The 288,358-nt window shown below is 34.3% G+C and overlaps 16 protein-coding genes and 6 long non-coding RNA genes across 45 annotated transcripts in view; 13 read left to right on the forward strand and 9 right to left on the reverse strand.

Moving 5' to 3' along the window:
* Positions 1–400: 400 nt before the first annotated feature.
* Positions 401–121,142, reverse strand: LOC139819429 (octopamine receptor beta-1R). Of its 7 annotated transcripts, none has more exons than XM_071788771.1 (5): positions 120,902–121,142; positions 110,330–112,068; positions 109,672–109,969; positions 10,057–10,168; positions 401–6,614 (listed from the first exon to the last, which is right to left on the reverse strand). In XM_071788771.1, exons 2-5 carry the CDS (start codon positions 110,978–110,980, stop codon positions 6,401–6,403), a joined length of 1,275 nt encoding a protein of 424 aa, XP_071644872.1. In that variant the 5' UTR covers positions 110,981–112,068; positions 120,902–121,142; the 3' UTR covers positions 401–6,400. The 7 variants fall into 7 exon arrangements, with proteins under 7 accessions (XP_071644872.1, XP_071644852.1, XP_071644861.1 ...); XM_071788751.1 differs by having other exon boundaries at positions 120,709–121,142; XM_071788760.1 differs by having other exon boundaries at positions 110,330–112,146; positions 120,709–121,142.
* Positions 37,658–38,148, forward strand: LOC139819470 (ectatotoxin-Rm4a-like). Its single transcript, XM_071788823.1, has 2 exons — positions 37,658–37,884; positions 37,990–38,148. The coding sequence occupies exons 1-2, from the start codon at positions 37,660–37,662 to the stop codon at positions 38,047–38,049; spliced, it is 285 nt and encodes a 94-aa protein (XP_071644924.1). The 5' UTR covers positions 37,658–37,659; the 3' UTR covers positions 38,050–38,148.
* On the forward strand, positions 40,096–40,710 carry LOC139819478 (U3-myrmicitoxin-Tb1a-like). Its single transcript, XM_071788835.1, has 2 exons — positions 40,096–40,399; positions 40,506–40,710. Exons 1-2 carry the CDS (start codon positions 40,202–40,204, stop codon positions 40,584–40,586), a joined length of 279 nt encoding a protein of 92 aa, XP_071644936.1. The 5' UTR covers positions 40,096–40,201; the 3' UTR covers positions 40,587–40,710.
* LOC139819503 (uncharacterized) lies at positions 42,420–43,137 on the forward strand. Its single transcript, XR_011733743.1, has 2 exons — positions 42,420–42,837; positions 42,943–43,137. It is a non-coding gene; the product is annotated as an uncharacterized lncRNA (long non-coding RNA).
* On the forward strand, positions 47,175–47,703 carry LOC139819492 (U3-myrmicitoxin-Tb1a-like). Its single transcript, XM_071788861.1, has 2 exons — positions 47,175–47,397; positions 47,504–47,703. Exons 1-2 carry the CDS (start codon positions 47,200–47,202, stop codon positions 47,552–47,554), a joined length of 249 nt encoding a protein of 82 aa, XP_071644962.1. The 5' UTR covers positions 47,175–47,199; the 3' UTR covers positions 47,555–47,703.
* Positions 50,457–55,969, forward strand: LOC139819522 (uncharacterized). The gene is made up of 4 exons (XR_011733749.1): positions 50,457–50,778; positions 50,885–53,441; positions 53,548–55,656; positions 55,757–55,969. It is a non-coding gene; the product is annotated as an uncharacterized lncRNA (long non-coding RNA).
* LOC139819485 (ectatotoxin-Rm1a-like) lies at positions 62,120–62,558 on the reverse strand. The gene is made up of 2 exons (XM_071788849.1): positions 62,349–62,558; positions 62,120–62,242 (listed from the first exon to the last, which is right to left on the reverse strand). The coding sequence occupies exons 1-2, from the start codon at positions 62,541–62,543 to the stop codon at positions 62,183–62,185; spliced, it is 255 nt and encodes an 84-aa protein (XP_071644950.1). The 5' UTR covers positions 62,544–62,558; the 3' UTR covers positions 62,120–62,182.
* On the reverse strand, positions 63,548–64,078 carry LOC139819511 (uncharacterized). The gene is made up of 2 exons (XR_011733746.1): positions 63,848–64,078; positions 63,548–63,742 (listed from the first exon to the last, which is right to left on the reverse strand). It is a non-coding gene; the product is annotated as an uncharacterized lncRNA (long non-coding RNA).
* LOC139819526 (uncharacterized) lies at positions 77,030–77,575 on the forward strand. Its single transcript, XR_011733750.1, has 2 exons — positions 77,030–77,259; positions 77,369–77,575. It is a non-coding gene; the product is annotated as an uncharacterized lncRNA (long non-coding RNA).
* Positions 88,568–91,070, forward strand: LOC139819513 (uncharacterized). Of its 2 annotated transcripts, XR_011733748.1 has the most exons (4): positions 88,568–88,641; positions 89,440–89,578; positions 90,118–90,224; positions 90,930–91,070. It is a non-coding gene; the product is annotated as an uncharacterized lncRNA (long non-coding RNA). The 2 variants fall into 2 exon arrangements; XR_011733747.1 differs by lacking the exon at positions 88,568–88,641 and having other exon boundaries at positions 88,648–89,578.
* LOC139819506 (uncharacterized) lies at positions 91,596–94,489 on the forward strand. Its single transcript, XR_011733744.1, has 2 exons — positions 91,596–93,419; positions 94,230–94,489. It is a non-coding gene; the product is annotated as an uncharacterized lncRNA (long non-coding RNA).
* A 10,256-nt stretch (positions 121,143–131,398) lies between the features above and the next one.
* On the reverse strand, positions 131,399–192,984 carry LOC139819532 (octopamine receptor beta-1R). 4 transcript variants are annotated; one of them, XM_071788965.1, is made up of 5 exons: positions 191,727–192,984; positions 190,395–190,584; positions 180,369–181,658; positions 143,584–143,805; positions 131,399–136,081 (listed from the first exon to the last, which is right to left on the reverse strand). In XM_071788965.1, exons 3-5 carry the CDS (start codon positions 181,076–181,078, stop codon positions 135,775–135,777), a joined length of 1,239 nt encoding a protein of 412 aa, XP_071645066.1. In that variant the 5' UTR covers positions 181,079–181,658; positions 190,395–190,584; positions 191,727–192,984; the 3' UTR covers positions 131,399–135,774. The 4 variants fall into 4 exon arrangements, with proteins under 4 accessions (XP_071645066.1, XP_071645055.1, XP_071645047.1 ...); XM_071788954.1 differs by having other exon boundaries at positions 190,395–190,762; XM_071788946.1 differs by having other exon boundaries at positions 190,395–190,989.
* A 6,585-nt stretch (positions 192,985–199,569) lies between these two features.
* Positions 199,570–206,165, reverse strand: LOC139819694 (cationic amino acid transporter 4-like). 2 transcript variants are annotated; one of them, XM_071789284.1, is made up of 9 exons: positions 206,056–206,165; positions 204,114–204,240; positions 203,551–203,808; positions 203,063–203,398; positions 202,624–202,870; positions 201,973–202,306; positions 201,545–201,782; positions 201,297–201,458; positions 199,570–201,164 (listed from the first exon to the last, which is right to left on the reverse strand). In XM_071789284.1, the coding sequence occupies exons 2-9, from the start codon at positions 204,196–204,198 to the stop codon at positions 200,989–200,991; spliced, it is 1,836 nt and encodes a 611-aa protein (XP_071645385.1). In that variant the 5' UTR covers positions 204,199–204,240; positions 206,056–206,165; the 3' UTR covers positions 199,570–200,988. The 2 variants fall into 2 exon arrangements, with proteins under 2 accessions (XP_071645385.1, XP_071645375.1); XM_071789274.1 differs by having other exon boundaries at positions 206,021–206,165.
* A 129-nt stretch (positions 206,166–206,294) lies between these two features.
* Positions 206,295–216,344, reverse strand: Trbd (ubiquitin thioesterase trabid). Of its 3 annotated transcripts, none has more exons than XM_071789253.1 (8): positions 216,205–216,344; positions 212,906–213,925; positions 212,335–212,616; positions 212,026–212,227; positions 211,522–211,799; positions 211,069–211,298; positions 210,447–210,876; positions 206,295–210,258 (listed from the first exon to the last, which is right to left on the reverse strand). In XM_071789253.1, exons 2-8 carry the CDS (start codon positions 213,619–213,621, stop codon positions 210,180–210,182), a joined length of 2,217 nt encoding a protein of 738 aa, XP_071645354.1. In that variant the 5' UTR covers positions 213,622–213,925; positions 216,205–216,344; the 3' UTR covers positions 206,295–210,179. The 3 variants fall into 3 exon arrangements, with proteins under 3 accessions (XP_071645354.1, XP_071645344.1, XP_071645362.1); XM_071789243.1 differs by lacking the exon at positions 216,205–216,344 and adding an exon at positions 214,840–215,528; XM_071789261.1 differs by lacking the exon at positions 216,205–216,344 and adding an exon at positions 214,684–214,833.
* Positions 216,345–216,362: 18 nt separating this feature from the next.
* LOC139819703 (NADPH-dependent diflavin oxidoreductase 1) lies at positions 216,363–231,583 on the forward strand. 7 transcript variants are annotated; one of them, XM_071789353.1, is made up of 12 exons: positions 216,363–217,356; positions 218,080–219,570; positions 219,752–219,834; positions 225,234–225,351; positions 225,527–225,608; positions 225,703–225,842; positions 225,998–226,143; positions 226,319–226,404; positions 226,477–226,623; positions 226,756–227,067; positions 227,223–227,425; positions 227,543–231,583. In XM_071789353.1, the coding sequence occupies exons 1-12, from the start codon at positions 217,259–217,261 to the stop codon at positions 227,667–227,669; spliced, it is 3,033 nt and encodes a 1,010-aa protein (XP_071645454.1). In that variant the 5' UTR covers positions 216,363–217,258; the 3' UTR covers positions 227,670–231,583. The 7 variants fall into 7 exon arrangements, with proteins under 7 accessions (XP_071645454.1, XP_071645397.1, XP_071645424.1 ...); XM_071789296.1 differs by lacking the exons at positions 216,363–217,356; positions 218,080–219,570; positions 219,752–219,834 and adding exons at positions 220,785–220,981; positions 222,414–222,688 and having other exon boundaries at positions 225,231–225,351; XM_071789323.1 differs by lacking the exons at positions 216,363–217,356; positions 218,080–219,570; positions 219,752–219,834 and adding exons at positions 221,186–221,259; positions 222,414–222,688 and having other exon boundaries at positions 225,231–225,351.
* A 124-nt stretch (positions 231,584–231,707) lies between these two features.
* Kaz (E3 ubiquitin-protein transferase Katazuke) lies at positions 231,708–235,327 on the reverse strand. Of its 2 annotated transcripts, none has more exons than XM_071789366.1 (5): positions 234,958–235,326; positions 233,580–233,991; positions 232,906–233,218; positions 232,444–232,753; positions 231,708–231,968 (listed from the first exon to the last, which is right to left on the reverse strand). In XM_071789366.1, the coding sequence occupies exons 1-5, from the start codon at positions 234,994–234,996 to the stop codon at positions 231,867–231,869; spliced, it is 1,176 nt and encodes a 391-aa protein (XP_071645467.1). In that variant the 5' UTR covers positions 234,997–235,326; the 3' UTR covers positions 231,708–231,866. The 2 variants fall into 2 exon arrangements, with proteins under 2 accessions (XP_071645467.1, XP_071645478.1); XM_071789377.1 differs by having other exon boundaries at positions 231,908–232,250; positions 234,958–235,327.
* A 670-nt stretch (positions 235,328–235,997) lies between these two features.
* LOC139819734 (cleavage and polyadenylation specificity factor subunit 1-like) lies at positions 235,998–238,115 on the forward strand. The gene is made up of 7 exons (XM_071789389.1): positions 235,998–236,320; positions 236,398–236,612; positions 236,957–237,267; positions 237,349–237,599; positions 237,693–237,733; positions 237,814–237,874; positions 237,974–238,115. Exons 1-6 carry the CDS (start codon positions 236,152–236,154, stop codon positions 237,841–237,843), a joined length of 1,017 nt encoding a protein of 338 aa, XP_071645490.1. The 5' UTR covers positions 235,998–236,151; the 3' UTR covers positions 237,844–237,874; positions 237,974–238,115.
* LOC139814447 (cleavage and polyadenylation specificity factor subunit 1-like) lies at positions 237,980–243,260 on the forward strand. The gene is made up of 16 exons (XM_071780744.1): positions 237,980–238,258; positions 238,366–238,539; positions 238,893–239,027; positions 239,118–239,267; positions 239,620–239,781; positions 239,865–240,100; positions 240,333–240,543; positions 240,624–240,790; positions 241,010–241,256; positions 241,325–241,510; positions 241,642–241,890; positions 241,963–242,115; positions 242,188–242,364; positions 242,444–242,717; positions 242,824–242,953; positions 243,074–243,260. The coding sequence occupies exons 1-16, from the start codon at positions 237,980–237,982 to the stop codon at positions 243,258–243,260; spliced, it is 3,117 nt and encodes a 1,038-aa protein (XP_071636845.1).
* On the forward strand, positions 243,256–245,635 carry LOC139819746 (dynein regulatory complex protein 8). 3 transcript variants are annotated; one of them, XM_071789435.1, is made up of 5 exons: positions 243,256–243,736; positions 244,083–244,199; positions 244,279–244,399; positions 244,502–244,712; positions 245,415–245,635. In XM_071789435.1, the coding sequence occupies exons 1-5, from the start codon at positions 243,649–243,651 to the stop codon at positions 245,421–245,423; spliced, it is 546 nt and encodes a 181-aa protein (XP_071645536.1). In that variant the 5' UTR covers positions 243,256–243,648; the 3' UTR covers positions 245,424–245,635. The 3 variants fall into 3 exon arrangements, with proteins under 3 accessions (XP_071645536.1, XP_071645527.1, XP_071645518.1); XM_071789426.1 differs by lacking the exon at positions 245,415–245,635 and adding an exon at positions 244,848–244,988 and having other exon boundaries at positions 243,256–244,012; XM_071789417.1 differs by lacking the exon at positions 245,415–245,635 and adding an exon at positions 244,848–244,988.
* Positions 245,047–247,062, reverse strand: LOC139819740 (delta(3,5)-Delta(2,4)-dienoyl-CoA isomerase, mitochondrial). The gene is made up of 7 exons (XM_071789404.1): positions 246,862–247,062; positions 246,482–246,629; positions 246,319–246,407; positions 246,099–246,226; positions 245,661–245,941; positions 245,443–245,569; positions 245,047–245,303 (listed from the first exon to the last, which is right to left on the reverse strand). Exons 1-7 carry the CDS (start codon positions 246,908–246,910, stop codon positions 245,205–245,207), a joined length of 921 nt encoding a protein of 306 aa, XP_071645505.1. The 5' UTR covers positions 246,911–247,062; the 3' UTR covers positions 245,047–245,204.
* Positions 247,063–252,619: 5,557 nt separating this feature from the next.
* On the forward strand, positions 252,620–279,128 carry LOC139819760 (uncharacterized). 2 transcript variants are annotated; one of them, XM_071789449.1, is made up of 6 exons: positions 252,620–253,189; positions 272,106–272,425; positions 274,508–276,398; positions 276,559–277,142; positions 278,377–278,497; positions 278,604–279,128. In XM_071789449.1, exons 2-6 carry the CDS (start codon positions 272,113–272,115, stop codon positions 278,638–278,640), a joined length of 2,946 nt encoding a protein of 981 aa, XP_071645550.1. In that variant the 5' UTR covers positions 252,620–253,189; positions 272,106–272,112; the 3' UTR covers positions 278,641–279,128. The 2 variants fall into 2 exon arrangements, with proteins under 2 accessions (XP_071645550.1, XP_071645559.1); XM_071789458.1 differs by lacking the exon at positions 252,620–253,189 and adding an exon at positions 269,869–271,770.
* The window catches only part of LOC139819772 (uncharacterized), a 20,704-nt gene continuing 11,414 nt past the window's right edge, over positions 279,069–288,358 (reverse strand). The window contains exons 2-5 of the mRNA XM_071789468.1: positions 284,098–284,217; positions 279,903–281,873; positions 279,496–279,694; positions 279,069–279,229 (exon numbers count right to left, since the gene is read on the reverse strand). Coding sequence (XP_071645569.1) covers positions 279,181–279,229; positions 279,496–279,694; positions 279,903–281,873; positions 284,098–284,215 — 2,337 coding nt within the window. The 5' untranslated portion in view covers positions 284,216–284,217 and the 3' untranslated portion in view covers positions 279,069–279,180. The remainder of the gene's footprint in view (positions 279,230–279,495; positions 279,695–279,902; positions 281,874–284,097; positions 284,218–288,358) is intronic.

The raw sequence follows: 288,358 nt of genomic DNA on the forward strand, positions 1-288,358 counted from the left end.
TGAATCTAATAATGTGTATCCGCAAAAGAAAATATTATAACTGCATATAATAATGAAAAAAATGTAACAGTGAATGTGTATAATTTAATAGCGGAATATTACTATTCATATTTGCCGAGTGAAACGAATTCTCAATAAACAAAAGAAAGATTGTTATTTGTTCTACTTGCTTTTCTACCTTGATTTTATGCATGATTAGGATACGATGAAATGAATATTCATGAAATTTTAATAAATTTTTGATGTTATGATAATCCTTATTTCATCAATTTTATTATCAGATATATCTATCCTGCGTAGCTAGGTAAAATCCGTAAAATATAATTTGTCTGTGTAAAATTCGCGAAGGAATTAGAGATCAGGAAATAAATCAGGTATATGAAATGAAATACGAGAGAAATAAATATAAATGCATATATTAAAGAAATTGTGGTGGAATTATAAAACACTTTCCTCTCTCTTTTCCGTGTCTCTCTACATGCAAGTTGAGCGGAAATAAAATCACGAGTTGCGAATAATATTGTACGAAATTATTCTCATTATCAGTAGATTCGTTTAGTTCTTTGAACATCGTTGCGGAAAGAGATGAACTTTTCTAGATTGCTACATTTTTAGATTTATTATTTTTATCCGTTGTTCATTCGCTGCATTTCTACATTACTTTTGCTTTTTTTATTTATTTTGTTTTCATTTATTTATTTATTGGCGGGAGAAAACATTTTATAACGATAGAAGCAAGTTACAAACATATCAGAATGTAATATTGATAATTTGAAGCAAATATTATTAGCGAAAACAATGATAATAATAACGATAATAATAATAATTTTCAATATTGAGGATTTAATGAAAAATACCGAAAAAGGAAACGTGGAATATCTCTTGATCGTTACAGTCTATTAGACTATCGATCAATCATGCTGTTTTCCACCCTCGGTTAACCGCAAACAATCCCGACCATCGCGACAATGTCGTCGCTCTAAATTAATTCGCCGCATAAAATGCAGAGACTCATAAAATATTGACACGGGAAATGTCACAAGATAGATTGGAGAACGAATGACAAGGATTAAAGACTGCATTGTCGTGCCTTTCGTAATATAATGTCTTTTATTTTCTCCTCTTTCCTTCTCTTTCTCTCTTTTTCTCTCTCTCCCTCTCTCTCATTCTCTCTCATTTTCTCTCATTCTCTCCAATTAGTTATCATTGAATCGAATAAAATTGACTCGCAAAATTACATGCTATAGACGGAAAGGATAAATGTTTACTTTCAGTCCGTATAGTTTTGATAGAAAACTATACTTTTCTGAAAAATATTATAGAAAACTGTCTTTTATATAGGAAAAATGAAGAATATAAATTTTGCAGAAAAATAAAAATACAGGTACGTACTTTAAAAACTTATATAAGATACGTCAGATTAATTATTAAATATATTATACATACTTAAAGCGATAGATAGCGCAAAAAGTTTCAGTCGAGTCAATTTTACCCCGACTCAATTCACTTATAGCCGCTGTCTTTCTCTCACACTCTCGTTCCCATTTCTTGTTCTCGTTCTCGCAATTTACATTGATATCTACATATCAGTCCTTTCATCGTGCGGTCTCACATTCGCACTTGCTGCGTGTGTCTGATCTGCCGCTAGACACTTTTTAAACGTCTATAACCGCCTTATAATTGCCATTTGCAGTGAGTCGCTAGAATCTCTCTTTTAAACGCTACGCTTTGTTTATTAGGCCCTGTGTACAGCGTGACTTAAGTTAAACCGTTGTTTCTTCAATGGGATGAAATTTTGTTCACGTCATCTCGGGATTGTCGGATACCAACATTTGCGCATTCGCACGAACAAGCGGTATATATACCAATTGAGTATTTTGCTGGTCGAAATGTCGTCTATCTTATATTCCATGGCATAATAGATGCGAATCGTTGATATCGCTAATAAAAGAACATATCTGGAAATGTTTTATCTCTGGAAATGATTAATCGAGAATTCTTTCGTTAATTAACGTCAAGTTTCTTTATGTCGAAAGGAAGAACGATCCAATAAAGGTTGAACTATTACTCGACTTATCTTTTTCTATATATTATTTTTTTTTATGAATGGCAGATTTAACTTAGCAAATAATAAATGTTAAATTTTTGATACCTTATTTTTTAGTACTGTGCTTTGATATTTTTACAAAATTCTTTTGCTATTTTGATATTTCCATTTGGTATGTTTCTTTTCTTGTTTTCTTTTTTTGTACATTACTTACGACCAGCCAAAACTTACTTGAACGGAAGCCCGATGAAATGTGTATTTAAACGCCTCGACAACAACAATTAATCACAACATATACATAGAAAAATAATACTCGTGTCGATGTGTCGAGAAAGGAACACTTTTGTCAGAAGAACCCGCCACACTTGCCTCAAGTTCGTATTTGGATGCGTATCATAATTTGCTTTTTAGTTGCCATAATAGAGGTCAATATTACATAGACCGTTTAAATTAAAGAAATTGTTATCACAATTAGGGACGTCAGTACGCAAATTAAAAATATATTCTTAGTCTGACTTAAAATTAAAATTCGTCTTCTTACTATTAATTAGTTGTGTTATAATAATGACCAATTAGATCAACAAACATTATTTATCTTTATTTAATGTTAGTGCAAGAACTTGTTGATCTCCTGTTAACGGCAACTTTTTAATTTCCGAAGTTGTCAATTTTTGTTTCTTTTCTTTCCTTTCCTCGCATGTCTAACGATTACGTTTCCGACATGGTTTCATATTCGTGGAGGAGAAACGCCGCCGAATGAATAAGTCAATTAAAAACCGTTCCAGATAATCGACGATCCGGAATAAAAGTGCGCTCGCGGCGATATTATTGACATCCCTAATTGCCTCTCTGCAACATAATTCCTTTTTTTTATCAACTCTACAATGACGACGCGCACAGTTTAGTCCGATATCTGCATATGTTCAGCGCTCGGAACATGTCTCGTTATTATCGCGACTGACTGTAACGGATATAGGATTAATTAACAATTCGAGGTACATCGAGATGCTGCTCGATAATTTTACCGAATCGGCCGTAAAAGCGGTGTCCGAACGAAACCAAGCTGCGAAAAGATACACGAGACACCGATTCAATATACTTTGACAAATTTTGTCAAAACTTGGAACATTGTAAAGTACGTAAAAAGAAAAAGAATCGTAAAAAAAATAATGATATATGTGCAACATATAATCCCTCCGACGATTTAATCCTTCTTTTAGAATTCTGTTTTTCCTTCTCGTATAAGCTGTGAGATCTGTAAAATTCTTTCTGCACGAACGAACATTTCGTTCAAAATGAAAAAGAAGATCTGTGCGGCGCGTCTTTTGCAGCGTATTCAGTTCTGGATTCGTCAGATTCCGTTTCAGAGGATTGCAAAAAGGACAATGTCTCCAACAAAGAGCAATTTAAAACCATCTTTTTATCTATCTCATAATTCGTAAATTCCTTCACAAATCCGAGCAAGTATTTTAATCTCCGTATTTTATTTAAATTTCTGTATCCTAGTTGTAATAGTCTTTCGGTGATCTTTCGCTACATCGTTGCATGCTGACGGTCTCTGACGCGTTCTCGTCTAGTTTTCTCTTTAACTTTGGCGAACTCACATATTTACGAACGACGGAGGCGAATTCGATGGCGAATTCAAAGGGTCTGCGATTTAAAGCTATTGCAGAGCGACTTGATTTCCGTGTACGGCGAGTTTCATTAAGGAAACGTAAAAAAGATGATTTGTCAGAAATTCCAGGATACACGGAAAAACCGTGCCTACTGGGGAATTACGCTAATTAGTGTCTTTACTCGGACGGTCCGCGTAACTGCGCACGTTACCCATAGTCTCCCTTTCTCTTTCTCTCTCTCTCTCTCTCTCTCTCTCTCTCTCTCTCTCTCTCTTTTATTCACTCTGTCACTCATTTACTCTCTCTTTCTCTCTCTCTGGAATGATTTTCCAGAAGCAGGTAGAGACGGTCGATTAAGTGGACCGTCACATTGATGCAGAAAAGGTATTCCGTACTGCGTTAACATTGCGACATTGCATTTGTCGGTGTCTTATTGAAAATAATATCGCGCGCAGTCAAACTGTATATAATAAAATAATAAAGTTGAAATATATCGAACTAAAGGTGAGCCGTCATGAAAAATAACAACTTCTAAATATAAACCGTAACGTTTTTGTTCTTCATTTTTTTTTGTTCTTTAGTCCGTTAACTGAAATTGTTATTTTCAATATAATTGGTCTCCAGTTCGTTATATTTCGATTTTATAAAAATCAAGCCTTTTTCTCATTTATTATTTTACGTGTGTTCTCTTTATTTTCACTATTATAGAATATGGGTCAAGAAAGATACTACGATTTTCGATTACCAGAAGTATACAGAGTTACATCAATATTTGTTGCTGTAATTATTGCAAGCGATATTTTCCCCATGATTGGAAGATAGTGAAAGAGAGTACTCGAACAAAATACGGAATACCTCTACAGATACATATATACTAGGATGACATAAGTAATCTATTTTCTATCTAAATATATATCTTTACTTCTTTGAAGAATAAACATGCGCTAATAATATAAAACAAATTATATTAATAAAATTTAGTAAAGTCCTCTCTATGTCCCTTGACTCGAATAAAAAATTCAATCTTATTATTCGAAGAAATAAAAGTATATATGAGTTGACTATTTAATTATGTCACCCTACGGTGTATTCTCGGCTCAAATTTCCTATCATGTACACGCAAGCGACACGTAAAACACACAGAACTCGATGCCAATACATGTTATATTTATTATTATACTTACAAAAACAACGAGCCACTCACGCTTCCGTTATTATAATATTTACAATCCGCCTCTGGTTATTGCTATTATGGTACATTTATACAGGCAAAATGGCGCACGCGATGGGTGTCTTCTTATCCTGCGTGTTGATCCATCGCGGCGTTATTGTTTCGTGATTACGATAATGTTACATACGGCCTCGCGTAACGTTAATAAGTATCTCGTGTTATATATATGGTACAGCCTCGCGTATGCCGGTGTGCGCTAATAATTACATCTAATTAGCGCTAGCCGACCGTCTCGACGTATGTACAGAGTAAACACAGATTAACTCCTCTTTTACCCCCTCGTGCCTTGCACGTATACTATATACATCCGCATTCCGTGTAAACTTCCGGCGTCGCTCTCCTTGCGCGAACGTTGACTGTTTAATGGCTTACGCAAATATCTTGCTTTCAAATAGAGAAAATTATTAGCATATATTCAGAAAACTTCCATATATAGAACACTTTTTCTCTTTCGTTAATTTTCTGCAAATATTCGCAAATTAATAACCGCTGTTGTAAATTTTCTAAAAATTCTTTTAATTATATATGATATTCGGTGGATTCCTTTTCGTCGTCGACGCCGAAAGAAGATTCCAGGTTTTCAGCCTCACAATCGTCACGTAGATCGAAGCATATCGATGATAATCGTTCAGTAATAGCGTCGATTATATTCGCTAATACCCGTTTTAATGGCTCCGCTCTTGGAAAGCATCAATTTTGATCTTGAATCTCTCGAAAGCGTTTGTCGCGTGCCTCTCGAGGCGATATGATAGCACATGGATTACACATTACCGGATGTATTTTGGGATGCGATTACGTGGAAGGCAATTACGCGCAGTCGATCGTCGCTCGAACGATGACTATGGTAGTATTTGATAGGAACTCACACTTCAAAGACCGCTAATTCGCGATTAACCCTTTAGATTTAATACAAATTTTTATTCCATCTTAATATGTGCAATTCTAGTTTAGAAGTAACATATTTAATATTCTTATTTTTTAAATTTAATTACGGAGACATAAAAGTCCCAGTAAGTCATAAAGTTAAAAATTTCAAGTCATAATCTCTCAAATAAATATTTCAAAACAACTGTCTTAAGATATTTTTATAGATTGAAAATTTCAAATCCTGTTCGTAATTCGTTGCATAATTTATTGCTTTTTTGTTACAATTATATAAATATTATTTAAAAGATACAATTTATATGTAACATATCTCATTAAAACAGAAATTGTTATACATGTTGGTCAGATGGGAATAATCTACAAGGTGCGTATTACATGATGATTGACAATCAATGTAATGATTAACACCGTGTGCTACACGCACGAAATTGCGAATAAGTGACGTGCGAAGTAAATATATCCGAGCAATAAGGGTTAATTGCGAACAGCGTCGATTGACGTCCAGAAATCGCTGGAACAAAGCGGCTCGATTTCGTTTTGGCTGGAGATTTTGGTTGGAGAGAAAAAAAAAAGGACTTTGAACTCGCCTTTCGAGGGCGGATTTTTCGGAGTTGTGTCGAACTACACGAATTGCGAGGGTGTCTTCCAGCAGTGTCCGGCGCAGCAGGGCAAGGCGCTCTTTAGGGTATCCTTGAAGGCGTCACGGAAATCGCGGTTGAAGTACGCATAGATGAGCGGGTTCAGGGCGCTGTTGAAGTAACCTATCCAGAAAAGCACCGATACCACCGTATCCGGGGTATAACAGGCCTCGCCGCACAATGACGTCGTCAGATACCTGAAGAATAATAAACAAAAAAACTCACTTTTTTCTACATTCGAAGCTAATCGAGGAAGTTAGTTGTTAAATTTATTTTTTAACACTAACTATTATAAAGTTACGAAAAAAAATTATTTCCGATTTGTCTTACACATTCATATTTTAGAAAATTAAATTTAGAATTATATTTTAAGAAATCAGAATGTAATTTAACACATTTCTTAAAATACTGTATAATACGAATAATTTATCTGAAAAATATAGATGAAATGAGTAAGTTTTAGTCTTGTAAGTTTTATAAAAGAAGATTAATATAGATGATTCATATTATCCCTATTCATTCTATCTCTATTCTTTCATTGATCTGTTACACAAAAAGGCATCAGTCCTTCACTTTCACCTAAGAAACATAATACTATACACGCAACACAATAACGTAAATCGTTAAAGACGATTTTCTCACAAAGAAGAAAGCGTTTTGGGAATACCGTGGTAACATTAATAATCGAGACGGTAAGAGGACTGTAAATCTGTAGGGAAAAAGGTCAAGAAGCCGCATATCTTGAAAATGCGAATATAGATACATATAACATCCAGATATTTATGGGATTTGTTTCATGCCAAAACTACATCCGGGGAAAACGAGTTTTCTCTACGCGCGCCTCATGTATTTTTCTACAAGGATCTGCGTTGAGTATTTTGCATATAGATGCGTCTGCTGCATTATGCGCAGATTTCAAATCAATATTTCAATATTGCCTTTTCTACGTGGGTGAAAATCGACGTGAAAATAAGATTCATGTTTGGAATTCAGCACGCGCGGCGCTCATAATTTTGCAACAAAATTTGAAATTTCCTGCGATTTACAGACGTTATTACGCTCGCAAAAATACAGCATAAATTCTGAGAGTTTTGTTTAACGAGGCAGATGTCCGGAGGTATAGCTCTAAACAGAAACTGTTCTAATTATTCCGGCAACTCCCGGAGTTATCACGTCAGTTACCGGTCTAAATTGAGAAGAATGGTGCTTGTATTTCAATGTAGTTGTTTCCAATTTATTTCACAATTAAATTAATGAAATACAAACAGAAAATAATAAATAATTTTAAAATTATTTTATATAACGAATGTTTTACGCGCTTTTCTCTAAGAAAAAATTAATTCCACGTATATCAGAAAGTTTATGTTACGTCATTGCCTGATTAGCTGGATATTCTAATACATAAATCGAAATCATGGTAAGAATGTAATGCGAGCATATTTTCAATCATATAATCATATCATTAATGCACGAAGCATCGATCGCGATACCGAAATAGCGCGATATTAAATGGATCGACGTGGCTTTGTGGTTACAGTTATCTCCGTTTGACGAAAATTATAAAGCCACCGACATCAATCAAACAAATTGGACTTTGAAAACGCAGTTGATCTCTTTTGTACAACTATATATATCCGCTCCTACGGATTTATCCCGCCCCGTATTGTTTTCCAATATATCTCTATTATTATTTCTATGTTGTGCGCCACGCGAAACACATGTCACGTGTAGGAAGAAAAACAATAAGTATATATCGGGCACTCAATAAAATAAAGATATACAAATATTAGCAGATTTAACGAGATTCGATACAAAGGAATTTAAATAATCATAAATGTGAAAGGGGGAATTAAAGAGGACCTACTAATCAACATATTCGGACATTTCTGAAAAAGGAATAACGTCAAATTATTCATGCGTTAAGAGAGAGCCGATCACGTACAAAAGTCGATAACGCGATTCGAAAAATGGCCGAACTTCGAAACTAACGCGAGCTTTAGGTCAGTAGAGTGATGCGCTTTGTGCATTTGCATGAATAAAAACCGAGTTGCAAAATCGAGGATGTTCCGTCGTATACGTCCACATATCTCTGCATTGCTTCGCTCTATTTCCATAGAGAGCTCATTTTCCGGCGGAACTTTATTCGGAATATTTATTCGTCATTCGCTGTTTAACGAAATTTTCGTGAATTCTATTGCCAGGCTAATATTACGCATTTAACGAGAACCATTTTAATGGGTAGTATTAAAACAATAAAATAAAATGAGATTTTATATGCAATTGTACAGAGGTAGAATTATTTATATAATTTTGCTAATTTTATCGTAAAATATAATTTTATAACTATCTGGCTATCTATAAAATTCATTAAATCTTATCAATCTGATCTAATTTTAATGGTAGGTAATTCTGAGAAGCTAGTCTATAAACGACGAATTTTCCGTAGTCACTTAAATTTAAAGTACTTTTACTTATTCTATTTTAAACTAATATATCTTTTATTCTTGTTTCCAGGTGATCCTAAATTATTTTACTGCGAAGTCTGGGCACTAAACTCATCTAAGTGGTAAGTGACCACATCAAGTATAATCATTGCATGCCTAAAGGGGTTTGCACCTCAGGCAAACAAGCCTCCGAGACACCTATTCAATCTATTCGCACAGACCGCGCGGTGTCTGTCTCCTGTATTTTTGCATTATCTATTTTGAATTTTAGAGCAGAAACGCTCCGAGACAAGCTAAGGATTTTTTTCCGTCTCTCGAGTTTCCCTAAGAGAGATCTTCATATTCCGCTACGGTCGCGACGCTTAGTCAAGCAAATAGTCAAACTGCGAGCAAGCTTGCGGAGAGAGTAGGGTAAGCCCTCGGCAAACTCCATAGAGATGCACTTTCCGAGCTTGCATTAATAAAACATGGGGCAGACGAGACTGTCTCTTCCTCCGCTAACTTTGAACATTCGGCATCAGCAAAGCTGTCTCTCTCTCCTTCTCCCTCTCTCCCTCTCTCTCTCTGTCTTCTTCCTTCTCTCGCTATCTCTCTTTTTCTCTTTGTCTCTTTTTCTTGACGTTAATTCGAAAAATCCTACAGCAACATTTCTACGAAGCAAAGTCGCCAAGTGAATCTCCACTAAAACTATTTTGTTCGATGAGATTTTGCGCTTCGCTGCGTTCTTTCTTTTAAAGGAATTCGAGGCATCATTAGAGATCTGTTTATTCAGTATATACACAATTGGAAAGTTTAAAATAGTAAATAAATTTTTCATAAAAACCTTATTACTTTTTAATATATGTATTTGAAAAGATTAAGATAGACACTTCAGATTTACTATTAACTTGATAGGAGACCAATACTTAAAAATGTTTAATTTAGGAATATTTAAATTGAATTAATTCCATTTTTTTTTCTTTAGATTAATGAGATTTAAAACAAACAACTAAATCAAAAACTTGTTCCTCTTTTTTTTTTATTTGATTTGAATATTGATCTTTTCTTCTTTTTTTATCGAGAAACGTCTCTTAATTTAATAGAATAAAATTTTAATGAAATTATTTAAAAATTCTTCTGATTAAGCTTATCTCGATAAAGATTCCGTAAAAATTTCCATAAATGTTATTGAATTTTTTTCAAAATTGATACTTACCAGAGGAAGAACGGTAACCAACAGAGAAGAAACGCCCCCATAATTATACCGAGTGTTCTCGCAGCTTTATGTTCGGCTCGCCAACTTTTCGTTTGCTGTCGTATCGAAGTGCCTGAAACACAAAAATAGCCAAATTATGTCGTAATGCTAATTTTTTGAGCAGTTTATTATTTTAGTTATAGTTCAGTCAAATAAGGATCTTTCAATAAGTTTAAATGTATCTTATATGAAAATAGATTTAAGAAAAAAACCTATGTTGGATGAAATATCACAGTCTTTTATGGAATAATTATTATATCTGTAATTATGCATTAAATTTTCCCGCTCTGTAGATATAACGTAGATTTATCGGTGAAGTGTGAAGCATGAGTATTAACGTATTATACGTTTCCATCGCACGCGTTGAATTGGTAAATTATAATTCAAATTCGATGGGAACAACGTTGTTTATATAATTACCACTGCAAAATATAAACTAGATTCGCGGACATGCCGTTCTAACGATAATATTAATATATTAATGGTTCTTCTAACATGATATGCAATGTTATAAGTATTTTTCTGTAGAAATCCATTGTCGTGTTAATGAGATTCAGTTACACACATAACTTTCAACCTTTAATTAGTCATGTGTGTTCGTAACGACCTCATTTGTTCTGCAATTTGGCGAAGTCAAATTGATTATTGATTACTCGAAATTAAACGGAAGCTCATATTAGATTATTAATTTGTATAATTAATTTCTCTTTTTTTTTGTAATTAATTCTTTCTTTTTTCTTTTTTCTACTTTAGTGATTTTAATTTCAAAAATTATAAAGTTAAAAGAAAGAACGAGCAATTCAATCATTGTATTTTATGATTAAAATCATTACATTTTATGGTTTTATTTAATTTTCGAAGCATACCTACAATTTGATTTTTTTTGTATTTTATCTTTTATGGCTTGATTTGAATTTTTAAGTCCCGCTTATTTAGAATATTAATTAATGAATGTTGGCGATTATACAATTATAACGAAAATATAAACGAATTAATTTGAATATTAATATAAAGAATTGTAATTATTTATTAAGCAATATTAACACTTTCACTGCCAAGCGGAATAAAAAAAATTACGCCCTCAGACCAAGGTTGCTTTTTTACCAGGTGCTGTATTTTATTGCCGATTCTTACAGTATTTATGCTTTTCTGTTTTTTTTTTACAGCTCATTGACCTGATTACTCGGTGTATTATTTACGATACACCTGGTCTGCGTGGTTAGGTTTTAGGTGTATCGTAAATGATACACGTGGCAGTGAGAGTGTTAAAAATATATATCGATATAAATAATTTATTAATCATAATATTAGTAGAAATATAGTGAATTATTTTTTAATTTATTAAAAATAAATTCTGTATTTGAAATTATAAAGTGATTTTATTACGTCAAATCAGCGAAAAATTTCATGTAAATTTTTCGTTAGAGTGAAAATATTTGATTTAAATTAGGTGCGCCACGTCGCGCAGAGTTTGAGAAAAGAATAAAATAACTTCAAAATTATCGAATAATTTGTTTACATCGTTTCAATCCTTGATTTATTTAATTGTAATAAATTTAAAAATATAATGCAGTTAAAAGTATTGATTTGCAATAAAAATTCAGGTAGTAAAGCATTAATCGATAAGTTCAACAACGAGATTTAATGAAGAATACCTATACTGTCTCTCTTTCTCTCTCTCTCTCTCTCTCTCTCTCTCTCTCTCTCTCTCTCTCTTTCTCTTCCTGTACCTCTCATATTATCATATTTTTTTCTCGAGGTTCTCCCGAGAGCTTTCCTGCAAAAGCCATTAAAAGCCGGCCTACCCAATTCTGATATAATTACCTTGCACAACGTACCATCGAGCGTTGTTATCGTAGCGCACAACTGCGATAATCGCACTACGAGCGAACATCATCATACACGAAAATTTTTCCACAAGCAATTAACACGCACTAGCCATTTAATCTCGTCTGTCAGTGTGTTCCGCGAGAAAGTTTCTCTCGACGTGAAAAAGCTCTCTATGAGTAGGTAAGAATTTTTTATGCGTACCTATATAGAAAAATGGTACATACGTATATTCCGTCCAACGAGAGATCATGGTTGATCAAACATAAATAACGACAGGGCACAGAGCCGCAACAGGGTGTTCGCGTTAAAGATGTATGCCAGATAGCTATATATAGTATAATTTTGTTTTCTTGATTAAACAGTGTAGAAATAATCTCAGAAATTATTCATAAACAACATGATATCATTGGGACAAAAAAAGCATAAAAATCGCAATTTTGTCCCATTTTTGTACTTGATATTGTTTAAATAAATTATTAAAAAATTGAAACAAAAATATAACCAGAAAATCTTAAAAAACCGTAATTGCAATTCTTGATGTCATAGAAGTGTACCATAAAAATTTCATTTATTTTTACCGTACATGAGCAGAGATACATATTATGATATTTACATAGGAAGTATATCTATCGAGATATCTATATATATATACAATTTCTGTAACTTTTAAAGCAAATATCTCAGAAACGGGTCGGACAATCGATCGCAAATTTGACACAGGTTTTTGGGATACCTATATAAGTGCACAATCTCTGTAAATTTCAGCTTTATCCTGTTATTTTGACATAAGCGACATCCATCTTTAAATTATTTTTATTTTTAATAGTGTTGGACAATATCTATTAAAAATAAAAATAATTTTACACGAACACCTTGTTACGACTCTGTGTCCTATCGTTATTTATGTTTGATCAACCATGATCTCTCGTTAGACAGAGTATAGACACATTTGTCACTTGAAAATTTAGTAAGTCGTATTTGTTAGAGAATTTAACATTCGACATAAACATATAACTAGTTTTGCAAAATAATTATAAATGTAATAGTCTGGTATATTTTATATATTTATATGTATATTTCTTATTCTTCACAAGTTTGTTTAATCCCACTGCTAAGCGTAATTGAAACAAAATCATGAAAAGTATTTCTAAGAAAAAAATTATTAGCTCGACCCTTTGATAGCTCGATATAGTAAAAGCTTAAAAGTTTCGTCAGTTTGCAAGTTAGAAATCCTGAATCTCTAAGCACTCTTCCGGATGTGCAGCGGGACCTCGAAAACCGCAGACAGAGCGAATTCACTTGGGGTTATATCCGAGAAGTGGGGAGACGGAGTAGTTGTTGTTTAGATAATACGGGAAGGAAGGGTGTCTGTCCGGACAGAAGGCTGAAGGGTTCGCGTGCTCGGACGTACTGAGGCAGATTTAGGTTGGTTGGTCGATGCTCAGCGCTTTCGTGCAATCAATGCGCTCGTCTATCAAGATATAAGAAGTAAGAAGCGCCGCTGTACATACAGGGTGGTTTCAGCGAGAAAATGCAAGTGCTTTGCCGGCGAATTTTAGTATCAATCTTCGGTGGCAAGTGTAATATCAATTTATTAAAGATTAAATGTAAAATTACATAAGCGAGAAAAAATGTCTTTTGGATTCTGTCGACGTAGAATATTAGCGCGTATATGTTATGATAATTTGACATTAGGTATGTTAGAAAATAATTTTAAGATGATCACTAAAAATGAGAATTTTATGTATATGTACAATACACATATAATATCTATTAAAATACACATATATAACATCTATTTCAGAATTAATTTATTTTCTTAATAGAAAAAATTTGGATTTATATAATATATATACTCTTAAAATGTGTATCTATATTAGCCTTATTGTATAACTTTAGAAAATTATTTATCTTGTTTTATGTTTTATTAATTACTGTATACGGCATTTCGTAAAAACACATAACATATATATCTTCTCTAATTACTGAATATTCAAATTTTAAGTAAAAAAATCTTACAAGTCTCATTCTTCGCAAGATGTTTGAAAATTATGATACATGTATCACACACGTATTCGATGTTTTCTTTGTTACTAATCACCATATGTATGTGCATCACGCGCGCACGGCACAGTCGGAGATGCAAGACAATCGCGACCCTATTTCGCATCGCATCTTGCAAGCTAAAGCTGCGTCTTAATATGTCGCTCGTTACTTGGTGTCTCCGGGGAAATATCTTTAACGCTTTTGTGGCCTAATTTTCTTTTCCATCTTTTTAAAGCGGATCGGTAAGTAGATATATCAGCGAAGAACAATGATATGCTATCGCAATCTCTTCAGCCAATGAGAATTTTACAGAAGAAAAATGAAACGGTGTATGTGAATTTGTTTATATATATTCTGTATTTTTAGTGAGTAACATATCTGATCATAATTATACCACTTGTGTAAAATTTACAGAAGTCTTATCATTTATTTTTTATTCGTATATTTATAATTCATATATTACATATATATTATGTATATGTGCTCTTAATCAATTATGATATTTCCTTATATTCGTTAGTGAAAGTAAATCATAATTATATAATTAAAATTGTATAAAAATTTTTGGCGCATTACAATTGAAAATTTTTGATAATACTTTCTTTATTCAGTAAATTATAATATTTCTGTAATTTTTGAGAAACTACAAGGTATTAATTTTCAACATTATCTAATATATATGCTATATAATTGTTTTTAATTACTTCTCTCCGTCTTCTCTCCTCTCTGCACACTACGCTGTGTGTATATTACATATGCTATAATAAATGCAGTCTTGTTACAAACGACACGATAACGAACGGATAATAATGACTCAATTAAAGCATAATCAATAACGGGTTGAAAAATGGACCCGCTCAAATTACGTTCTTTGACACAATATCCCGTTAAACGTCGCATTTTTCCACGCGCGAACTCCGAGCCGGGTTATAATCACATAATGATGGACTTATATAATTATGATGATAAAATTTCATCACCGTGAGAATTGTCCGACAAAATCCCACCGGCAACAAGGAGATGTTTTTACTGAACTTTATGAAGATTCTCTACTCTCTCGTCGCTCCATTTTCGTCCACAATACGCCGACTCTCGTCGGCTTTAGAAATTACATTGGTTTTATTTTTCACTAACTGACAGACGGACAGGCAGATGGACTGGCTATTAAATGTACAACAGGTCAGTTCCAAGCTGACCCTTCCAGACTCCTGGAATTTATTTTTTCCCAATAAAGAAGTTGAAGAATTGTATAATAATAATTATACGTAATAGAATTTCTCTAGTTATAATTTTATAAGTTATGTGTAATACCCTTATATATATTGTAGTAAGAATGCTTGTAATATAGGTATTAGGCGATTTGGTCACCTTTTATTTGAGATGGATGGTGATTGGATGGCTACTTGGTATTATTGTCGCGTTTCTCATTGTACAGATCAATGAACAAACGGTACCGCAAATTTGACACGTCATCCGTGTCGTGTCAGGTTTACCCCTCGAGATAGCGACCACGAGGCTTTCGCCCGAATGTCAGATGCGATAAGACTTGATTGTAACGGATGAAATACACTCAATAGAAAATATTAACGTTAGTAAAAAAAAGTATGGATAAAATAATAATAATAATAATAATAATAATAACATCAACAATCTTTTTCTTCTAAAATTAATAGACAAAGTAAAATGGATAAATAATTTTCACAACATATTAAAGTTTATTTATAATTTTTTTATGAATTATAATGTCCCAGTAAATTTTTAGCGATATTTATAATAACTTTTAGTATCAAAGTCATTAATTGCAAAATTATTTTAAAAACGTTTATTTAAGTTTAAAAAATATATAAGAAAAGATCGTACATATTAAAGTTACTAAGGTGGCAGGAAGAAACCTAAATTTTCGAAGTTAATTTCTTATGCATACAGACATAATACTTCTCGATTATCGCTAATAATTCCATTTCCTTTTTCTACGATATGTACTTCTGTCGTCCATACTAACTGAAACGAATTGTTTCTTCTTGCCGGTCGTGTCTATTATTGGGAACGTGATTCGCGAGGAGATGAGATTGATACAGATGTTGCATATCGAGTTGCCGCCACAGAGACACACGATATAGATCTCCATGGAATGTTTCGCGACGGAGCTGTGCGCATTATTCTCTCTCACAACAGCCAGACATTATTGTCCTCTGTGGAAAAGACTGTTCTGCTAGAGGGAAAAATAAAATAACTGTAGAAAGAGTATTGGGAGCCAAATTCACTTCTAGATCCTTTCTATATATAGAAGCTATATAAGATATAAGTTTTATTTTATTTTATTTTATTATATTTTGAAAAATATAAGTTTTTACAGTAACAGTGAAATTATATATAATGCGGAAAATTGTTGTGATTTTTATTTTCAATTTTCAGCAAAAAAAATAATTTTCTTTTAGTTATATATATATATTCCCTCTATTATTATATAAATTGTTACATAAATATATATTATATGAATTTTATTATTATTTTCCCTGCAATATTATTATATTATTATATACATTTTTGCGCGTGCTACAGTAATATCTAGTTCAACCACTTATAGTATCTGTAATGGCAAGACGTGATAGTCTCCTCTTCAGGAGAGGAATGAAGTTTAACGCGTGCTCAATCGAACTCGCATCGAGATTTGACCCCGTGATATCGCTCAGGGGGTTAATAGGCGTGCAACGTGCAACGTTAGCTGAAATGCACCATCCTCGGAAATCGGCCTACGCCTTCGTTCCATCTAACCGCTTTAATGATGCATCCCTGACGCGGTTGCACGTATATATAGACGTAGACCGCGTCACACATACGCACGCGGGAATGATATGTACTTAGCTAAATGTCGACGTCTCTGAAAGGCCTTTCGCAAAATTAGGTCGCGAGGTGTACGAGAAGGCGGTGCGCGGGCCTACGGCGCGAATCAGGTCATCGTTCTATATATCGATTCGATTCGATTGGAACGATTTTGAAGAGCCTTCGCGAAAATATAAGTGATGTTATTGAATAATAAAACTAATCCGATGTCGCGATGGAGAATTAAATTTATGCTGGTTGATTTAAGAATGCAAAGAATGTTAAAAATGTTACATGCGCGTGTAATCAGATATTTACACGTACACATATACATATAAACAATATGTTACAAAATAATCTCGTGAAATCCGTGTCACGAAAAACAAACGAAAATAAATAACAAATAATCAGAACCATAAATCAACATCAATCCAACTCCTAAATGTGATATAACAGAAAAAAAGAGCCATAAATCACTTATGATGATACGTAGCATGCTTCTTGGCAGTTTCTGAATTATTCCTAATGTTTTTGAAAGAAGAATCTTATAGAAAGAAAAAGAAAGATTTTTAAAAAAGATTCTTTTAATAAAATTGATAATATTAATCAAATACTAAAAATAAAATAAGACTTTAATGCTAAATAATTTTTCACGAAAATAATAAATCTCTTAATGGAAAAAATAAAAAATAAATCTCTTGATAGAATTGTAACAACTTAATGAGTTTGATGGATAATGGCGAAAATTTTTATGGAATATTTTGATAAGTTAAAAACAAATATATACAAAGTATGTAAAGTAGATTTTTAATTTTGATATAAGATTGATATAAATTGGCCGTCATCGATAAAAAGCAATTTTCGCCAATGTTGTTCTAGACTCCTCCCATAAAATTGAAGTTCACGTAGACACAATCACGTTAAGCTGTCGATACTTCACGGTCGATTCGCCTGCCAATAAGCTTTTCATTTAGCCGCCACGCTTTTATCATCGATAGACACACATTATGGCGTACCTTCGCGCAAGTCGTAAAATAGAAAATGGAAAAGATCGGAACCCCTCTCGTGAACGTCCGGAATGATGAATCGTACAAAGCGGCAACTGATCCAGCACTGTTCATTTTGCGGAACGAGATACCATAATCCGGCAAAGCCACCCGGGTGCATTACCCCATACAATTCTTCGGGATAAAAAAGCGTCTAATCTCCCGAGGTAAGTTCGGCTCGCCTCTTTTTATTTTATTTTTTTTTTTTAGAAATTGATAAGAAATACACGTGAGATATTCAGGTAATTGGGAGATATTAATTGGAAATTTAAACATTTCAGTATTGGAAGTATTTCTGTTAATTAGCAAAATTATAATATCTGTTATTAAATATCACTTATTTACGGAAGTATGTCCTGACGTAGGATATGACATCACTAACATTTGTTGTTGATTATCTTTGTAATTACCTCGATTTTATCATTAAGTAAAAATATAAGCCTGTAGAGATTGATGTATTGTGTGTTTCGAAAAAATAGATGTGTGTAAGTAGATCGCTTCTGTCACTGATATTGATTGATTTTCTTTTATCGTCCTCTATGCTATAACTATCAAGACCGTTGATATATTAGGTACCCAACAAAAAATTGGTGGACCCTTCGTCAATGAGGTACGCGCGTAATATCGGGGGTTGGATATGATTACCTCCTACGCACTATATCTAACTTAGAGAGCACCATTTTTCTGATCTTGTTGGAAGTTGATTAAGATTTATTTGACTTATTCCAAATTCGAGATTTGGTATCAATTTTGTTTCAACGAGAATGTCGAAGCTGTATAATTTTATAGAATAATATAGCATAATTTTGTAAGTTTTTATTATATAAAATATAAACTGTTAAAAGTTTTTTGTTAAATAATTCTAATAATTTTAATATCATATTTAATTCTTTCATTCATATATTAATACTTTATTGTTTTCGAGCAATCAATAAACGGAAAATTTTTGATAAACTTGAGGTCCGGGGAAAAAAACGGAATTGATTTTTCCTAAATAAAAATGTCGAGACTTTTATAATTTCTATTATAGATTAGGATAAGAATGGATTTTATTTGAGTCAGTTAAAGAAAAAAAATCGGATCAAAAATTTTCAAAATAGAGAGAAACTTTTCAATTTTCAGGGAAATTGAAAGACCCTTTTAATAACTCTTCCTTACCCTAATTAAAATAAGAAACCTGAGACATTTCTATATGCTTGATGATTTAGTATCGGATGGATGGAACGGACTGATTATTTATTTCTACTTATTTCCAGTCTTTAATTTGCGAAGTCGTTCGCGAAAGGTTCGATCCTATGAATGAATCAGAATGAAACTAGACTAGCGAGTAACGCGGCATTGCGAGAAGGGCAGCCTCGATCTCTCGACCCAGCAGCAGGCTGAGGTAGGTCAGTGAACGCGACTGCAGCAGCCAGCCAGTCAGCCAGCTCCAACGGGAACACCCTCCCGTCCGGGGTAGCACCCTCTCGCCCGCGACTTGTTCGCTCAATATCTGGTGAATGCGTTGCAGAGGTGAGAGGAAACCGAATTGGAAAGAGAAAGAGAGAGAGGGGGGGTGGGGCAACCCTTCCAGGGGAACCGATAGGTAAACTGCAGACAGAAGAAGAAGGGGTGATAGTTTACGTTACAGTCACGAGGATTCGCAGAGGAATCTCCCGCACTTCTGTCTATCTGGTATTCGTACGTCTATTCGAAATATATTAATCACATATCTATTAATCTGATCAGTCGCGCGAAAATAGAACAGGGACTGTTGTTCGATTGTGTGAATGAAGGCACTTTGCATCACAATTATGGCCCTTAATGAGATTTAGTAATTCTGAATTCGTCAACCTCTGAGGGCTTTAAAAACTATCACCAGCGCTTTCATTTGCGTGGAACTTCGCTCCAACGAACTTTTAATGGGGTTGGTAGCGAGGATACCTAAAGTTGAATGTTAAAAGTGGCGAAACGAGATGAAGTTTGATCGAATTTGTAATTTTTAACGTTATGTACCTTTGTAACTGAACTTCAGATTGAAATTGTAAGATAAGAGAGAGAGAGAGAGAGAGAGAGAGAGAGAGATCCAACGCAACATCAATTTATTTAAATGAAATCTTACAATAAGTCGAGCTTACTAAAAATAACAATCAATATATATACAGCAATAAAAATCTTACTACATTAAATATAACAAATAATAACAAAACTGATACAATTTCAAGAAATTAAATCTGATGAAATAAAAATATATTTGATGTGCGTCTTAAAATAGGATTTACTTGAAATTATAAGAAGGTTTAAAAGTAATTTTTTTTATTTTAAATTTTGAGAACGCACATATATACATATATTTGTCATAATATGTATTATTCTAATCAGGACGTAATCTCTATAGCATCTATAGATGGCGACATGGTTGGAATCATCTCGATTTGTGGCTCGAAACAATGTCTATCGTGATTCGCATTCGCGGCGTGTACACGCATTATATCTACGTATACATTAATTGCAATTTGCCGTAACCAGATTGCCTGTAAGCTGACAGCTGTATGGCCGTAATATTCCTCTGTAGAAGATATCATAATCCAGTAATTGATACGCGCGTTTCCGAAACTTGCTAGCAAAATAATATTTTTCCTGCGAAATGATACATAAAGTATCGATTGTGACTGCCACAGGTGTCAAATGTTTTTGATAGATTATATTTTATAAATTTTGCAAAAACAACGTCAGTTTTAGCCGCTTTTACAAACGAAAAAGAGAGAGGGGGGAAAGAGGGAGGGAGGGCGCGCGCGCGCGCGAGAGAGAGAGAGAGAGAGAGAGAGAGAGAGAGAGAGAGAGAGAGAGAAGAAAGACTGTGAATAACGAAAATCCTGTGACAAAATCGTGCAATATGTTTTGAAATATTTCTCTCTTGATATCGCAATGTATTTTGATCCATTTGTATACTGCAGATATTTAAGCCTTTATTCATTTTTATATTAAAAAAAAAGTATTTGAAAGTTTTTATTGCGTATAACGAATATTTTTATTTAAAATCGAGTAACACGCTAAAAGCTATTTGCACGAAAATGTCGACAATTATAGTTGCAATTTTGGTAATCTATTTAAACTTTATATTTTTAAAAAGAATATTAAATAGTGAAATTAATTTAAATTAATATTGACAAATAACCAGTCTTAAAAATAATTTTAACAAACCCAGCAAAGAAATGCAAGTATATTTAACAAATAAACTAAATTTTTATTTGTCCGATTATTATTATTCTTGTTATTATTTATTGTTATTTGCGTAAATAATTTCGTATTCGTATCAATTATTACATTAGTTAATATGGAGAGATAATGAATTTGATGCTATTATCGACATTTCATTTGTACGAATTCGGCATTATTTAGTATAATGTTACGTGCAATTTTATTCTGTATTATTAGGTAATTTTATTTTATTATTTGTAATCAGATTTATATTACACACACAAACACGAAGAATACATATCATACGCAGTTATTCTACACGTTGTACGACGTTATCGACGCCCTCGCGCCGTGTAAAATATAATGCATGATGCATTGCTGGATGATCTATTACTAGATTATATGATCTATTACTAGACGTGTTTACTCTCTCTTGGCTCGCGAACGACGAGCAAAGACTATGCTACTCCGCGGATTACACGTCAAAATTAGAAACATGACTTCCTGACGTTATTTTCATGTGCGAAGCGATGGGACGCCGGCTTGTAAGTGAGCAATAGTGAGAAAGAGGAAAGTGGGGAAGACAGAGAGACAGAGAGAGAGAGAGAGAGAAATCTCACGAGCTTTCAAATACCGCGTACGAGGACACGAGAGAACTGCTAGAGATGTAACATCGCACCGTGATATTAAAGGGAACGCGAAACCGATCGATTCATCTCAGCGTCTAGCAAAAAAATGCATTTTTTATTAAAAGCAATCCACCGCGATTCTTTCTTCGCGGGCGTGCGAAACGCGCGAAGTGTACCTGCAAAAAAATCCGCAGGGACGAGAATTACTCGCCCCTTTTTTTTCTATCCGCCATCAGATAAAGCGCCACGGGAAGTGTGCAGGAATTTTTATCTTCCTTTTTTGCAGAAGCGTCTCGCCACTCTTATCTCTCGAAGCGGGGAAAATAATATCCGCAAAATCCGCCGCGACCGCGCCGACGCGCATTTCGAATGGAATACTCCATCGGCGTCATTGCAAAATCGCGTCGATCACAATATCGAGACGACATTGATAATATGTATAATGATATAAATATTTAATTCGCGTCGACGCTAAACGCATTTATAGATATAATCGCTTTCTAATGCGACGGATGCCGTTTATCGTTTAGCGTTTATATCATAATGACAGCTTCAATCGATACGTTATTTCGTGCGGGATATATATTCGCGGAACAAAATCTGCGGATTATACTGGCTTTCCACGGAATTTTCATTAAAGATAAATTGACTACGGATTTGTCGGGGAGTCTGTGATTGAAAGCCAGCTGTCATTATTAAGAATTTCTCATTCTGAAAGATACCGAGTACTGTATACGAGGGTATTTTCAGCTTGTTGCGAAATCAGATCGTAACAATTGTAAAATTGTTTGCAGCTTACCGAGAGATATTTTCAGCTATTTACGATTTAAAAAACTTAATGAAACGTTTTCCGACTCGCGCGTACTTTGGAAAGGTTATCGTTAAATTTAGTTTCGTTATAAAACGATGCTTTTAATCGTCGATTCAATGCGAAAACGAATTTCTCGTTAATCGCGTGTAGCGCGCAATTACCTTATTCATTACAAAATTTCAATATAAAGGCATTCCAACATTATTTCTTCGCAGCCTCGATTTTTTACAACACAGTTGTATTCATGAAAGTCTTCCGATAAAGCTAAAAATGAATTATTTAATAACAACGTTTCATTTTTTTATGCGTTTTAAATATATTCTGAACAATTTTAAGAGAGCGATAATTTTTAAATTCTTTACATTTTTTTTTTTTTTTAATATTAACATAAAATAATCGCAAGCACATAATACATATAAATACTTCTTGTAATATTATCTGTCTAATCGTAATTAAAACTAAAAGTTCTGATCAAAGAGAGGAAGGATATTGAAATTTTTAAATGCGACGAGTAATTTTTATTATTGAACCTTTAAGCTGTCCTGCACGCATGAAAAATGATAGGAATTTATTACTGTTATAATGAAATGTGTGCACTGAAAAGGTATAACTCACTTGTCGGGAGAATTTTATTAATGCTCTTTGTGTCGTTAAAATGGCCGACGTAATGAACGTTCCGTCGTGCATTTTTGCGCTGCGTGTCATTTGCCACGAAATCCGAGCGAAATTTCTCCTCGGATCGATGATTACACGGTTGGTTTCGATGTATCAAGCGTAGCGAGAAAAAGGCGAGTGGCCGCGGGCGAAAGTAATAATCTTCGCTTTGTGCACGTCGGCTGGAACATGCATTAAGGCCTTTTGACGAGAGACGACTGATGGAAGGGAAACGCAATTGAATTCGCCACCGCTCAATTTCACCGATAATTGAGGGACACCATTCCCGCTTCGATGCTTTTCGTGCACTTTGATACAGGAGGGGCCTCCCCCTCTCACTCCTCCCAAAAATTCGCAAGGTTTTCTTCGCCATTGTTTAGTATATTTATGATTTTATCTTATACTTAATTTACTTTTTATCTCATTTTATTTTCTTTGCTATTTTATTTTAACTCTCTTGTATTTTAATTTATTTTGCTTCAAGTTTTTACTCGTCTGGTCCGTTCTTGCACTCACCGTTCTCGACGTTGAGCTCCGCCGCTGAAGCTCTGTAAGAGGGCGGTCTTCCGTAATCGCTGGCGTCGCTCGGATGCAACAGCAGCTGATGCGACGTCCTAGAGTGATGTCTGGAGCCGCTGGAGGAGCGACGCACATGGACGTTATTCAATACCGTGCTGCTGGACGCTCTACTGAGGGCCGCTCTCTGTTTGATCGCCTCTTTGTAGATCTTGCAGTACATAATGATCATCACGACACCCGGGATCCAGAAGGACACGCAGGAACTGATTACCGCGTACGGGAGGTTCACCACGAACATGCAAATCTGGAGATCGCAGAACCCGGAAACGCTTCAATCGCACGAAACGCGTAGGATAATCATGAATGTGTTCCCTCGCCCCCTCACAAATTATTATAAACCATCGAGAATGAGTTTTACAAAGTAATATATGTAAGAAACTTCTAAATAATCTTAGTGTATAAAGAAATTTAAGAAAATTTTGCATGAATTTGCAATTCGACTTTATGAATTACATACGGTTTTATACGGTGCTATATCACTTAAAATGATCTAAATAGACCAGAAAAAATGGTTTTTGAAACCTGTTAAAAAATGGAAAAGCGGGAGATTCGACATACGATATTCATGAATGTAGGATTAAATGAATCGAGAGGATGAATAAACCGTCATTATTTTATCGTTCTTTTAATAGCCGCTTTAATAATAGTCTCTGAGTAAAATTGTAGGATCGTCGAAACTGTGATATTTAAAAGTCTAAAATAAGCTATTAAAGTATAAAAAATTCAAAGGTATTTATACTGAAATTTCACTGTATAAGTCCAAGTGTGTTATTTCTACACGTATAAACGTCTAAAAATGAAACATTTGTATGAAACTCGTTTTACATGCGTATGTGTTTTATTGCGTGTTAAATTAACACGTTTAATCGTATTAAATTAAAAGTTAATACGTTCAACCATGTTAAATAACGTTTAAAACAGCAAGAAATGTGTAAAAAGAGCTTTTCGCAGTTAAAATAACACACTTGGATTTGAAGTGTGAAGAAAATATAATCTTTATAGTTTCTTTCCTTCATTCCTTTTTCTTTTAAAATTCCTCAGTTTTATGTCCTTCTTTCATCATTAAAGAATATGGCGTCATAGCTGATTTATTACAACGTTGGTAACGCCAACGCTAACAAATTGCTTTTTGCCAAAGTAACATGAGGTAATTTGCGCTAATTACACAATTAATTACAGATGAAACTAGCATCCGTTTTATACATATTTTAAACACAATTATTGGCTTTTGTATCTAATTGACTTTGAAAAGCCAACGTGGTATTAGCGAGATACAAATTACGATATGAAATTAATCTCGCTGTAATTAAAGGATTGATACAAACTGAAGTATTATAGTCTTTCCGTAACCACGGAGATTACGAGCTCAATCATTAAAAAAATATTAATTGAAGGAAAGATAAATGCTGAAATTAATTTGATGCCACATCTGGAAATCCATTAAATCCTAGGTTGATAAGGGGTATAACATTGTAAACTACCTACATTGATAGCTGTTAAGGAAATATTAATTATTATGAGTAAGATATTAATCGCGGTACTTAATTGATGTCGCCGTTGTTATGAGGACAGTATTAATATAGCTCAGTTGTAAAAATATGAGAAATTAATTTATTTTATTAAATACAGCGATTAATTTGATTCTATGGTTGAAGATCAATTAAATTCGAAACCAGTAATTACTACGAGGAAATTAGAACGTTGTAAGTAACTGCGATGGTTACGGAAAACGTTGCTCGTGATAAATGAGTCTTATCGCTGGCAGTTTTCCGACAGTGCTTCGTCGATTAAAAATCGATAGCTCACACAAGACTGACGTGAACGTAATAGTAGATATAAATTACATCGTTTATAATATCGCAATTTGTATCTCTGCTAAACGCAACAAATTCACAGTCGAAATATCAACGATGCAATTACACATCAAAATTAATATTATTGCGGAAGATAACACTTTATATTTTCCGACAAAAATTACATGCTTTTATATTATTATTTTGTTGCTATATTCCAATAATTTTATTTATTATTTAAATAATTATTGGCATTTTTCTTGTAAGTTTTTTGTCCTTTTCTTTTTTATAAATAATTTAACATTATTTTTTATGTAAAATGTACATAATAAAATATTTACGTTGTAAACAAACGTGCTGTTGCAACGAAAGCAAAATATATTCCAAGTAAAAAATTTTTCGAGAAATATTGATTATTTTTTTGTGGATATTTATCTATCTGATTGTGAATTATCTGTCTTCTAGATATAAAAGACAGTGTTACAAGTATTGATTGAGCATAGTCCGCAAACAATTGGATCGGGGAAATAACAAATAAAGTAACAACACGACATAGGGGGACAATAGGAGTTACAAGAATATCGAAATGAGAAATCGTTTTTGATATAATCTATGAAAGAGTGAATGATAGTAGGTAGAAAACTAAACGCTTCGATAAGCGAAGCCTTCAGAAAGAGAGTCCTGAAACAATGTATTGATTCGCTTTGAGAGATTGAGTGATACTACAAAATATTATTTTAAATTTTGAGACGGTAAACACAGAACTGGTGTCCGCGCTATTTTTGATGAAGGAAGTAATATGGATTAACGTTTATACTTCCAAAACGTGTTAAATCCACGAGACATTTTCTATATAGAAATTTTGGTAGCGTATACGTACAGTATTTTTAATCCTGCAAAAGATTTGTAATAGGTACAATCTCTACTTTTAAATATTGATTTAAGACGCTTTAGAAATAAACTCTTCCATCACCTTGTTTGTCTTTTATTGAAAATATTATTAAAATATTAAATATTATATTCATGAAAGATTATATGTTTAGTTTAGTACAGTTTTCAGTAAAAAAGTAATTTTACGATTATCTGGATTAATGACTTGAAAAAATAATTAATCACAAATAGCAGATCACAAGAAAAGAAATGATGGAAAATATGGTGTCGGGATATCGAAATGAGATTAATGAACTGTGTAATTACATGAATTAACTAGTAAATTGTAATGATGATTATTGTATTAGCAAAGGGAAGATTTTATCAAATCAAACAAATCAAATCTTTTAAATCTCGATTAATTCTTGCGTCCTTAATTTGAAAAAACTAATTCCTAAATTGTTGAATTTTTGAATCCATATAAATTTTTTAATCGAAGCGGTGTTGGCTAATCTACCTGTGGATTCTTCCGACGGAAGTCCAGGTGTTGCTGTGTGGTGTACCAGCCCATGAAGATAGGTATAAAGCTAATCAGAGCCGGCAGTGTCCAAGCACTACTCAACATGGCAGTAACTGTCACAGTCCTCATAATGGCCGGGTATTCCAGCGGTCTTACTATCGCGTAATACCTGTCGACGCTGATACAACAAAGATGGAGAATACTGGCGGTGCTGAAGTAAACGTCCATCGAGTTCCACACGTCGCACATGATACTTCCTAGCAGCCATTTACCCCCGGAAAGCTCGACGGAAGCATTGAACGTCATGGCGCACACCGCCACGAGGAGATCCGCCATCGCTAAGGAGACCACGTAGCGATTGGTGGGCACTCGTAACTTCCGGTGTCTTCGGACACTGGCGATTACCAGAGCATTGCCTAACAAAGCGGTGACGATGATGCTGATCATTATGATGCCCTTAAGGGCAATTAGAGTGATGTTTCTTGATTCGACAATAACGCTCAGATTGTTTGGATAAAGGGGAACACCCTCGAAGCTCGTAGAAAGATTGAGTATTGGGTAGACCTCCTCATCCGGAGGCTCACTGACTTCCATCCCAGATCGAAAATCGCAATATTATATTAAATGTTCATCTATCAATATCCATCGACAAGTTTGCCGATTTTTTATAACGTTTCTCGATCATGGCGCTACGATGGCGATTTAAGTATCTCGTTTCTAAGACGAGTTAAAGCTTTAATATTGTACACGAGAATATCACTTTCATCATTTCCAATCCAATCGTGTCTGTCCACTGTAATCCAAGAGTCTTCCAGTTATCACAATCACTTTCCATAATAATATTAAATTACACCCATTTTAAGTGGCAATGTAATTTCGTATTTTTGTACTTTAAAGCAAATCTCTCTATAACGCTTACGTTGTTCGTGAAAGTCTTTTTTGTACTTTGTAAATTTGATCGTTCATTGTTCGTTCGATAATGTGCATTATCTGTTTTTAAAAGAAGAAATGTTATTTGATTAAAAAATAAGCTAATTTTTTTTAAGGTTGATTTAAAATACGGAAATAATTAAATCAAAGTATGAGTTATAAAAATTACTATAAAAAGAACAATGTCATGCTTTGAAATAAAGTAATTAAACGAAATATTATAATTTAATTGGATTAATTATAATGAGAAAATATTCACATAGGTAAATCTGGTAAACAATGTCGTAAATATGTTTTGGAATACTAGGTAATTTAATTAAAATAAATGTATAAATAAAACGTTGAATATTATATATATATATATATAAATTCATAAGATAAAATAGAAATTAAATGATGTCTTAATTATCATTATCTTTAATTATTCTTCTTATGCATCTGATAATGATAAAAATACCGGTTAATTATCGCAATGTTACAAGGAGTAAGAAATAAGGTAATAAATCCAGCGCAGACATAATGGCGGGTTTTTTTTAACAGAAACTTTTCTTTCGTTACCAATCGTGATGGCGAACATTGAAATTACAATCGTACTGGCCGTTATGTGTGCCTCTTTTGGCCGCGAGTGTATTATCTGTAAATATATCTGACTATGTTATTAACGACCACGAAAACGTCTCATCAACGATTTCTCCATCGTTTTCTTGGAACTGCCACGTTTTATATTCATGTGATTACACATGTATATAATTTAGGGTCCTCCAACTTTTTTATAGTGACGGACTGACGAATCGAGTATTGACGGTTCAAAATACATAAATATGACACTCAGTTACTGATATATTTACTTAAAAAATAATCACGATTTTCTCATTAATCTCGCTTTTATCGATGCGTTAATGCTGATTTCGATTTAAGTAGATTATCAATCTAATTTAATATCTTTCGATTAATTTTTATTTTAATCTAACAAATTAGTGTGATTTTTCAGTTGATTAATTTTGGTATTTAATATTTAATATAAACTTGTTATATTTTTGTATCTTTTTAATTATTTCTGAATTATTTTCCCTGACTTGGATTAATATTTGATACATTAGTATTTTTCACAGACATGCATAGAAATAAGAAAGAAAAGATACATCTTTTGAATCTCACCCTATTATAGATACATGACGACGTCTATCACAACAACTTAACTTCGCCGCAAAGTTAATGATCTACGACTAATTAGGTAATCTATCAAATTTTCGCTCAAAATTCGGAAGGCGACAGTTTCCAACTGCCGACAGTTCATTAATATTTATAGCCAAAATTGACGTAGACATCGACCTATCAGCACAACTTTCCTCGCGAGAAACTTCCTCTCACGGTATCGGAAAGACAACTTGAGCGAAACTGCAGGAGATTCCCCGGGTAATTGCTGCAATTTCGGTTGCTCGATTTATCGTAATCACATGATCCTAGTTGCGGCCATATTTTGGCGATGCTGTCACGGCGCGAAACTAAATTGTTTCTAATATATCATTAATAAAATAAAAAATCAGGAAGAAACAAATACGCTAGATAATTTTTTTCTTTCCTTATATGTACAATGTACATATTAAAATATTTTCTGCGATTAATAAATACGTGGTGATTGATAATAACTAATGTTGTTTCCGTGAAGATTGAGTTTTTATATACACGCCTCGAGATGATTAAGACACCGCATTGGCTCGAAGAGAAAAGAAAGAGTAGTGACTCATTTTAATTTTGCAAACAGCACGGAGGCGAATTTACATCTCGTTTCTGTTAGTAAAGATATTTACGTCACGGCGGTACTTTTTGAAATTTTAATAATGATACACACACAAATATGTATAATATATGCGTACAACAGATGTAGAATACTTATGTTAAAAGTAGTTGAAATTTCGAATATAAAGTAGGAATACAAATGTACGTAATCTATTTTAATGTGGGTTTTTCAAGATGCAGCTTATGTACCACTTTTTCATTACGCAAACTTATGAAATTTTCGGGCTCCTCGCATTAAACTTGCTTCTGACGAGAATTTAATTTGAAAATTGTGAGAAAAATATTTGCCTCTTGCTTCTACATTTATAATTCTGAATGACGCACGGATTAATGTTACAATTTTATATAATAATAAAGAAGTTTTTCTAAAATATATATATATAAAAGAACTTTTATAAAAGATAGATATATTTGTAGAATTCTAAAAATAACAAAATTTATAATTTGAGAAATAATTATCTACAATACTATAGATCTTACACGTATATATGTGTGTGTGTGTGTGTGTGTGTGTGAATGTTTTATTATATATAGAAATTTATTATTTAAAAATTTTTATGTATGTGATTATTAACTTTTACATATAGAGATGTTAAAGTGTCATGAGATTTCGCAATGCGAGACCCTATAATTTTAACTTTCTTAGTTGATGGGCAAATTAGGCCCCGTTTCCTTGCCGAGAGATGATATCTCAAGTTTCACGGCAACTCTAGAGGGAGATATTTCCTTATTAAGCGTTAAATATTAATAACCATGGCTTTTGCGGATGTTCGGCCTGCTCTGGGCGATAGAAACGCGGATGGTAAGGCAACCGAGAGGGGGTCAGGGTAAGGAGAAGTTGACAGTAGAACAAGTTCAAGAGAGGCCTGGATTTACATACTGTAATATTCATAGAGATGACTCTAGCTCTAGCTAGCCCATTAGCAATTACGCGCTGTGTATATGAGTGTGTGTACACATACACAATGAAGTATCAGTGTTGCTTTTGTCATTAATAATAGAATAACTGCAGAAATTAAAGTAAATTTTGTTACCGAAAACGGATACAAAATTGAAATAAAATTTAGGAGAAGATGATAGAAAGAAAAATAGAAAAGGATTATAATGATTCTCAATTTTTCATTTCATGATGTTAAATATTCTGAAATGAATAAAATTATCTTCTCATAAATAATCTCGCAAATATTTATTTTATTTTGAATATTTATAAAATTTTATTGATTTTATCTTTATTAACTTTATTAATTAATTTATTATTAATTTATTTTATCACATATTTTCTGTGTCAAAAATTAATTACTATAGAATTTGCACATATAAGCTTGATAAAAAATAATGTTGTTTTTCTCTTTCGTTTTACTTGTTGAATGTTTGAAATTTTTATTTCATTTTTCAATTGAACATTCCAGACTCTTAATTTTGTATTTTATTAGAAATAACATTTTCCACACATTTGCTTTTTAATTGAAACATATATTCCACCATCTATTTTTATTTCTCAAATGTTATGTTCTTTATCTCTAATCGCGATTGTCATATATAATTCTCCTTGTAATATTTTCTACTCGATCTATTCGATATACATATATAGCGGCTTTGAGTTAACCTCTCGAGTGGCGAATTGATTTCTTTGTCCTCCACGCCTGGCATCTGAGAGAACGTGGAAGCAAATAAAGTTTTGAAAGATCGACAGACACACATTCGCGCTCCGCACGTCAATGTGTCAATAGATCTCTTCTCTCTCTCTAGAAGGCTAGAAATTAAAATTTGAAAAATATCGACACATGTCGTCGACGATTCAATTGATGTGAGGGTGTTTCTCGCTCGACAATTTACGTTTTGTTTCTGTGAGAGATGTCGTTGTAAAATGTCAGATTACATAATTTTAAAATAAATTATTTTTGCGTAACAGAACTCGAAAACTGCGAACAATTTTGATATTTCTGTACTATTATAATTGTCCACTATCAGATTCACAATTAATTTTATTTTTGTGAATTATATCCTTATATTTCTGCATATACATTTAATTTACGGCTGGATTTTTCATGAAATTTTATTTGTTCTTTCTGTTGTAAATAATTTATATTTAGCGAGATATAATTTGTATTTTAAGGGATTTATTGTTTGCGAATTGCGTGCACGTGATTTAAAATTTTGAACAACATTTGGGTCAAGAGGGAAAATTTTTATTTCGTATAAATATTATAAGTCGAGTATAATCGATAAATCTGGGGATCTGAAAAAAGCCGGATATATTCATAGAGAAAATGTCAAAATTTACGGAACAGAATTTAACGTCGAGAGAGCAAAATTAATCTTCAGAGAATGAATAATGAGAATGCCGATGTGGTTTCCGGTTTACAACCAGATTAAATGACACTGAGAGCCTGTACATCAGTAATACTGTAACGCGAGGTTGTCAGTTTGAGTGCCAATTCGTCTAAACGTAAATAGGAATGACGATTGAACTGCGGCCAACGCGTTTTACGCATGCGGAGTGTTGAAGTTCGCTCGCGACCTATCTAAAGCATATTTTTAGAAATACAGAAATACAGGACAGAAGAAAGAGTTAGAAGTTAGATATATGAAGATATTTTTGAAAAAATAAAAAGTTTAGAAAATACATTTTTACATACAATATGAAAACATGAAATTTTTTAAAATTATAAAAGTACAAAAGTTTACTATCAAGTTACCAATAAAATTAATATTGATAACAATAGTCAAGTATCAATAAATTAAAGATTAGTCAGTATGAAGAAAATTGACGCGTATATAAGCTAAAATTTGTTATCGTTATAATATTATCAACGTATTAATCGGATATCAATCAAAATTCCAGAATACACCTCAAAAATTAGGTTCAGAGGATTAAGCTTATTTCACTAGCTGCCTGTGTATAGCAAGAATTAAAATTTTCGTTAAACTGTCATAGAAGTTTGTCATGAAAGTTTCGGACGTTAATCGCTGGGATATAATTCTCTCCCCGTTAAAATCCTGAAGATTAAGTTTATCTCGATGCCTCGACGCGGTAAAAAGATCGATGAATTGGCAGCCTTGAAGAGAGGAAAAACCAACAGATCACTCGCTATTTCATCCGTCACTCCATCTATCCATTTCAAAGACGCGAAGAAATTAAAAGCGCGTCTTTTGATGTCTAGACGCTGCTCCAAGTAACCGCGTCCAAGGACGCTACTGGAGGCGCAAGCGCTTTTCCCTGCTTTTTAACCACCTCTGCAAAAGAGGATGGTTCGCAATAAGCCTGATAAGAGTTATCAGTGCCGATAACGAACCGATTTGTTTCATAAACAGTGAACCAATTAATCAAAACCCTTTCACTTTCTCCGTTACCATTGAGAAGTCATAAAATGATTTGAATTAAATCACCATTATAAGAACGATACTCTTCGCACGCATTAGAAGAAATCGCCAATCTTCGCATTCGCGGTCTCGATCTCAGATCGATTGGTCTGCGATCTAAGATCGATTCCGCCAACATCAGTCAGCACCACTCGCAGTCAACGGGACTTTATTATTATTATTATTATTATTATTGATCTTTCCAATATGATGCTCAGTATTGCCGTTTAACCGCAACACTTTAGCTGCGCATATACAAGCCTCTAGCAAGAAGCGGAACAGTCTCCGTACAAGCAAGTAAACATTAATTTTATGAATGAGACTTGATTAAATTTTAAATAATTTTGACTTCTGAATGGTTAAAGATAAACCTTAATGAAATTTTGAGTAATTAATTTTCGTTTCTTATTAATTTATGATATTGTGTTATGGTAATTAATATGAAAACAAATTACAACATTTAATTGCAGTGCAAACAAAATAAGATTGAATTTTCTTCCAATTAAATAACTTCTTTTTACTAAATTTTCTACTGAACACTATTGAGTTACCACTTGTATACCGAATACTACTTGAGTATCGTTACTATCGAGTTTTCGATCTCGATTGAATCTCAGTGCCTGTTTGGGCAGTTGAGTATTTCTCTAAAGTCTTCCGTAAACAATGAGGGGCAGAGATTTATCAAGCACAATTCTTCAAAAGTTTAAACTGCACTGTTAGTTAGCGGAACGTTGGTAGGATCAGTCCTAGGACATCGGTGTTCCGCTCTAATCCGCGACATGCTGCCGGATCGATCTTTCGCGGGCAAGGTCGCGACGAGACCGTCGTCGTCCCCGTTATCGTCGTCGTCGTCGTCGGCGGCGGCGGCGGCGGCGATTTCGAGCGGCGGCGAGTAGTAACGCCTTGACGGATCGTACATGTTCGGACGACGCCGGTAGACTGAGCGTCGCGACGTTCGCCACGGCGCCGTGTTTCTCTCCCCCTCAAACACTCTCGTTTTCTCTCTCTCTTTCTCTTTAACTCTCTCTTCCTTTCTCGCATAGTGCCGCCCTTCCGTTGTGTATTCCAACGCGTAGAATAAGGGATACAAATGCGGGATATCGATAACTTGACCTTTGACTTGAAACACCCACGCATTTACTCAGATAGAATAAGGAAAAAAATACAATTTATGTGCGAAATAACAATATGAGATATATGTGAACAATTTTACATGAAATCAATTTGACATACAAAGTTCCTACCCTAAGGTAATGCAACCGTAGAACGTCAGTTCGACCTTTGACTCCAGCACCTGCAGTTATTTAAGCAATTTATACAGAGTTAATTAAGCAATTCTATACGAAAACATACAATGTAGGTACGACATAATATAACGTAAAGTGAGTTAATAATAATATCTAATATTAACCCCTTCATGCATGCGCTCTTTAACCATGTATACATATACATATGTATGTACACATATACATACATTGATATTTTTTCAATACATTTTTAATTTTGTTTTTCCCTTTTCGAGAAAGTGGAGAGACTTAATTGAGAAATTTCAAAATATTTAATTTTCACTATTATTTCAACTTGATTATTGTTTCAAATATAGAAAAGTGCAGAGAAATGCAAGAGTAAAACGAACAGATCTATTGTTTTGCATTCGCTAACTACTTCACCGGACGATTCTATTGTCCGGATGATATAAGGTCGCATATCCGGATGCTCGAGCTCGGATATGCATGGAGTTGCATTGTCTTTGCGCCGTGCAAATATTTGCATACATGACATAACATGAGAATATGAGAAGGGTGCGCAGCGGCTGATGCTAATTATAATATATAGAAAGCGGGCGGTGTCTGCTAAGGAATGCATAATTCATGAATTTTATTTTTACCACGAATGACAGCAGTTAGGTCGCTTTGGATTGCACATATAAATGCAGTTTCAGACATAAATAATTATAGCGCACTGATAAAGTTAAGTTCTTTATAAAAGTAGACTCTCTCTATAAAAAGACTTTATAAAGGAGAGACAGAGTATATTATTTAAAAAGAAGCTTGATATGAGAAGTAGAAATCTTTCAGTGAATGATTTGTATATAGTGAACGCGCAGAAGAATGACGATTAAGGAAACCTTGATCCGCGATCTCGAGAAAAGAAATGACGTTTTATTGCCGCAACCTTAACGGCATATTATACTAATTTATCTCAATAACTGCACACGCTCGCTAACAATTCCCGCCTCAATCGATGCCACATTTCGCAACTCTCGCATCACCGTATGTATACCGAATGAAAGGAGGTGGGAACAAAAGTTTACGTCACGTTTATCTGTGAATTCAGAAGCACACAAGGAAACATATATAAAATATTTATTGATTCATTAATAAAATAATGTTCTTCCATCAATATATATAATGCACATGTCGTACTGGATTGATTACTTGAATAAAGCGAAATTGTAAGACTGTTACAATATCAATACCTATTGGAAAGAGTGTTATATATTATGCTCACAGGAAACACTAATGATACTTATGAATTATTAGCATATTATATTTTGTATGTTATAACATATACATATATAGTTAACCAAGAGTGCAAAAGATTTGATTGACAACCATCACGTATATAATTATATTATAAGTCAAAAATTGTAAGAGAAAGAGAGAGAGGTAAAAAAAGAGAGAGGAATTCTTCTTACATACTACTGTTCGACTTCGTATGCGTGAGATCGATCGGTTCGCGGGGCACGTAATAACGACGAGCGGCCTTCGCGCGAAAGCACCGAGGCCGCGCACGTGTTTCCCTTCGCGTTCGCGCGCGATTTTGCTGTAACTGCACGCTCTCGTTTTCTCGAAATCGCCTCTTCGAGGGTATCGCTTCCTCCTCGAGGGCGCGCGCTGCTCGAAAGGCGGCGATCACGCGAAAAGCAGGAGCGACTGCACGCAACGACGGGTGAGCCAGTTTCGTGCGCCTCTTCAAGGTCCTCTCGCGTTGAAATTCGTTCAAGATTAATATGAAATTTTAACATACGAATTTAATATTAATAAATCAATGTGATAGAATCTGAAATTCGAATTAACTCGTCGAAACAACGAAAAATTAATTTTGAAAAAGTCATTTATATTAGCGAAATGCGGTAATAAGTGAGGCTTTACTTTGATTGAAGATTACACCGACCGCGACCTCTTGCCACCTCGTTCTAGCTTTTTGCCCTCTGCGAGGAACTTACATCTGCGTAGTAAGTAAGAAGTTCCGATCTAATTTGGATGAGGGATAGTAAGCAAGAAGTTTTCTCGATCCTCTCGAACTACGCACGTCGAGTAATTGCGAAAGAGCTTTGCGTGAAATTATATACCATAAGTGTTATCTTGATATATATTCGTATTGATATATATCATATATGTATATCAAGACTCTGTTGTTTTCTAAATACCATATCTTTGAAGATCCCTCTTTTTGAATTCGGGATTTTCAAAGATATGGTATTTAGAAAACAAGCGATTTTTTAATATTACTTGTCGAAAATTGAAACAATCTTTTCCCCGACAAAGTTAAATTGGATGCTATCATGTTTTCCCTGTCTTTCGAATTTTCAATATCGAATATCTATATAAAGAGCACAGCTAAATTAAAAAAATTAAAATGAAACTAAACCAAATTGAAAAGAATTAAAATAAAATTTTAATTAAAAAAAAAATGAAAATAAATTTAAAAAATAAAACTAAGTAATAAATAAAAATATGGATAATAATTAAGACTAAAAATATATAAATGTAAAGATAATGAGTATCTACATATGATTAATTTGGGAAGGAGGAGCTATATATTTGCATGGTGTAATTTCTTAAATATTCCTATAAAATAAATCCCGTTGATGAATAGACAAAATTCAGTTTTAAAAAAGTAATCTTTTGAATTATTTTCCTGAAGACGCGAGATGCAAATTGACTTGGAAACATGGCGTTGTAATTTACATTCGTTATCTGTTCTCCGATTGTGTGTGTGACTGCCCGGTTAGAATACTGTCATTTTTCCGATACTGTCCACCTTTCACAGTAGGGTCCTAAACCGGTGGTGACACGTGCCGTGTCCGTATTCCATATCACGGAAATTGATTTTACCTTTTGTCCTATGAATCTTTTCGTCTATCTCACAGTAAGATTTTTTATATCAGATTTTTTTTTTTTTTTTTTTAAGAAAAATCCACATTTTATTCGGATAATTAAAAATACTAGTCAATATCGTTTTAGAGCACTTTATGTGTTATTCTATGACACGTGTTTTAGAGCGCTCTATGTGTCATTCTATATCATGTAAAATCGTACATTCATGAGTAATAAAAGTGTGTGTGTGTGTGTATATATATTAAATTTAACTTCTCCCATCAATTTCTTATCTGGCTTATAAATATTGTTTTCATTGATAATAATTTATTTGTCGTGAGTTATAAAATATATCTTATCAACAGTATAGTACTGTAGTACAAAGCCAAAATATGCAAGTTTCAAAATTTTTACTCATCACGATTTAGCATAAAATGTCATTTAGAATTTAACCATTGAAAGTTATAGCTTTTTCAATAATAAAAATATATCTAACTTTCAACTGCGCCTCACGATTTCTTATCCGAGCGATATATTTCCTGGTAATAATCGGCTAGTCGCAGAGTATAAAACAACAGAAGTGTGATATGCGAAGTCAGAGTATGTACAACACAATGAAAGTTCCGAAATTTTTGTTCATCGCGGTAATCGTCGTAGGTCTAAGCGGCGCATTGACATGGGCTAGTCCCTTGGCTCATCCTTTAGCCGTGGCTGAACCTAAGGCCGAAGCTGAAGCTGCGGCTACAGCTGAGGCCGAAGCTTTCGCCAAAGCTATGGCCGAAGCTGAACCTATTCCTCCTCTACTTATTTTTGTAAGCTTGGTCAATTTGTCAATTTATACAATTTTACATTGATGTAAAATATTGCTTTATTGTAAACTAAAACCTATCATTTGATATTTTTTTCTTTCTTTTTAGGCGGGAACGATGTTACTACCGCTCATTCAAAAGGCCATAGAGAAGGCCATAGGAAAGTAAACAATCGTGCTTCAAGGTCTTTGCGCTGCGTTATATAAATAATTATTTATATCTATGATATACAAATAAATAAATAAATAAATATAATGATTATAAGTATGATAATATTGTCAACATTTTCTTCTACATATACTCTTAAAAGAATACCGGTCACAACTGAAAAATTTATAATTTTAAGGAGAGAGGAAAAGCAAATTTAATTCAATTTTTTTTAATTATGAGATAACTAACGCAATTACAATTATAATATTTTATTATAATGAAACTTATACTGTTTCTTGAAGAGATCTGTGATTCACTTGTCAATTCACTTATGACACTATTTATCAGCAGCTCAATGGTAAAGTTCTAATAAAAAAATTGCAGTTTTCTGTAAAACGTCCTGCAGTCAAAAAATTGTCTCTATAAATGACATTCCAAAACTAAGTATGCGGAGGTTTTTGAGATCACTGATTTCGAATCTGAAGTCAAGATTTGAATATTTTGAAATCCGAGATGGCGGATCCAATACGGCAGGTTAAAATTGCAATCAACTGATTTTTATAAGACGCAGTACTTTAAGAGCTCTTTTAATTGCTGATTACGTATGTGAGAAAACTAATGACTGCAGATATGAAAAGTCGATTTTGTTAGAATTTGGCTCCTGCGACTTTTTCGGATATTGAAATCTGTCATTTTAAATTTTGTAATTTTAATATTACATCTCCAGCGTGGCAATAGTTAGATTCGTAATCACGAAGAACTGAGTTTGACTCCACCTGATCAAAGGAATTTTAATATTCTTAATTGCACTCCCCTGCACGAGATTCGAGAATTTAAACGAGGGGACTCTCGTATGGTAAAACTAGACTCTGTCTATTTCAAAAGAGAGACGTTAAGCCGTTGGTCCATATAGCTGGCAACTGCAGGTGTACCCCTTATTTGCGACCATGTTTTGATCGCCACTTGATCCTCCAGGTTTGGAGTAGGGCTGATGACCCCACCACGAAAAAAAAAATTATAATTTACTACTTTTTCGCAATCTTTACTTTCCCAAACGCAATTGACTTTCAACATCAATTGTTATTGTGTATTTATCATCTCATTTCTTAGGGTAAAGTGCCTATATTTTAGATACAAATTATGGTCGCGAAATAATTGGTCTGGAATATTTAAAATGTAAAGAACATTTCGACATAGTAGTCAACAATCCAAAAATACTGCAAGTACCAAGTTTCACAAAAATTGGTTGATTTTTGCAATTTTGATCCGCCGTTTTTAATTTTGTAATCTTAGCCTCATACTCCTAATCAGTGATCTAAAAAATCTCCAAATACAAAGTTGCATAGAAATTGGTTGCTTTTGTAATTTTAATCCGACATTTTGGATTTGCCATTTCCAATTTTGTAATTCTAACTCCAGATTCGTAATTAACGACCGAAAAAACGCCTGAATATAAAGTTTCATAAAAATCCGCTAAAAAGAAAATTTGTTATGATATTTTTAATATAAAATATGAAATATCTCGAAAAGTATATGACTTTTCATGAATTTATCTTGATACTTTTATAGATAGAATAATGAAAGAAATCGTATAATAATATCAATTTATACATTTGCTATTTTAAATGATAAATTAAATGCGTCTACAAAATGCAATAAAATTTAAAAAGACTTGTTTCTGTTTTTTATTACAACAATCGATTCCTTTCATTATTCTATAAAAGTATCGAGGTAAAGTAATCGAAAAGTGAATACTTTAAGAAATATTTTATATTTTATATTTAAAAAATTACGATAGTCTATAAGGACCTTTTAGGGAAACAACCTTACATACTTATTCGGGTCTCGATAAGGCAGTAATATCAAGTCCCGACAACTAAATCGGGCAAACATTATATGGCGCTCATTTGAACCCTACCTTAATTTCTAGTCGGGACAAATCGGCATTTCATGCGCAACCATGCAGCAGTAATTTGCATTATTTCAAGGATAGCTTATGTATATCAATATAAAATATTAGAAGTTATAGCTTTCTCAATAATAAAAATATATCTAATTTTTAACCTCACGCCTCACGATTTCTTATCCGAGCGATAAATTTCCTGGTAATAATCGGCTAGTCGCAGAATATAAAACAACAGAAGTGTGATATGAGTTAGAGTACAACACAATGAAAGTTCCGAAATTTTTGTTTATCGCGGTAATCGTCGTAGGTCTAAGCGGCGCATTGACATGGGCTAGTCCCTTGGCTCATCCTTTAGCCGTGGCTGAACCTAAGGCCGAAGCTGAAGCTGCGGCTACAGCTGTGGCCGAAGCTTTCGCCAAAGCTATGGCCGAAGCTGAACCTATTCCTCCTCTATTTATTTTTGTAAGCTTGGTCAATTTGTCAATTTATACAATTTTACATCGATGTAAAATATTGCTTTATTGTAAACTAAAACCTATTATTTGATATTTTTCTTCTTTCTTTTTAGGCGGGAATGATGACGATACCGTTCATTCTGGATGCTATAGATAGGGCCATATTTGGAAAAACTGGTTCTAAAAAAGGTTAAGAAGATTGACAATTTAAGAAAGTAAACAATCGTGTTTCAAGGTCTTTGCGCTGCGTTATATAAATAATTATTTATATCTATGATATACGAATAAATAAATAAATAAATATAATGATTATAAGTATGATAATATTGTCAACATTTTCTTCTACATATACTCTTAAAAGAATATCGGTCACAACTGAAAAATTCATAATTTTAAGGAGAGAGGAAAAGCAAATTTGATTCAATTTTTTTGAATTATGAGATAACTAACGCAATTACAATAATGATATTTTGTTATGATAAAATTTATACTGTTTCTTGAAGAGGTCTGATGTGATTTACTTGTCAATTCACTTATGACACTATTTATCAGCAGCTCAATGCTAAAGTTCTAATAAAAAAATTATTTTCTGTAAAACGTCCTGCAGTCAAAAAATTGTCTCTATAAATGACATTCCAAAACTAAGTATCCGGGGGTTTTTGAGATCGCTGATTTCGAATCTGAAGTCAAGATTTGAATATTTTGAAATCCGAGATGGCGGATCCAATATGGCAGGTTAAAATTGCAATCAACTAATTTTGACGTAGAACTACGTCTTTCTCGGGGGGTATGGGGGTATGACTGCAACGTTTTCTTGCAACGTTTTCATGCAACGTTTTCATGCAACGTTTTCTTTTTCTCGAAAAGTATTAAAGAAAAATATACTTTATTATATAGTTTTTGAAAGCTCTCGATGTAAGCTAAATGTTTTCGTGGTTAATTTTTCGATATGGGTTTGTTCTCGAAAAGTATTAAAGGAAAATATACTTTATTATATAGTTTTTGAAAGCTCTCGATGTAAGCTAAATGTTTTTGCAAATGTTTTCGACAAATTAACGAAGTATCAGAAGAACATAACCGCTGAAAAAGTCGCACTATCCAAAATCCCAAAAATTATTTATTCTAATAGACGTAGTTCTACGTGTTAATTGCGGCACAGTTGTTACTGTGCTTGTTTGTTTTTTTTTTTTTTATGAAACGCGGTACTTGAGAGTTCTTTTAATTGCTGATTACATATGTGAGAAAACTAATGACTGCAGATATAGCGGATCAAGATATGAAGAGTCGATTTTGTTGGAATTTGGCTCCTGCGACTTTTTCGGATATTGAAATCTGTCATTTTAAATTTTGTAATTTTGATATTACATTCAGCGTGGCAATAGTTAGACTCGTAATCACGAAAAACTGAGTTTGAGTCCACCTGATCACCGGAATTTTAATATTCTTAATTGCACTTCTCTGCACGAGATTCGAGAATTTAAACGAGGGGACTCTCGTATGGTAAAACTATACTCTGTCTTTCGAAAGAGAGACGTTAATCCGTTGGTCCACACATATAGCTGGCAATTGTTAGGTGTACCCCCTATTTGCGACCATGTTTTGATCGCCACTCGGTTCTCCAGGTTGTAGGTCAATTAAATATATAAGATATAATCTCACTAATGCTTTCTGTCAACGTTTTAAATGCTTTAGCTTTTTAAAAATATAAATAGGAAGATAAATAATTTTGATATAATGGTTATATATATTCTGCGCTGTTTGAACACATTATTATAACGTGTTTATTTTTAAATTTTCCCAAAAATAATATTTTCTTTGAACTATGAATTTTTAATTAAATTCATTTTTTGTATTATTAATAAACTATATAGATACTAAACTGATTTAAACATTTTTTTGAAAACGCACCATAGGTGTCCTGAATAATATGGTGGATGAATGGTGCCCATTCTCTTACTTGAGGATCTCTATAACTATAAGACAAAAGTCAACTTCATTTTTTTAACTCTTTGAAGCACAGCGTGACATTTCGGCATTTTATGCGCAACCATATAAATCGCATTATTTCAAGGATAGCTTATGTATCAATATAAAGATATCGGAAGTTATAGCTTTATGAATAATAAAGATATATCTAACTTTAAACTGCGCCTTACAATTTTTTATTTCCGAGCGAAACATTTCCTGGTGATAATCGGCTAGGTCGGCTAGTCGCAGGGTATAAAACAGCAGAAGTGTGATGCGAAGTTAGAGAACACCACAATGAAAGTTCCGAAATTTTTGTTCGTCGCGGTAATAGTCGTAGGTCTAAGCGGCGCATTGACATGGGCTAGTCCCTTGGCTCATCCTTCACCTAAGGCCGAAGCTGAAGCTATGGCCGCAGCTTTCGCCGAAGCTATGGCCGAACCTGAACCTCTTGCTCCTATATTTGCTCTACTTCTTCTCGTAAGTTGGTTAATTTGTCAATTTATACAATTTTACATCGATGCAAAATATTGCTTTATCGTAAATTGAAACCTATCATTTGATATTTTTCTTCTTTCTTTTTAGTCGGGAATGTTTTCTCTACCGTTCCTTCATCATAAATTAACCAATTAACGAATGGCTAACGCTGTGGCCGAAGCTTCCGCCGAAGCTAAGAAAGTAAACAGTTATGCTATTCATCCTTCAAGGTTTTTGCGCTGCGTTATAAATAATTACTTGTGTCTATAATATACTGATAAATAAATGTAATGATTACAAGTATGATAATATATTGTCATTTTATTCTACATATCACACTCTTAAAAGAATACTGTCACAACTGAAAAATTCATAATTTTAAGAAGTGAGGAAAAGTAAATTTAATTCAGTTTTTTTTTTTAATTATAAGATAACTAACGCAATTACAATTATAATATTTTGTTATAATGAAACTTATACTGTTTCTTGAAGAGATCTGGTGTGATTTACTTGTCAATTCACTGATGATACTATTTATCCAGTGACCGCAACATAACCGGTTTGAAAAAATAACGACACTCTTCTGTGTAGCGAATTTCGTATATAGGCTTGCGACAGTATTATAACACATAGATAAAATTTCAGTACTTTTTATAGGCTTAACTCAAAAGCGAAGTTTTTTTAACTGTGACAGTATTCTTCTAAGGATGCGATGTACTACTTAAATAAATATGAATATTCTTGTCTAACAATAAAGTGTTTGCTTATATATTTTTTGTCCAAATTATAGCATTTAATATCTAACCATATATGTATACTGTACGTATATATGTTGAAAAAAGTGGCAAATTTTAGGAGTATATAATACTCGTGAAAAAAAACCGAAAAGTAAGCATTACTTCAAAAATCATTTATTTCCGAGTTATAAAGCATTTTCTACAGCAAATGTTAGATGTGCCCTCCTTTCAGTTCAAATTCAACACACTTTCTTATTGAAGATCGAACACGTTCAAAAATTTCAGGTTTATTTTGCATTTGTTGACAAGGGTTGCGGTCCACTTGATGCTTACAAATCCTTCGAAGTATTCCTCTTCTTCTTTCTTTCAGTGAAGAAAGAAGGAGAAGAGGAAGCAGAATGCTTTAAAGCATTTGTAGCGTCAAGTGGACCGCAGCCAAGTTTTCAAATTTTTGTATTAGTTCATTCAATATGTTAACTAATATGGCGTACCCCATACTCTTTAAATGTCCCCATAAATAAAAGTCTAACGGATTTAAATCCGGTCAGCAAGGTAGCACACACTGGAGCGCCACGTCCTATCCACTTTTCTTAAAAACAATTGCTTAAATGTTGTCTAAAACAATCATGAGGAAATGCGCAAGGGCACCATCACGAATGAACCATTTGTTGTCTGCGTAGAAGAGGAATATCTTCCAAAAGTTCGACGATACTCATTAATCGTCAACCATAGAAGCTTATGAAGGACAAGTATACGAGCGGTCACGTGTAATACATTATACAATGCATTATACGCGTGAAATGAATGGAGAATTCATCGAGTGCTTTATAACTCGGAAATAAATAGTTTTTAAAGTAATATTTATTAAGACTTTTCGGTTTGTTTTCACGAGTAGTAATGCTCCTAAAATTTGATACCACCTTTCTCCAATACCCTGTACACAGGGTGAATCGTTATAACATTAATGACAAATATCTCATAAAATATGGATTCTATGAAAAAATGGTTGAGGCGAAACTTTTTTGAAATTAAAGGAGACATAAGATGGCACTATTCGTTTCATCATAGATGGCGCTATAGGCTACTATAAGATAGAGTCTCTCTAATAAGAGTCGCGACATCTTGAGTTTCGGCAAAATAAGAGAGAAAGAGAAAGCGATATGAATGTATGTTACTTGTATATCGCTTTCTCTTCCTCTCTTATATCTCTTTCTCTTTCTGTTTTACGTACTTTCACCGAAAATGCGAACCAATCAAAAGTTGCTGCTACGTGTCGCGACTCTTATTAGTGGGACTCTACTATAAGATAGAAATCCTCAAGTAAGAGATTGGATACCGTTTAGACAACTTTTGATTGGTACTTTGATCAGCCATATTGTTCAGGACAACTACGAGGTAAATTTAAGTTATCATTATTAAATATTTATATACTTAAATAAAAAATTATTTTTTTAAATTATAAAGTATTAAATCAAAACATTACAGTTATAATTATTTAACAAAATGAAAATATTTAAACTCTAGCGAATTAAATCAAAATTGTAATAATAATGCCAATATAGGTTGAAAATTATGTTTAGTGTAAAGATATTGATCAAATTTATTAATGATAATATTAACGTTTCTGCTTGGCGCTTGCGAGATTTGTAACTTCAGTGCAAACAACGTACAATTATTCAAGAAATCGTACTTGTATGATACCAACTTTATGCTAACAAGTAATAATTTATAGCAAGTAATTAAAGTTCTTTCATTAAAAAATAAACAAAAATTTTGAGAAAGCTAGTATAGGTTATGAGGTTAATAGGTTAATTATATATATAAGATATAATCTCTAACTAATGCTTTCTGTCAATGTTTTAAATGCTTTCGCTTCTTTAAAAATATAAATAGGAAAATAAATAATTTTGATGTAGTGGCTATATACATATATTCCGCGCTGTTTGAACACATTATTATAACGTGTTTATTTTTAAATTTTTCCAAAAATAAGATTTTCTTTGAACTATGAATTTTTAATTGAATTCATTTTTTGTTTATTAATAATGTGAGAAAACTAATGACTGCAGATATAGCGGATCAATGAAAAGTCGATTTTGTTGAAATTTGGCTCTTGCGAGTTTTTCGGATATTGAAATCTGCAGCCATTTTAAATTTTGTAATTTTGATATTACATCCAGCGTGGCAGTAGTTAGACTCGTAATCACGAAGAACTGAGTTTGAGTCTACTTGATCACAGAAATTTTAATATTCTTATTGCACTTCTCTGCACGAGATTCGAAAATTTAAACGAGGGGACTCTCGTATGGTAAAACTAGACTCTGTCTTTCGAAAGAGAGACATTAAGCTGTTGGTCCACACATATAGCTGGCAACTGCTAGGTGTACCCCCTATTTGCGACCATGTTTTGATCGCCACTTGGTCCTCCAGGTTTGGAGTAGGGCTGATGACCCCACCACGAAAAGAAAAATGATAATTTACTACTTTTTCGCAATCTTTACTTTCCCAAACGCAATTGACTTTCAACATCAATTGTTATTGTGTATTTATCATCTCATTTCTTAGGGTAAAGTGCCTATATTTTAGATACAAATTATGGTCGCGAAATAATTGGTCTGGAATATTTAAAATGTAAAGAACATTTCGACATAATAGTCAACAATCCAAAAATACTGCAAGTATCAAGTTTCACAAAAATTGGTTGATTTTTGCAATTTTGATCCACCGTTTTTAATTTTGTAATCTTAGCCTCATACTCGTAATCAGTGATGTAAAAAATCTCCAAATACAAAGTTGCATAGAAATTGGTTGCTTTTGTAATTTTAATCCGACATTTTGGATTTGCCATTTCCAATTTTGTAATTCTAACTCCAGATTCGTAATTAACGACCAAAAAAACGCCTGAATATAGAGTTTCATAAAAATCCGCTAAAAAGAAAATTTGTTATAATATTTTTAATATAAAATATGAAATATCTCGAAAAGTATATGACTTTTCAATTAATTTATCTTGGTCCTTTTATAGATAGAATAATGAAAGAAATCGAATAATAATATCAAATTTTACATTTGCTATTTTAAATAATAAATTGAATGCGTCTACAAAATTCAATAAAATTTAAAAAAAATTGTTTCTGTTTTTTATTACAACAATCGATTCGTTTCGTTATTCTACGTATAAAAGTATCGAGGTAAAGTAATCGAAAAGTGAATACTTTAGGAAATATTTCATATTTGATATTAAAAATATTATGATAGCCTATAATAAGGACCTTTTAGGGAAACAACATTACATACTTATTCGAGTCTCGATAAGGCAGTAATATCAAGTTCCGACAACTAAATCGGGCAATCATTATATGGCGCTCATTTGGACCCTTAATTTCTAGTCGGGACAAATCGGCATTTCATGCGCAACCATGCAGTAGTAATTCACATTATTTCAAGGATAGCTTATGTATATCAGTATAAAATATCGGAAGTTATAGCTTTATCAATAATAAAGACATATCTAACTTTTAACTGCGCCTCACGATTTCTTATCCGAGCGATATATTTCCTGGTAATAAACAGCTAACCGCAGAGTATAAAACAGCAAAAGTGTGATGCAAAATTAGAGTACAGCACAATGAAGGTTCCGAAATTTTTGTTCGTCGCGGTAATCGTCGTAAGTCTAAGCGGTGCATTGACATGGGCTAGTCCTTTGGCTCATCCTTTAGCCGTGGCTGAACCTAAGGCCGAAGCTGAAGCTGCGGCTAAAGCTATAGCCGAAGCTTTCGCCGAAGCTTTAGCCAAACCTGAACCTTTTCCTCCTCTACTTCTTCTCGTAAGCTTGGTCAATTTGTAAATTTATACAATTTTACATTGATGTAAAATATTGCTTTATTGTAAACTAAAACCTATTATTTGATATTTTTCTTCTTTCTTTTTAGGCGGGAATAATGACTCTACCGTTCATTCAGCATGCCATAACGAAAGGCTAACACTATGGCTTTCGCTGAAGGTATAGCCGAAGCTAAGAAAGTAAACAATTGTGCTTTAAGGTCTTTCTGCTGCGTTATATAAATAATTATGTATATCTATGATATACGTATAAATAAATAAATAAATAAAATGATCATAAATATGATAATATATTGTCATTTTATTTTACATATCACACTCTTAAAAGAATACTGTCACAACTGAAAAATTGATAATTTTAAGGAGTGAGGAAAAGCATATTTAATCAGTTTTTTTTTAATTATGAGATAACTATCGCAATTACAATTATAATATTTTGTTATAATAAAACTTATACTGTTTCTTGAAGAGATCTAGTGTGATTTACTTGTCAATTCACTTATGATACTATTTATCCAGTGACCGCAACGTAACCGGTTTAAAAAAATTACGACCCTCTTCTGCTCCGTGTAGCGAATTTCGTATACAGGCTTGCGACAGTATTATAAGCACATAGGTAACATTTTAAGCGTTAGGCACTTTTTATGGGCTTAACTCAAAATCGAAGTTTTTTGAACTGTGACAGTATTCTTCTAAGGGTGCGATGTACTACGTAAATATGAATATTCTTGTCTAACAATAAGTGTTTGCTTTTATATTTTTTGTCCAAATTACCAGCATTTAATATCTAACCATATATGTATATTGTACGTATATATATTGAAAAAAGGTGGTAAATTTTAGGATTATATAATACTCGTGAAAACAAACCGAAAAGTAAGCATTACTTCAAAAATCATTTATTTCTGAGTTATAAAGCATTTTCTACAGCAAATGTTAGATGTGCCCACCGTTCAGTTCGAATTCAGCACACCTTCTTATTGAAGATCGAACACGTTCAAAAATTTCAGGTTTATTTTGCATTTGTTGACAAGGGCTGCGGTCCACTTGACGCTTACAAATGCTTCGAAGTATTCCTCTTTTCCTTTCTTTCAGTGAAGAAACGCTTTAAAGCATTTGTAGCGTCGAGTGGACCGCAGCCAAGAGTTTTAAATTTTTTGTATTAGTTTATTCAATGTGTCAACTAATATGGGGTACACCATACTCTTTAAATATCCCCATAAATAAAAAACTAATGGATTTAAATCTGGCGAGCAAGGTAGCACACACTGGAGCACCACGTCCTATCCACTTTTCTTAAAAACAATTGCTTAAATGTTGTCTAAAGCAATCATGAGGAAATGCTCAAGGGCACCATCACGAGAATGAACCATTTGTTGTCTGCGTAGAAGAGGAATATCTTCCAAAAGTTCGACGATACTCATTAATCGTCAACCATAGAAGCTTATGAAGGACGAGTATAGGAGCGGTCACGTGTAATACATTATACAATGCATTATACGCGTGAAATGAATGGAGAATTCATCGAGTGCTTTATAACTCGGAAATAAATAGTTTTTAGAGTAATATTTATTAAGACTTTTCGGTTTGTTTTCACGAGTAATAATGCTCCTAAAATTTGATACCACCTTTCTCCAATACCCTGTACACAGGGTGAATCGTTTATAACATTAATGACAAATATCTCACAAATATCTTATAAAATATGGATTCTATGAAAAAATGGTTGAGGCGAAACTTTTTTAACTGAAATTAAAGGAGACATAAGATGGCACTATTCGTTTCATCATAGATGGCGCTATAGGCTACTATAAGATAGAATCCCTCTAATAAGAGTCGCGACATCTTGAGTTTCGGCAAAATAAGATAGAAAGAGAAAGCGATATGAACGTATGTTACATGTATATCGCTTTCTCTTTCTCTCTTATATCTCTTTCTCTTTCTGTTTTACGTACTTTCACCGAAAATGCGAACCAATCAAAAGTTGCTGCTACGTGTCGCGACTCTTATTAGAGGGACTCTACTATAAGATAGAGATCCTCAAGTAAGAGATTGGATACCGTATAGACAACTTTTGATTGGTACTTTGATCAGCCATATTGTTCTGGACAACTACGAGGTAAATTTAAGTTATCATTATTAAATATTTATATACTTAAATAAAAAAAAATTTTTTTTTAATTATAAAGTATTAAATCAAAACATTACAGTTATAATTATTTAACAAAATGAAAATATTTAAACTCTAGCGAATTAAATCAAAATTGTAATAATAATGCCAATATAGGTTGAAAATTATGTTTAGTTTAAAGATATGATCAAATTTATTAATGATAATATTAACGTTTCTGCTTGGCGCTTGCGAGATTTATAACTTCAGTGCAAACAACGTACAATTATTCAAGAAATCGTACTTGTATGATATCAACTTTATGCTAACAAGTAATAATTTATAGCAAGTAATTAAAGTTCTTTCATAAAAAATAAACAAAAATTTTGAGGAAGCTAGTATAGGTTAATAGGTTAATATATATATAAGATATAATCTCTAACTAATGCTTTCTGGCAATGTTTTAAATGCTTTCGCTTCTTTAAAAATATAAATAGGAAGATAAATAATTTTGATATAGTGGTTATATATATTCCGCGCTGTTTGAACACATTATTATAACGTATTTATTTTTAAATTTTTCCAAAAATAATATTTTCTTTGAACTATGAATTTTTAATTAAATTCATTTTTTGTTTATTAATATACTATATAGATACTAAACTGATTTAAACATTTTTTTTTAAACGCGCCATAGGTGTCCTGAATAATATGGTGGATGAATGGTGTCCAATCTCTTACTCGAGGATCTCTATAACTATAAGACAAAAGTCAACATTCACAGGGTATTCATTTTTTTAACTTTATGAAGCACAGCGTGACATTTCGGCATTTCATGCGCAACCATAATTCGCATTATTTCAAGGCTAGCTTATGTATCAATATAAAAATATTGGAAGTTATAGCTTTAAGAATAATAAATATATATCTGACTTTAAACTGCGCCTTACAATTTTTTATTTCCGAGCGAAATATTTCCTGGTGATAATCGGCTAGGTCGGCTAGTCGCAGGGTATAAAACAGCAGAAGTGTGATGCGAAGTTAGAGTACAGCACAATGAAAGTTCCGAAATTTTTGTTTATCGCGGTAATCGTCGTAGGTCTAAGCGGCGCATTGACATGGGCTAGTCCCTTGGCGCATCCTGAACCTGCCTTTGAGATCCTCAAAGGTGTCATCGACAGAGCCCACGAAGATGCGGAGAAAATTCGCGAAGCAGTTGGAGATGCAGCTCCTGAAGGATTTGCAGCTAATGTCGTAAGCTTGGTCAATTTGTCAATTTATACAATTTTACATTGATGTAAAATATTGCTTTATCATGAACTAAAACCTATTATTTGATATGTTTCTTCCTTCTTTGTAGGCTGCAGGTATTGTTGCAAACTATGTTAACCACGCCATAAAGGCAGAACAAGAAAGAATAATCGAATGTTATCCTTCGCGACGAATACAAGCTTTGTAAGACGATGGAAGGAATTCACCCTAGTTCTTTGTTTCATCGACCGCTTATTTGCCACTAAGATGGTCCGGCGACAAAGGATCTCACATCTATACGGGTTTCATGGACGCAAAAGTGTCATGCAGCGAAGGAAACGACCGATTCTGCGTGTAGATTGACGAATAATTGACAATATACTTCTGACTTCAATATGACTAATTGTCCAATTACTTGGGTGAGACCGGATTAATGTGAATTGTGACGTTGGATCGAATTGATTCGTTTTGTTTGTAGAATAATGCGATATATTATAATGCGTTTTTCTTTATAATTTTTTTATTGTTCTGAAAAAGGCCAAGTAAGGCACATAACGTAAACAAGTCTGTATACTATTATTGAATGTATTAAATATTTTTTTAACATCTGGTAATAGCTCGAAATTGGCCGTTTGAAATTATTTAGAAGAAAGAATAACTGGTTGAAATAAAAATTAAGAAGGTTGACAATTTAAGAAAGTAAACAACCATGCTTCAAGGCTTTGCGCTGCTGCGTTATATAAATAATTATTTATATTTATGACGTACGAATAAATAAATAAATAAATATACTGATTATAAGTATGATAATATTGTCTACATCTTCTTCTACGTGTATTTTTAAAAGAATACTGCCACAACTGAAAAATTTATACTTTTGAGGAGAGAGAAAAAACAAATTTTTTTAAATTATAAGATTATTAACGCAATTATAATTATGATATTTTGTTATGATAAAATTTTTACTGTTTCTTCAAGAGGTCTGGTGTAATTTACTTGTCAATTCACTTATGATACTATTTATCCAGTGAACGCAACGTAACCGGTTTAAAAAATAACGACTTCTGCTCCGTGTAGCGAATTTCGTATATAGGCTTGTGACAGTATTATAGCACATTAGGTAACATTTTAAGCGTAGGTACTTTTTATGGGCTTAAGGGGATCCTATAGTGGCAGTAGTTACCGACATTTTTTTATTTTAAGAAATCTTTGAATTGGCTTTACAGAATTGTAAGTTTTTGATCTAGAATTAAAGTACGTACAAAAATCTACATCGCGAAACACGATTTCATATCAGAAACGAAAAAAAATTAAAAATTTTATTAATTTAAGCACATACAACTGTCATCTGACGACAATAACAAAATTACTGCAGTTTATATATATATAATGACACCCAGGCGAGGTAGGGACAACATGTAGGAACAATATTGTGTAAATAAAACTAAGATTCAACGTCTAGAAAAAAAGATTTTGTAAAATGAAGTTTTATTAAGCAAAAGCATTCAGGTTGATAGGATAAGCAGTATTGCGTGTAGCGAGAGATGGCGCAGCAATCGAACAAAGACAGATGCCTCTCGTTAGACAAGGACAGATATAGATATGTAACATAGAAAACAGGATTAGAAATGTTGACATTACCAACGTCGAAGGAGTTCGGCCTTCGCTATAGGATCCCCTTAACTCAAAATCGAAGTTTTTTGAACTGTGACAGTATTCTTCTAAGGGTGCAATGTACTACTTAAATAAATATAAATATTCTTGTCTAACAATAAGTGTTTGCTTATATATTTTTTGTCCGAATTACAGCATTTAATATCTAACCATATATGTATATTGTACGTATATATGTTGAAGACAGGTGGTAAATTTTAGGAGTATATAATACTCGTGAAAACAAACCGAAAAGTAAGCATTACTTCAAAAATCATTTATTTCTGAGTTATAAAGCATTTTCTACAGCAGATGTTAGAAGTGTCCTCCGTTCAGTTCGAATTCAGCACACTTTCTCATTGAAGATCAAACACGTTCAAAAATTTTAGGTTTATTTTGCATTTGTTGCTGCGGTCCACTTGACGCTTACAAATGCTTCGAAGTATTCTTCGTTTCCTTTCTTTCAATGAAGAAAGACGGAGAAGAAGAAGAAGAACGCTTCAAAGCATTTATAAAGACAAAGGCCAACTTTATTTTTTTAATTCTTTGAAGCACAGCGTGACATTTCGGCATTTCATGCGCAACCATAATTTACATTATTTCAAGGATAGCTTATGTATCAATATAAAAATATCGGAAGTTATAGCTTTAAGAATAATAAAAATATATCTAACTTTAAACTGCGCCTTACAATTTTTTATTTCCGAGCGAAATATTTCCTGGTGATAATCGGCTAGGTCGGCTAGTCGCAGGGTATAAAACAGCAGAAGTGTGATGCGAAGTTAAAGTACAGCACAATGAAAGTTCCGAAATTTTTGTTTATCGCGGTAATCGTCGTAGGTCTAAGCGGCGCATTGACATGGGCTAGTCCCTCGGCTCATCCTTTAGCTGTGGCTCAACCTGTCCTCGCAGGTCCCGTCCTCAAAGGTATCTTCGAAAAAGCCGTCGAACATGCGGGCAAAATTGCGGAAGCAGTTGGAGATGCAACTCCTGAAGGATTTGCAGCTAATGTCGTAAGCTTGGTCAATTTGTCAATTTATACAATTTTACATTGATGTAAAATATTGCTTTATCATGAACTAAAACCTATCATTTGATATGTTTCTTCTTTTTTTGTAGGCTGCAGGTATTGTTGCAAGCCATTTTTTCGACGCCATAAAGGCAACCGGAAAAAAAATGTTTGAGTGTCAGATTTTGCACCGAACAGACCCTAGATTGACGAATAATTGACAATATACTTCTGACTTCAATATGACTAATTGTCCAATTACTTGGGTGAGACCGGATTGATGTGAATTGTGGCGTTGGATCGAATTGATTCGTTTTGTTCGTAGAATAATGCGATATATTATAATGCGTTTTTCTTTATAATTTTTTTATTGTTCTGAAAAAGGCCAAGTAAGCCACAAAACGTAAACAAGTCTGTATACTATTATTGAATGTATTAAATATTTTTCTAACATCTGGTAATAACTCGAAATTGGCCGTTTGAAATTATTTAGAAGAAAGAATAACTGGTTAAAATAAAAATTAAGAAGATTGACAATTTAAGAAAGTAAACAATCATGCTTCAAGGCTTTGCGCTGCTGCGTTATATAAATAATTATTTATATCTATGATGTACGAATAAATAAATAAGTAAATATACTGATTATAAGTATGATAATATTGTTTACATCTTCTTCTACATGTACTCTTAAAAGAATGCTGCCACAACTGAAAAATCCATACTTTTGAGGAGAGAGAAAAAGCAAATTTTTTTAAATTATAAGATAATTAACGCAATTACAATTATGATTTTTTGTTATGATAAAATTTATACTGTTTCTTCAAGAGGTCTGGTGTGATTTACTTGTCAATTCACTTATGATACTATTTATTCAGTGACCGCAACGTAACCGGTTTAAAAAAATAACGACTTCTACTCCGTGTAGCGAATTTCGTATATAGGCTTGTGACAGTATAATAGCACATTAGGTAACATTTTAAGAGTAGGTACTTTTTATTATCTTAAGGGGATCCTATAGTGGCAGTAGTTACCGACATTTTTTCATTTTAAGAAATCTTTGAATTGGCTTTACCCCTTAACAACGGTACAAGAATTACACTCCTCTCGTTAGACAAGGACAGATATAGATATGTAACATAGAAAACAGGATTAGAAATGTTGACATTACCGACGTCGAGGAAGTTCGGCCTTCGCTATAGGATCCCCTTAACTCAAAATCGAAGTTTTTTGAACTGTGACAGTATTCTTCTAAGGGTGCAATGTACTACTTAAATAAACATGAATATTCTTGTCTAACAATAAGTGTTTGCTTATATATTTTTTGTCCGAATTACAGCATTTAATATCTAACCATATATGTATATTGTACGTATATATATTGAAAAAAGGTGGTAAATTTTAGAAGTATATAATACTCGTGAAAACAAACCGAAAAGTAAGCATTACTTCAAAAATCATTTATTTCCGAGTTATAAAGCATTTTCTACAGCAGATGTTAGATGTGCCCTCCGTTCAGTTCGAATTCAGCACACTTTCTCATTGAAGATCGAACACGTTAAAAAATTTCAGGTTTATTTTGCATTTATTGACAAGGGCTGCGGTCCACTTGACGCTTACAAATGCTTCGAAGTATTCCTCGTTTCCTTTCTTTCAATGAAGAAAGACGGAGAAGAAGAAGAAGAAGAGCGCTTCAAAGCATTTGAAGACAAAAGCCAACTTTATTTTTTTAACTCTTTGAAGCACAGCGTGACATTTCGGCAATTCATGCGCAACCATAATTCGCATTATTTCAAGGATAGCTTATGTATCAATATAAAAATATCGGAAGTTATAGCTTTAAGAATAATAAAAATATATCTGACTTTAAACTACGCCTTACAATTTTTTATTTCCGAGCGAAATATTTCCTGGTGATAATCGGCTAGGTCGGCTAGTCGCAGGGTATAAAACAGCAGAAGTGTGATGCGAAGTTAGAGTACAGCACAATGAAAGTTCCGAAATTTTTGTTTATCGCGGTAATCGTCCTAGGTCTAAGCGGCGCGTTGACATGGGCTAGTCCCTTGGCTCATCCTTTAGCTGTGGCTGAACCTGCCCTTACAGGTCCGGTCCTCAGAGGTATCTTCGATAAAGCCTCCAAACATGCGCGCAAAATTGCGACCGTAGTTGGAGATGCAATTCCTGAAGGCCTTGCCTTGCCTGAAGGATTTGGAGCTAATGTCGTAAGCTTGGTCAATTTGTCAATTTATACAATTTTACATTGATGTAAAATATTGCTTTATCATGAACCTATCATTTGATATGTTTTTTCTTTCTTTGTAGGCTGCAGGTATTGTTGCAGGGCACCTTTACGACGCCATAAAGGCAGTTGAAGAAAAAATAACTGGTTAAAATAAAAATTAAGAAGGTTGACAATTTAAGAAAATAAACAATCATGCTTCAAGGCTTTGCGCTGCTACGTTATATAAATAATCATTTATATCTATGATGTACGAATAAATAAATAAATAAATATACTGATTATAAGTATGATAATATTGTCTACATTTTCTTCTACATATACTCTTAAAAGAATATTGCCACAATTAAAAAATTTATACTTTTGAAGTAAAAATTTAATTCTTTTGAAGAGAGAGGAAAAGCAATTTTTTTAAATTATAAGATAATTAACGCAATTACAATTATGATATTTTGTTATGATAAAATTTATACTATTTCTTGAAGAGGTCTGGTGTGATTTAATTGTCAATTCACTTATGATACTATTTATCCAGTGACCGCAACGTAACCGTTTTAAAAAAATAACGACACTCTTCTGCTCCGTGTAGCGAATTTCGTATATAGGCTGGCGACAGTATTATAGCACATAGGTAACATTTTAAGCGTAGGTACATTTTATGGGTTTAACTCAAAATCGAAGTTTTTTGAACTGTGACAGTATTCTTCTAAGGGTGCGATGTATTACTTAAATAAATATGAATATTCTTGTCTAACAATAAGTGTTTGCTTATATATTTTTTGTCCAAATTATAGCATTTAATATCTAACTATATATGTATATTGTACGTATATATGTTGAAAAAAGGTGATAAAATTTAGGAGTATATAATACTCGTGAAAACAAACCGAAAAGTAAGCATTACTTTAAAAATCATTTATTTCCTAGTTATTAGGTTATTAGGTTCCATATACAATGTGTATAATCCACGTGCGCAACACATGTATATGAAGAGAAGTCACCACGCTCGGGCACGAGTAATAGGACTGATGTGAGTATAATGCTCCTAAAATTTGATACCACCTTCTTCCAATACCCTGATGTACAGGGTGAATCGTTTATAACATTAATGACAAATATCTCATAAAATATGGATTCTATGAAAAAATGGTTGAGGCGAAACTTTTTTGAAATCAAAGGAGACCTAAGATGGCACTATTCGTTTCATCATAGATTGCGCTATAGACTACGATAAGATAGAGATCCTCAAGTAAGAGATTGGATACCGTTTAGACAACTTTTGATTGGTACTTTGATCAGCCATATTGTTCAGGACAACTACGAGGTAAATTTAAGTTATCATTAATAAATATTTATATACTTAAAAAATAAATTATTTTCTTTAAAATTATAAAGTATTAAATCAAAACATTACAGTTATAATTATTTAACAAAATGAAAATATTTAAACTCTAGCGAATTAAATCAAAATTGTAATAATAATGCCAATATAGGTTGAAAATTATGTTTAGTGTAAAGATATTGATCAAATTTATTAATGATAATATTAACGTTTCTGCTTGGCGCTTGCGAGATTTGTAACTTCAGTGCAAACAACGTACAATTATTCAAGAAATCGTACTTGTATGATACCAACTTTATGCTAACAAGTAATAATTTATAGCAAGTAATTAAAGTTCTTTCATTAAAAAATAAACAAAAATTTTGAGGAAACTAGTATAGGTTAAGAGGTTAATAGGTTAATATATATATAAGCTATAATCTCTAACTAATGCTTTCTGTCAATGTTTTAAATGCTTTCGCTTCTTTAAAAATATAAATAGGAAGATAAATAATTTTGATATAGTGGTTATATATATTCCGCGCTGTTTGAACACTTTGTTATAACGTGTTTATTTTTAAATTTTTCCAAAAATAAGATTTTCTTTGAACTATGAATTTTTAATTAAATTCATTTTTTGTTTATTAATAAACTATATAGATACTAAACTGATTTAAACATTTTTTTTTAAACGCACCATAGGTGTCCTGAATAATATAGCGGATGAATGGTGTCCAATCTCTTACTCGAGGATCTTTATAACTATAAGACAAAAGTCAACTTCATTTTTTTAACTTTATGAAGTAGGTACAGCATGACATTTCGGCATTTCATGCGCAACCATAATTCGGATTATTTCAAGGATAGCTTATGTATCAATATAAAATATCGGAAGTTATATAACTTTATGAATAATAAAAATATATCTAACTTTAAACTGCGCCTTACAATTTTTTATTTCCGAGCGAAATATTTCCTGGTGATAATCGGCTAGGTCGGCTAGTCGCAGGGTATAAAACAGCAGAAGTGTGATGCGAAGTTAGAGTACAACACAATGAAAGTTCCGAAATTTTTGTTCATCGCGGTAATCGTTGTAGGTCTAAGCGGCGCATTGACATGGGCTAGTCCTTTGGCTCATCCTTCACCTAAGGCCGAAGCTGAAGCTATGGCAAAAGCTATGGCCGAACCTGAACCTCTTGCTCCTATATTTGCTATGCTTGGTTTGGTAAGCTTGGTCAATTTGTCAATTTATACAATTTTACATCCATGTAAAATATTGCTTTATCGTAAACTAAAACCTATCATTTGATATTTTTCTTCTTTCTTTGTAGTGGGGATTTGCTGCTGCAGCGTACGGTTTGACTAAATTAGGGGAGGTTGTATCTGGATAAACTGGCTATATAATAAAAATTAAGAAGGTTGACAATTTAAAAAAGTAATCAATCATGCTTCAAGGTCTTTGCGCTGCGTTATATAAATAATTATTTATATCTATGATATACGAATAAATAAATAAATAAATATAATGATTATAATTATGATAATATTGTCTACATTTTTTTTTACATAAACTTTTAAAAGAATACTGTCACAACTGAAAAATTAATACTTTTGAGGAGAAAGGAAAAACAAATTTAATTAATTTTTTTTAATTATAAGATAATTAACGCAATTACAATAATGATATTTTGTTATGAGAAAATTTATACCGTTTCTTGAAGAGGTCTGGTGTGATTTACTTGTCAATTTACTTATGTATGACATTGTATTCGTCCCGTGATCGCAACATGACCGGTTAAAAAATATAACATTTTTGCTCCATGTAGCGAATTTTGCATATAGACTTGCGACATTATAACAAGTAGGTAACATTTTAAGCAGATATAGGTACTTTTGATGGGCTTAACTCAAAATCTCGAAATTTGTTGAGCTGTGACAGTATTCTTCTATATGTATGTACATATTCTTATGTTTAACAATAAGTGTTTGCTTATGTATTTTTTTTGTCCAAATTAATATAAAACTGTATATATTGTTTATATATGTATATTGTTGCATCCGCGCTGAGCTCGAGCGAGACGCCCGGTACAAGGAGTCGCAAAGCGTTTTTAGCAACGAGCCGGATTGATTAAACAACTACCGTCAGATTTGTTCTCGAGCCGCTGGACCGTTCGGACGTGTGTTCGCGCTCTTCTGTAACGAGTTTTCTAATAAACGTAGAGATTGTTTTGCCTTTTTACGCAATGTTCCCTTTATTTTCGCGAGCTCCGGGAGTGTGAGTGCGAGTGAGTGGAAGTGTGACGCGGCGAGCGCAACAGTATGTATAAACAATATATGTTTAATCTCTCTCTATAATTTTATATTATATATAAATTTTATTCTACAATTTTTCTTAAATATTAAGTTTTATTTTAGCAGATATTATAATTTTCACATAAACATAACGATATATATTTTGATGATTTTTATAAAGAATTTTTATAAAGAAATGATGTTTGTGCACTTAATTGCAATTATAAACTCTGTATTTGAAAATTTACTAATTATGAAAATTATTATTCGTATGTGCGATTTCAATCATGAAAACTATAAAAAACTATAAAAAGAATTTTAAGTTAAAAAATATAAACTCAAAACAATGAAGAAAACTGGAGAGATATATAACTTTTTCCACATTGTTTATTAATTATTCCGTATCGAAATTTTACAAACATAAAACTTTTAATGTGAATAGGCAGTGAAAGCACAACGACATCGGAAAGTCTATCAATATTTATATTAACTTGAATGTATATAATGTATTCTGAAAGAATGTGTAATGATAAAATAATACAATTTTACTTTTTATATTTCACACCCACGTTTGCTTCAAAGTGCGTATATCATTCACTTACAATGCTGCTGAGTGACTTTTATCGCAACACGCGCTATAACCGTGGAAGACACAATTATTTCATAAAAATTTTACACAAAATAAAGCAACAAAGTTTATGTATTGTACAAATGTTACAATCGTGCACTCGAATAATCAGACTATCACCTCTCCATTATTAATTCTTCCCTTATAGATATAATCCACGAATTTTGATAAATAAATAAATATACGTACCTAGCACGCGGAAGTACACACACATCTGTATGGTATACCTACACGTATAGTTTATATTAATTTTTTAAAGTACATGTATAAAATAGAAACAATTTTATGCATCGTTCAATGCAGCATGGGTTAACGAAGTAAACACGTTCTGGAAATGATAATATTCGTTCTTATGTGTTAAATATTTTACTGTTCAAAAATTACCTTTTCAAAAAATGTGCCAAGTACACATATCAATAATATTATGATGATATAATATAAAGATGAATGTTACTTCATAATATAATGATGGAATGTTAGCTCCAAGTTTTTTGCGTTAAATATCTTTTTATTTTGATAATATCTTTATGGCAAAGAATGCAATATCAATTGGACTAGCACATTTTGCATTTTGCTATCAATCGATACCTTACAAAGATTTCTATTTTTCATGACTCCATAACTCTTTGATACTGTTATTTTAGAAGAAAAAACAGAGTAAAGTTTTTTATGAATTGCATAAATGTAAATAATAATAAATCAATGAATTGTATTAATTATTAAAGAACATTTTTCGCGCTTCAATCGACGGAAATAGCCGGCATTAATATCGTTTCTGAAGCCTGCGGAATGCTGAAGTTTGATTTCGAGTTCGACTAAATAGAGTCCGTTAAATAGAATCCAGGAACATCGCCTAAGCGATCGCTCATTGTGTCGAGTTGGATCTTGTTTGATTAATTCGCCGAAATGTGTAATTACGCGAACATCGATGGCGGTAATATTGAATTGTAAAGAGCCGTATTATTAACGACCGTTTGCCGTCAATTTCGTGCATGAGATTGTTGATTAAAGATTACCTTTAGCTAAGACAGACAGACAGTAGATAGACAGAGAAAGAGAGAAAGAGAGGGGGGAAGAGAGGAGGAGGGAGGGAGGAAGAGAGAGAGAAAATAAAAATTGCCACCTTTAATTTCTCTTTCTGTTTATCTTCTAATTTCTATTCTACTGTTATAAAATCACAAATTCAAATGCGACTTGCAAAAGTTTTGTCGAGGAAGAACCACATAAAAATAAACATTTTTTATCAAAGAAAATGTTAAAAGAGAAAAAAAAGAAGAATAATACTTTTTTCGAGGAAACCATACGGTGTAAATATGATTGGCAATATTCTAAAGTAAGAAGAATAATACTTTTTTCGAGGAAACCATACGGTGTAAATATGATTGGCAATATTCTAAAGTATTATTAATGACTGTATGACGTGTTATATTTTAGTACGAAACTTAAAGATCTTGACAAAATTAGAAGAAAACATACACAACGTAAGAAGTTTGTGTATAAAGATTACTATTTAATAGAAAATAAGATAAGATTGTTACGAAGAAACTTATATTATTTTATTACAGTACTTTCGAATATTTTTTTGCGCGGTAAAGGACCCCGCAACGGTCATGGGGGGTTTTGGCTCCCAGTCAAATTTGACAATAATGTAGGATAATGTAGTTCATAACATGCTGATAAAAAGTGTCCATAGGCACCAAGCCCAAAAATGGACAGTTTCCGAGATAAAAGGCATTAAAGAGTGGAAAAATGAGAATTTCAGGTTTCAGCTAATGGCAGTTTGCAACTGGCGGAATGCCGCATGCTTTCACTAAAACATTTACTTGATTGCTGGATGAATTATACTTATGCACAGTATGCGTGTTCACATAGTTAAGTCAATAGATCACGGGACGAATATAATATCATACATAAGTGAATTGACAAGTAAATCACGCCAGACCTTTTCAAGAAACAGTATAAATTTTTATCATAACAAAATATCATTATTGTAATTGCGTTAATTATCTTATAATTAAAAAAAATTAATTAAATTTGTTTTTCCTCTCTCCTCAAAAGTATTAATTTTTCAGTTGTGACAGTATTCTTTTAAAAGTTCATGTAAAAAAAATGTAGACAATATTATCATAATTATAATCATGATATTTATTTATTTATTCGTATATCATAGATATAAATAATAATTTATATAACGCAGCGCAAAGACCTTGAAGCATGATTGTTTACTTTTTAAAATTGTCAACCTTCTTAATTTTTATTATAGCCAGTTTATCCAGATACAACCTCCCCTAATTTAGTCAAACCGTACGCTGCAGCACCAAATTCCCACTACAAAGAAAGAAGAAAAATATCAAATGATAGGTTTTAGTTTACGATAAAGCAATATTTTACATCGATGTAAAATTGTATAAATTGACAAATTGACCAAGCTTACCAAACCAAGCATAGCAAATATAGGAGCAAGAGGTTCAGGTTCGGCCATAGCTTCGGCGAAAGTTTCGGCCATAGCTTTTGCCATAGCTTCAGCTTCGGCCTTAGGTGAAGGATGAGCGAAAGGACTAGCCCATGTCAATGCGCCGCTTAGACCTACAACAATTACCGCGATAAACAAAAATTTCGGAACTTTCATTGTGCTGTATTCTAACTTCGCACCACACTTTTGCTGTTTTATACCCTGCGACTAGCCGACCTAGCCGATACATAAGCTATCCTTGAAATAATGCGAATTATGGTTGCGCATGAAATGCCGAAATGTCACGCTGTGCTTCAAAGAATTAAAAAAATAAAGTTGGCCTTTGTCTTTAAATGCTTTGAAGCGTTCTTCTTCTTTTTCTCTTTCTTTCTTCATTGAAAGAAAGGAAACGAGGAATACTTCGAAGCATTTGTAAGCGTCAACTGGACCGCAGCAACAAATGTAAAATAAACCTGAAATTTTGAACGTGTTTGATCTTCAATGAGAAAGTGTGCTGAATTCGAACTGAACGGAAGGCACATCTAACATCTGCTGTAGAAAATGCTTTATAACTCGGAAATAAATGATTTTTGAAGTAATGCTTACTTTTCGGTTTGTTTTCACGAGTATTATATACTCCTAAAATTTACCACCTTTTTTCAACATATATACGTACAATATACATATATGGTTAGATATTAAATGCTGTAATTTGGACAAATAATATATAAGCAAACACTTATTGTTAGACAAGAATATTCATATTTATTTAAGTAGTACATCGCACCCTTAGAAGAATGCTGTCACAATTCAAAAAACTTCGATTTTGAGTTAAGCCCATAAAAAGTAATACCTACGCTTAAAATGTTACCTATGTGCTATAATACTGTCGCAAGCCTATATACGAAATTCGCTACACGGAGCAGAAGTTGTTATTTTTTTAAACCGGTTACGTTGCGGTCACTGGATAAATAGTATCATAAGTGAATTGACAAGTAAATCACACCAGACGTCTTGAAGAAACAGTATAAATTTTATCATAACAAAATATAATAACTGTAATTGCGTTAATTATCTTATAATTTAAAAAAATTTGTTTTTTCTCTCTCCTTAAAAGTATGAATTTTTTAGTGGTGGCAGTATTCTTTTAAGAGTACATGTAGAAGAAAATGTAGACAATATTATCATGCTTATAATCAGTATATTTATTTATTTATTCATTCGTACATCATAGATATAAATAATTATTTATATAACGCAGCAGCGCAAAGCCTTGAAGCATGATTGTTTACTTTCTTAAATTGTCAACCTTCTTTGGCTAGCTTTATGGCTTCCTTTTCGGCGTCGTAAAGGTGCGATGCAATAACACCTGCAACCTTCAAGAAAGAAGAAACACATCAAATGATAGGTTTTAGTTCATGATAAAGCAATATTTTACATCAATGTAAAATTGTATAAATTGACAAATTGACCAAACTTACGATATTAGCTGCGAATCCTTCAGGAGTTGCATCTTCAAGTGCATTCGTTAATACATTCCAATGGTCGCCGGCTAAATCCCAGATACCTTTCCAGACAGGACCGAATATGTCAATATCAGCCACAGCTAAAGGATGAGCCAAGGGACTAGCCCATGTCAATGCGCCGCTTAGACCTACGACGATTACCGCGATAAACAAAAATTTCGGAACTTTCATTGTGCTGTACTCTAACTTCGCATCGCACTTCTGCTGTTTTATACCCTGCGACTAGCCGACCTAGTCGATTATCACCAGGAAATATTTCGCTTGGAAATAAAAAATTGTAAGGCGCAGTTTAAAGTTAGATATTTTTATTATTCTTAAAGCTATAACTTCCGATATTTTTATATTGATACATAAGCTATCCTTGAAATAATGCAAATTATGGTTGCGCATGAAATGCCGGAATGTCACGCTGTGCTTCATAAAGTTAAAAAATGAAGTTGACTTTTGTCTTATAGTTATAGAGATCCTCGAGTAAGAGATTGGACACCATTCATTCATCATATTATTCAGGACACCTATGGCGCGTTTTAAAAAAAATGTTTAAATCAGTTTAGTATCTATATAGTTTATTAATAAACAAAAAATGAATTTAATTAAAAATTTATAGTTCAAAGAAAATCTTATTTTTGGAAAAATTTAAAAATAAACACGTTATAGTAATGTGTTCAAACAGCGCGGAATATATATAACCACTATATCAAATTTATTTATCTTCCTATTTATATTTTTAAAGAAGCGAAAGCATTTTTAAAACATTGACAGAAAGCATTAGTTAGAGATTATATCTTATACATATAATTAACCTATTAACCTCTTAACCTATACTAGAGAGTTTCGCTCGGACAGTCGTACGAGTAGGACGTGTTTTACTTACGCTCCCTCCCTAATAGCTAGATAGATAGTAGTGTGCGTAGTCCAGTCTTTCGCGTGGATCTTTCCTTTGCTCCCTGTCCCTTCGGGTGGGCTATAGTCTAGTTTTTAGTGCTCCCCTTTCGGAGGGGGAGCGTTTCACGTAATTAGTTACGATGGATAATTCGGACTCGGATAATTCGCAGTCACATTGTGCCGACAATCGAGCGCAGGATAAAGACACGCAGAGTAGTAAAAGACAAAGGACGAGTGTATCCGAGGAGGAATTTGACGAATTCACGAAGGATGTTATTAACGAACATCTAGATTCCAACCGCGCTGGAAATATTAATCGACGCATCAATTCTTCGAAACTGCAGAAAGAGAAGGAGTTCTCTAAGAGACGACATGTATCTTTTTCCCAAAAGGACGAGATGGACGTGGAGATTGATAATGATAAGGATTCGGACATGGCGGGCCGCGACTTTTGATAAAAAAAGCGACTCCGTCTATTAGTACAGATATTAGTAGTAAGACACAGGCTGATCACATGCCCGGTAGGAGTGATCACGTGAACACGAACGACGAGCCACGCGATGCTGGTGAGGGACTAACGATTGACAAGGAATTATATTATGTTTACGATTTCGCTCTTTAGAAATGTCCTTCGAACAATAACACGGAACCACAACGGTATACTAGATTCGACAACGAATACTCAGGTAATGCTAAAGTTACTATCCGTCTTCTGCCAGAGCATTCCACCACTAGAAAAGGCAGAAATAAAATTAAAATGTGGATGATTCTTGCTGAGCTACAAATTTTTCCGTCCTCATTGGAGATGTTAAATCACTTCTCTGCCGAAGCCGAGTTCGAGGAGGCAACAGAGGCTAATCGGGCGCTTGATATCATAGATAGGATGCATGTTACCAAAATCAAAGCTTACGTTAAGCAACGCTCGTTTATATGTAAAGGAGTCATTTCAGATTGGCCGACCGGGATTCCTGAGCTGTGGGAGGAGGTACAGGATAAGTCTAACATTCTGAAATTAGAAAGGATGTATCGACGAAAATGGGATCCGGCTAAATTAAAACCGTCGCTGGTAGCCACCGACAACATTATAATTACTTTCAAGTCCAACAAGATCCGCAACTTGGAAGTATTTCGAAGAGGCGTCGCACTAAGAGTAAGACCCTTTATTCCTCAAACCCGGCAGTGTTTCAATTGCTTCAAATTCGGGCACACGAAAATGGCATGTAAAAGCGAAACACGCTGCATAATATGTGGCGACAAAGAACATGGCTATTGCGAAAAAGAGACATGTTGCCATAACTGTGGTGGACAACACAAGTCCACATTCCGTAACTGCCCCGAGTACGTAAGAAATAAAAATATAAATGTAATTATGGCTTACAATAACATATCCTTTCACAGAGCTCGGCGTATTATTGACGGGGAGGTCTCGGCTCCTACTAAGCCAATGGTTAGCAGTGTGAATCCGTCGGACTGGCCTGCTCTACCGACACACAGGTCAATACCTCCCGAGAAAATGAGCAATCGAGAGAAACCGATACGTAATGTCCGACCGGTGCATAACCACGATCAAGAGAGAAAGAACGTTCTCGGCCCGGCGATATTGGGAATTATTACGGGCAATTTAATACTCGAGAGGAGGATATCACCTCTGATAGGAGAGGCCTCGCCCTGTCCTCGGCTCGTAATGGAGCCTCTTGGGCACAAGTTTTGCAGCAAAGTACGGAGAGGGCCGACGATAACTCGGCACAAGACTCGATGAGCAAAATGATTGGTGGCATCATGATATTATTACGGAGATTCCCATTGGCAAGGAAATACTTGATCGATGCTTTGAGAAATGACGGGTGGACCGACTGCCCTGGACCGACTGCCCGCCACGCAGGAATGCGCCCGAAAGAACTGAGAAGGACAGAAAAGCAACAACAGGTAACAAGAATGAAGAGCATATCAATGTTGGCTTGAGGGGACCGATATCCCCTCGTATAGTATAATTCCAGCTCCTTTTGTGGAACTGTCGGGGTTATGGCAGCTGCAGGGAAGAGCTGTCTAAACACGTCATGGAATACGACATAGTTGTCCTGACGGAGACCAGATGTAAAGGTCCTAATCGAGTTTCCTTCTCTAATTTTTGCAACTGCTTGCAGCAGCAATAGATTGGGCAGTGGAAGCGTATCTGTGTCACTGCGAAGTCGGATACGTTTTGATGTGGTGCCGATCCCTGGTGTCCTCCCTGTTGGATACGATGTTGTATGCGTTAAAACTACCAATTTCACTCGGAATTTCAACATTGTTGCCATTTACAGGCACCCCAACGAACCATTGACCAGGCGAGATCTAAGACCCATCTTTGACGCTATCGGGGGGAATAACTTAGATACGATCCTCCTTGGGGATTTTAATGCCCGCAACATGGCATGGAACTGCCCGATCACGGATGGTAAAAGGGACATACTACAGGGAATCATGGACGACGGGGATTTGTTTTGTATCAATGTTGACACGACTTCTAGGAGCGGAATCAGGGGACAGCGAGACTCCAATCTTAATTTAATGTTTTGCTCGCCCTCTGTGTCGGGGGAGATAACTTATTGCCAACTTGCGGACTCGTGGGGCAGTGACCATCACCCCATTTTCTTCTCACTTGATAATTCTCCCTTAATTTACGGGAAAACTACGAACCGGCTATCCACCAAAAAGACCGACTGGAGTCGATTTACGAAGCTTGTGGAGTCTGAGATTGATGCATTTCTCTCCTCGGGTCGAGTGTCCTTGGAAGAGGATCTTGAGCTGTACTATTCTGCATTTATCGATGTCATCAGGGGGGCGGTTGCGAGGGCGTCGGGTAGGCGTACTGGGACTCTACCGACCCACATCGATCCAGGAAAGAGAAAACGGTCTCACAAATGGTGGGACGCAGTATGCGATGAGGTCATTCAGAATAGAAGGAGGTCTCTGTCAGCGTTTAAAAATTCCAAGAGCCTACATGATTGGTTGGCATATAAGAGGGATGTTGCTATAGCACGGCGAACTATTAAACTCAAGAAAAAAGCTAGCTTTGATAAATTCTGTAGTGAGATAAACAGATTTACAAGTTTCTCTTACGTCTGGAAAACCATGAGCATTATCAAGAATGCGAGAAAAAAACGTGGACTGGAATGCCTGGCCGACTAAAAACAGGGAGGAAGTTGTCAGGTTCAACAATAAATAGCCTCGCCCCTCCCTCGGCAGGGGTTGAGCCTGTCACGGACTTTGGTGATTGTCGAGACGACGAGAAGTTGGATGCCCTGTTCACCCCGTACAGAGTTTGACCGAGCAATGGAGATGATTAGGAGGGATTCATCCCCTGGTATGGACGGCATCGAGTACAAAACTATCAGGGCCCTCCCGGAGAACGCTAAGAAATGCTTATTGGACATTTTTAATAGAGTGTGGATCACGGGCTCCTTACCCAATGAGTGGCATAAACTATCAGGTGATTTTTATAGACAAGACGGGACGAGAGAAGGTGCGGCCTATTTCACTGTCCTCCTGTGTTGGAAAGTTCATGGAAAGGATGATAAATGAAAGGTTGATCTGGTGGGCGGAGAAGGAGGAGAGATTTAGTCCATCACAGAGTGGTTTTCGCAGAGGCAAGTCGTGCGCGGATAATCTTACAAGAATCGTTGCTGACATCAGAACGGCTATGTGCGTGGGCGAGTACACCCTTGCTGCCTTCTTGGATGTCTCGTCTGCGTATGACTGTGTCGACTATTGGATCATGCTGGCGAAGCTGATAGCGCTGAACTGCCCCCCCGCCATAGCCAGATTCATCAGCAACTGGCTATATCGGAGAAGTGTGCGATTTATCGTAAATGCCCGGGATTTCGTGGATTGCCTCGTCTACAGGGGGCTCCCGCAGGGCGCTGTGCTGAGCCCGATATTGTATTCGCTATACACGCAGGATCTGTGCGCGGGCCTTCCGGAGGGCGTTGAGGCGGTGGAATTCGCGGACGATGTGGGACTTATGTCCGCGGGCTGGACCGGGAGAGAAATCGTCTCATACTGCAGCGTGTGGTGAATATTATAGCTGAGCGTATGTGCGGAGTGGGACTGGATCTTGAACCCAGGAAGACCGTCTTTGTGGAGTTCTCCAGGAGTAGATTTGTCGACAGAGGGATGACTATCCGTATTGGTGAGTGTGAGATTCCCAATTGCGGAGCTGCCAAATTCTTGGGAGTTTGGTTGGATAATAAACTGAGCTTCGATAAACAAATACAGGAGTTGAGAGGCAGGGTAAGCCGCGCCAATTCGATTATCAAGTGTCTCTGTGGAGTGTCCAGGGGTATGGAAGTGAACACGTCTTTGATGCTGTATAAGAGTCTCGTTAGATCTATCATTGACTATGGAAGTTTTGTATTTTTCCCCAGGAATCTCTCGTTACAATTAAAACTGGAAAGAGCCCAGTACATGGGTATCCGCACGGCTCTGGGCTACAGGAAGTCTACACCTAATAATGTGATCGTGGCTGAGGCGAAGGTTGTGCATTTGAGGGATCGAGCAATGATGCTGGGCGTTAATTTTGTGAATAAGGCGATCGCTCATAATCGTAATGGATTATGTGATAAACTGCGAGCTCTACTAGACGGCGAGAATTACATCCGATTTAGACAGCCCACCTATAAGCCCCATCTTCTTGCGGAGATCTGGAGGAGGGCTGCTCGATATCAGCATCTCATTGGTCTGGTAGATAAATATAAGATTTTCCAGGAAACATATGGTGCCCACACCTTCAAACCAACGGTTGACCTAGACATTGGTGCTGTAAGGAAGTGCAAAAGATTTTCAGATCGCTCCCTTATACGTAAGATCACTGAGGGACATCAGCTGGGTACAGAGCTTGTTGTTATTTTTACGGATGGATCATTTAATGAATCTTCAAAGTCCACAGGCGCGAGCATTGTTATATGTGACTCAGATGAGGCTTACAAAATAAGCCTCCCTAATCTATGTTCTTCCTATACTGCCGAGGCATTCGCTGTTTGTACTGCTCTTCGACTTGTGTGGCAACGGTGTGACGAGATGAGTAACGAGATAATTATCCTATCAGATTGTCAATCGGTCCTTAAAGCAATTAAAAATAACCATTTGAATGTACACAAAAACAAGTATGTTACGGAGGCCAGAATTCTTATTTATAAATTGGAAAGATACCACGGAAAAAAAGATTGTACTAGTATGGATCCCGGCTCACGTGGGAATTCTGGGAAACGAGATCGCTGATGGATTGGCTAAGGAGGCGGCAGAGGAGGAGGCCGATCCCACCATTTGTGTCCGGTGGGGGATCTCATGGCGCAAGCCAGGAGGGAGGCATGGGAGTCGACTCAGACGTCGATTTCGCGCGAGGCGCAACACAAGGGCATTTTCTACTTTGAACTATTCTATGACCGAGAAGCTACGAAGCCATGGTTCCGCAAAGTTATCGCTGAGAGATATTTTATTACTTTTATCAACAGACTTAGAGCCAATCATTATAATCTGGGAGTTTCCCTTAAGAGAAAAGGTTATGTCGACAGTGAGAGATGCGAGTGTGGCTGTGAATGCGAAGATATTCATTTAATATTGAGATGTTGTAAATACGACGAGCGAAGAGCCACTTTGGACCTTGAACTGAGAGAGACCGGTTTTACCGAAGAAATCGACATTTACCGTCTCATACAAACAAAAAACTGGGACATTTTGTATAAGATTTTCAAATTCGTCAAATTTACGGGCAAAGTTATATAACACTAGATACAAATAATTTTTTCAGTAGTATGTAGTTTTTAATATTCAGTCTTATGGATTAAGTGATTTAGTGCTAGAGCCACAAAATCTTTTAGGTTTAGATTATATGTGCCAATTTCCATGAGTGAATAAGGCACCTAACCGTCCTCACCCGAGGACATCATAGAAAAAACCCCCTAACCTATACTAGAGTCCTATATTAGTAGAGAGAGCAAACTTTATCCCACTTTGCTGCCGTCGCCATCTTGTGCTCGTATACCCGTACGATTTTGACTCTAGATTCTAGAGTCCTATATTAATAGAGAGACGCAAACTTTACCCCCACTTTGCTACCGTCGCCATCTTATGATCGTACTCCCTGCTGTCTATTGGTCTATAACCGACCAATTAGAAGGAAAAACAAGTTTGCGTCTCTCTACTAATATAGGACTCTAACCTATACTAGCTTCCTCAAAATTTTGTTTATTTTTTTAATGAAAGAACTTTAATTACTTGCTATAAATTATTACTTGTTAGCATAAAGTTGGTATCATACAAGTACGATTTCTTGAATAATTGTACGTTGTTTGCACTGAAGTTACAAATCTCGCAAGCGCCAAGCAGAAACGTTAATATTATCATTAATAAATTTGATCAATATCTTTACACTAAACATAATTTTTAACCTATATTGGCATTATTATTACAATTTTATTTAATTCGCTAGAGTTTAAATATTTTTATTTTGTTAAATAATTATACCTGTAATGTTTTGATTTAATACTTTATAATTTAAAAAAAATAATTTTTTATTTAAGTATATAAATATTTAATAATGATAACTTAAATTCACCTTGTAGTTGTCCTGAACAATATGGCTGATCAAAGTACCAATCAAAAGCTGTCTAAACGGTATCCAATCTCTTACTTGAGGATTAGGCCAGTAAAATTAGGTTTGAAAATGGCAAAACGGATTGACAAGCCAAATTTTTGAGGGTGAGTAGAGGGTCATAGGAGATGCCCAAATTCACAAAGTTCTAACAAAATTTCCCTGTGCGTCGGCGGCCATCTTGAAAATAGGGGTGAATATTTAAAGTTTGAATATCTCGGCTTCTATTGGTTGCATTTTTTTTTTTTTTTTTAGTTTTGTAGGGAAAAATATTTGCTACAACTTTTGTTCGAAAACATTTTTAATAGCTGTCAAGGAAAGAAAGTTAAAACCAAAAAAGTGCCGTTAATTAGGGTTGAACAATTTTATTGACACTTATATCGCCCCCTGTTAGTTTGATAAAAAAAATGTTCCAATAAAACTTGTAGAGGATTCAATTCTCTACGATTTTCGTATATATTTTTTTGCGGTGGCTCAAAAAACACTAGAGATAGAGAGCGCCAAAGTTGAGTGTATCTAGTAAATGCTCTTTTTCGTGAGGAAAATTCGCGGTTTTATTGTAAATTGTCGTATATTATAAAACTCTTTTCCGCGAACTGTACAGTGTGTTATTGTGTATGTGTTGTTTGTGTGTGTTATTGTGTATTATTTTCGATTAGTCGTGATCTGTATTTCGAGCGTTTCAGAGTAAAATTTCTCGAAAATGAGCGAGTATTTATTAGTCCATATGTCAGGTCGATTAAGCATTTTTATCGAGGTTGATGGGTTAAGTTAATGTTTTTTTTTATGTTTTTTTGGGTCGTAGAACAGGAATCTGTAAATAGTTGTTTCGTAAGTCGATGCAATAAAAAGTTATTAACAATTTATTTGTTTAAATTGCCCTAGCGATCAAAAACTATACATCCTATAAAAAAATGAACTAGAGAAAATTTGTTCTTCTTTTTACGACGAACAAAATAGCGTTTAAATTTTCCAAAATCTTGATTATTGACGAAAATGTGTAAATTTTTAGGTAATTACTGCTTATGCGTCGCGGAGTACCCTAGGCGTGCGCGCTCGCGCTCAATATGCTCAATATGCTCAATATGCTCAATATGCTCAATATGCTCAATATGTACGAAAATCGTAGAGCATTGAATCCTCTACAAGTTTTATTGGAACATTTTTTTTATCAAACTAACAGGGGGCGATATAAGTGTCAATAAAATTGTTCAACCCCTGATTAACGGCAACTTTTTTGGTTTTAACTTTTTTTCCTTGACAGCTATTAAAAATGTTTTCGAACAAAAGTTATAGCAAATATTTTTCCCTACAAAATTGAAAACAAAATTCGACCAATAGAAGCCGAGATATTCAAACTTTAAATATTTACCCCTATTTTCAAGATGGCCGCCGACGCACAAGAAAATTTTGTGGAACTTTGTGAATTTGGGCATCTCCTATGACCCTCTACTCACCCTAAAAAAATTGGCTTGTCAATCCGTTTTGTAGATATTCGGTGTTTTTCGAGCTAATTTTACTGGCCTAAAAGAGCCGTATTATTAACGACCGTTTGCCGTCAATTTCGTGAGATTGTTGATTAAAGATTACCTTTAGCTAAGACAGACAGACAGTAGATAGACAGATAAAGAGAGAGTAAGAGAGGGGGGGAAGAGAGGAGGAGAGGAGGAAGAGAGAGAGAAAATAAAAATTGCCACCTTTAATTTCCCTTTCTGTCCATCTTCTAATTTCTATTCTACTGTTATAAAATCACAAATTCAAATGCGACTTGCAAAAGTTTTGTCAACGAAGAATCACATAAAAATAAACATTTTTTATCAAAGAAAATGTTAAAAGAGAAAAAAAAGAAGAATAATACTTTTTTCGAGGAAACCATACGGTGTAAATATGATTGGCAATATTCTAAAGTATTATTAATGACTGTATGACGTGTTATATTTTAGTACGAAACTTAAAGATCTTGACAAAATTAGAAGAAAACATACACAACGTAAGAAGTTTGTGTATAAAGATTACTATTTAATAGAAAATAAGATAAGATTGTTACGAAGAAACTTATATTATTTTATTACAGTACTTTCGAATATTTTTTTGCGCGGTAAATTTTACATATTAATTAATCTACATTTAAAATCTATTTGTATATTATTGCAAATCTATTTTGAGTTTTAAAAGTATTAGAAAATAATATGCCGTTTTGGATGCAGATACTTGATTCTTAGAAATACAGTTGAGAGACTTCTATTGCAATGCACCGCATATAACTATTAAAATTACAACGACTGTTTGATAAAAATGTCACGTCAAGGCAGTATAAATTTATGTGTTCTGCGTATCTCGATTGTGTTTAATGTTACCATTTCGTCGAAGGTGTGTATTATTATTTCTTCTTTATTTGATATCCATCCATCCTCAGTCCTATTACTCGTGTCCGAGCGTGGTGACTTCTCTCCATATACATGTGTTGCGCGCACGTGGATTATACACATTGTATATGGGACCTACAGTTTAACGCCGATCCCGAACGGCTAGATTTTTTAGAGAAGTTCTCTTAGCAAGACATACTCTCGGTGGTTTGCCATTGCCTTACGAGAAGAGAACGAACGAATATAATTTTTCTAGCTCTACCGAAAATCGAACCCGGGACCTTTGGCTCAATAGATCAGTGCGCTGTCTACTAGGCCACGCTCGTCCTCAGTTTATTTGATATAATCCACATGAATTTTTTGATAAAGAAATAAATATTTAGATATATGTATAAGCGGACACACTCGAACATATACGTCAAAGCTTGAATTTAACATAAAATTATTTTAATATTTTATGTTGAATAAATGTTAAATCGTAAAATTATATGATACCGAAATAAACGTATCAATAAAATAATATGTAGCTTAAGCACAAAATTGTAAATTTTAATTGTACTATGTATTATAATGTTGTTTTTATTTTTTTATCTTTCATAAGTAATATTTTAAAATACCTTTGAAAATTTCATAGGTATTTTATAAAATACGATAAGTCATTTTTTTATTTCATCAAAAGAATCTAAATAGGTTAATAAAGAAAATTTTTTTAAAGTTCTTTTACCTTGGATTTTCTTCATATAAAGAAAATTTAAACTTGTTTAAGAATTAAGAATTTATTTCTCTAATTTAGCCCTTATTTTTCAGATATTCTGAATATCTGAAGGATCTGAAGCTTTTAAATATTAAATTTAAATTTAAATGCTTTAAATAAAAAACTTTACTAAAAATAAGTGTTAAAAATTTAATTTTCTTGAATAGAATAGTTGATTCTTTAATTTGTTTTGATAAAATTTCCAGATATAAATCTATAGTAAAAAATAAGAAATTAATACAAAGAGAATTTTTACTAATCATTGAAAAGAGAAAGAGAGAAAGAATGAAGGGGGAGAAAGAAAGAGAAAAATAAAAAAAAAAGAAAATGTAAAATACATAAAAATGTAAAAATACAAAAATATATTTATTAAATTAGCAAAAATGCCATTCTATGAATTTATCTGCATTTCATAACTGAAATATCTGGATTCTGGATTGCGCAGTAATTTAGCTGCTAATTAACGACATATTTATATCCCGCATCTCCACCAGTAATATGACGACCGAATTTCACGTTTATTTGTTTATTTAATACGAATATGAGTTGCTGGCGGCATAATTCGATCATCACTTCCGCTTGCAAGTACCTAAAGACACCAAGATTTGGAAAAATGCTAAGGTGACAGACCTGATAAACCTGGTACTAGGCTAAGGGCTGGCTCCAAAACACTTAGCAAATAAAAATGAGTGAGGAAGTACAAAGGATCATTAGGATCTGGTACCGTCGGGGGCTCAAGTGGAACCACCCACTTACTACTACTACTACCGCTATACTAAGTCCGGTGAGCAAGGTAGCACACACTGGAGCGCCACGTCCTATCCACTTTTCTTAAAAATAATTGCTTAAATGTTGTCTAAAACAATCATGAGGAAATTCGCAAGGGCACCATCACGAATGAACCATTTGTTGTCTGCGTAGAAGAGGAATATCTTCCAAAAGTTCGACGATACTCATTAATCGTCAATCATAGAAGCTTATGAAGGACGAGTATACGAGCGGTCATGTGTAATACATTATAGAATGCATTATACGCGTGAAATGAATGAAGAATTCATCGAGTGCTTTATAACTCGGAAATAAATAGTTTTTAGAATAATATTTATTAAGACTTTTCGGTTTGTTTTCACGAGTAATAATGCTTCTAAAATTTGATACCACCTTTTTCCAACACCCTGTACACAGGGTGAATCGTTTATAACATTAATGACAAATATCTCACAAATATCTCATAAAATATGGATTCTATGAAAAAATGGTTGAGGCGAAACTTTTTTGAAATTAAAGGTGACATAAGATGGCACTCGTTTCATCATAGATGGCGCTATAGGCTACTATAAGATAGAAGGTGCGTTCGGGAAGACGCTATTAGTGCTATTTGCTTATTTTATCCTTGTTTTACACCTGATGAGCGATAAAGATAGAATGATGCAATAGCGCTAATAGCGCGCTTCCCGAACGCAGCCAGAGTCTTTCTAATAGGGACTTTACTATAAGACAAAGATCCTCAAGTAAGAGATTGGATACCGTTTAGACAACTTTTGATTGGTATTTTGATAAGCCATATTGTTCAGGACAACTACGAGGTAAATTTAAGTTATCATTATTAAATATTTATATACTTAAATAAAAAGTTATTTTTTTTAAATTATAAAGTATTAAATCAAAATATTACAGTTATAATTATTTAACAAAATGAAAATAGTTAAACTCTAGCGAATTAAATCAAAATTGTAATAATAATGCTAATATAGGTTGAAAATTATGTTTAGTGTAAAGATATTGATCAAATTTATTAATGATAATATTAACGTTTCTGCTTGGCGCTTGCGAGATTTGTAACTTCAGTGTAAACAACGTACAATTATTCAAGAAATCGTACTTGTATGATACCAACTTTATGCTAACAAGTAATAATTTATAGCAAGTAATTAAAGTTCTTTCATTAAAAAATAAACAAATAGGAAGATAAATAATTTTGATATAGTGGTTATATATATTCCGCGCTGTTTGAACACATTATTATAACGTGTTTATTTTTAAATTTTTCCAAAAATAAGATTTTTTCTTTGAACTATGAATTTTTAATTAATATCATTTTTTGTTTATTAATAAACTATATAGATACTAAACTGATTTAAACATTTTTTTTTAAACGCGCCATAGATGTCCTGAATAATATGGTGGATGAATGGTGTCCAATCTGTTACTCGAGGATCTCTATAACTATAAGACAAAAGTCAACTTCATTTTTTTAACTTTATGAAGCACAGCGTGACATTTCGGCATTTCACGCGCAACCAATTCGCATTATTTCAAGGATAGCTTATGTATCAATATAAAAATATCGGAAGTTATTTATAGCTTTAAGAATAATAAAAATATATCTAACTTTAAACTGTGCCTTACAATTTTTTATTTCCGAGCGGAATATTTCCTGGTGATAATCGGCTAGGTCGGCTAGTCTCAGGGTATAAAACAGCAGAAGTGTGATGCGAAATTAGAGTACAGCACAATGAAAGTTCCAAAATTTTTGTTTATCACGGTAATCGTCGTAGGTCTAAGCGGCGCATTGACATGGGCTAGTCCCTCGGCTCATCCTTTAGCTGTGGCTCAACCTGACCTCGCAGGTCCCGTCCTCAAAGGTATCTTCGAAAAAGCCTTCGAACATGCGGGCCAAATTGCGACCGTAGTTGCAGATGCAACTCCTGAAGGATTTGCAGCTAATGTCGTAAGCTTGATCAATTTGTCAATTTATAATACAATTTTACATTGATGTAAAATATTGCTTTATCATGAATTAAAACCTATCATTTGATATGTTTTTTCTTTCTTTGTAGGCTGCAGGTATTGTTGCATCACACCTTTACGACTACATAAAGGCAGCCGAAGAAAAAATAACTGGTTAAAATATAAATTAAGAAGGTTGATAATTTAAGAAACTAAACAATTATGCTTCAAGGCTTTGCGCTGCTGCGTTATATAAATAATTATTTATATCTATGACGTCCGAATAAATAAATAAATAAATATACTGATTATAAGTATGATAATATTGTCTACATTTTCTTCTACATGTACTCTTAAAAGAATACTGCCACAACTGAAGAATTCATACTTTTGAGGAGAGAGAAAAAGCAATTTTTTTTAAATTATAAGATAATTAACGCAATTACAATTATGATATTTTGTTATGATAAAATTTATACTGTTTCTTCAAGAGGTCTGGTGTGATTTACTTGTCAATTCACTTATGATACTATTTATCCAGTGACCGCAACGTAACCGGTTTAAAAAAATAACGACTTCTGCTCCGTGTAGCGAATTTCGTATATAGGCTTGTGTCAGTATTATAGCACATTCGGTAACATTTTAAGCGTAGGTACTTTTTATGGGCTTAACTCAAAATCGAAGTTTTTTGAACTGTGACAGTATTCTTCTAAGGGTGCGATGTACTACTTAAATAAATATGTTGCGCGCACGTGGATTATACACATTGTATATGAGACCTACAGTTTTAACGCCGAACCCGAACGGCTAGATTTTTTAGAGAAGTTCTCTTAGCAAGACATACTCGGTGGTTTGCCATTGCCTTACGAGAGGAGAACGAACGAATATAATTTTCCTAGCTCTACCGGGAATCGAACCCGGGATCGTTGGCTCAATAGACCAGTGCGCTGTCTACTAGCCCACGCTCGTCCTCAGTTTATTTGATATAATCCACATGAATTTTGATAAAGAAATTAATATTTAGATATAGGTATAAGCTGACACACTCGCACATATACGTCAAAGCTTGTATTCAACATAAAATTATTTTAATATTTTATGTTGAATAATTGTTAAATCGTAAAATTATGATACCGAAATAAACGTATCACTAAAATAATATGTAACTTAAGCACAAAATTGTAAATTTTAATTGTCCTATGTATTATAATGTTGTTTTTATTTTTCTATCTTATTTAGTAATATTTTAAAATACCTATGAAAGTTCCATAGGTATTTTAAAATACGATAAGTCATTTTTTTATTTCATTAGAAAAGTCTAAATATGTTAATAAAGAAAAATTTTTTAAAGTTCTTTTACATTGGATTTTCTTTATATAAAGAAAATTTAAACTTGTTTAAGAATTAAGAATTTATTTCTCTAATAAAACCCTTATTTTTTAGATATTCTGAATATCTAAAGCTTTTAAATATTTTAAATGCTTTAAATAAAAAACTTTACTAAAAATAACACTTAAAGATTTAATTTTCTTAAATAGAATATTTGATTCTTTAATTTGTTTTGATAAAATTTCCAGATATAAATCTATAGTAAAAAATAAGAAATTAATACAAAGAGAATTTTTTCCAATAATTGGAAAGAGAAAGAGAGAAAGAGAGAAAGAGAGAAGGGGGAGAAAGAAAGAGAAAAATACAGAGAAAGAAAATGTAAAATACATAAAAATGTATAAAATACAAAAATATATTTATTAAATTAGCAAAAATGCCATTCTATGAATTTATCTGCATTTCATAACTGAAATATCTGAATTCTGGATTGCGCAGTAATTTAGCTGCTAATTAACGACATATTTATATCCCGCATCTCTACCAGTAATATGACGACTGAATTTCACGTTTATTTGTTTATTTAATACGCGAGTATGAGTTGCTGGCGGCATAATTCGATCATCACTTCCGCTTGCAAGGCATGTAAACAATTATCGAATTACTGCCAATTGCGTTGACTCAAAGCAAATGAATCTAACATTTTATAAATGAAATAATTTTTTGCTAAGATTTTCTTTAATTAAAATAATTCTATATTAAATAATTTGTAAGTGTGTGTACATATATTCACATGTACTTATATTGTACATGTATTTATATTGTTATGTTCATTTACGTTAATTATAATTTTCTATTAAATTTGTCTTTATCTTGTATCAAATTTAATTTTTTTTAAAACAGTTTGCAAAATTCTTTTACAGTTTTTAAATGAAGAAACTAAATATAATTAACGTTAAAAATGAAACACGAAATTACAATCACATATCGAACAGTAAGATTTAAAAGATCCGTGTTGCAAGTAATTGCAGTATCGATGTTTTGAGATTCGCCATTAAATTTTATATGCAATTTCAATCTGAATAGAGAATTCTAGTTTTAGTTCTATCTAGTGTTGAAAGTATATAAAATCACAACAAAGATTGTTAATTCTTAAAAAAAGCTCTAAAAAAGAAAATAATTACTTAAGAAATTATGTATATAATATACTTATTTCATTTATTATAATATTCCAATAATTATTTTGTTTTATACAATTAATTTAATGACAATTATTGCCCGCTTGACGATGGGGGCAAAATGCCGTGACGTACGTACGTAATATAGTGAAAACATTCCAAAAGGGGCGTATCGCAGGCATAGTTTAATATTTGAGCTTTGTCGGTTGCACTTTGAAGCAGTGCGGCGATGCGCGATGTAACGGCACTAATTAATTCGATAAAATGATGTCATAATGCAAATTAGGATGTTCCGCAGGACGGCTGTTTATGCACATTATCGATTGTGTGTGCAGTCTGTATCACAGATATATCGTACATGCGTTATAGATTTATTTCGGCACATATCTTAGTTTCTGTAACGTTAAGTTTAGAAGTTATAGAAATATTTGAAATTTTACAGAGCACTAATAAACGTCGCTGAAATTTTAAACTTTATGTTAACAAGTTGTCACTACTCTTATTCAGTGGAGAGAATGCTATGCGAATGCCGTTGGATTCAATTGATTCTATTGTATAAAGTGTATAATAGAAAGTAGAAAGTTACTTTCTCGTTCTTTCTCCAAGTTTGGAAGATGAATATAAAGCATTACTTCTTTTTGTAGAAAAAACGCTCTGAAAACACGAAAAGTTACCTCGTACAAATGATTTGTTTCATTCGCATCATTTTCCTTTGACACAGAGAAATTCACCTCCTCTTATAAGAAAGAAAAGCAAAGGAATGTTTATTTCAGTTGAGAGTTGTCGACGAGTTGTCATGTGAGAGAGACTCAATCCGCGTGAAATCGCTATCTTGCAAGAAACGAACCCTTGCGAGAGCCCGAATTCCATCGTTGCTCATTACGGCTTTGCTTAATGAAAATGTTCTTATTTTTCCTCGTCATAAAGAAATAACTTATACTTAGTTCATGACAATAGAATTCTCAAATGATAAAAAAGGAAACGCGTTTTTTCCACTTGATGGGATTTCTTGTAGGACAATCGCGAGAGTTTAAACAGATGAAATCCCCTTTCGTGAGAACTTGTATTGAAGAGGAATTGTAACGACAATAAGAAAATCAATGGCCGGATCTACGCGATTATCAAAATTTCACTGAATTAAATTTTACAGTAAAAAATATTAGTATTTTGTAATTGTAGCAGAAATAATAGAAATAGAAATATAATAGATAAAATGAAATATATGTATGTGTATATATGTGTATATATTACATTCTGTTGTGGCATTTGCAAGCATAAAATATAATGTATGTTCAAAGTTCTAAGCTTTTCGTAATATCGAGACAAGAAAGTTTTTTTCTTGCGAGAACAAGAGAAGAGTACTTGCCAATATAAATTGGCAGATCGATATAATTCTATCTGCAGGGGCACTTTGCCAAGAGAGTAGAATACTACAGATAATCTAGTGAAGATAAACAGAAGTCTATTATAACTTCCAAATGCTACAGGATAATAAACTTATTCCCATCCTGTACAGGAACAGCGAATTAACGACGGACTAATTTTCATGATATAACGATGTTTAAAATAAGATTGCCTCTCAAGGAAAGCAAAGTCTTTAGTGTTGTCAAATAAATTCGCGACGCCTCGAAATCGAGCGAGCTTCTTATTAATAAGAAAAATGGACTCTCAAGATGTCTGCACTGCAAATCCAAGTATGTTATTTTAACTGAAGCTCTTCTTACACATTTCTTGCCGTTTTAAATCACGTCATTTAACACCGTTGAAGGTATTAACTTTTAATTTAATACAATTAAACGTGTTAATTTAACACGCAGCAGAACATGTAAAACGAGCTTCAGTCAAATGTGTCATTTTTAGACGTTTACGCGTATAGAAATAACAGTCTTGGATTTACAGTGTGGACATAGAAGGAGATCCAATTAAAGTGCTGAGAAAAAATTTTTCATGCTTTTGTGCTCCCTAAAAGGATACCTATTGTATCGGTAACAGTTTTTCTTCCATGACCAAGAAAGCTGCTAAAGTATGCCAAACTTTATTCAATGATTATAAACACACACACAGTCTCATATACCAACACGGTTTTGTATCCGCGCGCCAAAGTTTGCCTTAATAAGTAACGCGCCATTCACTGTTCGCTCTGGAAAGGCAGCAAAAAGCGCATCCGAGCTCCACCCTGCTCTATAGATATTTTCATGATAAATAGAGAGCCGCGAATGATAAAGTTTCGAGGCCATAGTTAAGGCAACTCCAAAATAAACACGCCAGTTACGAGATAAAATAACGTTTGTTATCTGTTAAATTTATCAGTTATAAATACTCTTGTGTATGATTTTTTAAAGTAGTTTCTAAAATGCAAGATATGAAAAACTGATTCCAGCAATGAAAGCTGAAAAGAGTATGAAAACTGTTTCTAAAAGCCCAAAAAAATCAAGGAAAATGCTTTCCTTGTAAATTTTGTTTGTATGACAAATATTTGATCTTATTAAAAAGTGTCAAGGTTTACTGTGCCAGTTTTTATTTACAAATTCTTGCGTGAAATTGAAATTGATTTTTTTTTAACAGAATTACAAAACTGCCTGCAATTTTTTGAGTCGCAAATTGAGAGTCGCGCTTTATGGATGTGAAAAAACAATAAAAAATGTTATTCTTAATTACTTAAAAAAAACGATAGTTTATTTAATAATTAAACATTTTTCATTGTTTTAAGTTTTAAATCACAAAAATCTGAATTTTCTTAATCGTGACATTAACTTTAGAATTTTTTTTAACATTATATGTAAAACGAAAAATATTAAACGTTGAATATAAAATAAGTTCAAAAATTTATTATCTATTTTTGTTAAAGAAAAGTTAATCTCAGTTGGTCAAAGCATCGGTAAATGAAAAAACAAGTATATATCTGGAACAACCTGTACACAAATCTTTCATTTGCACTAGGCTTAATTCGCGTGTTTATCACTGGAGATAGCTTTTAATTGGTGCCCAAGCTTCCCGCTTATTGAGGGAAAAAAGTAGAAAGAGAGAGAAAAGCGGAAGTTGCACAACGATGAGATGCCGGCGGATCGATGAAAATGAGTCACCCGGTGTGGTGTCCCGGCGGGTCTACATAGGTAAATAGGTTATCGCCATTGAGCGTGCGCCCTTAAGGCCGCTTCTTCCTTACGGACCGCTTACTGAATCGATAGAGAGAGGAGAAAACGTGTGAGATGTCCCTATGCGAGAATAGAAAATCCCTCCGTGGCTCGTACGCGGTGGAACGATTCTGTCAGCTCCAATTTGCAACTTCTACATAGCTTTTCACAGTGCGCACATGGAGTGTTTTCCATTGTTAGTTTCGCCGGACATAACATGGGACGAAAGTAACATAGATTCATCAAGAAAGTTGATGGCGTGTGTGTAATAAAAGATAGAAACAAGAAATAATTATAAAACAAATAGCTCAAGTAAAATATATTAATGCTTAACCCATAAATTGACAGTAACAATGAAAACAGAGATGTTTGTAAAAAAAGATAGGTTTTTATATGGAAAGAAGACTCAATTATTGTATTATCAAAATATTTCCTCGATTTTTTTAAATCATCTCTTTTCCAATTTTTATAAATAACTTTTATAGACTACTAGTCAATAATCAATTAATAATAAATATGAAATATGTGTCTGAGTCTTAAAATAAAGTTTTATTCCGGTCGTAAATAATATGTCGCATTAGATTTTTTATTTCTCTATCTTGGCAGACTTATTATGATTCGATTTAGGGGAAAATCCCTAGAGCAAGTCCTTTGTTAAATTGCATTCCCCCATGAGTAGCCCATGGCATGAGATTTCTCGATAATCCCTCTAAAAATATCATGAAGAACGCGTAATTCTCCGGGGAGCGAAATTTCTCGTAATGGAACTTACAAACGCCCTTTTGGTATTTAATAGCGCAGGTGCATGAGAAGCGATCGGAAAATAGAAAAGTGCGCGAGAAAATAAGAGCGGTAAGATTAACGCGAGAATAATAAGAGCGAAAACCAACACCGGTCTTTCTCTGTATTCCGCGTGAATTTTCTATATCTCAACTGCTTCCCCGGCTGCGCCATCGCTTTAAATCGAATCTACAGCTGCAGCTTGTAGTTACAGCTGCAACCGCAGCGCGCTAGACGAAGGCCACGGTAATGTGTAAGAAGGATTTCGCGGATTCTACCTGCCAATTTTTTAATTAAAGACTTTTCTCCAATGCTGCAATGTAATACTGTATTTTGTTACAATTAATAGGATACGCTATTTTAAATTCTAAGATGACAATAATTTAGCGTTAGCCAAATATTTTAAAATCATTTTGTAATTAAATATAATAATTTATCTATCTATCGCGATTGGCAATCTTTATTATTTATTATGTTTTTACTACTTATTCAATTTGAAATTACGTTGATGTGTTTGAGTATTTTCTTATTAAAGTCCGGTATTGAAATTTATTTACAGTGTGTAAAGATGGTCGACGAGGGGATGGATGAAATGCGGGAATATCGGAAACGAAAAACGAAGAAATGCGTCACGAGCAAATAGGGTGGAACGGCCTGATTACTGAGAAGCATAAAGTAAAATTGACGTTTCATTTCTGTATAGTTCCATTTGAGTTCCTCCGTATCTCTTATCTCCGTTACGTTTCTATTATCATTGCCCGATCATGCAATTCATGATATGTTCCTACATTTATCTCTAATGCTTTTATAATTTTAAGGCTGTAAACCTAAAATTATGTTTTAATGAAATTTGGATGTGTGTGAAAGGTAAAATATATATACAAAAATTGTATAAATTTATACGACATAGGATTAATAGATGTATAAATTTTATTTATGTAATAAAATTTTGTGAATATTTTACAATTATTTAATTATTTAGAATACATATAGATTATGGTAATCCACGTAAAATTTTTACGAGAGAAAGAAAGTTTTGATCGAAATCCTTCCTTTTTAGGAAATAAGCATTCACACAACGAGGTCAGGAACGGATAAAAGTTCCATCGACTGTTATTACTTTTCTTCCTCTCGATAGGAAAAGTGTTCCTTAATGTTTCGTAATCATGGCTACGATTACGAAGGTCGACTTTGCAAGCGTGAAAGAAGGACTACCGGCTTCTTCCGCAGCTTCCCGAACCAGAGAAGAAAAAAAAAACGCGAGACAATTTCACTGTTCAAGTCCACAACGTATTTCGTAATGACTCTTATGCCAGTACGGAATATCCGCCCTTGCAATGTTGACTCGTTTCGAGAGGCTGACTCTTCGCGGTTTCATCCAATAGCGTTCGTTAATTGAATTTTTTTAACAATTAGCTCAGTCTAATAGAGACAAAAATATTTTATCCGATCGACGGAATGTGTGTAGGCGTAATTGTACGTAGTGTTCTTTAAAATTAAAGAATATTTAGTTAAAATTGGAAAAAGCCGAAAATATTCCTGTTTTATACATTGATGGTTGATAAAATTATTCAATAAATATAAAATCAATTTAAATTCACTCAAAATAAAACGTAGATATAAAAATTTCATGCTTGAAATTATTTTATAAAAATAAATATTACATACATTATTATCTATCATAAAATGAATAAAACTTAATGATTACCTAAGGATTGCCTAAGAATTGCTTAAGGGCCTTAAGGTTTAATGAGATTGTTATTAGTAAGAGTATATTTCCTAATAAGTATAACTATACCATAGTTAATGAACTTTACACTAGATAAATGTTTGACCAAATATTTAACTTTCCAAACTCAGATATCGTTCTGGTTTTTAGAGAGAGAGAGAGAGAGAGAGAGAGAGAGGAAATCTGCGAAAGAGCAACGTGATTAGCGATTTAACGTTAAATCTCACTCCTAGATGACCTAATTTCTACCACGTTTATCTCAAAGTGGTCTATAGTTCTGTGTTGACACACACAATTCGATCCTGTGCCCTCTCGTATTACGAGGGTGCACACATCGAGATATGAACCACGCGCGCGTCAATTCTGGACGTTCGCCAATGACCCTGCTACCTTTCGGTTCGATATTCCAACTGACTTCCGATGAGATCGCCCACAGTATTCCCTTTTATTTTTCTCCTCTACATTTTGCCATCAATCGCACATACACCGAATACCGTATACGTGGTATCAAATGCCACAAATTGGGATGAATAGAAAGAGTTTTTCAAACGTTTAAAATAGTTCTACAAAATGTTACTTTTTGCTCGATTTGGATTATAAATATCATTTGCTAATAGAGAAAATGTCATTTGTCTTTTGCTTTAGATTTTAGATGACCAACAAAGTAGATAATATATGGATGTGTATTGGATGTGTGTTGGCGTGTTTATGATGTTAAATACTCAAAATACAAAAATGTCAATTCTTTTTAATTTAAATTTTTATTTTAATTACAATATTTTTTTAAACTATATTTTAAATTATGAAATATATTCTGTCTTTTTTATTTCTTTATAAATTGGAAAAAACTCATGCATTTGAATTATAACGTCCTTTTATTCTATTTTTAGGACTAATAGTTACTTAAAATATACATACTAATTTTAACTTAAAATTTATGTATATATATATATATATATTTTTTTTTATAACCAGTATTTTGATTGAATAAATTATACAGTAAACGGCATATACAGTTATAAACAAATTAGAAAAAAAAAACAAGAAGGCAAACGTAGTAAACAGCGTGCAGAAAACGAAAAATTGGCGTTAGTCGCCGTAGAGTCGTAAAGGCTTAGATTATATATTAATAATGTGCCTATCGACTTTTCCATCAAGTCTCGACTAGCAAAGTTGTTGCAATGCCGTTTAAAGCTATTTTCGGTCTTTGGCCTTGAAGGCTTGCACCTTCCCGCTTAAAAGGGCAAGACTCGAATAGTTCTTATCCGTGGGATAACGTCTCTCGTGACGTCGTGTACGTGATTCGCCGTAATCCGCTCGCCGAAACATGTGGACCCCGTTACGAGATTTCGGATAGCTTGTTCAGGATCGTACTACTTCGAAATTTTCGAAGAGATAAAAACTATTCTCTTGGCGTACAATAATAAATAACAAAGCTAGAATACGTGATAATAATAAACGACAATAAAAGTAATAAATTGCGGTAAATATATGTTTATTTTTCTTTTGCTCTTTTTATTTTTCTTCGGTTACTTGAGACTCTCACTAAAACGTGTCAAGTGTCAAAATAATAGAAAGAGAGAACCCTCTATTTTTTTTTTCAAATTACAATATTTCTCTATTCTGCGAAAATTCACGTATTTCGCACGGCTATATAGGTTTCATTTTTTTCTTCACCTTTCTCGCCAACCGGATAGCGCTGTCTCATATTTCCGAGCCGCATTTGAAAGGACACCTTACCGATGGAATAGTCGAGTCTACATTTTATACTCAACATAATATGTACTGAGAAAAATGTAATGTATACAATATCAAAATATCATTGAAATGCGGTGTGTAAAAGTTTTATCGAAGAAAAACTATTGGAGAGTAGACATGTTTTTTTTTTTGGAAAAAAAGAAATATAAGTCCTTTTCCTACGAAAAAACTATGCGAGACAGATTGATGGACATACTAAAGTACTAATAATGATTTTAATACCACGTCACATACTCTTATCAATTATATGTATATATTCTATCAAAGATCTTACATATTTTGGCAAAAATAAAAGAAAAATATAGAAGGTAAGATTATATATGAAAGCTACATCAGAGATAGCACGCATAAAACTAGCTCCAAATAGTTTTTTGTTACTCTGTATTTTGTGCCGGTTTTATGTGCGCCACTCCGTGTACAATTTAAAAGAAAGGTAAGATAAAATTATTGCCAAGGAATTTTACATATTAATCTGCAATTGCAATCGATATTTTAAATCTGTGTTCGTATATTATTGCCAAACTGTCTTAGATTTTAAAAGCATTAACAAAGAATGTGCCGCTTCAAATGTAGATTCTTAGTTGCTAAAAATAGTAAGAACAGTCAGAGACTTCTGTCGCATTGTATTAAAATTATAACGACATGTTTAACACTCTGAGAAAGTACAAATTTATGTGTTTTGCTCTCGATTGTGTATTCAAGAAACTGTTAATTTATTTCAAAGTTGTATTTTTATTATTTCCGTATTAGATATAATCCACACGAACTTTGATAAAGAAACAAATATTTATACATAGATATGTGTATAGCGGATATCTCTCACATACATCCGTTAAATCTTGTATTTAATATAGAAGTCATGTTTTATGTATTACTGGATATAACGATGTGTTTTATGTATTCGAATAATGATAAGTTGACAAACTCCTGGAAGCAGTAATTCGTTTTTCCACATTAGATGATTCACGATCTTTGACAAATATGCCTATGCATGTATATACTATACATATATGAAATCATACGTTTTTTAAACTAATATATGTAGAATATCACCGATTGTGTGTTCAAGAAACTGTTAATTCATTTCGAAGTTGTATTATTACTTTTTCCGTATTAGATATAAGCCACACGAACTTTGATAAAGAAATAAATATTTATACATAGATATATGTAGCGGATATCTCTCACATACATCCGTCAAACCTTGCATTTAATATATAAACTCATGTTTTATGCATTACTGGATATAACGATTCGTTTTATGTATTCGAATACTGATAAATTGACAAACTCCTGGAAGCGGTAAATCGTTTTTTCTGCATTAGGTGATTCACGATCTTTGATAAAGATATGATATATCATATATATGTATATGTTACGGGCAAAGTTCGCATAGTGTGCAGTGTCGGCACTGCCCGGGCAATGTCAGCATTTCACAACGCGACTGGGCAAAGTAGTTTATTAGCGGATATTGCCCGGTTTGATGTGGACAAAGTTAACACTGCCCATCCAGCGATGGCAATGTCAACGACTATTATCACATTGCGGACTTTGCTCGGTTCCAAGTGGGCAATATCGAAAATTAACAATTAGCCTTATGTAGGCAGGGGAGGGGCTCCGTTTCCACCGAGACGAGTTGCCACATGGGTTTACAACTTTCCACGCATGTACTTTGCAAGGCACACTATGTGTCTAGTTTAACGGTAGAGGAGCCCCCCGCAGAGGGACGGAACCTACTGCCTTCACGCATACACTTTCCACATGACTACGTGAGACGAGTTGCCACATGGGTTTACAACTTTTCGCGTCATGACTGCATCAATAAGTGTCCACAACGCGTTGTGGCATTTTCGCATTGCCAAAACGCGTTGTGAGCGTTATTGAAAGTGCCACGATACGAATTTCCCGTTGTGGCCTTTTTGAATATGCCACACGTTGTGGTCGGCTTTTTCGTTTAGTGAGCGTCCGTCTTTGAGGCATGTCCTGACATGTCCATTTAGCGCAGCTTGTTAGTCCACGGAGATTTAGCATTGTCGACATTGCTCACATGGAATTGAGCAAAGTCCGCAATGTGATAATAGTTGCTGGCATTGCCATCGCTGGATGGGCAGAGTATCAATTTTGCCTACATCAAACCGGGCAATGTCCGCTAATAAACTACTTTGCCCAGTCGCGTTGTGCAATGCTGACATTGCCCGGGCAATGCCGACACTGCACACCATGCGGACTTTGCCCGTAACATATATATAAAGTCATACGTTTTTGAACTAATATAGAATATCACACTCGTGTGAAGTTAATATACAGCAACTCGTTTAACTTAAGCTACAAAATATGAAAATTGTAAAGTTAATAACCATCTTTGCGATAATTGCAACATTGATGACAACCGTAATTACCAAAAAAGCTCTCGGCGTAAGCGATTGATATTATGTTTACTTCTAAATTTAATTTTATTATATTAATGCCAGTTTAGTAATATTCTAACTCTTAAAAAGACTTGTAACATTAAATTTTTATTTGAATAATCTTAATTTTAGATACTCGATGAATTATGTTTCTATACACATTCTTTTTTTATATCTATATTATAAAAACTAATTCATAATTTCTTTAATTTATAAAATTATACAAATATTACTATAAAAATTTTTATAAATTTAAAATACGTGAATTCATATACCTTGAACAGATCAGACAAAGTGAGAGAGAGAGAGAGAGAGAGAAATGCAACAACAACTTAAGCTGCGTTTTGATATTCACTGCCAGTACTGAAAATCTATACTATACGTGATGTAAATTATAGATTTTTAGTATTGGCAGTGAATATCGAAACGCAGTCATAGTATCATTATAATTATTTTAATATTATTGTAAACACATTTTAGTCAAATATATTACAATATGTTTTTATTATCATAAATTTATGTAAAAATGTATACAATATTTTTTAGCCTAAAGTACTAGCATCACTGGCAGGAAAATAAAACTGAAATCTGAAACGCGAATAATTATAAAATTGTGATTCCAAAATGGATGTGCCAATAAATCTACATAAATGGTAAATATTAATTGTATTATATATAATATTATTTTTAATATTTTCTATCTTTCCTATATTCTCTAATTTTTATTTTATCGTATCACAAATTCTAGGATGAATACACCCATACCTTAATTGTCTTTGTCTTGTAATATATATATTATAGTATAATATCTTTATAGTATTTCAAAATATATAATAATATGTACTTCTATCGCAATACATTGCATATAACTATTAACATTATAATTACCGTTTTATAAAAATTTCACACACCAAGAAGGTATAAGTTTGTTTTTTTAATGTCTCTTGTGTTCAAAAAAATTATCAACTTTATCGAAGCTGCATTACCTTTTCTCCCTTTGATATAATTCATACAAATTTTGATGAAGAAATAAATATATAGATTATTTTAAAAAAATATATAGTATTTGTTCATGTATGGATGATACTCGATCTTAAACTATATGTTTCGGTACGTTACGGAACATACCATTCTTTCTTTCTTTTCTATGTTTATATTATAAAAATTAAAAATTTATTATTTTACAAACTTATAGGTATTCTGAAATTATAGAAGTATTCATAATTAAAAATGCGTAAATTGTTCGTATAATATCATTATAACTGTTTTAAAATTAGTATATAACAGCATTCTAAGTTAACATAATCTATTTTAATTATTAGATATAAATTATTTATAAATGTACATTTATATTTCAGCACACAATAGTATCACTATCAGGAAAATAAACTTGGATAATGGAACACAAATAATTGCAAAATTGTAAAATTGAGATATCAAAATGAATCAATAAAGCATTAATTACATATATATAAATAATAAATTTTAATTGCCATTTATATCCAATTAATTTTCTATCTTTCCTACATGATCTAATTGCCATTCTGTCGTAACAAGATCACGAATTCTAGGATTAATACAATTGCATTTTAATTAGTTTCCATTTTGTATGTATTATTATGTAATGTAAATTGTAAAGTAATGGTTTCATAGTTTGATAGATATTTCAAAATATGATGCAAAAAAACACATAAACTTGTTATTCTCTTTCCATTTCATTTTTAAATTCTAATGAACTAAGAAACGTATAATAATATATACAATCATAGGCGTATAATAGAAAGAAGGGGCTGCCTCCTCCTCAAAAAAAGCGAGAAATAGATAACGCATGGCGTCTTGAGATCGTACTTAACGACGAAGATCGTTGATTTTTCAACATGTTTTTAAACTTAATTTTCATGCCTGTAACAGAAGAATAAATGGATCAACGTTAGTGTTTCTTATATTTTCGGGTATGCTCTAACAGAATTTGGGCGCAGAATAGAGAATTTCCAACTACAAAATTAAATATGGCGGCCTCTGTACAAAGAAATGAGAAAAAATTGTTCATTTTTAATGTTTATGATTTTTTTTCGGACTGAAATCGCGCAGAAATCTGGAATATCGCTCAACCATCGGTGGCACAAAATTGTTGAAGTTCAACAGGAATTTTTTTGATATTCATGTTGATGACTTTTCCTAATTATGATTTCTACCTATAAGATGATCATAGAAATAAAAAATTCGTCGAAAAATACAAGAAATAACTAAGTCTTAGCCACTTTGGGGCCGCCATATCGGACCCGCCATTTTGAAAATTGATCATTGCGTCAACCGTCGTTAGGAGACTCGATAATTATCATCTGAACCCATAATAAGCTTCAAATAATATAATAAATAAGAGATATTAGCGAAAAACTTTAATTTTGGGGATATTTTTATGTTCTAGCCGCCATTTTGGAAGGAAAAGTCATCAACATGAATATCAAAAAAATTCCTGTTGAACTTCAACAATTTTGTGCACCGATGGTTGAGCGATATTCTAGATTTCTGCGCGATTTTAGTCCGAAAAAAAAATCATAAACATTAAAAATGAACAATTTTTTCTCATTTCTTTGTACAGAGGCCGCCATATTTAATTTTGTAGTTGGAAATTCTCTATTCTGAGCCCAAATTATTCTGTTAGAGCATACCCGAAAATATAAGGAACACTAACGTTGATCCATTTATTCCTCTGTTACAGGCATGAAAATGAGGTTCAAAAACATGTTAAAAAATCAACGATCTTCGTCGTTAATGGGTTAAGATAATCTTAAATATAAGATCAGACTATGAACGCAGCCATAGAATAAAGACGTCGATACTCGAAATTTGTGGTATATAACAACTCCATGACTATTCAGCCAATCATAATCGAGAGATTTCTGTATGTGATTCAAGAAACTTCTCAAACTTTCTACATCCTTTATCGTTGATCATTTATTCTAAAGTGCTCCCAATGATTTTAACATTATATATATACTGTATCAAGCATTTTATAGATCTTTATAAAAACAGAAGAAAAATATCAAAAATATGAAAATTATGTATGAAGAGTATAGTTTAACAGAAAATAAGATTGTGTTGTAAAGAATATATGTTATTATATTACAGTATTTGCTGGTTCTTGAAATTTTTTTCTCTTGAAACTAAATTTTATATCTTAAAGTCCTAAACTATAATTGCAATCTATATTTCAAATCTGTTCGTATACTATTCCAAGTCTATTTTGGATTTTAAAAGCATTGGAAAATAATATGCCGTTTTGAATGTCTTAAAATAGAGTTAAAAGGTCCCTACACAACTATCAAAGTTATAACGACTGTTTGATAAAAATTTCGTGCACCAAGAATATACAAGTTTATGTGTTTTGCATGTCTGTCGATCGTGTGTTTAAGAAAACTATGTATTATTACTGCTTCCGTGTTTGATATAATCCGCACGAACTTTGATAAAGAAATAAATAAATTTAGATATATATGAAAGCGGACACATTCATCAAAACATGTATTCAATATAAAAGTCATGTTTTATGTGCATTATTAGGTGCAACAATGTGTTTGATGTCTTTGAATAAACCAACATATTTTCCCATGCAGAAGTAATAATTTGTTTTTTCATGTGTTAGATTAGATAATTCACGATCTGATAAATATACCTATATATATAAAGTCAAACGTTTTCGAATGAATATAAAATCATTTCGCTGTGAAGTGAATATACAGCAACTTGTTTAATTTGAGCTCGATATGAAGATTATAAAGTTGATAACCATCTTTGCGATGATTGCAGCATTGATGGCAACCGTAGTTACCGGAGAAGCTATCGACGTAAGCGATTGATATTATGTGTGTGTTTACTTCTAAGTTTAATTTTATTATATTAATATCAGTTTAATAATATTTTTTGGAAAACGATATATTAACGTTGACGTTTATTATAGGTACTCTTAATTTCTTAATTTTCTAAACTCGATTTGATGTTTTGTTTTTACACGCACTTCTCTATCTAGAGCTCTCTAGAGAGAGAGAGAGAGAGAGAGAGAGAGAGAGAGAGAGAGAGAGAGAGAGAGAGAGAGAGAGAGAGAGAGAGAGAGAGAGAGAGAGAGAGAGAGAGAGAGAGAGAGAGGAGAGAGAGAGAGAGAGAAGAAAGAGCAAGAAAAAGATCACAGCCTCTCCCTCTCCACTCCCTCCTAAGAAGCTCCCTCCCTCCATACGAACCTCCTCTCATTCCTCTCTCTCCTCTCTCTCCTCTCTCTCTCTCTCTCTTCCTCTCCCTCTCTCTCTCTATCTCTCTTCTCTCTCTCTCTCTCTCTCTTTCTTTTTGATATTTATACCTACTATAAAAATTAAGAAATCTACAATTTTAGAAAGTTGCATTCTGAAATTACAGAAGTACTTATATGTTGATTTTAAAAATACACACATAAAATCATAAGTCTTACATTAATTTGAAAAATAGAAAGAGAGAGAGAGAGAGAGAGAGAGAGAGAGAGAGAGAGCTTCAGCATTGATATGTGATGATATCGTAATGTTGAATTTGTTTTATAATTAGTGTAACATTTTAATGAAATTATAATTTTACTGTCATAAAATATTTTAAATATTTTTACATTATAATACTATATTATATTTTTTCAGACCAAAGTAATCCAATCGCTGGCAGGTGGTGGGCTAGGTTAAACATGACTAAATGCAAAATTGTTATTCCAAAATGAATGTCTCGGATAAAATGTTAATCATACAAATAAGAAATTTAATTAATATTTATATATAATCTCGCCCTTAAAGTCCTCCCCTTTTCTGCTTTCTTAAATGTAATTTATCTCGAACGAACGAGCCAGAGAGAGGGAGAGGGAGAGAAAGAGAAATGTAAAAAATTAATAAATTGATAAAATTAATATATTGTTTGTATCTGTATCCATTTAATATTAGAACAATAATATTAACAGCAATATTAATAAATAATACGGATAATATTAACTTAATAATATCTATTAATGTTTGTTTTGATTGCTAACGAACACATACACATACACATTAATAAATGCAAATTAATTTAAATCAGGAGTGATTAACATTAATTCTTCACAGAACGTAAAATTAAAATATCAGTTTCGGACACAGTGAGCATTAAAAATCCTCGAAAATTCCCTAAAACTCAATTTTTCTAAACTTTGGTATGGAAATACTTTTTCAACATATATGTATTAACAATCAGCAATCTTCATAAATATTTTGCTCAAAGCTCGCTGTCTCACTTTGTTCTTTTTTTTTTACTTTATCTAAGTCTCAGTTAACAGCAAAACTAGGTCTTTCCTATTCGCTTCAAGGATCGTATCTTTAGGCAATTTATACCCCCTTTGGAAACCGAGCACACGCCATCGAGACAAAGCCTATCCGCAGACGTATGAAAAGAAAAAGTGGGATTGATAGTAGATGGGAAAGAAAACCCCGCAGAGATTACGAGACTGGGACGTCGTCCTATTTTCGGTGTATCAGAAATCCTCTCAAGGATCACGGGACCGAAATCTCAAGATCTACCTAGCTCTGTAATCTCCAAGGTATTTCTTCAGGGGCAGCGTTTAATGTTCTTCACATGACTTGATGAAATTTTTAAAATGATTAAGAATATTTAAACTGTATTAACTGTATTAACTTTTTTATTATATAATTAAATAATATAATATTTTTATATTAATTACAAATTTTTAAATTATTAATTTGAAGAGAATTACATTTCTATAATATCTTTATTTTTTTTTATTTTTCTATTATATTTTTACATTCGTATATTATATATTTAGAATTGTTTATTATATATGTCGATCTAAGAAGATGACACGTGCATTGCAATTGACAAGCAATATATTCTAATGGCCGAACAATTTCCTCCAGTTCTTGTCTCTAGACGAATTGTTCTGCGACAATACAACAATTAATAAAATCCAGACATAAAATAGAAATAACAGAATATTTAGGGCATAATTTAGAGAGAGAGAGAGAGAGAGAGAGAGAGAGAGAGAGAGAGAGAGGCAATGATCTTTGACCGTGGACGAGAATACAACTTCTCGTTCGATCCAGTCAAGGGCGAATAACGAGCTTCCGGTTTTCTAAAGCTTTCCTTCTCGGAGAGCTTTCAGTATAGAAGCGAATGGATATACATTCACTGCACGAAAGCGTTTTCACCAACTCGAGGAAACGAATATGATTATGGAAACGCCATTATGGCGCCTGGCTTCACTTGTCTCGAAAATAAAAGGCGGTAGAGTGCAAAGACCCAGTTTCGTGTGCTCTTTTGTGTATTTCTATATTATTTCCTTCATTCACAATGTATAATTTCAATCAGAAAGCTGGGTTTTAATCTATGAATTCTTTGATTAATTTAGAATCTATTTGGAAATTTATTTGGTTTATTTTGGAATCCACATTTTTGATAAAAATATGTAATATGCAGATATATGAATACATAATTATATAGTATCTAATTATATAGTATCTTTTCATTGAGAAGTAAAATCAAAATCAAAGAATCCACGTTTATAATATTTTAAAGATGTTATAAAATAATTATAGTCGAATAAAAAATATATGAAACAAAATAATTATTTCTAAATGCTAAAATTGTATTTGCTATATATAGCATGGAAACTGCCATTCAATAATCTACGAGAAAAAAATCTGTAAAGAAATTACAACAATCAATTTTTTTTTTTTTAATTTTTTCCAATGGCGGATATCAGTATAAGCACATGTAATTCTTATGCTTCACGCACGTGTCATGAAAGAATAATGGTGCGGCACATGAAGCGGCACGTGAAGCTTAAATCGACCATATCAAGCCGACTGAAAAATTCATCTTTGAGCTCATCCTACGCATAAAAACTGATGAGTCATTGAATTGAGGTATCATTAAAATGAACGTTCTATCGATGTTCGATATCAATGTGTGCCGTCGAATATTACTAAATATTTCAAAGTCACTTTCGTTCTCTCCCTTTTCCTCGATACTCTCTTTCTCTCTTTCTCTCTCTCTCTCTCTCTCTCTCTCTCTCTCTCTCTCTCTCAACTTTAAAACCTTGAAACATTCCGATACACAAATTCATCGTTTAATTTTATGATAAATAAAAATAAATATAAAAACAACGATCTCAACTTTTAGAAAATTTGGAATAAATTAAAACTTGTAAGTTAGGTGAAAAGATAGCTTACAATACGTGACAATTTTGCAAATTTCTGCACTTTATAAGATATTCTTCGATCTTTCAGAATTGCGATGAAGGTTGACGCGAAGTACTTTGATCAAAGTTAACTTACTCGATACGGGAATGCTGATTAAAATTATGAGATACAAAGGGCTTTTCCTTCTCAAAAGGATTTCCGCACATTGAAGCGAAGGAAAAGCCAGACAACCGACTGCGCTTTGCAATGTAACAGCAAAGAAGAAACCATTTGCATATTTCGACGTGGATTACGATTCGCTATTCCGTGCTTACCGCTTGATGCTATTTACTTTGTGTGTGCGCAATGAAATACCTTACTACTAGGATATCTTTGAAACATCCTGCATTATATCATTCAGAATTTGCGGAAGGCACTTTGAAAACTTTCTTACATTGCTTTAGCATACAAAAATTACAGTCGACAACTTCTTTTTTATCGTGTATTAACAGAGTTATGACGTTCTATATACAGGATGTATCGTAATATCTTTGGTGGTTCCTCCAATGATGTTTTTCGTTTTAATTTCTTAATTAATGTAAGATAATTAATTTATTCTGATTATTTTTTTAATAGTATCTAATAATTATTTTATATCTATTACTTTGGAACTTTATAATAGTAATGTACTATAATATTTTATTTTATTTTATTTTAATTTGTATGCTTATTTAGTTATTTTATTTTACTTTTGTCATTTATTCCTATTTTCTATTTATCTAGCATAAATGCTTCCATCGTAAGAATACTTTGATTAATTATTTATTAGCCACTAAGAGAAAACCGTTTTGTTAAAATTTCGTTCTGCAAACAAATGCAACGAACTGTTACAAATAAATTACTATCAGATGTGTGAATAGTGAAAATCAAAGAGCGCAGGATGTCCTGCAGTGCACAGTGATATCTCTGAACAAATGAACCAATTAGCAGTAGCCATTAATCAAGCTTCATTCAGGGTGTTTGTCCGCTGCGCTCGTAAATACGCTTTTCAATAATAAAAACCTATACATATAATCGTAGTGCCTCAATAAAATCCCGTCGATTAAAAATACAGATTAAGTGTCGCACACTATAACTGTAGTTTAAATAAAATTACTAATTAAATGTCAACTGAAAACAAAAATAAAGATATAAGATTATTCATAAAATCTTGACTTTTTTATTGTTTTGATTTATTTTGTTTAATACTTTATTTACTTTTCATATTCGAAAAAAATAACAGATTATATTTATTTTAGATTCTGTGTTGGGTAGTGTTCAAAGTTTTATATTTATTTTGAATGTTATTTTTTTATATGCTTTGAAGCACAGAAATGTTTTAGACGGTCCATAATCTATATCAAATTCTTATTTATGATTATATGCTCTCTCTAACACAAAAAAATAAGAGTATACGCACATACATAAAACACATTATATAGAATACACATACAAATAATAGATAAATTTTTTTTTCTGAATTTTGACATGTATCATAGTCTAAAATAGATGCGTGTTTTCCTTGTTTTACATTTTATATTTTATCAATATCTTACTAATGAGTAATAAATATTGATTTTTGTTAATTAAATTATTAATTATCCGTCAATCGATAAACTTCGTGCAAATTCCTCGTCAATTAGCTCAGAGTTTATTTAGCCATAATGCAGATTGATAGATATATGTATACATATATATACAATATGATATTCCCTGAGCTAAAATAATCGCGAATTATGACGAACGGGCGTAAACAAACAATTATATCCGATGTTGAATCGCGCGATAATAAAACGATAACTACATCGGCGTTCATTCCGCTGTTTACCCAAAACTGCTAAATTTGCCGTGGATTTGCAGACTCAAAACGTCAATAAATGGAACAAAACACGCACACTCGAATTCTCTTGATTTTATCCATGATTTAAATTTACGTTATTGAAACACTTGGCGCGAAAAGAAAATCGATCAAACGAGCGCGTAGTTCGCGCGCTTGCGCGCATATATATGTGCCCGCTTAAATGAATTTGGTTTGTGTTGCGACTATGCAAATTCTGCGCGCGGTGCGCCCGCGCAGATTCCCGTATTACGCGCTTAACAAAGGCCGATTATAATTAGCTTTCGAACGATAAAGAAGAACAATGGGACGCGATGTACAATGAAGAACGATAGAACGTGCAGAAACTGTCAACGACGCCGACATTTTGCGAAATAACCGTGCGTTAATGCATATGCATTAATTGGCGTACCAGATATCCCGCAATTTATGTCCACTCGAGATCTGCAGCTTTTAATATGTGGTATATGATATATGCTATAACATATGAGTCCTATTTCGAGAATGGACTTTTTGAGCAATTTGAATTTTTTCCACCCACTTTTCCTCTTTACAGCGATTTTGCTTTAAGTAAAATATGAGACAGGAATGATATTCGTTTAACCTGGAAGTTCATTTAGTTTAACGATTTATTTAACGTAGTGATTCATTTAACGTGATTTATTTGATATAATAATTTAACGATATCTCTGTTTAACGTATAATGAGTTGTTTAACAATTTAGTTAGCGCGATGATTTTGTGTCAACGATGGTTTCGTTCCTTACACGAGCAATTTTGAATGTTACAGCGTCAAAGGGATTTCATTCGCAATTACTATTGTAGTTCGCCCTTCGTGTTTACCCATCATCAGCGCAATCGATTCATTCTATTGCACTATTTGATTCTCGTCATTCGAAATTCGCTCGAGAACACTCGCGAGAATATCCGCAAAACTTCACACTTTGATTTGGACGAAGAGAAGTAGGTCAACTTTTATATCTTGCAAAAGTAATTTCGGCATATTTATATTTCTGCTTTTACTCGGTATTTGAATTTTACGGGGAAATGTAGTATTATTAATATATACATCACAGACGCGCGCTACGCGCGCGCTAATTAGCAACAGAATACACAACTGTCAAAATTATGCTATGACAGCCGCTCACGAAGTTAGCGCAGCGAAAGAATCAGCATCGCGGAAAAGAGTGAACAATTAACTTCAAAACTTTCGAGAAGACGTCGAGAGATGCGAGTATCGATTTAACATGCCTTTTTTTAGATATTTAGAAAGGATAGGATCGCACGATTTCTTTTTTTTTTATTCGAATAATTTGAATTTTAATTAAATAATTTTAATTGAGTAATTTTAATTAAGTAATTTTTTCGTAACTTCTCTCTCTCTCTCTCTCTCTCTCTCTCTCTCTCTCGATTTTAGAATATCTTATAAAATATTTTAGTAATTCTTCAAATTATATTAAAATAAAATCGTTATTCTATATACATTAATTATATATAAAAATAGCTGTTCTATTTTTTTACACAAAATTTTGCTTTCTATAAATAGGAATAAAAAATAAAGATATAATACATATTCTCTATAAAATTAGAAAAAAGGTGTTTTGATTTTACGAATTTTATTTTAATGAAATAAATCTTGTGAATTTATCGTGAATTTCACAATTGCATGCGGTTTTAACTGCAGAGATAAACGACCGCGCGATTTATACCGATAATCACGGCCGTTATCTCAAAATGCATATCCCGAAAAGGGAAATGCTGAATTTCGCAACGACAATAACGATAAATTCGGCGCGTCACAACAGAGCCATGGCCGCGAAAGCACTTTCGCGGTCGAAGGTTAAGGTTGCGTGAGCCAATTTTTGCAAGTTCTCTTCTTGGCTGACCGTGCTGGCAAACAGACCAACCAATGACGATCTGCTGAACTTGACACGCGATGGATATGAGCACGGAACGCATCTCATTTGTCTCTCTATTTCTTTCTCCTCGCTCTGTCTTTTTCTTCATCTCTTGTTCCGCGGTTAGAAACATCCTTCGACCATTTATCTTACATTTCACACGTTTATTTGTCCGCAAACAATGAGAGAGAGAGGAATTTTCTTCGCGTTCACATATGAGAATAAGAGTCGAGGTTTTATAATGCTGAATAATTTTTAATAAGAAATATTTCTTTTTTGTGATTTTTATACTGAAAACGAAAAATGTTCAGTGATTTATTTTATATCTTTGCTTCTATTAATTACGATCTGTCAATACAAATATTACGGCGTGGAATTTCGAATAATGTTTTAAGAAAAAGTAACTTTCGTCAACCCCCGCACACACACAAAGTTTTACATGGAAGCTTAATTTGAGACGTGATTATTTAATTAATGAAAGAAAATATAAATGTTATCGAATAAATATTGTTTAATAATATTTATCCCGAATCTCGAATCTGCCTCTTAAAAAGAAGCAAAATGTTTGCTATTTTATTATTTCTTTTTCCTAATCTTTTTTTTTTCTTTCGTATGAACAATAAATAAAAGCGGCCAAGCAAATTCGTTTCCCCTTTATTCGCGGAAAGCGAACAAAGACTGCGGAATGAGAATTCGATATTGCGTTTCGTTGCTGTATTGTCGCTGATGGTTCTCCACGGTATTCGTTATTCGCGTTTGCGGAAAAAACTATTATCCAATACACGTAGTATGAGAAAAAGGACAATTATTAAGAATTAATTAGAAAAGTATAAAGAGATAAAACCAAATTGCAACACATCTTTAGTCAAGAAATTTCAGAATATACATTTTTATGGTATAGTTCGAATTTTATTCAATCTTCAAATCTTATCATCAGTATCTATTATAATTATTCTATAATTATTATCTGTTTTATTTAAAGAATAACTATTTCTCATAAATTCTTTAATTCTGTTATCTTCATGTTACATTATATATTAGAAAAAATATCCATTATTGTTATTTATTGCCGTAAGATATTGTCTTTCGCTAAACTTTTGTCTGATCAAAGAAGAAACTTGTTAAAAATTATTCTATTGTATGAAGACCTTGTTGGCTGTTTCTTTTCTTCTTTTTTTCTTCCCTTTTTTACGCCAACTTCTGCATTGTTCTACACGCTCGTTCGTCGATAACTACTCTCGTTCGGAGGGAACTCTGTACTCTGACATCTGTACGGTAGCCAAGTTTCCGACTGGCTACTGGAAAATTGGAAGTACCGTACTGACCGTGTTTCATGTCGTTTGTCACGTCGAATAGCTCTGCCTGTTCCCCGCGAAAAAAATTGCTAGAACCTACACGTGCAAATGTGATTTATATTATAAAAAGGCAAATTCGTTGTTGAAGCAACTACAAACATTTTCGCGAATATTTATTCAATTAAGAACTAGTATTCTGCAGTATTAATATTGTAAGTGAATGTTTTGTTAACAAATTACTTGCATTTTGATTTTGATTGTGACTTTCACTCACACGTGATCTATCTAATTTTGAATGCTACACAAATACATATATTTTATATTCTAATTTAATGTTTACAATATTTATACATTATGTTTGTATATGTCGCATGAGATTTGCTTATAACTTAACAATGTTTTAATCGTGAATTTCGCTCGCAACCCGTAATCACGGATATTGTCAGAGAAATTATTCATCCGGGGCTGCCTAGATATTATTAATAGATCTCCCCGATCAACTTCCAGAGAGACAATCTGTATTTAGATATTGTGTGTGTGTGTGTGTGTGTGTGTGTGTATCCGGTCAAATTTATACAATTCCATTTCATTCGATACTGATTAATTTTTCAATAGTGACAATGCCGTGGCACAATCGAAAGAATCGTCCTTTCCTTCTTGCAAAAAGAAAAGAGAGAGAGAGAGAGAGAGAAATATTTTACAAATATTTTTGAATGCGTTTAAGAAAGTTTCATAAGGAAAGCTATTTTTTATTTTTTCCTAGGCACACACTATACTCTTTTCGAACTAGCAAAAAGAGGAGAGAGTGGTCGCGGTCTCGGTCACGACTGTCGGAGCTCATTGCACGCGTCGTTTATACGTGGACCTTGCCACCGCTTTTACCGCCATCGCCTCCTCTAGAGATTCTATCTAAACTACCGCTTTTTACAGGCATGCAACCGCCTGCGCGGCACTGATGCACGAGCGCCCTTAACCTCGCGCGCGCGGCTTGCATCGGTCTCCGGGCTTCGATCGAGGGGTGGGTAGTTGAAAAGTGCTTGGTGGTGCACAGTTGCGCCCAGGCAGACAGAGGCTGAATTTTCTCTCGGGTCTGTGTGATGTAATCTCAAATTGCTGTACGTCACAAATTAATTCCGATACGTTTCTTCATTACTGATGATGTTCTTCATTACTACGAGCTAGGAAGTTATCCTAAATATCTCAAATGATATATAAATCGGCGTAATATACAAAGATTAAAAAATTTAAATTATATAATACTACAGGAATATAAATACAGAGCATAACATAGGAGCTAAATATCGAATGTTTTTACTGTGACGCTTTGCAAGCAGTAGAATGTTGCTTGCTCGCACCTTGCATCTGCGCGAACTTCGACGTCAAAGGAAATCGCCAAATCAACCGCGTTTGTTCCTAATACGTTCTCCTCGATATCGACGTATATCGTCCACCGAAAGTTTGAAGTGAAGGAAGTTTTGAAGACTTCTAATCAGACTTCCATTCACCGCGCGGTAAAGTGATTCGAGGCAAAACTTATCGCTGTGCCGAATCGCGGAATCTAGCTTGCCAAAAGGCACAGTTACACGGGATACACACCCCACAGGCATATGTAGATTATGTTTAATATATATGTGCCACTCACAGAATGTGTGGCGAGATATACGGGTGTACTAAAATGCTCCTCGTAGAATTGAAATTGCGTTTGTCTTCGCCTGGTTTTGTCGGCAACTAAATTGTCGAGTTCTATTTAATTTTGAAAATTCGTTTTAGAAATTCGCGAAAATTTCGTTCTTAAAAAAGTCACGTGCAGTAGAATTAAATTTCATTTGTTGCCCCTTTTCCATAATTTTAACTAGTTCTTTCACTGTACTAACTTTCTGCCATGAACATCAGCTGTTATCGCGGAGATCATTTAATCTACTATGTTAATATTCTATAAAATAATATATTACAAAAAAAATTATTTACGAGGCATCATTACGGCGTTCTTATTACACTTCCCGACAGATTATATGGGATTTCCTTGTTATTTATCCACAATCAGCGATATCGATTTCGCTCGACCGGACACTTTACGAGCGCAAATATTGAGAAAGTATACCGCCAAACAGCACCTGAAGATATCTCCAAGCAAAAGTGCGATGTGTGGTCATAGTGGTGGATTATAGTCGTCGGTTGTAGGCAACACAAGAGCGCTATTGTAAATCAAATTTCCCATCAAAAAGCGAAATTGGACGTGTATTAATCCGGTTTGCAAATACCACAAACCTGCAAGCTCCGCTTGCATCTCCTACAGTTGACACAATCACCGTTTATTTGGTCAGAGAAGGGATTTGCTCAATGGTTTGTTTTATCCTCTTTACAGCTACCTCAAATAGTCTTTCACGAAGACTATTGAAGATTATTGAATAATCCTCTTTTTTCTGTACAATATTTTTTTCAGAAGAAATTCTCGTTTTTATCGAGATGTATTTCATATTCGATAAATATATAACATATGGAGGCATAGATTATCTTTAAAAAGTTAATTAAAACAAAATTATATAAAAAGAGCCAAAAATTAAAGAAGAATATAATTATTAAAAATAATCTATTTAAAATAAATCAAAGAATAAAACAAATTTTTGCTATTCTCGGCGTGCTTGTCCGTGGGGAAAGGTTAAATTTAACTCGAAACGGCAGGCAACTGCATAGTGCATACCGTGTGGGCAAATTATGTTTATCTAATTAAGTCTCGCGTGGCAAGGGTCAAGTCGCGTGCCGGCGACAGAATTAAAGTGCAATTCTGCTTCGTGGCAAAATTAAGTTCTCACCTTCTCTCTTGCACGTCTACTTAGCATAATCACGCGTATTTACATTTATTACGCAACTTCCCTAATTTATTCCCGTCGTTACGTCAGCTCGTTCTTTTCGCGAGATTCACCTCGTTTTAAGTCCTGAATTACTGACGCAAAGCTTTCAGCACAGAAAGTCGCAATGTGAGGTTGTATATATCTTCATACATTTTCAAAATAAAGAATTTTAAGACCGAAAGAAATTACGAAGTTAAGTAAAATAATAGGAATAAGAGTCATTCAATTTTTACAATTAAAATAACGGAAATAAATAAATAATGAGAACTGCACCAAAGATTATTTGGCAACATAAATATACATATAAGATAAATAACAATACGTATGTTTAATTTATATACTCCAAATTGTATAATTAGTAACGATAAAAAACACAACAAAACTAACTTGTTTGCTTATATTTTAAAGTTTTACCAATGATTTACCAAGAATGCAATAAAAGTGAAATTTTTTGTTTCTTATCAATCAGAACGCGAATACTGGATCGTAAAATTGACTTAAATTTATTGCATTTGATTCACCGAACTTCGGCATATTACGTCACCGATGGAGAAATTACCATGACAATTGACGTCCTTAATAACGCATTAGCGACCTAATTAATACCTCACCGAAACTAATTTAATGAGGCTTGTTCCATAATGTTCGCGCAATATTGCTCGGCAAATGTGTGTGACAGAGAGAGAAAGAGAGAGAGAGAGAGAGAGAGAGAGAGAGAGAGAGAGCGGGAAGAGAGGAAGCAGTGGTTTTAGTTCGGGTTTCTGTCCGGGAAATAGCTTTCGATTTCGGAAATTGGCAGGCGGGATATTGGCTCTCTCTTCTCGTCGATAATATTTACGATACCTTCCGCTTTCCGTGTGTGGATCTTACTTAGATCCATTAGATGATGTTCTCGATATATACAGCGTTGCAATGTATGATGCAATAACTCCCATTGAGAATTCCGTTTAATAAAACGGATTCGTGAAGATAGTATAATTTTTGTTCGTACGAGATTCGCGATTTTTTATCCATGTCATTTATTTCATTTCTAAAATCTACAATATTTATTATTTTGCAGTTTTATTTTTTATATATTTCATTATAGGTATATTTATTTTATTGTATAATTTTTTTATATAATTGTGAATATCTTTTGTTGCCAATTAATAAACGGTTTCTGATTAAAATATGTTTATCTTAAATTGTTAAATATAACTGTCATCCATATTTTCATATTGTGATAACACTTATATATATTGTTACAGAATACTTAAATATTAAGTATTATAAAATTAAGATAATGTATAACCTAAATGTGAAATGGATAACTATATAACAATTAACGATATAAGTTATTATGAAATAATATATTATCTAGAATTTTTAAAAATAAATCTTGTATAAATATATTGTAAAAATATAGAGAATTAAAGTAAAGTAAATAATATAAAAAGATATAAAACTGTACAAATAAAATGTATGGAATATAAAATTGCTTTTTTCACATATCTGAATAATAAATTATTTTATCTTATTTTATAGATTGCTCTCTGCTTTGAGAATTAACTGCGTTTTAAATTTTTATCATGACACGTTTCTCGATTAACGAGTCGTTTGTACAACTTTTAAAATACTTTTTTTCCAGGAATGATCAATTATTTTTTTCTCGACGAAACTAGCCCAACGAAATTTTTAACTTCCTCGTGAGTGAGAAGGGAAAGGTACTGCTGGCACGGACGCATTGCTAACTTGATGGGGTTTAATTGAATTTTCAGACTGTCCGAGTCGACAGATAAAACTACGCTAATGAAAACGCCCGATGAAACGGGCCGGAGCCATATGCAAATCTGTTGATTACTCTCCCGTGTATTCCTTCTGTGTATTCAAACTCCTTTCGCAGGAGTTCAATCTGAAGACAACATTGTGCCTCTCTCTTTCCTCCTCTTTTCTCTATCTTTATCTATTAAAATATGTATAGATGTATACATCCAATATATTCATTAAAATATGAATAATTTTAACTAAATAAACTAATTTCCCGAAGCAAAAATTCTCGAAATATATAAAAATAATAAAGTTACCTGGAGTACCTAAAAATTAGTACTCAATATTTTAAGTAACGAAAATGAAAGATTACACTCTCATCAAATGAATTAGGAAACTCATAGAAATGCGGGGAAAAAATACAGCTATATATTTAGTTTGTCTGTCCGTCTTGCTTTCTATTGAATCGTGGCGCTTGTAATTCAACAACAATTTCTACAGGCATACGCAACTGCGGTAACAAAATTCGCGGACGGCAACATTATTGCGCAACTTTCACCGATATTTCGCGGCTACATAATATAACGATCGACCGACATTTCGCTTTAACAATTTAAAATGAAGAGCATCTGATAACCCACGCCAATCGGTGTAATAATGATTGCAGTTGGCAAAACAATTTCAAGTAAATAATAGCAAATAGTTTTATATTTTATTTTAAAAAACCTGAATTTTAAAATACTTGAAAAACTAAAATTACTTTAAAATTAATTGAAAAATCCAATTAAGAAATCCCTCCAATGTTAAATAATGTTAATTACTAATTTGTATATTTCTTTAAATAATTATGTGTTATAAATAAATAATTATATATTGCATGAATATCTAATCATAATCTATATACAATTTCTTAATATTAGTAGTAAAAAATATTAAAATATAATCAATATATTTAATCGTTCAAAAAATAAAATACAATAAAAGTGAAAACTGAAGAAATAAAATAAAATTCTATAGTTGCATGAAAACGGTGAGCCAGTTCAATAAGAAATTAATATAAGGATGTTTTAAGTTTTAGAATATTGGAAGGCGTGAATCTCTCTCTCTCTCTCTCTCTCTCTCTCTCTCTCTCTCTCTCTCTCTCTCTCTCTCTCTCTCTCTCTCTCTCTCTCTCTCTCTCTTTCTCTCTGAAATGCAAGTACCTCCATCAACGCATACAATTGCCTTACAATTGGAATATGGTTTTGACAGTAGAAAAAATGTGGAAATGCTTGACCGTCTGCACGTGTGTTTATGTTGGCAGCAATAAACAACTTCTGCAGCATTATTTTTCAAAACATATACGTATGTCAGCGTATTGCATATTCGGGAAATGCAATCTCTTTGAAGCACACGTGCACATCTGATCATTCGAATTATCGAAATTGCACGCGATTTCATTAAATAGAAAATATTTCGTGTTATTTATCTATTCAAATTTTATAATGTTTTAAATTTGTATTTTAAATCAATTTTGATCAATTTTGATACAAGGAAATGTCAAGCTTATTAAAATCGCGCATGAGATTAACAAGTATATATTATTTATTACTGATTTTTATTTCACTCTCTTATGATTCAAATTTTTACTTTAATTAATAAGAATTTCATTAACTCTGAAGAAATATATTTTAATTATGTAAAAGAAATAAATAAAAAATTATAAAATTAGACTATAAAATATTTGAGATGATTAAACAATTCTCAAGTTAAAACGATTTAACAATTCCTTAATAATCTTATCATTTTTAATGTTTTCGCGAAAAAGACAATAGATTCTCTAAAAAATAGAAAGTTATTCTTTAATAAGAAATCTCTGTCTAATTTAAATTTTAACTAATTTTTAGAAATTTGAAAATTTCTGAAGTACGGAGGTTTAGTAGAGGTTTTATCGAATCCATTTATTCCGCGAACTGTTATGACACTCATTGACGATGAGAATAGCTGAAACGGTGATTTTATTAATGGACCACGAAATCCTATTTTCCCGCGTGAATAATGCTCGCTACCGTTTTCGATTGCCAATCATAGATAATTGCAAATCGCTCTCATCACATAATAAATCGTGTTAAAGATTTCGTATCAGTTTATAAATCTTGTACGTTGATCAAAGCGACCAAACGTATACATGTTCTCCAAAATGTCAGAAAATGCTATATCTACACTACATATATTTCTAATTAGTTTTCCAAAATTTTTGTGTCAAGGAGAAAGTGATACAAAATTGTTCGAAGATGTCTACAACTTTCGTTACAAGATTATAAAATAAAAGATTATTGAGATTATTGTGTTAGACACTAATCTATGAAAATAATATGTATTATTTAATTTATAGAATTTAAATTGAAAACATTTTGTAAATATTGTAAATTATTATTGCATAATAATATATTATATCTCTCTCAATAATTGTACTCGAGAACATTATACTGTTATCAAATCGCGTTATCGATCGAATGTAGGACTAAACTGATGTCGCCGCCAAAATGGATCGCGGAGAATATTATTAGGGAGGTTCTATATAGGGTGATAGAACGCGTTTCGCTGCGTAATCGCGCAAAATACGCCATAGATACTGCAGTAGAAATAGCGGATTCTGCTCGCTATTCTATACGTGGGAGTGAAGGGGACATTCCCGTTCGTATAATAGCTTAAGGAGATAAGAGGATTTCACGCGAGTGAGCATTTACCATTTCTGTCGAAATATACGACCGCGCCAACAGACGCACAATGCGAGAATATGCGTTTCAAGTCTTGATTACTGCATTAAACTAGCGACGCAAAGTGTAACTGTCGCTTGCTAATTCTTATCATTTCGTCGCACGAGTCGAGTTAGAAAATTTATGTGCTGACAAGACATTTGCACCTTGAACTTGAATTTGAATTTATAACTACATATACAGCGAGTTATATGTAGCTTTTAGGCTATATATATATATAGCAAGCTAGTAGATTGTTGAATAAAAACCTAGTATTCTTTATTACGTATTTTTTATTCCGTATGAAATGTTTTAAATATTTCCATGTACGAAGTAGCCTTTCTAATAAAAATTCTTTTTCTAAAATTATCAGGAGCTTGTTTAAGATATCGCACGACGTGTTTAAGTATTTGTTAATTCGTTAAAGTCTCGAGTTTTTTTATCTCGGCCTTTGCTATTCATTCTTATAATCGATAATATATAATTGAACACACGTACATGGACGGAGTTCCACTCACCGTTAACGGCGTGGAGCTCCGTGGGCACCGCGAAGTGTGCCGTGTGGAGGGCTAGCTCACCGGTATCGGCAGCGGCCTGCAGCAACATCTGCTGATGATGATGGTGCCGGGTAGATGAGCGATGATGGTGCACGCTGTTGAGGACGATGTTGCTGGATGTCCGGCTGAGCGCTTTTCGTTGTCGAATCGCCTCTTTATAGATCTTGTAATACATGATAATCATCACCAGGCCTGGGATCCAAAAGGACACGCAGGAACTGATGAGCGCGTATGGTAAATTCACTCGAAACTCGCAGCTCTGAAATATCCGGGAATGTCGCGAATTACTTCAGTGATTCAGTCATGATAATATTCTAATGATACAATAGTCTATAAAAAGCTAATAACAATAACATAATAAAAAGTGTAGATACTTAAAAAAATTGTACGAAAAGAATTATTGAGAAGAATGAGAAAGTTAATTCGTTATTATCATTAAAATTAGAAATCTTTCATCTTTTAAATTTTTTTTAAATTTTAAAATATTCCATCTTTCACAATAAGGTAGATTACTAAGGTAGGTTAGATTGTTATAAGGCTAACAACGATTTCCATATTCATAACTTGCACATTAAACACTTTTTAAAGACGCCTAAGGAAAAAAAGAACTCCTTCGTACCTCCGGATGCTTCACCATGTACTCCAGGTGTTCTTTTGTCGTGTACCATCCCATGAAGATCGGAATGAAGCTTATCAGCGCCGGCAAGACCCAAGCGCTACCCAGCATACATCCCACAGTACTCTGCTTCATTATCACCGTGTACTCAAGCGGACTCACTATGGCGTAGTATCTGTCCACACTGATACAACAAAGGTGGAGGATGCTAGCGGTGCTAAAGTAAACATCCAGCGAGTTCCACAGGTCGCACATGATCGGCCCAAAGAGCCATTTCCCTCCTGAGAGCTCCACCGAGGCGTTGAAGGTCATGGCGCACATTGCCACCAGGAGATCGGCCGCTGCCAGACTAACCACGTAACAATTGGTGACCACGCGTAATCTGCGATGCCTCCGCACGCTGGCGATCACCAGCATGTTGCCCAATACCGCCGTGGTGATGATGGTACCCATGATAATTCCCTTGATCGCCACCAACAGCACGTTTACGTTCTCGGGGAGATTTTCCACCGTCGGGTTTTCCGCTGATGACGATACATTTGCGATTGCTGTTATGGTCGTGCTGGAGGCGGTAATGGTGTTGTTGATGAGGACCGACGAAGACGTGGGTTCTACTCGGAGTAGGCCTGTCGACATCGCCGTTACGTTCAACATGGTGACGGTGAATACGTCGATGGTTGATTCACCATTTACGTTATTTATGGAGAACGGTTTCTCTTGGATAATCCCTCGCTCGTTTTGGACTTCATTCGAGAGTCCGCGGTGGTGAGGAGAGCATCGTTGGATGAATTATTCTTTCTTTTTATCATCACGAATAGAGGGGGATCGATTATCCCTCCTTAGAAATCACCATTGTGATACGTATTCAGATTTTGATTTAATTACGTAATTGTGGTGATTGATATCCGGTATTGTTGGATATTGCAAAAGTATCTCAGAATTCTTTAAAATTCTGTGTTTTGAATTAATTACAGATGTTATTGATGGATATTTTGTTGCGTAATTAAAAAAATATTGCAGTATTCTTCAAAATTTTTTATGAAAATTATTTTTTATTTCAGGTTACGTGATTGTGATTTTCGTTCTTGTATCGCTGGTCCAATTTTATTTATACAATAGCGGATACACAATTGTGATGCGACAATTTCTTTGTTAGGGAAAATAATAAATTGTATAGCACCATTCTGTATGTCACTTCTGCCAAAAATGACTCAAATGTGTATGTACATGTATATTTACTACGTATATACTTTAATTCCTTTCTTTCTTTTGATTAATTCTTTATTTTTATTTTATCTTTGTTGTTCTTAAGTGTATTTTTCAAAGGTCTTTTTCATACATTAAATATATTTCTTTATACATAAGTTGTGTGTTCACATATACATATATAATTATTGTGGATATTTTTTTCTAGGATGAGACTCATCCTCCTCAATTTCTAAATCAAGTCTCTTGAGCATTCCTGCAAACATTTCGTCATTTTCCGCACAATTTAGTCTAAATCGCACTAAATTGTCTCGCGACAGTTTTGCACGGATCACTGTTAATTTTCGTATATCCATGATTTCGTTTATTGGTCCAGACGCGAATTTTATATCAATTGCAGGGATAATGTCGGTCGATGATATTGAGGATTAAAACTCCATTTTGATTGCCACACATGATAACAGTTTAATAAGCCTCACCGTTCGATTAAGCATCATTTTTGATAACATCGAGGTTTTTGATGACACTCAATACCTCTGTAAAACGACAGGCAATTGTATATGCGTCGAGTGCGATTTGTCTGATCTACTTTCCGCGATGGACCGATATAAATTCTACCAAAATGAATAATTTATTTTAATTAACTTGTTTTGGTCGGCGAGGAAGATCAAAGGATTGTCATTAATCGCACATAACCATAAATCGCTTGTCTTTGAAAGAACAAAATTTAGGGTATTAATTTGTTTAATTTACTTTAACACCTCTTTGCATTAATGCGCGATATACATTTTATCAATAATTTATGCGATAATGCAATCTGAATTTCATGAAAATTTCAGGTGGGATGTCACCAAAGTCAATGATCAAAGATTAGCACATCTAATCTTTCACTTTAAACTTGAATGCGCGATACGCTTGTTAAAATATACTTGTTAACGTATTTGCACGAGATAGACGATGGATATTAATACGCGAAGGCCTCTCGGAACTTTCAGTTATCTAAATGATTCAGTGGATATATGTGTGTTACAGGCGATGCCATTAAGAGGATTTACTTGCGGATAAACCCCTATATAATGCAATCGCCCTTAGCTAGTAGTAGCTATAACACGAAAGAGAAAGAGAGAGAGAGAGAGAGAGATTTCTTAGCAAGTATTTCTAAGCGTGTTACATCTAGAGCTTATGACTAGACTAGATCAATATCAAGAGGTCTACTAAAAGCATTTCACCGAGCACTTATTGTACTTGTGAGCAAAGTTCTTGAATTTTAATTTGAGTGGCGAAAATGTATCAATTTGTGCGAGCCTCGCAATGGATGCACCGTCGCACATAATTCATCTACTGTCATAGTTGCAACTGTTTGAAACTATATCTCTATATTAGCTTGGATGCGTTCTAAAATTAATTAACATATATTAATAATAATAACAACGAGGAGAAACACATAATGTAGACGCGAAAATAATAAATAAAGTTTCTCTCACGAGAATTTCGAGAAGCGCATAATCACTCGCGAATCGTAACTCGAGGATTATGTAAATCATAATTATCAGTCACATTTGTCGTCTCTTAAAAGGAAACCAGCGTAAATGCGTAACAGCGTAATGAGATGAAAATACTTTATCCTATTTTATTTCTCGACATTACAAAGCGGCGGTATATTGTCCGGATGTTATATAATCGCACGACTGTATATCAGTAGTTGACATAATGAAACATCGGGCGGATTCTCTAGATGCTCGTTCACTCGCAGCGATCTTTAATTACTACATCGTCATCGGCGGAATGGTGACACAGTGGCAGCATATTAAAGGCGAAAGGAGGTTAATGACTTTCCGGTTCTTACGGCAGAAATATTTAGAGTGGAGGAAAGGAGGATTCTTCCTCGTTTCTCGAATAACAATCGGCGAATGCATTCCGGCGAGAGATTTCTCAGCTATTCTTTCGTATATTATAATGATAATAATTATTTTCTGTGATAATAAGTAGTAATTTAAAATATAAGAACGTTATTAAACATAAAAATAGTGTAATAAACAAACGCAGCATAAAAGAACACGAAAAAATTAAAAAATCTCTTGTCAAATTTTGATTATATTATAACATATAAATACATTTAAGTACAAAATAATAAACATTGTACAATAAACTTATTAGTGAATCATGAACTTATTTGAGCTCAATGGAATAAGCTTATTTTATTAGAGACTTTCAAAAATAATTTTAACAGAAAAATCATCAAATTTTCTGTAATTTTTTGTTTTCACTATTTACTGAATTTGACTTTTACGAGAAGTATTGAAACAATTATATATTTACTCTGTAAATATATTATATTTACAAAGATTTATTACACCTCGAGAAATCTTTAAACTTTTTATCTCAATATTTTTATTTTCAAAAGAAATATTCGAGATATATATACACACACAGAGGGATTTTTAATCGTTCTCTCTTTGCATCTTTCCATAATTTTTACATTAAAGATTTGTACTTATTATTTACAAAAGACGACTTCCCGATCCTAAGAATATTGCTTTATTTTTGCAATTTAAATAGGTACTAATAGGTATTATAAGTACGTCATGAATTCTTTTAATGGAAGATGAATCTGCTGTATAGCAAAATTTAAATCGCCCTCGATTCAAAGCTTCGCCTACCCGTAAGAAATTACAAGACAAAGCAAAAGTAAAGAAAAACTTTTAATCAGGCAGCGGCTTCCACTTAAAGCGATTCATCGTGAAACTCGGCTGCGATTTATTGTAAAGAGGAAGAAAATTAGAATATTCCTAATTATAAAAAGTAAACAGATAAAGTTATTAAATAACACACAGTGTAAATTAAGAAGTTAAATTGAAATAATTTGGAAAAGAAATAATGTACCTTTTTTCGTAAAAGTGATTAATTGCAATGAAATTAAAATATATAACTACAAAAAATAAATAAGGATCCGAATCAAATTGTATTTGACTCAATGTGAATTATTATTTAAAACATATTGTACTACGAATTAATTTCATTCAGTATTTAAAAATAAATATATATTTACAACAAAATTTAATAATATAGTTAATGGATGATAAAATATATCTTTTTATATTGTTTGTATTACTTTTAAATTTTTATTTACATCTATTTTCTTATATGTGTAATATTTCACAAGAAGATAATAATTTTTAATGATTATATAATAGAATTATAAATTTTGTTTTAAATTGTATCATTGTATCTTATATTTGCGACGATAGGAAAAAAGGTATAACGAAGGTATATATAAAGCAGATATAATGAACATCTAACATCTTTCTAACGAATTTCCGTGAGGAAATTTCTGACTTTCTTCATCGTGGTATCCTTAACATCGTATTCTACCCTGAATCCTTGCGTCTACGTACACAGCCTTAAAAGAGGATCAAATTCTTTGCACAGGGGTTAGTGGATAGATAGAGGATACTGTTACCTTAAGCAGTTTACGTCTCTATTACCGTGGTAAAACTAGCATCTATAAAAAGATAGAAGTGAGCTGTACTGAAATTAAACTATTCTACTTAAATATAAATTATTCTACTTGAATAATATCTAATAAAAGCGCTCACTGATATTTTTAACAAGTTACTAAACGAGTATATTATAATTTATTATCTATGCAGATATTGTAATGTAATTTTAATAGATTGTATATATATAATATAAAAAATATATATTATATTTTATATATTAGAATTGTTTAATTCCACTTCTTTTTCTCGTTTAATATTCTTGATGTTAATAATAAAAATTATAAACTCTTTAAAACATTGAATTAACCAATTAAGCGTATTTCTGCCAACACAAATATAAAAAAATAAATAGAGTACATTTCTCTGGTTATACGTGAGTCGTAGGTTACAAATTGTAATCGAATGCTCGCGTGTTTACGCGAAATCCAATCTCGTGATTGAAGAATCAGAAATCTCCGCGAGGAAGCATTTTCTCCTCGAATCACAAATTCGCGAGCTTACCGGAATCTCTCGATCCTGTTACGAGACCTCGAAAAAAAGCATTTCAAAAGCTAAAAAAAAATATGCTAATACTTGAAACAGAAAAGCTACTTGGAAAATAAAAATGTTCCCCTCAAGAGTTAAAAAAAGAAATAATATTTTAAAGAACACAAAATAGTTTAGTACGAATAGTTGAGTAAAAAAGAGAGAGAGATATATATATATGTACTTTAAAGACAATAAAACAATTCTCGGCGAATGTAAATTGGTGTTTCGAATTGTTGTAAAAATATTTATGAATATTTTTTCGTGGTTATTGTAAAAAAAACATTGTTACAGTCGATATAACAAATAAATTTGTTAACCGCACATATGCATGCGCAATATTAATACAATTGCAATTGAACCTATATCACCTGATACACTAGGAGGACAAATATTGGACGAATTTTTCCCGCTGGATTTGTCAACATTCTTGTTTTTGCAAACAACAACTACGATCCGTTTCGCTTCGTTCAATCAACTCGACAGGATGGTTATTAAAACTGCGAATGGAGTTAATTAACAGGAATATATGTCGCCCACACAATGACAAGAGAAAACTACAAAACCGAAGAATCAATCACAAGGTTAATATTAAAAGGGATCCATATAATGCAGAACGTGCTTAATGCGTAGAAATATTCTATCTGATATAAAAATGTCTGCATTTTTGCTTTTATACATTGTGTTCAGTAACATATAAATAAAATAAAATTACATCTCCGAGAATAAAATATGAAAAGACTTTGAGGAAAATATATTTACACACAAAATCTTGAAAGAGTTGAGAAAGAGAACAAACAAAGAATACAAATGAGTTATTTTTTTATATTAAGCAAAGGTGAGGAGGTAATTTATTTACTTTTTTTTTAAAATAACTAAAGTAATTTTTAGTTTTTTAATATTATTTCCACTAAATTTTTGAAATTTTTAAATTACCACAGATTAAAATTCTGTCTTAAAATCGATTTTAATCGGATTAATCAGACAATAAATGCTCATTTAATATACACAGCTAAACATTCTACCTATAATTAAACATAATCGGATAATTTTTTTTTTCTAGATCACATACAAATTTCACACGAAATACACACGAAATAATCTGTCATTTGCTGGTTATGTCGAAAAAGTGCAAACAAAAGTTCATAAATTTTACGAATGTCTATATATATCTGTCATTCTTTTTCCCTCGCAAAGTCTGTATAAAACTCGTGATGGTAAAACGCAGCAACGGTATAATCGTCGCACTGGCTCACTGGCATACAGCCAGACACTTTTTGCACCGGCAAAAGAGCGTGAATAAAATTATATAACAAAAATAAAAAAAAAGAAAAGAAAGATACTGTGCGGTTCTCCGTAATAATGGGATTGCATGTATTTAAAAATCGGATAATATGCCATGTAATAATCCGCATAGTAAATACGTGATAGAAACTTTAGGTATTTACGGCGAGGTACCGGGTTATTATTTACAATGCGATTTGCTTAGCGTTGAACATTAACTGTTAGCAAATAATTTAACAATTAGATAATAATTATTACTTAATCAGATTATTACTGTACCTATACAATTTAAAATAAGATTAAACTAAAGTAAAACTACAATAAAATTATAATTATATCATGAAAGTATTGCAAAGTCTATTATGAATTTTCTGAAATAAGAATTGTAATATATCTTAAAAAATGCCTTATTTCTGTTTAGATAGTGGTTTGAAAATATTGCGCAAGCGATAGGTTTCGATATACGTGCATCGTTGTATAAAAGTAGGTCGAAACGAGTGGCGGTGCAAGCACCGCTTTTCATGGAGCATTAGTTAGATAATTACCGGCAATTAACTGCACCTTCCGAGTGCGGTAATGCATCTTCTTCCTGGCATCAACACAATATGTTACCGTAGATCAAAGTAGTTAATAAAGGTTTAAAGTCGAATAAGTGTTCAATATAAAAACGAATTGCTTCAAGTCTTGTTGTATCAAAATAATAAGAAATATTAACATAATGTTGACGTATTTATTAAGTTCAATCACTATAGAAGATATTAGCAAAGAAATCATAGCGAAATTAAATAAATAAGATATATGATCTATCCATATATAAATTAATTTAAAAAGTGAATGATTGCACTTCTTTGAATGATAAAAAAAGGAATTTTTGATAAAGCTACTGCTTACTGCTTTCAGAAAGCGCCTTTCTAAAGTTATAATTACGGTCAGAATTGGAGTACTTATAATTTGATATGCGCCATACTTTTAACGATCCGACTTTAATTACCAATTTTATTTAGTTACTGTGTGCGCTGCAACGAAATAAAATTAAAATAGATGTTTTCTTCATCAAGATCCTGTCACGATTCTTTGAGAGATAGATTCTGCCGTTGGAATGTAATTTTTATAATTAACTTGAGACTCTTTCATGCTTCTAAAATTCTTATCGTAAAAATTGCATAAAAATTAATTAAGTATTTTTCTCTTTACGCAATTACTTAAAAATATTTTCTTTAAAGGCAAAAAGATATTGGTCTTTTTATTTAAAATTGTTTATTAATTAATGCCGTAATTATTTCGCTGCTATTTTGCGCGGATTTTTCACGTTTAATTACTGCGATAGTTACGCTTAAAACAAAGAAAGCAATTTGCCGCGTGGAAGAATTTAAGTAATTCTTTCATCTCGCACAATTACCTAAATGACCGAATTTCGAGAGGTTCTTGAAGGAGGAAAGTGAATCACGCGTTCTCATTATTCATCCGAAATTAGCGTCCTTTGCATTTTTAGTTTAGAAAGTTTTTAACTGATCTACATAGTTGGCAAAAAGCCGGGTTAATGTTCATTTACTTGGAAATTGTTGGATATTTAAAAACTCATTTACTTAAAGATTGTGACGGTGCTTTAACATTATTTCCGTATTACGATATTGTGTCGCTATTTCGACATTGTTAAACGTTATTCATTGGTATACAAAAATTCGCACTTGCAACGCGTTATTTCTTGATGACAGGGATTAAAATAAAAATTGTTTATCGATGTAAAATACTTTTATAATCCTTGAATTAAAATTTCATTTTAAATAAAAATCAGAATTCTGTTTTACCTAAAACAATACTTCAATTTGAGGCTTAATTGAGACTTTTAATTTAAAAACAATAAAGACAATAAAGAAGCTACAATTACATTTTTACTAAAGAAAAATTGACTTTAAATTGATTGGAAGATTATCTGTCTCGAGGTACATTTTATCCTAGATATAAAAACGCAGCACGTTTCTTCGTGGAAAAGTATTTTCATCGTCACGAAGAAAACACCTTGGCGTTTTCTTTTCATAACGTGCGCATATCTTTGGTCGCAAGAAAGATCACCCACGAGAAAATATTTTTAATGGAAAAATATCGATGTCATCGGTGAACTGTACTTTAGAAACTTGACTCCTGAAAACTCTTAACGTTACATTGTTAACATGGAGACTATAGATTATTTGACGTTTTTCTGCATTGAGCCACAATTAAACGTTATCGGGTATAATCAAACGCGATCGAGAGTAATTATTTAATATGTATAATAATTTTAATAATCTTGGGTAGCAAATAAGTAATATAATGTACAATAAAAAATATGTAACGTATTATTAAAAACTGAATAGATAATATCATACATACGTCATAAAATAAATAATATTGTGATGCGCAATACGAAATAAATAACATTCAGGAACTATTAATTATTATTAAACTATTAATATTCAGAAGTTAGAAATAATATGTAGATCACGCGATGTATTTGACCTATGACAGTTTAAATATCATTATAGAACATTTTGTTTTCTTCTTCTTTCGAACTGAATAAGTTTCGTTAAACTATCATTTGAGGAGTTATACTCTCCAGAGAGGTGAAATAAGCTCTCTTCTCCAGGTGTGCGGAAAAACCGAGCGATACAGAATCGTTGGAAAGAACCGAAACGCTTTCTTACGTGCTACGCCGAGTGTAATCTCGCGTCCGCAGCTCCCACAGCTCTTATTATAAGAATACCACATAGGGATCCTGACAAACGAAATTACGCGAGGAAAGTCTTATTACGATCGCTCCCAAGACTCGAGGGAAATCGAATTATCGCGTGAGCTGTTCCACGAATCACTATCGTGATCTTACGAATCAAATCTTGTGCGCAAGAAATGTATCATAACGTATCCAAAAAATTGAAATAATTTTCACAATGCTACATATGTCCAGAAATTTATCGCTAAATGACGGACATCACTTTGTAATTTTCTAGCGAATATGAAATATCTTTTCTTTCTTTAGATTATTACTGGGCGATGATGAGATAGAGTTTATTTTGAAAAATGAAATTTTTAATTTAATTTTATTATACATGTATTATACGCGAACACACATTAATCTACCTCTGACAGACGAACAGGAAGCAGAAATTCCTTTCATGTAGCTTCAGCAGACCGCACTCAGCGGCGGATGAAATTCATCAAACGGCGCATAATTACATTCTTGTTGAATCTAAACTGCTGTTCTCTACCTTGTGAAAAGATATAACATCAAACATCGAAGTTTTAACAAACGACGGACCATCCGGAAATTTTCTTCCGAGTAAGTTAGTCCTTGAGAATTCATTAAACATAGAGTTACGAAATTATATCTTGCACTTTCGAGAGTACGAGGTATAGTTTCTAACTCCGTCAAAGAGTTCTATAAAAGAGAGTTCCGCGTATCTTTCTCGAAGCGAGATGACAGTTCTGAAAATGAATTCCAATCTACATAAAAAAAATTATGTAACGTATTGAACAATTTCAATAAACAGCATGACTTTAGAAATTTCATTTTATAAAAACCACCTTTGTAAAACATAAGAAACGTATAGAAATGAGGTTTTGAAACTTTGGTATGTCCCGTGTCCTCTGCAATTTTAAAAGAAATTCTAACTGAATAAATCCTCAACGAAGATATTTCAGCGATGTCAATTGTTCGGCGATATTTTCAAGCAAATCGTACCGCAAATTTCCGCGACCTACCCTACCTATATCCTTGTTTGCGCAATCCCCGCACGCTAGATATATCCCCCTTAACTCGCTGCAGTGGCTTTTGGATCGAATGCGAAATAAAAAGTTCGAGAGGCCTTCGATCGTCAGTCGACCAAAGCGTACTTTCGTGAAGAAGATATCGTGAAGAAGACTCGGGAAGTAGGGAATCGGTTTGCGGATGTGGTCTCGCGGATTTTAACGATTTTGGGACCACCCTCCTCTCGCTCTCGGAGACCGCACTTGCGGGCGACAGCTTGATTAAGTTATAGCCTCCTCAACGTTTCTAAAAAAAAAAAAGAAAAAAAAAGATTCGCACCCTTTGCGAAATTCAACGCTTAGATCTTTGCGCTTCAGTCGCGATTTCCTTGCTTGAACGCTTCAACAGAATATCGTGCTGGCTGCTCTCACTGCGATGCGCATTTGATATAACGGGGTCGCGCACATTTTCATTCATCGTTTCCGGCACATCGCGTCGAGAAATGAACGCACGGCGGACGCGGACGGGGTGCCGGCGATTCGGCCGGCGCCGCGGATCAGGCCGCACTGTCTTCCCAGATGAGAGAGAGGGTCGCCTGCTTCTGGCACCCTCCGCTGGTGGCGCGGTTGCAGTCGAAAACAACCCTCTGGGTGAGCCTGCCAATACTGGCAGGTGTGCGCTGTGCGTTGTACCAATCCCGCCGAGCGTGGATGGAAACGCGCGAGACTTACCCGGGCTTGTCAAAAAATTTTTTCTGTTTTGATATGATACTATTTGGAATATTATACACAAGCAGTTGTAGTTATAAAAATTATGCTACTTATAATATGACAATTATAATATCATTATAATGATTTTCTCGACATTGTGTTCATCAAATATCTAACATCTCAAGAATTTCAAGAAGTATAGATTTTTATCTCTGGGCTCCACTTAGCGCGGTGAAGATGATGACTAATTACAAAAAATTTCTTTATCTTTTTAGATTCTTATGATATATTCTGTAAGATTTCTACAATTATTCTTTCTGTGCACGTGTACGTGTACTTTATAATTTATCTAATTCTTAAATAATAAATTTAACTGTAGGTATAATTGTTAAATAAAGAATATATAAATTGTATAAGTTTGAAAGAATCAATTTCTAAGTGGCGATAATATCGCAATTACTATGCATCGCACGATCGTATCATGATTAGAGAGTAAAAGCTTTCAAAATCTTAAATCGCGCCACGAATTGGAACGACGATAAAGGGAAGAAGTGATCTTGGAAGTTTACGGTCTCGTCGCTTAGAGAGACAGATCCCCCGAGGGCAGTGAGCGGCGATAAACTGCGATCAGCGTGTAAATAGCTTTCACCTCGCCACGCAAACTAAACGAGGCGGAGAGGGAGGGGGGTGATAAATCAGCTCCAGTTGAAATTTCCTAAGTATTTGCAACTTCCGGTCGAAGATAGAACGCGTCGGAAACTTCTATTTCCCAGTGCACTTTCAAAATATAACCGCGATCCGCGAGAAAAAAAATAGGGAGTGGAAACTCTAGGAATAGTATTACAATCCCGAACGGACCATTCTGCAAGTTCAAGAGTTTTACGAAACATCTCTTATGAATTCCTAAATTCTCTCTTTGATCTTTTTAACGTAATATCTTACAGAATATTAGTTAAATGTCCATATACGTGTACATTCGGTATACATTCGAATTGTTGGCGCCATTAAGCGCCAACAATTCGAAATTGTTATGAAACTATTCCCGGCTCTATTCCATTTATTTTCGTGCAACATTTCTCGCTCGTTCAATCGAAGCTACAAAGTAAACTCTCGTCGCGGAGGAGCACCGTCTGCGATCTTGTAACCGGGTACGCGTAGGTGCATGTATTCAGTATCACGTCGCGTAATGTCTACGACGTTAACGTTACACAACGCGCATTTAGATGCGGAACATGTGCAAAAGCAAACTTCTCTCAAGGCGTCGTGTGTGCGCGAACAAGTTTGGAACAGCCTTGCGCACTGTCGCACCAGCAACTATGGACACTTGGCGGACGTTGTGATACACCGCCAGTATTACGTTGATTGTTTTGGCAACAACGAGCGAGAAAATTAGCGCCTGTGGGCAACTCAGTTATTGCGGTCCCGTGTTTAGGTGATCAAAGACTTCACGTACCATCTCTCGGGATTATATTAAATTAATAATTAAAATAAATCGTATTATGAGATTTTTATAATTCCTAATTAAATACAATTCGAGAATTTTTATTTCTTTTTTATATTATTCCAATGCGTGTGTGGTGTTCACGTAATAAAAAATCGTAATATGTGTGAAGACGTATTGAATATTAATAAATTAAACTACATTCGATAAATTTTGATTTTTTTAAAGTCTTTAAAGAATGTATAGATATACTCTTTTGCATTTCATGTACATATAATAAAATGATATTCAATATCGCTTATAAAAATACTTCTTCTCCAACAGTGTTATATTGCATGATTTCCCTAGACACTGAAAGGATTACGTAGATTGAATATCTTTTTGATCGCTGAAGAATATTGCTTTTTAAAAGTTTAGACAGATTTAAAGATAGATTAGTAGATTTAAATATAAATATAAATGCCGGGATTATAAATTATATATATTAGGGGTTTAATGTATGATTCTGGCAAGTGGAGAACGACAATCAACCTAACCATTGACGAAACTGACGGCATATGTGTATCGGGACGAGGGTCATACGTGCATAATCGATGCGACAACATGGCCCACTGCGGCGTACGTGTTTCATCCTCACCCTCCCCGGCTGCCATTCATCGACTCGATAATCGACCTTGTCAACTTGACTTGAGGAACACGACAATAGGAAATTGCCATTAGGAATGCATAGATTTAATCGCCTGGTCTCGTTATCCAAATTTGATTTTGAATTAGGTTAAAAATTTAATTAATGTGGTTTTAATGACTTACAAATATTTAATAAATACCACACGTATCGTTAAAATTGGCGTGATAAATATCCAGGTAGCAGAGTAATGTCAAATGTCAAGTGACGCATAATGTCAAATGACGTATTATAACGTACGTCTTAATGACGTCTCTAATAATAAGTCAATAAGAGTCGTTTTTAAACGTCTTTAAATGTCATTCTGCTACTTGGGTAATGATAATATTTGGCCATGGAAACGTACAAATTATTCTGTAATTATATTATCTAATTACAATAGATGTTATCATATTTAATTTATTTGATTGAAAAGAAATTGTAGTAATTAAAAGGCGAAAAGTTTTTTAAATAGATTTAAGAACTTGCGGTCATTGAATGGTTGTGTGTAATAGAGTAAACTTTCGAAATATCCACGTTACAAATCAAATAAAAATGTTGAATTGCATTATAAAATAAAACATATCGATCTTATTTTGAACTTTGACAGTGCATTTGATGGACATTCACACAAGTTGATATACAATTATACTAAATACATGCAGAATTACTTTATTACTACTGTATTAGTAATAGTAAAGTTTAACTGATTCTATTTTGCGTTTAAAATAGAGTTGATCACAATTATTTAAAAAAAAAAGTACTTTATCAATGAAAGACTATTCTTTAACTACACATTCGTTTAGATTGGAATAAACCCTCTTGTTTCTTTATTATCACCATAAGGAAAAAACCCTCCCTTATTTTCTGGAAACTACTTTTACATATCGTCCGCAGGAAGAAAGGAAATTCTACTATACGGTCAACTTTCTAGAAAGCTTCAGTATAAGTTTACCTTCGTCGTGGTAAACTTTATACTTAGAACTTATCGACCACAGGCAATTCTATACTTAGAATGGAGGTAATCGAGGCTCTTATCGATTATCAGCATATCCACAGTGTTGAACTCGAGGTTACAGAAACACCGTCGATAAAACGGCACTTTCCTACTCTGGATATGTAATCCCAAATATGTAACGTAAATTTTATTCGCCATTTTTTTTGTTTGTCTATTGTCTGTTGGCAATATCATTTTTCAGATTTTCAAATTACGAAAAATCGATATCGGAGATTAAAGGCCTCCGCACAATGAAAAATATAAGGAACAAGGAACAGATATTAGAGATTAGGACTAAAGAATCGAGAATAAAGTTCGATGCACGATGAAAAATACAAGCAACGGAAACAGGGAATAACACAGACAATAGATTTTTAACCTATCGGGAAGCCGTGTATTAATGTTACACCAACTTTATTCCTGATTTCTTATCTCTAATCGCTAATATCTGTTACTTGTTCCTTATATTTTTCATTGTGCGGAAGTTCTAATTCTCAAATATTTCATTACTTCACTATCATTTTTTAGTCGTGACATAATAAAGATGGAATAAAAAAAGAAAACTGAGAAAAGGTGCTTATTCTACAAACTCATAGGTATTGCTAAATGTATGAAATTTTCCCAACTAGATTTTTTTATTTTATATAATGTTTAATTCGTGGAGACTCTCTTTGTCTGTCTGCCTGTCTGTCTTAATTTAATCGAAAAATATGGTAGAATATATAATAATTGATAGAATATAATAATAATAATATTAAGTCTTGCTACTATAATTTTATTTATCAATATTTATGTCATAAAACCTTTTCAAGTTTCTTTATTTAATAAATTTACTTGTACTAAATAAATTCAAGTATCATACTTAAATTGCTTATCAAAAGACTATTCATATTACCATATTAAATAAAAACATAAAACTATATTACTATTAATATTATTATAGCTTTTATTATTTTGGATTATTTTATGTATAATTTTGCAATTTATCCTATACAGATAGAAGAGCGAGAGTGAATGAATGAGAGAGAAAGAGAGAGATAGAGAGAGATATTATCGATATTTCAAGTTATTTATCATTTATCATTTATTATTTTATAATTTCGCACAAAGTATTGGTATTAAATAGCGTCCTAAGTTTCATGGACGAATTTCGAGGAATTAAATTAAATTATTGCATTGCGGAAATATCAGCTAGTTACAAATTCTAATCTGAATTATTAAATCAAGCTGGGAGGATTGATATTCCCACGGATACGCGTATAGCCAATGCAATAAATAGTATTTACTTTTACTAGAAATTCCGAAGTACAGATTATATGGAATGTTATACGTATATCCTTTGATTTGCTATTTAATTTCTCATTTCCTATATTTGTTATTTATTTTGAGATCTTTTGAATGTTTTGGAAAATATATATTGAATAAAACTGTTAAAACTCTAAACGCGGCATATAATATTAAAACAATTCACAAAATTATTATTAAAATTTTCATATAAGGTTCAAAGATATCTCCGCAGTATCATTATCATTACAGTATATTGTACAAGATAGATAATCTATCCCAATTAGTGCCTTGTCATTTACCTTATAAAATTATTGGTAATTGCTATATTAAATTCTACTTATTTCTAAAGTTACTCATCCAATAAATAAACCGGATGTGACAGCGAGGACGACATACCAGTTACGTATATGCCAGGTGACGACAATGAAATTGTCGGAATACAACTTACCTAATTCAATTTACGCAAGGCTGAACGTGGAACTCAGTGTAACGTCGCATCACTGGACCGAGCAAATGCGCTGGATTAAAGAGCATTAATACACACTGCATATCGTATTAGCGGCCGAACGTCTTTAACAGCTAGCATCGGTAATCTGTTAATAAGTGCCAATAGTTTAAGAGGCTTAGAATTATCAGTTATGTTTTTTTTTTATTATTCTTGAATTATAGAATAAAATTATGTTGGAACGGAATACAAACTGAATACATTAAATTTTTCTAAGCTTAAATTGATAAGAGTTAATTAACAAAATATGTGTACAAAATAAAGATTAATATTAATGTAATAAGACAATTATAAAACATAATAAATTATAGAATATGTAAATAATTAGAGACAAAATGAGAAACGAAATAAATAAAAGTATAAAATAGTAAAGAGGATAGGTAAAAGAAAAAACATATAAAATACATATAAATTAAGTGGGTGTAAAGTAAAAATATTTTATATATATTAAATATAATATAAAATAATAAACTATAAAATAAAATTGAAATACAGTAATTGAGATATGGGAGTAGAATTAAATTTTCTTTATTTGGTACCAAAGGGTCCATTACCGATTTATATTATTTTCAAACATAACGCAAAATTAATTGAAAGAATGACGTTGTTTTGATAACCTTTCACCGAGATATTACGTGTGCGCTGTGATGTTAATAAAACATATGTCCATATTTTCCAAGATCGATGTATTTTATTTTGTGAAATTTCTACGCATGATTTAAATTTTTAAATAACTTGTAATTGCAACATCGTGATATTTTATAATAATCGAAGTTTTTTTTCTAGACAGATGTTTTAAATTTCTATATTTTTTTAGAAAATGAGAATTACGTGTATTACAAAATTATATGTAAAACTATTTTGCTTCTATTTCTCCAATTTATTTTAAATTCATGTTTTTACAAAATAAAAAGTTTTATAATACAATTATAATTGTACATTTTGCAAACTATTCTAATCTTTATATTATGATTTGGAAAAGAGAGTTAGATAATTAACTCTCTAATTTAATCTAAATCTATTAGCTAATCTTTAAAAATATGTTTTTAACAAAACAATTTAAAAGTTAGCAAAGCTTTCTATAAACATTTTTCTTTGCAACAATATTAATTTTTTTAGCAATATGGATTTAAATATATGTCAGAAAGAGTTATTTTCTAATTATTATGCATTTTATGATTATAACGCTACTATAAAAAGTATATTCCTTCATTTTGTTTGTAATCAATCTCTGCGCAAAGGTTAATAAAACTTTACGCTTTGCGTTGAACGTACCCCGTGTTAATTAAACGGTGACGTTAAAGTGGCAGTTCGCGATCAAGCTTTTCGCTATTGATTTTAATTTCGCCCTAGCAATTAACGTATATATCCTCGAATTATTCCGAATTATTCAAAGTTCTTGCACAAAGTTTTGAATTTCGTCGTTATTATTTTTCTTTATTTTCCAGCGGATTTTTCCATCGAGATTTATATATCCTCGTTCTAGGGATACCGCGCAGTTGATATAAATCCAAAGTTTTTGACCAAAGTTTCCCCCGGGGAATCGGAAGCGACATTCGTCGAATTACGACCGAATTACGACATAAGGTCAATATGAATATCTCAATCTTGCAATAAATATCTTAAATCTGAAAAGTTCTGAAAAATCTTTCTATAAAGTCCTGTAAAATAAAGTATCTTTATTCTTACTCTTACAATATGTAATAACCATCTTACACGGTATCGTAAGAATGATCGGTGCACTTCGTTCAACTCTTGCTATAAAGCAGAAGAGCAAGAATTCTCCATGAAGTAATTTCTTCTTCTAAGAAAATTTCTTTTTAAAAGAGAATACCTAATTACAAGATATTTATGTAAAAAGACACTGTTCGGACTAGATATAGATATATGGCGATTATTAATAATGTGAAAATATTCTTGAAATAGGATCCTTTTCAAAGTAATAATTTCCTGCACTTATCAACAAACAACGATATTGTTTTAAAATACTGGGGCATAACTTCTATTTTAGGTTCTTTAAATAAACGATTATAAAGTAATAAAGCGAGAACAGCGAAGTCTGGAGGTCGTTTCACGACCCGTAAGTTTTAATGAAGCACACGTGCGACACGTTCTTCGTGTTATGTTATTTTTACCACGGCGATTGGTCAATAATCCATATTTTTGGTTCCGAAGGTCGCAATAATATTATTGCGTTATCGAATACATACGTACTTTTCAATGTTCGCGAAAAGTATTATTGACACAGTAAAATCATTCTTCATAAAATCAGATTCTTTAATTTGGAAAACTAAAGATGTCTTTTGTAAAAAACAAAATTAGAGCAGCTTTTTTAATTTAATCATAAATAAATATCATTTATTATTATAATTATAAATAATTACAATTATGAATTATAATTAATTTAATTTACCATAACTAATATTAAACAATGTTCAAATAAAATATACTCTAAATATTAATATCCAGGAACAAAGATTTTTTTAATTATATATATTTTTAATTTTTATACCTATTATTTTATTTTCTATTTTCTTCCTCGTCGTTTCTCTTTTTTTATTTATATAAATACAACAAAAAAACACATAATGAAGCATCGCCTCAATGAGTTTTTATCACGTACAAACACCCTATGACATTTTACTAATTCTTGCGAAATTGCACTGGAAGTGCATCGATAAGTAAAGGCGGCGACCTGGATGTTTTATCTCGACCTTTCCCATTTATGAGCGGTCCTTAGAAAATCTATGAGACGCATATGCATGAACGCAGCCGTCCGCGTTGCGAAGAGACCCGGAGCGAGCTGGAAAAAGCTGGAACCAGTATCGAAACCGGGACAACAGCAGCACCGGGTGTATGTCCCACATTCCTCGCTCTCGCTTTTCGAAGAAAATGAAAAACACAGAGAAAGGAATTTGACTTAGATACTTGAAATTATTTTTAAGGACGAAAAATCTTTCTCCTCTGTATTAAATTCTAATCAATGAAATACTCAAGATTATTTCTTGGATATAGATTTTAAGGGATATATAGAATCAAATTTCTAATATTGTCAAGACAAAAATTATAATCTAGATGTGATCCATGAGATTTTCAAGATTAATTTTTGAAATTCACAAAATAATCATGAAATATTGTAATTGATAACAAATAAAAATGAAATTTTTTTTAAGAGGAAAATAAAATCAAATTTTTGCGGTTGACCAAAGAAAAAATGAAATTAAAAATAGCAAACAATGTTATTGGAAGAGAAGCATTTTTGTTAGTCAAGATTTTTTAGCAGACTCCGATTGTATTTCTATAATAAGAGAAGGGTTTAATTGAATTTCCTTCGTCAACACGGAACGCGAATATTCTATCGTGTTACACGTCCATCGACGTCAACGAGGTAGCGTCTTCAAGAACATCCTGACGTTCGATGGTACATACACGAATCGGGAGGCAAACGTTTGGCTCACTTCGGGGACGATATCATATTAACCCAGTTTCATTTCCACAAATTAATTGCCGAGCCTCTTATTACGGCGGAGACGCGCCGTATTCGCGATTTGCGTAATTAATAATTTGCTAGCGCACGTTTCATAAAAGAGGATAGGGATTTTACTGTGCAATGCACATTTTTCAGAAAACGAAGCAATAATACCAATAATACCGTTTTTTATCTACATAGATTTAAAGAACTGAAAAAATGACTACCTCTCTTGAAAGTTTCCTGTCTAAATATCCAATCTTATTATTATACTCTATTATTTTTTTTTTATTTGTTTTGGAAACTCTTAAGTATTGTTTTATTTAACTCAAATCTTTTATTAATGTCATCTTTTTCTAACGATAACAATAAAAAATTATCCTTATTGTATCGATACTAAAGAGAGATTGCATTTAGATTGAATAAGCAATATATTAAATCGCAAACTATACACAAAACTTTGCTTCAAAATGTGTTTCGTTTATACGGTTCGTTTCTCTTTATATATTTTATAAAACTTTAACTTTTCTCTTTTTCTGAATGTAATAAAACTCAGGAGGTAAAATAGCAAGCACTTTCGAGCAACTTTAAATCCTTTGTAAAAAAACAACTTTGAATCGTTTTTCGCTGTACAAGTTACAAGTTAAAGTGGCTATTAGTAGACGTTCATCAACAGTTATTTGCAATTGTATAAATAAAATGTGAAATACATATAAAATATATAGCTTAAACTATTATTAATCTTTTGATGATATTTTCTCTCAGTGATGTGTAAAATTAAAATATATAGGAAATTTGTTTATATTTATGAACGTACAAGAAAGAGAGAGGAGCCGGCAGGAATTTTTACGGTTTATTGTTTTGATTCAATTTTACTCAAAATGAAAATAAACGTTTATGCGCGTTTGCAAATATTCTACGATAACACGAATACAGCTTTCGATGCAGCAGTCACGTGCATTCTGTAACAATAGTGAGAGGTGCTATTGTCCCGAATGCTAAGCAGACGTCGCAGTTTGACTATCCATGAAATCTTGACAAGCTTTCTGAAACGGGGTGTCGCGTCTCACGCTTTGTAAGCATTAATGTTTAAAATGTTACATGTTATCGAAACGTTCGATGTTAAAAGGGTAAATTTCCATGAATTTATGAGATTTATAGAGGTGCTAATTCCAATTTTGCTGAAAATTTCCCACGAAGTAATTACAAAACAAATAAATTTTATAAATTTTCATCTAAATTAAATAAAACTCTAACTAAATAAGTTATACAATGTATTATATAGTTTCTTTTCACAAATAAAAAGTTTTCTAATTTTTAATATTGTGTTTGTTTATTATTCTCATCGTTTATTGATTTTTGAGTGTTAATTATTAAATTTTATCTGTGATCACAATTGGTTTTTTATTTCATTTTAATAACGAAAATTTAATATTTTGAGATAACACGTTTTTAGTTTCAAGTCGTTAAATTATTCTCATTCTGCACGCATTTAACAGATTAAAAAATTGCTGCAATATTTACTTTCGCGAATTTATCAGGCTTTCTGAAAAAACAGCTTGCGCAATGTAGAACAGCACTGTAGAAGATTAAAATTTAATTAGAATCATTTCACAAAGTTGTAAAAGACAATCTCATTTTAAACAAGAATTAAATCTATTATTTTCAGTTTTGGAGAAAGAAACCATTGCAGAATTTAAACAATATATAGCGGTAGATTTCATGGAAGTAAATGAGGGGGGGGGGGGCAAGAGAAATGCATGTTTCTTTAAAACATTGTTATTAATTTTCTACACAGTAGATCCACATCTCCAAACCTAGTCTATACATTCGCGCTCTGTACCCATCACGCGATACATGAAGATCTTGTTTCGTACACATACATACATAATCTTCCGTCATGGCATAAAAATGCTATTTGCAACATTTTGCAAATATATCACGCATTAGGCTCTCATTATGGCGGATGCGTAGCAACGCAGGCAACTTTTAATTACATAAATTATCACTATTAATGAGATGATATAAACTTAATTGATAATTAATAGTTGTGGAATGGTAATTGATGGAATGAATACGTCATATAAATACTTGAAAAGATATATAAAATTAAAAAGTATTTCTACTATTGATATAATGATGAATTTTGTGTATGTGTATGTATGTGTAATAGTTAAATCATAGGTTTTTTTTGTGTACTGTTAAAAGAAAATGCATTATTTGTATCTATATACTTATAGACTGGTTCCGTTTCAGGTACATTAAATATTGATTACTGATAAAGTTATTACGGATAATAATTATATGCTGCTTTAAAATTTAAAATATGCAATAATATTGTCAATTATAGAGTCGTTTCAGTAATACAAAATAAATAATCGTTAATATTCTGAAATAAGAAATATGCATAACAAGTTATTACATCAAAATACATATGCAGACGTTGAAATTTATGAGAAAATGAATATATCCATTTTTTAGCCTATTAATTTCCCTAATCTAGCAATATTCGCCACAAATTAGTCACATGCGACATTCTCGCGGCGAATTAGCCTCTTCGTTATGTATCACCACGATCCATGAAACCACACTGCAGTAAATATAGTTATGCAACCTGTAAATTTCGTACGCATATACGATCATGCATCCAGATTAACAATCTCTCGCAGAACGATCTTGTTATCAACCAGTGAAGTTTACGGAAATTGCGCGCCCATAAAACGAACAATAAATTTTCTCATTCACGCTATTGTCATTAAAATACTACGTGTTTCTTTTTCCATTGGAAATGTCTTTTTGTCTAAGGCCTATATCAGACGATCAATAATTCGTGACACATCACATATATAAATTTTTATATATTTATTAATCTTTTGTTTTGTTTTTTTTTAATACTTGAAAATTTTCCCATAATCCTCTCGAGAATTATAAATCGTCTGAAATCGGTTTTCCTTTTTCTCTCTGACGGTAAAATTGCTTTGCCAAGTCTTGATCGTTTGCAAAACCGCTTTAACGCCAGACGTCTCGTAAACATCGATTTACAACGTTGCACATTACGTTACATTAAGAGGACACTAGCCGCCTTTATAGCCGTAGCCTAACAGATACGTGATATACGAATAGATCGAGCTGGCAAACGATTTCGTAGCAATTTCATACCCCGTAAATAATTCGTTCCTCGTAAATATATATAGGGAAGAAATTAGAAATTGAAATATGTATAAATGATGATAAATAAGAAAAAGACTAAAAGAAGTTGAAATTTATACATCTTCTGAAATTTATTTTTTATCGGTGCAAAAATATATACTACTGTCAAAATTAAAATAATTTTTTTTAATTTATTTTAAATTAGAACATTATAATTAAAATTAAATAAACTTAACCTTATAATTTATAGATTTATTTTCTTTTTAAATTTCTTTATAAACCCCTTTCTTTCTCGTTTTTCTACAGTTTTAAAAGTTAAACGCATTGAAGTTATTGGGAACTGCTATTCATATATTTGAATTCCAATTTTTACGAATTGCAATTTGTATAAACTGCAGTAAAAAGACACGTTCACGATATCGTCCACGCTCGACCGTATTTACGTTAGTGATTGTTCTGCATTCTGAAGTATACATAACTATATACGTATACCGTCTTCTTTGATCTGCCAGCCAGTGACATAAAGAAACTAATAAAAGAAAAAAAAAGAAAAAGACTAAAAAACCAGTTACACCTTCGTAAAACCGATTGTTTCGTGATCACTGCGTTTTGTTATCAATCTTTTCCAAAAATATATATTTCTATCTAATAATAGACCGAAATGATCTGAGAGAGGACTTTAATTTAAAAAAAAAATGTCAAAAATATATTACGCATATTTTATTGACATATGCTTCGATATAAGTATCTCAGTAAAATATATTATAAAATATTTTATTGATTGATTAATAATATATATACCATGAGATTAAACAATACTTAAATCTATTATATTCTTTTATTGTTAATTTATTTGTTACTAACGCTCTCATGTGCCAAGTCTTATTACACATAAAAAATCAGCGTAAAATAATGTTTTTGAAATAAATACTGTTTCTCTAAAATATATATATGTGTTCTTTAAAAAAAGAAAACAAGATTTTTGATAAACAAAAAGCCCTTTCTGAGATAAATCGATCCAATATAATTTCGACGACATTGTTATTTCCTAAGACTATCCACAAGATTTCTAAAGAAATACCTAGATGATGTAAGAACGATAACATATCAACAAAAACAACTCACATTTCTCCATTCTTTTTAAATATTTCCAAAGATTAAAAATTAATTCGATCCAAATTAGAATCGAATATTCGCTACATTCTGCATTCGTTATAATAAACAATATACAATAAATTATAATAAATATATATAATATATGTACGAATAACGGAACATCATCAACATTCTTACGTCTTATTGCTGTACATATAGGTATATATACTGTGTATATGTGTATATATAATATATATTTCTGCTTTTTTATCTTTGGCATTTTAGTGATTCTCTTTAATAAGATGCCCTCATAAATTTATCTATTCCGATAAAATGATTTGTCTTGCGGGAGGGATGATACGCTTTAACATTTATACACGAAGTTGCACGAGCCTAAAACGTAGATTCGTATTTACAATGATACCTCGTTTAACTCTAAGAGCTCATTATTATAAATCCCTTTGATTATAACGAAACGCGCTGTCGCAGCACAACTATGTACAAAGTGATCCCCTAAACGAGTAGAACGGCTTTATCTCCAATCCTTTTCTTTGGTCTCTTTATTTTTCCCTTCGCTTCTCCTTCAATCGCGGGTCTACAGAAACACCTCAAGCCGTTTCTTTAATTAATCCTTTCATGCTTTCTTGCAGATTATTCTATCAGTTGCGAGTTAATTTCTCTCCTCAGAAAAAATCCTTGAAGCGTACGTAATTTTTGATTAATTTCAGTAATTTTTGGCTATCCAAAAATGTAAATGATTAAGGGGCAAAAATAACAGGATGAAGAAAATGATTTTTTATACGCAAGCACTTTAAGGATCCAAATTTGCTAATATTATACATATATATGTAATTAACATTAAAATGTTCTAATGGTGTTCACCATATTATTTGTTCAATTTCAAACAAATTTAATTAGTTACAAACGTATATGATGCCAATTACGGCAAACTAGATGCTCGCGCACGAATCAAATGTTAGTTCGAAAGTTCATTTCGACGTTATCGGACCACCGCTAAAATATTACTGCTGAATCGGAACATCAATCTGCCGACGGACAGGAGCCTTATTTACGGACCTGATGGAACGTAGCCGGAACAGAAATAGACCCTTGGGGACGAGCGGCGAATATGTCCCTAAAATAGGTCGGCCGCAGGACGAAATAGGCACGAGTATGGCGTACATACTCTATTCACGCTCTCTTTGGGATTATGACCTTTCCTCTCGCAAATAATATTTGATATTTGCGAACACTTGATGCAAATACATGACGTCGCACGACCTTAGCTTTAACGACGACTTGAAATTCTTTTGACGAATTTGAAACGATCTTAATTTTAGTGATAAATTCTTTGTGTGTTCTTTGAACAGTCTTAATTTCATTGATAAATTCTTTAAAATATTGGCTTTCTTATTCTTCTTTATATTTTATCCCTGAATTTCTCTTTCAGACCTTATCTCGAAGAGATAATAAAAAAAGACCATGAGATATAAAGATACGATAAGACAATATATATCTATATATAATATCAACGTTTCTATAATATTAAATTGATCAAAAATTTCGATCATTTTTTTTTGTTTTATCAACATAAAAAAATATATTTATTTTTTCAAAAAAAATAAAACTGTCAAACTATGCGTTTTCTTATATTTCAAAAATTAAGTTCCTTTTTTTCTCCACATTTTGTGTACAGGGAAGAATATATTACAGTATTAAATTAATTATTAAACATTTTTTTATAGGAAAAGGAAGTAACGAATTTTTTGATCGGCTTGATTTTTACTTTTGAAATTATCTGTCCTACCTGCCATTTCGGTTCTTACTCATTTTTTTTTATTCAAAAGTTGCTTCGAGGACTCCGCTGTTACTTTCACCGGATCGCATGATCCATTTAAATACACGCCTCGAGGTGGACGTTGGTCATCTCGCTATTGCGCAACTGATTGTTGACGTGCAGCTCGGATGAGGCGTTGCTGTGCACGAGGTCCTGTTTGCGATGCACCTGGCGCAGATCGCGCACCGGTCCAATCGCGCGGCAACAGCTTTCGAGGGTTTTCCGAAAGGCCGCGCGGAATTCGCGATTGAAGTACGCGTAGATCAGCGGATTCAGGGCACTGTTGAAATAGCCCACCCAGAACACCGCCGCTACCACCACGGCGCCGCTCTCGCACGAATCGCATAAAGCCGTGATGATATACCTGTATCAAGCAGAGACATTCGCAATGTTAATGCATTGAAAGACAAAATTGCTTTCCTCAGAAATTTTTTTTTTCGCGTTAAATTGAAGAATTCTCTTTAATTTATTAATGCATGCATTATGCAATAAACCTGCTATAATGTATACAATTTTTAAGAAAGATTTATAAGTACATAAATTAGTTCAGTGAAGACATAATAGGATACAAAAGATTGTATGACACAATTTTAATCACATTTGAATCTATAATAAATTATACTGCATAATAGATCACGTAATAACTGCTACATATACGTTTTATGAAAACTCCTACTTTCCCGAGAACTCATATAACGTTGCATTTATTATTAAGAGGCATTCTCTATTAATATACAGGACCTTGATACAATGATATTAATTATAATGTGTATCATAAAATCTAATTATTTTACACAAAAATATATTGCTAAATGTAGTTAACATACCTACATAACAAGTAGACATACATAACAAGAAAAGTTCATACTCCTATTAATTCATAATTTTTTACAACTCCCCAAATTTTTCCTTATTTTTACTTCTGTCAGAGTCCTATAACTCCTTAAGTATATTACGCCATCTTTCTTAACGAGTTTTTAATTGCAGATTATGTATTGACATATATGTCACAATCGATTGTGACATTTGTGACATGATTAAATATTAAATAAACTATAATAATGCAAAAAGAAAAAAAGAACATATTTTTCAATTCTAAACAACGCGTAAGGTTTAGTTGCGAACATCCGTATCTAGTATATCCGTGTACGTAGTAATGATCCGTATATTGCGGCGGAAAGGAAGAAACGAAGTATCTCATTTTCTGTCGACGTGACCTACATGCACCTGACGTCGAAATTGTTTCCATCGACAAGAGAAGAATGGATTTACAGGCTTCCAGAGGGGGACGATTCTCCTCCTAGACGCGATCTCTCTTGAACCGCATTGTTATATGTGATTTTGCCCTCCCTCCCACCTCCCTATATTATCGATTTGAAAGAGGGTAAGAAATAACTGTATTGAATCGCTCAATGTTAAAATGCCGCGATTCTATGAAGCTAAAAATAAACCGTCTCTACTTCAGAATCTGCTCTAAATCTACTGGGAATCCACTTAGAACTTTTCTATTTCCGAATAAGATCTCTTTTTATTCGGGGAAATGGAAAATTTAAGTAAATTCCAAATAAGTTTTGGAAAGCAGACTGTACTTATATATTTGTGAATTTTTTTTAAGTTTAAAGTTTTTACGTGAAATTTTTATTTCTAAACAAAATGAGAGTAGATTAATACAATCAGAGGTAGAGTCTGTTTTATATGTTTATGTAAGCAGGTTTTTTGTAAAAAAAAATATTCTAAAAGAAATGATTTTCAATATCGATGGAGCTATTTATAACTATTTTTATTTTTATTTGTTATTAATTATATAAAATTTCATACAAATACCACGCTTAACTATTCTTTAATTTTTAATACATTGTGCATAAAAAAACCTATAAAAATTAATTAGAAAGAATAACTTTTTACTTCCATAGAATAACTTTTTACTCCCATAGAACGATATGGCATCATTGTCCTTTTACGCGCATTTACATCGTTGATCGATACAAATCAAACTATGTGTCTCGTATTAGTGTATTAGCTTCACTAGCTAAGAATAGGACGGCTATCGGTTAAGGTCAACTTTCTTTCTCTCTGCCCATGTGAATGGCTAAAGTTCTTTACATCGAGATAGTTCCTCATTGACCGTCGTGTCGTTCAATTCCTTTAAAACTTTTATCCGCGTTTCTCTTTCTTTAACGATGACCGGCGCAACATAATTGCTACACAAAATCGATACTTGATTCCTTTTGCCTACTTTTTATGCAATGGCCTGCACCTTAATTTATTCAAGACGATTTTTCATGCAATATGGTCTCTGTATTAAATCGATAAATTATAGTCAATAATAATATAGCACATGATCACATACATTATCTCGTATATACAACGGTTGAGAATATTTCATTCCAAAATTTATTGTTAAATAATAAAAATTAATAATACATGTAATAAAATTATAAATAAATTTTTCTGAATGTATAATATATAATTATATTATATATTGTATTATATATTGTAGATTGATTAAAGTACTTATATATATATATATATATATATATATATATATATATAAGTAGTCTTTACAAAATTTATTTGTGTCTCTGTTACGTTGACAGATTCAATTTGTCCAAGAAAATATTCGCGTAGGGCGAGTAGTAACACTCTAAGACGTGTCAAACGGTGACAAAAAGAATTGAAAAAGCTTGGTGGGCAAGAATGGAAAAGTGGGTCAAGGATTTGCCCCGTAATGAGGCTAGGCAAAGAAGGAGAGCGAGAGCGAGAGCGAGAGCGAGAGCGAGAGAGAGAGAGAGAGAGAGAGAGAGAGAGAGAGAGAGAGAGAGAGAGAGAGAGAGAAAGAAGCAGAGTATTGGCTTGTATTATTCGGCGGAATAATAGGAACAGAGATCCGATTCTCGAATATATAGGAAAATTGATAGCCGTATAGTGAATTTAGCGGCGATATACTATTGGAATCGCGCGACGAGAAATCAATTCCATTGTTTTTCCGACGAAGTGATAGAGTTGGTGGAACTACCAACAACGGTGTAATAACAATTGATAACGAGCAAATAATCGAAAGCTCTGAATTGTCCCGTTTCTTCCTCGTGTTTTCTTTTCCATACGTCCCAAGGTATCATGCCACCTGTTATATTACCGCGATTATGTATCCTAGTTCAGGCTCTTTTCTTCATCAGAGAATTGATATAGCAATTATGAAGTAATATTAATAATGTTAAATATTAATCATATAAAACAAAGAAAATATTTATAAAGAAATGCGAAATGTGTAAAAAATATAGAAAATGTTACGTTTTATTATAATATCCATAATGTACGAAATTACAGAAGGTTGTAAAAGAGTTGTAAAATGCTACAAAAATATTGCTATAAATATATATTGCTTGATGTATATAAATTTAATGCAAAAGTAGGTACAAATATCAATTACGAAAAATTTCCTCAAATGAAACATCGCGGATTACCGCACTTTACTTTGACGTGGATCACTTGAGAGATCAAAGAGATTGCGAAAGTGCAACAGGACTCGAAATATGAAACTGGCTGAAAATCGATTAAACTCAAGTATATACGGAAGCATTTAGCTTTCCTTTTTGTAAGCTGATTTTCGGATCGATTCGGATTATCGTGAAATATAACAACTACGCTTTTTCTTTCCCTCAGCTATCTTCCGAATTATTGAACTTCCTTGACGCCCGTGGGAAATTTTTCACGAAGTGAGGAGCCACTAAGTGATTACATGAAAAAACACTTTGGTGCGTCTATTTTGGGAAGGCCGTTAATGTAATCCATCTCAGTTTTCGACTTAAGAAATATTATTTTATTTATAATTTTGCTTAAAATCAACAAAATTATTAATTTTTTATATTAATTTATATTAATCAATAAAAAACTATTTATTTAATTTTTTATGTTAATTTTTTATTCTCTTATATATAATTTAAGTTCTTAATATTTAGAATAATCTAACTTATTAATATTTAAAAAATATTAATAAGTTAAACATTAGATATTTGAAAATATTAAAAATTAACATAATTCGACTAAAACTCGACCACTTGCATTTCAAATTTTTATGTTGTATACAATTTAGAAATTAAATTGAAATTATTAATATTTTTGTATAAATGATCATTATATATTTTTCTATACATATTTATATATTTCTTTATATAAGATATTTCTATAAATATTAATTAACAATTTAGTAAAACGAGAAAAATAGAAAATAAGAAAAAAAAATAGAAAAAACATTCCATTTTTCATTCAATGTTCCAATAGATTTTATCGGATATCAATATAACTGGTTTGCAACAGATATAACTGTTTGTATTTTTTTCGAAATTTTGCACAATATATTGTGTCTTGTAAAATAGCAACGTAACCATCTATATTCATTAAATACGAGCGGTGAATGTTTATCGTGCTAAAAGCTCATAATAAAAGTTCTGAAAACTGGAGGGATAACCAACCAGAAAAGATATAAATTCATATTTCCCGTCTTAAATGTATATTTTTCACGCATTACAATATTAAATATTAAATAACATAAAATTTAAATATAAAAAAGATGTATATTAAAGTGTAAATTTTTTGCATTAGATTAAATTAATTAATATTATATTTTACATAAGAAAAATATATAAATATAAATTCTATGATAAATATAAATACGTACATATTTATATATGTACAATTTCTCACTTAAAACATTTCTGCTTCAAATATACACGCATAGTTTGTGCAATTCCCTTCATTAATAATAAAGTCTGGCTTTTTATTGAAAAAGTCCTGTACTAAGAAGTTAAATTTAGAAATGGTTGACTTTTAATCTTTCGTCGTCGTCACTAAGTCTATTGTGATATGTCCGTCATGCAACTGCGTTATATCTCGAGGAGAGGCACTTGACACACACCGGAACCACCCTTTCTCCGCTTCGAGGTGGCTGCACACAACCCTCAAACTCTCTCCGTTGCAAATCTCCGGAGATCGCGGCGGCATACACTACTTTTCTCTATCGATCGCGGCTCGCTATATACCCGACCAACCGACTCTCACCTCCTTTCCGCGTTACTGCACCCTCAGGAATTTTGGGGCGACACGGCGTAATATTCCTCGGCCTTCCACTTTCGTTCGGATATCGTTCAATAATAATCGTCAAATGGACGATTCCTCAAGATTGACCTCGATTAATGCGTATCCTTGCCAGGAACTTTTGTCCACTATATGTAGCTTATATATATGTTACGAAAGTACTATGTATATATGTGTATTATAAAGAGAGACTTCAAGTATAATTCAGGAGTTATATATGCTATATAATACTATCGGAAATTATTATATTATATAACATATAACTTATTTGATGTCAAACTCTTTGTAATATATAGAGCGTCCTTTACTAAGCGCACTTCCTTTAAACTGCAATTTTTTGCTAATTTAAAAAATAATATTGTAAAATTGCTTTTGAGTTGCAAGCATTTGATGTATGAAGTTCAGAAAAACTTAGCTTCGTATAGAAATCGATATATAGGTATATAATAGAATTTTAATTTGAGTTACAAAGACAGGAAGAGTGAAAAGTTTTGTTAAAAACTGTTACAAAATGTAAAAACTGTAAAAAGGTACTCTAAATCCTCTCTCTCTCTCTCTCTCTCTCTCTCTCTCTCTCTCGCTCTCTCTCTCTCTCTCTCTCTCTCTCCTCTCTCTCTCTCTCTCTCTCTCTCATCTCTCTCTCTCCTCTCTCTCTCTCTCTCATCTCTCTCTCTCTCTCTCTCTCTCTCTCTCTCTCTCTCTCTCTCTCTCTGTTTTCGCTAACAATAAGATACTATTTCAAATTGATCAAAGAATTGATTAGTTGAAAGTAGTTGAAAGAAAATACGTTTGAAAGGCGTATGTATGTGTTAAATCTATCGTGTAATCGTGTTAAATCTACCATCAGTATATGTGTTCGATTTTATGATTCCAATTCTTTGTGCACACAGAAATTTATGAGTATCTTATGGAGATAATCTCTATGTCAGAAATTACGAATAAATTGCCTTTTAATATTATTATGCACAATTACCTAATTATTAAAATTTCCATAATATTCGTGTATCCGTACCATGTAATATATTTACTACGATGAAAGAATACTTAATTTTCTGTGCTCATATCAAATCTCTCTGACGATTCTATAGAACTTTGATGAATGCAAGCAATTTTCGAATGTCTTTTTATACAATCATCTACAATTTCATAAAATCACATATAATTTTATAAAATTACAATAATTTTACAAAACCGCGATCATTCTTCCAAAAGAAGAATTAATTGGAATTACTGATAATTCGCGATGGCATAATATTATTAGCGATGATTACGCTTAATTTCAAATTTTTATTATATTCGCCAATATATAATTATGTAAAATTCTTATTTTTATTTTGATCTATCTAGCTAGAATTGCTCTACTTTTATCAATGTGTCGATACCTTCCTGCAGTTTATATATCTGATTCGACAACAATATTTCTCATTCGAAAATGTTATTGACTCATTGTCAGTTGCTCTATAGTAAACAATTAACGAACGTTGCAGTTGGTGCATACAATATTTTCTTTTCTTCTGTTTTTGCTTTTTCTACTTCGAATTGTTTGCACAAAAACGAGTAGGCGAAATGAAGATGCATCCTACGCGCTCTACATCTCCCGTAGTTCTATTTACGCTCTCAAAATTAATTATCGAGTTTCAAAACTATTCTCTTGCTGAAAACGTACCATTCTCTAAGATGCTTCATTGAACGAAATATTTCTCTCGACGAACTTTTCATCGGATTTGAAGTAAAACAGAACATGAGTGTGTGTTACTTTTTTTTTCTTAACAACAAATGCAAGCAGCGTTAAAAAATAATATCATATATCTAAAAATGGCATGTAAAGTCGATACTCGTGTATACGAGATGGGTAATGTCGTTTTCTTTCTTTAAATTGCAGCACAATAATTAATTTAATGTAATAAACATAATTGAAAGGTTTTAAAAAAGTGAGAGGATTATACAAATCCCAATAGGTCTGCGTGTCTCTTAAAAGCGTTTAAGAATCCTCTCAAAGATAACGCAACGTCACGCCAACAATTCACCTCACGTACGTTCCACCCATGTAATTAACGAAGCAAACACGAAGCGAACATACTATACGCTATTTAGCAGAAGAAAATAACGTTAATTACCGTGACAGATTGTGCACAACGTGTATCCTGTGTGTGTCATACACACTGATAAGAAAAGTAGCATTTTCGTCGCACGTACTATATCTTATTTTATGATTGACCAAATTATGAAACTGCAATTCAGACTTTAATAAATACCGAACGAAATTATTATACTTTTCTATTTAATTCTTTACGAAGCAATAACTTATTTTTCTAATTACTGAGTAGAGTTTTTTTAATGCAATTTTGTGATTTTTCTTAATCTTTTATAAATCAATTTTAACTAAACAAGTTCCAATAAGTGTGCGTGCCTCTTAAAAGCCTCTTTAAGAATTTTCTAAGAAGACAATGCAACGTCACAACAACTGTTAAAAATTATTTTTTTCTAAGGGCAATCTTCTCTTTATAATCAGAACTTCTCTCACACAATTTTCATCTTTTTTTATATTTAATAATAATAAAATCAAAAACAACGTTATAATTTTAGAGAAAATAAAAATAAAGAAAAAGTAAAATAATAATAATAAAATAGAAAAAGAGGGCAAGGGGGGAGAGACGGAGAGAGAGAGAGAGAGAGGAAATAAAAATGAGGCTGATATTACACTTGCATCTTAATAGAATAATGGATATTTTCTCGAATAAACTTAAAAAAATAATACTGAATATACGTTACCAAAGAAAAAAAGGCAGCCAGCAAGCCAGAAACGCCGACATGATGATCCCAAGCGTCCTAGCTGCCTTTCGCTCTCTTTTCATCTTGCTGCTACTAGTTATCTGCGGCTCTTCCGGCTGCGGTTCGGGTGATGATTGCTCCACGGTCGGCAGAGATGTCAGACCAGCTGAAATCCCGTTAATCTGTAGATGTTTATTTAGCAAAGCGGCTGCAACTTTGCTCCTAAAACATAAATAAGACAAATATTGAATTATTATATAATAAATAACAATTGTATAATCATTTTATTTAATGTTGTGAAATATAATATTTATCGTATTTTACATTAAATAACGTTTTTCGTTTTATTAATATTTTCTATTTTATAATCCAGAATTTAATTCAGGAAGGACTTCATATAATATTGGTTTTTATTTCAGAACTGATGGTTCAATTAATATATTAAAGAGTAAAATTTAATAAATTATAGATATAAATAATGTTAAGTAAATAATTTAGTACAAATAACATTAGACAGATTAAATATAAATATCTTTTCTATTCCTAAATATTATTTCCTAATATTGAATCTTTTGCTCCAAAGTTAATATTGAATTATCTCTTATAACCTCGTGCGAAATGATAGGCAACGAAGCATTAAGCTGCACAAACAAACAAACAAACAAACAAAAGCAATTTTCAAATATCGATTTTGAGAAAAAAACAATGATGTGTTGCAATAATTTGAACTTATCGATTGTCACATAAAATATTATCAATATTATCCTATAGACCACTTATATACTATACTTTTATATACTACAATATTGTTTTAACATTCGAGTCCTTTAATTGAAAAATAAGATTTACAAATTAGATGAAATTATATCTGGACACGAATAATCCCTAAGTAACTCTTATAAAAATTAATAATAATTTTTATTTATTAGATTCCATCATTTATTGCGTTGCTTGCTTTTTGTCAAATTGTCATTTCTTGCGATTTCTTCCTTCTCTGTTTGAAATCATGTCACCGATGTTTATTCAACTTCGACCTTCTCGACCGCGAGTACGATGCACTGTAGTTTTATGTCTTGGCCGTTATCCAAGTTTACTTCATGCTACCTTTTCGGCCTGCTAAACCGCATGAATTTAATGTCTTCCCGACATACGATTATTTTATTGTTACTTCCATTTTGAATTCGCCGTAGTACAATTGAACAGGTTTGAACTCTGACCTTCCGACCTAGATTTTTCATCGCGGCTTGATGAAAAATTTTATAAGAATTTAGAAGAATTAAAATGAGTTAAAAAGAATTTTAACATTTTATTGCTATAAGCCGTGATAATTATTTCACGTTCACCGTATTAAATTATTTTCATCAGATTATTTTATTATATTACTGTTATTATGGGACGATAATATAATACGTAATAATAATATAATAATTTTATATACAACAAAAGATTAAGATAGAAAAAATGAAACATATACTTTTCCTTGTTTTTCGAAAATTAGAATAATTCCTGAATTAGAACTGGAATAACACTTATATTCGATGCTGAGAAAATATAATTTACACAGTATGCGCTTGCTGTTACATGTTGCTTTGATATATATGTATATATATATGTATAATCTAGAAAATTGCGCGTCGCATATACTTGTTGGTGAGCTTTTGCATTCAAATATTGCATTCGTTATTCGATTTAGTTACTTTGCCCGCGCAATTTAACAACGTTTATTTCATCGCACTTACGGCTGATTTACGAGGAAAAGCAACTTTAAATTAAACTCATATTCGCAAGAATTAATATCGCAAAATATTTGCAAAACATATGCAGACTTCAATTATATATATCCATAAATCGAGAGAAGAAATATTTTGATGTATTTTATTTTATTATGAAAGAAAATATACCGATAAAATTTTAAAAGGAATATTTTATTATTGAATTGCTTTTACCTTTATTTTTTCGATTTTATTTCATTATTTATATTTTTTAAATATTTATATTGATTATATTTTATTTATTTATTATTGTAAATATAGTTTTTTTCAGACAGTATTGGTAATATCAAGAACATCGTCAATATAATCATCTAATCTTCTAGGATCTCGTATAAACAGGGAGAATACTAATAGATTATACGCGCGCGTTCATAATAAAGATTTGCATTCATAATAAAAATTCTCTCCGAGAATATCGGCGATGCAATTACGAACAAAACGCTGGAATATCAAAGTTTGTGAATGCTGAATCACTAATTAGCATATTCTAATAAGTAGTTTATAAATGAGTAGTTTACAAATAAGTAGTTTCCCTCATTACTGGAGGCAAACGCAATTAAACTTTGGTAGTTCACCGGCGTATCCTGTTATGCATCAGCTCAGAAATCCGCGCAGATACTGAGCGTAGATATTAATATCTTGATTTAATATATCCAGAAAGAGAGAGAGAGAGAGAGAGAAGGGGGGCAGGAGTTTCTTCAATATACAATACTATATAAATATATATTTTGTATTATATAAGTATTAAAATGTTCTCTCACTAATTAATAGATAATTACAATACAGATAATTGCAATAAACACGAATCTTTCCTTATAATCCTATAAGATAAATTGAAATTTTTATGTTTTATTGTTTAACTAAACAATAAATCCAAAATTGATCTCATAAACTCGATGAAACGTTTGTACAATTAAAAAGTTCGAGATCAACTTCCGTATTACTTCGGACTTCGGCACACAACTATAGCTTTTAACAAAAAGAATATTGCACAAACCTCTTGTTTCAACTGCAAACTCGAAGTTATACGCTTGTTCTCGAAACAGGCGCAAACTTGGAAGATGCTTCTCGACTAAGCTTTTTTTTATAAACACTCTCTACAGCGTGAGGAAAATGTGAAAAGCATTGATCGAGGTTAAATTTGATATTACGCGAGTATGAAAAGGTTGGAAACTTCTGAGGTTCTAACAAATAAATGATCATGGGATTTTCGTTGGTAAAAATATTTCGTCTCCGCGAAATTCGACTTATCACATTTATATCTGGTCAACTATAGAATTTTAGACGCGCGATGTGTTAATTACTAAAATTGTCATTATCAGAATCACAACAATTTCAAAAATTAATTATTTTAATTTTATTATTATTTAAATCTAATCTATCTAAATGTTCAATTTTCTTTCTTAATCTTAATTTCATCTTATTTTCTCCATTTTAATTTTACTTTTCTCAATATTATGATTTTACAAGCATCGCTAAGAGAGAGAGAGAGAGAGAGAGAGAGAGAGAGAGAGAGAGAGAAAGATGCTGTTTTCAAAACTATTAAATAAATACATAAATTTGCGGCTTCATTGAAACAATGCGCAGTATATTCATCTTCATTAAATCGAAACTCGCAGCTGCATTACGCTCGATTTAGAATATAGGTAGGTACATTTAACCGCTGCCTAGTTATGCGCGGTATTTCGCTGCCATACGGATAGTCGATCGTAATTCGAGCGAAATAAGGCCGTCGCGCCGATAGCGACGACGGTGATGAAATATCCTTCGCGAGATTACCACGGCGAGATCATTTATCGTCTGTCCTATGCAGTTACGTTAAATAAATGTTTAACAACCCCATGAAAACATTTTAATATATGTACATGTTATAAAATAGATGTAACGTAAAAAACCGATAATAAAAATCGTCTTTAACTCTGCATTTATCTAACAAAAATCGATTTCTTCTTTACAGTCTTTATTAATATTTTTTTATAATAATTATTATAACTTTGAAACTTTGTAAGGGTAAAGGGTCTTTTACATTTTACATCTGTAAAAGAATAGCGCGTGTTCTTTTTTTTTCCCTTTATTGATATGATGAAAGACCTCAAAATTATTAAGTAGTGAAACGATGGATCTATATGGATATATTTACAAAGAATGGATCTCGGCGAGACATCGTTTTCTTGATGGAAAGGAAACGGAGCCTATGTATACTTTATGTATACACAGGCAATAGAATAGAAAATCAGTCGGTCGGTCGTGAAAACGAAGCAGAGACGGATGAAACTTATGATTGCGAAACAAGGATATGAAATAAAATATATATACGGCCGCGGAAAGTGGCAAAAATCACTAAAGGATAGTCGACAGGGGCGGTTTGGGAATATAGGGTATCAAATAAAATCACGATATAACCAACGAGAAGATGTGATTGGGAATATAGAGTAACAAATAAATCACGGTATTATATCAACGAAAAGATGTAATATTTCGCGAAAAAAGAGAATAAAAGGTACAACGGAAATATAATTACAATATTAAAATATATTTCGTAATATTATACAAATATAAAATATATAAGAAAATAATAATAGAAAATATTACAGTCATTAAAATTTTAAAGATATAAAATAAAATAAATATATATTTAATTAATTGTTTAACTACTGTCTCGAAAAAAAGGTAACGTTATTTATTTCTTTCGGAGAATCTAGAGAACTAAAAGATTGATAAAAAATTTTGATACACCCAGTTTTTCCGATTCGCCAAGTGTACGCGCGACGAATTCATGGGAATCTTATCTCACCGAGAAAACTCGCATCCAACACGATTCGATAAGCTGTAAGCTCACACAGTGAAGAAGTTAGGGTAAAAGCTTTCTTCATCCTTTGCTTTGATCCAATCCGACTTTACTTTTCGAAACTTTTTGCAGATTAGATTACAACTTTTCTTTGATGCGAGTGTTCGCTTTTTTTTCTTCTTTTTTCGCGAAAATCAGTAACCGATTAAACCAGGTCGTCCAAGATTTTTAGTAAAGAAAACGAAGTAAAAGAAAATTTGACTTCTACTTCAGAAAATATAAAAGGAGGATGATGCTGCGCTCGAAAGTATTTCGGATTTTATGGCTGGTAAATAAAGGAATCGCTATGTATAAATTTTTATCTAATGGATTAGTCAACCTTAGAAAATCTATAAAAGTTTTAAAAAAAAATATATATATATAATATATATATGAAATATGTTAATATCACAAACGATAAAAATGTATACATCAAAACAAAACAAAAATTTTACATTTATATAATTTTTAGCAGATTTCATAATTAGGCAATTATTTTCTTATTAATGTTGTTTTGTTCATCGTATTTATTCCTTTATATTTTAATGAAATCATGAAGAAAATTACGAATGCTTCTTTTTTCATTTACTGTTGCGAATTAGGTCATTATGGTTTAAATTATAATACGATTATTACATCAATGTCCGACGTAATAATCCGAACGTGAAAAATTAATGCGTTGCTACGTTACGTCTTATCGCTCTGGGAATATACCGCGTCGGTATTTTAGCCAACCCTCGGAGCGATTCGATAACGTTTCGAGGTCTTCCGGAGCGAGAGCTTATCCCGATTTAAACAAGTGCGTCGCAAACTGCGCCTCGCTTCCTTTTTAAAACACACACACACATCACGTTCTATGCCACGTGCGCTATTTGCAATTCTTTTCAACAAATCTTCACGGCGCGCGTGACCTACTTTCGCTGCTAGCCTCCGGTACACATCTCGACGAAATCCCACACAAACACACATGGCGAATTGATATTAGCCCGAGGAGTTTAGCTCGTGATGGCGAAGTAGGCCGTCTGGAAATCTCATGCGGCCTGTTTAAACTATAGTGTAATTACACTACCTATAGTGTATGTGTATGTACTCGTATGTAATAAGCAGATTTTGCCACGTTTCGTTTTAAAACTTTACGTGGAAGAAAAGTATTTTGCATAATCCATGCTTCTTGAGATGTGATCTGTGAATCTGTGAAAATCTGTGAAAAAAATTAAAAAGATAACACTGCTGCAAAATGTATTAAGTAAATGAAAACAGTATATTCTAATAAAAACACTTTTTATTAGAATATATTATATTATATATACACTTTTCGTGCAAAGAAAAGAAAGAAGTTCTTCCTCCTTTTTCCTTTCTTTTTTTTTTATTCCATGAAAAGTGGATTATGCAAATATCCTTTTAAGTTTTTCAATTTTATTAGACGTTTTTTATACATTGTATAATATAATTTCGGTTTCACAATAAATTCATGACAAGATTTGTAGTAAGTTAAGTAAAAATTAGAAATTTTTCTACAAGTCAAAAATAATTTTTTTCTCAAAAGAACAATAAAGGAAATTAATTTTTTATGTCAGTCAGAGCAATTAGCCAGTACTTAAATTAGGGTTAAAATTACGATTGGTTATACTATCTATTATAACTTATACGAAATGTACAATGAGTGGTTTAGCTGTATGTACTTGATAGTATTAGTGTAGTTTATTGTTAGTGCAATGATAATTATCGCCTGTTAAAGAGTTAAAGCGTGCGATAACGAACACTTCATGTTGTCGAGGCCGCAATCTTCGCCATTGCCATTAACGACAACCGCACGTAATTGAACTTCGATAATCATCCGATGCGCAACTGAGTTTAAGATCATTAAATATTAAAGTCATCTCTCGTTCATAATTAATACAGTCGCATCGACAATCGCGATTGATAATCCGAATCTCAAAAGGAGAAATAATAATTTTTTGTGTAGTAACATCAAGGGAAAACTAGAATAATCAATACAACATGGAATGTAAAACTTCAAATATATTAATATAGAGGAAAAATTAAAGTATTAACGAAAAGCGATATGAATAAAATAATTATACATTCTTTTAAATTTTTTTATTTTAATTAATTAATTTATTTGATAGATAATACCTGTAATATTACAAAATACAAGTATCAAACATTATATTAATTATATGAATTATTGTGAATTTTACCATAAATTTATTGCGGTTTGAACAATATGCTTAAACACCACTACTACCGCCAGTTTCCTTTTAAAGTGGCGCATTTTTTCCATTTTCTGCGATTCGCAAACGCGTCCACCGGGACTCATTGAGGAAAAAGTAGTCATCGATAGAGCGGATACCGCGCATGAGCTTGGAAATTGGCGAGCGACATCGGAATTGCTAAAGCGATTCCGCCACCAATTCCGAGGCGAGGAGGGACGTGAGTTACCGTATATATTCCAAGCACTAGGAAAGCAGGAGGAAATAGCGACTGGTATTTGAAGGCTAGAAGCAGTCTGCCGCTGGTTCGAATTGAAGATAGGGTGAATTGTATGGAAAGCGGACCTCCAGCACAGAATTCTCACGATCGAAAGTCTGGCCCACAAAAGATTATCTTCCCCACTTTGCTTTATTGGAAATACATGCACATATTTTTCATTGTAATGCGTGCGCAGTTGTGCAAATAACGGTTTAAAAGTTAGATACTTTTCTTTCGCGGAAAATTACAGTAACAAAAAAAAACAGTTAAACTGCGTATTAAGATCATAGTGAGTTTAAATTTAGTTGAGAATCTTTTAAGTCAAAAATCTTCCAGGGTTTATTAAATTAATTCTAGTTTAATAATTTATTGTATATGTTTTTAAAAACATTATGAAATTGATGAAAATAATGTTTACATTAAACGCGATAATAAAATTATAGTAAAAAAATTTTAATTTTACAAAATAGTAGTGAAATGAGAGTCACATGTTTTTTGTTCAAAAGAAACTCATTCGATAATGGAACTGGATCTCAAACTTCGAACAGCGGTGTTTGATTACAATATAGACGACGAAGTCTAAAGCTCAATTACCGAGGATTTAAGCTAAAACGTTCGGCTTCCGGAGAAAACTCCGATAATTCTTTTGACGGCAAAACGTCAAAAGCCAATTTGTACACGTCTCCGATTGATAATGAACTTCATTGGCTCGCGATTCAAAAAGTGATTCAAAGAAACGGGGTCTGATTTAAAGATGTGCATGGCAAATTTCTTTCGCGACGATTCCTTAGTTTTAGCATATCACAGAAAACGAGAGGTACATCTGCATTTTTCCCTGGTTTCTTTTTATTCGGAAAGAGTTGCTCTATCGCAAAGACCAAGATTCATCGAAAGATCAACGAAAAACTCCGCTTCAAATTTAAAACTATCCAGTATATATAAAAACGTATTGTCATTTATCTGTGCGTGTGCGCGCGCACACACACACACGCACACACACACACACACACATTTTATCAGAGATGGTTTTTAAGTTTTACGTTAAAAAAATAATTTTTATTTTTATCATATAAATAATAAATCACAATAAACATAAAATGTTTTAGAAAATATAAATTATAAATTTGAAAATGATATTTGTTTGCAATAATATAACAATTTTTAATATAAAACGAGCTGATAGCATGTAAATTATACTAAGCTCCAAATTAAAATTTTAAGCTTTTAAAACTTCAAATTAAATTTAAGATAAATATCTTAAAGTCTAAAAATTTTTAATTAAAATTCTAAACTTTATAGATTAAATATACTTTTCTCCCTGAAAGGATTAAATCAGTTAATGAAAATGTTCGTTAAAGAGCATATATATATTATGTATAAGATAGATATATATATATTACGTAAAAATGAATAATCGTATGATCCGCGGGATCGAAAGCCGCGCTAATAATAATGGCCATCAGTTATACTTGACGTCGATCAAACTCGATCACGCTAATTTCATGCATCACGGGCAAAATTGGCGAACTCTTCGTGACACGTGTTATTATCGAGTGGCGGCTGACGTCGCGCTGCGTGTCTGACCACAGTCGGGTCTCTTCTACTTACGGTTAGTTAGATGCGGCAGTTGATATTCCGATCGACCTCTATAGAGCGTATCGTCTTCCTAGTCGTAAACTTTGCGGAAACTTAGACCACACATACATACAGAACGTCTATTCTTTTTCCATAGGGATTCTACAATCGATTTATAGTTGGTTGTTTCTCAAGGGAAATGTCAAGGAATTCTCTATTTGTCTATTTTACAATAAAAGACTCGTAATAGAACTAACAATAAGTTTTAGAATTAAGTTCTATATACATATCTATCCATCTACATATTAGTACAAAATGAATATTAATTAGGAAATATAATTTTTTTCATTTCTTATAAAATTTAACAGAATATTTTAATTTGAACCTTTTAAAACTTAGAATTTCAATTCTCGATTATTTAAGATGCAATTAGGGTTTAATGTTAATCTCAAACATCATTGTTAGCGACATTATTTGACCATTCGACATTATTAGCAGTGAGAAATTTGTATCAATATATTTAACTTAATTCTTTGTTGTCATCGGACTGCATAGGTATAGTTGTAGATGAGCAGCACGTGCTCCGTTATAGTGGCTGTAACTACAGTAACTGCAGTTGCAACTCGAAACATTGTACTAAGGAAAGTTTCGTCGTCAAAGTGAACAATTCAGGGCATCGTGACGAGGAAACTGATAAGCAAGAATAAAGTTTCTATTGAATTTTCGAATTTCTCAAAAATAAAAGAAAGATACAGAGAAAGAGAGAAAGAAAATAGATAGAAAATTTATTCTTGTATGTCACAGTTATAGCTAAAAAAACATTGAAGTATCTAAATAATTAATTATAATATAAAGCCTTTTTTTAGAGATTATACTTTTAAGGCATATATATATTTTTTTGTAATATATCGATTAGTATAATAATAATTAACAATATATAGTCTCCATAGAAACATCTAATTATCCATCTTATTATCAACTTTATTATTTTTTAGACTTATTTATTTATTTATAGTTTTCTTGAGAAATACACAAAATATTACGATCTAAACGTTCGTAGCTCGCAATCTAAGGTAATCGAGATAATAACTATCGGAAAAGCGGAATGTAATCTAATCATCGAATGTCGATTTCGTATGGCTAGGCCAATTTCCTTCCGGGATATTTCCGTGCAAGCTGTCGTCCTTTGCAAGTTCGTATCTTTTTAAGGATAAGGATAAGACGGGGAAAAGCAAGGAGTAATGAAAGTGACAAGGCAGACGGGTCACGAAGTAAGTAATAATCTTTTAGATTAAGGCCCGAGGAATTGCTAGATAATCCTGGAAAGTTCAATCTCAAGCTGCTAAAGGAGCCATCTTTCCCCTCTTCTCTTGCCAATTCGAAAGGCCTTACAAAGAGATGGAACTCGTGAAATGGAACTCACTGCAGGTGAAAGAACATCAAAGCATAATTATGTTAAATTAACAACTGCTGTGGATTGCAGACGCTCCTTCATTATAACACTTCCTATAAATCATGTCATGTAATTGTATTTCTTAATTAGATACGCGATATGCGTGACAGCTGGATACTTGACGGATAATTGCGTCGATCACAATATTCGCGAATACTAGAGTGTATAACAATATATTATATTCTCGTTGATTGTGTTCGAGTTTATTTTTTTTTCAATTATTTGAAATTGCAAAGTCGAAATACAAAAATCAGTATTATATTATCAAAAGTATAAATCTAACTGTAACTGAACTTCCTCATATGGACAATCTATGATCACGATGATATTCGCGATATTCATGGATTTCCCGACAATACGACGCGAGATGCATTGCATTCGTTATGAGCGTAATAATTACGCGCGATTAATAGCAATGATAAAAGCTATATGTAAAGCCAGTGACGTAAAGCTTATCACCGATAAGTCTGGTACAACTCATATATTTATATACAATACGCTTCTTTTCAGACTTACGCCTTTACGATTGCAATATAAAAATACAATAACATTATTATTAACACAAACGATCTTTTCAACAAAAGTCTGAATTTACGTAAATTGATTTTTTTTTTAATTTTTATCTAATTTTATGACTTCTGGATTTATTGGCGTTGCTTGTTATTTTATGTCTTATTTATTTTTATACGTTTTAGCGCGATTCTTTTATCGATTTTATTTAGTAGGATTTGCAATTCAATCAGAGAGGTTGAAGTAAATTCAAGAACAAACTATAGAAATAAATTATAAAAAATTCTGAATATAAATTAATGAATATGAATATTAAAAGAAATGTAATATAAATTAAATAAATTAAAAAAGTTGGAATCTTACTAGGAAGTTAGTAAATAGAAGAAATCGTTAAAAAAACTTTCTGTTTTCTTTGGTTTAATTAGATATTTGCAAACTTTATCTTATGATGTTCTTTCTCGCGCGTAATGCATTTCTCGGGAAATATAGTTCGAGTTTCCCCGCACGATGTTTAAGAAACAGACGGAACTTTAAAACGAGGCCGCTATGATTGCAACCACGGTTCTTTCATGGATACATTGTGTCGACAACAACGGAAGCCCCGCTTTGTCTCGTTTCTACCGGCGGAAGAGACGAGAATCAAGAATGGATATCTTGCCTCGAATATATAATACGTTGTCTCAAAACATATGACAATATCGCTGTTATTGTACAGTCGAATGCATCGTAGAGAAACCGCAAAGCATATTTTCCGATTGTAGAAGTTATAGAATATTGCAAATTATACACTGTTGAAAACAGAGGTCCTGTGTGTTAAAAAAGGTCCTTATTAAAATTTTTGTGTAAAATAATCAACACATACGTGTGTAGATTTAACATATGCCTGCTATGTTAATTGAATTTTACAAATTCAAAATGTAAAATAATTATTACCTTAAATATAACTTAGAAAATATGTTAAAGTAACACAATTTGAACGTATCTATTAAATGTGTTAAAATTTACAGAAAAAGAATGTTGATTATGTTAAATTAACACACAAATTTGAGTGGACCGTTTTGGACATGTGATTTATGTTATATTTAACACAAATTTTCCAACAGTGTATCTATATCTTAAGTATAAAAAGACAATCCTGACAGAGAAGTAATAATATATACATTGCACGATTTTTTTAAAAGCATTGTATATATGCACAGGATTAATTGAAGATGCATTTTAGCATTTAATGAAACTGGTGAGGAGTCTATTTACTTTTCATCTTACTGCTTAAAATGGTAAAGTGATTAAAACGATTAAAGTGAATTGCGTTCAGCAAATAATCGCGAGAACGGGGGTTGGGTAATATTGTACGTATAAGGAAAACGTTTATTTACGACATCGTCCGGACCCGACAAATTCTCATTTTCATTCGAAACACCGAGGTGTGATTCACGGCCGGAGGATAGATGGTCATGTCTGCACCTGAAACTCGCCTGGACCTGGGTAAACTATAGAAACACCCACAACGGTGAGATTAATGACGATATGTCAGGCGCGGAATTGCGTAACAAGTTCATCCCAAGAGGAGAAACGGATTCAGGATTGCCACGGCAATTTAAAACGCTTCGCTGTAATTCGCGCAGTAGCCTTAATCCGCGAGTTAACTTAATCTTCGATAAAGGAAGAACGGTCCAGATAAAACTCGCCCACGTGGAGAAAATCGCGTTCGAAACTGATCTCGAGGGACAAAGAACGCTTTTTACTCGAAAAATTGAGCTTTTTATTAACCATTTCTCTTTCTCGAGTTACTACTGGCTATTTTTATTGAGTTTCTCGATTATATATATTTTAAGTTAAGCTCATTAATTTATTTCTTTAAAAATTATCAACTTGCTTCTGTTTGAATATAAATTCCTAATTTTTTTTCGATAGCTCGGCCACACGAACATATGTAATCCGGTATAATAATAAATTGCGAAATTTAAACCAATTAGAATCGCAGCCATTTTCATAGAATTCTCTACGGTATCCCGTTTCCGGATGGATTTCATATATGAATAAATGCCGCCGTATAAATTTCCGCGGAATTTAAAATAGAGGCCGGAACAACCGAAAACGAGAAAACAGAAAATAGAAAAAATTCAATTACTCTTCACATCGCTTTCCCTTCATTTTTCTGTCTTCTGTTCACGCTTTCTACAAACGGTGTGCCTTCTACAATCGCGATGTTTACGTTAAGATGACAAAAAGATAAAGCTATCATTTCTTCATATAGCACGCGTTCCATTTCGACACAAATCCAGCGACGGGGGAATGATTCATCGATGGCAATTAAATTCAGCCGGAACTTGCTTCTTTTCATCCTGGCTGTATCGAAAAACCTCCGGCGGTAAAAATTGATCGCACAAATCCGTCGGCACTCACTTCGGAATATAGCACGAATTCCGGAATCTTCTGGTTTCCGGACATTTCGAAGTTTTTTTTTCTGTCAAGGGAAATTGAGAAATTTTGAACACACGGATATTCGAGGGTATGCTTTAACTGGGACAGATTCTTAGGCTTCAACGTATTTTACACGTTTTATTCATTAAAATTACACATTTATGAAAGACGTTATTATATATAATTTTAGTTAAAAACAGGAGTTATTATTATGTTAAGACATTTTCTAATCACAATTTTATTTTAATTTTATTCAATGTTATTCTTATCACAATTAATACACTATTAATTGTGATATTTCATTGTATTACTAAAAAATTTCTTAATATCTGATATTATCACCGACAAATTAATAGCAACAAATGTAATTAAGTAACTAATAAAACTTAATGGAGTGATATTTAAACTCTTTAACAAGATTTGGTTATTTTCACAGGAAAAGGATAATAAAAGAAAGTGATATTAAACTCTTTTATTTGTTACAATTGATATAAATGATGTAATTAGAATGTACTGCAGGTAATTCGTTGAAAATTTTCCTCTATACTTGTACAGACAATGTAGAGGCATTACTCGAGATTCCCCGACCGCAATTTGCATAACTCTTGTCAAAGTTGTTCTGAACCTATATTGTTTACCGCTAACTACACGCAGTGACCTACAGCCTCAAGTTTCGAGACAGAGCTTGTACCGAAATTGCGTTGGAAGTTTAGTTGGCTACACTATATTTACGCATCTCCCTTTATATCATGAATAGCATTGTTTGAAAGGTACACAGCCAATAATTTTGCAAAGAAAAAGTCGTTTTTGATCATTTTATTTATGTTATAGGGATAAAGGAATAATAAAAATTAAATAGAATTAAAGTAATTTGTACTTGATTCAATTCAAGCTTATATGCATATTTTTTTAAATACCATGTTTATCTGAAAATTTTGCAACACAGACAAATAAACACTTTTTAAAAAATCTAGTAATTACAACTTATTGCAGTACGTATTAAACAAATTTCGAAGCGTTCAATTAAGTAATGTCATAATTATATAAACACATAATTAACGTGTTTTATCCGCGTTTGGCTTAATTAAAACCGACTTATGTGCATCGCGCGAAGTTCTAATTGCACCTGCGGGTGTACGTATCGATTACTCGAATACAAACTCTTTTCCTCGATATATAATGAGAAATAAAAGTATATACGAGTGAACCGGAAATACTTCGTCTTACAGGGACGCATTATCTGCGCCCTCGCCTGTTAATTAAAACTTAATAGGATGCTGCAGCACGTACATCGTGTCGTATTATGCAGCTCTATGTAATGGTGCACTTAGTCCGAAATAGATTCGCTCGACGATAGCAGACGTTAAGTGCAAGATTAACGCGCCACTTATTAGCGTGTGACATATTTATCGAAAATTCCTATAGCAATTTTTATTTTCTTGTTTCTTTATATATCTATGTAATTAATGTAATTAGAATCTTTTTCTATGATTTGTAGATGTTTAAATTTTATTTCCTTGTCGTTTAGTTTCATCAACAGACTAATACAGCTGCTAGTTTCTTACACATTATTGTATATTTGTTTCACTATATCAATATTCCTACACGCTTAAATTTCTTTCTCTAAACTATCTTTTTGATGTAATAAAAATATTTTTATTAAAATCTCTATAGTAAAATAGTTATTAAATTTAATGTATTATGCTGATGCAAAATTCTCAAATATAATGAGAATAAAATTACGTCCAAATTGAAGGAAAACCCACGAGAAACTTTACGTGTAAAAATTTTTATATAATTGCTTCTTATAAAAAGTTAATCTCCGATTGAAGATATATGTACGATTTTACATGTCTCATGTTTACCAATCTGGCCTTCTCGTATCGAAAAGACCGTACATATAGAAACAATATTGATATTGTTTTCTAATATGATTTTTTATACATAATATTAAATTTTATTATTTTGTTATTTTATTACTTATGCTATACTATATTATTTTCTGTTTTATTTTATCGTTCTATTATGTTATTATAGCTTTTATTTTTATTTTCTCAAATTATTTTTAATTTATCTTAATAAATTGGCGATCTCTTATATACCGTAGTGATACAATTATACACCCCCATTATTTATACACAGATTTCACCATACTTAGCTTAATTATTCAAATTATATATATTCAGAAAAGATTTTTTATTTTAAAAAATTCTTGCGCTACTGCAGTCAAATAATACTATCCGATTATTTAAACTCAAAATCGATCAAACAAAATTTTATTTAAATGTCATATTTGTTTATATTTTCGCGATATACGTCAATAAATTTCCATTCATAATTCAACTCGCAATAATATTTTCATCGTTTATCATTTTTAAGTTTATATCTAAAATTAGAAAAGAATATAACTTTCTTTTCCTCGGTTCGTTATATCTTTCGATGAATTTTAGAAGGAGTTTCTCGTGGGCAATTTAACTTTCTGAAAGACTCGGTCTCGAGTCAAGAGATCCCCTATACGTGATGGCTGCCGGTCGTCAGACTTCTGAAGGCTTTAATACACTCTTTTCCGTCTGCTTGTCATTCGCGAGCATCCGCTACCACCGACAATAAAAGAGGGGACGGTAAAGAGAAGGGAAAAATAATACTTTTGGAGATCAGCCAGAAAAGAGCATTATCGACATTGATCGCGAAACTGTTGCACCTGTTTCGGAAGACGAGAATAAAAGGTTCTTGCCAATATCCGTTTTAATAATAAATGTGTTTTTTATATATTATATATAATAAAAAGGAAGGAGATGACAAGTATAATATATATATAGGTGATAAAATGTAAGAGTTAATAAAAATTTTGTTTTGAATATTTAATTCCCGATTTTGTTGTGCTGGTAAGAGATTTCTTTTATTTATCTGTTTTTTTTTTCTTGCAGTTGAGGAATAAACCGTGCGATACAAACACGATCACGAAAGCGGAAAGTAAGCGATGTTTCGCGGTGTGACAAAAATTACCGGCTCTAAGCCGCCGCGGCCGTCACGATCTTTCGTAGAAATCATTTTACGATCAAAATTGCATGTAGCCATTCGCGTAACATGCTGCTGCCGTTACCAGCTTTATCAAGATGCAGGCACGTAGAAAATGGCATTTTAGCTATCGTCGATAACGCGATAACGCGTGTGCCTTTAGCGAAAATGGCTTCGCCGTCGAGCAAGTATCTAGGCCCTCGTATATAGTATACAGCATTCTGCGCGGGCACGTGTAAAAATAATTCCAAAAAGAGATATAAGCAAAACAATTGTTATATCGATTTGTCCAGTCAATACCATTGTATCGATATTTCAATAATTTATCAATTTATTAATTTAATGCAATTCTTACACCCATTTTCCTTATATTTTCCCTTATTACCGTTATATTTTAATTATTTCGATAATCCATAATGTAAAGTAATGAAGAGATCAAAATGTGTCGAATTTTCCCACATAAATACTTGGTCTCTTTCATGTGATGAGTTCTGTACGGATCACCTTGTAGCCTTGACTTGTCAGAGCATATCAGTTTCTCACGGAAGATGCCGAAGGTATAACGAAGTTAAACGTTCATTGAAATTCCGACCGGGTCGTCACCTTTGGTTCACAGCTTTATGTTACTTTTGGACCGGAAAATTTATCGAGGATCGAGAGGGAAAGACAGAATTGTCACTGAATAATAGATGCTGGTCGCGTTTTATCGCGATGCCATTATTTATCGCCGGTTCGTTAAGGAAGAGACGGTCGAAACGCGGGTTCCTTCGAACTTTCTAAATCCCTAAATCTAGATGCTAAAGCCAGTCCCAATTGCCCAACTTAGGAAGACAAAAAATATATTTCACATAATTTCACACAGAGATATAATATACATAATTGAGTAGTATATTATAAGTTTGAGAAGACGGTACAATATTCTTTAAATGCTGTTTTAGTTAAGTCGGTGTTCTACAATTAAGGAGTCGCACTTGTAATAAAAATATAATCTAAGTAGGACGATTACGTAATATAGGTAATCGTCCAAATGAGACATATGCAAATGTATATTAAATTTAGACAACGAGTAGGCGTGTTACAATCTAATATATTCCTTATCTCGACATGTTACATTTAACATATATTGACTATCATAAGCGAGCTAAAATCGACAATGTTTTCCATTCGTTCCGACACGTAGTCGATAAAGTGAGTTACTATGAGACGCGCAGTGTCATAGTAAAAACTGCGAATCAATGTGTTAAGAGAATCTCTTTATCACACTATAGGTACAAAATGGAACGTCACTTTTTTTAAGTATCGTCCCACTTAGGCCACGTTTCGATATTCACTGCCAGTACTGAAAATCTATAGTATACGTGACGTAAACTGTAGATTTTCAGTACTGGCAGTGAATATCGAAACGCAGCCTTAATCACTTCACCGCACTGGATATTGTTGTTCCCGCGTGTTTCAAATTGTCACGCTCGCTTTGATCGTAAAACCAAGTAGCACTCGTCGCGAACGACGACGTCCGATCTCGACCAAGGATTATTTCGACTCCTCGCTCTCGTCGGAATATAGCACACGTCTTATCGTAAAGTGCGTGTAACCTCGAGGCCAAGGATTGTTTTGACTGGAACGTTAGCGGAGGTCGACACGCCGAGACGTTATACCTAGAGTCTCTCAACTTATGTATATACTTACGCGGGTATTACACCCTGATAAGTTCTTATACATACGTTACAAGTTGTTCAACTGATTATGAATATTATAAATTATTTATGAACTATCTACAAAAAGTATTTTTTGATACATATAAAGAATATTATCTCTGTATTCTCATTATATTAAAAATGATGGCTTTGCAATTTTTGTTATTGAATTATTTTATGTTGCCACACTTTACGTTTAGTAAATCTCTCTATCCTTTCTCTTATTTAATTGCTTCTTATACGATTTCTCTATTTAACATACAATATTTCATAATTATTAAAAATTAATAATATTTTTTAATCGGCATGTTTAATACACATGTTTAGTTTAACAAATAATGTTTTATAACTTTTTTTGAAAAATTAACCCAAAGAAATCCAAAAGAAGATTATAAATTAAAGACATATTTGTACTTCTTTACAAAAGAAGAATCAAATAAAAAAAGAGTATCACAGATTGATTTCTATTGCATAATATTGATCGAGATTACATATAAAATTTTGAGATTCTTATTATTCTTTATATAATTACAGAACTTTTTTTATTCATATATATGCATGTGTTTTTAATTTATAATATTTCTATTTAAAGATATTTTTGTGTATCTCTGTAATCCTTTTGCATAAAGCTCAATACGTCGTTTAATGCATGCGTAAAATATTTATAGAATCAGAATTGTATTTATAAAATTGCGGCGTATTTGATTTTAGCGAATACGCGCGTTTTTGTGAACGTATTAGAAGTCGATTTTTTTATACCACACTTAGAGATGAAAGCACAATGGAGACGCAAAAATCGAAACATGCTACAAAAGACTGCCACGCAAAAGAGATACACTCATGTTCACAAGAGGGTTTATGGAATATAATAGGCAAGTACTTATCGTGAATAAGTAGGAAAAAAATCGATGCTGCAGCGACTTGTTTTCGTTCCTCAATCCCTCCTTCGAAATATTATTTTGTCAGATATTCTAATACTGTACATAAATTTATCTTTAAAGCTTTATTTTATTCATAATATTTAACATTTAATTTTTATCACTAAATAATAATTCTTCCCTATTACACAAAGATGTTCCTTTCTGTGTATGTGAAACGTGTGATATTAACTCCACAAATCTACTTTTTTTCTTCGCAATTCAATGTCCAAAAATACATGTCCAAAATAAAAGTTTATTACATCTAATATTTATCGGAAAATAATGCTCGGGGCTATCGCGTATTTTTCGAAATATTCATTGAGCGAGCAAGGGAGTTAAAGTTCACGTCATAAATAACAGTTTTCTTCGTGCTTCATATATTTTTCCAAACTTGTGCTTCTCCGAGACCTCGTACTTTCTATTTCTCTCGTTTTTTCGTCTTTTATTTTTTTTTTCAAGAGTGCTTTTTCTGTTTATGTGATCCCGATACGCGAATTCCTTATATTTTTAATAATAATTCTCATGAGCGATTTAAGATTAAGATCAAAATACATATTTCTCTATTTGGCTTTAATTTAAAGAATTCTACGCGATAAAGGCGAGATGAGAAAGCTATATACGTGTGTGGAAAGTAATTCTGACTTCTACAACGCGTTCAAAACAAACGTTACATTTATTAAGTTTTTTTACGTCGCATAAAGCAAGACGGAATGTCACCATTCCAAATTTTTATATAACTGTAAACTGTAAATATAATGTACACAACAGTCAATTCACGTGAACGGCGCCAGAGATTATAGAATTTGTCATTATTACGTGCATGTATATCTTCTTTTTTTATATATAAAATTCCGAGAAAGAGAGAATATTCTCTCTCATACAAACAAGTCTCTTAAGATTAGAGACTGGTATCCGTCAATCTATGCACATTGATTTATACACATATAAATAGCGCGTTGTATTTTATAGGAGTTTGATAGTAATAATTGAAAGCAATCACGCGATTGAATTAAATTTCGATATTTGAAATAAAAGTTGTTCAAACGAATTATTTCAAGTTAATAATACTTTTAATAATGTCTTAATGTAGTATTAATATTGTAATATATTTTTATCTAAATTCTAAAATAATCTCTTTAATATTTCATACAAAATAATATATATGTATATATATGTAATTAAAATTAAAATTCTATCAAAAATATATACATAATTAATTTTCTTTAATAGAATGTTAGTCGAAGTTTAATTATCTAAATATTCTACGAAGAGAATGAAACAAAATTGAAACTTTTACTACTAATAGTATGACATATTGCATTTGAGTCAAAGAATTTTTCAGTAGCATCTGGTATAATTACAGATTTATTCTAACGATCCGTCTCTCGACGGCAAATATTATATATCAAAGAAATTTCTGAAAAAATCTGCAACTTTATTTGCAAATGTAATTCTAAAGCGTATAGCCGACCAACGCTGGAAGTGCGTGTTTCCGATTGCGTTGCCGGCGGCGATATATCCCAGTAAAATCAGTTGACTCTCGATACTCTTATTTACTCGGTTAATGAAACAGAACGGAAACAAGAGTTTCCCAACGCGGGAGTTTTCATTGTGATATTTACTTATTTTTTCCGCTTTCTTTGCTCTTTTATTTTAGCGTTTTATTTCTCAAAACTATAGTACAAGCTATGACGCACCAGATAAGTCACGTAAACGGATTAACGTTAAAAATAATAGAAATCGCAAATAAAAACATAAATATAAGAATGTAAAAAAATATAAAAAAAGTTTAATAAACATTTTTATCAAATAATTGCTCAAATATTTCTAATAAATTTCTAAATAAATTAATAAAGTAAATATTAATTTAATATAAATAATTAATTTGATTAAAATATAACTAAGTAATACATTTTTAAGTCAAAAAATTACTAGGTAAATAAATTAAGTTAAATAATTAATGTAAATAAGTAATAAACAAATGCCACAGTCAAAAATGTTCTGTTATTGTTAGAACTCAATTCAAATAGCTCTGGCTTTAAGGGATTCGTCTGTTGGATAAATCCGCCGCGTTGCAACGTTTCATACTTCACTCGGAAACTGTGGCATTCGCACACAAATGAAAATTACTGGAACGCGCGTACGTACATACGGTGTTCGGGAATACAGCAGCGAATAGCGCTGCAACTCGATTGTATGTAACGTGTGTTTATATACGGCTGTTTCGCGCCACCGAATACATCACGGCGACCGAAATGAGAGAATGGGGATGCTCAACAAAGAGAGATGGTACGTGATGGTGCGTTGCTTTTACTTCGCTGTTCTATTCCGACAGATAATAGAAAATGTTATGATGATCCGCACTGATATGAATGTGACAACTTCCGGATGTGATATAAGATTTTATTTCGAGAAGTCATAAAGCAGTATTCATAGTCAGATCTTATATTTAAGATCGTCTCAGTTTATCTTCAGATGCTGTACGACTCGTTTGACTACGGATTATCTGAAGATGAACTTAAGGCCCGTATATTCATAGTTGGATCTTATTTCAAGACTATCTTAAGTAATGTCTTAAAATGCTAATACGGCTCTGTGATTGGTTCATAACATCTTAAGCTCGTATATTTAAGGCGGTCTTAAATATAAGATCCGACTATGAAGACCGGTCTAAGTCGATCTTATATATAAGCTCCGACTATGAATACCGGTCATAAACACATTGAAAGATCACAATAACACTGCCATTCGTCTAGTGATAATTTGGTTTTTATATAGTATTTTTATTTTTAATTATGAAAATTTATAATAAGAAAAATTAATATATACATTTATTAGATCCATGTCTTGCGAGTAGGCTTCCTTCCGCGCAGTACATCATTTAATACATGGTTCTCTTTTTCGCTTTTCAATTGCAACATGTTTTTTATTCTAGGCTTCGAGGTTCAAAGTACTTATAACAAAATCAGACTTCGGCATCCTAAACTTAAATTAAGCTGAACTATAATATTAAAATAAATTCCAACTCGAAATATTCCAAACTTTTTACCATAATTATGTTATTCTCTAAATAAAATATTGAAATACAAAAGACTTAAAATTAAAAATTCTTTGGCTTTAACTTTTACAATTCCAAAAAACAAAATTTAAGGCTCGAAAATCTAAAACTCAAAACTCCACGAGCTTCCTAATTAATCTATATCATTAAATTCCCCCTTCCCAATGGCTTCTCAAGAAAAATTAATATTTATATATAAAATGGGAATAATTATACATATATATATATATATATATATATATATATATATATATATATTTACTGTAAAATTATTTTATTTTTGTTTTGTTATTTTGACATTTCATATTATTTCGTTAGTTTTATTAATTATTTTTAAGTTTTTTAAATACTGAATATGATATTATTTGCAAAAACGAAATCTTCCATTCCATCACAAATAGATCGTCTATAATTCTTAAATTCTTAATTATGAAGTTTGCGAATTTGAAAGGATTAACTCAAACCTTCAATATGGGAGTTTTTATCCATTTTACGTCTTTTCAATGTTTCGTTCTCGCACTGCATATTGGCTGTAACTTAAACAGCTTCCACGAGACTTCCTGTATTGCGTAATACGAACCGGCATTGCGATTTTGCAATAGGTATAGTGATTCTCGAGTTTCGCGCGATTGCCGTGTCGCTCCATTTGCTACACAAACGACTAGTCGACATCTATCTTGAATCTCAAATTGTTAGGAGATCAAAGAACTGTTTGACTCTTCAATACGTCGCTTAATTACGATCGAATATTTCTAAATTTACGAATTAAATTAAAGGGCTTTAAATAATAAATATAAATAATATATTTCCGTATCACCCTCTTACTAATATTTATTTTACTTTAAATATTGATACTAACCAAATTAATAAATTATTTTTTCACTTTGTTAAATATTATAAACAGATTACATATTAATATTACACTCCTCTCTTTCTCTACCTGTATCAAATAACTACATTAATTATTAACTAAATTATCAAATTATTATTATTGTATATTTATTACGTAATAATATTAACTATATATTAATTTTATTAATGGGCGATAATTAATAAGCTTATCTGCAAATTATGTTAAAAAAAGTAGAGATTACGTTTTGCGGAACTTTCCATTAACTTTGAATCGCGTAATTAACATTTTCATATATAGTTTGCATTCTCATTTGTGCATGTTATACAAATTTTATTATATTATTTTATTACTTTAAACAAATACAAAATATTAACTGGAATTTTATACGAATTTTATACGAATATATTTGGCGTACGTATCGATCGGATACGTGCCATTTGATTGTGCGGCGAGCTTTTGCAACTAACAGCTTTCGATCTTCCGCAATCAACGGTATTTCGTTGGTCGCAAATACTGCAAGCTGCAGCTTAAGGCAGCGCTGTTGTAATTCGGGGCACGGTTTTCATTCGCGTCGTTATTAACTGGGTTCTATTTGCTTCGCTGCCACTGCTTCGGATTTCTTTCACTGACCTATTACCTCTACTACTGACGTGTAGAGCAAATGCGCATTTGCTGTGTTATTGCGCGATTAATCAATATCATGTTATATGAATAAATCCTTTATTGCGAATAATTTCATATAATATACGATGATTGTGTTGAAAAAGGAAAATTACACAATTACAAAATAAATTAATTTAGTATATTATAAAATCAAATGTATATGTATTTTGTACACATATTTGTTCTCATATAAAAAATTATTGTAAATATTTTTGTTTAAGTTAGGAAGAGAGAAAGAGAAAGTCAATTTCAGTGTGGAAATTATAAACCAGTTCAAATATTTATCATTATTTTATAATATTTAATTTCTTGCATCATGTAAATATTAATGAAAATATTCTGGAGTTACTTTTGAAAAATTTATTTTTGATATGTACGTACATCATACATACGATATGACGGATATAATATTAATTAGTATTATTAAATTAAAAAGTGATAAGACTTATTGATATTTCTCGATATTATTATTCATTTTCATAATACTTTGAAAGATAACATTATTAATATGAAAGAGGTATTACTACGAATCCAATTAAATTGTGATAATTAATATAAATGTATGAAATATGAAAATTTACTTTGACAGTAAGCTTTTGAAAGAAAATATGCTCATAAAAAAATTTATAGCAATTACTTAATAATTAATATACCTGATAATTATTTGCTGAATCATAAGAGATACATAATGCGGAATAATTAAAAAGATTATCAGCAAGAACATGGTCATAACACCCGTGTGGGAGACCTGACAAGTGCTCTAATAGGGAACCCGCTCAATTTCGAGAGAAGAAATCGATAGAGCGACCGCGAATCAGAGAAGAGAAAAATGAATTAATTTATTAAAATATTCCGAGCAAAAATTTAATATGCATAAGCATTCAAATAAAATTGGCTACTTTTAAATAATCACGGCGTACCAAATTATACATAATCGATGCAAATGGAATCACGAATAGCAGATGCCGCTCGCTTAACTTTAATTTTTCAAATACTTTCGCCTTCTTTCGATTGCGTCATCATTTTTACTTTATATTATTAGAGACCTATATGTAAAATTAATTATGGAAATCGCACATCAAATTAGGCTTTTGAGACATTCAATTCTAAATTGCATGTCAGATTTAGTTAGTATACGATTGCCATAATTAATGACGTAGATCTTTAATAATTAGCATATAATAGTGACAATTAGCATAAATTCGGTAATTCGGGATTTTGATTGTTCATACGAATATTAATAGGCTAATGCTAAATTAATTACACGATTTAGCCAAATCACATATTTCTCTGCATATCCATTATAGTAACATCACAATAATGATACAAGCACAACATCACAATAATGTTATAATCTAATGATGAAATCATCTCTATATGACGACGTAAATGACGTAAATAAAATCAGGGAATAAGGGAAACAATTCACAAGGAAAATCTTAATAAATTAGGTTTTTTAATTAAGTAATCATTCTCCTTTTACGTCACCTAAAAAAAAATGTTACAAAATTATTATTTTATTCGCAAATGAAACGAAATATTAAAAAGTAAGAGGAAATGAGAAAATATGCGATTGACTAATGCCCGTTTTCACCAACGTCGTTTAACTTTAACCTTAGTTTATTTCACTCTTTGTCTCTTTCTAACAGTCTCCCTTAGAAACAGACGAAGAGTGAGTTAAACTAAGGTTAAAATTGAACGACGTTGGTGAAAACGGGCACAAGACTTTTATTTATAATTACATTTTTATTGAAGAACTCAGTTGAAGTCTTGAGATATGACACGGTTTAATGAATAAATCTTAAAATTCAATTTGATATTCGTTACATTTACATCATAACGTATCATAATGCAGTTTAAGAACTCAGATGAAACTTTGTCTCGAATTTATTTCTATAATTGATTCTTTTTAAATCGTCTTAAGAAATCATATATACATTAATGACGTATATTGTCTTGTATTTTTCAGGAGGTGATTCAAGAAAAAAAAACAGTCACTTACTTAAAAAAAAATCTGAAAATTTTAAAGTCCAAAGATGGATTTTTACATCAACCTTAGGCAAATGCTAACAAATCCTCAAAACAAAACGCGAAATCTATAATACATAATACGCAGTAATAACTTGGTTATTAAATAAAAATTATTCTGAGGAACAAGGAACGAAATTATTCGGTCACAATTATTTCATAGTAACGTTAAATATCATAAAGCGAGATTAACTGGCCTTGATATTTGTTTAGCAGCGGCACGCATTACGGCGTACGCAACGTCGCCGCGCGCCGTGTGGTCATTCGAGCGGCGACAGTCAAGCCGGCATTCGATACATGCCGCGCCGCATATCACGGCATTATCCATCGAAACGTTGTTTAGGTAAGTCCTACGAACAATTAGCCCGACGCCCGACCATCGGCGCGCGCGGTTAATTAACTTCCGCAAATGATAACTGTAAATTCATCGATTATTTCTATCGGAGCAATTATTTCGCACGATTTATTCACTTGCGAATCGGAGCGATAAAGGATAGGAATTATAAAGTATTGATCCATCGCGATATTTGTATGCTATAATGATTTTAATAACGATGCTTCGATTCGCGAGGATACCTTGCGTCGTTATCGAAAAAGGGCTTTAAACTTTTTGCTGATTTATATATAATTTGCTCATCACTTTCGGATTGAGAGGACGGAGTAATACGTCGATCGAGTGATTGAAGTAGTGAAAAGCGATGATAGTAACGATTTATTAATGATACATCATGTTATTGGATTTATATATACTCAAAATATTTTGAATATGCAATGTTAAATCGAGCACCATATGTTTAATCGCGATGTGTTTAATTAATAAACACAAACATAACCCCGTATTTGAATATTTGTAAATTGCGTAGCATTGGTGTTTGTACATCGTTTGTGATTTATTTAAAGTCCTTGCCGTTAGAAATTTTGTCCGTTGTGTTAATTTATATTCACGGGTATCGAGCAAATCATAGAGCCTCGTATTTTTTTTTTCCCCATATTATTCGCGCGACTGCCTTAATAAATTGGGATATTTTTCTTAATCATCTTAATAGGATTTTGTGTTATCGATTTCGGAATGAATATCAAACCGTGATTGTTGAATTATCTGCGTCACAAGATATGAAACTACATATGTATTTTGAATATCTAATACGCTTTTTAAAGACTAAAAATATGGACCTAAAACTTTTCGCAATTAATTGATAACATTATTCATAAATACAATGCATTGCATATAATAATTTAAATGAAACAATAGAGACGGTTACAAACTTTCGAAAAGTTAATTTAACGTGTCGCAGCTGAAAGGTAAAGTAAAACGAAATTTCCGATTGCTTTATTAAAGTGCTGAATGTGACAACAATAATTTGAATTAACGAAATTTTGGCGAAGAGAGTTTCTTGTCCGCCACAAAGCAAATCTACCGCAGTTTCCGCGTCGTGATCAAGCAGTGATATCGTGCGCCCTATCGCCGTAATCACGACGGTCACCATAGAGGCCTAATGGATCTTTTGATCATTGCCACTAGACACGTGACCCGCAAACCGCGCTACGTTGACCTGCACGCGAAATTCAATAGCTTCAAGATCGATCGACTTACGAGAGGACACTGTAGTAATTACCGCACACGCGAACGTACAAAATGCCACGAAAAGAAAAATATCCCAAAAAGTGCAAAAAATATAGCACGTATAAGTAACGCATTATGAAATTCATTATTTTTTCAAGATACTTAAAAAAAATGTATCTAGAAAAAATAACGCATTTTAAAATAATACATTTCCGTGTTACATTTTCCTCACTATTCGAGAATATTACGGGATGTTTTTTTTTTAACGGAATATAATCTTTCCGATTTCGAAATAGCAACTATAATCCTCAGTGGTCCAAAAAGCCGTGAATTCGCGTATTTATATATGGATTCAGTATAAATAAATCCGCTTATCGACATCGAATTCTCGATAATAACCCTCGAGACGAGCTCGTTAAAGAAAATCCGGTTTGCTTTGAGGGAACCTCCTGTGACCACATAAAAGTCAGCTTTCATCTCGTGGTTCTCATATTTTTCGCATTACGCTTCACCTGTCACCAGTGTCTTGGAAAATGACATTGCGTGCCGCGATGTCGGTGGAAAGTCCCCAGGCTCTCCTTTTCCTCTATTTCTTTTTCTGCGTCGAGCTTTCGCCATGATATTGCTATAAATGGTGACGAATGGACGTCACATGACGATCAAGGCCGTATATATAATGATGATAAGGAAGAAAAACGAGGGCCGTTTCCGTCCCCCAATGAGAAATTGCGATCCTAAGTCGCCTCCCCGTGCGAAATTTCGATTCTCAAAATAATTGTCGACAGCATGAGAAATTCGATTTCACAAAGAAATTTCGATCCAACCGTATCACTCCGACGAAAGCAATTCAGTCTTATCATTTCATAATGTATAGCCGCAAGCTTATATATTATTTGTACATTATTATATACCATTTCTGATTAACAAAGACTAAAATAATCGTGTCGGAAATATGAAATAATACCCAAGTAACTCGCCTCGATTAAATACTCCGAGCGACAAAACTACACACTATACGAGCTTCTTGTTTATATTTACAATTAGTGAATTCATATAAGATGTTTATATTACTTCTAAGACACCCGATATAACGACGTGCTCTCTGGTAATCAATACACGCATGCGTGTGCATATACGCGTTAATGACGTGTATAATTTCAACATAATTACGATTGACGTTATAAATTTTATCTTTTTGTTTAAATCGATCTCTTCTTAGCGAAGTGAAATGTATTTTGCTTGAATTTTATTTTTAAGAGGTTTATAAAAACAGAATTTAATTAGTAATATTAATTAAAATTTCAACTAAAATTTCGTTAAAAAATTTCCCTGCATTGTACGTATACCTATTTCGTAAAATTATACAAATTATGTTTATTTTTCCACACCTTCAAAGAGCAAGTTCCATACCTTCTATAATTCTTCAATCTAGAAGAGTTATAGAAAGTATTCTATTTCTGACGAACCACTCTGTACGTATGTCACTCACAATGAAAATACTGTGACATAGTTTTGCTCTTAGTTCCCGCTTCGTTCCCTCTTGGAGAGAATCGTCGAAATGGCGTGCATTTCGAAATTATCTGACTGGGGGATAATGACGTCGGTTAGCACGATATAGCGCTCGATATCGCGAAGAATAAGAGGCTTCTTGCCTCGGGGTTTTGTGGACCCCGCTGAAACGGCGAATAACCCATGAATCACCGCCATCAACATCGCGAGCGAGATATCTGCTGAGAATCGTATATAGCTTATATCCACTCTTTTGTCGACATGAAATTGTTCCACACCGCGTAAGATTTCTTTCAGAATAAAATACCGCGTACATCCAAGTTATATCTCATTATTAAGAATTACAATTCGAATTTTGCAATCCGAAATATATTTGTAGAATTATTAATGCTCCAAATAAATATTAATAGTTCTATATAAATATATTTATACATCAAATTAATTCAAATGTAATTTTAAATCAAATTTCAAATATAATTTTTATATAATATTCTTTTATAGTAAAACTAGCTTGATACCCGTGTTTCGCTACAGTAACACACATTTACCCCTTTTCACCCCCTTAAGGGTCGAATTTCTAAAAATCCCTTCTTATTAATGAGTGCTTACGCTATATGGAAGGAATATATTCCTCAAATTTCATGTTTCTAGGTTTAGAGGTTTGGGCTGGGCGTTGATGAGTCAATCGGGACATTAATATATATATATATATATAGATTAGCCTTAATATAATCTATATTATCTATAACAATATATCTATAATAATATGCTATCAATTAAGATTAGAAGTTTTGACTTATTTAGTATTATTTTAGATAATTATGCAACCATTTCTCTTTTGCAAATAATATCATTTTCTCTTTTTCTCTCACACTTTTTATATAATAAAAGATGGAAAATGTATTACGAGGTACCATGATAACGAGATAGCGCCCGCAACGGGAAATTGATTATCACAATGCGCAAGGTACAGACACTTTCATGAACACCTTTTGATTAAAAATCTGCAAAACACCGAACCGATTATTTTTCTCTCGTTAACGAGCAAACAGCAACTACAATACCAATAGAATCATTAATGAATCCACGGAAATGTTATTCATAAAATCCGTACATTTTTATTATCTTTAAATATAAGTAAAATGAAATATAAAAATTAATAAAATGGAGTGAATATGGAATAAAAGATAAAATAAAAGAATAACAAAATTATAAAAATAAAACAAAATTAAAGTAAAATAACTTTCACGAAATAAAATAATATTAAAAAATAATAAAATAAGATAAAACTCGATTTAAAAATGTGCAAAACATATTTAATTGAATAAATAATTTTCGAAATAAAGGATATTTACGAGCAATAATTGCAAGTGACAGCGTCATGTCTTTTGTTAAAACAAGTGAATAGGATGATAAAGAAAAGATGGAGAGTTATTCACGTCTTCGGCTAGGTTTTGATATTCACTGCCAGTACTAAAAATATATAGTATACGTGACGGAAAATATACATTTTCAGTACTGGCAGTGAATATCGAAACACAGCCTTCTTTGTGTCTTTCTCTGACATAAAAAAATCTTAAGATCTTGAAACAGACTAAAAACCTGCAAAATCATATTAGAGTGTAAGAGAGAGAGAGAGAGAGAGAGAGAGAGAGAGAGAGAGTGTGTGTGTGTGTGTGTGTGTGTGTGTGTGATGCTTATCGAAATGATAAAAATATCTCATAAACATTTTTTTTTTTCACAGAAAAATTGAGCTACTTACATCTGTATATAACTTTTATATATGCTTTACAATTTAGAAATCATTAACTTTCTTCCTTGTCGTATTTGTCAAATAAAATAATTGAATTTAAAAGAGAAAAATAGTAATTAAAATTTAATATTGAGTAATATTGATCAATTGTAATAAAAAAAGTAAAATAATAATATAATAATAAATAAATAAAATTTATATACTTGATGATGTTATTTATTTAAACAGAATAATAAATTTCTTTCGCCAGTATATAGAATAACAATTAAAGTAATTTAAATCGACCGTGACTGGCAATATATAACGTCTTTTCGATATGAACATTGAAAAACTGTGAGCCAACTTGGTTTGTCGGATTCACACAGCACTTTTTCGGATCAATCATCGAGACATTATTAATTTTGACCATGGTTTTGGTCAGTTGATGTAATTTCTAAATTAAATAGTTTTTAAATTTTATTGCGAAAAATATTACCCCAGCCAGGGTTTGAACCTGGAACCTCCCGTATACCGTGCGGGTGTCTTGCCAATTCGACCACTGAGGCTGTAGTAATATTTATTATTCTGTTTATTATACACCGTCGACCTAAGAATCGGTGCTCCATCTTATAGTTGTTATTGCGATAAATATTACTACAGCCTCAGTGGTCGAATTGGCAAGACACCCGCACGGTATACGGGAGGTTCCAGGTCAAACCCTGGCTGGGGTAATATTTTTCGCAATAAAATTTAAAAACTATTTAATTTAGAAATTACATCAACTGACCAAAACCATGGTCAAAATTAATAATGTCTCGATGATTGATCCGAAAAAGTGCTGTGTGAATCCGACAAACCAAGTTGGCTCACAGTTTTTCAATGTTCATATCGAAAAGACGTTATATATTGCCAGTCACGGTCGATTTAAATTACTTTAATTGTTATTTATTTAACTTAGTACAATAAGATAATGAAAATTAATAACAATTAATAGTAAAATTAAATATTAAATCTTCAAAAATAATCAAACATTCTAAATCAACTCTTTTCACGATAACTCTTTCTAGTGCGAAAATAGAATTAACTCGCGAAAGAAACGGCGAACGGTGAAATGACGTTGAATGCGTCTTTAAACTCCACTTCTAAAGAATTAAACGTCGAAGAGAAAGATAAAAAGAGAGGAAAAGAGACGTTCCGAAAACCAGGAAACTTCTGCCTCTATTTTACACGACGTGCAAAACGTATGAAACTCTCTCCTAGAAACTTTATTGGGGACTCCCAAAGCTTCGAAACAATGAATAAAATAGGTCGAAAAGGGATGCGAGAAGCGTCCCGGGAAATCAGTTGCCAAAAAGTCACCGTCACCATTTTTCTCGGACGACAAGTTGATGCCGAGATCGGCGATTTCTTTTGTTATTCCGTATTTCAACGGAAGTTTCAACGAATAGATCCTCGACTCCGAGAATGTTGGCAGTTGGCAGTGCGAAATGAATAAACTCTACAAGGCGTCGCAAGAATCGCATGAATAAAAAATTTACGGATTCCTTAGGGAGACTCCACGAATGGACTGACGAATAAGGAATAGAGTATCGATAGCGGAATATCGATGCGCTGTCTCGCGCGTCAAAGGTCTCCTAAGGGTATCGGGGGAAGGAAGATGAAAGGTGGATGGAAGCGTCATTGATACGATGCAGGATTCGGAAAAACTCAAGAGTATCTTGATCCAAATTCTGAGCTTGAGATTGACGCAAAAATCCATCGCTCTTAGCAATTCAGTACATGAATACATAGAATCATTTACCCAATAAAGCGGAAGGAAATCGCTTTATTATTTTATTAAAAATTTTATTTACCTATAATAGTTTTATTAAAATTATTGTCAGTAAAAGATTGTGATTATACATAGTTTCAATCATCAATTTTGTTTCTTTTAAACAGTGTTAAATATTAACAATTATTTTTCCACATTTAACTACTTTAATTATTTTTATATTAAAGTAGTTTTTATTTTTTAATTATATTTGAAAAAACAAACAAATTAAAAAATTAATTTCTTTTATATCATATACATTTCTATTATTTTTCTTGAATATAGATAATGGGATATAGGTAATGTATACAAATAATAAAGATAAAATATATAGAAATATACTAAATGTTTCTATATTTTGTTTTAATTATCCATATATCTTTCATTTTTCATTATCTTTAGTAAGTTGATTTTTTAATAATGAAATTGTGGCAATTTGTGTAAATTACGTATATATATTTTGTCGTGCTACATCTTGTTAAACTTTAAAGTTGAATTAGGCTTGCATAACTTCAATCACCTTCATGCATTTAAATTGCCTGTCTGAGCAATCTGAGCATGTTTACACGTGCCGACACATGTTCGGTTTCCTCCACGCATATACGGTATAAATCCCTCTCACCTTTATTGGTATGTTTGTTAATATAACATCTTCAAACACAAGATTTTATGCCAACAAAAATAATTCTTTATTTTTGATTATAATATCTCATAAAGAAAACAAAAAAGTGAAAAAATTTGGAAAATCTGTGGAAAAGTAAATTAATGGAAAAGTAATTTAAATCTTTAATATGTTTTTATATGTTTTACGCATTTATGTCGTTCAAAATTCATGTAGAATCTACACGGAGTGTTTTAACATACCGAATATCTTTTTCGGATTTAAAACTGACTTTTCTTTAATGAAAAGGCTATATCTGTAACTTCTAAACAATTAATTATTTATAACTATTAATCCAAAAGAAAAAATAGAAAGCAAGATTTAAAAAAAGTAATTAAATTGAAAAATGTTTTTTATTACATTAATTAATTAAAAGCAAATCTGAGTTCTAAATTAAAAGAAATAATTCCAACTAAATTTTAAGAGAGGGAAAATCGAATTGCATTTTGTGTCGAAAAATTAGAAAACCCTAATATTCGCCTCGGTTGAAAATTGGAATTTCGCCGAATCATCATATTTCCGTTATGTTTGATCTTCGACATTAATTATAGACGAAGCACACGATCGTGACGAGAGATGCGGTCTCTCAAGTTTAATTGTACGAATAATTGGACGCCATATATACATGGCGCCGCGCAAAAGCCAATGACAGTCGGAGAGATTGCCGCCGGCACGGGATGAGTTCGATCGCGAGAAAGCCGAAGCACTTCTCGACGAAGAAGAGCCTCTTGAACGTAAACTTCAACACGAAATTATTCTTAAGATGCAGTTAAGCTGCTCATTAAAGCTTTGTCTCGCGCAATCAGAGCTTTCCTGCGAATTTAGGAACGGGAGCGGAAATAGGAACCGATCAATCAGTAACGTATTAGACGCGCACCAAAATTGCACTCGTTAAAGTAAAATTGAAGTACATGTACAGTGACTCTCACGAAACTGTGTTTAAACGTTTTAAAATTTTCAAATAAGTTTTATTTAAAAATATATTAATTTGAAGAGAAAAGAAAAATATATTGCTTGTAATCTTTCTGAAAATTATATAAACATTTAATTTCATACGTATCTGTTTTCTTTTTTGTTTTTCTCGCATAACAAATTTTATAAGATTTTAAAAATGTTTGATACATACATTCTGAATTAAAATTTTTAAATTATATTTGAACATTTATATTTTTATTTATATGTTAATTATATTTCTAATAATATGTGAACTATAATAATAACTTTTTATTCGAAGTAAATGAAAATTCAAATATAGGTCCTACATATAGTCTCGCTTGTTTTTCAACTTTATTTTAAATTGTTTCCAAATTAAATGTCATTTTTTATTAAAGTGTAAGGTAGCAAGATAAATATTTCTCTCGCATTCTATGAAATAACTTCTTTTCACTTTAAATTGAAAACTTTTTCAATAAATTTTATCATTTGACATTACAAATCTTTCGATTTTTCTTCGTCAGATTTAAATTTTAGATTATATATTCAAGCTGAACAACTTCAAAACGAAACAAACTGCAGACAATTTACAAAAATTCGGATAAAATATTTTGTTCGGTCTATACATTTATGATATTCTGTAAATATTATGTAGTGCGTTGTTTCTAAACCCGTTATAACATGCTGCAAACATGTTGTATACATTCGTAAACCGAATGTGGCTTTCCAGCTCGCCAGTCACAATCGATTTTGCGAAATTTACGGCACGCTCCGCACGCTCCCGTAAAAACGAAATACAAAACTGATACTCGTCTCTCAATGCGACGCTGAACGATATCAGTTTTGGCACCGCATCCAGGACTAGTCCAGATTGAAATCGTCAGTAGACAAGACAATCCCGCACGAAGATTGTAGCTCGCGATGGTATTGAAAACGTCAGATTCACTTATTGTTAGCGTAATGTACTGACCAACGTGACTTTGATTTCGAGCTAAATATGATATATAACGATATTGCCACGATAATCTCATGATCGTCACATCACATGTACATATAAATGACACTTTTATTAATTATCAAATTGGATTAAAATTAAAATCAAATTTAAAATAATACTATATCTTCGTTGTGGTTCTTTTTCTTTTTATTCGCGCTCACATTCATCATTCATAAATGAATAATGTGGAAACCGTACTTAATTTTCTTTTTAAAATTGACATTTTGCGAACCGCGGCTTTGCCGAAGCCTCAGCAACTCCTTTAGCATTTGCGAACACAGCAAATTCGAGAACGACATGAAATTTCCATTTCATTCCGTTCACATTTTCCTATTGTCACTCATATACTAAAGTGAAACTAAAACTCTGGCACTTTGCATTTATTTACATCACTATCATAAAACTAAAAGTTTTGCGCGATGTGATTTATAATTCAGAATCACGAAAGTCTAGATTTTATTTTTAAATTATTTACGTCATCTTCGATCGCTAACTGCCTTTTTAATCAACCATAAAGCCTTTATAAAAATTTTTAATTAACAGTATCGCAATTGCGTAGAGCAAGAGATCGCTATTTTATCATTTATAAAAATGTTGAAGTATTAATCATTATTAAAATATTGACTTTAGATAAACGTAACTTTTCAAAAAAAGCAATATTTAAAGAGTACGTTAATGAATTGAATACTGAGATACATGTTACTTTGATATTTAAATAAATATTACTTAAATTAAAATGCTTTTTTTTCATAAAGCTATTTACACAACTTTTAATATATTAAAAATCCTCCAACTGTGCCCGGATCTTTTTAATTTATATGAACTTGTTGAATTAAAATAAAATTAGAATTATAAACTCGTTACTGTTGAATATTAAGCCATAATTTTACATTTTGACGTTTCGGTGATTTTTTTTGACAGTTAATGCACCAAATTCGGGAGCAACGCAAAATTTCCATTTTATTCTGCGTTCATATTTTCCCGTTGGCGTTCATAAACGAACGGGGTGTCTCGGTGGCGCATTCAAAGTGCGACGGAATGACGTGTGTGCGCGAAGCGCGACGTGGTCCGCGTTATATAGGTAAAGAGCGAACACGCGACGTACCGCGGATATGTAATTTATGAAAATACAGAAAACTTTGCGGCAAGGTCGCGCAAGACCGAGAGCCGACAGCCTCATCGATCGAACGCGGAAAACTATAAAGCAAAGATAGCATCGCTCGCGACAAAAATAACTGTTGGAAAGTGTTATTTTTATTGGCAATCAGTCCCTTGCATCTGTAATTGAGATTTAATTGTTTATTTTGCTAAAACACTTGATTGTATTTGCCGAATGAAATTGAAATGTACGACATATGAAACTGCACAATTTCGACACACCGAAGCAAGTCGTACTATATATAAACGTTATTATCATATAGTATTATTATTATTATATATTAAGAATTTTGTAGAACAAAAAGAGGAATTTAAAGCTTGTAATGACGCGCAAGCTGCACAATACGAGGGAGAATGGCGGAGCATTATTTCGGAATACTTTTTGTCTTTTTTTTTCTCTCCCTCTTGAAAAGTACATTTGTTGTTAGTCGGCCACTCGTCTCTACCTTCTTTGCGCCTTTTACCCTAATTGGACATTCAAGAACGGCACGAAGCCGCTTTCGGGAACATCTTTTGGATGGAAGTAGAATTCTTTTGGAAGAAACTAATGGCGAATACTATCTCTCTCTCTATTTCTCTCCTTTTTCCTCTTCCAAATACAAAAGTATCTTCGGAGATTTAACGACCATATATCGCTCGACCATTGTAACAACACGCTAACGACCTCGCTATCTTTATACATTAAGTTACTTGGCAACGGACAATTTGAAAAAGCGGCTAATACGATAAATGCGCGATCGTATTTCAAATATACGCCTCGTTTGTCAAATTACATTGTTTGCATAATGTAGCAGAAAATGTAAGCCCATTTTCCACGTGTAGCAAGATATTTTGGGTACAAATTTAGACTCCATTTTTCTATGACAAAACATTGATTTTCGTTCTTTTTCATCCTCGCTTTTCTATATTATACACTTATATCGATAAGGGAAATTTTATTAATGATAAATTGTTTTAAAAAAGATAAGAACGTAATCTCTTGTCTCACACTTCATAAAGTATTAATATTAATTAAAAATTTATAAAAAATAAGGGCTTTATGGCTCTCTGAAGATCTTAATCTTCTAAAGATATTAATTAATCAGGATTTATTATGAGGATCCTAAAGTTTCATCCGTAATAATTACTGACAAAAGATTGCAGAAACGACTCACCGATACAGCATGCGCTCCTGACGATCGGCCTCGCGATAAATCTTGTAATACATCGCGATCATGATTATCCCCGGTACCCAAAAGCTGACACCAGAACTGATGATAGCGTAGAACTTGTTGACTTTGAACTCACACACATTCGGAGAGTTCTTTCTGTACTCCAGGTGCTCCTTCGTGGTATACCATCCCGCGAAGATCGGTAGGAAGCTCATAATAGTCGGGGAACACCACACGACGCTCAACATGGTTCCCAATCTCACGTTCGTCATGATTAACGGATAGTCCAACGGTTGGACGATCGCGTAATATCTGTCGACGCTGATGCAGCAAAGGTGGAGGATGCTGACGGTGCTGAAGAAGACGTCCAACGAGTTCCATACGTCGCACATGAAATACCCGAATAACCAACGTCCGCCAGAAAGTTCCACGGAAGCGTTGAACGTCATGGCGAATAACGCCACCAGCATGTCGGCCAAGGCCAGCGATACCACGAAGTAATTAGTGATTACTCGGAGCTTCCGGTGTCTCATGACCGAAACGATGACCAATAGATTGCCGAAGAGAGCACTAAGGATGATGAATATCATAATGAAGGCTTTGAAAGTTAGTAAGAGGACATGCTCCATATCGTGATCGTTTTTGCTGTTGTTTCGCTGACCGGTATCAAAAGAGAAATTGCTCAGTAGATTCGTGGTATTGTCCGAGTTCATCTCTGATCTGACGTCTCGTTGTAATCTATCTTGAGGAACTGGGGTGTTTCTCACGTCTCGACTGGCTACTACCGTCGCTCGATGACGTCTTTCTCGTCTTCTTCCGTTTCTTCCTTGATATGACTAACGTGCAATCGATCCATTTATGAAGATCAAGTTATGGTTTCACCTGGGTGAAACGTAGATCGCAAGGTTCTTAATTTGCAGCATCTATATAAGATGGTTTATTTAGAGTGTTTCGTGACTCACTTGTCAGTAAGGTCCAAAATAAGGGAATTAGGCGAGAGTGCATCTCGGAAAATATGCTCCGTTAACCTACTTGGATAAATTGGTACTTGAGTACTTGAGCTTCTAGGCGTTTCGTATACTTGGATCTTCTTGAGTTGATGATTGTCCGTTTATATGGATTTTACTTGCGATCATAAACACGATTGTAGATTTATTTTCTTATATTTTGCTGTTGCAATTTTTTTACATAGTTGCAGTTAAAATTTTTTTCGAATTTCGAGCTGACGTCCAAACAGGATTTCCATGCGGCACATTTTTCACAGATTTTGAAATGTCTTCGTGCAACGATAACCTGCGAACAAAATATGCACAAATATGCATAAAAAACGAAATAAATAATGCAACAATGTTATATGTATGCAAAATTTTAATCCTACATATTTACAAGCTTTGTAAATATCTACAGTTGCGTATCTAGTTCTGTGTAAAATGAATATTTACTATATTCGCAATATATTGCAACGATTCTAATTAATAGTTCTAAATTAATGTGTATGTAGGCCAATAATATAATATTATACAAGACCGATTTTGCAAAAGATAAAATAACGGGTTCTCTTATTATCGACATATTATATAAATTTTAAAAATAATCTCAAAACTTATGCCTATCACATTTAGAAGTAATTTAAAGGGAGGTGAGTATTTTAAGTTTATAAAAAACTTTTAATTTTGATAATTGCATTGCTAGAAAAAAAACGTATTTTTGTTTATTCTGCGCGTTTTAATATAACTTAGTTAGTTAATTAAAATTAATTAATTAAAAATTAATTATTATCTCTGAGTCTGAATTTTCCATTTCAGTGATTCTATTGCTAAAGAAAACGTATTTCTATTTATTCCATGTAACAATAATACATTATTAAAGATAGTTAATTAAAAATGCTCTATTACACTTATAGAAGCATGACATTTTACTTTCAATGACGTCATTATTGATAAAAATAAATTACTCGCTTACTCTTTGCAATAATATAAAATAATATCTTCATCAAAATTGGTTAATTAAAAACTGGCAAATGTTTGGGGAACTGGGAAATTCCAATAGTTTCATTGTTGAAGGTATCCCTACGTTCCCGTTATTCAAGCAGTAATATTGTTATTTTAAGACTAATTAAAGGTTAATCAATATTTATAAAAGTCTGAGATATAAATTCTCATAATCCTATTATCAAAATTTCGTGCTTATTCTCTTCTACATATCATAATTAACTTTACTAAAATCACATAATTTTACTAAAGTCGATTTTTTAATTTTAAAAATGTCATTGTAAAAATAAATATTTCTACATCTTAATAATATAATTTTATTAATTAAAATTTATTTAATACTTGGGGATTTTTAAATTCAAGTTTTATTGATTTTTTTATTATCCAAAGAAGTGCACGATAGTAATAAAAACAATTTAACTTTACATTTGTAATTGACTAATTTTACAAGTCTAGCTTATTAAAAATTCTGATATTCGAATTTTAACGTTTCGAGACTTGAGATTTAAATTTGCATTATTTGAATCGTAATACTTTTGATTGTAAATTTGTCACTGGGTAATCCCTTCATCGTAAATATTCCAAATAATTTGGATTATCCATCAGTCAATGTATTTAGATGTATTCCGGTGATGTACGAGCGCATAATCCGCGTTAAAAGGCCGTTGATTTACCGCAGGAATATGCTCGTATGTTCTGTCGAAATTGGATTTACACGAAGATTCGCGAGAGGCGCACGCGGATAACAAGTTGTGACAATACGATCTAATGCTAAAACGATATGTATATCAGTCATAATAGAAACAACAAACGCAAATGAACACGCGGTCGAACTACTATCCGTAGAATGCCTAAATGCTATTTGAAATTCGCACAATCTAGAATTTAATCATACGATGTCATCTCGTGGGAGTTTAATTACCATGAACGACATACAAATAATATTTTTAAAAATAGTAACGTAAGGTGAGCAACGATAAACGACGTAGTATTCTATAAATAAATACTTTAAAAATACGCAGATAGCGAAGAATAGGAAATATAATATTTAATAATTAAATGCGATAAGTATATAGAAGTGCTACTGAAAATATATTGTAGCCACTTTATATACGATGCTATAATTATTATAAATATATCCTTCTTACTACGTCAATATGTCCTCGAAATAGATAGAACCTATTTGTTTCAAAAATATAGTTCTATAAATATAAGATCGTCCATTTTAATTGCACTCGATCTACGCCATTTATCTTCTATGCTTATACGTGCCTGTCATTTTATATGCAGAAGGTACAGGGAAACGTCTAAAACGGACGATTCTCCTACGATCGAAGAGCGAGAAAATCCTTCACCGTTGTAAGACGAACCGGATTGAGATATGTAGGCTGACGTAATATATATTATATTATTGACGTTCTTCGCAACGCCGTATTAAGAAGTTTTTCTCTCTAAAGAGTTCCGATTCTATCGACTGTCCTATCTATTTCGGTTCAAGCCAGATTAAAATCGGACGCAATATTTATTTGCGACCGTAACGTGAAATATTTCTCTCGATATTTATAGATCTGTCCAATACGGCAATACAGAGTGTCCTAGATCTGTGGCGAGTTTTCATCTCCATGAATTCTCTAAATAATTTGTCGATTTGACAAATTCATCGACGATATCTGTGCAGTACGTTAGCGAATTTTTAATGTCCAACATTTTACATATTTTTTAATCAATATTTTAATTAAATAATTTTAATCTATTTTCTAATTAAAAATCTATTCTTAATTCTGGTTTTTGATATTCAATCTCTGGAAGACCACTATGAAATTTTTCAATGGAGTAAACGTATAATGAATAATACATCAAATTTGACCACGATATTATAATTATTCAAACAGCATGTATTATCAAACAATAATGTAATATAATATATAATTATATTATATATTATACTATATGATTCATATAATTAAATATGATGATCATATTATTTGATGTATAATTATCAAACAATGTGTCAAATATTTTATACTCTTTTTTGAGTTATTGATTCTTGAGATACTGGTTTTCGCTTGTTTAAAAAAAAGTTTTAAAAAAAGCTTTAAAAAACATTTCTACACAAAACGTTTCTACACAAAATCTCTGCGATAAATTTTGACATTATACTTAAATAAAATTGCGGAAATTCGGGATAAAATTGAATGAAATGACCTGTGTGAGAAATGCATGCAAATTTTTCATTTGCGATGTATTGTTGGGCTAATCATATTCGCGAAACGCGCGAAATGTCACCGTTGGAATTCCAGAACTGTCCTGAAAAATTCAGCGACAGTCAACGACAATCTCGATGGAAAAAAAAAGAGAAAAGTTCCATGAAATTATATACGCAGACACTCGCTTCATCGCGTGATGATGAAAATTTCGCGATGGTGGAAAAGTTGATGGTTCGCGAGTAATTTTTCTCGCGTGAGAAAAATCGCTCGGCTTGTTATTAACTCGACTAATATAATTTCCCGGAACACGAAACGTGTAATGTAATTGTTAGCGTGGAATAATTACGAAAATCACGATCGTTATTTGAAAACAACTTGCCCTGCACTTTTTTTGCAATGATATCTTACCCACTAATAATATTATGTCATAAATTTCTAAAATTGTACGAGAGAATTATATCGACTACTTATAATAATTTTTTTTTTACAATTACTTTGTTATTTTTATATGTACGACACCCATCACGGAATGAGGGAGGTTCCAGGTTCGAACCCTGGCTGAGGTAATATTTTTCGCAATAAATTTAATTATTTAATTAAGACGCTTATATATATATTATAAGCATCTAAAATTACATCAATTTAAAATGACCAGAATCTTTGGTCGAAATACGGTGACGATTTGTCACAACGGTTATAATCGTTGCCACGATTATAATTATTGAGGGGAATATAGTCAATTGAAATTCTTAATTGGGATTTTTATATGTATTTATATTAATATTCCGGAATTTTATATATGTCTCATTTTTTTTTTTAATTTTATGTTGGTATATTTACGTATCAATTATAATTGTACATTACAAATTATATTTTGATAAATTTTTGATGCATAAAAAGAGGCGATATTAAATAAATAAATAAATTTTTAATATAATATCTATAATTGATTAAAAATTTTTAATATAATTCTACTAAAAAGTACGTATGTAGAATATTTATTTATCAAAAATTCGATCCCAAAAGATATTTATTTATTCGAAACGTATTGCTTAAATAATATATATTATTTCCAACATTCTTCAAAGATAATTCTTATAATATTCTTGAAATAAGTCTTAAAATAATACAAGAAACGAACGAATAAGTTAAGTATTACTTATATCATTATTATATTTTAATACTTAAGCTGAATATACATTTCTATATTACATTTTAAGAAGGATAATAACGTACAAGATATATATACATATATATATATATAGATATTATTTTATACATATATATATATATATATACATATATATATATATATATTTTGCGTTTCTTGATATTCTCATAGAGAAGTAAGAAGAGAGAATAATTCAAAAAGCGAACAATCACCAAGAGTTAATAAGATCCGGTAGCTTTGAAGGCAGAGCAAAGGCTTCGTAATACGAAACACGAAAGGGGAAAATGAACGTACGTCGACATCGTAAAGCCGGCTTACCTCACTTCCCTTCACTTCTCGTCGGCACAAGCGTACGGATATTCCACTAGCGCGAACATAAAGTATTGCCGTCACCGCCGTCGTCGTCGCCGTCGCCGTCGCAGTCGATGTGGCCGTCATTCCCGTATATGCCGCACGAAATACGAGAGCGAAACACGAGTACGACATGAGGCGCGCGCGCGCGTGTCTCGCTGCAAAGTGCCAGGCGTCGCCGTCGTTTGTAAATCGCGACTTCCGTTTACAGGACAATTTTCCGTCGGATTTTCGCGAACCGAGAAAGCGTGCGAGCAAACCGCCACGGGCGGCCCCGTCTATTTGACCACCGCGTCGCCATCGACTTCAAAGCGAGTATCGAACGACTTGAAGGCGCCGAGACGCGACGTGAAATTGCCCCGAGAGGAAATAGGAGTACTCTGTCGCGCGGGCGAATGTGTGCAGATATAATTTTAATTACGGATAACTTGATTTCACAATACATATATACGTACATATCCCTCCTCGCGTCGGATCGAGCTGGATGTTCCGACGCTCGATCAGCATCGGCTGCAAAGCTTGTACCGTCGTCTCGCCTGCCATTTCCACGTTTCTGCCACCACGTCGCGAAATTTGAACGCGAAACGCGAGCACGGGATACGAAGCGTCGTCTGCGATCCGCGATTTACATTTCCGCGACGCGATGCCGCGGAATATTCTGGATTCTCGAAAGGAGCGAGGAGCGCGCGCGTGTACCCCCGCCATCTTCGGACGCGAACTGCGACGACGACTTCGAACGGCGCGCGGATATCGAGCAACTTCACGCGGCGCGACGCCGGCGTGAAGTTGACCCGAAACGAAGGGGGAATTAAAATATTCCATCACGGATGCAAATATAGAGACGCGGGTCTATATATGCCATTATATAATCTCATTTTGCGATAAATTATGAAAAACGGCTCACCTTTCCGCGTCGGATCAAACGTGTGGATGTTTCACTGACGTGGTCGTAGACCGGTATTCATATAGTCGGTTCTTGTATTTAAGACCGTTTTAAGTACAATCTTAGGCTGTCATGAACCAATCACAGAACCGTATTAGCATTTTAAGACATTACTCAAGACAGTCTTGAAATAAGAACTGGCCATGAATACCGGCCGTAAATGTGCCATGCCGTTACCGAAATCGCCATTTCTGCGTTTTTGTCGCGAAATACGAGGCGTTGTTCGCGAATTCCGATTTCCGCTTCCGCGACGCAATTCTGCGGAATATTTCGGATTCTCGCATCAAGCAGAACGACGACCGTCCGCGTTTCGCGCCATTTTTCATGCGAACTGCATCGCTGAATTTGTGATGAGAATGGCGAACGAATCGAAACGATATATATGGCGTCCGAAAAGAGATAAAAATATTTCATATAAATGCAATATTTAAAGAATTATATATCTTTTTTTTGTGTTATAATTAATAAAATCTCTATAATTCTATATATTCTAAAAAATTTTTAATTATTATCCTATATTTTCTCAATATCTTCATTATATATTCGAATATAAAATTACTAATTTTTACGCCAGGCGAAAATAGCTGTGAAATTTAGGTGCAGATATTTTGCGGTAAATCGCGAATGGAAATTATATGGATTTTCGAATTCAAACAAGGGCGAATTTTTGTTCGCGAATAAAAAACTAGTCGCCAATCGCCAATCGCCAATCGCGTGTGGTACGCAACTTTATTCAAATGACGATAATAAGATTCGAGTATGGAAATTTACGACCGAATCTTCGTGTAAAACGCGGCCGAACTCTCGTAATAAGAAATTGCAGAAGTGAATAATGCACGATGAGACTTGGAAAGTTTACGCAAATTTTAAAGCAAGAACTCGTTAGAAAGTCGAAACCATCTTAAATGGCTTCGTGATATTCCTGTCAGAATATCGTCGCGAGGACGTGTAAAATTAGATTTTTCTAAAGGCATACAAATATGCTAATGTAAGAAAAAGATTAGGAGAGGACAGAGGTCGGAATTAATTAGCAATATGCAACGAAATACATGAGAATATTGTAATTGTAATTCTATCCTGAAAAGCTTTTATACCGCATTTACTAGAATTTGAGGGAACATATTCTATTACATTTAATACAATATTATTAAAGTGATTAAATTTATATCCACTGATATTTACATTAGCACATTATATGATATATATTCTCCAATATAATTTATATTATATATGTAATAATTATGAAAAATATATATTATAACTATATAATATATTTTTCAAATATATAATAATGGTGTTATAAATACTCGAATCATATTTGCAGGTCTTTGTCTGCGATACAAGATCACCGGCATCGATTGTCGTAATCCCGTTGCATCTTCATCTATAAGACGAGAAGCTTTACAATGAAGCTGAAGCACGCTTTGTCCTATGCTTAGAGATGAACTTGCCTCTATTATTACATTTAGTTTGCTATTTACCACTATCGTACGAGCAGTCGAGCGTGTATCGTACGTGTATGTAACGTTAATCAGATCGCAGAAAGGCATCGCGGCACCTTTGACAACCGCGTGAGACCGTAACCTTATGAAAATTTCAAAGGCGAATTGATTTCCTCGAACCATACGTAATTCAGCCACACATTGCAGTTTCGTGAAATTATTTCCAAATAAATTTAAAATCCACGGTACGATATATATCCCATTGCGAAATGTAGTAAAGCAGATTCGTTAATTTATCTTTTCAATTTTTCTTAACTTATTTTTACAATTTAATGACAGCTTTAATTGTAAGATAAATGTATAAAATTGTAACCAAAGTCCAGCTATAATTTGTAAATAGAATTTTATATATATGTACATTTTACATGCCAGATTAACAGTTAGCATGTATAATTACGAACTTTAGAAGTCATATAATGGGCAGAACAAAAAATGTTTAAATTACAATTTGGACTGTAATTATACAGATCAATCTAAAATTATTCACAATTTATTTTTTAGTTATTATTGTAACGTTTAAAATGAAAAATAAAAGGTAATTCAATATTAAATTAAAATTAAAGATAAAATTATGCATTAGATTTTGCCTTGATATTAAAAACTGTGAAAGAAAGATAAAAATTTCGTTCAAGAAGATGAACTTTACTGCATGGTATGAATAATGGTAAACTGCAACTGTTTATTCTCGGCAACTAAATAATGAAAATAGCTATGAGTTATGAGTAATAATGAAAATAGCAATAACAATAGTGAGATATAATAATAAAAATAGCTATGAGCTATGAGTAATAATGAGTTTCAAGGTGGAAGCAGTTCTCACATTTATGTCAGCCACATCGAAAATCGATCGGCATGTATGGAATGAACGCGACGCGATTGTTTCGGTCGGCATCTGGCAGAAAATTTCAACATTTCGCGAAATAATTTAACTCATTGCACACGCATTTGCTCACCGGACGTATAAATACGTTTGATGTAACCGTGAAGAAAAAATTCAATTATCGACGGTAGCAATTTGTGAATCGATCCGAATGTCAGAGTCGCGGCATAACACGGTGGTTTGAAAGAATTTCTTGTACGGAGCGTTATTGCATTCAAGAACGCATCGAAAATATAATTAATTTAATGTCTAAAATTATACGACCACAAAAAAACATTAAAATTGTACTAAATACTGATTAAACACGATTACTCTTATTCTTTTTGAAAGCTTAAAATACATTTCCTGTGACGGAAAAAATGTGCGAGTACAAATACGAGTACGCATTGTACGTTTCGTTTTGCGAGTTTGTGAATTCTTATGAATATATTTTCGTAAGGAATGTAAATATTTCAGTCATTTTTATACAATATTGATTCCAGCGACTCGGAAATATGTGCGCAAACTATTCCTGTGTCTCATAGCTAGATGTAGATTTATGCTACATGTCGACTTATCTATAGCCCCAGGTTGCAGGGTGTAAAGACGTTTTAATGACGTGTATTATTGACGTTAGAGACGTCATTAAGACATTAATAATACGTCATTTGACATCACTCCGCTACCTGGGGCATTTCACAAAACGTAGCGCAATTATGCTGGTTATTAATTCAACAATGCATTCGTATGTATGAATTTATATTTGGCTTATCGAATTAACTAACGTTGCCATCATCATCGTATTACCATCGTATTTATACGATCGTTCGTTTGAGATTGGCGGATCATGCGATCGCAAAGATAAGCACCACATATTAGCTCGAGGCAAATAAATACGCAAACCTACTCGTATCCCATCAAAGCTAAACAAACATTCGATACACTCGTATCCCATCGATATTCCAGCTGTATCAAAGAGAGAGAGAGAGAGAGTCAATATCTTACCTCCGATCCCTCCGAGTTTCTTAGCTACGCTCGTGCCCCGATCAAGTTACTTCCGGCGCATCTTGTTCACCGCAAGAAAGTTAATTTGCAATGTTTCAGTTTCATGATAACTCCGCCGATACACGAAAATAATGTCACAATGTTTTTCCACATTGATCAATAGATATTTCCGGTGATGACATCTTCAGAGCTGTTATACATTCAGATCGGTTATTTCTTCATTCATTATATTGATTGTTTCTTCAGTTGTTCGAGATTATTTAATCACATTCTGCGGTTTGTTAAGAAAATAACGTTCTTTGTCTTTTAATGCAAAGTTCGTAGGAAAATGAGACATTGTGCGATATATAGTTGATTTCATCATGAGCCTATGTTATGTCAAGTGTTATTTGCCTTGCTTATTGTTAGTGTAAACACGCGGCTGGCTCAGTGAATTTACAGCTGTTAGCTTGTTTCATCGGCTCAGTATTGTGCTAATTTTGTAGTATTTTTCTAATTATGATTGTTAGTAAGATTGTGAAACTCTATTAACACTTTCGCCACCAAGTGTCACGTATTATATCTATGTAGCATCACAATTTGTTTAGCAGATTATCTGTATGACAACATTGTAACAATAGTTTATAAGCTGAAATCACAATGTTGCATTGATGAAGGATCAATGATTATCTCTTATCGCGTTTTGATTTTATATCGAAGAATCCTCTTTCTAGTGATTTATATTATCCTATTTCAGGAATGAATAACATTAAAAGATACGGATAGCATAATCAGAGAAAGATTTTTGAAAATAGTTTTACAAGTAACATAAAATAACTTTTTTTCTCTAACATGAATTTCAAGACAGATTACATAAAGAAAAATAATCTTATTTGATCTTTTTTACCGATTCTTTTCCAGAAGTAAACCGGTAGCGAAAATGTTAATTATTATTACGCTCAATATTATACAAAATCATGGTTGTGCAATTAACTGTACGCGTTATCACTTTGAAAACTGAAACGTTATCAATATCACCGTAGTTGACATATCTGCAATCATGATAGTGAGCTTAGACACCGTGTCGCGTATAATCGTATCTATAGTTTGCATAATTACAAGATACCTCTAACGTGCCATTGTTGTAACATGTTTGTTAACGCCTTTGATCTAAACCTGATAATCTCAATTAATTTCGTCGGAAATCTTATTAAACATATAATTTTCGGTAATTGTCATGTATCTTCGCAAAGGGCGCCTTTCCGACTAGGGTAATAAAATTTGAGACGATAACACGTGATCTACATGAATAATCATGCAAGATCGCCAAGTGTGTTATCAGGAAATAGCTACCTCTCCTCCAATGATCGCGCAAACACTTAAAGCATCGTTATCTCGAGACCTCGCACATCGTTACACCTCGTCATAACACTCGACACCCACCACGAAGATCACACGAAACACGTGGTCGACAGGATCCAGCGGTGATAGGTTCTGTGAAGTTTATCTTCTCGAGTGTCCGCTTAACCGTGTACTTTAATTCGTCGTCAGTATAAACAGAATCCTCGTCGCCCTCATCCGTTATCCGTCTTAGCGTCGCGAGCGGAAAGGATGTAATTACAATCCGGTAGTTTCGAAGGCGTAAGGACGACGTGTTACTTCATCAAAGTGTTTAACAGCGACCGTATATCCGAAGGTCACGCAATATTGGAGCTGGTCGCAACAATTGATCACCGATTACGAGCGGCGAGTGCACACACGGAGCATCGATACGATGAAAGCCGTGGCGATGAAAGAAATGATTGACGAATTGTTCGTTTCGATTAAACAGAGAGAAACGTTCCAACTGAACGGAACGGCGGTCTTTTTCAGCTTGGATGACTTCGAATTTGTTTCATTTGAAAGCCGGCCACGATTGCCAATGGAGAATCGTCGCGAATTATAAAATTTAACAATCCGATCAACAAGATTCACTCGGAAGAGACCCAGGACGCATATAGAAGACGATCGTCACGACGTCTAGCAGGTCGAAGTTGTTAAGTATGTAAATCAAAGTTGGACCATCAGTGAGTTTGTCCGACGGGAACATTTGCGGGATCCAGCGATTGTTGCGGTGTGTGTCCGAGAGGAGATGATCGAAGTTTGTCTCTCGGTCTCGAGCGAGGCATCTTCCGAAACTCCGGTAACTCATAATAACATCATGATGTCCACGGGAACACAGTAGATTGGGACTCCATCATTGATCTTGCAGAGACCAGGGGAAAGCCGCGTCCCGGATTCGAAATATCTCCATTTTAGCACTCGGCACCACGTATTACTCTTAACGGAAAAGTGGAGAGCGTCACTTTTATTTTCTCATTTTTTTCCGCGAGCTCCAAAATTAAGAGCCCCCCCATTCTCCTGGATCTCCCTCGCCACGTGTTACATCGCGGACGTTTTTCCAGATCCCACGTCCGTGAGAGACGCGCATCCCCTGGCGCTTTGTTTACATGGTGAAAAGGGTTGATGTGTCCGGGGTAGTTGGCGCGATCGACTGAACGGCGCACGGATACAAGAATGCACAACGTTGTTGTGGCTCACACGGCTCGCGAGGCCGCAGTGAACTGTGGGTGGTCGCTTCGGAGAGGCTTTCCCGCTTTCCACCAGCGACGCACCACCGCGCCACCCTGTCTCTACCTCTCTCACCCTCACCGTCACCCTCTCGCCCTCTCTACATCGGATAGCATAGCAACTTCCACCTTCGGCCGAATCCCTCCATCGTTACCCCCGGCCCAGTCTCTCTCTCTCCCTATCTCCCTCTTTCTCTCTCCCTCATCTTCGAGCTCACCCTCTTCGTTGCGCCTCCGTCATCCGCACAGAAGAGGGTGGTTCTTCAGCGGCCCGCGCGAACGCCCGCGCGTCCGTCGCCTCCGCGAAAGCGAGGGTGAAAATGAATCTAATTCGCGAAAAGCGAGACGTGGGACGTGAGATCGAAGTCGGGGATCGGATATTTATTGCGATTATCAACTATTTCGGGAGCGTTCATATATCATCTCATTAAAATCCCATTGAAAGTTTAATTACAATTTAATTTAATATATCGCATAGTTTAATACATGATATAATTTTGTAAGAATTTTTTATTCCGAGGCATGTTGATATCGATATCGTTAGAAAATGTTATGTTCTAACGTTCAAAATTTTGAGCAACGTTAATAAGACTTTTTTAAATCAAACTGAAAATCGGGCATAATTAAAAGTGCCATAAATTATCATCATTTCTTACTTTTTGAAGCATCAGTTTAAAATATTTTGGCTTCTTAAGGATCTTGAAGATGTTTTTATGAATTTTATAAATAAAAATTTAGACCAAATTTTTGATTCATTAAAATTATTTTTCTTGTTTTTCTTTAATCCTTTTAATTTCCAAAAAATTCCTCACAGATTATCATTTTCCTAATATTTTTCTTGGAAAAAGACAACAGTGTCAATCGTTTGACAAGGTGTCTCCGTAATCGCGTAAAAATTGACGCGAGACGCGAAGCGTGGATCCATCATCTCCCCCGTTGTCTCACCTCCCACATGTATCTGTCTGTCCTGTCCTCTTGTCACACAGACGTATAAGCATCCATATACGTCATGTAACGTGTGTATCGAGCAAATGTGGCGGAACAGAAAAAAGTTTAGCTGGGGTAAAATAAAGAGGAACGCGCGGAAGAAACTGGACTGACCGCTAGATAAAATGTCCGTACCGAATGTTACAGCAGTCGCCCGTTTCCCCTGAATAACAAACGGGCAAAGGTCAAAAATAAATTTAAAATAATGCGAAATAATGTATACAGTAATTTCAACGAAGATTGCCTTATTTGAATACCGCTTTGGTGCGATGTATAAATAATTTAATCTTATTGCTACGTTAAAATAAACGCCTTCGGTCTGGCAAGAGTTAAAGATTTAATAAATCAAAGCTGGAGACAAAATTATATTCCATTTCTCGTAATGTCGGCGGATAGTTATTTATTTAGCAAATGTTTTCTCTCGATTATCAAGATTTGTATTGTCGTCGCGGTTTCTCATAAATCTTGCGTTTGCGTCTCTCGTGAAATCGAGGAGTTTCTCTCTCTCTCTCTCTCTCTCTCTTTCTCTCTCTCTCTCTCTCTCTCTCTCTCTCTCTCTCTCTCTGTCTCTCTGCTGGACGCGTCATAGTGAACCCTGACAATTAATCCATCTCAAGAGTATTAATCACACCAATCGATTTGATCCTCATCCGTCATGATGTGTGTACAAAGCGACAGCGATAACGAGGTTTGTTACTTCCGCAAATTAGAGAGAAATGAAAACGTTTTCGAGTCTCGAAAAAGATCCCGTAAACTTCATATCCGGAAATAATACGGACACATTACGTACATAATTATTTACATAAGTATAATTATTTATTATTATTATATAATTATCGCTGTAATTGCACTTTGTTACAAAGCGTTCGTGTATTTTACAAGCAACTCTCTCAATTTCTGAGAAAACGAAGAATATGTAAAATAAATACAAGAAAAACGATTCTTTACCTTTACGAGATCGATTATATCTACTTTTTTGGATGCTGTAATGCTTACGGATTTGTTAATCTTTTAATGATACATTATTTTCTCTCACTGTAAATTTATTTTTAATTTTCATAAAAGTTCTTTGCCACGGAAATATAACAAAAACTACAACACCGGTTGGAGAAATAAAATCGGATTTTATATACTAAACTAAATTTAAATTCACCGCGAATTAAAAGAAAAATAAACAAATTTATTGCAATATGAACAACAACGCGAATTTATGTATAGTACATTAAATCTTCAACTTTTCGGACATAAATATATATGAGATAAAATTATTGTGAAAAATGAATTTTCGCACAGAAGATTAATTTCCATGAAAAGAAAAAAAATTGTTAAAATTTAAGAAGTAAGAATTTTCAAATAAAATAAATACACTCGATCATATAGCATTGTTTCTCAATGCAACGCAATAATACAAATGCCTATAATTAGGCGAGGTTTCATAATCGATATTATCCATTCGCAAGAATATCTCATTCATTAAACAATCAACGCGCGAATTTGTGTCAAACAAAAATACTCTACAAATAAACGGTATATACAATAACAGAACCCCATTGGGATCATAAATTATTTGTAAATTGCGTCAATCGCGAATAATTAAACGACTTGGATGATAAATGTTTCGATATCTGTCGAGAGTCGTCATAATTTCGTTAAAATTGTTAAAAATAAAAAGATTTCACATTTCACCGATATATCTTAAATTCATTTATTTATAAAATTGTACTGTAATTAAGTTTGTGATTATTTAATACAAAGTAATTTTTTTTCATTTCTTAGGAATACAACATTGGAGATAGACTCTCCAATTTTCATTTTATTAATTCGATAAAAAGGGTTGCCACATTTCCGTTACACAGCTATGAAAAAATTACTCTTTTGTTATGTAGGTCGTTTCGCAGATCGGATATTGATTCGCGTACAATCTGTTGCCACATATTCTTTGCTGTCTGTATGAATCTTAACGTGTTATTTATTCTTGATTTTGTTGTAACACATGCTATGTAAAAATTGTTTGATAACATATTAGGATCTATTGTGATCAACAAAATCAGGCTGGAATTATTATGAGTCTTGACTGCTCGTAAAAATATAATTTTTATTTTTATTATTATTAATAATGAGATTATTTTTATTTTAGTCTTTTTATCAACATTCTTTGTTGATTATTATACAGTTTGCAAAAGTAAAAAAATTCCGCACAGCAATATTTGATGTGTAAATTTTCCGAAAATTTTATGTGTTTTTCCAGACTATTTTTTCAGCAGCGAGAGAGAGAAAGAGAAAAAACAATTATTTTTATATTTATCGTTATCAGAATTATTTATTTATTACTATATTATTATTATTACTTACATAGAGTTTGAGAATAAGACTAAAGATCCCTGCATCTAAAGCTGTGCGTGACGCAGGTTCCGAGGAAAATCTCATTTTTCCAGGCTGTATCCTCGGCAACGAGGGGTTCCGAGAAGGGCTCCGGACGAGATGGACTACTTGTCTTCCCGACAGTTCTTACACATTACATAGCTACGTGACTGGATTTATTGACGATGACCCGTGTAGTAAATACTCAGACTGTTTATTTGTGCGATGAGCGTTCCATTTTCGAGGAACTTTCCTCGAACCGGAAGTTGAATCCCTGCATCTAAATAACTGATTAAGCTATTCACTACTATAACTATATAGCTTCAGTCCACAGAAATTAAATGTTAGAATCAATATTTCCTGCTATATGTGTGCTATATAATACGAATTATTATTTCCAAACGATTGCATTCTTGTAATTAATACACATGCGAGAAGCATAGTTGTAATTTTAATTTCTGTTTAATTTAATCGATTTTTCAAGAGTTTCTTGTGTAAAAGATTGTTCTGAGCACCTAAAATTCATTTCACAAAAGTGAATGTTTGAAATAAATATTTCCTATTTAATGAAAATTAGTTTCTATGTAAAAATTAGTTCCATTGTCTCCTTTAATTTTTTAAATTAATTACTGTGGAATTTAATTAATTAAGTGTAAAAGTGTAAAAAATATGTACTTTTAAACATTAATAACATTATTAACACAGTTCCATAAATCTACGTGTACCTATATGAAAAATCTCGCAGAATAATTCCTTTTACATATCTTTGTTTCCTTTATTATCCTTTCTGCTTTCTTGTAATATTCTCTCTGAGCTTCCACATAAACTATCAAAAATAGACAATACTTCACGTCATAATACCATATACACACACAAATTTATTATTTATGTCTCGCACAATATAATATATTAAAGATTATGCTCTCAGTTGCTGTCGCAGCTTCTTGATGGTCAATAAATAACGTACTCTGCACGAGCAACAATCCGTTCGACTGATATTACTGTTTACTTGCAAGGTGAGACTACACGTAGTCGTGCTAATGTCGTTATAGACGAACGACTTTACCATCTCATGTTGCAGAAAGAATATTGTTACAAGAGCTATCTCAGAATTACACAACTACGTTTGCACAAAAATGACATGTAGAAAATAGATTTTTGTCAATATAAGTTTACTAATAAATAATTTAAAAATATTCAAAAGATATTAATTAATTAGTTAAAATACAAAAGCATTAACTAATTTTCTACATTTAAAGTATCTTGGATCTACGGCATTATCCAACCTTGGATTTTTAACTGAATTCACAGATTTCTCAATGAAGATTTCAGGCCATTGACAAAATCTTTATTTACCACAATTAGGTAAGTTAACTTGAAAATTAAGTGGTAAAATATATAAAATATTTTGTGGTTTAATATATTCCCACAAAAAATTTCATGAAAAATTATAAAATTTCATTTTTGAAACAGACTTTATGAATAAAATTGAAAAATAAATAATCTTGAATTCATTAACTATCTAATTTCGAAATATTAAATGATTAACCATTCTGGCACTAATGAGATCATTAATAAATATAAACAATTATAATATTCAATTAAAATTCTTCATATAATAACTTAACTTATTGCTATTTTTTTTTTAAAGAAATATAATTTTTTTAGAAAAAACAGCTTACATAAAAAAATAGATAAATTCAAATAATATAGAAAAAATTAATATTAAATACAAACTGAAGAAAATGCATTAAATAAAATAATTTTAATAATATCAATATTATTGAAAATGATCGGAGTCATTTTAAATTGTCTAAAAGACAATTATTATATCTTTATATGTTATTTGGAAGGGATAAGTTCGAATTATTAATCATTATCCTAAAAATTAATCTTCACTTACAATGAGTGAGAGTGAGAGTGAGAGAGAGAGAGAGAGAGAGAGAGAGAGAGAGAGAGAGAGAGTGAGTGAGTGAGTGAGTGAGTGAGTGAGTGAGTGAGTGAGTGAGTGAGTGAGTGAGTGAGAGTTAGAGTGAGAGTGAGAGAGAGTGAAAGTGAGAGAGAGAGAGAGGGGGAGAGGGAGAAGGAGAGAGAGGGAGAGAGAGAGAGAGAGAGAGAGAGAGAGAGAGAGAGAGAGAGAGAGAGAGAGAGAGAGAGAGAGAGAGAGAGAGGAGATAGAGAGAGAGGAGAGAAGAGAGAGGAGAGAGAGAGAGAGAGAGAGGGAGAGGGAGAGAGAGAGGGAGAGAGAGGGAGAGAGAGAGAGAGAGAAAGAGAGAGAGAGAGAGAGAGAGAGAGAGATCAATAATAGATCGGAATTTAATATCGTTTCTAAAACTTTCACGGTTTTAGTTGACGATTAAAAATCTTTTCTGATGGATATATATTTGCCCCAAATTTATTTCTTCTTAAACATTTTCTTTTGTATTTCTGTTTGTCTTTTATTAAATCTTGATCTAAATCCGCGAGAAACTATTCAACTCTCGAAAATCTCAACATATCGTAATCAGCAAGGATATGGTATATTAAATAAAATTCTAAAAAGAAAATTGTTTTATGTCTGGAAGTTTAAACCTTAAAAAATTATATCTTCGAAAGTTTTAGAAAAATATAATTGATAAAGAAAATAGCACTGATTGAAAAATTTCACGACACGCAATTTCAAAAGTTTGTAGAATTTTAAATCGGTGGATTTAAATCGCAAAAATTTAAAGCTCTATAAATCATTATCAGAATAATAATTGGACATGAGATAGCAAAAATTAAATTTCGAGCATTACAGCTTCAGGAGTTTTATTTATCATAAATTCTCTTCCATTATCTATACCGATATGAGCAAAATTATGACTCTTGCAGCGAATACTAAACCTGCCGATCTAAATCACGAAAATTTGAGGCTTCAAAAATCGACGGAGTATCAATATATAATTAGATACAGTTACATCTCTGTAAATATCCCTGTGGACAGACGTCACTCGCGCAGGTATTATAAACGGTTAATATGTTGCATGAAGACAATATCTGATTGCAGAATTTAAACTTTCGATCGCACGATTACTTTACATCAACATGCAGGAATTTGTGTCAATTTTAAGTAATTGCTGGGTTGATAGGTTGCGGAGAATTACTCGCTAAGAAATATTTTTGTAAATAAATAATTGGATTCTTAATCGTTTGTTGATGTTCCTGTTCGAGATCACTCCATCCTTAAGACGCATCTTAATTGCAATAATAATCAACAGTTGCGGAATATATATCGTTTATTGCTTTTGAATTGCATTGCTAATCTATATTTATTATTTATTTTTACATTAAAACGATATAAACGACGCTTAATAAATTAATTCAACTTGCATACTAAACTATATGTCATTTAAATATACCTCTTGTGTCTTGTAGATCATCTTAACGATCTCTATCGTTTAATACATCGATATTACGTTATATTGTCATGCACAATACGTGTGTATACAATACACACAAATTATAGATTGCAAACGATAATGCATTATCACGTAAATAGATATTATTTTTGGTATCGGAATAAATCTTTCTCGCGAAGCGTGTTACGCTCTAATTATCCTTTGCGGTTTCACTATTTCATAAATCGATTGAATCAAAAGAACGAATAATATCCATTTTTAACGTATATATAAATTATTCTTAACTCACACAATTGTAATAAGAATGAGTCTATTGTGAGATTCATAAATGATTCATAAATCATTAGATCTATCCGTTCCCAAGAAACAATTCTAAATTCGATTGCACGAACGTAAATTTATGCCAAATCAAGATACAAAATTATTATTTATTAAATTTAAATATTATTGATAACGAGACAGATTAGTCACATTCGTGTCATGACAACAGAAAGAAAATATGTTTCCTTGCTATCGTATTCTTAATCGATACTTGTATTAAAATATACGAAATAAGAAATGATGAGTTCCCGTTGATCGAATTTATACGTAATAGAATATATAATAGATAAACTAACAATAAAATAAGTTACTTTTCTCTCCGAATTCGTTGCAACACGAAACATAATGTTTCGTAAAACACATATCGCTTAATCTTGCGAATGTGTAATAATAATAGTCATCTAGACAGGAAAGAACGATAATGTTTCGTTGATCGTGCTAAGAAGTAAAGGTACGAGCTTAAAATTATATGGAATCACTGTCGAACAAGATAAAGCTAAGTACGAAAATAGATTTTTTGTACCAGACAAAAACTTTCTCGAGGAGTTCAAAATGCATAAGTTAAAAAGGTCTTCTAAAGGAAAAATTTTTACAAAATATATTCCATAAACTTTGAATTTCAAGCAACATGTAAAGTGGAGCCGCCGAAGTAACAAGTGTGACGAATATAATCGAAAAATAAATACATATAAAATACATTGTAGCACCATTTAAGTAGCTGAGCGCATTAATTGTGCGTTAACCACATTAAAACTAATAAAAGTTAAAGATTAAATATGTTGTTCTGTATTCCGTTACACTAGACTGCGTTATAATTCGCATTGCATACAGTCTTACGTACGAATATTTCGTTGTTGACAGCTCAAACGTTTTTTATTTTTAAAATTCAAGCCATTCCCACGGCTCCACCGGCGAGCTTGATAATGAAAACAATTGATAAAAATGTATAACTTATTTCTAGTCAACAAGTTCTTGGACGCTCGGAATAGGTGACTTGTCACTTTTCGGGTTAACTTGTAACGTAGATCCCCACTTTGTGCCTTTCTCGGCTTCTGAGGTGGCCATCAAACCGGAATGTGAGTTTAGCGGAGTGACGTCTTTTGCTTTTTTATATTGAAAGTACTCCACCATCACTGGAGAAAGAGGAGAAATTAGAGAAATTAGAGAAATGGAGATTCATTGAAATTTATATGGAGCATATCTGGTTTTGCATTTTAAATTCATATCTTATTTATATGAATGATACATGATTATAATCAACGTACCGAATATCATCCATATGAAAAACCATCCCCACGTCCTTGCAGACAGGTGCATTATCAGAACGACGTTGAAGAGAATGCTTAACGCTGGTATCAAAGGCATCAGCGGTATTTGGAATTTCCCGGTGGGTGGATTTTGTTTGTGAGCGGCAATTACGAAGAGACCTGCGAGCAAAAAACAAGCAAATACGGTTGAGTACAACATTTCTTCTGTCGTGTGCAAAACCGGAAAAAAATTGAGATAAACTCACTCGCGATGGGTAGCAGAAGAAAACTCGCTGCAAAAAGGTAACCGCTCTTCGTGAACGAAACTGACGTTTCGAACGCTATTATCATAAAAGTACTGAGAAAGCCGCAGCTTGTCGTGTAAATAATCAAACAAGCGCCTATGAGAGGTCTCATGTGACAAGAACCGCAATTCTGCAGCCATAGCCAGTGCTCCATCCAGGTGTATCGCGGCTTGAATTTGCTAGATCCATCGCACCGCAGCTATAATTATAAATAATGTATTAATAATCTGTTATAAAAGATCTAAGAATTGCCTGGCGCAATGTTATTATATTAAGGCGGCACTTATAGATTTCAAGAATCAAAATTTATTACATTTTTTACAGAAATCAAATATTTTGAAGTTGTACCGTGATCCTAATTTAATCAAAAGCCCTAGCGGTACACTCACTTCGGACTTAGACGCGATGCTGCTGGAGTCCGCTTCCTCCCTAGGTGGCGAGGAACAGCCACTGGTGAGCTTACCAACTCTGGACAACTGATGCTCGGATGGATCGGACGATTGCTCGTGCTCGGGCAGATACCTCAGCAGGATAATGCTAATCGCCACGATGCTGTACGCGAGCAGAGTCGCCATCGACATAGACTCCACCAGATGTTTGAGATCGAACATCAGAGCGATTAAAGCACTAAGCCCTCCACTTACTTTGAGAGGGCACACCGAGGGGGACAATTCACTGAGGGTTCCGGAAAGAGTCGTCGTCATTCCGCAAAGGGCACCCACGCTGCAAAAGCCACTTTCGATTAGCGCATCTTAAAAATTTAATTAAATCATCCTTTATTATAATATACACTATCTTTTATATCTTTTTAATATATTACATCATAATATTAAAGTATTTTTAATTTAAATACACCGCGACTTGGTTATTGTGAGATCTCTTGGTATCGCTGTAGAAATATAGAATAAAAATGATGAAAGAAAGAATGGTGCCTACAGTATTTTTATTTTTACTAGTTTTTGTCATAAAGAAATTTCGTGAAAAGAACGTCTACGTTATAAATTTATCGAGTAGAGTTATAGAAAAATAAAATTGCTTGCCTTATCACATATTTAGCCCACGGGATACCCCTGGACGAAAAGGCTTCCGGCAAAGCGGCGGTAACATTAATCTCCCAATACGGCACGACCAGTGTCAGGGCGCCGCTGACCAGCACATATCCGACAATTACTATCGCCATCGAAAGCATCGTCGCCAGCGGGATACTCCGTCCTGGATCGCGAGCCTCCTTTCCGGCAGTCGCGATCGATTCGAAGCCGACGTAGGCGTAGAAACACGTTGCTGCACCTGAATAACGCATCAGGATTTAACGTCTTCGTTTCAACCGGCAAATATCACAAAAGATACAAAAACCATTTCCCTTGTACATAAATCTCTATTATCCTCCATAATCCTCGAAATCGTGGATTAGTGAGGTCACATGAATCCCCCTATATTTTCCGTCGCATTTGTTTAATCAGTCTACTTGAGATAACCCACCCGTGATTACGCTGCCGAAACCATATGGTAGAAGACCACCGTTCTGGGTGCTCCAGTTTGTAATGTCCGCGTAATAAATGCCCAGAACGACGAACAGACCCATCACCGCGAGGTTGATGATGGTCAGCAACGAGTCGACCGTTGCCGAAGTCTTCACCCCTTTTCCCAAGAGCATCGCGTAAACCAGACATAATCCGCAAGCTAGGACATCCGGGCAGAAGACCACCCCATATATGGTAAATTCACCCATCCCGTAGCGATAAATATAATTGCTAATCGCACCGCCTGTCAACAAATCCACGTATCCGCTCCAAGCTCTCGCCACGAACGCCGCGCCTAATTAACACAATAAAAAGTCATTAATTGCTAATCTAATTTAATTTTAGCGCTAATTTAATATTTGACTCAATCTAATTCGATTTTCTTGTTCATTTTTTATTTCTTGTCGATAAATCCTTCAGGTTCTTCGCGAAAAGATAGGTTCGTACCCATCATGTGCTCCAAGATAAGGGCCAATCCTACGATAACGCCCCAAAACTCGCCGATGGCGACGTCGACGTGAATGGGGATGCCGTCCTCCTTGCCCTCTTTCCGTACTCGAGCGTCCAGTTCGGCGCAACAAAGGGCCGCCAAAATGGAAGCGAAACCAGCCACGAGGAAGCTGAACATCACCCCAGGTCCACCTATGTCGTGCGCGACCGTACCCATTAGCACGTAAAATCCAGCACCGACCATATGACCCACGCCTGGAAGTAATATATAATTATAGGTACAGGACTGGTAGTAATTATTATTATTATTATGTACATTAATAGTCCGTGCATTATTATTGTTGTCTATCGCCACATATCTTTCACTCAAGACTATTATTCCGGACCATTACGCTTATCATCACATCGCGATAATCGCGCGTGATGTAATGGCAAGTTGCATATCGCTCGCACGCACGAAGCCAGTTACAAAGCGCATTATATATAAAAAAATATATATATAATATATATTATAATTCCGTCACAAAGTTGATTTATTCGAGTCGCAAAGGTATATTCACCGAGCCACGTGATGTCGAAGGTGGAGAGACACCTCTTCATTGGTGTCTCGAGCAAGTCGTCCTGCAGCTTCTTTTGGCGGTTCATCTTGTGGCACAAGTCGGACGTAACGTGGCCCAGGTCAGTCTACTGTATGTACGATAAATATATCGCTCATATTAAACGAATTGTTTGTTATAACAATTAATGATACTTATAATATTTCAAATCTGTATACCAATTTAGTAATATAATCATTAATCGATATACCTGTGTCATGTGTGGACACTTGTATTTTATATTTCCTATATTTATATTCCTAATTTCAGTGTTTATAATCCTAATATTCTGTAACATCGGATAAGAAAGAATCCTTCATAATCTATCCGAAAACAGTTTCTGCATCAGAAAGAACATAAAATGGATTAGTATATTTTATGTTCTTTCTGATGTAGAAACTGTTTTTGGACAGATTATGAAGAATTCTTTCTTATCCGATGTTACAGACAGAATATTAGAATTATAAACACTGAAATTATATAAAGGAATTGTTTTTCTACTCTGAAAAATCGCAATGCATTCATAGCGCTTAGATAGAGCTCTAGGAATACTGTCTAAGCATAATTTCGAATTTATTACGAATTTTTATGGAGTAAAAAAGTAATTTTTTTTTTATCTGAAGAAGAACTCAGAATTGGTGACATAGAAAAGAATTTCTTCTGAACTCTTAAGAGTTGTTTTAGAACAGAAATGATACGGAAAGAGAATACATTTCAAAAATCGGGAATTTAAAAAGAATTCCTTTTCAATTCTCCTTGCTATCTGGGTTGGCATAACCCATGATAATCCAGATAACCCAGAAGTCCCAGAACGACATGGACGTCACGCATACACACATTCTCACACACACACGCATACACATGGGACCAGTCCTCTACCACATCCATGTTGTTAGGAGAGTAGGAATATAATACTCGCAGAGCCCGAATTCTTCATATTTGACTGGCTGTAGCTCAAAAACTGTTCATTAATTATATAACACACTTCGAGCCCATTACATTTTTTGTTCGATATATATATATATATATTGTATATATGTATAATTCTTTGACATTTAATCAATTATTTCCCGAAAAATTGGAAGAATTAAAAAAACCGGTTTCCAAAAAGATCGGTAACAAAAACTGTACACATTATGGTGCTCGCCGTAAAATTCTACCCCTACTTCATATACAATTCTTTCAGATTCGGTCAATTAATTCCCGAAAGATTAAAAAAATTTCGATACCGACTTCCAAAAGATCGGTAACGAAAAATTATACACTTTATAGTACTCCTCGGGAAATTCTACCCCTGTTTGATCTACAATTCTTTGAAATTCGGTGAATTATTTCCCGAAAAATTAGAAAAATTAGAAAAACCGGTTTCCAGAAAATCGGTAACAAAAAACTATACACATAGTGGCACTCCCCGGAAAATTCTACCCCTATTTCATATACTTTTGGTAAAAATTCGGTTCAGGGGTTTGGGCTGGGCGTTGATGAGTCAGTGAGTGAGTGAGTCAGTCAGTCAGTCAGGACATCTTCCTTTATATGTATAGATATATCGAACAAAAAATCGCAATATATATATAATCAGTATATATAGGTATATATATAGCTACAACATATTACAAAATTAGCCAATTTTACCGTTTCCTATATAATTAGTGCGGAGCCCTTTTCATTGAGTAAAAATAAATGAAAATCGATAATATAAAAATTGTCATATGGTGTCCGAACTCCCGACATAATATATGTCACGGCGAACATCACGCACACACACACGCACTTCCGCGGCGGACGATCGATAAAAAAAGCGATCCTGGAGTATCTCAAGGAGACTTCGGGATGTAGCGGAATGTGCTCATAACGTGGCGGAGCGTACTTACGTTGTAATTACACGGACGACGAGATCGTCGACTACGTGCTACGATGGACCGTGCAGCCGCGATAGCGGATAGACGATAGACGCCGAGGGAGTCCAGGCTCGCGATATAAAGAGATAAGGGATGTAATGTTCTCGCGAATGCGCAGTGTAACCGGCCAATCCCAGGCCGATTCCAGATGTTAAAAGCGCAATATCGCTGCTAGCATTAATAATGGCTAGAGAAGGGACTGATTAGTAAACCCTGAAAAATTATTTCAATAAAGATGAAAATGACATAAAGTACTTCAGCATTTATTGATTCACACCTCGATGTTTTCTTATTATATTATTTATAATAATCATTATCGTCAGAATCATGTAATAATAATAATAATAATAATAATAATAATAATAAATCGTTATTTCGAATTATTGTACATCGATATATTATCTCATATAATATCTATATCTCATATATATGTTCTATATTAATATTAATATTTATATTTATATATTTATAGACTTCTCTATTCTGCTTCCTGATTAGAGAATAGATTTTTAAAACTCTCTATACTTTATCACCTGCCAAGAGCAAATTCTGGCAACAATAAATCGAGAAAACTATACTTGCTTAAAAAGAAAACACCTCCGTCGAACATTGTTAATTTTTTTTAACATTTTTTCCCTATTTTGCCGAAAAAACTTTGCCGTGTCCATCAAGAATTATAATCTGAGAATCAATTAATTAAAAGTTAACCTCAGAATTAATTTTCGATATCAGTTCTTATTAATAATGCATAATTTACGTTTAAATTTAATTAATTTGATTAAAATAATAGTTTCTATTAAATAATTAGAAACCAAAATTAGGTTAATTATCAATGATACGTTAAAAATAGCTGGTTTTTATCAATAACAATTAATATCGAAAATTAATAAAGAGAAAGTCCCTTACTTTCATTTCTTTTTTTTACGCAGAAGCCAGCATTATCGCATTTTTTGTGATAAAAAAAGAATTTACAGTAACATTAGTTTAAATGCATAACTTATAGAATTCGTTCTAAAGATGCAATTTCGTGTTTAAAATGGGCCTTGTAAGTCACGGACTTATGCTATGTCTATGTAATAATCATAACAATAACGATCGTCGATGTATATAACATTAACAATTACAATCATAGCGATAAGCCTCGCTTCTGCCGCTTTCGCAGACAGGACACTGTAGAATTGACTTATACCAGTTGTCCCTCTCGAAAATTAGGGATCTAGAAACCGATATAATTTCGGTGAATCAAAGGCTTTATAAAAATGTAACCTCCGTCAAAAATTTTCTTTTCCGTGAGAGAGAAATAGTTAATTTATTTACATAATCCATAATTAATTTAATAATTTGTAATAAATAGATTATATATATAATAGAGATAATTAATTAGCTCCAATTATTTCGTAATTTAAACAGGACCGAAAAAGCTCCTTTGATTTTTTTATAAATCAATTAAAAAACGTATATTGAAAACAATGATTTGTAGATTAAAAAATGCAACACAGGTTTAAATTCGAACTATAATGCAGAATGTTGGAGCAATGTGTAATTACTTGCAGGAATATTTCGACTTTATTTTTGGCATTGTACAATAAATTAAAAATGACTTAAAATAAAGTCTCGAAATGTTCCTGGAGTTCATGTGTAGACCTATATACAATTTTTCTTCCAATATTCTACGCTGCAATATTATACTTCGAACTTATTTCTCGAATTCAGATTTCTTCATGATTATTTAAAATCTGTTTCTCCTTTTCCTTTAATTTTTAATCTATACAACTATACAGGATATGGAGGGATTATGTATGACACGCTTGGAAAAAGGGACGATACTTCGCGTAAAGACAAGACGAAAATAATAAGTCGAAATTAATAATAATACAACCTTTTTCATATCACATCATGTTCAAAATTTTACATTTTATATTATAAAAGTTTTCACTTTTCTTTAATTCCGAAATCTATTTCGAAATCCGACAGAATTACACCGGTTTCTTGATCTGGTTTTGATCTCTCCTTTCAAGCCTTTTTCATTAATTTTTATCACGTGACTTCCGATCGCGCAATAATTAATTCATAATTAAGAAAGGAAAAAAAACGCGATGTGGTGCTATATGCAAAAGGACTAGACGCTACATTGTTGCTGTTATCAGAATTAAATAGTAAGAAATGAAGACTATTATTGTTACATCGAAAAAACGAAGAAGTATTTCCGAAGAAACGTTTCTAGCGACTTTTTGTACTTTTTTGATTAAAGATTTGTTACAATCGCTTGTTCGTTCGCTAGAATGCGTTGTTAGATGTGTGAATACGTGTGTGTGCGCGCGTGTGTGTGCGTGCGCGCGTGTGTATGTGTGTGTGTGTGTGTATGTGTGTCAGCTGTTCGATAATAATCCTAACGCTTAAACATATGTGCTACTCATCTCTTTAATTTCTTTCTCATCGCTTCTTATAAAAGTTCGTACAGTGTTATATATATATATAGATTTAACACGATTGTGAACCACACTTACGCGAAAAATTTAATATATTATTATTACTATATAATAATATATTATATCCCTCGCATAAAAATGAAACCATATTTTTTTCTCTTTACAGAGCAAACAGTTTTTCACAAGTCTGTTAGTTATATATTTTTTCCTATTAACACACCATTGGAGATAAACGCTCTAGATCCGCGCGATTTCGATCATTAAAAAGGGACAGATCGTTGTTCGTGTTCGACTGCTTGATTTCCTTAACGCAGTTCTAAGTTATAACAAGTGAAACGACTTAAAGACGATTATACACGGAATTTGTTGACTTTTCTAGATTACTATCCTGAAGAATTGCGTCTCAGGTATGTCGGAACTCGTGTCACTATATAAGATATTTTACATCGATCTTTAGTGGCAGATTTTTGTAGTCGAAAATTTTATAGATAAAAAGTTATCTCATTGAAGTAAATGTTTTTATTTTATTTAAAATATATCAAATTAAAATAAAAACTTAAATACTTTTCTTGAAAAATTAACTCCGGCAGCAAGGATGTTTTACACGAAAAATTCCTTATTTTCAATTATTCGAAATTCAACTATTTATTGATTCTTATAATTGAAGATAAGAAACTTTCAATCGATAATCAATATCTGAATAATTAATTTTTAAGTGATTATATCTCGAAATTAGTTATTCAAAAGATTATTGATAATCTAAGTTTTCTTCCTTCTTAGAGAGAAGACTAAAAAGTCTGCCATTAAATCACACTTATTATTTCGTTTGTCATTATAATGGAACGCGACAAACGAATGCTCAAAAATCTGTCCGAACGTTTTCGCAAAATTCCACAATATTTTGCGAGAGAAGAAGTTTCAAATTCTTTCCCTCCTCCGAGACTATATTTTTACAAACTATCTGTGAAAAAATGTTATTTTCAATAGCCTAACAATTAAATTTCTAATATTATGCAAAACGATTCGACAATTTGTAACAAACGACAATGTTTCCCACTTTCGCTCACCGTCACTGGCAATGAATTGTATAACACCTATACGTATTATTTAAACACACATCTCCATACTTATATATAATATATCCAACATTCCCTTTTCCATATCAAAAAATTAAACTCGTATTTTCTTCCCATGTTTTATCACGATAAAAAAAGTATTACATCATTTTCTTAAGTTGCGTTAACATCAGCATAATAATATGATAAAAAAATAATTCATTCCGCAAAGAAAGATTTTTGCAACAAACTGGCATTGTCTTGCTATGTCATAACTAAACATTTCTGAGAAATGTATAGGTAATTTAATTGTAAAAGGATTTTTTTTTCCCCAATAATGGCAATAACTCAATAATTAGTGCATTATAGTTTGATATAGTTCGTAAATCCTAATTCAAACTTTATAATTTTTGCTTGCAAAGTGATCCATAGCGATGTGACAGCGTTCTCAATTTTTTAAATGGTACATTGCCAGTGTATGGACGTAGTAGTTTCTCTGTATCGAGTTATTCATGAAAGTACGGCATTCACGTATAGTTTTCGTTTTATAATACTAACCATTTTATAATTTTCGGTTGAGAATCAACTTGTGAGAAATGGAGATGCTTCTCATGTCAGTCGTAACACTTCTCTCTTAAAATTACTGCACTACTCATCTTCGGTATCACCATCGCTACTATAATCCTGTAATGTGGGTGGTCTCGAGAAAGGTGCCTCGTTGGTTTGACTGCAATATAGAGAAAAAAGTAATTATTTATTATCGAATATTATTATATTATTATTATCACATTTATTGTAATTTTAGTCATTTTATATTCTTTATATTATTAGAATTTAAAATTATTTTTTTTTTAACTGCTTTATATTACAGTTATGATTCATTAACAGAGCTCAAGACAATTAAAAATTACTCACGCTAATCTACGATAATGATTTAACCACTCTTCCAGCATCTGCGCAACGAGCAGCGGTCTTTTGTGAAGTTTCTGCTGTGCTACCAGAATTCCACCCTCGGTTCTACATACATCCAACCACTCTTTGTAAATGGATTCCTCACGACCGATCTCATCAGTCGTGAGAAAGTGTATTGGCAGAAGCTTATGCTCACGATCCATTAGTGGCATAAAGGTGGTCTGCATCTGAATCTGTAGCTGCTCGAGTGGACTGTTGTTCCCACTCACTACCCCGTGAGTTGCGAGGGGCGGTATTCTGGACGAGGCGTAGGGCTCGATTGGAACCAACGCCGTGAAATGGCCACGGGTATAACCCAATGCGATTGGTGAACGGATGCAAAATGAAGGTTCCCATAATAGTGGTAGATAGACGCCTTCAAATCTCGCATATCCTACAAAATACATAAAGATAATTGGTATTATTCTAAATCTTACAAATCTTTAAAAAAAAAAACGCTTTAAAATCGTAAAAAAGACTTTTAAAGAATCATAGAAATCTTAATTCTTGAGTTAGTCTTGAAAAAATCTTAAAGAATTAAAGAAAACAGAAAGAAAATGTTATAGTTGTATTTTTTAAAATGTACCTATATCTTCACCGCGGAAACTTTTAACATATTTAACTCCATAAACTATAATGGGTCGTCTTAAAATGTGGGCAAGGGCAAACACGTGTAATTGTTCTAACGCGCTTCCGGGTTGAGCGGCCGTTGCTAGCAAGCTTTCCCAATCTTCTTGCCACTGCGTCTCTTCTAAAGTAAAATCTAACATCCTAGATGCTTGCGAGGCTTCGTACTCTCTCCAACGAGGATAAAAGCTGAAAAATAACATTTTGTATAAAATACATGAAGCTTATTTCGACTGAATAATTGAAAAAAATTAAATATTTATTAACTAAATTGAGATTCTTTTATTTTTTAAATATAATTTTTCAAAATTATATTTTTTAATTATATTTATTTTTCTTTTTATTATTATTCTATCTATTGATTAATCTGGAAATTACATTATATATTTATTTATTTAATCGCAAATCTTACAATTGCCCAGCTTGTTGCAGGGTATCGGCGAGCGCCCTCCTGAGAGCATTGTCTCTATCGAAAACACCCCAAGTGGCCTGCATAGCAGAATCCAGAAGACAATCTCCGGCCGATCGGTTCCAGAGCGCATGTAAACGACTACCTAATCGTTCAGTAATTTCTAAAGACCAATTTAGAGCTGGCGGTTCGCCACCACCGCCTTCCAATTGCTGTTGAGCTTCCTTATCTAACAATTCCTCTAGCATCTGCTCTTGTACAATGCTCGGCAGATCTTCAACCTAAAAATATATATCCAATTTTAAATATAAAAATAACATATATATGTATATACATGAGCACTCGCACACTTTTATACAATCTCTTCAGTAAGTTAGAATATATTACAAATAGAAGTTAAATATTTAAAAAGTTTAAAGATTATTTATTACTTAAAAGTAGAACGTTAACTAGATTAAAAGATTTACTTTTCATTTAGGTTATATTAAAATCATAATACATAATAACCTCGGCTGGCAACGCGAAGGTGGCCATATCGGTAACAAAATAACAGGGGAATGAGCCTTTGCGTAAGCGTATACTATTGGTGACATGTCGGCGAATCTGTACCGCGAGATCAGGTGCGACGTAACTCGGTACCCTTTTCACCCCTGAGCCCGAACCTTCAATTTGCGACAGCAATGTTGCTAAAATATCTTCCCTTTGAAACCTATCGAAATCCCAATTAAAATTCTATTAATCTATTAATGTTAAGAATTGTACTTTATTTAATAATATCAACTTATAGAAGTATTTATTCAAGTTATTTGTGTTTACCTAATAGCCAAGTGCACCAAGGTGTGCCCAACGTCAAACGCGCTACTTCTATTGAGGAGCAAAACCTCAGAATGTGTCAATTGGCGGGCAGGATCGCCACCGCTCGCCAGGTAAGCTTCAACAGGAGTGTTGTCACCTTCGACAATACCGAGACAAGCGTTTAACCAACACCAATCAGTGTGGCGTCTTAACTGCTTCAATCGGCGCTCGTAATCACAGTTATTCGGAGATTGAGGAGTTGATAAACTATCGTTCCGGCTCTCCGCATACCTATGTGGACCTCTGAAATGTTAAAGATAAGTTATAAATACGCATTAAAATATATTAACAGAAGAATATTCTTTTGTAAGTATATCATAACGCACATATTTGTAACTTATTTAGAAAATATAGTCAGAAATTATGTTTATTTAAAAAAAAAATATCGGAATGGTTAATATCGTTAATCGTTAAATATTTCTTCTATTTATCTTTTCTGAATATTATACTTGTTATATAATGATTGTTTATTATATAACGCGTTCACATTTTACAAAATATATGAAATATAAAATATGTAATTCAATATTACCTCCTTCCTATCGCTAAATTATCCTCTCTCTGCGTCTGATGAATATAAGGTGCGTGTGGAGGCGATGGCAAGCCCCGTTGACTATGTTCTCTCTCGGGACTCGGTAAAATCACCCCCACATTTCCCTGTGTTCCCTTATCCCTTTTATCCTTCTCCTTCGGATGACCGCACATGACGCATTTGGTCGCCTTGGGCCAGTTCTCGTAAGTACACACATGACAGGACCATTTCTCTGGATTCATATTGTACAATCGTTCCGGATGGAGATTAATTGGCGAGGGATTCAGCTGTGAATTCGATCCCGAGTTTGGTGGTCCATCGGCCAGTCGCAGCGGCGCTAAATGTTCATGTAGATTCGATGCTAATGAATTGACAGACTGATTGACAGGCTTCCGGTTGCTGCACTGTACGCACCGCGTTGTATTCTGATAATTAATATAAGTGCACATGGTGCAGGCCCACTTTCCTGCCGAAGGCAGATTCTGGCTGTAATTTTGCGAAGTAAAGTTGTCCGTAGGACTTATCTGGGACACGGGGCCGGAAGCGACGTTGGAGGAACCTCTTTGGGGGCTGGGATCCCGAAGACGATAAATGTCTTCGCCCAGGAGAGGCTTGGCGCCCCTGCACATGGTGCATTTTAAAGAAGAGGGCCAATTCTCATAAGTGCAGTACTCGCAAGTCCATTTCTGCTCTGTTTCCTCGAGTCTACTGGTCATCTTCAATGGATGGAGGAATTAATCAATGGAGGTTTCGGTATCGTTGGCCGCGAGGAATGCAGTACTTCTCGATGCGGAAGAAAATATTTAGTTGAAAAATGACGCCAAAATGTGCACCAGTACATTAAATATCCTAAATATCCTAGTTGAATTTTCTATGCCGCGCAGCGCATAATCTATCGGGGAGATTTGCGTCCAAGTATGTGGTTTACAGCCCAGTATACGCTATGTGATCAGCATTATGTCTGATTGTGGTGAAACAATGCCGCTAGAGATGTGCCAATGTGGCCATCAGTGGAAGAATCTGAAAAAAAGAAATAGTAATATTTACATAAAATATAAATGGATGTGTATGTGATATGGAATATATTATTGCTCCTAGTTATATTTTCTCATGTTTCTTGCATTCAAAATAGGATTCGTTATCTAAAGATATTGAAAGAGCTAAAATTATAAGAAAAAAGGATGAGAAAATATACAGAAAGCATGATAAAAAAAAATAATGAATCACTGCTATCAAGTCGAGTCATTTAGTGAAGAAAGAAACATCGGTTGATAAACTGTTTATCTCAATTATTCTTTGTCTGTTCCCTTTTACTCTTTTTACTCCCATACATCTAACTCCCTTTATAGAAAACTTGAGAAAAGCATGACCGAGATAAAAACAAAGCCAAATGTACAAAACTTATATGTATATATATAGATAAGATATGTATATAGAAAGGTGCATAAAATGCAGCTTAATGGGACAGACATTTGGGACAAATGAAGTTAAATATTCAAATGTAAAAGGGACTGCGAGTCTCTTTAAACCCATCTTTTGCACACGTGTCTCCCTTCTATACCGAGCGTAACGCTTGTACGACTATTCTCGATATCTCATATGACTTCGAAATCACAGATATACGTAATAAGTAGATACACTTTGAATATTCGAGCATTGGAATGTTCGTCACGCGTCGCTCGCTCTTTTCAGCCGCACTTGGCGAAATTGGAGAACACGCGGCACCGCGTGACCGATCTCCCCGTATCCCTCCTTCGCGTCCCCGAGGGAAACCTAACCTGGCGGAACGGCGGAGGCGAGTTCCCCCGGTCGGAGGTGCCTCCTCGACGGGCGCGAGAAACGACAGGAAAATTTTCGGAAATCGGGAGCCTCGTGCTAATTTCGTTATTTTTTTTTCTTCTTTTTTTTCGGACGGTCGAGAGACGCGCGACTACCTCTGGATGGTTGGGCTGCGGTAACCTTGACGTTATCCCGTGCCACCTTGTGGAGCCCCGCGCGTCGCCAGCTACCGTCACACTCGGCTGTCCTCCATGAGAGATCCCGTAGCTCGGCACTGTCCGGCCGACTCATGTACCATTCATGCACCAGCGAGCGCGCAGGTTTTCGTCAGCGCGCCGCTCGCGTTCGCGGGAACGGACAGGTAGGCAGGCAGGTAGGCAGGTTAAGCTCGCTCGCTCTCGCTCGCTCACTCGCGCGCACGCACACGTACGCGCACGATCAATCTCTCGCGAGCGCGACGCTCGGCCCTTCCTTTCCTTTTCCTTCGGGATTATCCGACGGCGACGACGACGACGAGGAATCGGGAACGCGAGACGCAGCGAGGAGAAAGACAAACCGCGGCGCGACGTCTCTCTTTCTTTTTCTCTCTCTCTCTTTCCCTCTCCCTCTCTCTCTCTCGTCTCGACGAAGACACGGTAGAAGACACGAGAAGCGCGAGTCGCTGTCACCGCTGGTCACCGCGTCACGACGTCACGACATCGTCCGCGAGCGTTCGCGCGCGCTCCACGACGTGCTGCCCCGCCCGTCACCCGATGCTGGCGAACTGCTCCGCGAATACGACGGCGACGGCAGCGGTGACGACGACGACGACGACGGCGATCTCGCTCGCTGGCTGCGGAAGTAGGTTTTGACAGTCATCCGCAAACAGACGGGTGCCAGTACTGCCAACCGCTCGCGCGCCCCCTCCCCTTCTCGCCGACTACCGTTACGTCATGGGAGCATGCGCGTATGGCGATTCCGTCGAGAGTGCGCGCCGCGCGGCTAACCTCGAACCCGAACTCCCGCTAGTCCCGCTAACCTCAAAAGTCCTCGAACCCTCGCTCGGCGACGATGAAGTCGCCGGTGGATCGCGGGTCTCTCGTCAGAAAAACGTAATTTCGACGGTTTCGTGCGTCTCGACAGTCAGCCGAACCTCCCCCGATCCGACTGATCCGAGTCTTCGTCGAAAACACGCGTGTGTGAATAATCTAACCTAACTTCAGTTCTCGTCCCGCTGTTTTCACGCTTCTTTCCCTCTTCGCAGAAATCGACTTAGATAATCTAGCCGAAAAAAAGATCAGGATATTGAACGCGATTGAGCAGTTTCTCACGATTTGCTATCTGGAAAGCTAATCTAACCTCAAACTCCGTTTTCGTCCCGTCGCGAAAAAAACGCTCTCAAAGTCGCTGATGAACCAATGATTTCGCTGGAAAAACAAGATCCAGAGCGGTTTTATCCAATCTTCAATTATACGAATGAAGACGTCATTGTTCCCAGCTGGTTTGTTAATTATAATACCGTTACATCACACGAGGCTAACCTCAAAATCATGTTGCGACTCCGCGTGTAATCGTGTTCCTCCACTTTCCCGTCTCGTTGCAGGACTAAAGCCATTGAAGATCGTTTGAGAGACGTTTTTTCGCTCTCGGCATTGTCGACGGTGCGCCTCGAGACATCCGTTTCCGGAAGAAGACTTTTCGCGCGTGTATACTCTTCGGCAACTCGACTCCGATTCTCATGAACAACGCCCTCGAATTAAATCTGCACGTCTGCTGCCTTTGAATCCGAATGACTTTCACTCTATTCGATGACTCTCCGTGATAACTGTGATAAGCTTCGCGCCGAAACCGAGTTTAGAGATCTCCCTCGAAAACCGTGAGAAAGACGATTGCATCGGCACGATCGACGGGGCGATTTTTTTATTTATAATCCCTCGGAGCCCGCTGCCAATTGGGACCAGTTTGCCCAAACGTTTATCCTTGACATTTCATCAACGTGATCGCGAGATTGTTCCGCATCTGTCGGTCGGCTAGCTGTCGCAAATGCCACGGAAGGTTTTCCCGCGTTGCTCCAAACGTATAAATAACCACATCCTTATGTTTACTCCACTTTACGGCATTTAATGCGAGTTTGTTCGTTACAACTGCTTTTATTCCCACATTTCAGTCTGCATTTAAAATAATGTAGCAATAGAGAATTAAAATAAAATACAAGGGATGCAATCAATGTAACGAATATAAAGACCTATCTGTTTTATAGTGTTTTTAATTGAGGGAATTAAAGAATTTGAAGCGATTAGACTCCTTCAAGAATTCGCACTCAGCTAGACATGTAATTTGGATGTTACAACTACGATGCTGTCAATCGTTCTCGAAAGAAGCAATATAACGACTTTTCTTCGTCTCTCTTTCAGTGCCAGATGTTTTATTTTAAGTATGCAAAGTGTATGCAAGGTGACGTAGCTAAAAACTCTCTAGCTATACACTCGTCTGATCGCGATGACATCACTGTTCGAATCAGCTGAGACACTTCAGTAACGTGGACTGCCCGTCATCGCCGAAAAGTTTATTCAATTGCGACGTGAAAGAATTGCGATGACGAAAATGGATGAAATGGTTATCCGGGTGCTGTACGGAAGCGAGACCGGAACCGCTCAAGACGTCGCCGAGCAGATCTGGAAGAGCGCCAAAAGGTTTTGTTATTGTTCCCCTCTGGCACACGAACCTTCTCCTCTGGGAAAATTTTTGGCACACAAATCCTACTCTCATATCTTTAAATGATCTTTAAACAGACGTGATTCACCTTTATATCTTTAACGTTTGTTATTTTTCCTATATAATTAGCTTCGCTATGAATGCGATCTTTTCTTTCTAGCTAACAATATTCAGAAGAAAGAAATCAGCGATAAAGATTCTACATTTCTGTCATATCTCTTTTTTTCGGCATTTATGTTATTCAGAATAATTTTCAATTTTATTTATTTATATATAAAGTAAAGAAAAAAAAGACAGAAAAAGCAAATGTATTATATTCCAACTCTTTATATATAATATAAAGTTTATTTTAAATTATTTAATTATGTAATTAAGTGATATTTTATCTTGATGATCTACTTCTACGCTATACACGAATCAAGTCTCCTTATAAACTCTCCCTGGATCTACTCTTATCCATGTAAATTCTACCTGTCAAGAATTTCTTATTACACGTTGTTTGAATTTTAAAATAAAAATAGAAAATATCCTATTTTGATTTAAAAAATAAATAATATTAACATTTTAATATTTGAAAAATAAACAATATTCTATTCTTTTCTTATGTAAAAAACAGAAGAAACAGTTTATTTTGAAATTTATGTAAATATTTATATCCTAATTTAAAACTAAGAATATATATGATTTTTTTAATTTTATAGAAAAGGATTGCAAAGCACCGTATCATCTCTGGCTGAATATGATATTCAAAATCTCCCTTCCGAACAACTGATTATCTTCGTTGTCGCAACGACTGGACAAGGAGACCCTCCAGCCAACATGAAACAATTTTGGAGACAACTATTGCGCAAAAATCTTCCAGCAACCATGCTCAAAAATCTAAAATATGGCGTACTTGGATTGGGCGACAGTTCGTATTCCAAATTCAACTTTGCTGCGAAGAAATTAAACAAACGCCTTGCGCAATTAGGTGGCGAAGAATTATTGCCCATTGGACTTGCTGATGATCAGCACAATCTGGGAATTGACGCTGTAGTTGATCCCTGGATCAAAAAATTATGGGACGAAATTGTAGACGTTTTTGAAATTTCTGTGAAAGAAAAAACGAATGAAGATAATTTAATAATCGAGAGATTTGGTGTTTCAATAATAGAAATTAATCAATTAAATCCGATACATATTGACGAACGGTTAACAGGCAGTCCGTATCAATCAAATGCTGACATCTATGCGCAAGAAACGTTCATAAATAACGATGTTAGAATAGGAACAATAGTCGAAAATATAAGAACCACTTCCGAAGATCACTTTCAAGATGTTAGATTAATAAACATCCAAGCGGATAATATTAAATATGATCCTGGAGACGTTATCTACATTAGACCAAAGAATACTGCGGAACAGGTGAAACGATTTTTCGACATACTATGCGAACACGAGATAAAACTGTTTCCAGATACGGTGATCCAAGTATCGGAGAAGGAGATAAAGGTTCCGTTTGTTTTAAAACGAAATTTAACTTTGAGGGAGATCGTCGAGCAATACTGGGATCTGAATTTCAAGCCACGAAGATCTACCATGCACACTTTGTCTCTTGTCAGCGACAATGAGTTGGAGAAAGAAAAACTGAGCGAATTTGCCAGTCCGATTGGTCAAGAAGAGCTTTATGATTATATAAACAGACCGAGACGAAATATTTTGGAGGTTCTCACAGATTTCCCTCACACGACCAGTAAGATGAACATTAAATTATTGTTTGAAATCATGTCGCCAATAAAGCCACGTCTTTACAGCATTGCCTCCAGCTTAGAAGCTACTCCAAATAGAATACAAGTCTTGGTAGCGGTAGTTAAATTTAAGACCAGATTGGTGGAACCAAGATTTGGGTTATGTTCAAAGTGGCTAGCAAGTTTAAAAAATAACGACAAAGTGATCTTTTGGCTGCAGAAAGGAACTTTTCGATTCAACAATGACAAGCCGATGATTTTGATTGGCCCTGGAACTGGAGTGGCTCCGTTTAGATCTTTGCTTTTGGAGAGGGCAAAAAAAGAAGACCTGAAAGAATGCATCCTGTTCTTTGGATGCAGGAATGAGGATAAGGATTATCATTGCAGGCAGGATTTTGAGCGTTTATCGAGGGAGAACAATCTGAAAGTGTTCTGCGCGTTTTCCAGAGATCAGGATCGTAAAATGTAAGTAATTAAAATAAAATTGTTTTAGAATTTATAATTTTTTTTATTATCTCAAATATGAAATTAAGTTACAGTTCATTGTTATTTTAGAATTGATTATTATAATATAAATAATAAATGAGAGGATATGTGTATTAAATCTTAACTTTCTTAATTGTATTTTTCAACGTTTTTCTTTCAGATATGTACAGCATCTTATCCGCCAGCAAAAGGAGCTGTGCTGGCAGTTTTTAGAAAACAATGGCAGTATTTATTTAGCGGGAAATTCTAAGAATATGCCGGACAACGTGCGCGACGAATTCGTTAGTTTAGCAAAAGAAATCGGTAAAATGACGAAGGAGCAAGCAGAAACATTCATTAAGCATTTGGAGAAGAGCAATCGATATCAAACGGAAACTTGGGGTTGACAAAACGTAAAAAAAAATCACCGAGGCTTAGGGAAAATATTTAATAGAAAAAAATGTGTTCTTTTGTACAAAAATAAATGTATCTATATATATATCCATGTATGTGTTGAAAATATATATTGTCTCTGTTTTACACAAAAGCACAAAGATTAATATATACATTTAAATATCAAAATATGTATAATTATCTTTTAAATTGTGATATTAATTAAGCCTATTATTTTCTATTATTTTCCTAGTTGTTAGCATAAGCTTTTAACAACTTTTATTATAAAACTATATGCTAGAGTTGCAACTGTTATGCAACTCTAGCAATTATTTACGCAAGCTAAGCAATTTTTTATCAAAAGATTCGATATCTAATAAAGCGTAAAGATGTAATTAATACTCGAAATAGATACGCTGCTACTTGCATTAGATGCAATTACGTAACATTCTTTATAGCGCCGTTGATTGCTTTATCTTCATCACGATTATTTAAACAATCATGAGGTCACCAGCTTCCATATAATTATTGGGTCTATCCATACAGCCGCGTGCATGTTAAAAAAATCGACCAATCGTCGGTACAAAGCGGAACGATGTCGCAGCGCGTATGCTCATCCGTATTACACGCCTAATTGGCTGGTTTCTCCTAGGTTTCTCCTACGTGTATAATTCACGCCGCGATGCAAGCACGTTTGAATAGACCTTAAAAGAAGCGAGACTCGTAATTATCGATGCTGCTCGATCGCATATTCATTTTAGCCGCGCTTCTTGCATTCGCGAAAGAGATCGTATGTACATACTCCGGAGGGGGGGGGGGAAGAACTCGAAAGACGAGAAAAACACGGCTGAAATCAGTGAAATCGCGAATGCGGGCGTAAACAGGAGGAACGTCACGTTACGCTCCATCGAGCGCGATTTATCGCGCATGATTTATTAATATATCGGCGCTCCCAACAGTCCCAACCGCGAGTTCGCGGGCATTCGACGGCCGTCGCGTGTCCAGTGTCCACGCGAGTGTGAGTATCCGTGTTTTCATCTTTTTCTTTTTCTTTCCTCGTCCCGTCGAACGATCGAAACGAACGGAGACTCGTCGTCGACTCGCGGCTATTTTTACGCCTTTTACCTTTCGTCCTTTTCGAACGTCGCACCCTCGTGAGCGCTCGGCGCTCTTCGGGGCGCTTCGGCGCCGCGCCGTATATCTCGAATATCTCGATGAACTCGTAACCTCCCCTCTCGCGACTCGCGACCTAACCTAAGCGGAGTGTGCCGTTGCCGTGCAGTACGGAAAAACATGGTACGGTTGCTCGCGTGCCGCCGTCCTGCAGTGCTTCCGCCGCTCCCGGTATCTCGTACGATCTCGGCTCAACTCCGTTTACTCCGTCGCTGACTGCAACCCCCTTTTTTTCTTCCCTCTCTTTCTCTCTCTCTCTCCCTCTCTTCCTCTCGCGCCCAGTGTGCGAGGCCAGGCAAACAAACAAAACCGCACGGAACCGCGCTCGAACCTCGAACCGTCGGCCGATGGACGTTAGCACGTGATTCTTTTTCTCGCCACGCACCCACCCTTCGGGCGGCCCATTAACGTCAATCGCCGGCAATAAGCCTGGCGAATCGCTCTCCGGTTACTCCGGTAGTCGAGCGCGAGAACGAGCAACGCAAAAAAAAGGTTCGCCCGGCGCGGCGTAAGGTCTGTCTATTCTCTCATCGGCCACGCTCTTCCTAACTCTCCCTTAACCTACCTGCCCTGCTGCGAGACGCGCACGGAATACCTACACACGTCCGACTTGTCTCGTAATCTAGACTAGCGTAGAGGAGAATTTGTATGTTTATCACGCTCGCTTTAATATTTTGCTTGCTTGACCTACATCAAGAGTACTTGCACGAGGTATATCCAATCCCTTGATTGCAACATTGATATCATATCTGGGTCATTGTACATACGTAATAGAAGATATTTTATTTTCTAATTCATTTTTGCGATTTATAAAGATGTTACACTGATACTGTTAATTTCTTCTTTATTTAATTTACTTATGTTAGAAATATTGAGTGTATTCAGATTTAATTATTAAACTAGTATGATCATATTTGTATAAGATATTAATATTATGTTAGTGTTTGTAGTTTGCTTAAAATCAAGAAATATAATTTATTTTTATAATTCGAATTTTTAGAATTATTTACTGATATTTTTGATAATATTTTTGATGATATTTTTATATTTTGACACTCTTGTGTTAATCTCTGCAATAATAAGATTCTAAGAAAATTTGGCATTGGATATCGCCTCATATATTCTTTGTGATTCATAAAAATGCAAATTTTTATGATTTAAGGATCTTTAAATTTTATTTTGACACTCGCGATAACGACAAACCTCAACGATTTTATGAAAATTTTATATACAATGTCACCAAAGATACCACAATTAAAATAAATACTGTTTTCCAGACGAGGACAAAATCGTGCAGTGGAGTGCAGAAAGTGCTTATAAAATTACACTCTTTCTGGACCGGTCATTGAGGGATGCACTAAAGTCGTCGCAGTTATTACCGAAGTCGTCGTCGAAGTCAATAGCGTTTGAAGAACCTCTCTTTCGTAACGGAAACAAAATCAACAAAAAAGGAATATGGCGGGCACTTACACGAAGAAGGAATTTGGTGCGGGGCCTGAGGAGCAGACTCTTCTGAAAGACTCCAATGGGACCCGCATCGTACCTTCGAAAGGTAATGAGACCGCAGTACGCCGTCTGTTGCATCCGCCGTCATGGCTACGGGGGAATGCAGCGTCTTTCTTGTAGTTTTATTTTCCCGCTGTACAGTTGCTCAAACCAGTCTGTACAAGAAGCTTTCAGGCTGTGGACTTGGCATCCTTGGCATTGACAGTGAAGTATTTGTGGGTTTAACATTGGTTCGTAGTTTGTTGAACTTGATACAAAAACATATCTCATTAATTTAAATCTGATAATAATTGTATAACATGCGACGGCTGAACAAACTGGTTTAATCGAAATTAGTATCTAATTTATCATTTTGATGTTGCATGATAGATATATAATACTTATGATTTAAGATAATTCAGTGAAGTTTAAATAATTGATTTTGAGTTATTCTTAATGAGAAATTTAAATAAATTCTAAATAATTCAATCTATGGAACAAAATTGCAATTGCAATATTATTGTATCAACATCCAAATGTTTAGATTGAATTTAACATATTGTGAATTGTATTTTGTATGACTGATAATTGTATTAACTATGTTATTGAAATAATTTTAGGTTTAATAATACACTCGTAGAGATTGATTCATTTTTAATAAAGTTAATAAATTATCTTTAATCTCGAAAATTAAATTATCTTAAATATCAAAAATCAAGAGAACATGTTTATTTTCTTGGACTCTTGAGAATTTTTCTGAGCTATCATTTATCTAACTCTATTATAGTACAATTGAAGATTGATAAGATATTTTGAAGACAAAAGGTCTTTTTCATTTTGGAGTGCATGTTTATTACTTGCTATCTTATTGCTTTGTAGCAGATAACCATAAGTACATTTAAAATTCTTAGAAGTCTTATTTCAGCAAAATATAAAGAGAAAATCGATTTTAAACTCACTAAAAATATTAAAAAATAATTATAAAATAATGTACAAGATTTAAAATAATCGATATGTTTATTCAGAATTTTATTACGTATTGGTTTATTTATGTATCTTTTTCTCTTCTCTATTCTCTTATTTATCTTTTATATTTACATTATTTATACTTTTACTTAGCATGCAGCTTTTTGTAACTTATCAATCTTTCTTGCATTGCTTGTTCATTACATTGTATATTTAATTGTTAATATTAATAACTCTGTATTATTCATAATTATACAGTAATAATGTTACTAACAGCGTTAAAATATATTTCATTGTAGCTTCTATAAGAGAATCACATTCTCTTGTGCATAAAGTTTTATTTTGCTGATGTGACATGCTGATTTAGCTAAATGAATATGAGAGCCTATTCTGTAGTCACTAACAGTCATAAGCGCGAGACTTGAAGCAGTGTTTCTAATTCCCACGGCAATCAGTAAAAAATCATTATCAATAATTTATAATCCACTGAGCAATGATATAATCTTTCTTTATTACTTATTTTGCTAACATCGATTTATATAATTAAGTGCAAGGAAAATGGCTGTAACAGGTAGTTGACAATTTCTTTCTCATATATAATTGACATAAGTACATAATTTTTTATAATTTCATGGATGCTGTACTATATAATGATTATAATCAAATCTGTTTGTCTTATACGAGTTATACGTTGAATTTACTTTATTACTTATTGAGAATAATATTTAGATATTATATTTTTATTAGTTTATTTATATATTTATGTAGTTTTGTATATTAGCAATTTTGCTAATACTAGCTTTGTAAAAGATAATTTATAACCGTTTTTTTTTTACAAGTTTTATTTGCTCATCTTATAACACTTTTCTTTTGCTTATTAGTAATTGATAATCAATTACTGTACTATACATACATATTACTTTTTATTACGTTAATTATTATCTATCTTTTTGTATAAATTGTTAATATTTCGTGTATTTATGTATTACGTCTTCATAGTGCATCAATTGATCTTAATGAGTCAATTGATTGTGACATTCCATTATAGCGACTGTACGTAATTATCTTTTTTTTTTGTAATCAGCTATCTCAATTACTTCTCTTACTCTTTTTCTCTTTAAGATATCTCTCGGTGTGCTATTTATATCCAAATCTTTCTTGCCTTTTATACTTAAGAACCATATTAATTTGAACATCTCAATATTGTTTTATTAGAATTATTTTTTTAATTCTTTGTGATAAAAGTCAGAATTTATTAAATTCTGAATTTATTTGCAATATATCTTTTTAAAATTAATAAATATATTTAATATATCTTTAATATATATATATAGTAAGATATTAATTTCTTAAATTTAAGAAGAATGATTTAAGAATGTTATATTAGCTTAGGTAATTTAATTTCTTAATTTGAAAATTTAAGAAAGAAAAATCTGAATTTGATTCAAACAGAAACTTTTTTATTTTAATTTAACGTTAAATAAAAAATTATTTTTTAAATTAAGTTAATTTAAATTACTTTTTGAATTTATAATTAATGTAATAATAGTGATATTGGCAGCAAGATCTAATATTATAAATAATACACGTAATATAAAGTATTTAGCAAATCTTTGAGATTGACGAATTAATTTGCATTTAAGGTTCAGAACCTGTTCGTCTTTCACCGGGATGGGAAGGTACAGGTAGACCTGACGACGAATTGAATTTTAAAGGCGTTACAATGGATCAAGCAGATCTTGAATTGAATCCTCCTAGAGATAGGTATAATTATATGTTTATTAATATTTGTTTGACAAAAATTACTTGTTTATATTACAAAATTATACATAAAATTTATAACTTAATATATAAAATTTTGTACGTAATAATATTGTAATAATATCGTAAAAATATAGTTGATTTAAGTAAAGTTATATTATTTTGTATTTTGTTTTAGATTAAATTTAGTATTTTTCATATTGGTACTGCATGGAATCGGTGCCTTGATGCCATGGAATATGTTTATAACAGCTAAACAAGTAAGCCAAGTATAATGATTTATAATAATTGCACTAGTTAAAATTATAACACTACATATATATACATATATACATAATTGCCATATATTTGCAGTATTTTGTCGGATACAAATTGTCTAAGGAATATACTGGTGTAGATACGAACTATGCGACGAATTTTCTAGCATATCTGGGATTTGCATCACAAGTACCGAATTTGTTATTCAACTGGTTAAATGTATTTTTACAATTTGGGTATGTATACAAAATAAAATATACATTTTGCAACAAAAATATTTGATGTCTCCTTAATTGATATACACCTTTGTTATAATATTAATGATATTCATTTAATTAATGATTATTAAATAATAATGCGCTTTACTAAAGAGATGTTTCTGACTTTTCAGAGGTAACTTGACGACGCGCATAGTATGGAGTATCTTTGTTCTGGTCTTGATATTTGTCTTTACTGTCGTCTTGGCAATGACTGACAGTTCTGACTGGTCTGGAGTATTCTTCTGGATTACTATGGTATCCGTTGTTATATTAAATAGTAAGTAACTTCTTTATTATTAATTTATCAGTATTTAAAACTATTAAATGTTTAATAAATTATATTAAAACTAATATAATAACTAATAAACAAAGATATGTAATTATTAGTAAACATCTTTCCGTTATTGATTCTTGATATTTAAATTGTGCATAATTGAAAATTTATGTTTTAGCTGCCAATGGCATTTACCAGAACTCGGTGTTTGGAATGGCAGCTAAATTACCCATTAAGTACACGGGCGCTGTTGTTTTAGGCTCAGTAAGTATCACATCAATCACATCTGATAAAGAGCTGCATAATGTAAAGACATTTGTCATGTGTTATTTTCAGAATATCAGTGGAACTTTTACAGCTATAATAAACTTCCTAGCGCAAATAATGGCTCCGAACGCGCGCACCGCCGCCATATATTATTTCATCACGGCTTTGTTCATTCTCTTGGCTTGCTTTGACACATACTTTGCACTTCCAATTAACGTAAGATTCTTATTAAAAATGAATTTTTAAATTAGTCATTTATAAATTTATTAATTAATACAGTGGTTTATTAACTTTCGAACTAAGTATATAAAGAAATTGTTTAACTAATGTTAATAAATTGTATTGCAGAGGTTCTATCGATATCACGAGCTTCTCCATCAGAAAGAGATGAATAAAAGACAATTAGAGAGCAGTTCAAGAGGAAAACATAAACCTAAACCAGCCTATTGGCTGGTGTTCAAGGCGTGTTTCCCACAATGCTTCAACACATTTTTAATCTTCTTCGTTACTTTAGCGCTTTTCCCATCTGTCCAATCCGATATACGTTCTTCAGATGAGAATTTTGTGGTTCCATCTGACTATTATAGCAGCGTTATGTGCTTTTTAACGTTCAATATCACCGCCATGCTGGGAAGCTCGATTGCATCATTAGTTCAGTGGGTATGTAGGCTCCAGTTTTATATATTACATTTTATAATATCATATTTATATTTTACATTTCTTGCATGGTTTATTATATTGGTACAAAATTATAGTTGATAAATATCTTTGATACGTACTGTATAAATTCTATTTATTTATTAATTCTTTTACAGCCGAGCAAGAGATATCTGGTGATTCCAGTGGTTCTGCGACTTGCTTACATACCGTTATTCTTGCTTTGCAACTATCACCCGGCTGAAACAAAAAGAATATTGCCGATACTTATCAATAATGATTGGGTGTTCTTCGTCATTGCCGTTACTATGGGCCTTAGTAGCGGCTATCTGTCGTCATTATCGATGATGTATTGCCCTAGGTAAGCATGATTAATGAAAAATAAAGAGAAAAATTAAAAAATACACGAAATTTATGTGACTTTGTACACAATATATACATATACATACAATGTTACTACACGATATTTTGTATTTAGAATGGTGGATTCGCAGTACGCTTCGACAGCTGGCATGTTTGGGGCAGCGTCTTTGATCACGGGGATTTTCACGGGAATTCTATTTTCCATGGTGATGCCTTCTCTCGTGGCCAACGTGACATTTTGATCGTTTTAAAGTTAAGATTCAGCATCGCGATATGCTTATATATTAACTCAGGAGCTAGAAAAAAGATTAAAAATTAAGAATGCACAGTTTATCTTTCACAATTACAAATTAATATAAAATAATTTAAAAACTTGGAGAAAGAACAATGTCGAAGAGGATAAGTAAAATGTTATTTCTAAGAACAGCTCGAGAAAAGAAATAATATTTCAGAAACGGAAGTTACTTTCTTCGACACAAATGAGAGAAGTGTTTTGGAGAATGCTCTTTGCTTATATATACGTTAAACATATACGTATAAATCTATATATATATATATATCTAATCTACAATTCTTTAAATAACAAACTATAAGGATAAACTTTTAAGTAAAAGCCGTTTGAAGTAATGCGTGTTTTTTATAGGTGTGTGGCTTGAAGTTTCTATTGATTGATGATTTTTAAAGTCCCGTTAATAGGAGAAATAGAAATACGAAAGTAAATTAAGACCATGTAAAGTGCATTAATGACACAATCTGATCGTCTTACAACAGATTTGTATAGGAAATACCGGAATCCATGGTTTTATGAGGTTATAGAAACTAGGTCTACTATATTACTACTGCCCCTATTACTAAAACCGGACCAATAAGCCTTATTAATAAAAAGAAGCTATGCGTCGCTTCAGTTTTCGTATTCAAATAGTAATCGCTAAATCATTAAATTTATCAGGAAGATCACGTATAAAATCTGTATAATTCGTTGCGCGTTTAACGCTATATACATATAACGTTCATTTATTACGATCACATTTAAAAGAGAATGAAAACATTTAATACAATTATTATCGAATGATTTCTCATATAGCACTAAACACGCAACGAGAATATATCTCTTAATGGATATATCTCTTAATGGATAAGCATTACATTTTCAAATAGAGTTTACGCTAAAGTTGCCATGCTGAATTTTTCTGCAGAGAATATTTCGTTTTTAAATTAGTCTGGTCATAGATATGTTACAGTATGAAACTAATTTTAAAGACGAGATAATTTTAAATGACAATTCTCAGCATTCTACAAATTAAACAATTATATATATGATTTTACTTAATTATATTAAAACTAAATTTACAATTTCGAATTGTCTAAATTCTGCAGCTTGAATCTGGTAAAATTAAAAGTCGACATAATTACAAATAATACAAAATAAAAGGCCAAGTCTGATAATTTCTTTACATCATAATAGAATGTAACAAGATCTGATGTAATAGTCTTGTAATGAATTTTCGTTTTATTTGTAGCATTATATTCTACTCTGTAATTACAAGGTTGTATTTTTTTTTACTTTTTTAGTACTATTTGGTATTTTATTTAATATTTTTACTACATATTGATATATATTGTATTTCCATAAAGATTTGCAGTATTTCGAATTTTTTTCAGAAGTCATAATGAAGTCATTTTAAAACAATTTTTCTACTTTTTGGTCTCATGATACTTTCAATTAAATTTTAAAATCATCAAATTTTAGTATGCTTTTATAAACTTTCTGTTTTGCAACAGTTAGAACAAATTATACTACGTTACGAGAAATGATGCAGGAGAGTTAAGACTGTTGGCCATCCAATTGATACTAGTCCTCTCACAATTTTGACGACGAGCTTTCCACCTTATATTTATAGATTAATAAACGACGATTCTAGAAATTGGAAATATAGTTACATTTTTTTGGGCTATGATTATGTTGTATTTGTAATAATGATGTAATCTTTTTTCATCATATGTATACAAGATTGTCATCTGTATACATGCTTATGTTATTTATGCTTTATGTATGTCGATAAAATTTATGTATTTTACGCATTTTAAGTGGTCGTGAGATTAAGCTATACAATACTCTTCCATTAAGCTGTACCTGGACAATCTCCACAATTTTTTAATTGCAGCACTTATTGCTTAAATAAAAGTGGATTTTTAAATAGATTATAGCTTTAAATAACTAATGTTAAATGTTTTTTGAAACTTACGCTAAACATATACATTAATATCATGATCACGTTATTATTATCACACAAATTTAAGAATCTATTATTTATTCCGACTAAAGCTTCCTCACAGCAATTTTATAACAGTGTATGTAATATTTATATTACATTATATTAACTAACTTTAGTACAGGATACATTTTGATACAGCTTATAAGTGTTTTTAATTTTATATTTTTGTACAGGAATTTCATCCAAATATTATGCTCCGTTATGATACAAACAAGATGTTCCTAAAATGTTTGACTAAATTTTACCAAATTCTATTCTTACTGATTTTATCAGATTTTATCTATTGTATTCTACTCTGTACTGATAAGCACTATTAAATCCGCACAATACAGAATATAATATGTCGAAGTACTTTAGGAACACTGTATAAGATGTGGGATGTATTCAGCAGAAGTGCGAATTTTATTTGATCGCATTTACACATGCATTTTTAATTATGCTAAAATGTAATTTATCGTGAGCCCTCGTCTCTCACAAATGAACAATTAATAACTTCTTCGTTAGATATTCTAAAAGACGGAATACTGATATAGTATCTACAAACTCTCTATAACACATTTATTATCTCGATCAACTTACTCTGCATAATCATAATAAATTTATTATCTTTTATCGACTTAACTTTTACTAATCGATGAACGTAACCAGTTGTACGACAAACGCATTTGAAGAAAAGGGACTTTTTCATTTGTGATGCAATGATTCTAAGAATTTAACAAAAATTAGATTACATTGATATGTAATCCAATTTAATTAATCTATTTAATTGATTTAATAGATTATAGCATTATATATATATGAAAATCATCTCCACGAAAATACAGTTATAACATGATAAATAAGTTGCCTCATAGAATCATTGCGTTGCAATTGAAAATATGTGTAATATTTTCTATTCATTACTTATTAAAAAAAAATAATGGAATTTCTTACCTCGATCGCGTTATCTTATTACTGACGAAAATGGTAATTCTAAAACGCATTCTGAATTCCTACAAGGACAATCCTCCATATAAACCAACAGACAATAAATGATCAAGGGAATTCGATAAATAATCCAATAAAATCGGAAAACTCATTGAATTTAAGGAAGAGAAAAGGAAAAAGAAATTGATAGAGTAGATAAAATATTTTTATATGTGGATTCTCAGTCACACAAGTAAATTTCATTCGACGGATTGTTTCGCGCATATCGTACCATTTAGATTATACTATAAAGCAATCTTTATTAAAAATATTCACGCATTAGTATTACACATTTATACATAAGATTTAAATACGCATTCATTTCCACATAAAAATGATACAAGCCTTTAATGATATAAGTTGTAAGGTTTGATTCATTCATTATCATCGCTATGGAGCTTTATCATTTCTATGTTGGAATGTATGCATAATATATTAATTATACAATATATTAATTATAAATATCCAAGTTTAAAGAATTGCAGATCTCTTGATCGTAAATACATTAAGCTATTTAAAATTATTTTTCAATAATATTCAATAATATTTTTCGATCCTACATTTGAATCTTTTCCAAGATTTGGTTTTTGGAAAAGAGAAGTTTATTTTGAAGAATCAAGTCAATTAAATTCTCACTTTTTATAATTCACTAATAATTCACTAAATTTTGAACATCAGAAAATTTAAATTTTTAATATTACATTTGCGCATCATTTTATTCGACATCTGGAAAATCGACTTCTTTTAATCCACGATTGAGAATGCAACTTCTGATAACCTTAGATATGTAAAAGTAAAGACCTTGTAAAATAAGAAATTCACGGTTGCGTTTTATCAATAAGTAGATTTATGGAAACAATTTGAATCATTCAATTTATTGTAGAAAGAACGTTAAATAAATGAATAAGGACTAACTATCCCCGTTAACAAATAATCAGCTAATATTTCCGTACAACAAATTATAATAATAGTAATATTTTTTTAATTGCATATGTTTTTAATACAGGATTTTAGATAGATGTGAATAAGTCGATCAAGTTTTCCTTAAAAATAGATGTTATTTCCTTCCAGTAATATATCATAGTATACAATTATTATTATTATTATTAAATAACAGAGATTGGAACAAGAAGAGGGCCATAAGCGTTAAGCATATAATACAACGTATATATATACTTTGTGTCAATATATGGAAGTTTACATTACGTAAACTTTTTCGATCTTTTTAAATGGGAATACTTCTTTGGTCTTTGGGCAAATCACTGTACCGTTATTTTCTTGAGCCATCTTTTCCAATGCCTACAACAAAAATTATAAGTGCAAATATATGTATATTAAAAAAAAAACTACACTCATCTAACATTTTCTCAAATACATATTATGAAATAAATTTTAAAATCAATTATGATATATAATTAAAATTAAATTTTTGTCAAAAATTAAATCATTGAAAAAAAAATGCATATTTATAATTAATACATATGCGCAATTGACTAAAATTAACATGTATAGAACACAATACACATACACATGTACATACATAGTGCATGCATCAATCTTCCTTGTATAATACGTTTAATACTGTAATAATTAATATTTTTATTCGAAATTACTTTAATACTCTACATTGACGTCATATTGATATTATATTATCTTTAGGCCATTTATTTTACTAGCATTACTCTTTTCAATACTTTGAAATATTGATATTTTAAGAGTTATAACATTTTTTAATTATTATTTAACTTATTAATGTTTTAATAATTTAACTTACTTGTTCACCATATACATATCCATTCGGCATCATCATAGGCTGATTATATTCATTTAGTGGTTTCCCACTTATACTGCAAACGAGTCGTGATTGTGAGCAGTGAGCGAAAGGCAACGGTGCGGCTAATTCATTCAATGCTTCGTTGCAAACTGGACAACTAGGATTTCGGCCTTCCTTATTAGCACTATAACATTGGGGAGTCTTAAGAGCTGACAGACCGGCTTGCAGAGCTACCGTGAATACGCTCTGACTCGCTAACTGAAACAGTCTGTAGTTTTCTTGCCGAAATGTCTCGATCAGCTTATCCCATCTGTAGACAAATTTTTATGAATTATTATTGATTTATATAAATCGAATAAACTATTATATAATTTTTATATTATTACGAGATTTTTCAACTTTGTATAACGAATTAAATACGATAACAATGTCAGTTTATAAATGGCAAATGTATAAACAAACCTCTTTTCATCCAGTAGATCTTTATAAGGACTCAAGTATGCGTGGGCCGGGAAGGCCAACTGGCCCATGCAGCACTGAATCTCCTGCAGCTGATAATCGTCATAGTTAGCAAAGTATTTGCGAGCATGCTTCACCGCATCGAGCCGCCTGTCGGTTCGCACTAATTCGATAAATTCTTGCACGCGCAAATTGAACTCCATAGTACTGCCTAGTTTTCTTAATTTCGAACGATTGTCGTGACACCAACCGATGCATCTCGCAGTTTCGTGATTGGCTAAAGATTTCTCTACTTCCCTCGATACCATAAATACATCTGTAAATGTTCCAAAAAATACTTGGTAAACATACAAAATTTATAAAATTTTAGGAACTTGACAATTCAAAGAAATATTTTCTTAAATTTCCCTTTCTTGGGATACTTTTTCAACTCATATCGGTTTATGGTTTATGGGTTATTATCGGTTTACTATTATCAGTTTCTTTTATTAATTTTCTGAATTTTTACTTAAAAATTTACATGCCTAAATATTTCTATAATCCTACTTTTTTCCCATTACAAAAATTATATTTTTGTGAAGATGTGATTTTCTGGTATAACTTCAATATTGATCATTAATTGATGATTGATTCAATAAGATCATTATTTCAGATAAGATAAGAGAAGTGCGACATACCAATATTTGTTAGATCTCTAAGCTCGCTGCTGTCTGCCAGTTTAGTTGCCGTTTTATAATATCCCTTGCGAAGAAAATATTCCACTAGCATTCTGTCTAATCTCTGTCGTCTCCACTGATTCACGGCACTCGGAGAGGTATTGGCATGATCCTTTAAGTGATCTAATCTTCTTTTGCACACCATGCCGGCTTGCAATTCCTCTGCTATGGATTCCTGGGCTTTACGCTTTAGAACTTGAAGCCTGGCGACCACGCCACCGAGCAACTTGCTGATTTCTCCTGTTGCCACATAAGATCCGTCGGTCTTCAGACTTTTCTCAAGTTCGTTAGACACCGCCTGGACATGGGACACTTCTCTGTCGAGAGTTTTCTGAGCGGAGCGGAACTTCTTATTCAGAAGCTCGTATGGAACCTGTTTTTTTTTTTAATTGCATTAATTAAATACAGATTAAGCAGATTTTGATATATATTCTTATTAAAACATTTATTAAACACCGTATAAATATTGATCAAAGTTTCTATCACAGGAATTTAAAATAAATATGAAATAAAGCATGCGTTTAATATAGAAAATTGACAGACTATGTAATACATTTACACATTTATTGCATATATTTATACATAAAATATTTATCTCTTCTAAGAATTTTACTTTTAGAGATTATTTGTTTAGATATTATTTGTTCTTCAAAGATTTGTATTTCAAAAAGTATTATTCAGGATGTTTAAAGAAAAGTGTTACATATTTTGAGAACAGATAGTATTCATCAAAACAAGAAAATATCCAGTAAACGTAGGACCTAAATCGAATACATATTAAGATGTGGGCGAATCTTTATCACATACTATATGAAGTGCTCTATGTGGTTCAATGCAATGTTCGTACGTCATTGATGGGTGTTGAATATACCAAGGCCTTTACACATTGCATTGTATTTAATGCATGCCAGCAAATCCGAAAGCAGCCGCCAGGTATATTTGCAAGGGTGAGTGATTCTCTGAGACGTAAGGCTGAAGGACGTATAATAATGAATGGGAACTACACAGAGCACTTTCTATAGTAGTCTACGATAAAGACTGGCCCATACACATATCTTAATAGGTATTTGATTAAAGACCTATATTTGCTGGACATTTTTCTCTCGTTTTAATGAATACTACCTGCTCTCAAAATATGTAACACTTTTTAACCATTCGGTTTACCTTTATTCCTAGATTTATTTTCAGAAAAATGCTTCTTTAAACATCATAAAAGATGATTACTTTACTTGACAAATATGTATGTGTGTGTGTGTGTACGAATTATGCGGGGTGTCAGGATAAAATTTCCAAACGGTAAAATATCTCGAAAGCATCCCGTGTAATGAAGAAAATTTACCTTCAGCGTGGGGTGTTCGAGGCTCTTCACGTCTGACATATTGGTTAAATGCCCAAGACAATGAGGGGACAAGGAGACAGGAGACGGAGTGGAGAACGCGGAGTCGACGATCTGATTAGGTGTCAATTGCTGCACGTCGCGACGCGATATTCACGTCCATGTCAAACGCGATCGAAAGAGGAATCGACGGCGACTGCACGGGGAGCGAACGGCTCGAAGAAGAATTGCATCCGAGCCCGAGCTCTCTTGCACTCACCCACGTCAATCCACATTCACCTCTAGTTCACTCTTCCGTCACATGTGTCGGTTTGTTTACGCGTTAAAATTCGGCTTTTGTGTCTTTCTCTCGCGCTGACGCCTAAAGCCCGTATCAGTTCCGCATTGAAGGCCCATTGTCGGACTTTGAGAAACTCGACCAATCAGATTATCTCAAATCTCTATCCATTTTGTTCTAAAATCTAATCGAATGAATTCGAATTAACACGCGGTCCTCAATTTTCAATGTATTAGTTTGATTAATAAACTCGGATTAATTTAATCGGTGATTAATTCAATTGGCAAATGTCTGTTTCTATCAATTGTAAATTACTTATTTTAATCTCGGATTATTTAACTTATTTTTTTTTATTTTTTTTATTTATAGAACTAGAAAAAAATAAAAAGTTAAACTAATTTTTTTTAATTCTTAGAACAAAAAAAAGGTAAAAAGTAAGTTAAATCGAGATTAATCTGCATTAATTGATAGAAATAGAAATTAATATATTGTTTACAGCAAAATTTCTAATACATTTATTATCTCCAAGTTAATCTTTTTTCTTACGTTTTAAAGAATAAAAATAGATAATTCTGTCCGTGTGTTAATAAAATATAAGATACTGATCGGCAAGTTAACCGTCGATAAATTAATCGGAGTTTATTCCAATAATGGATATTAAATTTCTATCTCGTTCCTAGTGCAGAGAGTGTAGTTAAAACGATATCGGTGCGTTCTGAAACTCGTTCGAACGGTCCGAAAAGGAATATTTGGTACCTAACCCTAGTTTATTGTTTAAAGTGTGACCTAACCTCCTGAGACCGCGTCGACCGTGATTTGTGCACGCTACGCTCCAGCCTTCCGGAGTCAATCTGTTCGAAGTAAAACATCTTTCCGCGGATATATCCGCGACAATTTGCGACGATCTGTGACCCCCGGTCATGTATTCCATATGCAAAAGTACTCATCCCGCAACGGGAGTCGAGCACGCGATCACATGTCACTTCTTCAACCGTACTGAGAAATGTCTCGTTGTTGCCGGCGCGGATGTTATACGGGTGTTTCGCCTAATTCCCGACGTCGACATGACAAGAAGGGAAAAATACACAGGTACCTTTCAATTTCAATTTTTTAACACCTTATTCCAAAGTGGCAGAATACATATTTGTATATATTTTTTCTTGCAGAAATGCGCCCCCCTAAAATGAAACTGGAGTGCTTGGCGCAGTATACTTTGCACGGGAACATCATGTCCATGCAGGCCGTTCATCTCATCGGATCGCAAAGGGATTCTCTGCTGCTCAGCTTCCGCGACGCAAAACTGTCCGTTGTCGAGTACGATCAGGACATTCATGACCTGAGGACCGTGTCGTTGCATTACTTTGAGGAGGAAGAGATAAAGGTTGCAATTTTTATAGGAACAGGCTAAGCCTATTTCATTCTGGAAAACTAAACTTTATTTTTGAAGCTATTAATGTTTGGAGATATTTTATTTTTCAAGGAATGACACAGTACTGCAATCTGTTTATTTCCAGTCACACAGAGATTAAATTTGTGTTTTAAATACTTTGTTTTTATCAATATTCTTTGATTCAAAATTTCTAATGTTATATGTGGGATGACAATTCTAGGAATTGAACTTGGATCTCTTGCTTGGCAAGCGATTGCTCTAACGCTGAGCTATCCAACCCAAATTTAATTCTTAGCGATATACAAATATCTCTAGCTTGCATTTTATTTGACTAGGATGGATGGACGAATCATCATCATATACCGATAGTAAGAGTGGATCCTGAAGGAAGATGCGCAGTAATGTTGATATTCGGTAGAAAACTGGTTGTGCTACCTTTTCGTAAGGACCCCAGTCTTGATGACGGTGACTTACTTGACACTGCGAAATTATCGTCTTCCAATAAGACTCCAATATTGTCCTCATACATGATAGTATTGAAAACACTGGAGGAGAAGATGGATAATGTGATAGACTTACAGTTTCTGCATGGATATTATGAACCTACACTATTAATTTTATACGAACCAGTAAGAACATTCTCAGGGTAAGGATCAGTTTTATATTAACCAAGTAAATAAGAGATTAATATCCATCAATCATGAATTATTGTGATCTGTGTATACAGGCGTATCGCGGTGAGACAGGATACTTGCGCAATGGTTGCCATATCTTTGAATATTCAGCAAAGGGTTCATCCTATCATTTGGTCAGTCTCCAATTTGCCGTTTGACTGTTACCAAGCTGTACCTGTGAAGAAACCGCTGGGTGGCACCTTGATAATGGCAGTCAACTCGCTTATTTATTTGAATCAAAGCATACCACCTTATGGAGTATCACTTAATAGTTTAGCAGACACAAGTACAAATTTCCCATTAAGTAAGCAGAATTTCCAGTAGTATTATGTACAATTTATGATGTCCATGTATTAATTATTAAATATGTACTCGTTACTTTGGTTTATTATTGCAGAGCCGCAGGAAGGAGTAAAGATGAGTTTGGAAGGAGCGCAGGTAGCATTTATATCTGCGGATCGTTTAGTTATTTCTTTGAAAAGTGGAGAACTCTATGTTTTGTCTCTCTTTGCCGACAGTATGCGATCTGTGCGTGGATTTCACTTTGACAAGGCTGCTGCTAGTGTGTTAACATCATGTGTAAGCATTCGTACTTGATTTTTAATCGCTATATATGTATGCAAATATCTATCTTTTCGATAGCATGTATAGTTACGTTATATATTTGTTATATTTTAGGTATGTATGTGCGAGGATAATTATCTTTTCCTCGGGTCTCGACTTGGTAATTCGTTACTATTGCGATTCACGGAGAAGGAACCGGAAACTTTGAAAAATCTGAATGGTGGTGAGATTACCATTGAAGAAAATGAAAGTGAAGAAACTCCAGCTAAGAAGGCGAAGCAAGACTTTCTTGGCGACTGGATGGCGTCGGATGTATTGGATATCAAAGATCCAGAAGAGTTAGAAGTGTATGGTAGCGAAACTCATACATCTATTCAGATCACTTCATATATTTTTGAGGTACCAGCAACTTTTCTTATTTATTATACATGATATATTCTCTGTCGTATATTAATTTCAATTTTTTATTTCTTTTGTATCAATCGCAATCAATTTTTTATTCGTAGGTATGTGACAGTTTATTGAACATTGGACCATGTGGAAATATTTCTATGGGAGAACCAGCCTTCCTGTCGGAAGAATTTCTACAGAATCAAGACCCTGATGTAGAACTTGTGACGACATCCGGATATGGAAAGAATGGTGCACTTTGCGTATTGCAACGTTCTATACGTCCTCAGGTAATATTAAAGCATACTTACATATTATATGTGTAGACAATTTATATTCTAAATTTTAATATATTGATTGCTACGGTAAAATTAAATTTATATTATTTATTATACATTTTCTCTCTTTCAAGTTTCTTGAATATTTAATTTAGACAAAGCTAATGCTTGTTTTAATCGAGAGAAAAACATTTGATTATAGAATTTGTAGAACTTGTGTACATTTTTAGGAAAGAATAATTAATTCTAGATTAACCAGAGAAAGTTGATGATTATCTATTATTAAAATTAATGTTGCAAATTATAAGACGCCACATTTGCTGAAAGTATAATTGTGTTCTAATAAATCTCTTTAATAAAAATAGGTTGTGACAACATTTGAGCTTCCTGGCTGTGAAGACATGTGGACTGTCATTGGCACATTAAATAACGATGAAATCAAGACGGAAGCAGAAGGATCTCACGCTTTCTTGATATTGAGTCAAGAAGATTCAACTATGGTATAATAATATTTTTAATATAACATTTAAGTGTTGCTTTATGTCTTAGATGATAATTAATACTTAATTTGTAATATAATTCATTCACAGATTCTGCAAACCGGTCAAGAGATTAATGAGGTAGATCAGAGTGGATTCAGTACACAGGGGAGTACAGTATTCGCCGGTAATCTTGGTGCTAACCGATACATTGTACAAGTTACTCAAATGGGAGTGCGTCTTTTGCAAGGCATTGAACAAGTATGCACATTAACCCTTAAATATTCATTAGGTTGATTTTATTTGAGCGGTTTTTGCTTTTGTTTATTATTTTTTTTATGAAAAAAAAAAAAAACTAATCTCGTATAAAATCTTTGTTATAAACTGGAAATAGAATACTCAATATCTTTATTAATTGACAATCCTCAGATATGATTTATTGTGAATTTAAATATTTCATTCAATACAAATTTTGCAAACAGAAGCAAAGTAATGATATTTTCATGTTATTTCTTTGATTTATGCGTTTATTTCTTCGTTAATTTTACCGTTAAATAAATACATTTGCATTTTTATACAATATTAACTTTTATATATTTATTATTAATTACAGATTCAACATATGCCTATAGATCTTGGCTGTCCAATTGTGCATGCAAGTTGTGCCGATCCATACGTAGCGTTACTCTCGGAAGACGGACAAGTGATGTTATTGACACTTAGAGAAGTAAGAGGCACAGCAAGATTGCATGCTCAAACTGCCAATCTACTGTTTGTAAGTTGATAATAATTAATGTTACATAAATAATACACGAACTATTCTTGAAATCTATACTACTTGTATGTGTATATCTTTAGCGGCCGCAGATAGAGGCATTATGCGCTTATAGAGACGTAAGCGGGATTTTTACAACGCAATTACTTGAGAATGCAGACGATGAGCAGACTGAAGAAGAATATAATGTAGAGGAACCGTCCGTACTTAGCAATATCGATAATGAAGACGATCTATTGTACGGCGATGCCCCAGCATTCCAAATGCCTGCACCATCATATCCAAAAGCATCAGATGGAACTGCTAAAAAACTACCTTGGTAAAATTATTTAGCCATTCGTTACACAGCGTGTTTCTAAAGTATTTGGCTGAACTTGTTATATTTCACAAACGTTTATTATTATTATTATTATTATTATTATTATTATTAAATTAGAATTTTAGAAGAGACAAAATATTCGACCAAATATTTTTTAAGTACATCCTATATCTTTGATATAAAAAGGATAGCGTATCAATATACATTTTCGTGATACGAATTTTTGTAATAGGTGGCAAAGGCATTTGCAAGAAATTAAATCCACGTACTGGCTACTTGTATATAGAGACAGTGGGACGCTGGAAATCTACTCCTTACCTGATTTACGATTATCTTATCTTATTCGCAACTTTGGCTTCGGCCAGTATGTATTGCACGACAGTATGGAATCCACAACTTTGCAATCAACGCCACTCAATGAAATTCCCCACCCTGATATGCAGGTAATTTATCTACAAATGTGTCTCTTGGTATGTGAAAATCTTAAAAATCTTATGCTCTTAACAAATATATATTTTTATAGGTCCGTGAAATTCTGATGGTTGCTCTAGGACATCATGGAAGTCGACCGATGCTCTTAGTACGTCTCGACTCAGAATTGCAAATATATCAAGCTTACAGGTATCCAAAGGGATATCTAAAACTGAGGTTTAAGAAATTGGACCATGGAATAATTCCGGGACGTTTAAGGTTCGAGTAATTTTAACATATATGCTACTATAATTTCTAATATAATATAGAATAGTAATTTTAATATAATAATTACTACATTATATATAACATATTTAAAAATAACTATTACTGTACTACTGTTTATTTTTTTCCATTAAAATGGAGCTTGTATTTAAAAAAAGCTCTTTTATTTAAGTTATTTAAGTAAAACAATTTTTAACTGAATTTCCTCCACAGTCCAAGACCCAAGGAGGAAGATATCCCAAGGAACACGAGCGACTCTCGCATTTGCGTGATGCGTTACTTTAGCAATATCGCCGGATATAATGGAGTATTTATCTGCAGCGATTATCCACATTGGATATTTTTGACTGGACGTGGTGAATTACGCACACATCCAATGGGCATTGATGGCTCCGTCACATCTTTCGCTGCTTTTAATAATATTAATTGTCCTCAAGGTTTCCTGTACTTTAATAGAAAGGTATAACGTTGTTTTCAATATATATTTCATAATAAGTAAGATAAGATGACACAGATCTCATTTTCCAGGAAGAGCTACGGATATGCGTTTTACCAACTCATTTATCGTACGACGCTCCGTGGCCAGTTAGAAAAGTTCCCTTACGATGTACCCCGCATTTTGTTACGTACCATCTCGAAAGCAAGACCTACTGCGTTATAACAAGCACAGCTGAACCTCTGAAAAGTTACTACAGATTTAACGGCGAAGACAAGGTATTGACAAATAAATTTTATTTTTTTTTATTTTTTAGAATATTTATCAATATCTATGTATCAAATATTTAGAGTACCAAATTTAGAGACACTAAAAATTAATATTGACAAATGCATTTTTTATCAATTAGGAATTTACGGAAGAGGAACGCCCAGAAAGGTTTCTTTATCCATCTCAAGAACAATTTTCCATTGTGCTATTTTCTCCGGTTTCATGGGAAACTATTCCCAATACAAAAATCGAGCTGGACCAATGGGAACATGTCACTTGTTTAAAGAACGTATCTCTGGCTTATGAAGGAACAAGATCTGGTTTGAAAGGTTACATAGTATTAGGAACAAATTATAATTACGGCGAAGATATCACAAGCAGAGGACGAGTGAGTTCTATATTTATATAGAAAATATTTTCAAGTTTTATCAGTTAATGATTTTATTTTTAAAATTTTCAGATTCTTATATTCGACATAATTGAAGTAGTACCTGAGCCTGGCCAGCCATTAACTAAAAATAGATTTAAACAGATTTATGCGAAGGAACAAAAGGGACCTATAACTGCTATAACACAAGTATCAGGATTCTTAGTCTCAGCTGTTGGACAAAAGGTATTCCCTCTTGATTCACTTCTACGAGAATTGCGTCCATTGTAAATGGCATTAAACATTGTTTTGTTGCAGATATATATTTGGCAATTAAAAGATAACGATCTTGTCGGAGTCGCTTTTATTGATACCCAAATCTACATCCATCAAATGCTAAGTATTAAAAGTCTTATTCTGATAGCCGACGTTTACAAATCCATTAGTTTGCTGAGATTTCAGGAAGAATATAGGACACTCTCTCTTGTCAGCAGAGTGAGTATGATTTATTTTGGATGTACATAAATTACATATTTATGAATGCATTCAAAATATATAATTTATTTTGTTACAGGATTTTAGACCTGCGGAAGTATACACAATAGAGTATTTAATTGATAATACAAATTTAGGTTTTGTTGTGGCTGATGGGGAGAGCAATTTAGCTTTATTTATGTATCAACCGGAGTCCAGAGAAAGTCTGGGAGGTCAAAAGCTAATTAGAAAGGCGGATTTTCATCTAGGACAAAAAGTAAACACTTTCTTTCGTATTAGATGTAGAGTCACCGATCCTGCAAATGACAAGAAACAGTTTTCCGGAGCTGATAAAAGACATGTTACTATGTACGGTAAGTCGAAAAGTGTATTTTAGAAATAGCAATAACCCTTTAATGGAATATTTTTGAAATATTCAAGTATTTTTTGCATGCGAATATATCTCTTCTTACATTTTAGCATCGTTGGACGGCAGCCTTGGTTATATTCTACCAGTACCAGAAAAAACATATCGGAGATTACTTATGTTACAAAACGTGCTGGTCACACATATCTGTCACATTGCAGGCTTGAATCCAAAAGCTTATCGGCAAGTTTCAATTAAAAATTTATATAGATATTATACATTTGTTAATTCCTTTACTTGCTACTTTAATTATTTGAATTTTTGAGAATATTATTAACATAGAAATCTTTTTCTTTTATTTAGCACGTATAAAAGTTACGTACGAAATCAAGGGAATCCGGCAAGGGGCATCATTGATGGCGATTTGGTTTGGCGTTACCTCTTCTTACCCAACAATGAGAAAGCAGATTTGGCAAAGAAAATTGGAACGCGCGTTCAAGAGATTATTGAAGATATTACTGAGATTGATCGGCAAACGGCCCATTTTTAATTGCAATTGTATTATATTTTTATATTTATATAGCCAATTTATTATTTTTATATTGAAAATAGCATAAGATATAAAACTCTGCCTGTAGCATTATTAAATGTTACATGTATGAATAGTATGTACATCCTGAAATGATCACAGCATTGCACAATTATCTTGCAATTGTTTAACTCATACATCATGTTATATTATTGATTGAACCTAAATTTGTTGCACTTTAATATCAAACAATACTAAACGGACATATAATTTATTTTATTTTATTACATAAAAAATGATAGTGCTTTATGATAATTTTTTGCCACATAGGCTGATGAATTTATTTATGCACAATTAAATTAAGTAATAGAAATATATTGCGTCACTATGACGACATATCTTTTCAAAAATGCATCAATCATTTATGTCGCCTTCATCATTGGCCAGAAAGAGTATCGTCGAAAGACGGTTAACTTTACGAAGAGAGACTCAAAAATGTACGTACTACTCAAAAATCTTGTAATTAATATGTACAGATGTAAAATAAAATTTACCAATTTTTTAAATAAATGAACGATTCATATAAAGATAGTTACATGAGAAAGCTCTATTATAGACTAAAACTTCCCTGAGATTACACAGTTTCATATTACTTATTATTGATCAAACAATTCTTGAAAGCTAGTTGTATTGTCAAGTTCCTTGAAAATCGTTCTTCTCTTTTTCTCATATTTCTTTAAAAAAGTTTTTAAGTTAGATTTTGTGAAGTATCAGTAAGTATCTTAGTATTAATTTCTGTCTATTTAACAATCAATATTTAACAATTTTAATGTTATTACTCAGTGCCTATTGAACCATCATTGTTAGAAAGAAGACTTTGCGAAGCGTTTGATGTGTTTGATAATGCAAGGAGTGGAGAGGTAGATGTTAGAGATTTGGGAACTATAATTAGAGCATTAGGTAATGTTCACATTATAAAAATTCTAATAAGTTTCTTTTGTAGAACACACAATTCAAATTCTTTTACATTATTTAACAGGATGTGTCATCACGGAAGCTGAATTACAAGAAATACAAGTAGAAGTAGAAGATGTCGAAAATAATTGTGTGCCACTGAACAGATTTGTGGAATATATGAGCAAAGCGATTAACGAACGCAAGTATGTTTAAGTAAAACCTTTTTTCGTTATCGAAATAAGTAGTCGATGCATCAGAAAAATGGATAATATAACATAGTAACTATAAACTTGCTCGGTATTTAGGTTTAAACCAGCAGAACCAGAAGAGTTATTGAAAGCGTTCCAATTATTAGATCCTGAAAATCGCGGATATATCATGAAAGATGATTTAGAGAAATCAATTATGGAAATTGGGGAACCATTTACAAAGGAAGAAGTGGCCGATATGATGGCCGTAGCCTGCGATGCCGAAACTGGAAAAATTAATTATGAGCATTACATCAATTTGCTAATTGTGCGTAAAAATATAAATTTATTTTCAATATTACAAAAAAAAATTTTTTAACAGGAATATACATTTTATCTTAAATAATCGTCGCGTTATTAAATATATTGTTTGAAATCATCATTCAAGATATAAAAATTACAGGTAAAAATTCCCGAAAATATTAATGTATATAATATTGTTGATGAAATGGAAACTGCAAAATTGGCAGAATTGCCTAAAAGGCGCAGATGGGAAAGCATTTTGTTTAAGGAAGATATTACCTGACACAAAATATATTACTTTAGTGGCAATAATTTATATGAAAAGGATATGATATCAATATAAGAAATATTCAAATCTGTGATTAGAAAAGTCATATAAATTTATTTTATATTTCGTTTATAAATATATTTCCAAAAAAATACATGTACCCATTTATATCTAACATTAATATAATATCTATGTGATATTGGGAATATCAAGAATATTAGAAATATTAAAACTAAGAATGAAAATAATTTACAACTTGGAGAATATTGGAGGATCACCTTTAACAGCTTGAGCCATAGCTGCATTCAAAAAATCTTCACTTTGGAGCATTGCCTTATTTTGCATTGCCTATTGAAATAAGTCCCAAAAATGTATTATCGAAACAACCCTCTAAGTATGAGAAATTATTTCATACATATATTTATAGCAAATAATAAATTTTTATTATATAATTTCCAGGTGGAATAAGCAGAAAAAAAGCACTCACAATATGATCCAATCCTTCTTGAACAGAATGGTCTCTGGAATATACCAGATTCATTTTTGAACCTTGCACTGCAACTGGACTCTTACTTGCGATATCTTCAGCAACTTCTATTGATTTATTCAATAAGCTAAGTAGAAAATATAAATGTCATATTAATTTATATCATTCTGTTCGAATAATCATTACAAGCTTATATTTCTCGTTTCAATGTATCTCACCTCTCCTCATTATCCAACATGCGGTTTATAAATCCACTTTCCAGCGCTTCAGTAGCTGGATACTTTCGCGCCGTATAAACAAGCTCTCTTACCAAGCTGTCGGATCCCACAATTTTTGGAAATCTCTGAAGCGTACCTACATCAGCCGCCATACCTATATCAACTTCCTTTATTTGAAAATATGCATTGGAAGAAGCGTAGCGTATATCAGCCGCGGATATCATGTCCACACCTGCGCCAATGCATGCACCGTGCACAGCAGCTATCACAGGTTTTGAGCACTGTCAAAATAATATTGCCCCCATTATTTTGATCATATAAATTAAAAAGAAGCATAATAAAACAGTCTATCAGTGAAAACTAGATCTATAGAAAATGCAAATCATAATACATCATATTTTTACTAATTATATCTTTGTGTGAATAACTTTGAGATACCTCTTCTATAGCAGTAAATGAATCTTGATAATCCTTAATTTTAGGCTCTAGAAGTTTGCATCTGCGCGCGATGTCCTCGTGTTCCGCTAAGCTTTGACCTATTTCCATCATCCCCTGCAGATCAATTCCTGCAACGTCAGATTGTCGGATTACAAAATGAAATTCTTTCGGCACTCAGATACATACATATAATAATCCTTATATTTATTTCACAATTTACCCGCGCAAAACACCTTGCCAGCACCTGACAGAATAACTACTCTGCAATCTGGATTCGTTGATAATTCCTTGAAACACTCCTTAAATTCTCTAAAAGAAAATTATCCATGAGAGCATAAGCACTTAGTCATGAAACAACAGGGAGACGACAAGAGATTACCTACTTCCACATAGTCGAATTCATTGCATTCAGTTTCTCCGGCCTATTCAACTTGACCATGTAAACAAACGGTTTTGGAGTAGATACTGCTAGTGTTTTGTACGTCGGCGACATTTCTGTGGAGTATCTCAGCGCGGTGGCAGCTTGTAAATCTGCAATTAAGGATGTTTTAAGAAAAAATACATTATAATTATCGCATAACAACTAGATCTCTCTATAACTAAGATTTTCAACTGATTAAAACTGTTTAATTAAAAAAATATAACATGGAAGAGGAACACATCTGATCATATAAATGACTGAAGATGTACAAAAATATACAAGTTTTTAAACAGTACGCTGAACAGATTTGAAAACAAAGGATTAGGCATCTATGCAGCTTACATTTCCCAATTGATCCCGATAATCTATTCTTTACAATATTTATTGCCATCCCAAGTGTTTGACAGACAGAAATAAAGTATAAAGCTGAACGTGCGTTACTGTATTTATATTACACGACATAAATTTAACCAAGTAAACTAAGTATCTAAAAAGTGCAAAGTGCAAAATGCAAATATATTATTCATATACACATAAGAGACACATACTACAATACTACGTTTATGCGAGCGTTAAGCCCCTTGCACAATAGGCGATAGCGACAGCGACAAAGTTGCCGACAAAGATATAGCAACTTTATCGCTGTCGCTATCGCTATCGCCTATTGTGCAAGGGGCTTTACTTCTGTAGTAACTTACGATAATTCACTACTCGTTTTATGCGGAAAAATTATCGTAAGTTATACAGAAGTAACACTCGCGTGAACATATAGTAACAGTAATAAATCAAGCGTTTCGATAAATATTAATAGGTTTATATTATCGTACGCATATCATGCATGTCAATTTTATCACAATTTTTTCAGCACCCTCTAGCTTTATTCTCGGAAGCATTGAACTAAAAGTGGATCACGTGTCCAGCGGCGGGAAATTGCAGATTTAAGCTTTGCTTGCATGGTACATATATATCTTCAGTAATCGCTAATTAATAAAATTTACCGATGATTAATTCAGTCCTCCTTCCTGCGATTTTTAAAAACTTGAATATTTTTGTAAGTTATTGAATAACAAACTATTAGTACCTTCGAAATTAGAACGCTGTTTCTGAAAGAATATTACACTTGGCGCCTATTTCGATCAGAACGACGTTCATGCCGACGCTACATGTCCGAATTCGAACAGTTACTAACTTCAGTCATTGAGCGTCGTGGATATGTAATGGATGAGATCGAGCGGCGTCACGGCGACGCGTTTAATTAGTTAATTATCATAATCGATCTGTTGATGAGAGTATACTCGGCGCTCGTACATTATTGCAGCATTATTATTGTTGAAACGCGCGTTTCGCGAGATTGAGACAATTGAGCCCGATCGACGAGCGCGAGCATAATCGACAAAGGCTGCGGTCCACTTGACGCTACAAATACTTCGGAGCGTTTTTCTTCTCCTTCTTTCTTCATTGAAAGAAAAGAGAAGAGGAATATGCTTCGAAGCATTTGTAGCGTTCAGTGGATTGCAGCCTATGTTTGTATACATATTACAATACAGCATCGAAACATAAGCATACGTCATTTTCGTGGGGCAAAACGCGAGAGTGCACGGAAGTGACGGAAGACGGAAGTGCAGTTTGAAAGCAGCAGGTGCAGCAGTCGTTTGCTCATCCTGACGCGTGAAGTTAGCCGCGCGCTTTTCGAATTTCCTCCGCTACTCGAGATTCGCGCACCGATCTGCGGCGACACCGCACCAACGGATCGTCGCTTCGCGCGAACGTATTTTTCTCGCGTTGATCCTCTATCGCGACGTGACAAAGCGCGGATCGCGTGCAATTATAACGCCGGGAGTGCCGTACGGTATGCCGTGCGATCATTGAACTTTGGTGATTAGTGCGCGGTGGGAGTGCGCGATCTCAATTAATCTCGCGAGTGTTAATTACGAGTGAGTGCCGTGAAGGAGCAGCCATGGTTGGGACGAGAGAGGAGGAGGAGGCCCGGGGAGGCGTCCGGCAACGACGAGGCAACCGTAGGGTGAGTAATTTATTATTTATTTGCCTAATTAATCGTTTTCGCGGGAATTCGATCGCAACGACCGCATAAGCGCGTTTCTGTGCAACCGTTTTGCAACGTTATACGATGTAATAAAATTTTACATTATCTCGAGAGTTTAAATATTTAATAAAATACTTAAAATATTTGTTGTATATATAATGCTTCGTTACGCTTATAATTATTAAATTACAGTTGTTTAGATTATTTATATAACAATTAAATATTTATATTTATCAGATGCTTTTGTAAGAATTTAAATCTAACTTAAACAATGTATTTCGGAGTAATATTTTTATTAAATTTAATATCCCTTAGAGGGATATTAAATAGAGGGATATTCCTTAAATAGAAAATGAAAAAAAATGAGCGCTTAGTAATTATTTTTTGAAATATTAATTATTTTGAACAAGACTTTAATTTAGATATATTTATATTTTACAGATTACAGCGTGTAACTATACAACTTCGTCGCTGCGCATCGTACCGGTGAGTGTTTAATTATTTTTTATTTCAATCGTATGCAATGCATCTATGAAAATTATATACAGTATTAAAAAGTAATCTCTCTTTCCCTTTTTTTGCGAAATCTTGTATCAATTTTAATATTTAAAATATATTGAAAAGATTTTTGATAAATTAAACACTTTGTTCAACAATTTAATTTTTCAGTGTTACAATTTATCGTGTATTAATTTTTAAGAGTATAATCTTATTTGAAGATATGTTAAAGTTTTAAAGTAAAAAATTTTTAATAAATAAAAATAAATGTTTTTAGAACCAATAGTACATTGGACACATGGTAGATATATCTTAATCAAGCATAAGAAAAACTTTGACCTTAGATAATTATTTGCGCGGTTTTGATCGAAACAAAACAAAGACGTGCGCATCCGTTTTATTATTGAATTCAGCAATTCGTAAAACCGAAAGTTTTACAATTTGTATAATTTAAAAAATCCACCGTACGCTAACGCCCTCTCACAAATACTGCGGATAAAGAAAGGAACAGGAAGCCAAGTTAGCATGCGGATGATAACTACAGAAATGCAATTTTGTAAAAACATAATATTGTATATATTGCATTTCTATAAATTGCAAAATTAATATTGCGCTATACGCTAAATGTTTTAAATATTTATATTGGATATATGATCGAGAATAATCGATAATCAATAATGTCGGTACTCTTTAATTATCCTTGGACTCGCGTTGGGACACTTGATAATTAGTCAACTTTCTCGAGGCTATTATAGTTTTCAATAATATATACAAGTATATGTATACTTCGTAATCACTTTGTAGGCGTTTATATATATTTTTCCTTCAAATATATATGTATTTAATCGTGAAATTTTTCTTTAATTTTAAATATTTTTACATATAATGTTTTAAAAATAAAACACAATTTTTCTCAATTAGATTCAAATTAATTCTTTTACGTCCACAAAAACAGTAAAAATGTATTTAATAATTATTATAATTTTATTTTAAGATTGCTAAAAAATGACGTGTGATTAACTAACATTCTCAATATTATAATTATTGCAGTACATGTATAAGTATAATATATAGTCTGGAATTCCGAAATTAAAGTACGACAGTGCGATACATTAAAATTTTAAATATATACTTTTTTTTTTATTTTGTGAAAATTTGAAAAATATTCAGTTTCACAAGACCATAAATTCCTTTCAGTTTTACTTGACCGAATACTTAAGTATATAAGTATTTTTAAATTGAAAGCTCGGATCTGAAGTGTCATCTACTTTATCTCAATGTATCTTCTTTCGTTGCATTTTGAGTTGCACTTCGCGTGCACTCGCGACGCGATAATTATCTCTTAACAGCTTTACGAACGTGCGCGCACATATTTTTAGATGATTGCATCGGGATTATATACAACGTGCATCTAGCGGAGGCTGAAGTGTCACCATCGCTCTTCGAGCGGAGCGATGAAAAGTGGGAAGGGGAAAAACACACGGGTGGAATGAAAAAAGGACAAACACCAGCGGAATGTCCAGTTTTTGCGTGGCAGTTACTTACCTTAAACGAGCTAAGATTCTCATATAGAATAGCGGAGGCTTTCCGATCCTTATGTTCGCGACCGCTTCCAAAGACGACGAAACGCGACGCTCTCGTCACTCTCGAACGAAACGTAATTGCGATGCCGGCAAGTGCAAACCCTATTCATAATTTCGCCGGCTATTTGTCCTTAATTCGTTTCATTTGTTTTTGTATTGACCACGGAATCATTTGTCCGCGCCTCTCATATTTCTCGGGTTATTCTCGAAATTATTTTATTCTGGAAATTATTCTATCTTTATCGTAAGCGCGATTCGCTTTAAGGTTTTTAAAAGTAATGGAAAATTCATCTCCGAAAGATTTGTGAGTTCCTATAAAGACTGAGACCGAAAATTTCGCAAGCGTTTATTCCGCAATGTACTTATTGTACTGTGATCTTGCGATGAAATATCTTTTAGCAATCGTTTCTGCGATCTTTCCATTGCGATGCGGAAGTTGCATCGTATTACGCTAATTAATACCCTATTCCTAAATCTATTATCAACGTTCGTTCATTGTAGCGTTAATTATTCTATTATTATCGACGCTAGAACAGCGCGGGTAATGGCGCGTTAAAGAATATACTTATAGTTAGTTTTTCGGACACAGACGGAGTTTATCGGTCGCCGTGTAAAAGGAAAACGCCAGCCTCGGGTGTGCTGCCCTTTTTCTATCTCACACTTACAGAGAACAAATGCCAGTTGGTTTTGAAACCGACGCACGGAATCTTAATGACGTCTCGTCACATATTCGACAACGGACTTCGGCGGACTTGGACCTCCGAGAGTTCCAAGTGGCACGGAATTTACCGTGTAGTTTAAGTTAACTTTTCTCGATTATGAAAGCACTTTACGTACTATTACGAAAATCATCCGATTCACTTATTGGTCATTATATAATTTTCAGGAAGAAAGACGCTGGCGAAATATTTTTTTATGTGGATTCATTACTAACTTTTATATGAATTTATTACTGACTTCAAGCGTGTCCGTAACGATAATGCGTTTAATTTCGCTAAAAATTAAAATTTTGGTCGTAATTATTTTATACATTATTAATTACGAGTAAACAGATGTTTCTCGGTTCAGGTGTTTCATAAACTGACCGTACAATTTATTAAACGGTGTGTTTAAATTATGAGTACGGTATATGATTAATACTTTAATAACGTATTACACTGAGCAGATAAAAGAAACTTTTACATTAAGTGAATATATAAACGATAGACAGGTAAAAGTTAACTTCTTACTCACAAAATTTGGCCGATTTTTAAGTTATCAAAAATGCAGGTACAATATGAAATATAAATATGCCGCACATCAGTTTTGCATTAAATAAAATGCGGCACATTTATATTTCACATTGTATCTGCATTTTTGATAAGTTAAAAATCGGCCAAATTTTTGTGACATTATTATACAAGAGAAACAATGAATAACGTCATTAAATAATGACTATATAAACGTTGCTATTTTAACATCCATAAAGGTATTTACGAAGAGAATGGTGAACTGAATACCGGGGAAGAAAATGATGAAAGAAGCGACATCCTACGAAAAGTCTGTAGGTGTCATCGGCTTAAAAGGTACGTGAAGAAGTTTAAATTACTGTCAGCTGTGCGATTGCTATTATATTTTAATGCAATTAACCCACAGTGAATCTCTGCTATTGCCACATGGCAATATCCAATAAATTACTCCTAAACCTTCTTGAATGGCTTTCTTCTTTATGTTGCCATATGGCAACATGTAATATTATCAATGGCATAAAAAAATTTGATAAATGACTTATCAAATTTAACATTGACAAAATTTTAGCAGAAAAAATAATGCCAAACATTTTTTCATTACAATTCCTTCTCTGCTTTCCCTTTCTATATAACGTTTATTAGAGATTTCTATAAATGAATGTGTATTAAATACATAGGCACGTAAAGTTACGTGATTTTTTTCCTCATGCAACGTATTGTTAATTAATTAATTTTAAAGGGAAATCCGCGCACATGTGGAAGCGAGACGGGAGGCGAGAGAGCATGCGGTGGGGGTAAGAACGAAAGAGCGGAAACACGCGCGGGAGAAAGACGCAACGAGGGACCGTAGTAGTATGACGAACGCGAGGCAACCGGCGACGATGGTGCGGGCAGTCTGCGCACGGACATCGATCGAGGTTCACGTTCCATCCACTCCCCGAAATTCCCGATTGTTTCTCGAGTCGCGATTACCGATACGTCACGTACGGCAAGACGAAAAATAGAAGGGGGAAGAGAGAAACAGAGAGAAAGAGAGAGAGGGAGGGGGAAAGAAAGAGAGAGAGAAAAAGAGAGAGAAAGAAAGAGAGAGAAAGAGAGAAAGAAAGAGAGAGAGAGAGAGACACACACCGCGGTATCCTATGCGGCAATCGTGAATTGCGTGCGCCGTGACAGTGCGATGACACCTGTGCCTTTCCGAGAGGAACGAACCGTCAGTACTGCAGCTGTGGGGGTGTTTTTCCGCGCCGCACCATAGGAATTTTGTACAGCGACCGGAAGACGTCGGTTCGCCACTGTCTTCTTCGTGTTCGGCAGAGGTGAGTGCATCCGTGACAACGATCGCATGTCCGAAATAAAAGGGGTATTTTATTGTGTCGATTAATTTGCCACCTATCGTTATTTTTTGATTATTTGAACACCGCGCTGGCAACAGTGAATTAATGCAAATTTGCATCCCCCTTCCGTTACTCCAATTACAATGAACCATTACTGCAGAATTATATATACGTAATGCAATTATTTCAGTTTGCTCTTAATACAATAACAGTACAACTGTTAACACAGATTACATTATATAATAATTAACAGTGTCGACAAATGTTATTAATACAGTATTATATACAGTATTATATCGCTGGAGTGTCCGTAACAGCAGTTTAGAGCAATCGAATCGATCGCCAGCAATTATGTTGTTTCTGAATACGCTTTCATAAAACAAAGTTATTTCATAACCTTTTTAATAGTCTCTTTAAAGTTTCTATTATGCCACAGTGACGGAGCTCTTTTACAATGTGTTTCGTGTAAATGTTAATGTCACGTCAACTGATGGCGTGTATAGAACTGCAGACATGAATCTCAGATTAAGGGACGTATTGCTGCGACAACTTGTACATCGTCTTAATAATGCCGAAATTAATTACTAAGAATAATGGCGTCATTAAGGAACGACGGGCAAATTTTTACGCTACTGCAGAATTCCGCAATTTATCGCATCTACCGCAACGCCTTCGTGAAAATTCGGAAGCGAGATATTTTTTCCGCGATGGAACGATTGTAATTTCAACGTTCTCGCAACCTCGAACATGATTACGAAACATCTACGGCTCCGCTAGCACTGGTGATATGCGACAATAATGGTTAATTGATAATAACGTCTGCAATAATTAAGACGGGAGCGTGTGCGTTTATGCCTTTTCGAGAAGCGCAAGAAGAACGTATTGCGAATATTAGAGACGATCTGAGTTAGATAAAAATATTTCCCCATTTTTACAAACAATTACTCTATTAACAGTATATAATTATCAAAAAATTATTTGTTGCATTAGATAGGGATATAAATTGATATAAAAAGTTGGCTGTATTTTCCAAGCAAGGCTGAAAGAGCGAAGTTACACATTTTAAAACGAAACCACCACTTTCCATGCATCATCTGCATCTAAAAAGATTTATTTTACAAGAGTTGATTAAAGCAATTGTCCCAAGGCGCACGAAAGTTCACGCTTGTCGTTCTAAATTTTGCCCATAGTTAAGAACGGAACTTTTGATCTCTAACTCGAGATTTATTTCTTAGAAATTCTGTCTCTGCTCGTCTCTGTTACATTGCCGGTCTGTTTTCGGTCTCCTGCAAGTGTCTTTAACGCAATGTCTCACAATGTATTTTCACTGCGTTACACATTCGTCGTGAGGGCTTCAAACTCGTGTTTAATAAATCACACGTCCTACGCTAAACTAGGAATAAAGGTAGAATTACAGAAAGATCGATAGCGACGCATTCACTGAACTATAAGCGCTCGTATAAATTGCAAAGCACGTGAAAGCGGTCGATTCGCTTTTACCTATATCGTAACGCTATTTCACACGCTCAGCGCATCCATATAAACGTCATGTACGTCCCAGAACGTGTAATATTAATTTACCGTAATTTAGCAAGTTTACGTTCCAATGTAATCGTCCCCGCATACATTTAGATTTATTGCGTAGCAATATATAAAAGCGTGTTGTGGAAGGGTTTCCGCTGAATGCAGAAGCTGCTGCTGCTGCCAGACGTGAATCTGAAAAGGAGTAAAGAAACGGATGAAGTTACAGGCGGATTGGAGCGAAGCATGCGTGTATACAGGCTTGTTCGACAAAGTGTTCCTTGTTCCAATACGAGTATTATCGCGATCCTCCGGTATCGAAATTACGCACGACGACGACGTCGTGTAATATGTGTAACGCGCATTCGTCGATTTTACGTCGCGCGATAATTTCACGGGGGCAATTTAAATACGTCAGTATTCTCTCGAGTAAAAATGCAAATTAGATGCGAAATCTTATTATCTTTTCATCTTTAATCCCCATCGACAAGGCCTGGCCTAATAGACTCGTGTGGAACAGCGTAGTTAACGTACGAGCGTATCTCGTGTTTAATATGCAAAGGTAGCGAATGGTCCCACTTAAATCGTGACGAGTCGCTTTCGCAAGGATTTAACGATTACCGTCGCTCTCTAGGAATCGCCGCGCACAGCCTCCAAAGCGCGCGGCGCCATATTCACGCGCTGTATCTCTCTCGTCAACGTTTTTGTATACGTTATTTTCTTGCGGAAATCTCTGGTGGCCATCTGTCAGAGGCACTCCGCTCCCGTGTGCCCCGATGCGCCCCGCTCGCTAGGTCGCGATAACCGCGTTAAACCTGCTCGACGCGTTCTCGAGTTTTTAATTGCGTTAATCGCGATTTACATTACGATGAGGCAATATCTCTCGAGGGTTTTAATCGGTTCGAGAAATCCTTGAAATCGTTTAAGTCAACGTACATGCCCTCCCATTAGCCTCAATAAAATTAGACCTTATATATCATCAGTGATACATTGTCCGCCTCAACCTGATCATTGAACGAAACGAAACATATTCATGCATTATAAATACAATGTGAGAAAGATACGCGTCTTTTATATATTATAGTATTTTTGTAAAATATTATGACATTATGTAACACATAAGCACATATTATATAATCACGCACAAGGGAATTCAAGATATAATCTCAAATAACGTAAATTACAAAAATTACTTGAGATATGCGACCTGGATTGGCAATTTTACGTTTTAAATTTAATTTACCGAAAATTATTACTTGGCGACTTCACCCGTTTTTTATGTAACAGCGTTCCAGTTATGCAACAATTTTTGCAACCGTTTTCTGCGGTAATTTACTTATTTTTTTTAACCTTCCTCCTTTCCTTCTGCGAGCGGCAATTTAGCATCATCCATTGAGATGGGCGAAGCCCGGGTGCATCGAACTCAGCGCATCGAAAGTAAGCGCAACGATAGGTCACTGTTACGTGTGGGATTCATTATAGATTTTTACGAGGGTTACTTTCTTCTGCACTGGCGGGAGATTTACAACCTTACGCCTCATTGCGTATTTCTAATCTTACACGATTTACGGATTACGTCATATATGCTCTCGTGCAAAACTTTCCGTACAGATAATGTCGTTGGAAGAAAATGTATAAGCAACATATCTCTTCTCAATTCCGGCAGTAGTGAAAATGATTAAATACGAAGTGTAAATGGGGAAACGTATTATAAATTCAGCGCATAGATAGAAGTAATAACGTTTTGTGAAACAAGTCAATGCTCACGGTAATGAATTAGAAACTTTAATATAGGATAAAGTGAACACAGAGGTAAGCGGAAGAAAGCTCTAAAATTTAAAAAACAATGAATTTGAGTGTAAGACGAACTATATCTTAGCGATATCTTTATTTTGTATATGAAAAGAGCAAATGAATAGCAGGAACATAAATGCTTAAAGCATAGGAAATTTAAATTTACATATCGTTTTAGCTTTGACATATTGTTTGTTGCTTTATATGTTTATATTCAAGAAATTAAAATAGAGCAATAAACAATACGTCAAACCTAAAACGATATATAAATTTTAATTTATACATATATCTATATATATCGCTTTAGGTTTGACATATTGTTTATCGCTTTACATCCGATAAAAAATACTGCCGTTTTGAATGACGCGAAAACGACCGTCAGTTCCGGAAATTCCGCGGGGTGTTGCTGATGACGTCCCGCGACGCATCGCTGCATTGCTGTCGAGCGCAGTACGTTGCTCGAGCAAGGGAGAAAAAAAAATTAGAGGGAAACACAAATGCGCGGTCGCCCCTATCGTAAATCATCGTCGAAAATACAATAATACTAGAGGGAAGGGATACGAGCGCGCGCCATAAACCAAATCGCATCGGTTGACTCCGGCTTGACCCTTGAGTCCGGTTGACCTTCTTTAGTGGCTTTTGTGCGACACATTTTGGTCGCTTTATGCATTTTTCGACAGATCCCATCGTGCACGCGGGGCCACCGGTTTGCAATTTTAAATAGATACGTCCGCTGAGATATCCCCCAAGGTTCCGCAGATTTGAGAGATAATAGGATAGATATATGCAGAGCACATCGTCTCGCTGGCCTCGAGGGACGGATCATCCTGAAATTTTGATATTCACGGTTGAGACGTATTTAGAAATTAACAGAAATTGTTATACAGACGAAATATTAATCAATTGAAATAATATCGAAACTTTCGATTATAAGCGATATTTTACCACAAGTGTTTTAATATTCATTAATTTGATTTTGATTGTGTGTTATTACTTAGCGAGAATATACTGTTTGATACTTCACTATATTACAAAGTTGCGGTGTTAGAAATTCTTGTTTAGCACTTTACGCTTCGGGTAGCCTTGATATGACCACACTAAATAATTATATGAATAATGCGCCTGGCTTCAAACGCCAGCTTTCGCTTTTGTTCCCGCTCGAAGCAATCCCGCCTGTACCGAATCACGCACGCTCGTGATCATAAATTGATAATATCAGTGAATTAGTTAGCGTGGTCGAGTTGGTTTGCATAGCGTACATAACTGTAGAACGCGATCGCGTTGCACACGCGCATATACGTATATCGGCTTGTCTTGTTTAGCCTAAGCAGGTATCTAAGCGGCGTATCTAATTTTCAGAATTTCTATCAATATATATTATTGTGTAATTATAGTTATTATCTATTATTTCTTGCTTATATCGAGATTAGGCGTTATTGTGTATAATGCCAGTATATTGTACAGAATACAGCGTGATAATATTATTATTACTTAATTAGCATCAGATTTTGATCTGATTAATTAAATGAGGAAATCAAGAAGCGAGTGAAAGACTTTTCATATAGATTAAAAGTTCTATCTAACGAAATAAAAATAATTTCTTTTAGAATCGCACACGGCATTAGGAACGTACGAGTGGTCAACGTGCAATCGTTTTCGCGTGCGTCACTCGATCTAAACAAAATCTCCCGTCCGCCCTGCACTCGCTATTGTTGTCAGAGGAATTCGCTCTGCCTAAATGCATCTCGGACCACCCGAGTAGGGCGGTCGACGGCGAGATCTCGTCAACCTTCGCCCCCAGGTTTTTGCCAAGCGTGACACTTGGACAATAACGCCTCCGCGACGACATAACGTCGCACCTGCTCACGATCGGCGAAAAAAAACGCGGAGTGCATTTTGTTAATGCATCTGTTTATACGTATACGTAACGATTCAGGCTCGAGCGTAAGTCGGGAATTTTATTTTCGTCGCCTTTCCTCGCCATCTCCTCCTCCTCCTCCTCCTCCTTCTCCGTGGTCTTCGTTGCTGCTCTCATGCTGCGGTTATCAGATCGTGCTGCACATATTGGGATACTTTCTCGGGCCCGTCTCGCGTCTCTCGACATTCGTGCGCCGCGCCAGCGCATGAAACGAGTGAAAGTATTCGGAATTCTTGCGGTCAGTTTGACTCGCGGGCTCGCCACCGAGGAGACTTACGCAACCCGTAGAGTAACAGGTGTATTGCATGTGCAATAACGTGTCTGGAGGGATCCAGAGGTCGTTTGTACTCACGGGCGGAACGGATACTACTATACTACCACCACTGCTACGTGACGCGAGACACCTCGGAAACGAGAGAGTTATCAGCGCGTAATTGATAAATTATACCGACGTAAACAACCCCCGTGTAGACGTAACCAAACGTCGATAATCGAATATCCGCGTCGAGAGGCATCCCTCCGTGAAATTCACCTTCAGGAAACTCGATATTCGCCACCGCCGCGGCGATCGGGACATCGGGAGTTAACGTTACAGTTTGTACGCGCGTCAGGACGATGACACATCGCTCGGAGGAAAAAATGCGCGCGGGTAGAAATCTTTTCGGGCTAATTCACGGCGATTTCACGATTTCACGATTTCGCGAGGACGCGGCTGCTAAAGCTGCGTCGTTATACGATCGCCGCACGGTATAAATATACATCGCGCGGCGCAGATAAAGGGACGCGAAACGGGATCAGTTTTTCACGCGGGGTTCAGGAAACCAGGCAAGGTTAAACGTGGCGCGATCCGAGAGTCTCGAAGGAGACACGAAAAGGATACTCCGCTGATCCACCGGATGCACGCGATCACGGCGCGGCGGCGGCGCGACTCTCCGTTCGACATGCATCGAGCATGTGGCTCTCGGTTCTGTTTTCGCAGCGGAGTGAAGCGAGAAAGCTTGCGTTTTCAAGCGAGACGAGAGCGCAAGGTTAATCCAGTTTGCTCGTTCGCTAATTGCTCGAAAATCGCTCGATATATTGATCGCAGGTGCGAAACTGCTCAATCAAACTCGTACCTCGAGATTTTCTTCGTGGAAACACTTTTAGCAATTCTAGGATTTCTTAGACGTCACGGGATATAATTTGTTTTAATCGTTTCGCTTGCTGTACGTATGCGCGTTAATATCAATATCAATATCCTCCTTATCGCTATATGATCCGGAATATCCAGCTCGTTATATTTAGATCATTTAAACCGCGATTATCACGTGAGAGGCACTTGTGTATTTTCTTTACGCCGTACTTCGAAGACACTCGTTGCGCTGCCATTAACAGCGTAACTTTATACGAAGCCAAGAAAATGTCGGCCGGTCCTGTTCGTTCAAACAGAATTCCCAGTTCATAAATAAATAATAGAATTTAGCCAATGAGAGGTGAGGCGGTAAGCGTCATCGAAACGGCTCCGTGCATTGACCCCCTGTCGTTATCCGCGAGCGAGCGCTTAATCGCCGCGACGTTAACTAAACGTAATTAAACATAGCGCATATAGAACTGGATGCGAACCGGCTTAGAATTATATATACATATATATATGTACATTATCGCCCGTGCACGATTATATCTACGTAACTGTACGCTCAGGTGCAAAACGCTCCGACTGCAAAATGTTGTGAAATATCTGGACGTTAAATCATCATGTTTTCTCGCTAATGATATACAGTAACGCGCCATTAAATTACTAATAATACTCGTGATAATTTCAATCCGCGATAATTTCGTACAGTTTTTACGGTATAATCGCGCACCGCTTAGAGCCTCTTTCCTTAAATTGCGAGGCGTGTGTTTCGCAGTTCGCTGGGTGAATTATTAACGGAGATTAGCGGGCGTTACGTAGGTAGAAATCGTCGCGTCAGCCACGCGGTTAATTACGCGTTAATACACTATAGCTACATTCCTAACGGGTCCCTATATACGTTAACGCCGCGATGGACGGATTCGCATTTACGTATGAATCGTGCCATTACCGCGTTTTGTGACGTATTCGCACTTTTCTACGAGTACCGAGCGTCGTCGAGCTCTCCCGATGTGCAGATCTCTCTTTCTCTCTCTCTTTCTTTCTCGGGACGGGGTCAAGATTTGGCGGTGCGACAACGCACGCGAGGGAACCTCGAAATAGCCGCCGCGGGGTAGAAACTTCGGGTTATAGTTAGCTCCTCTTATAGTTAGCCGCTGACTAGCGCGCTGCAGAATGCGAAACGAGTATGTTTCTTTCCTCTTCCTTCTGCTTGAGCTCATTTCAACGCACGCGCGCGTTTTCACTCCTTCCTCTTCTTAATTCTCGCTTCTAGACCTCATGGATTTTTCTCTCTTCTTTATCTCTTTCTTTCTCTCTGTCTCTTTCTTGCCTTCTTTCCTTCGGTCGTCGCGAATATTTATCTTTCCCTCTCTCTCTCTCTCTCTCTCGATTCGAACTCGCGCAGTAACGGAATCCCGGGAAGGAAGGGAGGAAATGAAAAGGAAGCAGGAAAAGGGGGGTCGGGAGGGGAAGGGAAAAGCAAATCTACGTGCTGTGGATGTACTCTCGATGCGACGGACATCCATCCGAGACTACGGCTGTCGGATGCTGGAAAGTAGACCGCGCATCCTACCGCCCGCCGGCAGTATTCGCGAAGCGTCGTTTTATTTACATAAATAGATGACCATTCATGCGCCCGTCCGCTAAATATTATATTCGCCTCATTGGCTGCCACGTTAGTTAAATATAATTCGCTTCGGGTGAAGTGTTTCCCCGTCGACGTGAATAATACGTCCTCGTATCGACTACTGCAACAAACATCGTGATATCCTAGCTTATTAATTATGCTCTTATTAGCGAAATAAATAATCGCTAACGTTTAATCGTTGTTACTCAAACGGCATATTTTATTAAGGAAAATATGTTTAGCAAATAAATCTTAGCTCTGTAGTTATTTAATAAAATTAATTAATTAATCTAATTTAATATCAACATTCTATATATAATTTAATATAATGTGTAGTACACAGTATAAAATATAATGTAATACGTTATATAATTATCTTTAAAATATTACGACAGCATTAACTTTGCGAATTGACATTTCAGCAACTCTCGACTCAGCCGCCCACCTCAATAATTCTCCCCGCTAATATCGTGCTTGCGAGTTTCGAGAATTATATCCAAAGTATTACAAGGGTGATTAATCAAGCAGCGTTACATGGCGGTATTTAAATTGATTAGCCAGGAATACGCGAGAAGTAAATTCGTTCCATTCTTTTCGTTTTCGTCATTGCTTTATCGTCGTCGTAAATCGTGGCGGGAAGATACCAGCGTGACACGTACTAAAAGGTTCGTACACCTCCTAAGTACTCCTTTTACTCGGGCCCAAATTATAACCAGATCGAACTATCGCATTTATCATGACCGACAGAGACATAAATTTAATCAACGTCGTGCCTTTAACACCTCCATGATGCACCAAAGTGTACGCATGTACGGCTGTATCTATTCGCGTCGTTGGTACTCAGGTATTTACCTAAGTATCGATATTTTTGCACAAGTATTGTTTGAATTAATTATTCGGACGAAAAAGTGTCGATTAATATTGCCGAACAATTTTCTTTTTAAATTGAAATTAATGTAAATGTTACGTAAAATGTTTTATACTATTGATATTTGAAAGAATCTATACGTACTATACGCACCTATACAGAAATAATATTTGCTTTATAGAAAATAACTATTACTGATATTTGTTATAAATAATATTCTATGTAACATTTGCGATTTTTTGAAATATATTGTACAAAAAACAACCGGCCTTTTCTGGACGCGTAATTTTAGAAATTTGCAATCCCGTGTAAAAGGCAGGCGGCAATCAAGCGGAACCAACAGTATCATCTTTTACTCTCGGTCGAGGATGAGCAATCAAGCAGTGAACATCTGGCATTATTTTTCACGCTGTCACTATCGCAGCTTCCGGCCATTTTATACCTACCTACCTGCCCAGAGAGCTCGCTTTTATGAATTAGCCGCGTCTGCTTTCCTCGATCGTTCCGAGCGCGAATCAACTCTTTCGTCGCGCTCGTTCTTCGTGCTTCTTACCGCCGATCCGAGGGTGTACCTACACGCCTCGATAGAGGCGTACTTTTACACGCACGGGGGATTCAAGTTCGCGCGCGCCTCGAAGTAAAACCGGCTGGTATATAAGCAGCTCCTCTCGGTGTTGCACCTACACGTATCGCCGCGCGGCTAAATGAATTCAGACGGTTATAGCTACTGGATACGGAGATTACGCCGAAGGTAATCCCGATCGTATTCTGCAGGAAAAGCCGGCCTTCGACTCCATCCTTTTTTTCCTCGATTTTCTTTCCTCCCCTCGCGCTATCGTCGCGCTAGCCCTCGAGGGCCTGCCCTCGTCCTGTTCCTTCCCTCTCCTCTCACTCTTTCTCCTCTTCTCTTTCTCTCCTTCTTTCTTCCTTCCCTCTTCCTCTCGCCGTAACCATAAGAGCGAACGGAGGAAGCGACCGATTAAGTTTTTGTTCGCTCGAGAATTAGAGGTCGAGCGAAGCTGATGTCGAGACGGCGAGAGAAGCGAAAGAAAGAGGAAACCGAGCGAGAAGGAGGGAGGAGCGATTCGGAGGAGCCGAGGAGGAACGTAACGCGAACCGAGAGAGCAGACGTCGAATGGGCCGATTCTCCAGTCGCTCTCGATTCTCTCTCTATAAATGCCGAGAGAATCGTCACGGATTCGGGAGAGCCTCCTCCTCGCTTCACGGGACACGGGACCTTTGTCTTCCTTCCCACGGCCAGCAAATCTTCTTTTACTTTTCCGCCGGCCTGCGACGCGACGCGCCTCGGTTGCGCCACGCGTTTCTAAAACGCGATGTCGTTACTAACAACAAAACGTATAACACGAAGCAGATCGGGATGCCTTCGTCGAGACTGACCGACGTCGCGACATAATCTGCGATATCACGCAAACCGGCTATGGGTAACTGTTCCGTACTAATCATCGCTCGCGGATACTGGATCTGGTAGTGAACTACCCAACCTGATCAGTTGCAAAACGTAAAGTGATAATATGTTTCTTGCGCGGATTATATTTTCCTTGACATAATTTTTCGCGCTATCCGCCGTTTGCGAAAGGTCTAATTTATTCATCGTTACATACCGCGGCTATGTAATTTGTAATTAAATATGGATTATATTAACCGTAACTAGAGAAATATTTGCCCCGACAGTTTGCAGCAACATTATTTTTTATGACCTTCTTAGTACGCAATTTTACTTTTCATCGATAGAAGTCAGAATTAAGTTATGCAGTCCCGGCATATCCGCATCGGTAGTGTTCGATCGGAAACTTTAGTGGTATCATACAACCTTTTTTCAACCCTTTTATTATGGATATCCGCCCCTGCTGGAACACAATACCACCCTTCCTCCCAAGTCTTTCTCTCACGCTTCTCCTCTCTCCTCTCCCCGTCTTCCATTCATCATACATGCAGGGTGAACCGTATAATTTAACCACCCTGGATATTTCCGTTGTTAGCGGACCGATGCAAATTTTTGTCGTCCTGAATAATCTGATGTCACATGCGTGTGCTGGCAACAGTGTAGTAAGACGCATCTTTTTTCGACGTTACGAAACAAACGGACGAGCGCATCAGTCCATTAACAAACAAATATGTATTCAAAGGTGGTCAACTTGCCTGGAATATTCCTACTTGCGTCATTCAGTCTAAAATCAGTTTTCTTGAAGCAAAGGACAAACTCGTTTTACTCAGAAAAAGAAAATGCGCCGAACAGGTCACGCGTGTCGGAAATATTCCTCGGCAGCGGCGCGGAGGCCCCGGCCGCGGTGAATCTTACCAGTCTACCTCATGCGAGGAGAGCCGCGGGTAATAGCCCGCGCGCAGGATGCAGGGGCGTGTACGCATAAATAAGGCAGCATGCGTTTCCACACATCTCGTATACCTGATCTTTCGTCAAACACGCGTTCCACCTGCTGACCCCCACGCGCAGGGTCAACCGGCACGCGCCCGCGCCCGCGCCGGTATCTACCACCGGGTGATATATCCTCGCGCTCGCTCGTATCGTTACCGTCGGAATTGCTTTGCGCAACAACATGCGCCTGCCTCTCGGCGAGTCTGTCACGTATCCAGCGTATCTCCTATATCAGTTTGTGTGCATCGATTTCCATTGTCGTTACTCGACGCAGGGAGGTCTCAATTGTCTCTAAAGCGTAAAAAACGCGACCCTACCACCTCTAGGATATCCAGATCGAAGGAGAACATTTGTTTTCGACTATTTCCCGGGATTAACAAGGTGTGTTTTTAGCACGTCGCTTCGGCACGGTCCGGTGAACACCGGATAACGCTGGCCAATAAAACCTTATCGGTATTAAACGTATATACATAAAAAGACGCGTGATGCTCATGTATCTTTCACTATTACATGCACGCACTTAGGTTTACATCATGGAATAGAAAAGCTTATTTACACGTGTGTGTATATATATATGTGTGTATGTGTGCGTGTAGGTATATGGTTTTTCCTCGTGCACTGCGTATACTCCAGATGGATGATGCAGCGCGTTCCTCGCACCGTTGCACAAAGGATTCGGTCCGCACTGTCTTTGATTCACCTGATTTTGCATCCTCGCAATCGCGCATTCATACACGCGTAAGAAGCTTCCTCGAGGTGTTTGCGTGCATGATGCAGCCGTACGCGGTACACTGGTGGATTAGAGGGAACAGTTACAATGACTGTTGCGATCCGGTGTATCTCGATAAGCCTCGATAATGGTCAACTTTGGATAAGAAAAGCCGTCATCATTTCCATTCAGCGACAATTTCTCTATCGAGATATGCGTTCTAAATGAGTGCTTAAAGAGCATCATATCATAAAGAGTATCGTGTCATTTTCGCCGATCGATCATACATCGATTAGTTAATCGTTATTATCATCACTGTAAATTACTGACTCGTCGCGCGACTTGATGTTTCAACTTTCTGATTACCGTACAACATTATAATTAGTTAGACATTAGTAACTCGTCGTGCGACTCGATGTTTCAACTTTCTGGTTACTGCATAACGTTAATTGTAATCCAATGACAGTAGACTAGTAGACCAATCTCCAACTTGCGCGACCACATACATTTCGGAATGCAATACTTTGCCGACGATGTGGTATGCGCCGAAATTGCATCACCGCAGAAATATATAGCCCCTGACATTATCTATTAAACTGGTTTCGCGAAAAGGATGACAAATTTCTGACGTATTGGATTTCGTACGATCGGTTTGGAAAGCGTTCCATTTTCGAACGGTGTTAATCATCGATGCCGACGCTTTCCCTCTAGTGTGTAATTAAGTGTGTTTAAAATGTATCTGTTTCATTATATGAATCTAATATATCCTCTTTGATCCTTGCTCTCTTTTTCTCTCTCTCTCTTTCTCTCTCACATGTAAGCAATTTGACTGTTTCAAACGCGGCTTTCTCGGGCTTTGCTTTCGCCCTCGGACGGCCTTAGGTAAGAACCGACCGAGTCCGACGTCCCCATCATAGATCACACGGATATTTTTAGGTGAGATATACTGGCTGCGGATTTTTCGCGCAGTCGTATCCGCGAAAAAGGAAGAGGACCCGCCACCACGCGGGATGCGGGTACAGGCGTATGCCGCGCGATGAGTGAATGCATAATGGTGAATCATATCTTCGCCGAAGAAACTAGATCATTAAGCCATGCAACCTTGGGTTTCTTGCCAAGTTCAGTGCACTGTCCGGTCGACTACGCTGAATATACCTATCCCGGCAGTATTTGCTTCTCTCGCGTCTCTCCTTCCAAGGTCTAGCCGCGTCTTTCTCTCTCTCTCTTTCTCTCTCTTTCCTTCTTTCTCTCTCGTGGTGTGCTTCGCTTTTCTCTCTCCGCATCCTCTCCCGGTTTCCCTTCCGCGGCGCGTACGTGCGTGCATGCGTGCGCGCGTACACGCGCGTGTACGCACGTATACACGTAGACAGAAGCCTCTCTACGCCTCTCTCTCTTTCTTCTCTCTCTTCTCTCTCTCTCTCCTCTCCCTCTGTCCCTCCACCGCGTGACCGCTGCGTTTTTCTACGCGCCGCCGTTGTCGGCCGTCCCGAGGTACGGGGAGCCATCTAAGCCTATCCTAGTTTTTGCCTAGACCTGACCAAGTCGCAACGAGAGAGTCTGGCCTCTGCTGCTGTATTTCAAGCCATCTAAGGCATCGGACTACCCTCCACCTTATACGATTATATCCGCCGCGCCGCGTCGTGCTGCACCGCGCGAATCCAAACGCGTCGTAAGAAGAGAGGATGAGGAGACGGAAGGGCTTCGCTCCTTGGACGGTGATAATGACGTGAAATACGCCTTTATCTTCTATCGTAAATACTTCATTGTTTGTATTCCCTTACTCGGTACTCAGACCAGCTTGTTTAGCAACAGCATGTGCAGGGAAGGAAAGAAATGTTATTAGATTGATACAAGAGATTCTATTCATCGGATGTTTTTAAAAAGCGAAATCAACGTCGAAATAATATTTATTAAAACCGCATGGCTGTTATTTTCAGTATACTTCCATATTTATTTAAGAAAAAAGTTCTTAAATCTGTCAAAAGTTTTAGCTTTATTTAAAATAGTATTTCATGAAAAGAACCCACCGCGAATTTGATAAATAAACGATAGATATTTTATACTACGACGCTATTCAAACGTATTATAAGGAAAGGAAGCAGGAAGACCTTTGAACACGGACGTTGGACATAGTAATGACGTGGAATACGCCATCATTTTCTATTGTAAATCTTTGATGGGCTTTTCTCTTTGAAAGCGGGGTCATCTAACCGCAACTACTTGGTAGCAGCGTTAAGAGAAGAAGAAACTGCCAGTTAAAACAACTGTCATACTTTCACGATAGGTTTGTGCAATTTTATGTATTTACATACGTCAGAAGCGCTTAGAATTTGAATCGTTGACTCGAAGCTCTTTTACGAGGAATCATTTTCCCGTCGATATACCACGCGATTTACTGGGCGTTCCTTTCTCCGTCCGTTTATTTTTTTTTTTTTTTCCAAAGCCGTTGTATATTCGTATAAGAAAACTTTTGGGAAATAAAAGTGGACTTTGTTCATTGCTGGATTAGTGTTACGAAAGCACGTATCTGCTCTCTACACGTGAGTCAGAAGACGCGATAGCGGATGGGGAACCTTCCGGACAGGAAGTACGCGTCGGGCATTCTGTACTAGAGATATAAAACACGGCAGTAAACTCAATTATCAGCATCTTAACGAAACACGGCGTTCCAGCTTCAGTAAGTCTCCCGTTTCTCGTGATTCTTGCCGCGTTTCTCTCCCTCTCTCGCGAGATCACCGTTCGCTTTTCCGGCGAAAATCCCTCGGCGGAACTGCAAGCACTGTGGCATAAAGTTTATCGCATTGAGCAAGATACTATATCTTACGTCGATATTTTTCCCGCATCTTTTTTAGAACCGCGGCGCGGCCGGAGTGTATGTGTGTGCGCTCTTAAGGGGCGCGAACGAGTAAAATAACAAGGCTTTAATCGTTCTGAAAATTACGTCGCGCGTGAAACGTGTGCGGTATTACGACACGAGCCGCACTATTACGCGAAATCCTCAAAATGCTTACCTCCGGCATTTTATGGTAGTATAAAAAGGGATATAAACGTGGAAAGCGTAACGGGCATGTTATTAGCATTTTGATCTCCTTCGCACAAGTATAGTATCTTTGGCTGCGGGAATGTAAATTGTATTAAGTAATATTACAGACACTTTTGCGTTCGCACAAACATGCGCAAGGTGATTCAAAGCGGCGAAACACGCGTGTTTCTCCGACAAACGCTATGACAAATGTGTGTGTGTGTGGCGTCAACATCTCTTATTACTCATTGAATTTTTTCATATCCCACTAACAGATCAAGCGTAAAATTACATTAAAAAGTAAGATTGTTTCAGTTATTCTGTTAGAATTAATTATAATAAGATTGTGTTTTTTTGTTATTTTTTTTACTCTCAAGACTTACTTTACGCCGAGAACACGAGATTTTCGTGTAAAGGGAATAATGTCAAAGAGAAACGGTAATCTGCTCGGCGCGTATATATTTATCAAAACTGTCTTACCGAAATTTTTATCACGCCGATAGAGAGGAGCAGCGAAGTGCTCGAGCCAAGATAGCCGATACTTGTCAAAGGGCGAGCCTCTTCGAAAAACGAATATAAGCCGTCGTAGCATCGCCCTTATGCCGCGCAACATATACCCTTCCGTCGACTGCTCACTTGTACGTGGATAATGTAATGCAACACCCACGATATAGTAAGGATGCTTAAATGAAGCGATCCGTGTTGGCGATCAGTAGGGGTGCGTCCTGCGCGCACATATGCAGTTCACGGACAATCCCTAAAAATGTTGAATGTAAAAAAACTTGAGAGAGCCGATCTCCGCTGAAAATAGAAACCAGAGAAGAATGTTCTCTTAAGGCGTAAGAGAATGCATCGTCATTTGGACGCCCGATGTTCTGCCGATTATAGCTTCCGACTTGACGCTGACTCGAATAAAAAGTCACGGAAGCAGAAGTCATAACGGAGCATGAAACACAGACGCGTATATAGTTGTACATAACGGGCGTGCATAAGTCGGCAATAGGACGTAAACTCCGTACATAGTTACAAAAATATAACTCGAGAAACACAGAGAGAAAGAGTGAGAGAGGAGTATGAATAATGTACTGTCGATAACACCTTTTCACGGTTGCGAATAGCTGTTTATTAGAAACGGAAGGATTATTACGCCGGATGGAGGAAATAAGGGTTAAAGTTAATAGCGTTCTACTACCAATTAGTTGCACGTTTAACGTTTAACGTAGCAGATATCCGCGATAATAAACCTTAATATCTAGTCATTAAATTGTACTTTTTGCAATTATTATTATTACATTATTATATAGCATGGTATACGTCATACATTTATATTTTACTTTAAATGTTTTAGCTATATGAGAATAGTTCAGAAAGCGTCCCGTATTTGAATTCTATGTTTTGAATTCCAGACAGATGAGAATAGAATGGATGATATGTATAGAATTAGACGACATATACGTTTCACGCATCCTATTCTGCAATGTCGTCCGACGTCTCTTTCCGCTTCACTATGTGAACCTCATTGAGAACTTAATCGCGCGTGCGTACGCCGGAAATACCCCTGGATTCCTCTAATGTATCTGCATGACACGAGGCTCGTTGCGGAAGTGCAGCTCATGAAATGCAAATCCGTCCCGACCGGGTATCTCCCAAATGTCGCGACGTCGATGAAAGGGAAACAAGAGAGGACTTGTGTTCGATTACATTCTATAATTAAGAAATAGATATTGTATCGTACGTCGCACAGAGCGTAATTAAAAAGCGCTAATTTGGGGTCGAGTAAAAAAATTCGAGTTTTGATAAGAATCTCGTCGTTTGGACTAGCAAAAGTTATTCAGCTAAATCTGTTACACATATCGCAAGTAAGTACGTCCTAGAAAGCACTCAGCTGTCAGCGGCGGTGAAATCAGGAATGTCGGTCGATCTTTCCTCTTCCGGCGGCGATAATCCTCGCCGAACACCTCTCCGGTGATGCTGATGCAGCGCGAACATGGCGCGAGCACATCGCGGCTGTGGCATATGCATTACGTGAAATCGTGCGATATTCGACGATTGCAAAAATGCATACGCGAGCGTGTAGTTCCTGCACGCGCCACGAGACTTTCTCTATGCCTCGGGTATATCGCGTACTCTTAGCATATGCATCGTGCACACGTGTCTATCGTAAGTTTTGCTTATTCGCCCGCGTGGGGAGAGCATTTTTCTTTTTATCGCGTCGGGAGGTATATTAAGCTATCTAAGCCAAATCATCAGAACACAAAAATTTTTATATGGAATTAATTTGCTAATTATTTGCTATTTTTTTATCTTGATTGTCTTCTTAAAAGCTGGAGCAAAAAAATTATTTTTGCAAGCAAAAAATAGCAAAAAAATATCAAATAATTTTGGTATTATTAATTTATTGCTTTGACTTATGTATATGCTGTTTTTTACAATGGCGTGGCAGCTTAATCTCAAGCTATCCAGCCCTTTGTAAATTTCTAATAGCTGGAGCAAAAAAATTACTTTTAAAAGCAAAAAATAGCAAATTAATTCCATATAAAATTTTTTGTGTTCTGATAATTTGGCTTAGATAGCTTAATATACCTCGCGTAGGGGATCTTTAGCGTTACGACGTAATCCGCGTTTTTCCGTCGAGCCTACACCTCACGAGCGTTTGGCGCGGTGGAGAATAACGGAACGGCCGCGCGTCCGCGCGGGACGCAAAACGCGAAATTAAACGCGCGCGGAATAAATTATTGAATATCGAATTTAATATATTTGAAATATTCAATATCGCGGCGTCATTGTGGGATGGAAACGGCAAATTTGATTCTACGTTGAGTTCCGACAGTAAGAGTGACCGTCTAAAATACTACAACGAATAACCCGAACGAGGAAAAAAAGCAAGCTTGCAAAAAGTTTGAAGCAGGAAAGATAGAGATAAGGATAGAGGATAGAAGGCGTTGAAATGCAACAACGTCCATTCCAAGAAAGTTGTTTTCGCCTGCCTACTTCTTGCTACCCGTGTGTGTAAATCATTCACGTACACGTCACCGCGAGAGTATGGGACTGAAATCCGGGAACCTTGACGAGGAAAAAAATAAATAATAACAAGCGGCCTTCGTTGGGGCCGATCCGCGTAAGAGAAGTTAATTCTACTCTTTCTCTCTCTTTCTTTCTTTCACTTCGTCTCTTCCCTCTCGAGCGCATCTTCTATGATGAATCCAATACCTTTTTAGATCGTTAAGAGCGATAACTGCTTATTTAATAGATATTATGAAGTCAGAAAACGACGGTTGTATCAATTATATCAGTGCATAATATTACAGTGTCAGTACATTTCTTCGATATCGCGATTACTTTTGATTGGCGGGACGTCGGTTTCTCTCCCGAGAGAATCGCGATATCATTATTCGTGTGATAAATGAAAGATCGTGATACATCCACCGGTATCTTTTCGCGGCTGCAAAAACGTTCGCCGAGTACGCCGATCGCCAGAGATTGAACGGTAAATCGTACTTGGAAACTTGCCGAGCGCGGTACGTCGCATCGCATCGGCTGTACACTTTATAACGAATCCTTCACATTTCTTTTCGACGCGCGGATAAAGGATGATGTAAGTAATTCCTCTCTTACATCCAATCATGCTCCACCGCGGAGGATCGTAACATTTTTATCGCATCTCGTCCTCGTTACGAGGATGTTTTAAAGCATGTCTCTCATCCGTTCTCTAGAAATTTTATGAGATCCGTGATCTACTTAGGCTAATCATGATGTACAAAAATAGTATAAAATAATCTAGAAAGTAGTAAGAGATAGCAAAAAAGACTATAAAAAGTATTGCTTCAAGTAAATGTTATTTAGCATCAATTTCAGCCGTTTATACCGATATAGGCATGCCATCGGTGGCCGGACAAATTTTATCGTCACATCTTTTTTGTATTTTCACAGCTAGACGATGTTTAAACGCTTGTCGAAGTCGAGGCGCCACAGCGCCGACGATGTTGCCCTTTCTTTGTCGAGCTCGGCGGCCCCGCTGGACGAGCTATCGGCGACTTCAATGCCGCGGACAAACAGCCGGGATCTGGAAACCGCCACCCTGCTGAAGATCTCCCGGGCCAAGTACACCCGGAGGAGCTGCGGCGACGCGGTCGCGATGCAGACGCTGCTCGAGACGAAGCAGGACGAGCAGGATGTCATCGAGGCTGACTATCAAACGGTCACGGCCGTGCCGGCCTTCATCGTCGAGCATGATCCGAGTAAGCAACGAGGTAAGTTATATCGATAATCTCCATCGTGTCTCGACAATGAGGTGCGTTAATCAATTCGACGATTCTCATCGCGCTTCAACAATGATTTCTTCATTCTTTCTACAATTTTATTATTTTTCTCACATTAATCAAATCCACGAAGATGTTTAATTTATGACGTTATACACTTAATAAATTTTAATAGGTTTTTTTTCCAAAAATGTACGTGATCATTAATACTTATTTTTATTCCTTACAATATATAGTGAATTTTTACGTATTGGGTAACAAAAAGATTTTGAGAGAACATCGGAGTCTTAATTTCGTCGAACAGCTGTGCGTATTGCGAGCGAGAGAGTACGCAACCGTAAAAAGCTTGTATAAACTGCTGCGTCGAACAATACAGCACACGCGGACATCATCCTGTAGCGGGTCTAAATACAATACTTTCAAGCTGGACTACATGCTCCGGTGACTTTCATGTCCTCCCGCCGGTCAGTCAACGAAATGCGCAAAAAAGTACCGCCACTTGGCTGTCGGCGTCACTGATCTTGCTCCTATTCCGAACGGCCGCGAATTACCGCTAATCCAGGAAAACATCGCATCCTTTCACTAATCACTCGCTTGGCGCACTTGCCTCGTTAGAGCCCCCGTCGTCCGACATACTTGCCAACGCCGACTTGCGTTCGCTACTCGCTATGATAATATCACAACGAAGTAATTTTGCTCCTTCCTGTTTGTATTTTAATAGAAAGTTCGCTCGTGGAAATTATTAGCTACGGTTGTTTTACTATCACTTTTTGAAAAATTAAACTCTAATGTTTTATACATTTGCTAAAGAACGTACGTAAATAGATTTATTTTCTATTACACAATATTTAGGAAAGGGAAACATCGAAGATACATTTTCCTTTCCTATAGAATACGAGGTCAATCAGCAATAGACAATGTAACTTTAACTCTTCACATTTATATTAACAGCATATCATTTTCTATTTTCCGACTTATATAATATATTTTTTAATATAATTTATAATTACTGAATTTTGTAATCTCTACCTAAGAATATTATTTTTTATTTATCGTGTAAATTATATAAAATATTCTAAAAATACGCTATTGTACAAAATAAAACATACAACGCTATTTTTACAGTTGATAGCAGAAAAAATTATTAAAAAATTTAAGACGTCTATTTAATGATACCTGTCTTCCTTTACCTGTCATTTCTTTTCCCACACACGCAACGACGCACCTGCAATAGCGATAGCGAGTAAAACATGCCAGATGCTGAGATATTCTAAATGCGTGATATTTTTGATTACGGGGACATGGATTATAGTGATCGGCGACAAATAAGGCTGTTACAACGCGACGGGATATAAACCCGCCTTTTGCACGCGCATCACGCCGTATACGCGCGATCACAAAACACGTGTGCCCGATACTCGAGCAGCCTTTTAATCGTTTCTCGTTATGTAGAAGCGACGTGTCCGTGTTGCGGGCCCGTTAGCCGAGGGTGACACCTCGAAAAAGTAGTCCCAAACTACGCGGAACCGCTGCCGTCGAGTTCCTCGTGTATGGCGACGGCTCTCTCGAGAACCACCATATGTCGCACGCGGGTGTGGGCACCGGGCGGTTTTTCGTTGTACGTTCTGCGAGAGATGGCACGCTGCCATTTCAATGTCTTACTCCCTTCTACCTTCCGCCCATTCCCATTGAGAACCGGGACGCGAAAAACGATTCCGTTCGACTCGTTATCGAATAGTTGTTAAATAAATTAAATAAATAAATTTTATTTTTGTTATAATTTATATATCAGCGTTGTCATATTAATAATGTATCACACTATTGAAGGGTAACAAAAAGGTAACGTTTTATCATCTTTGTTATTATTATGCAGGACGAGAGAGAACTACTTATAGGGTTTGAAATATCTTCGTTGATCTTGAAAGCGCACGAAAATTCTTAAGAATTAAGTTACAAGATATTCTGCTGACTTATAAATAATTTGATAGATTTTTTTCAAAACAATATTATATTTATTGTAATAATTAATTAAATAATTGTCAATAATTGTATTAATATTATTTCGTTCTATAGTGTTGGGTCTAGGAATTTGGGGTCGCAGGATGGGCAAGAAGATCGATTCGTTTCGGCGGACTAGATCTCGCGAGACTATCTGCTCCATTACGGAAAGGTCCGACGGTGTCGAGCACAACGGCATCAATAATAATAATAATATCAACAATAATGATACTAGTACCAGCAATAATAATATCGACGTTCACCAATTAAGTAAGATACACTTAGACGAGAGAACGAATAGGAAGTTACCGGCAGCTTGTCAGCGATCCCCGTCTCCCTTCAAATCATTCTTCATCCGGATGGGTTCCACCGGTATGCTCAACTCGACTAGAAGCAACAGAAGATCTCAAAATATCGAGGAGAGATCGACGATGCCGGACAAGGAGAGCCTGTTCAGAAGCTGCAGTACCAGTCAATTGAACAACAGCCCGACTTACGTGAAGGGAGACGATCCGTCGGAAGGTATAGACCTGCAGATAGCCGCGCGAAAGGACAAGACGGTGTCCTGCGACGATCTGGCGGGCCACCGAGGCAACGATCAAGGGATCTTCGAGGCGCGCGCGCGCGGCGATCCTTGCGCCTCCACGTATTCGTTGGGTAGTCCTTCGGTGAGCTTCAGTACCTGCGACCTCGAGAAAACGAAAAACGAGTCGTTTATGAGAAAGAGCAGCAGCTGCGACCTGAAAGAGGCGAAGAAATCCAACTTTCCGTACGCCTTCCTGCGATCGAAATTGTCCGTCTTGCCGGAAGAACGTCACGGATCGTTGGTCTCCAAGGACGAGAGGCTCTTCAAGACCGTGTCGGAGGAGCACTTCCCGACCCTGCAGATCGAGGACTCTTACATCAGCACCACGACCCTCGGACGGAAGAGATCGAGGATCGGGAACACCGGCTGCGGTTTCGACGCCGCGAGGAATCAGGAAAATGTCCCGCGACCGGGTCGGACTTCCTACGCGGAATTCCAGAGGAATTCCAGTAGATACGAAGCGGACAGATACAGCCTGAATGCCAGTCGCCTCGAGCGAATCGAAGCCGGACTTCAGCGGGACGGAATCGCCGGTTGCTACAGCCTGTTCGACGGAAGTCTGCTGTCCCTTCGGGAGCACAACGAGTTTCGACATAACGAGAATACCACGCGCGACAAGGCGGACTTAGGTGCTGGCAGAATCGAGATCGGGATAACGGAGAATTGCAACGTCGATCTCGACATGATGACCGCCATCAGAAGCAACCGACGGAATTCGATATCGAGCTGCGAGCAAAGACTGTCGTCTCACTACGTGAGCTCGAACGAGTCCGGCTACGACAGCGACGGGCCGCGAGGCGAATCCGTGGCGGCCTTGGAGAACGAGGGGCTGAAGTGCAGCTCGGACACCAGCAGCGTCGTGGACTCGGAGGCGGACAAACCCATAAGAAGCTCGACCCCGAGCGAGTGCCAGGATCAGGAGAACGCCCAGAACGCCGGCAGGATCAGGCAGAATTCCGACGCGGACGAGAACAGGCCGGACGCGATTTCTCGGATGAATCTCGAGGGTCTAGATGGTCTCAGGTGGCACCGGAGCGGATCCGGACGAATGTTGCCCAGTATTCACGGAACGTTCTTCGAAGAGGAAGCCGTGTCACGGCTGGAGGACACTCCGCTTCCAAGTTGCGAGGATAGATTGAACCTCCTGTCAGATACGGCAAAGACGCTGGACGTCTTGCCCCACCGCATGAGGTTGCAGCAAGATAAAACGAGGTTCCTGAGCGATATCATTCAGCCGTTAACCAGGGTACGGCGATGTTGCCTGATAGAATTGCACAAAAGAGACCCCAAGGAAAGTCTGGGGATTCGACTGGCGCAGCAGAGACTGGGAGATCTGCGGTACATCGTCGTGCAACTCGAAAGCGACGGCATCGCTCATAGGTGAGAGAAGTTGTAGATATCGTAGATATTTTCAACTTATTAAGAATGCGTGTTGTAATGAAAATGTAGCATTTAATTATTCTATCTGATTTTTGTTTATTTTCTAGTAGATTTTATTTTTAAATTTGTCTAATAACAATAAATTATTCTTCGATCGTAGGGACGGTAGATTGAGACTAGGTGATGAGATCGTCGAAGTCGAAGGCAAGGAGCTAAAAACGCTGGAAACCCTCGAGGAAGTTCAGGAGTTTCTGAGATCTTTTACCTGCAACACAGTACGACTGACGACGGCGTACGAGGAGACGGTACCGCAAGTATACGAGGATCCACCGTCAGCTGTGCCCGGCGAGTACGAGTACCTGGAAAACGCGAAGAATCTGTCCAGCATGTCGTTGATCGACGCCGAAACGAATCACGTTTCTTCCTCGGCCGAGAAGAAGAAGAAGAAGAAGAAGGCAATCGACGGCGACGCGGAGCTACTTCAACCGAGAAAGAGGCCGGACTGCCTGCCGCTTTCGTGCTTGTCTGAAAATCAAAAGGACACCCGCAGCAGCGTGGAGCCCGCTGCGGAATCGCAACACTATCTGTCGAGACACGTGGCCAGGTTCGAGAAGGGCTACGGCAAGCCCAGTTTGGGCTTCAGCGTTGTAGGTGGCAGAGATAGTCCCCGGGGTGACATGGGGATCTTCGTGAGGAGGGTCTTCCCGGGCGGGCAGGCCGACATTTCCAGATCGCTGTTTCAAGGTAGACTCTAGACTCCGTAAAAAAAAAAAAAAAAAAAAAAAAAACATTTTCCACGCGTAATAACCGTACGCGAGATCGAGTAGCTTTCAATTAACATGCCGTATGCATTTATCGTTCGTCGTTATAATCTGGATGCGAAAAAAATCAGATTAATGGCAATTAAACCGTCGTACGATATTTGTTACATGGCCTATCTACTTTGCAATTAGCGACGTTGTAATTAGGGACGTCAAGCCTGTCACTTTGCTGCGCCTCGATGCGGCGTAATATCGCGCGCTTCGTTTCACACGTCGACGTGCCTCAAATACTTTTCGCTCGAGAGCTATCAATCGCGGGGATAAGGGAACGCGCATGACGACGCGTCGAACGCAGGTTCGACGGACGGCCTCGTGTATTCACGACGATGCGAGGATCCCGCCAGACAGCTGTCGAATCTTTAATCCGACAGCTAACGCCGCGTGCATATCTAAACAGTCGCGGCATGTTCCACCGTTTTTCTTCTGCTTTTTTTTTCTTTTCTTTTCTTTTCCCCCTTTCCGTCCTCGCTTCCTTTCATCGGAAGACGGTGAAATACCTCGTGTCATTGACAGCGCCGGTATTAATACACCATTTCCTGATATCTTTATCATATTATTACAGTCTATATACGTTTTACGTACGAGATGCTTATATATGTCATTTTCCATTTTTTTTCCTTTACATTTGGTAATTTTTCACATCTATCGTGAGTCGTATTTAGTCGCGAGGGATCGTCCTGATAGATATTAAGGGCAGAGAAGTCGTTCGACGCTGACGGCCAGGTATTCGCGAGAAGTTGACGTGCCGATAACCAGGAAGGTCGTTAGACGCGTTTCGCGTTCTCATGTCTCGAATTTCAACCGAGCCCACCGCTTTTTACGCCTGCATCGCGGTTTCCTCGTTGCCCGCCGTTCCTTACCGCATACTTGAGTAACGGGCTGGTAGCTGATCGGCTTGCATAAGCGCAGGAGATAGCATCCCGCAAGAACGTCCTCGTCACGGGGTCATTGGCAGCCTCGAGGGTTACTTTTTGGTCGTTAAACTTTATTGATATTATCAGGATGCTTTTTGAATGAGGGCGATCCCGCGATAACTTCAAGCGGCGAGACTGTGTGAGAGTATTTTTCCCATTCCTCCATTAATTATTATCAAATTAGCCAAGGATTTTCGGAGAAATTGAACATATCCGAAGAAGTATATTTTCTCAAATTTTCAGGCGACGAGATCTTGAGCCTAAACGGGCAAATTTTGAAGGGCCGCACGCATCAAGAAGTCATCGAGTTGTTTAAGACGGTGAGAGAGGGTACGGTCGAATTAGAGATTACGAGAAGACACAGGTAAAATTTTAAATTAACATTTATCTGTAAGGAGACGCGAGCATTGTATTAATGAAATATTGGAGACGTGACGTGATTAATTATTAATGATTAATAATTGTTGCAGATATCCCAAAAGTACTGTAAAAAGTGCGCCGTACTAAACAGTATGGATGAAGAAGAAACTGCCCACCGGAAGTGCTCTTTAGATTTAGGCCTAATCTACTATCGTTCGCATGGAGAAAACGGCGTTTTAGAATTCTAGTCTATCAAAAGAAATCTATGACTTCTCTCTAACGTTCTTCTCTCACGTAATTTATTTCATGCGGCATATCTCGCAATCGTCTGGTAGATTAATAGGTTTTATTATTATAGACTATACTCTCTCGTGCGCGCGCGCGTATTGTGGTATTATAATTGTTATTAAGTACCACGTCTTTTTAACAATAAGATTTTATACGTCGAATAACGTTACGACAATGTAGAACGTCCAATATATGCATTTTTTAATCATAGAGGACAATAAAGATATATAATGTTCTTTACAGGTACCGAACGGGGTACCGTATCCAGATTATTATTAATTAAATAATTGTTATTAAATAACTGTTTTATTTCTAGCGAATTCTGAAAATGTACAGTATATACACGATTCGTATTTTACATAATTTGCCATGTCCCCTGCCTCTCTTTCAACGTCGCTCTCACGTATCTATCAGCAAAAGATCTGCGCACGACTTGGCTTTTAATATTCTGAAACAGAAAGGCAAAAAATGAAATAAAAGGAATGCGTAATCAATTCAAACGTATAAATATAAATAATATTTACTTTCTTTTGTAAAAATCTCTAATAGCTATTTTAGTTTAAATCAAATATTGATTACAAATATTATTTCAAATACTTAAATACATCATGTATGTTAATTAAATTAATATTTTATTCAAATTAATGCGTTTAAAAATGCAATGACGTTGGTTTATGTATTCGATAAAATGTTAAATATTTGAGAATTACTTACTGTGATTCACGATTTTTCACGCGTCTACATAGGTGCAAAGCGACCGGCCCACTTTTAATATTGCGAAAAAGTTGTACGGCTTCGCGATGCGTCAAATCGTGACAGACTTGGCCATTCACAGCCAAAATTTCGTCTCCTGCGCGCAAACGGCCATCTTCGGCGGCCTGTCCGCTGGGCAGTACCGACTTTATGAAGATACCTGCGACAAATTAAATAATATAGAATATAGAAATAAGTATAGAGAACGAATAAAGAATTTTTTAATCATAAATCAAAACTGTTTAGGAAAGAATTAGAACTTATAAATGTTCCTTATAGGGGAACAACGAAGCTGAAATATTCTAATTTATTACATAATCGTTTAGCTAATTGAAAAAAGTATACAGCAAAAATACGCTCGTAATTACCGATGCTTCCTTTCGGGCTGTCTCTTCCGCCAACTATGGTGAATCCTAAGGACTTCTTTCCGGCGCCTTTTTCGAAAAGCACCGTAAGGAACGTAGACACCGTACTCCTCGGTCTTCTGGGAAGAGTACAGAACTTCGAGACACTCTGCGTTAATCCGCTATCCATGTTCGTCGTAAATTTCTCGGACGAGATCGACCTGTTCGACTCGTCCTTTTTGTCCCGGTGAGACCTGATCTGATGCTTTCTGAAGTGATGCGATCCGGGTGAACTTTCGACGATTACCCCGTGGCCGTCTTCCATGCTGACGTTCTCATAATCCACGCTGCTCTCCTTCAGCTTCTTCGCTTGCTGATCGACGTCCGAGAACCGCGAGATGACGATGTCGATGTCACCGGGCCCGCTACCGCTACCCAGGATCTTCTTAGCTTCCGTCATACTCAGACCGCGCAGTCTCTTCCCGTTGACGATCAGGATCTCGTCGCCGATTCTCAGAGTGCCCTCCTTATCGGCCAGTCCGTTCGGCACCACGTGAGCCACCAAGTACCCCGGACTGGACTCCGCGGTTTTCGCGATAAAAATACCAAGACACTGATCGGACGTCTCTTTGAGAAGTTTCACGACCATCGTCTCCGTGGTGTAGGTTCTACTCCTCACTGCCTGTAAACCGGCACCACGTTGCTTCCGTTTAGAGTCCTCTTCCACGGTTTTTCCCTCTCTCTCCCGATCCGTATTGTTCTCCGCGGAGACTCGAGCCGTTTGACGATCTATCAACGTTCCGTTCGCGGCTTGACAGACGCTCGAATACTCCTCGGTAAGAAGACTCATCCCGGAATCCTTGTCCTTAGTCTTGTCGTAATACACGTCCAAACTCGCGAAGAGTCGCGCGGTTCCGTCGACATCCGTGGCAGACGAGAAGGGTCTTCTGGGCGGAAGCTGAGGGGGTGATCCCAAACAGGAGTCGTTGTGGCTACCGTTGTTCAGCGGTCCGGAAGCGCCGCTGCTACACCTGTCGTCCAGGAGGGAACTGGTCGCGGAATCGTTGTCCAAGATTCCGGAGTCATTGTCGTCCTGATCCTGATCCTCGTACAGCGGATTCGTTCGCAGTTCTTCGAGACCCGGCAGCGTACCGTAAGAAAAGCTGCGCAGCCTCCGTCTCTCCCGATCCTTGCAGTCCTTCCTGTAGATCTTCGCGATCAACCTGTTTGTCGAGCTCTTCAGGTACCTGTCCTGCATCGCGCGGAATTTCGCCGCCAGGCAGCTGGACGGCGTGATGCTGTCGAACGCCGTCGCGTCCTTCTTGAAAATCGTCTCGCCGGCGTGTCCAGGTACCCCCGTGTCGACCATCGTCACCTGATCGACGCCGGGTCGATCGGCGCCGCGGCTCGCCTCGAGGAAGCTCCGATCGGTCCTCTCCCATCGGTAGTCGTGGGGCATCGCGTCCTCCCGGACCGAATCCCCCTCTTTCGGACGCCACTCGGGCTGTTTCCGTGGCGTCGAGGTGCGAAAGCCCAAGAAGGAGAACCGCTCTTCCTGCTGCTTTTTGTACGACAACCTGCTCTGCGACTTGGCGCGTCTCTTCCTCTTCGCGTGGCCGTTCCCCTCCTCCGTGATGTCCTTCAGGTCAGACTCGCAGACCGAGCGCCGGAACTCGTTCCTGGTCAGACCGCGATGCCTCAGCTCGCACATCGAACGGAACTGGACCCGTCTCGCTTCCTCGTCGTCGCCATCGTTCTCGTTCTCGTCCTCGTCGGAATCGCGATCCTTGAAGAAGCTCAGTCTGGTGCTCTTCACACGGTCCAGCAGAGGATTCCGCTTCTCGCACACTCGCCGCCGTTCTTCCTGGATCCTCTTCTTATCCTTCTTGTTAGCGGCTCGCTCGGTCGTCACTTGGGAGGTCTGCACGTTGTAGCAGTTTCTCTCGGATTCGGAACTCGATGATTTTCTCCGGGCCCATCGCACTGGCGATATGTCTGAGAGATAAGGATGATGATATTAATAAATGCGCACAGCAGGCGGTAGAATAAATATAAAGCTAAAAGATATACAGTTTCTGTATAGCGGAATAATTGATCACTCTGTTTAAAATAGACTTATAACTTTTGTAGCTCTATATATGAACTCTTTTAAATTATATATCTTTATATTTTGAAAAGATATAGTATATTCTATAAATGGAGCACCGTACAAAATTTCAGATGGGTAATAAAATACAGTATCCTCATATTTGCCGGTCTGTTTACGAATAAGAACACAATGAGACCCGAACTCTACGACTTCTAGATCGAAAGTGACCATTTTTGGTGCCAGCCGCGGTGATACTGACAGAGCTGACAAATCTGTGGGTTCCGTGAAGCATGACTCGTCTTGTGCAGGATATGCGTAAAACAGGATGCGCCTATGAGCAATTTGTTTGTACTACTAATAATACTAATATATTGTTCAATTAAGGACGCCATGTAGCGGTAGCCTTTAATTAAGAAAATGACAATATATTTTTTTACATACATTAAGCCAGCGATTCATCGCATTCATTAAATAAAACTGAAAATCAAATTACACAATATTAATAAATTATTTATTAATTAAAGTAATTATATCTTAGACATCAATATATTTTTTTCGTCTAAAGAGAGAGAGAGAGAGAGAGAGAGAAAAGCAAAAGTTTTACAATACTTTTCAAAGCCCTATAAGTTAATTTAAAATAATATTTAAAATAAAACAAAGACTTCTTGCAATTAGTAATGATTAATAATAATCAGTAGAATGTATAAAATCATTAGTCATGTTTTTTTCCCTCGTTCGAACACGACTCCGCTCGATAAAAAACGCGAGTCTCGCAATATTAACCGATGCGAAAGTAAGAACACGGATTTGCGTGTCATTGTAAAATATGTGTTGACTACACTGATACTAATTTATTCCTCAGTATTACAAGCTGTAGCTTTACGAAACGAGGCCCTGACAGCAATCGAGATAATGCAGCCAGTAACGACAGTCGCTATCGCGACTAGACTCCTCGGTCTTCAAGGTGAGCACGCGGGATTTGCTCATTTTAAATTAGTTCGTCATCGTGCACGGAAAACAGTCAAATCATTCGCTCGACTATCCTTAACAAGTAAAAAGCAAAAAGGTTCTCAACAAATAAGGATAAGATTTCCCTTCCGTCAAGGCTGAAAACAGCTGGTGAAGTGAGTAATTTTGTGTGTACGTTATCGTACGGAATGCGTAAACCGGATACTGTAAAAATAGATCGGACATTCGAGTAACATTTTATCGTTCTTTATGTCATGTCTGACGTTGAAACCGCAACGACGCTAAGCTCACGTGTAAGTTCTTAGAAGCGGATTGTGTTTCCTGATGTAAAATGTTTCATAATTATGTGGTTAAACAAATATATCGCTATCCGCGTTGTTAACTGCCCGTATCCCGTACTTTATGAACGTGAGAAAGAGAAATAGTTTCTAGATTTTTAACATTTCGCGTACTACAATAGAAAAAAAAATTGATCGTCAAATTCATTCTTGCGTCCCAATTAAATACAAAACTAACATGTTCAATTTTTCCAAAAGTAAAGAAGTGGGGGCAGAACAAGTCGATTCCTTTACAATTGTACGTTACAACAAATTGGCGCATGATGAGTATCGTACAGAAGGTGGATGAAATTTTTTAATTAAGGGCCCACAATCTCGTTTTCCGGCTACCGTTTCAATTAGCGGTTAACTATAATTAGCCGGACGATTCATTGCGGATTGTCATTGCCGTCTCTGTCGCCGTTACCGTCAATTTCACCGCACGGTCCCACAGGACGCGCGGCGTATACACGGTCACGCATATATGAGCCTATACGGATTGCGCGTCCTCGACAATGATCCTTTATATTAACGTGCATTCGCGTAGGCCGGCGTAGTGTCAATTTGCTTCTATTCTCGCTTTCCAGCCAGTCACTCGGGAACTCAGCCTGACGGAACGTTGAGTCGTAATCCCTGCATTCAGGATGGAATCCCGATTCAAGTCCAACGCCACGCACACGGCCGGACGGCACGCAAAGACGCGTGTATACTCGCGGCACGCAAGACGATACGACATACGACATTTTTGCAAAAATTGGACCGACTCTCTCGCGCGGCGACGTGTATACTTTACTCCTTCCCATAATGATCGGACGATCGCACCGCCATTTCAGGCGACTCTTACCTCTGCATCGAGACCTCGCGTGGAAATGGTAGGACGTTTCGTTGACGTCTTCGTCGGCTCGAAGGGGACTTAGGCGCAGGAGTCTCGGTGCCTCGGCGTGGCCGCGAAACCAACGCATGTCTGTAACAAATTGGAAAGTAGTCAGAGCGTGATTTTTTTCGTACGTGAAAGCATTCCGATGAATATTTCAACAGTATATAAGTAAGTAATTCTTTTGATGTTCGCCAAGCAAAAAAACGATGCTTCTACAACTTCAATTTTAGGAATAAAAGAATCCTCTGGCGAGAATTCGTCAGGGAATGTGTTATTAAAATTAAAATCGTGAATGGAATATTCCGTAGATTTATCATTCTAACATTCCAGCAATCAGAAAGAGCGTTCCTATTTATCAAGATTTTAAATGTGAGATGTAAAAGCGCTTTGAAGATTAACTGCGTAAAAGTGAAACGGTAAATCTTGAGAAGTGAACGGACTTCACTGTGGATGTCGATGGCGACAATCATTGTAAATCCAGGCTATCTCTTTTCACTTCGTTATGTTGCACTTGTTTCTGATACGATCTAGTAACGAGATAGAGAAAATCGCATCGTGATGATTCTATTGATGTGTACATATATGATAGAAATGCTGATAAATTTAACAGATAGCGAGAGCATATTCCTCCGTTAATTTCACGCAAATAAAATCTCTCTAATAAAATCTTACAATTAATCTGATATTTAATCACAAACATAATTTTAATATATAATGTTAGAAGTAGAAAATTTGTGGAAAATAATCTCTCTTTCAAAGTTTTCTTTAAAAAAAAACATACTTCAACTTGAATCTGTCGAAAAAAATTTAGGATAGCTTGAACATAATACAATTTAAAAATAAATACATTATATACACTTAATTTAACGGCAGGTATTGAACAATCACAAAAGAAAAATAAAGCATGATGTATATTTCATATCTTTGTTTGAAATAATTTTACAGGAAAGAAGAATATTGCATTGCAAATTAGGTTTTATTTTATTAATATATATTGCATTTGTTTGTATTGAATAAAACTCTTTGCAATTCTTGCAAAGATTATTACATTATTTTTTATGTAATCATAATTATTATAAAAAAATGCGAAATGTAGGTACTTTTCTTTAGCCACACCGTACGTATGACATTCAATATCGATGCCAGATTTATGCTTGTGCGTTCGAACGAAGTGGTACGTGAGTATTCAGCATCACCGTCGCTTCTTCCAACGGTACTTCCAAGACAAGGAGGCCGCATCATCTACGTCGTCTAGCTCACAACTTTTCATGCCGGCGGCACTATATGATACGAGTATCTTAACTTGAAGATTTTCAATCATTCGCTATCCCTTCGCGGTACAAAGAAAAGAAATTTTATATGCATGTCGAACAATGAGAAATAAAAGAGAAGTACAAATCATATTTCTTGGCTCTTATTACTTTTTTTTATATATTTACGCAGCAATAAATGTTTATCTCCGTAAGAAACATTTTACGTTCCTCAGGGACGTTTATTCAAGCCTTCGCACGAACGCTCGTGCAAATTTTTTCGAGTTTATGGATCTTTCTATCTTCCAAGAATGTCGGCGACCGGAATTGCCGGGCGCATTCCATGCCAACTGCACGCGTACAGTTGAAGAGAAATTCTTAGAAGTTTGCTTCGAAGGATTTTACATACATCTTATACTAAATGTTGTGCTGCATGTCGTTTACGGTATGTACACAGATCACCGCGTGTAGTTGTAATAAGTGCAATTACTGCGCTATAACATCAAGCTAATTGTTATTAATCTGCAAATCGGATTGATTTTGAATACACGGGAAGCGGTACTTTGTAATATCGTTTTATTGCCTACAGTTGGACCGATAAAGAAATTAATCCGTTGATACCGTTGCGAGCAGCGGAACGGTAATTCGTTCACCATTTTTCCCCAATAAACGCGCATTGGAATATTCGCGAGAGGCAATACCGTTCGTCTGACCTGTATATAGCATTCATAATGTTTTTCTTACCAATCGGCAAATAGGATATAGTTGTAAATACTGTAAATGTGTGACATTGCAGAATCGAGTTAATTTGAGACCAGAGGAATGCGTGCACGATGAAATTACGTGGGCAGAAATGCTGATATGACCAAACGCAATTGGAAAACGCTTATCTACCAAACGCGCAAAAGAATAAAATATTCTACCATAGGTGCACATTTATGTCGAATATATTTGCATAAAGAAAATGTGCATGCATTTCTCTAGACTAATCTTATACCCGGTGTTCAAAATCAATTTTCTTTTAATCGTAGATTCGTTGACTAACTTGAATTAATTTTTTCTTTTCGAAAATTTGATATCGTTTTAATGCAGCTTTACACATTAGTCCAAAAAAGGAGTTTACAATCAATTTATATATTTTTAATTTGTTTTTTTATGGCCCATAAAGTACTATAATAAAAATCGATGCATCTCGTAAAGGAAAAATTAAATTGAAGATGATCGGGGAATTCGCAGTCGAAAGAAAATACCATTTCTATATAACTGTTAAAACTTACATTTTATAATTAATGTGGAACTTTATCTAATCACGTGCAATTGTAAACAATGTCGCGGATTAAGTCGCGCGATTCTAGATATCTTTTCGATTGTACATTTCGCAACTTTATTTCTGTTTCGCGCAATATATGTTATCCGCTGCACAAGCACAGATGGAATCGATTGGCATTCAGAAAAATACTGTACATTGGCCAATAAACGTTCCATAATCATACCGTTACGAGACACATGCTACATCTTACGGAGAGTGGTTTAAACTTGAAAATATTCAATATAAAACTGTCAATGAAATTCGTACGTTATTTTACAATATATAATAATTAATTTAAATATGCGTTTAATTATTATGTGTAAAATTACAAATTAATCAAAATACGACCTTAAAACCGCGAAAAATGCGACACTTGCAATGTTGATTACAAAAAATTTGGAAAGGGAATATTGAATTGACATACTTTGTAATAAAAATTACACACATATTATAATTACACACAGAAGAATTATAATTATGGGGGGTTATATATCTACATTATTATGATTTAATGTTAAGGTACTTAGCTATTATAAGAAAGATAAAGGCCATATGAACATATTGAACGGAGCAATCTTTCATTGCACGAGCGACAGACGGGGTTCATACGATACCTCGTATACATTTAATTAAATCGCGGTGCGTTATGCAAGATGTTAATGCACGGTAATCATTATACCTGTCTGCGTAAGTGTGCGTAACCGCTGACTACGAGGACAGCTACGAGAAGGAGAAGGAAGAAAAATTAGGGGTGGGGAGGTATGCGTACGACTTTCTCCGATGCAAAATATGTGTGCCATCACCTTCTTAGCTCCTTTCCGGAGGCTACGCCTCTCCACCTTTTCACTTTTCGTGGATCCAACCCACGCGCAATCACGGCGCACAGTCAGACTTAATTAAGTTCGCAATCAAGAGCGAGACGCGATAAGATCACTTCGGAACGTGCTCGCGGATCTGTCTATCAAGAAGTTTATAATTATATGTGTTCGGTGACACATTTATTTATATTTATTTACATTTATTACATTTATTTATATTTATTTATATTTATTTACAGAATGCATAATGCATTGATTACCTGCTTATTTGCTGAAAATATTTAATTTTAATTCTTTATCTTTTATCCAACTTTTATCAATCCGCAATTTCATGTTGTTTGATTTTTACAATTTGTCAGAAAATAAATTTTACCGTTAATACAATTAAATCTGCCAATTTGACCAGAACGTATGGATCTATCACGCGCGTCGTGATAAATGTTGCAGAAAAGTCGCGGTTGTTAAACGTTCGAAGAATGCGGGAGCTAAGCGTCCAGTTATTCCAGCATAGATTTATCGTTCCACTTTCGTGGCTGCCGATCTGTTCCTCCGGCTACGGCTGCCGGCGGCAGCCCGGACTTTACTTCGTTGGCAAGTCTAGGCCGCCGCCGTGTTGCAGCTCCGGATTGTAAATCTTCGCAGCGCGGCGAGACGCGGTTGTTATCGTCGCGCGTTACACCCGCTCCTCGCTCGAGAGATCCATATTATTTCTCGCTCCCGACATCGTAATCCAACGCGGGCACATAGTGAGATATCAGAACTCGTAATAATGTCCGATGCTTCAATACTTAATTTCTTGAGAGACGTTAACTTTTCGTTGGCATCAATTGCGCTATTTCGACTGCTTCGTT

This window comes from Temnothorax longispinosus, chromosome 1 (genome assembly GCF_030848805.1).
Source record: "Temnothorax longispinosus isolate EJ_2023e chromosome 1, Tlon_JGU_v1, whole genome shotgun sequence".
Classification (NCBI taxonomy): Eukaryota; Metazoa; Arthropoda; class Insecta; order Hymenoptera; family Formicidae; genus Temnothorax; species Temnothorax longispinosus.

What these genes read in the sequence shown, in the direction of transcription:
- LOC139819760 (XM_071789449.1), top strand. Translation starts at nt 272,113, where the DNA reads ATGTTTAAACGCTTGTCGAAGTCGAGGCGCCACAGCGCCGACGATGTT. An exon ending in TGATCCGAGTAAGCAACGAG is followed by an intron (nt 272,426 to 274,507) that starts GTAAGTTATATC and finishes TTCGTTCTATAG; the next exon opens with TGTTGGGTCTAGGAATTTGG. An exon ending in GAGATTACGAGAAGACACAG is followed by an intron (nt 278,498 to 278,603) that starts GTAAAATTTTAA and finishes TAATTGTTGCAG; the next exon opens with ATATCCCAAAAGTACTGTAA.
- LOC139819478 (XM_071788835.1), top strand. Translation starts at nt 40,202, where the DNA reads ATGAAAGTTCCGAAATTTTTGTTTATCGCGGTAATCGTCGTAGGTCTA. An exon ending in TTCCTCCTCTATTTATTTTT is followed by an intron (nt 40,400 to 40,505) that starts GTAAGCTTGGTC and finishes CTTTCTTTTTAG; the next exon opens with GCGGGAATGATGACGATACC.
- LOC139819703 (XM_071789353.1), top strand. Translation starts at nt 217,259, where the DNA reads ATGACGAAAATGGATGAAATGGTTATCCGGGTGCTGTACGGAAGCGAG. An exon ending in CAGTATTTATTTAGCGGGAA is followed by an intron (nt 219,835 to 225,233) that starts ATTCTAAGAATA and finishes GCATTTAAGGTT; the next exon opens with CAGAACCTGTTCGTCTTTCA. An exon ending in TTGCATCATTAGTTCAGTGG is followed by an intron (nt 227,068 to 227,222) that starts GTATGTAGGCTC and finishes ATTCTTTTACAG; the next exon opens with CCGAGCAAGAGATATCTGGT.
- LOC139819485 (XM_071788849.1), bottom strand. Translation starts at nt 62,543, where the DNA reads ATGAAAGTTCCGAAATTTTTGTTTATCGCGGTAATTGTTGTAGGTCTA. An exon ending in TATTTGCTATGCTTGGTTTG is followed by an intron (nt 62,243 to 62,348) that starts GTAAGCTTGGTC and finishes CTTTCTTTGTAG; the next exon opens with TGGGAATTTGGTGCTGCAGC.
- LOC139819470 (XM_071788823.1), top strand. Translation starts at nt 37,660, where the DNA reads ATGCGAAGTCAGAGTATGTACAACACAATGAAAGTTCCGAAATTTTTG. An exon ending in TTCCTCCTCTACTTATTTTT is followed by an intron (nt 37,885 to 37,989) that starts GTAAGCTTGGTC and finishes CTTTCTTTTTAG; the next exon opens with GCGGGAACGATGTTACTACC.
- Trbd (XM_071789253.1), bottom strand. Translation starts at nt 213,621, where the DNA reads ATGACCAGTAGACTCGAGGAAACAGAGCAGAAATGGACTTGCGAGTAC. An exon ending in AATTTAGCGATAGGAAGGAG is followed by an intron (nt 212,617 to 212,905) that starts GTAATATTGAAT and finishes TTAACATTTCAG; the next exon opens with AGGTCCACATAGGTATGCGG. An exon ending in TTGGTGCACTTGGCTATTAG is followed by an intron (nt 212,228 to 212,334) that starts GTAAACACAAAT and finishes GGATTTCGATAG; the next exon opens with GTTTCAAAGGGAAGATATTT.
- LOC139819694 (XM_071789284.1), bottom strand. Translation starts at nt 204,198, where the DNA reads ATGAACCGCCAAAAGAAGCTGCAGGACGACTTGCTCGAGACACCAATG. An exon ending in TATCTTGGAGCACATGATGG is followed by an intron (nt 203,399 to 203,550) that starts GTACGAACCTAT and finishes TGTGTTAATTAG; the next exon opens with GCGCGGCGTTCGTGGCGAGA. An exon ending in GCATCGCGTCTAAGTCCGAA is followed by an intron (nt 201,783 to 201,972) that starts GTGAGTGTACCG and finishes TTATAATTATAG; the next exon opens with CTGCGGTGCGATGGATCTAG.
- Kaz (XM_071789366.1), bottom strand. Translation starts at nt 234,996, where the DNA reads ATGTCAGACGTGAAGAGCCTCGAACACCCCACGCTGAAG. An exon ending in GATCTACTGGATGAAAAGAG is followed by an intron (nt 232,754 to 232,905) that starts GTTTGTTTATAC and finishes ATTTGTCTACAG; the next exon opens with ATGGGATAAGCTGATCGAGA. An exon ending in GATATGTATATGGTGAACAA is followed by an intron (nt 231,969 to 232,443) that starts GTAAGTTAAATT and finishes TTTTTGTTGTAG; the next exon opens with GCATTGGAAAAGATGGCTCA.
- LOC139819740 (XM_071789404.1), bottom strand. Translation starts at nt 246,910, where the DNA reads ATGGCAATAAATATTGTAAAGAATAGATTATCGGGATCAATTGGGAAA. An exon ending in CATTTACTGCTATAGAAGAG is followed by an intron (nt 245,942 to 246,098) that starts GTATCTCAAAGT and finishes TTATTTTGACAG; the next exon opens with TGCTCAAAACCTGTGATAGC. An exon ending in AAGAAGGATTGGATCATATT is followed by an intron (nt 245,304 to 245,442) that starts GTGAGTGCTTTT and finishes TTATTTCAATAG; the next exon opens with GCAATGCAAAATAAGGCAAT.
- LOC139819492 (XM_071788861.1), top strand. Translation starts at nt 47,200, where the DNA reads ATGAAGGTTCCGAAATTTTTGTTCGTCGCGGTAATCGTCGTAAGTCTA. An exon ending in TTCCTCCTCTACTTCTTCTC is followed by an intron (nt 47,398 to 47,503) that starts GTAAGCTTGGTC and finishes CTTTCTTTTTAG; the next exon opens with GCGGGAATAATGACTCTACC.
- LOC139819429 (XM_071788771.1), bottom strand. Translation starts at nt 110,980, where the DNA reads ATGTTGAACGTAACGGCGATGTCGACAGGCCTACTCCGAGTAGAACCC. An exon ending in ACATGGTGAAGCATCCGGAG is followed by an intron (nt 109,970 to 110,329) that starts GTACGAAGGAGT and finishes CGGATATTTCAG; the next exon opens with AGCTGCGAGTTTCGAGTGAA. An exon ending in TGGTTACCGTTCTTCCTCTG is followed by an intron (nt 6,615 to 10,056) that starts GTAAGTATCAAT and finishes ATTATTCTTCAG; the next exon opens with GTATCTGACGACGTCATTGT.
- LOC139819734 (XM_071789389.1), top strand. Translation starts at nt 236,152, where the DNA reads ATGTATTCCATATGCAAAAGTACTCATCCCGCAACGGGAGTCGAGCAC. An exon ending in CCAGTAAGAACATTCTCAGG is followed by an intron (nt 237,268 to 237,348) that starts GTAAGGATCAGT and finishes CTGTGTATACAG; the next exon opens with GCGTATCGCGGTGAGACAGG. An exon ending in TGAGTTTGGAAGGAGCGCAG is followed by an intron (nt 237,734 to 237,813) that starts GTAGCATTTATA and finishes CTTTGCCGACAG; the next exon opens with TATGCGATCTGTGCGTGGAT.
- LOC139819746 (XM_071789417.1), top strand. Translation starts at nt 243,649, where the DNA reads ATGCATCAATCATTTATGTCGCCTTCATCATTGGCCAGAAAGAGTATC. An exon ending in ACGAAGAGAGACTCAAAAAT is followed by an intron (nt 243,737 to 244,082) that starts GTACGTACTACT and finishes GTTATTACTCAG; the next exon opens with TGCCTATTGAACCATCATTG. An exon ending in AACTATAATTAGAGCATTAG is followed by an intron (nt 244,200 to 244,278) that starts GTAATGTTCACA and finishes ATTATTTAACAG; the next exon opens with GATGTGTCATCACGGAAGCT.
- LOC139814447 (XM_071780744.1), top strand. Translation starts at nt 237,980, where the DNA reads ATGTGCGAGGATAATTATCTTTTCCTCGGGTCTCGACTTGGTAATTCG. An exon ending in TCACTTCATATATTTTTGAG is followed by an intron (nt 238,259 to 238,365) that starts GTACCAGCAACT and finishes TTTTATTCGTAG; the next exon opens with GTATGTGACAGTTTATTGAA. An exon ending in AAGACATGTTACTATGTACG is followed by an intron (nt 242,718 to 242,823) that starts GTAAGTCGAAAA and finishes CTTACATTTTAG; the next exon opens with CATCGTTGGACGGCAGCCTT.
- LOC139819532 (XM_071788965.1), bottom strand. Translation starts at nt 181,078, where the DNA reads ATGAACTCGGACAATACCACGAATCTACTGAGCAATTTCTCTTTTGAT. An exon ending in CAGGAGCGCATGCTGTATCG is followed by an intron (nt 143,806 to 180,368) that starts GTGAGTCGTTTC and finishes TTTATGTTTTAG; the next exon opens with GAGCAAAGTTGCAGCCGCTT. An exon ending in TGGCTGCCTTTTTTTCTTTG is followed by an intron (nt 136,082 to 143,583) that starts GTAACGTATATT and finishes TGCTTGATACAG; the next exon opens with GTATATCATCACGGCTTTAT.